Source organism: Podarcis filfolensis (genome assembly GCF_964270895.1).
Source record: "Podarcis filfolensis genome assembly, chromosome: 7".
Taxonomy (NCBI): domain Eukaryota; kingdom Metazoa; phylum Chordata; class Lepidosauria; order Squamata; family Lacertidae; genus Podarcis; species Podarcis filfolensis.
Genome location: NC_139603.1, coordinates 48,367,027 through 48,655,384, shown reverse-complemented (window position 1 = coordinate 48,655,384; position 288,358 = coordinate 48,367,027). Strand labels below are relative to the sequence as shown.

Below are 288,358 nucleotides of genomic sequence, written 5' to 3'. Positions count from 1 at the left end.
TCTCCTGATTAGAACCTTATTATTGCTTTAAAAGTCATTCTTTTCTACTGGATGCTTAAATATAGATGTGACTGTATAATGTAATACTGTATGCAGGTGGTAGAGTTCAGGTTTTGTTTTTTTAAAGTCTGGCCATTTTGCCTACTTTGAAGCTTCTTTAAGTATTTCTCTCTTCAGCTTAGATAAAAAAAACAATCATCTTTGCAGTTTGGTTGAATTTTTTTTTATATTCTACTAACTTTACATTTATTTTTTATTTTTCAATCTCTGGCAAATAAGTGTGCTTTTATTTAAGATATAAATGGAAACAGATGCAAAGATTTCTGCTAGAATTCCTTGGGGGAGGGGGGCTTGGAGTGGAAAGCAACACTCTTCTTACTCCTTCCAAGTCCTGTCCATTTACAACCTCTCCTATTATGGTGCCCTGGCTTATTGTTATCTTGGTGTGACTCAGACTACCTAGCAAGCAGACACTGAAGCAGACAGAAATAAACAACTGTAAAGGAACCTTGGCTTTACCTTTGTCTTTTGAGCACCCTTCTCAGCCTTTTGCTGAGCTGCCACCAATTCCTGCCTCCAGCTCAGGGTTATTTATGCCTTTGTCTTAGTTGGCTTGTCACAGTGATCACATGGAAATGTACAGAATCAATGGAGAATAGTAGCAAGGGATTCTGACCATCTTGCTTGAAATAATCCTTTCCTACCACAGTTGTTGTAGTTGTAGTTGTTGGAGAAATGTCTGTTTTAAGAAACTTGACTTCTGTGCATTTGCAACTATCACCTTGCCACAACTGTCTTGCCAGGGGATCTATATGTGCAGCTGTCTTTCTTCCACCTTTATTTTTCTTTTAACACTGGTCAGGAAGGTCATCCAGAGTGATGATCAAGCCATCCACCTGTGCAAGGTAGCCTTTCCTAGCCCCCCATCTTCACATGGCCTGGGAATATTTGCTTTCTTGATACATCCCCTTTGAGGTATGGTGCCATGGGTATTGGGAATACTTTTGCTTTACTGTCACTACCGTTTAGTTTGGTGGTTGATATTTTATGGCAATTTTTATTTTAGTCCTCCCACCCCATGAACTGTACGTATTCTGCTTAGTTTCATTGGCTAATTTTGAGTTTCAGGTTTCAGTATAAACTGTACAGTGGTACCTCAGGTTACAGACGCTTCAGGTTACATACGCTTCAGGTTACAGAGTCCGCTAACCCAGAAATAGTACCTCAGGTTAAGAACTTTGCTTCAGGATGAGAACAGAAATCGTGCGGCGGCGGCGCAGCGGCAGCAGGAGGCCCCATTAGCTAAAGTGGTGCTTCAGGTTAAGAACAATTTCAGGTTAAGAACAGACCTCCAGAACGAATTAAGTTCTTAACTCGAGGTACCACTATATATATATTCTCAATCCTGAGACCTTTGGGTGAAGGGCATATTAGAAACGCACGTCACAAATGAATGTGCAAAATAAGATAACGTAGTGCCAAACAGTTTAGCAAGTGTGGGTGACAGTCACTTTGGCTTGCCACAAATGTGGAATTAAAGACATTTTTTTTATTAAGAATAGCAGTTAAGGGACTGGGGGCGGGGAGCAGGATGGACTTTAAGAAAATAAACAAACATTTTGGCTCCAGCTAAGTAATGGGAAACTGTTGGCTATAGTCAAAACAGTCACACAGGACAATATGGATTTGGCATGTAGAATTCTTGGATGGGCAAAAGTGGGGAGAAATGAAATATGAGCATCATATTCCATATTTATGATGTTTGGCCTGGTTATCATTGAGTGACAGGTTGCTGGGCATAACCAATAAGCTCAGCTACCTATAACTAGGGAAAAGATCTTAACACAAATTGGAGCCTGAAGGTGAGGGCAGGGAGATACTAATTAAAAAAGAGGTTGCTTGGTCTATTCCTGGTAGCCAGGGCATATCAAAGGAATGCTCAGATTATGTGCTCAAAATTGGTGCTCAACATGATTTGATTACTTAGATGTAATAGCAGCTAGAAAGGTTGCATGGCTAACAGATATACATTGCCAAAGCAGGTCTGCATCATGACAAGGCATCTGTCTTACCTGAGTGATGTATCTCTATGAACACTTCCTACATACTTGGAAACTTCTTCTTTTTGCCATCACACACTTGACTGTGGCATGCAAGTAGTCCCTACCCCTGGCAGAAGGTGTTTTGGAGCTGTACCACATAAGAGTCAACATCATCCAAAAAGTTACAGATGCGTCAAAGTTTATTTAGGATCCCGTGTGTGTGTGTGAGAGAGAGAGAGAGATCGAATTCTTACAGGGATAGCCCGGTTAGTCAGTATTGACAGATCCAATAGACTTCTGTGACACTTCAAAGGTTATAAAATTTATTTGTTGCATAAGCTTTCATAGGTGGAGCCTATTTTGTCAAGATGCATGGAATGATTTCCAAAATGGACATAGAGAGATGAGTGAAGAGAGAAGAAGGTTCATTTCATTTTTTACAGAGTGGAGTCAAAAGGTCAAGCAATCTGAGAGACAGCAGTAAGTGTGTCACAGTAGGTGTGTGGGCAGAGCACAAATCAATACAATCTAATCAGTGTGGGCGTGACACACTCCCAGTCACTGGTGATGAAGAAGTGTAGAAAAATCAATAGTGAAAATAAGCCCCTAGAGGGGCCTTTATTTTATGTAGTGAACTAGATGCCTTTGATGAGGAATTTTGTTGAAAGCTTTTTGGAATCCCAAAAAGATTATGACTATCAGATCACTCTGTCTATACTTGTTGGTACCATAAAGGTTGGTGAAGCAGGACTTCCTTCTACAGAAAGAGTGATGCTTCCTCAGCAAAGCTTGTTCTTCTTTCTATTTAACAATTCTAGTTTTGATAACTCTGGGGAGGCGGGGACCTTCAGTCTCAGCAACTGCTTCAAGGGGGCAAGACCTAGCAGAGATGAACTGCCTTGATCATTAGGCTTGACACTCCTCTGCAGATCCTGTTTTTGCTAATAGTTAACTCCAACTTGCTCAGTGTGATTTACAGCTGGCTCACTCCTGTCAGCAGCTTCAGATAGTCCTATCCCAACAATGTCGCTGCAGATGCATCACCTTAATTTTGTCTCATATAAATATTGGAAACAATTGGGGGGGGGGACTTTAGCCTTGATATTGGATGTATCACAGTCAAGTTTCCATCTCAAAAGAAAATAGAAAAGTATACTATGAATGGTCAAATCCCTCTGCTTAAAACATTCCTAAAAGGCACCTGCAATCAAGTTTTTCCAGAAAGGATACTGAAATTTCAAAGTACTACAGTGGTACCTCGGGTTACATATGCTTCAGGTTACATACGCTTCAGGTTACAGACTCCGCTAACCCAGAAATATTACCTCGGGTTAAGAACTTTGCTTCAGGATGAGAACAAAAATCATGCTCCGGTGGCGTGGCAGCAGCAGGAGGCCCCATTAGCTAAAATGGTGCTTCAGGTTAAGAACAGCTTCAGGTTAAGAAAGGACCTCCAGAATGAATTAAGTACTTAACCCGAGGTACCACTGTAACGGAGAACTACCTGTAAGGGAGTGGCTTGTCTGGGGTCAACAAAAGCAAGCTTTATGTTGATTCCATGCCAATTATTTTGGCACAAGATAGGACTAGCACTTCTGCGTCTAAGTCTGTCCTAGTATCTACTGGAGGCTGGGATTCTAATGGGAAGTGGCATAATCTTTCCTACAGCATTCCAAAACATGAAAAATGCAAAAGTCACAGAGAATGTACCCTAGCTTGCTGAGAACTAGAAAGTTGCCTGCTGCCTGGGACAAAAGTTGACATCATCTTAGAAGCATCAATCAAAACGGAAGCTGTGAAATGGTACAACCTTTTAAAGCGCATCATCAATGTTGTACTCTTCTTGGGAGAGCGTGGTCTAGCTTACTGGTTCAGCCCATCAAATTGGTGATTCAAGCAATGGAAACCTTTTAGGGCCCATTGAACAGCTCTTCAGGTGGGACCCCGTCCTCCAGGAACATGTGCTAAGTATAGAGGAGCCACAGAAAAAGAGAGAGCTCCTTCAAGTTCATTATCTGACCCCTGACTCACAAAATGAATTTATTGCAAAATGCTTGAAACTTGCAAAACAACACATTTTGCCTAAGAGGTAATCTCCAAAGTACTCTGCAGTAATAGACGGTGTACTCTGCAGTATCAGATGATGGTGATGATTTTGGAAACGAAATGCAACATGTACCCTCAGTACATACAGCACATTTTGTAAATGCACAGTTAAAACCATTAGATCTGTTGAACTTGTTAACAGAGTACAGCCTTGGTGGTCTGTTTCAAAATGTTTGTGTTTGCTTAAGATTACTGTTAACAATTACAGCAACAATAGCTTCTGGAGAGAGGTCATTTAGCAAACTTCATCTAATTAAGAATTATTTAAGGTCTACAATGTCTCAGGAATGTATTGTGGATTTTGCCAGGCTAACTCCTGAATCAAGCATTGCCAGAACAATTAATTTTCATGCTGTGATTTGAAACTTTTCACAAAAAAGGCCAGAAAAACTCTTTTTAAAAAAGCAAACAGTAAGTATTTCTACCTTTTTATTTATTTTTACTAAACCTAATGTCTTTGGATAATCTGATCTGCATTGCAATATAAAATGATGTTTCAATGTAAATGCTTTCTCCTTATCTGTACTGTAGCATAAACAAAGATATTCAGATCAGATGTGCTTTATTATCTCTGATCCTCTTTTCTTTTATTTATATTTATTATGGAGAGAGAACATAAGGCCATAAAGACAGAAAATTAACAAAGAGCTCCACTCCACCCCTTTCTCGACTTCCATACCATTTTTGACCTGACAGGCTACAGCTCATGGCATAAAACCATAGTGAATAAAAACAGAATGACTAATGATGAAGGGAAGGAGCCCAAAAGAAACTTTGTAGCCTCTGATAAAATTTGGAGGCCCTATGTATTAGTGGGACCCACTGGAAACTAACTGCATTCCCCACACCCTGGATATACGTATATGCCCCTCATTATTTAATTACTTCTTATTTTGCTTCACCATAGGACAGCATTAAAATGCCAAGACAGACCAAGAGGGGCTATCTGAGTAAACAGAAGACATTATATACCAGGGGTGAGAATGTCGTATAGAAATCATCAGGAAATTTGGAAGATAACAAAAATATTTTTAAAAAACAAAAACCCCCACAGCATATGCAATTCTTCCTGGAAAGGACTTCCCATCAGATGTGGTTAATTTGTTTGCTTTCGGGTGGTTCTGCCCTCCACCTGGTTCAAGTCCTTCCTGACAGACACAGTATTGAGACAATGAGATCTACACATCATGGTCTGGTAGGAAACACTTTGGTAAGAAAAAACCCACACATTCAGAGGATATAGTGTTTCAGCATATTTCCTATAGATGGATGCAGAATGTACAATCTCATTAAAAATAGATTTACAGCCCCTCTGGGTGTTATTATGTAGAGAAATTATATTTTGTTTATCATAATATCTTGGTATGCTTTGCAAAAAAAAATAAAAGAAAATGAATCATGCCAACAGCTGTGGTGCTGATTTAACTCAGCAGTGCCTTACCCTGAACTGAAACAATATATGAGATTCAAGAAAAATGCACAGTGTATTCTAGAAGTGTGCATTGGATTTGGACAAATCCTGGATCCCAAGGTGAAGTGGAATGTCGAGAAGGTATTCTGGGCTTATCAAGTGCCAAGTGGAATCTTTAACTGAAGTGCTTTGTGGCACCTTGGCGACCCAAACATAAAAAAATGCCATAGGCAGCATCTACTGAAAGTGAAAAAAAAATGTCTCTAAGCTTAGCATAATGCCAGGGTGGGATGATGGGAGAAGGGAGAGCAAGAACCAGAGTGGGAAGAGAATTTGGAGAAAGAGTTCTGTTGTAGCTGATAAGTATTGCTTGAATAAGAGGGAATTATTTTACTAGGACTCTCAAATCCCAGTGCTTTGGGGGCAGGGAGCAGTTTTTCAAGAGCAAAACCTAGAAGATGCCAGGATACAGAGGGAGAGAAAGAGCTCCTTTGCAACTGCCAGATCTAGCATGTAGTAAGGTGGGATGCTTTTCATCCGTAAAGTACCGTATTTTTTGCACCATAACACTCACTTTTTTCCTCCTAGAAAGTAAGGGGAAATGTCTGTGCGTGTTATGGAGCGAATGCCTGTGGATGGCGGGGGGGTCTGCTGCAGTCGTGAGCAGAGGATCCATGGTTCCCCTTCCTTCCCTCCTCCGTGGCTCGCTTTGAAACAGCAAAGCGGGAGAAGAGCCGCTGAGTGGGGAGGAGAGAGGGACAGAGAGCCTGCTTCTTTAAAGGAGCAAAGCGGAAGAGGAGAGGAGCCGCTTACACAAGTGTAAGCGGCTCCTGTCCTGTCCGGTTGGTTCCTTTAAAGCAAGCAGGCTCTCTGTCCCTCTCTCCTCCCCACTCAGCTAGCTAAATAGCAGCAAAGTTTTTCAGCTCGCTAAGCCAGGGATGAGCAGGGAGGAGGGAGAAAAGCAGAGCCTGCTTGCTTTAAAGGAGCAAAGCGGGAGAGGAGAGGAGCCTTCTCCCCTTATACCCCTCTTCTTCATTATTAGCAGCATCCTTCTCCACCCACCCCACGCATGCTCCTTGTCCCTTGAGTGCTTTTCCTTTCCTCCCCACTTAAAACGTGGTTACAAAGGATCCTCAGGATTTTTGTATTGGGCTACTCGAAACTCACTGTCAGATCACATGTCTGTGGCCACAGCATGAACCACAAAAATCATACATCCACTGTTTCATTTAGAATATTTTTTTCCCTTGTTTTCCTCCTCTAAAAACTACGTGCGTGTTATGGCCGGGTGCGTGTTATAGAGCGAAAAATACGGTAAATCTCTTTTAGTTCTTCCCACCTCAAAACCAACTTTAAAGGTATCCCCCACACACACACACAAAAGGCCCTGGACCTATTTGCCTGCAAGTTGATAGGTTTCTTATCCAGGGGCACATTTCTCATATCTGCAGTTTTCAGACCAACTGCCTAAACAACACTAGGGAGAATTAAGTGATTCCTTTTTCATTCACACAAAAATGGCGGTGTCTGTCCTTTGCAGCAAAACCACTGCAGTCACCATTCTGAAACTTGATACAATTCATACTCTTGGTACAATTCATACATTTTAGAAGTGCCTAGCACCAATACCACTGGACCTGTGTGCTTGTATTTGACCAGCTTTATCCACTTTCGAGGTGCTAGTATACCTAGAAGCCTCAAAAGTGGAGGTGAGGGATAGCCTATTTGATTTCCTAACAGTGACTGGGGCTGGGAGGAACGAAGTGTAGGGGTTCTATCCTGCCTGTCCTAACCAGTCTTCCTAGCAAGTTGATTTTGGGGCTCTCATCTACCATCCTGAAAACATCTCAAATTGTTCTAAACTTAAAAGAAAATGGGTGATGGCCTCAAATCTGGGAAGTAAACACTCTTTCCATGCTTTGAGAAGCAAAGGGGATCTGTTGATCTCTCTGCCTCATATTAGTATATCTAACCCAGTACTTTCTACTCAGTGGCTCTCAGGCAGGTGTCAGGGATAAAACTTGGGGCTTTCTGCCTGCAATGCATGTGCTCTATCGTTGAACTATAAACCCATCAAAGCTATGCACATTTACTATTTCTAGTGAAGAAAATGCAATTGACAGCTCATGATAAATGTTTTTAATATTTCAGCCCCAGCCCTAGTGCAACAGAAGGCTGCACGCCCACTGCCACACTCAGCCGTCCTCCTTTCTTCCCCACCAAACAGATTATCAGCTCTGTCAGCTCTTACATCACTGAACAAATGTGGGATGGAGTTCCTGCTCTCAGTATCCTTCTCCAACAGGTGACTGATACTGTCAGTCTTGATCATCTGTTCCGCAAATGGTACAAGAGTACTCCACACTCCATATGGAACGCCCTTGTTGGTTTGGGGGCACTGCTTGTCAGATCCACATGGAACAGATCTTGAAAATGCAATGGACATGTTTTCAATGAACATTTTTCTTTTAGTTAAAAATAGCTTTTCCTGTGTTAAATGTTCCATTCGCCACATTTAAAAGTGGGGGAAATAATACTTGCAAGACAAAGGCATTTTTAGGGCCTCTTGTAAAAGTAAGCTGGACAACTTCCAGTTCTCTTTCCTCAGCACAGCAAATCCTTATGCAGAGTAGCTAATAGTTTTCCAGTATGTCTACAAGGGAGAAACGCTTCATTTACCAAAACAGTATGAGAAACTGCAGTAAAAAAACCTTGCTCAAACTAAAATTAGAACATATTAGTAGCAGAAGAAAATTTCCAGTGCAATCATTTTGGGTCATATAATAAAACAGTAGTAAATGATCCAAGGCTAGGTTGCCAGCCTTGCTTAATTATTGGGTGTAATAATTAAGTTTGGTTAGAGGTCATGGACTTATCTTAGATATGGAGGTGTTGGCTCTGTGGTCCTAAAAGATAGCATCTGGGAACGGCCTAAAGTCCTATTGTGATGCAAGCAAAAATATGTTCCAGATTGCACCTCATTGATTAATGAGTATGCACCCTAGGACCTGTCTGTAAGTCAGAGAAAATTCAGCTTACATAGGTCAATGACAGTACCCATATAAATGCATAGTATAATTGCAAATATGATCTGACAACCAACTATAAGATGAGGGGCCACAGCTCAATGGCAGGATATAATTGTCTCAGGTAGCAGAGCTGGGCAAGAGCTCTGCTTCAGACCACTGCTAGCCAGACAGGAATGACCTGTTAAGTTTAATGGTTTAATTCACACAGAAAAGAAAAACGTATATGCATTAATGAAGGTTTGTAATGCAAAATGGCTAAATGTGTATTGCTAACACTGGGGTTTCCCCCCACAAGATTAACTAACTGATTGTTGTTCTCTGGTAGCTAACATGTGAGGGTTGTAACGTGGGATTATGTGACAGGTATTGAGTTGCAATCTCCATTGTGAAGGGTGTTGCTTTGAATCTTTGCCTCCCAAAACTTAATACAGCAAAGATGCAAATGGAGTTTCTCTCTGAATCCTACAGAGAGAAGAATACATGTAAATGGCTCTCCTGAAGGGAAGACAAACAGCCTGGAGGCTGGAAAGGAAGCTGGAGAGAGAGAGAAAGACCTTTGCTTATACTGTAGGTCTGTTTGAATTATTTCATATTTTGTAGGATGCTCAGCCTGTGCTGGACATCACAAGATATTGTATGGATGTTATAATGCTGTTTTGAAGAAAGTTCTGCCAGTAAAAGTTTGAATAATATTTCTAGGGGCCTGGGCAATATTTCATTTCCAAAGGAGTCAGTTCTTATGCTTCCAGTCACTTCAAACTGTGGAATATTTAATACCTGCAACATGACCTAGAAGATGGACAAATTATATGACTCAGTGTAGGGCAACTTTATGTGTCTCGTAGTGAATTTTTTTTTAATTCCTCGTATACAGGCCAACAGCTCCAGAGTGATTGCCACTTCTTGTTGCAACCAAGAGTTGCAACCTCTCAGTTGCTTCTGTAAAATGCTCTCTCTTTCAGTGGGCAAGACATGATATAAGCATGGAAAGATGCCCCAGTTGTCAGCCCCAGCCTAATTGATAAGTGGCAGAAGCCTCTTCTCTAATTTCACAGCCAAAGATAAATGCTTGCTGACAGTGATACAAATCAGGTTGCAGGCAAAAATTAGCTAAGAGCATATAGATAATAATATAATAATATAATAATAATTAGCACATAATAATATGTGAACACATGTATGTACTTACTCGGGAACCACATGCAACCCCGTCTTTAGCACACACACACTTTCTCATGTTGGTTTGTGCAGTTAATAATAATTAGAAACCTTGGAAAATAATTGTTTCACAGTTAGCCAAGGTTAGACAATTATCTCTATTTCCTCACTCGGATAATATCTCTCTCTCTCTCTCTCTCTCTCTCTCTCTCTCTCTCTCTCTCTCTCTCAGGTCTTCAGGACTAGCAGCAGCCCTTTCATTATATTTGTGTATCAGTTGAACTCAAACTCAGGCCGAATCATTGACAAAGCCCGAGACTTTAGCTTTCTCCACCAGCCCAATGGATGTAAGACTGTCCTCTCTGCTCCTCTTTCAGCTGTGGAGCAAAACCAGTGAGAGTAGACATTTCCTGATGCAGTCTGTACCAAATAATAGGCCATTATTTATCTTGTGCCTAAGGCAAGATCTCTCCTTCACTTCACATCACAATGCACCAAGGTAATTCAAGGAAGTTTGGGGAATGGCATGCAGCTGAAACTAATAATACCTTCCCAGTTTTAGAAATAATAATTGTGTTTTATCTAACCTTTGGATTTTTATTGAATATTTTTGTGCCTCTTTTATTTTCGTGCCCAAACCCAGCAAATGTCAAGAAAGGCCCTTCCCTCAAACATTCTTTTGGGTTTGTTTTTTCCCCCTCCACTTATTCTGGGGCAGAAAGAACTGCCAAGGCCAGGGCGAAGATGTTGGGCATAATGGAGATACAGTCAAATAAAATCCCTTTGACAGTAGCCCATGAGCCTCTGAACTTCAGTCAGCACGCACTGACTTCTAATCGTTGGTTAATAACAATAACCTCAGGGTCACAAACAAGGGGGGTATCCCATTCTATCACCACAACAACCCTAGGGTAGTTTGTGACAAACACTTAATGGGGTTAGACTATCACCACACACCTCCCACATCAGTAGTCAATCATTGTTTTCAGTCACATGCTTTAAATACAGTAGAGAAATATATGGTCCACATTTTAGTCCGAGGATAACCAGTCTGGTGCCCTCCAGATGTTACTGGACTACAGCTCCCATCATTCCTGACCATTGGCCATGCAGGAATTAGCAGATGAGGGTAACAACATCTGGAGGGTGTCATGTTGACTAGGTAAAGGGACCCCTGAACATTAGGTCCAGTCACGGACGACTCTGGGGTTGTGGTGCTCATCTTGCTTTACTGGCTGAGGGAGCCGGTGTATAGCTTCCGGGTCATGTGGCCAGCATGACTAAGCCACTTCTGATGAACCAGAGCAGTGCATGGAAACGCCGTTTACCTTCCCGCTGCAGCGGTACCTATTTATCTACTTGCATTTTGACATGCTTTCAAACTGCTAGGTTGGCAGGAGCAGGGACCGAGCAACAGGAGCTCACCCTGTCGCGGGGATTCAAACCGTCGACCTTCTGATCGGCAAGCCCTAGGCTCTGTGGTTTAGACCACAGTGCCACCCACCATATTGACTACCCCTGCCTTAATTCCTGTAGCCCTGTTGGATCTGACCATAGGTCCAACTAGCCCACCATTTTGTTTGTGAGAGTGGCCAGCCAAGTGGCTCTGGAAAGGTCACAAGCAGACCATGAATACAATACAATACATAAATACAGTACAGTACTGTTGTTTGTCCCCAACATCTGGAAGTTAGACATTTCTTGCTTTTGCACTTGGTGTGGAGGTTCATTCCAGTACCATAAATATCTATGCTTCATGATTTAGAGACTTGGAGAATTAGAGCTCCTTTATAGACTGTCATCCCATTCTTGGCCAATAATATTGCCTGTCCTGAACTTTCTGCCAGTAGATATTTAAAAAAATAATAATGAATTAAAACAGCAATCCATTAAAAAGAATACAATCCATGCAGGAGAGACAACAACTGTGGCTGATTTCCATATCTGAAGAGGCAGAATCCCTTCTGGTGGCAGTTGGGAGAGGCAGGGGTCATCACGTTGAACTGGATTCCAATTATGGCAACACTGTACATTTATATAAAGCAGTGTTTCCCTATATGGACGATACTCCCAATATGGGCAATATAACTGAACAGGTTATAAAATCAACAGTGGTGGAGATAAAAGGAATAAACTTTCCCTCTATTGAAATTTCACATAAAACAAAAATTCAAGTTATCTGCTGAAATGAATGGATAGCAGGCTTAATATATATGGAAAGGAGTATAATATTAACCTTTGAAACTTGTTATTGGAAGGATTATTTCTTGGGAACTAGATCAAGTACATTTTAAAAGATTCAGTATAGAGGATAAGACTTTGTTAACACTACTCATCAAGATAACCAGAAATGTGTAAAAACATGTAAAAATGCAATCTCTGTTTTCAGAAATTATACATATTTACTGTCAGGAACCAGACTGAATGGTATTGCTCTGAGGAAGAATGGTGGGAGCCCCCCTCTCCCTCTGCTCAAGGGCCTAATCCTGAAGCTCTTCTGGAGCAGGAGGATAGTATCGACCTAAAGCAATGGTTCGTGGAAGGACACAGTTTGGGAACTGACAGTTGGGCTGAGCTGGGAGAAGAGCAACCAAGGGAAGAGGAACAGGGAGAGAGAGCTGGTTGAATCTCCCTCACTAGAAACTATGCATCCTTTGAACCCGAGAGTCAGGCGTCTGGATAGGGTAGCCTCTCAGAAGGCTCAGTGGTGGAGGGATCACGTGGTGAGGAGATGGAAGTAACTAGAGGGAAGTGGGAGGAACTCAACTGGGAGCACCTGCATGATGAGAATGGACGCTGAACGTTTGTGCTGTGTTCAATAAACCTCTCTGTTGCTGCAAAAGACTGCTTTCACTTTGTGCTGTTATCTACAGAGAGGGGGAAGGTAAATCTTGCCTGGTAAGCCTGACCTTACCTAGGAATAGAATAGCAGATCCATGGGGAAACACATGGAATCCAGTAGGCCTTAATTTTATTTATAGTGTTTACAAATTAATTAATTTGTGTTATGAAACTTACTTATTTATTAAAAACTTTCTTCCTAGCTGCTGACTACCAGAGTTGATACATTTGAAGGCACTTCCCCCCTTCCATAAGATTACCACATATAAAATAATGGAGGCAGTGCAGAATGCTTGACCTCATCCTCGCCCGATAATATCTATAGTCTGAAAAGAAAAGAATTTCCCTTGAAAAGCTGCATGTCGATTTTTGTTGGGCAGTGGGGTCCAGTAGATGCCAACAATGGCAGAAGGTTAAATCGACATGAATGGTAGTTTCTTTAAAGGCATGCAAAACATTCTGCCGTTGAATATGCAAAACAAAACCAGACTCAGGGCTATTTCTATGCCTTGCCCTGGTGCCAGAATACGTGATGAATGCAACAAATGTTACCAAGGAGATAATTGGAAGTGAAAAGTCAAAGCATGTCAATTTGCAAATTTTCAGCCGTGCTTTTCCTGACAGAGCAGCTTTTGAGCTGTAGCTGGCCAACTCCACTGTATCAAATTAAAGATCCTAACTTGTTTTCCTACAGTAGACTTGTGAGTGCAATATTTTATTTTAATAATGATGATTCCATGAAGGTTTAACTTGACACATATATTTCCATCCTTTCTTGAGTTTTGAGTCCTGAGAATTTTATCTGCATATCCTAGGCACTAGAATGTGAAACCAGGCTTGTTTCAAGTGACTCTCCTACAGTAGATATCCCACCACTGCTGAGGAGAAGGTAGGGACTCCTGGAGAGAATTTCAGGACTTGCCCTAGGAGTCTGGCACAAAGAAAAGATCCTGTCCAGTTGCAAAAAAGTGTTCCCCTTTGCTTGCCTCAAAGGAAAATGAAAGTTCCACTCTGCCTATTGGACTGGACTGGAGGAACAGAACAAAGTGTTGTTGTGTTATGTTATGTTATGTTATGTTGTTATGTTAATGAAATTGCTTGTCACCAGAAGGTCTCCAAGTGACTTACATAAAAGAAAAATATATGCAAATAAATAATGCCATAGAAAAAATGAGGGGATCATATTGTACATTAATATTTTCTATAACATACAGCTAATGGGAAAACAAAAATAACACACCAGTCCCATGAAAAGTCACAAACTTTGTTTGCAATCCTCAGACAATAAAGAAAACAATATTCCTACCCACTAATTAGCAGAAAAACAAAACTTCAGCCCCCCCCCCCAGTCCAAAATCCATCCACATTGGTGAGTCCACGATCGTCACCATCTTAGTTCAGAGTACAGGGTGGTTGGGCATTTCTTCTTTCCCTTCAGTAAAGGTAAAGGCAAAAGGACCCCTGACCATTAGGTCCAGTCGCGGATGACTCTGGGGTTGCGGCGCTCATCTCGCTTTATTGGCCGAGGGAGCCAGTGTACAGCTTCCGGGTCATGTGGCCAGCATGACTAAGCCGCTTCTGGCGAACTGGAGCAGCGCACGGAAACGCCGTTTACCTTCCCGCTGGAGCAGTACCTATTTATCTACTTGCACTTTGATGTGCTTTCAAACTGCTAGTTGGGCAGGAGCAGGGACCGAGCAATGGGAGCTTACCCCGGTGCGGGGATTTGAACCGCCGACCTTCTGATTGGCAAGCCCAAGAGGTTTAACCCACAGCGCCACCCGCATCCCTTCTTCCTTCAGTAGGGAGCAGTAAAAAAAGGAAAGCAGGGAGACAGTGGCAAAAGTTTTACCTGCTTTGCAGTCATCCTGCCTCCTGTTTTTGTCTTGCTGATGGTGGGGGTGCAGAAAGCAGGGATGTGCAATAAGAGTGCTTCTTCATACCCCTCTGCAAAGGAAGTGAGTGCATTGTGATAAGCAGCAATGGCTAAATAGCACTCTCGCACAATGAGTTTATCTCACCTACCCACCTGAAGTAAAAAAAGATATCCAAGGTGGGAAAAGTAATGGGAAGCTACAGCAGAAAGTACAGGAGAAGAAGCAATTGATGACAATGGCATATAACCTCCACACAATTTGTGTGAGAACAAATCAGGAGATTGCTGAATATACAATTTGCCTGAAGCGACCAAAGAGAGGAAAGTAGGCCAGACAAAGGTGGACTATTGGGAAATGTCTGTGAATTTCAGTAACAGGAAGAGGACCACGTTGTCAGGAGTGGTAGAAATGAACAGCTGTTGCAGGAAGTTGTAGAATTCCTGGCCATCTTGGGAAAACAGGATCTTCAGTTTAACCTAATGCAACAGTCTTCCAAAGACCAGCTTCATGGTATGCCCTAGAACTAAAAGTACAGCATAACCAGGTAGGAATTTCAAACAGCTCTTGGAATTCTAGTAGGAGAACTGAACATTCACAGCCATTCTACTAAACATTGTTAGCTGTTATTGCAAGATGTGGTGTGATGGGCAAGACAAGCAATGATTCCACCATGAAGTAACCAAAGGCTCATTTATTAATGCAGCTTTTTGTCAATATTTTTTGTAACGAAAGGCTTTGTTGGAAAATATGGAATGCCTAGATGGGCTATGTTTTTATTTGTTGTTTTAAAGTTGTGGCGAGGATCACTCTTTGCATTGCAGCACTCAAAGTGGCTTTGTTGAATCTGACTTCCATTTTTTTTTTTATAAGCTTTGTGTTTCTTGTTGAATCATATGGAAAAAAACCAAGCTCATCAGTGTTAGCACAGTACCTCTGAAGAACACGTAGGTTAAAAAAAACAACTTTATTCTTGGTTAAGGAATTATATATGGCTTAATTACTTTCCTTTCATTTGTTTCAGAAAATATTATACATATCCGGTGACAGTATTGTGTTGATTTTTGCTTTTCGATTGTTCACTTAGAAGGATATTGCTCCAAATATTTGGTGTTCTATAATTAACTTTGAAATGTTATGAGATTAGTGTGAATAAAAGTGGGAAGTCATTGTTCAACCATTGTTTTGGGGGGAACTGCTAGTTAGAGCTGAAGACTTCTTTCTGTGCTTCAGTGCTCTGATGTGTATTAGAATGAATTCATCTCAGAGGTTTTATAGAAGACGAAAGCAGTGTGGTGTCAGTAAAAATAACTGTCTCAGCTACTTGCCCCCTTCTACTTCCACAAGCAGAATCTTGCTAAACACTAATGAAGTCTTCGTTGTAATTTTCTGGTGCTTAATCTCTTACCAGTTCCATGGTCAAAAAGCTTCTCTTCAGTTTGTTTGGTCCTTTGCCAAGGCTTTGATGTGCACCCCCACAATAGACTTCCTTGGGTCATTTCCAAATGTAGACCTGGAAGACAATCTTGTTGATTCTAATTTCTGGAAAGAGGTGGGGGAGGGGGTTCTAATTATTTTTGCCAAAAGGCAAATAAATACTTCAGCAAATAAAATTAGGTTTTTGTTTATCAAGTCTTCTGTTTGTGTATCCCATTGTAAGCGTTATTTATTCCCTTCTGTCTATCTTTTTTGTAATTTCACACCACTAAGGATCTCTATCAAGACATTTGAAAGAGGAAAAAGAGTAGCTATAAAGAAATTAATGCATAGAGATTCTGTATGCAGTTATGGCTGCAACAATCCAGCCAAAATTATCTGCAACTCATTCCTGCTGAAAGCTGTGGAATGAGAGATGCAGACCAAATCTATGTTTGTTCAGGTTTACTCAGAAAAAGTCCAACTGTGTTCAATAGGACTCATTTTCATGACTTAAGCTGCAGTTTTAGTCATGGATCTCATATGTCCTGCTTAAATCAATTAGCTTAAAATGCATTTGTTTTCTGTTGAACTGTTGCCGGAATCTTTAACTCAGTGGAATACAAAAATAAAATGGGCGGGGGATTTCAGTGTGCAATCCTGGCCAACTCCACTGTGCAATCCTGTCAAAATTAAACACACACTTAACTCTCTTACATTGAAATCAATGAAGTTTAAAATAGCTTAACTTTATCTGGATTGCACCCATGCATTTTAAACTTGCACTCTTCTGTGTACCAAATTTCCCACTGAAATTCCAAAGGACACTAAGAACCATTTGCAGAACTGAAAAGACATTTCCCGCAGAACAAATTTTAAACAATTGTGTCTCTGTCTGTGGTCTTTATTTGGACAGGTCACAAACAGAGCAATGAATGGAATACCATTTAAGAAGACAGATGAACAATGAAAAGGAAGAGAGGAGACGAAAAGACAAAGGAGGAACAAGGACTCAGTCATGTGAAATTATTGTGATTGCCGTTTCTATTCATTCTCTTTATGTGCTACAACCCTGTAAGGTGGGGCGCTGTTATTATAGACTGGAACTAAAGCGGAGCAATAATGTCTTATCTGGCACCGTGCATTAAAGATGGATTTTAACATACCTCCTTGCTGTTTCCTAAGCATGGTGCTCCACACCACTGAAAAACAGCTACAGAATGGCTTTGCAATGTGTGTGTGTCATTCTGTATAAAGAGAATGGATTCCAACTTGTTGGACTAAATGATCCTTGGGATCCCTTCCAGCTCTGCTGTTCTATGGTCCTATGATTCTAAATCAAAATGTGATAACTGGAATATTACTCTTCCTATGTTGAATTCAGTGATGGAATAACTGTTGTATGCCTCTTTGTTATATAATGAAAGGCAGGCACTACTGAGGTGCTAACACAGGAATGAACACAATCTAAAGACGTCTCAGGTGTTCATAGTTTTACAACGTTTGTCCTTGAAACTGTTTCCAAAGTGATTGGGCGGGTGGAGGGGGGCGGGTGGATTGTGTGTGATTCTAAGGAGACCAGAGAAGGAATGCAGCTTAGAGTATCAAAAGAATCTGGTCCACAGGAAATGTGATTGTTTTAAAATAATCCAGAGTAATTGGGTTGAGAAAGTAAGGTGCAATTGTATGGAAGGATTTAAAATGAAATTGGAAGGGATTTTAAATGCTCTTACTAAATTCTCTGCATAATACTCTAGGCAGCCTTCAAAATCTTGATTTCAAAAAGCGGGATGCAGTTTGAGTGACCAGATTTTCAAAGTAAAATAATGGGCTGTTCATCACATGGGGGGGAGGGATGTGTGGGGGTTTTTTTATAGCAGGCCAAAAAAGTTTGGATTCAGGCAGTCAAGTGATGAAAAAGTAATGCCAGTACTGTCTTCTTTCCTTTATCCTGTCTGTCTCTCCTGATATCCCATCAAAGTGCAAGATCAGTTAAGCAATCTTTTGCTTGCTGAAAGAAACAACACATGACATATCCTTTCTATTGCCAACAAGGTACTGTAAAACACAGGCTGTGTACATTTTAAGCACCTGACTTTCCCAAAGAATCCTGAGAAGGGTAGCTTGTTAAGCGTGCTGAGAATTGTAGCTCTGTGAGGTTCAAACTGTTTTCCATACCCCTGTGGTGTTGTTTGGCTTGGTTTCCTTTAATCATGGGTGTGCTTTAACTCCAGCCCCGGCCAGCTGGGCCAATGTTTATGGATGTTGGTAGCTGTAGTACAGCAACATCTGGAGGGGCACAGGTTATCTATCCCTGTCATAGATCCTAACACTTTAAAGATGCATATATATGAGACACCAGTAGTGTTAATTCCTGGCTTGTGTTATTCCATGACTCCCTCTTGGTTGTCAAGTTCCCAGTGGTAGCTTATATTTCTCATTTGTTGGTTTCCCTCTGGACTTTTTTTAAAAAAAAACTTGGATCCTGTCAGCACTGCCTATCCATAATCTAATTAACACGGCATCTGCTTCAACTTCACACTTCTTTGTTTTGAAAAAGCAGCAGACCATTGCAGTAATGCACCATCTTCTTTGTGCTAAACACGCCTGAGCACAGAAAAGGAGATTCATGTGACGTGATAGCTTGCTGCCAGCATTGAATGACTAAATTTGGTCCAATAAATTGCACTGGCTTCACTGTTTTCATTCTGAAGGACCAACATGCCTACTAGCTCAGTTGTCAAGGAAGGCTAAGAGCTCATCACTATATATATATATATATATATATATATATATATATATATATATATATATATACACTCACATACATACACACACAAAATAAGAGTCCGGCATGTGGATACACTGTTTGGAAAAATGGGCAAACAGACTTTTTGCCTAAGGCCCACATTGTCTTCTGGTCAACCTTCCAGAGGCCACATGCGAGTGATGGGTAGGCTAGGCCTACAGGCAAAAGTGGGTGGAAAAACTCATGTACATTTTACCTTTGTGCAGTAGGCTTCTTTCTTTCTTTTAAATGCTTTTTTGTTTAACAGAGAAAAACAATCGGCAAAAACAATCCAAAATCCATACATATTACCAAAAGCAATAAATTCAATTCATACATAAAAAATTCCATTGTGACTTCTGATCACCCCAGTGTGGTTCCTACATTGCGTGTTCGACTCTGCATTTTCCCTTGTCTCTCCTACAGTGTCTCAATTGTATTGATTTTGTACTATTTCCTATTGTCATGCAGGCGTCAATCCATACCTACCAAAGAATTTAATTTTTTACAGTGTTCTTTTAGATAAACTCTGTGAGTTTCCCATTCTCTATTAAATGTTTGTTCTGAAATATCTCTAAGTCTTCCTGTCATTCTTGCTAGCTCAGCATAGTCAAGCATTTTCGGCTGCCAGTCCAGCTTAATAGGAAAGGATTCTCCTTCCCAACCTTTTGCTATTAAGACTCTTGCTGCGGCTATTGCATACATAAAACTTTTCCTTACATTTTTTGGAATATCATTACTCATTATACCCAACAGAAAGGCTTCAGGCTTTTATTTTTTGAAAGTACATTTAAACATTTTCTTAAGCTTATTATATATTATACCCCAAAATTCTCTTATTTTTTTACAGGTCCACCACATGTGAATCATTGTGCCCTCTGCAATAGGCTAGTTTCTATACACTTTCTTCTCTAACCTCCATCCAGGCGAACAAGACTTCAAGGACACATCCCAGGTAGGCTTGTGTGAAGCAGGGCTAGTGAGGGATGTGGCCTGGAGAGAGTCCTGAGAGTCAGATTGAGGGGCCTGAAAATATGCATTTGGCTATCTGACCTGATTTTCCCTTCCCCTTCCATGTACCGAGGAGCTCCCAAGGATTTTTGTTAACGCCCTGCCCTCCCCCAAACCAAAATGGCTTGAATGCCTGCTGCTCAATCCTTCCTCCAAAGGTTGGCTGTAGCTAAGAGCATGCGAAGAGCTTGCTGGATCAGGCCCATAGGCCATGTAGACCAGCATCCTCTTCTCACAGCAGCCATTCAGATGCTTGAGGGAAACCTGAAAGCTGGACCTGAGCAAAATAGCACTATGGCCTCCTGTGGTTTCCAGCAGCTGGTACTCAGAAGCATTACTGCATGCCATAATAGTGCAAGATTTCGCCTGTTGGGTCTGGGGGTTAAGTACCTTAAGGCACCCTGACAGGACATTGGTAGACAAAGGCTTTTATCCACACCCATGTGGAGATATCAGGCTGTAAGGGATATTAATGGTGCCTAGGATGGGAAATCAGACGGTATTTAGATTTCTAAAATTTCAATATTTATTTCGTAAAATTTCAATACTGCTTGATTATTATTTTTAAAAAACAACTAAAAGCTGTTATATAGAAGTTGCTTGATAAAATACTTGCATTCACCCCCTTCCTCGATTTCCTATCCACAGGCACTGGAAATGCTTCTGTATCCAAGGGGGAACAGGCGCCTTCAAAAATGGAAGCATCCCTCTGACTGGTTCAGCGCCCAAGTCACTTTTCCCAATCACATTCCTCCTCTCCTTTTAAATTATTCTGATATACTTTTCTCTTCAATGAAAGCAGTAAGTGCCAGTGCCAAATGGAGAAGCTCCTGAAAATGCATTGTGTCAATTATGCTGTACCAAAGCTTTCCCAGACAAAACTATCATTTCATGGGTAGTTTTACTATAAAATGCCATCTGTGTCAAATAAAGAATGAGGCAAAACTACAATATCCAATTCAACATTTGAGGATTATAATTAGCTGCTGAGTATATATGGACAGCCTTTAAAAAAAGATTTCATAACTCCTACGTTGCTGAGTTTATCTTAATAATGAAATATAATGGTGACGGAAGCAGGATTTATGTTATTTTGAGCTTACTAACAGGCAGTGTCACTGGTAACTCTTGTGTAAGCTGATATGCAAATTTTACAAATGGGTGCTTTTCATGTTTATCCTCTTGGCAGAAGTACAGACTGGGATCAAAGTGATCGAGGCTGTAATCTAACATGATCACTGATGAGGAGATATTCATCACTAAGGTCTCTGAGCATGTTATCATTGTCTTCTCTGGTTGGCATGAAGGCATTATTTTTCAGGTTTGCACCTTGCCATTCCAGAAGAGACCGGGAAGAGTCACTTCCCTTGGTGGGAATGCAATAGACTGCAAAATATTGAAGCAATTAATAGATATAATAATACTAGTGCTGTTTCTTTTTGTTGATGACAGTGTTTAGGTGATCTTTGTAACAACCTGTATTGGGCATTTGACTTTGTATAAATTTTGGGTAATGTGGTCTATGAGAATTTGTCATGAAATATTTCTTGAATAAGCTCCGCTCATGCATTCAAAAGGATCTGTGAAGATTTCAGCTGGGTAAGGGCATGTGGTGTGTGCATGCTGCACCTGCCTACAACATCTCCATGCCCCACCCCCTCCTGAGCTTTCACTTTGTTTCCCTCCAATTTATCTTATTTTATTCTTTCATACAGAAACAACATACCATAAACATTAAATCCAACAACCACAAAAACAAATGTCCAGATTTGGCCAACAGACCTAAAGCAATGTCACCATTCCCTACACAATGTATTTTCTTACCCCAAAATATCTCCCCATAACTAATCCAGTGTATTATTTGGGTTTGAAACATTGAATAAAGCAAAAGCAATAGCGATCAAGTGATCTCCCTCTGAATACTTCTTTTGTGGCCACGGCTGTTTACTTAATTTACTCCATAATCACTTGTTATGGCAAGTGGCAAGGAGAGGCGGTCTAACTCTTTTCATTTTCGAGATATAACCATCCTTGCTGTGACCAGTGGAAAGTTTATGATTTCTTTGTGTTTGAAATGAAATATTTGACTCTTAAACAATGAGAGCAGTGCCAGTTAATATTCCAGTTCTGTAATTACCCTAATCTCCCCATGTACCTAAACCCAGGATCTATAACCCTTTTGCATGACCACCATACAATTGTAGAGTTGGAAGAGACCTTGTGTGGTTAAACCATTGAGCTCAAAGGTCTACAGGGAGAGTATAACTGCATTCAGCTGATCAGTTAGAATCCTCCTTTCAGTCAAATGTGTGTGGTTAGAATGTCCATGCAGAGCTTCACTCAACACTTGAATGATTGGATAAGGAGGGGTGGCACACCCAGGGATGTTGGAGTGATGGTAGCACATGCCCTAACATAGTCTAAGCCAGGGGTCAGCAAACTTTTTCAGCAGGGGGCTGGTCCACTGTCCCTCAGACCTTGTGGGGGGGCCGGACTATATTTTGAAGGGGAAAAAATGAACCAATTCCTATGCCCCACAAATAACCCAGAGATGCATTTTAAATAAAAGGACACATTCTACTTGTGTAAAAACATGTTGATTCCCGGACCGTCTGCGGGCCAGATTTAGAAGGTGATTGGGCTGGATCCAGCCCTGGGGCCTTAGTTTGGCTACCCATGGTAAGCCCTCGTTGGCTATTCTGAATAAGTGAAGAAGAGTTCTTCTATAAATATCTACTTTCATGTTTTATTCTTATTCTTGTTGTGTTATGCATTTTGTGAGTTTTTGTGTGTTGTAAACTGCCCTGTGATCTTCAGATGAAGGGTGCTAATAGAAAATTAATAAATAATTATTAATAATATTTATGCTAGGCTAAAATCCTATCTACTTTCTCCTCTTCAAATAGAAGACCATTTCTGCCTAATAGCAAAGACCCTCACCTAAGCAGACATCATCTCCCGTTGTTTGGATCCCCTGTACCTACCTCCTTTCTGGTTAGACACCCAAGTCACCCAAGACAATTTCTCACCCAGCAAAATATTCCATGTCATTTATTCACACTACGCACCCACCAGCCTTCTGGTCTCTTGTTTATTGCAGAATGGAGTTTAAGCTTCCCACTGTCAAAGCCTTCTTTACGGATCTGACCCTCCTGCTTACCACATTGCTAGTACCTTGCTTCATCAGTGTCTGTGTTGTCATTTACTATTTTCTTCCATAAGACAAAGGGCTGATTGATATACCGGTAGCTCTCATTCTTTTCTAATGGAGGCCCTATTCTCTAACCACAAAAGTGGCAACAGATTAAAAAAACAAAAAAAACCTTCCCAAGTTAGGCTAGGTTTTCTAATCATATTAGTTAAACGCAGGTAGCAAATTACAGCAAAACGCGATACAACTCCTTCATTCTTTATCATTTATTTTGTCGAATTATCAAAAAACCTTATTTTTATAAGTTATTTTCTTTTGCTTTTTTTGTCACATAAAGCAAAATTATATGTTAGAAATAACATGCTTTAAAAAAAAAAACCCAAACAGCTCCTTTTATGAAGAAAAGGCGGTGATGGAGACTTGATCCAGAATGCAGTTTTAATCTGAATTGGGGTCCTTCACCAGTTTGCTGCCAAACATACACACACACAGACACACACACAGCTGTTTAACCTTCAAAGTTATAAACAGAACTCTCAGGGCTGTTTAGAGCATATTCTATATTGAGGCCCGCTTGCTGCTTTTTCTTCAAAATGAAAGTGGCCAGTTTAAGTGTGCTTTTAAAATGAAATTTTGTAATGTACTGTTGGGAGATAGTAACGTAAGTGCCCAGTGCATCGTTTTCCTGAGATGTGGACCATTTGCTTACAGAATCATATAGTACATACGTAGACAGATAGACAATTATACTAAAAAATACTAATTTCATTATTTATATGCCACCCATCTGACTGGGTTTGATCCTGCCACTCTGGGCGGCTCCCAACAAATATTAAAAACACAACAACAGACAGACAGACAGATCAATGTGAAATTATTAACTATGAAACTTTCCTGTTGTTAGGCATTTTACCTTCAAGGCACTGAAAACTTTTATGATCTTCTCAGGAGAAATGGAAAAAGTAGGTCAGTGACCTCAACAGTAACCAAACAAGCTGTTCAGCATCAGGTAAGGTACAGATAAACAAACACTGAGCAAGACAGAAAGCTGGTCTTTGATGTGCACTCAGGCTTGGAATATCTGGGAAGGGTGAAGTTCTAGAGGCACTGCTTGAAATACGAGGCCATTAATAGTCACAGGTTCATTCGTGTCACACAATACAGTTTTTCTTCTCACAAACAGTGTCACCCTTGGCAGGGAGGAAGCTGAAGTGGAGAAAAGTAATGAGTGAACCATAGCCTTGGCACAAGGCACTTTGAAGCCTATGGTGCAAAACTGAAGTGGCAGCTTACCTGAAAAGATGAGAAGTTAAATTACTGGCCATTTGGCAGCATTTAATGTACCCCAGTGTTATGTACTGAGCTGAATAGGATCCAAAATGTAGCATTCTGATTGGTCCTAGAACAATAGGATTCAGAATGCAGCAGTCTGATTGGTCCTAGAACAATAGGATCCAGAATGCAGCACTCTGATTGGTCCTAGAACAATAGGATCCAGAATGCAGCAGTCTGATTGGTCCACAGGAGCCACCCAATCCAACTCCAGGTGGAAGTGAATCCGCAACCTGATTGGCCTACAGGAGAATCCCGGAATTCGCCAATCACGTGGGGCCCATTGTGTAAATAATGTATATAAAGCAGACATTTCAGGGGAACTGGCACTCCTCACTACTATGAGCTGAATAAAGAGCATGAGATCCACACTCGACTCCGAATATATTTCACCCAGATCTGCCACCTAAGATCTCACTCTGCCACTTGGTAAGGCCATCCCACGTCAACCACAAAAGCATGGGTTAAAGTTTGTTCTCCCTGTTTTTATGTTGAATTGATTTATCCTCCTCTTTGTTTTATTGTATGAAATTGATTTTAGTAATCCGAACTGTTTCTTACTGCAGTTTGAATGGTGTTTTAAAAACTTTTTTAAGTTTTGGCTTTATCTTATAAAGAAAAGTGGTGTCTGAATTCTTAAGTAAATAAATATCAATCAATCAATAAACAGCAGAAAGTTCAGCAAAAAGTTATGTAACAACAGGTGCATATCTTTGCAACGTTCCTACACAATCATGAACATTGCTGCTGGACAGATCTATGATTACCTGGTTCACACAGTACATATGCCTTCATAAGCACATTTTTCCACATAAGGTAAAGGCCAGACAAAAATTGAGTGAATTGTCTAAACTGTACATAGACAGGTAAATCAACATATATGGTAGGTAAGGGCTGCTTACCATCTTCCCGGTGAGCTACAGTTGCAACCTGACATGGCGCCTTCACTTTTGCCTGGACGCAAAAGTGATATTTTTGATATTTCCCCCATCCTCTCCATCTACCGCAAAGGCTCACGAGTTCCCACCAAACCCGTGCTTTCAAATCAGCCAGTCTGCAGCACCCAGGTATGTGTGTGTGTGTGTGTGTGTGTGTGTGCGCTTGGCCATCTACTTAGCCCGGCCAACCACTCAGCACAACATCCAGTCGGCCGGCAGCATCACCCACCCTTTCCCTCTCTTCATGAACAGCTGAACCATTTCTTTTCAGCTAGTCGGGCTTTGCTGTGTACTTTTTAAGGTTGCCATATTCAGAGCCGGGAAGGAATTTTCCCTGCTCTGCAGGTGTCGCCTTCCCCATAGCACTAGTCACAACTTGGGTGGAATCCTATTGTCATTCATCCAATCGGGGTGTGGTGAAGTGGTGACTCACCCACCCCCTGTTCTCTGTGGCAGTGTTAACAGGGTATCCTGTTAGAGGGGTTTGGAGGGAAGTCTTTGTCCAAGAGCCAGATTCATAGGCAAGCGGGTCATAGAGCTTCCCTCAGCGTTTGGGGGCCATCTGCGCAAACTTGTGTTTTGCGGTGGATCCACCCCCTGAATAGACCCTGCCATGCCTCAGTCCTCCAGCGGGGGTGTGGGGCTGAGAGGGATACACACCCATCCCTATACCTACATCTGAAATCAATAAATTTGTGGCCGTTTGAATCCCAGACAGTCGTTGTGTCCATTCATTTTACCTCTCAGCTGTTAGGTGCTCCGGGAGAGGGGACTCTGTGGCTGAGCACGCTACGGTTCATAGAAGTAACCAACCAGATTTAGTTCCAGCTATATTTTGGTTACATTCTCTGTATTTTAATTATAACGATATTTGGGGCTCAGCAAGCAATTTCATTCAAGCTGAACTGGCTATTCATTTGAGATACTACCCTGATCGCCAGCCTGTGGCTTGACTCACTTGCTTGCCTTATCTGTATTTGCTTTGCTGGCCCCCTTTTGAAGTCCATGCACCCTCTAGTTATGACACGCTGTGGTTGGGACTCTGTGGATTCATTTGAGGAATACATGATGGTGTGTCACGTCAGGAGGACAGTAGCTATTTTAAAACAGCAGGAACACAAGAAGCAAAATGATTACATTCAGGGACAATTTGGGGCCAAGCTACCAATTACATTCTAGCCATGCATGTAATGCTAGCTCAAGAGTTGATTTTCCACTCCAAAGCAACCTCAAAAGAGAGTGGTTTGCAATGAGGAACTGTCTCTAAGCTGTCAGTGGGATTCTAGCCTTGTGATTGTGATGTAAACACAGGTTTGGAACCCTAGCCGGGGAAACAGCAGCTGAAGTAGAAATGTTTAGGATGGTGAAAGGGTGAAGAGTTAAGTAGCATCTGCTGCTGGTGAAAATTGTCCCCTCCCAAGGGTTAATGTTACATCACTGAATGCGCATTTCATCTACCTGTTTGCATCACTACAAAACTATATGATGGAGTACAGTAGATCACTATCTTCAGATATGCATTGAATTTTAAAATAACCCAACAGCAGTAGCAGAAGAAGCCCACTCTTATATTATCTAACCATACATTACTATCACATATCAGTAATATATCGCATAATGCACAATTAGGTGTTGGAACGAAATGAAACTTCACCTCTAAGAGAATTGCTCATCTTCAAGGTTCCAGCCAGCCATATCTTCTTCCAGTATACTTTATACTACAAATAACTGAAGATGGGTGCTCTGATCTTACCCATTTTCTGTTTCTTTCTTTTTCAAACTGACACTCAGCATTCCAAAAATACTGAACACGTTCAGTCCTCAATGACCTGCTTGGTTTTTTTGGGGGGGGGGTTTACATTCTTAGGTTCTTGAAAGTGGGTGGTGTGTGTTTTCGTACTTCTGGAAACTTTAAGGTTTCCTCAAGCATGTTGACCTCCCTCTTGTTTTCCTCCTTCGGCTTAAATATTGTTGGCACTCACTACCTGAGTTTGCTGCTAGAAACAGCAACAGCTAAATATGGCTCACTCAACCCTAGAAGAACCTTACTCTTTTGTGCAGTGAACTCCTCTCACAAACATAATTCAGGATGATGCTAAGGAAACTCTTAGTGTTCAGTTCTTATTAGTTCAGTTCTTATGGAAATCCAACCTCTATTTTTTTACTGGACATATCTGGGAAAACAGTGACCTAATCATGGCATTAACTTTTCTTTTTTAAAAATCTCTAACGAGTTAACTTCTCTGTTTCAAGAAATTAAATAATACTAATTGTTCTCTATCTTAGCATCTGTAAGGTTTTTTTGTTTTGTTTTAGAATAGCACTAGATTCTACCTAATGAGACGTGAGGTACCTCTTAGAGACTATTTTATGTCAGTGAAACTGTTAAAGTGTAACTCTGGTCAGAAAAATGATACCATAAAAATGACACCCATCATTTATTTCTCCTCAGTGACTTCCAGATTAAATCTGCTCAGTTTACAAATCAGACAGAGCCTTTATTTAACTGCCTTTTTATCTCAGTCTACTTAGGAAGCTCAACCAGGCTCTGAACTACCAGGGTGTCCTTTTACTGCTTAATATATATTAGTGACCATCCATCATCAAGATCACAGATTCTTCATTTAAAATTTAGGTTGGCTTGGCTTTAAGGTAATTGAAGGGTGGACTTTAATTGGCCAACCTACTCTTTATATTGTGTAGAGTGGTTTGGTACTTGAGTGTGGGGTAAATAACAAGGCCCTGGACCAAATTTTCCAAAACAAACTGTTGATAGATCCATAAGCCATAGTTTGGGTATGTGCGATCCAGATCATAAGTGTACCTACAAACTATATAGAAAGGCTATAGAGAACACTAGCTACACACCCACAACCCACAGCTTGAAAACCTCCCCATGGATTTTAGTTTGTTACCGCAGAGGTCCCTGAGTAGGAAACCTGCCTACTCTTTTCTAACCACCATCCTTACGACTAATACGTTGGAAAATACTACCCAACATCTAAATCCAGATTCAAGAAGGCATTATGTTTAAGAATGAAAGTTTAAAATTAGGTGTGTTATCTTTGGAAAGACAGGCTTCTTGGACTGATTACCTCCGAGACTATGCAGTTTCTTTCTCCTTAGAATATATATATATATATATATATATATATATATATATATATATATGCATGCCTAAATAGCAAAGTGACTCTGAAAATGTGTATAGTGCCTTCCCTTTCTGATTGAAATGCTCCCTTTCAGATACAGTGGCACCTAGGGTTACAGATGCTTCGCGTTACAGATTCTGTTAACCCAGTTACAGATAGGTAGCCGTGTTGGTCTGCCATAGTCAAAACAAAAATTTTTTTTTCCTTCCAGTAGCACCTTAAAGACCAACTAAGTTAGTTCTTGGTATGAGCTTTCGTGTGCATGCACACTTCTTCAGATACACATATCTGAAGAAGTGTGCATGCACACGAAAGCTCATACCAAGAACTAACTTAGTTGGTCTTTAAGGTGCTACTGGAAGGAAAAAAATTTTTTTGTTCTGTTAACCCAGAAATAGTACCTCGGGTTAAGAACTTTGCTTCAGGATGAGAACAGAAATCGCGTGGCGGCGGCACAGCGGTAGCAGGAGGCCCCATTAGCTAAAGTGGTACCTCAGGTTAAGAACAGTTTCAGGTTAAGAACGGACCTCCAGAATGAATTAAGTTCTTAACCTGAGGTACCACTGTATACTCCTGCTGTTGGGATTCTTGTGGCCTGTTCTTCAGATACAAGGAAGCTATTTTACACTGAGAAAGTCTATTGGTTCATCTAGCTCAGTCCTGTCTATATTGATTTGCAATGGCTTCCCAGGGCTTTAGGCAGAAGTTCTCCTAACCCTCCCTGGACATGTAAAAGATTGAAATCAGTGCCTTTTACATGATAAACTCTGCTAATGAGAGCTATAGTCTTCTCCGCTAAGGACACCATGCCCTCAATGTATTCTCAAAAGGCTCCAAGGTCTGATTCTATCAGTTCTTAAGTGTCTGCAGGTTTCTGTAGTGTAATCCCCACAAAAATGTTTTGACTGGAACTGACAGCGAGAAGAAAAGAAACGTGTGAACAAACCATGGGTAATTATATCTTTGACTCTCTTTTTTTAATTAAAAAAAAACCCTAATGTCCACTTGCAGTCAGGATGTTACACTGGTCCAAGTGGCAACAGCATGACAGTTATAGAAAGGTAATAGTATTATGCAGAAAAGCCCCTCCTTTGTGACTTAGCTCTGTGCCGGCATGTCAGGTGGGGGAGGGAGGTTCCTGCCCTCTGACCAAAACAGGATGCAACACAAGGCAGATCAATTTTCTCTCCTAGTGTAGCCTATTCTTTTCAAGCGTTTGCTACGGCTCCACAAGAAATATTGGTTCAGTCCATGTACCTGCTTTGTCTCTGAACATATGTTTTCAAAAGATACAGGAAATTAATTCATTTGAGTCATTTCCATGAGCTGTTATCCTCATTTGCATGCACAGCGACACCTTTAAACAAGGCAGCACACCCATACCTGAGAGGCACTATGATTAGCTTTCCTTTGATAAATAAGGAGCAGAGAAACCATCCAGGATCACAGTATCAAAATGCGAGATTCTAGTCTGCGTAGGAGTTCGGCCTTGTTGGATAACCAGTGGAGTAAGTGTGTGTCTTCTCTTTTGCACTTCCTAACAGTGCAATCTACTCAGAAGTAAGCCCCATTGAACTCAGTAGGGTTTATTTCTGAGTAGACATCATAGGGTTGCACAGTTAGCCTCTCACTTCTGTTTTCAAAGCATTCCCTCCTTCAGCGTTGAAGGTTGAATAATGCTTTCTAAAGCAGTATTTTAGCAAGTATTTGCTTATTGTACATGCTTAGCATGCAGTGAATTTTACCAGCTTTATTAATCATTCTCAGAAAAACCAGCTGAGGGGACCATTTACAGATGAAAAGTTGAGACTGACTTTTCCAGCCTTTCCATGTATGCACACCTGTCAACTATTCCAGACCCTCCAAGTGTCCCTATTTTCCAGGTGCAGTTCCAGGTTTACAGAAGCCATCCCGGTTTCTGTTAGAGGGTATGGTAAAGGTAAAGGTAAAGGGACCCCTGACCATTAGGTCCAGTCTTGACCGACTCTGGGGTTGCGGCGCTCGTCTCACTTTATTGGCCGAAGGAGCCGGCATACAGTTTCTGGGTCATGTGGCCAGCATGACTAAGCTGCTTCTGGCAAACCAGAGCAGTGCACCGAAACGCCATTTACCTTGGAGCGGTACCTATTTATCTACTTGCACTTTGACATGCTTTCAAACTGCTAGGTTGGCAGGAGCAGGGACCGAGCAACGGGAGCTCACCCCGTCGCGGGGATTCGAACCACTGACCTTCTGATTGGCAAGCTCTAGGCTCTGTGGTTTAACCCACAGTGCCACCCGCATCCCTAGAGGGTATGGTAGCATCTCCCTATTTTCATCAGAGGGATATTGGAGGATATGGAGTTATGTGACCCCGAGCCAAGGAGATAGGTAACTATACAACCTTTAGAAGACGTCTGAAGACAGCCCTGTATAAGGACATTTTTTAATGTTTTATTATGTTTTTATATAAGTTGAAAGCAGCCCAGAGTGGCTGGGGCAACTCCGTCAGATGGGTGGGGGTATAAAATCATCATCATGATTATGGAATAGGACGTCCCTACTTTCATTGGAAAAATTTTGAAGGGTATGAGATTCTTTTCCAGCATTTTGTCCCCCAGATCATACTGAAGTACTGTAAAAGTCAAGAGATCAGCAATATGGCTGAGTGCTTGAACTAGTTTGATAAGAATTCACCATGTGCCTTGGAATACAATAAACTTTGGCTTTTTGTAGTATTTTCAGAGAATAGGAAAAAATAGTCTTGCTAGATTAGGCCTATGTCCATTTTGACTCTAAACTATGGCCAGCCAGATGCTCTGGAACGCTTACAAATGAGGAATGATAGTTACTGAAAATAATTTCCTGTTGGCCTGGAGTTCTAGCATTTTGAAAGAGAACCATTTATCTCTGCTCACTCTCTTCTCACTTATAAGGCATTATCTTCAACCCTGATTCCGACCCCCCACCGCACACAAAAAATATTAACGTTCATCTGTTTCATAGGCTGCAATCCTATACATGGGAGTAAGTGCCACTCAACAAGGCTTATTTCTGATTAGATGTGCACAGCATTGCAATGTTGTTCTCCCCTCAAATTCAGATCCTTTTTGTTTCCCTTTCAGCATTTCCGCTAGCTCTACCACAGGCTTTTTTGAGACAAGGGTAAGAGTTTGCACTTTGTGTTCCAAGTGTCACCACAACCCACAGAGGCCACTGACTGAGCCTTTGCCCTGTGTCCATGAGATTAGTGGTGGCTCAGAATAGTGGCTGTGTATATCCATTCACTTAAAGCACACATCTTCCCCCAAAGAATCCGAAGAACTCTAGTCTATCCCTCACAGAGCTACAGTTCCCAGCACCCTTAGCAAACTACAACCCAGGCCATGGCATTCGGGTTGTGGAATTCGTTCCACCTGTAGGTTCATATAACCGTTGCAATACAGGCTGTCTGTCCTACTGTAAAGGCTGTTTAATTTGACCCTATTCTCATTGGCCTCGAGGCATTTTGAGTGTTGTATTAGCTCTTTATTTATCTATTTTACAGTATGTGGTTGATTGATAGAGCTGACTCCTCAGGGCTTTCCCCCCTTTTATGGACTATATTTTACTGCTGGTGCTTTTCAAAGCAGTTTTGATGCCCAAAGCCACTTTGAAGTCCATCAGGTTGAATAGCAGAATCCAAATCAAAATAAATATCGTCACAAAATGTTGCTGCATTTTCTTTCACTTTCCTCATCATAAAACGGCCAGCTCTGGTGATAAGTGCTGAATGGAGGTACTGCACAAAAAAAGAGAGGGAGCTTTCAGGGTGGCTATGTGAGCCACAGTTCGTGCAAAAGTATTAAACTTTTTTTTTTTTAGGTTAATTTAGTCCAAGGGATGTGCTATCTCCCACTGCTCAGGGAAATCTTGAGATGAAGAATGAAATTAAGGAAGCATCCAAAAGTGGAAATGTTATACTGAAGGGTAACTTCAAGTACCCTCACATGGGCTGGCTGCATATGTGTTCCAGTCATGACAAAGAGTAAAATTTATAGATACCCTAAATGATTGTGCCCTAGAACAGTTGGTTGTGGAACCAACCATAGGGATTGGCTTGACCCAGCAGGCTCTTCCCATGTTCTTAGGGGCTGAGGATGCAGGGCAACATTTTGCTGCAGGTCCCAAGTGTCATGCAGAACACTGAATATTATTTCTTTTGTTCTCTACCTTAAAGGGTTTCAGTTCATTGCCAAAAAACCATTGCAGCTAAAAGTGGCAATGGGTATTATTTCTAAATTTAAAATGTATTATTAATACAAGATATGCCACACACAGCATCCCCATATCATGTGCTGCATGAAGTTTAAAGCAGTCCAGAAGCAAAAATTGTCCAGTCACTTCTGCTGTTCAAAGCCAGATTGGCTGAAATCGTGCTTCTGAAAAAGCTATGTTTGCTAAATGATGATCAGAATTACCATTTGAAAGCATATGTAATATGATAATAAAAATGCACATAAAAAGGAAATGGAAGAATCTAACATATAGGTGGAATGGATGGATCTTAATTGAACTGCAGCCTCTGCGCAATTGCCTACATAATTATTTGTTTTAAATTAGACACAGGTGTATAAAAGGATTTTAGACATGGATCAGGCAAACACTCTCTAAAGTGCTCTTGAAATTACTGGTACTTTTTTCTCTCCTAGCAGATTTAAAAGTGCCCTTGTTTGTACTTTGTTGCCTAATGCTTTGTGTTCTCCATAGAAGATAAATGATGGCAGAATGAAAGAGAAACTCCAATAAAGTGGGCAAAAATGCCTCTAAAGCTGCTCTTCAGACTCTTTGTCACCTTGTAGGCAATATCCCCCCTCCGTTCCCCACACTTCCGACCTAGAGAAGGTTCTAGAATTTTGTACTCTAATCTTCATAATCAAAAGGAGATACGAGAGGAGTTTTGATAGAAAGTTAAATAGCTGAACCAAATAAAAAGGGCAATTGTAACTGGAGACAAATAATTTTTTGAAGTGAACTGATAGCCCACTAATCATGGCTTTCAAAATATGAAGCAGACCTCCCTAAAGGGGCATAGCCAGTTGCTGCTGGATATTTTGAGTTCCACTCTGACATCCCATAAGCCCAGTTTTTACAGTTTCTTTAATTGGTCCAGGAGGCAGCGGCTGAATGCCCATCTGTTTGTAGTACTGTATGGTTGTGCTGAGACTCAGTAAAACAACCCAAGAAAGAACAGAAAGCTCCAGTAATGACTAAGAGCAGTTAAAACAACAGAGTCTTGAGGCACTTTAGAGACTAACGCATGGATCATGGCATACACTGTAGTTTGCTTGGCATGTCTAATTTTTTAAAAAAAATAGCACCCCAAACTCCATTTTGGGGAGCCAGAATAACTTGCAAAGTAGCCAGTTCTAACTAGGCTGTGTATGCTGCATTTTCTCCATGTATTTCAATTTTCCCCACACTGTGATGTGGTCTCCCGCTTTTCCAGGAATTGTTATCTGACCTCGTGGAGATTCGGTTTCAATCCCGTCCACCTTGTTGCCAGGCAGAGCTGCAGTCACCTAGCTTTGGTGCCTGACATCTCTCATGGCTTGCTCGGTTCTTAATTGGCTTTTTATAAGCACTTCCTCTAGCAGTCTTTGTCCGTTCTCTTTGACTTGTAAGATATTGATTGGTTCACATTGCCGGGGCTAGATATGTGCCTTTTGCCCAATCCTCAAAGGTAGGCTTTATAAACAGAGGCAAGTCCAGGAATCAATCTGCTCCCCTTGATTCTGCCTGACAACTTAATATGAAGTAGGTGATCCACTCCATAACTGGAGAGTCCACAGACCACGCAGACTTTGTGTAAAGTGGCTTGAACAAAAAGACTTTCAGTTTTGATCCCTGATTGGTACCCAGACCTTAATGAACTAATGAAGAAGCACCTGTTATTATTATTTCTGCTTCTTCACTATTTTTCATGTTACTTGAGTCTGCTTTGTCTCCATAATAAACCACTTTTATTTAACAAGAGATCTATACAGTATAGGTTATAAAGTGTTGTACCTATACAGTTGTACCTTGGAAGTGAAACAGAATCTGTTCTGGAAGTCCGTTCGACTTCCAAAACGTTCAGAAACCAAAGCACAGCTTCTGATTGGCTCCAGGAAGCTCCTGCAACCAATTGGAAGCTGCGGAAGCCCCTGTCGAATGTTCGGGTTCCAAAGAACGTTCGCAAACCAGAACACTCACTTCTGGGTTTGCAGCATTCAGGAGCCAAAACGTCTGAGTAGCAAGGCGTTCGGGATCCAAGGTACAACTGTATTATATGAAAAAGCCTGGAGACTGTTTGCTTACACACTTTCCTGAAAAGGGCCTTATTCTGGGGCTCTGTAGCCAAGTTTGCCTGTCTCCCTCAGACGGCCACTTACCCATCCCCCCAAAAAGGGTGAAAGAGGACACAGCTTGCATACAAATTGCATATTCTAATTTATATTTCTAGATGCAAATTTATAAATAAATACCATGGTGGGGAAGTCTGTACGCAGATGACCTATGTGCTCTCCAGGTGCTAATTGCAGATGGGCAGCTTCAAAGTCAGTTCATGTGAGAATATACAAAGCCAGTGGTGAGTTTACTACATTTCACCAGGTCAAAACTGGTTATGAAAATCAGTTCCTAGTATATATCAGCAGTGAGGAACTTATGCCCACCCATTCTTGCAAGATTCTGAGATCACGTCTACCTCTCTTGGCTAGGACCAGGGGAAAGTGGAAAGGAATTGGTATATTCCTAACAGCAGTGCTTCTCATCTACAAAAGCTTTGAATGACCAGCTATAAATTGTGATATATCAGCTGCCATAAATGTTACCTCAAGGTAAATGACTATGAAATCATAAAGGCTTTCCGAGTCATTAGAGTTTATCCAAAAACTGGGATATTTGACTTTAAATATACTGAAGTTTCTCTGGAACCTGAATAGCCAAGTCTATCCTTTTGATGCTTCCGCAAGAAAAACTAGGAATGGTTGAGATTAATATATTAGGAGGAGGAAGTAGCAGGAAGCTCATGCACTTACGCAAGGAATAAGAACTGGGTGAAGTTGTCTGAACATATGAGAAAATGTGCAACCCAGATTCTTTCTTCCACTACTTCAACCTAGGCTTTGGGTCTCTTTCCCCCTCCCCATTGACCAGCATATATTTTCTTGTAGCCCCACATACTTATCTAATATCTATCATCTTTTTATTTTATGAAGGCTGCAATCTTAAACCTACACTTTCTTGGGAGTGAGCTTCATTGAACACAGAGGGCTTACTTCTGAGTAAACGGCCTTGGTCCTGTATACCTGAAGGAGCATCTCCATCCCCATCGTTCAGCCTGGACACTGAGATCCAGCACCGAGGGCCTTATGGCGGTTCCCTCATTGCGAGAAGAGAGGTTACAGGGAACCAGACAGAGGGCCTTCTTGGTAGTGGCGCCCATCCTGTGGAATGTCCTCCCATCAGATGTCAAGGAAATAAGCAGCTCTTCTATTTTTAAAAGACATCGGAAGGCAGCCCTGTTTAGGGAAGTTTTTAATATTTAATGCTGTATTGTTTTTAACACTCGATTGGGAGCCGCCCAATTATAAATAATAAATTTATTATTATTATTATTATTATTATTATTATTATTATTATTATTCATAGGATTGAGCTGGAAGATACTTTTTTGCCCATTCTTCACCTCATCTGTCTGTCTCTTCAACCCAAGCTTCCTCTGCAGCTGAATGCATCTGATGAAATCAGTCCATCGGCTAGCTTGTGTACATATACGAATGTGAAACAACACAATCAATGACCTTTAATCTGTATGCTAGTACAGTGTGTATTGTGTTTTGCTAACAAAAGGTAGGCATAGGCACACGGTAGAAGTGCCAGTAATCAGGAAGGAGAAAAAGATTGTAAGTAATCAAAGATGAAACAGCAAGGCCATGAACGGTGTAAACAGTACTTAGAGGGAATGAATGTTGCTGTCTTAAATTGGTATTTAAAATGTGTGCCTTGGAAGAAGATGAAACAACTTTTCTGTGGTTTTTCCTATATTAATATATGATAGAATTTTCTGTCAGCATTCTGCGGCAAAGAAGAAGCATCTGACACACAAAGTTGCCATTAAAATGGCATTAAGAATGCTTGCAGTGTGTGAGAGAGGAGGGGTGGATTTCAGGGAAACAACATCTGCAGTCATTAAATGGTGCATCATCCTTCACCCATATAAGACAATGAGCATTTAAAGTTCAGTATTTTTAAAAATTGTAATGCTGACTTTACTTGTTCAATAGACGACAAATAGAAAAGCCACTTTTTGGTCAAACTTTAAAAATCATCTATGTGGCATGTCTTTTTTACGTATTATGTGAAGAGTCAGGGCTATGATATCTAATATACGAGTAGCAGTATTTCATGTGTGGCTTCTGGAACACATAGAGTTTGTTGCCATATGTTCCAGTTTTTAGAGCTGTTAACCATAGCATAATTCATAAGTTATCCTAATACTGTACAGCATAAGCAGTAAATTATTTGAATTAGTCACTGTACAATCCTACAGATGAATTCAAATGAGGACCTCACCGGAATGAATGTATGCTTCTAATACTGTACTAAAGTTGCCACCTCTCAAATCATGCATATTTTTAGGTCAACCCAGCTTATTATATTATTCCTAGACTATATTTCTAGGAAAGATCAACCCATCTCACTATAAAATAAAACTGCTGAAGTTTTCTGCCTTTTAACACAATTTGAAGTTGATGTTTCTGTTGTGGAAAACCCAGAAAATTCAGAAACAAAACAAAAAGTTGTTGGCATCTGTCGTTGTGGTTGCACATTGCATGTGTTCGAAACAGTGTATGGTACTGCCAAGCTGTGTGCTCATGTGATGAAAATCCTGTTATAATGCATAAAAAGAAAAAGATTAAAAAGTGGGAATGCACTCTATTGCACAGGAAATTCTCAGCAGGCCTAATGCCTTAGCTTCATCCTAAATTTGAGGTAGAACATAAGATTAAAATAGTTTTAACTGCTCAGTGTCCTTCAGCTTGCTTGACAGGCAAAGTCAACTCAGATTCCCAAGCAGCCAAGCTCTGGGAAATTCTGGGCTCACTGTGCAATGTTTTAACAGCAGGAATCTCAATAAAATCAATATTAGCCATTTATCCGATCTCTAGAAAATCCTCTTAAAACATGCCCCATATTGTTTCACCCATCAGTTTTATACACAATTCTTCCATTTGCTTAATCGCCAAAGTCACTGGAGTGTCTCAAGCAGGTTTGTTTTCCATCAACCCAAACTTTTAATTTTCTTTCAAGACAATAACAATAATCATGTCATTGCCTTTGGACATGATGTCTAAAGCTGAGCCTGCTTTTAAAATTAATCTCATTATTCTATGTCAGAGCTCTACACTTTTTGTTATCAGTCGTGGAAATAGCCTCCCATACAAAGCAAAATAATTTTATTTGTCATTGGCTGTATTAGCTATAGTTAGCAATTGTGGTACTATATTAATGGTGATGCTTATGTTGTGCGAGATAAATAGTTGAGAGATTTGGATGATCTGAGCTTAAGCAAATGCTGTTTTGTACTCTCACAAAGATTAAAAGTTACCTCAGTGCTGTGGTCTGGGGGGAAAAAAGAACCAGAGCCAGCAGTCAATGATGATACCTTGTGAAGTAAAATGAGGAGGCATAGCTCAGGGGCTATGCATGATATAGCTTCCAGATTTAGTTAGTGGTAGCATCAGGGCAAGATGTTGGGGCAGAAATCCAGGGTGTCTCTCAGCAGAATGAGCACGAGGGCTCCTAAGCACATTAGGAACTGGATTATCCTATTCTGAAATAGATATAATGCAGATTACTTTCTAAACAGTCCTCTCCCTGTAAGACCATCACTCATAGTTTAAAGCAGTGTCTGTCAACCTGGTGTCTATCATAGGTTTTGGAATGCAACTCCTATCCACCATGTAAAATGCTTGAAGGACACAAAGCTGGGAAAGTCTGGTCTGAAATCACCTACTGGCATGACTTGGTTAATTTACCAGGATATCAGCTACAAGGCCTGAGGTGGCAGGGATGGAAAGGAGCTCCATCTGAGACCTTAGAGAGGCTTCCAGGGCTAGACTAGATGGATCAAGGATCTGACTCAGTATTCAACACCTTCATAGGTGTGAGAGGCTTCTGCTATGACAAGCAAAAGGGGCAGAAGGATTTGGTACCACAAGGCAGCAATGGATGCATGGGGACTGATACGTCCTCACTGTGCAAGTGCCTCTGATATTCATGGCCCGCAATGATAGCAAGTTAGCAAGCAGGTGCAAACCTATAGTACACCAACCTAGCAGGCCCCATCCCTCTGCTTCTGCCTTTGCGATGCCCACAAATAAAGTTCTGGGCCTGTCCACCATCCTAGCAATGGCAGCCTCTTTCTTCCAAGGGCACCATCTCACTGACCCCACCACCGTGTGAAGCCAAAAATGGCCTCTTAGTTCAAATGAATAGCTAGGCATGCTGCAACACACCCAGTATAATGCCAGGAGTGGGTGGGGAGAGAATGGGATGCTATCAGCAGATCAGCAGTTCCAATTTATCTGAACTGCTGATAAGGTGTTGTTTGAGTCATTTCTAGGCTACCCCAATTGAAAAGCAGCCCTATGAATGGGACACAGGTGGACTCCTTTGTTTGCAATTTCACCACAATCATCCTGTTTCACACTACATTTGTTGTTGTTGTTGTTGATTTGTCCCAGACCTCTAGTTTGGTTATCCAGTGTTGAGTTTAAAGCAGAAGAATCCTGTGTATATACCTTTTTTGGAAAGTTTTATTTCCCTGTAAACTTTGCTATAAAGCGAGCATCTGTTAAAATTACAAAATGAGGTTGTTCAAAGGAAGGAAGAAAAAACACACCATTGCTTTTAAATGCAAGCATTATGCCTTATATTTTCATTTATGAAACACATTGCCTCATAAAAATACTGTCAAAATGAAGGGACGGACAAGTCTAGCAGTTGGGTTGCTTTCCCTTAAAAAAAAGCAAACAACGACAATCCTGGGCCTGGTTTGTTTAATATTTAGATGGAAGATGATTTCAGTGTTGTTGCGTGATTTCTTTGTGGTTCCAAGCAAGCACATTTGAAACAAAAAACCCTTCCTTTTACCTACAGCATGATGGATGTTTAGAGTTTTTCTTACATGTGGCAGACTAATAGTAGAATGGTTTGTTCTTAGTTTTTGATTGTTATCAGAACATTTTGTAGTAATATGTTAATTATCTTGTACGCTGCTCCGAGCTCTTGTTTGGGAGGAAGCAAGGATAGTATAGAAACTGAAGGAATGAATGAATATTGGAGCTGAATTCGCATGGCTAGAATAACTTCTTCTCTTGTAAACACTGGAACAGTTCAAAAATGTTTGCAGTCAAGGATGACTGTTCAGTTCACTTCTCTAGTGAGATTTCCACTGTCCTGAGGTCCATTATGGTAGATAAATAGATGCATTATGGTTAGTATTGGCCTCAAAGCTGCCCAAAATAATACCTCTCTGGGGCTCTAATCCTAAATAAACAAAGTAGGAAGTAAGTTCCATTGATCACAATGGGACCAATTTCCAAGTAAAACTGCTTATTGGAAACAAACATTGCACAACCAGTAAACTTGATTTAAATTCCCAAAGAGCAAAAGCACCAGAATTTTAGCCATCTTCAGCTAAAAACTCACAACTCAAACTTCGTCTAGCTGTCTCCCGATCCTCTGGCAACAACATATAAAATACTAGAGCCATTAGATCACATTCTTGTTCTTTAGACCATGATCACCTGATAGCCATAGCAATAAGCCCTTTCGTGCTCATAACCGTACAATATGGACTGAGAAATTAAAGGCCTATTAGGTCAAGATCAGCCCTTTGAACTGAGTCTGGAAAATAGGACAAAATCAGCACATATATTTTATTTATTTATTTAAAAATATATACAGTGGTACCTCGGGTTACATACGCTTCAGGTTACATACGCTTCAGGTTACAGACTCTTGCTAACCCAGAAATAATACCTCAGGTTAAGAACTTTGCTTCAGGATGAGAACAGAAATTGTGCTCTGGCGGTGTGGCACCATTAGCTAAAGTGGTGCTTCAGGTTAAGAAGTTTCAGGTTAAGAACGGATCTCTGAAATGAATTAAGTACTTAATCCGAGGTACCACTGTACAGCACTTGAATATATATATGGTTGACTTTTGTACATGGTTGTGGATTTTCTCATATATTCATAACCATGCACAAAAGTCAAAATACTAAAATAGATTAACGCTACCTCAACTTTCTAAACATCTTGGGGGGGGCTTGTCTAAACAAGAATGTTTTAGTAGGCACCGAAAAGAACTCTGTGAAGGTGCTGCTTGAGCTCAGTAGGCAGGGACTTCCAAAGTGTGGGTGCTGCCACACGAAACACATGTGGAATGGGTATTATGTGGCACCTATAGTAGCGTCAATTCTGCTGATAAAGGGAAGATACTTCTTTTCACTGACCAAAACAATGAAAGTTTCCAAGTCTCGAGAAATGAATTCACTGGAATTAAGCATGTGTATTATGCACACCTTGCAAGTTTAATTTTTTTTTGGGGGGGGGTGCACGCAATGTATTATAATCACAGTGTTTGTGTGTTGTGCTTACAGAGTTCAAGACACCTCAAGTATTACGGCCATTGGTATATAAGGGATACCTATGGCCTTTTGACAAAACATCAGCATCCTCAGTGGGGAGCAGTTATTAACTGCACTTTGCTTGGTTTTTTTAACCAAAATTTTGAGCACTGGTAGGTTGCTGTGGGTACAGGCAATCTGTGGCAAGTGCCACTGTCATTCATCAGTCTAGTACCCTTTTCAATTATGTTGTTGTTGTTGTTTTTAAAAACTCTTATACCAAACAAAGAACTCTATAGTTCACGTTCTCCTATCTAATGTATATAGGCACCAGAAAAGAAATTTTCAGTACCCCCCTTCCAATTGTGAGTATCTCATAAATTGAAATAAAGGACGTCATAACACTTTAGATAAGATTGCTTCCTGGAATCTGAACAAGATAAATAGTCATTGTTTATCAAAGGCACTGGAATTCACAGACTTCTGTTTGTAGCTCTGGAGGATATGACTCCAAGCTTTTAAGCAAGGAAGGCTTGTGGGCCTAAGGACAAGATTCTTGGATTCAAAGGTCAGGGTTCAATTTTAGAACTGCCCGTATGAAGGCAGAATTGGTGACTAATTTTCCTACGCTACTAGGCAACTGTGGTTGGGTTTTTTAAAAAACTGCAATAAAGTTCATTCTAGAAGTTCATCAAAAGTGGCCATAAAGCCAGCATTATTGGGTTATAGAGGAAAGCATAAAAGAATCTTTTCAGGGCAAATCTTTATCAAAAACCATGCACATTACATTTGTCAAAATCATCACAGTGTGTGACCTTTTGGAACAGCTCATATTTTATTTTATTTTTTATTTCTGCCAGATGTAGAGTCTTTTTAATGGAACACCAAGCAATGCTGAATATACTTTTGCATCTTAGAAAAAGACTATGTTCAAAGATAGCTAGACAATACACTTTCCAATACAAGATGAAAATTCCTCTCTGGATAGGCTGAATTTCACTATATGCTACCTTTACTTGTTTTTTTAATAAATAAAACCAAGGATTATGAGGAACGGTTAAAGGAGCTGGGTATGTTTAGCCATCTATGATAGCCATCTTCAAATATCTCAAGGGCTGTCATATGGAAGATGGAGCAAGCTTGTTTTCTCCTGCTCCAGAGGGTAGGACTCGAACGAATGGATTCATGTTACAAGAAAGGAGATTCCAACTAAACACTGGGGGGGGGGGAACTTTCTGAAAGTAAGAGCTGTTTGACAGTGGAATGGTCTCCCGCGGGAGGTTGTGGACTCTTCTTCCTTGAAGGTTTTTAAGCAGAGGTTGGATGGCCATCTGTCATCGATGCTTTAGCTGAGATACCTATATTACAGGGAGTTGGAGTAGATGACTTTTGGGATCCCTTCCAACTCTGCAATTCTACGCTATGATTTAAACCATCTGAGTGATTTGCTTATCACCTTGTTTTTGTGAGAACAAACAATCCTATTCATTTATTTCTGAATAATTCTACTCAAATCGTCAACTGAAGGCATTCAGAGCAGCGCAGCAGTGGGTGACTTAGTGAAGCACGTACTACAAGCATCATGGCAACAGGCTAATGCCACAAGCCAGATGCTTCTCTTAGTTACAAATGTATAGCTGAAAGCAGAATATGACCCTGTGTGTCAGCTGAAAGCTGCTGTGAAAGCATTTTTTTTTATTTCACACACTTGCTATTCCTGTTAATAATTTGGTTACTCGTAGCAGTTGAAACTGCACCATGTAGACTGACAGCCAAAGCGAAGGTCTGGTCATCTTCCAGGTATGCTATAAAGTCTATTTCATTTTCTGGCTTTTAATGATAGATTGGATCCAGGAATATGAGAGTCCAGGACTCGCTCTGTGAAAAATAACTATGGTATAAATTATTTAATATCCAAATGGACTCGCTTATATTTTGTGCTTTACATTCTGAAAAATGCTTACAGATTTTAAAAATGAAGAACAGAACAGGCTTATTACAGAACTATTGACTGGTTTTCCTTGGAACGGGTAACAAACACTGTACCAGTTGTACAGCTTTCTATAATTGTTGTCAAATTATTGTTTCAAATTATTTAGAAACAATAAAAATATTGGTCCAAAAATATTCCTGATCCATATAAATATAATGCTTTTTTTAACACCCCCCCCGCAAAAATCCAAGTCAGAAGAGCATTGAAAATATTTTATTTATTAACCACATTTCATGAAATTATTATGAAATGTGGAAAATTATTAACCACATTTCATAAAAACAGAAAATCTTAAAGCACTTTACCAAATATAAAAACATAAACATGTTGAAGCAGTTCAGGAGCAGAAAGTGTTTTTTTATTTGAAAATTGATTTTTTTCAGTACACTTCACCACATTTTGTTACAGGGAAAACACCAGAAAATATTTTGCTTTTGCAAATGTCAAGACCAAAAGAAATGTATCTGAAAATGTTAATTGTTTATCTTCGTGTCAGCAGTTTTTAATCATCTCATCTCGGCATCCAGAAAACAGTTTTCCTAGCTACCATTTCAAATGTCACTCTGCTATAACTGGTATGGGAGTATTTAGTGGTAAAGGGCACCACACAGGCCACTTTTCAAAGTGGAATGATCATTGCTCAACTGCATATGTTAATTCATGTAAATATATGCAAACATCAAATGTTTTCATTCTCTGCAGTTAAGGGTGTGGTAGGAATAAAATAATAAATATGGGCACTTGGCTGGAAACCCAGTCAGATCAATTTAAAACCAATGAGATGACATTCTGAATTTTACATAAATCACTACTAGTGCTGCCAGCGCATCTTAATTTTGGCCAACGCTTACCAGGGCTTTGTACTAAATCTTGCTTTTAGTGCCAGCAGGATGGGTAACCTTCCAGAATGACTACATTTCCCGTTATCTCTGATCATGGGCCAAGCTAGCTGAAGCTGATGAGAGTTGGGAGTCCAACAACATCTGGAGAACCATGGATAAGCCATCCTGCCATACAGAATGCTTTCCTCTAGACAACTTCTGAGTAAGCATGCATAGCCTTGTGCTGCATGCCTGTGACTCAAAACACCTATGAAGAAGTGTGGAATTTGATTTACAGAATGCAGTGGAGAGTTGAGCTGTTGTGAAATAAGAGGCATCTGTTCTTTGGGACAGATAAACAGCTGTGTACATAAAGCATTAGCCAGTGTCATCTAACAGATAAACTATTCGCCTTCAGCATTGGTCATATTCAAATCTAGCTCAGCCATAGGTTCTTCAGAATCTATGATATGTAAAGAAATTATGTTATTATCTCATTTAGTAGTCAGAACTGCTGAAAATCAGAACTTTGCTAGCCTCCTGCTATAATGCCACATCTAATTTCTGTTGATTATCATTACCCTTAGACCTTCCTATTTTATTAATGCCCCCTTATGATATTTAAGGGCCATCTATAATCTGCTCACTTAAGCGTCAGATTTGGGGGCTAGCCAACTATCTAGCATGCAGTATTTGACTCAGGCTCCCCTAGGTGACCTTGGGCAAGATATTAGCTTTCAGATTTAGTTGTGTTTGCTGAATGGGACGTTGGCTTCCTGGACATATCAGGAGAGAGCTTCTGCTGTTGCATGGTTTGAGCTACTAAATGTATAGTAGCTGCAGGCTCCCTCGCTGACAGATGCTGGTGTTAGGAAGTTGGTGATCGGTATCTCTAAGTTAGCACCCCTATGGCTGTTTTTGGCTATTGGACCCTGGACGGTATGAATTTTTAGAGATCAGATTTATTAGCCTACACTCTTCCTAGTTAAAATTAATGTACGGTGAAATTCACACCAGCACAAAAGGCAATTTCAGACACTTAATTAAGCCCTACTTAAGCCTTATTTAGATAACAGAGATGATGTTACATTTCCTTTTGATTGACTCACTTTTTCTAACATCTGAACTCAAGTGGTCTTCCTAAAAGGAAATGGTTACTCAAGGTGACTAAAGGCTTCACTAGCTGGGTCATGAGTCACACCCAGTCCAATCCATATCTAGAAGAACAAGGCAATAAGGCTGTCCAAATCCCAGTCGATGATGATGCACGATCAAGGCATCAGCGAGTCTTTGAGATTTGGAGGGAATCCAAAGAGAGCTGCTTTCTGCAAGCAAAGAGGTTGGGTTTCCCCCCTCCCCCTTGCAGAAACAATTATTGACTTTACCTGTAGTGCTGAGCTTTTCTCGTCTCCCAAAACTAGCACTGCCAAGATACCCTTGGAACTTAAGTTTCATTAAAAAAAATTTAATTCCTCAACCCATTTTTTTCCTCCCAACATCATTTCCATTTTCCTTTCTGACCTCTTACACTAGCAAATTCTACAGTAAATATTATTAGTATTAACTCGGTGGTAGGGCACAAGCTTGCATGTAGAAACTCTTCAGTTCAAGATTACCTAAAGAAGGCTAACCTAACATCCACTTATTTGTTGGATGGTAGCAGGACAGTTTTTCCAACCCTTTCAGTCCAATTTTATTATATTTACTTTAATACATTACATTTATATATACCACTTTTTCTTTCAGGGAGGTCATGGTTCTCCCCTCATTTTATCCTCACCCACAACCCTGTGAGATAGGCTAGGATGAGAGACATTGACTGGTTGAACGGAGATTCAAGCCCTGATCTCCCAGCTCCTAGATCAACACTGTTAAGCCACACTAGTTTTATTGTTTTAGGCACTGGCCATACAAATTATCAGAAAGTTCTCATAAATTTACGTAACTGTGGGCTAATTAACCTGTGGTAGGTTTAATTAATTTTATACATAGCTTCCAATAAAAGAAAAGTATAAGCCATTTACAACCAAGGGAAAAAAGGCAATGATAAAATCACATAAAATGTATTTAAAATAGGTTTAACAGTACAGTATCACACCACTCGTGCAGCCCAAATGCCTGTGAAAATACAAAAGCACTTTGGCCTGGCACCAAAAAAGATGACAAAGTTGGCAGCAGGAGGGCCTTCCTGGGAGACTATTCCATAAATCTTACAATTACAGGGGGAATGCATCTTTTAAATACTTTAAACACATCTTTTAAATACTTTAAACTATTTTTGGACTATTGAAACATGTTAACAATTTACAGCTCCATTCTATGTCATATAACCCATTGCGTTCAATGAGGCTTGTTGTTGTTTAGTCATGTCCGACTCTTCGTGACCCCATGGACCAGAGCGCACCAGGCACTCCTGTCTAACTCATGTTTGTAGCTTCGAGAACACTGTCCTACCATCTCATCCTCTGTTGTCCCCTTCTCCTTGTGCCCTCAATCTTTCCCAACATCAGGGTCTTTTCCAGGGAGTCTTCTCTTCTCATGATGTGGGCAAAGTATTGGAGCCTCAGCTTCACGATCTGTCCTTCCAGTGAGCACTCAGGGCTGATTTCCTTAAGAATAGATAGGTTTGATCGTCTTGCAGTCCATGGGACTCTCAAGAGTCTCCTCCAGCACCATAATTCAAATGATAATTCAATGAGGCTTATTAGCAAGTAAATGAGAGTGTAGGATTGCAAGCTTAATGAACATTGCACTGTGCAAGAAATTGGTTATATAGAAACACCTTTGGGCAAATTAGGATGGTGAGTAGCTGTGATATCACTAACATTGTGCTTTGCAGCACACCAAGCACCCTGCAGGCAAAAACAGGGTTGGGGGGATAATTGGTCTATAAAAGTGAGAGAATGGGCTGGATATTTGAGCTTGAGTGCAAAAGATCTGGGACAGTAACAACCCCTCAGGGAGTATAACTTCCTCAGCGCTGAGTCCACACTGGGATTTATTCTTAAAGTATTTATCACATTTGTATCCCGCCTTTCCTCCAAGGGGCTCAAGGAAGTGCATTTTGAGGTTGATTAGGTTGTGAGATAGCAAACTGCTCAATATTCATAGGGTTTTTGAGGCCCAGTTTAACATGCCTAACCATCTGTCCACTACTATACTACCTCAAGGGCCATAGATAAATGCCAAATTTTAGTAACCCCCCAAAAAAACTTTTATATAGTTTTAATACAATAAGTTAGCATCATAGCCATCTACACAACTCATATTCAGAGTAAACTGTGGAGTAAATTATTATATTGATGCCTGGGTGTAGCAATATAATTTTTAAAATGTTGCAAAGTACCGCTGGTTGTAGTTATATAATTTTAGTCTCTGCTCTATCTTATGCCACACTCTTGCTTCCCCACCTTTAGATGGTAGTATCAGTCACTTCACTTTCTTCACAAGGTGGCAAGCATATTAGGGAGCCCCTGCTCATTCTGCAAGCGAGGCCTGGACACCTGCCCCAAATTCTGTCCTGCCATCACCAATGGCCAGATTTGCTCTGGAGCAGTTCAGCTGCAAAGTAAATAAGATTGTGCAGCCAGCCCATTCGGGTTTTTCCCCCACAACCAAGAGGTAAGAAGGCTTGCAATGTGTTCGATTATGAAGTCTTATATCTACATGATGGCGCTAATAATGGAGAAAGGGTGTATCTGAAGAAGTGTGCATGCACACGAAAGCTCATACCAAGAACTAACTTAGTTGGTCTTTAAGGTGCTACTGGAAGGAAATTTTTTTTTTTGTTTTGACTATGGCAGACCAACACGGCTACCTATCTGTAAATGGAGAAAGGGGTGTTTTCCCTTATTACTACAGTGTGTCATTGCAAAGCCAGCATTGCCCTGAAAAGACCTGCACAGCCGTTTGCAGAGTTTCCAGATTCAATGTTTTTCAGCCCTCCGTGCAAGCACAATCCTAAACGAACTGCTCGATTCTCAACAGCTATCCGGTGCCTAGTCGCTTCTAGGACACTGTCTGGGAGCCAGCGCTTGCAACCGCTCCTCTCCCTACCCCCGGTTTTTTTTTTTTTTTTTTTTTTGCTCTTTCTCTCCGGCAGGAGGCTTTGATGCATGGACACAAAGCAAGTTTGCTCAGTGACCTGTAGGGTGAGGGAAAAATCCTTGCCAGCTCTGCAAATGACCCAGCACTAATCCTCGAGGTTTCCTGTGCACTCAGCAACCTTCCTAATTTCCGTTATGCAGCCTGACATTTTTTGGGTACGCAGGCTGGAGCGCTGCCCAGCAGAGGCAGCAGCAGCAGGCAAAGTTTTTATTTTAAAAAAAGCAATTACATATACAGTATGTGCAATATTTAATTGCACATTTGGCGAGTAACGAAGCAGGTAGCAGAATCTCGAGGAGGAGCGCCCGCGGGTTGAAAAAAGGTCCGCCAACCCACGAAGCGCAGGGACCGAAAACTTCCTAATTGGCGCGCTGGTCCCATTCCAGGCTCCTGGGCGATGGCGGGAGAGGAGCAAAAACAAAAGGCGACGCAGCCGCCTCCTCAGCTAAGCCGCTTTCCCCAGCAGGTGGCTTCGTCGCAAAACGCCTCCAGACAATGGGGGCAAGAGCAGCGTTCCCTGGCGTCGCCCGCCTTGGCTTGCCTCGGCTTTTTGTTTTGCACAGGCATTTCTCACGTTCGCCGGAGAGTCCTCTCACCCGGCTCATAATAAAAGCGCGAGGCTTTCTCACGGTCGTGTCGGAACGTTACCTCAAGTCTCTCTTTCTCTCTCCCTATCATCTCGCCTAAAATCCCCATTCTGTGTGTGTGCAGACCAGACACGCCCGGCCCGTGGTCCTGGCTGAGGGGTAAAGTGCCCACAACAAACCCTCGGCTTCCTCTGCGCACCTCTCTCTGGCTGAAGCAGCAGCAGCAGCTCAACCTTTCGCTCCGGGGTAGCTGTGGGCGGTTGCCTGGCCCGGGCAAAGGGCTGAGCTGAGCTGGAGCCGGTTGCTTCCCATTGGCCGTGCGGCCGGCAGGGAGAGCCGGGGAGGAGGGGGGAAGAAGAGGAGGAGGAGGAGGAGGAGGTGAAGCTGCCAGCAGCAGCAGCAGCAGCAGCAGCCAAGCGCAAGTGAAGGCATACACATACACACACACATACGCGAGTGCGCGCGCGCACACACATACAGGCGCACACAGGAACGCCGCGCGAGCGAGGCAGAGGCTGCTGTGGTATTGTTATCCTCGTGTGTGCAAGCGGAGGGGGTTGTTGCTGCTGTTGCTGCTGCCGCCGCCGCTACTGGCTGCTGGCCGGCGGGGAGACGAAGCGAGGCAAGAAAGTGAAGGAGGCGAAGGACTCGCGGCGAGCATGCAGCAGCGGCAGAGCCGGCGTCGGAGCGGCGCTGCCAGGGCGCACTTGGCGACGCGCTGAGGAGGAGGAGGAGGAGGGAGGGAGGCTGCCTCAAGCCGGCCGGCGAGAAGGACAAGCAGGCAGCCGCCGCCGCAGGAGCGAAGAAGACGGGCTATGTGCCCGGGGAAAGCCCGCGGGAACCGCTAACACCGCCAGCCCCCCCCCTCTCGGCAGCGCCCCTCACGAAGAGACTCCTTCGGCCGCTGCCTTTTGTGCGAGTCACCCATCGCCGACACCCCGGACGCGGCAGCCGGACCGGGAGCTCCGTCGCCCCTTCCTCCCAGGCGAGCGCCGCGGATCCTCCGCCGCCCCCTACCGCCCTTCCCGCCTTGGCCCGCGCCGCCGCCGGGCCCCCATCCGCGGACTTTTCGCCCCGCCGTGCACGCCTCCCCCCGCCACCGCTTCGCCTCCATGTGCCGGATAGCGGGAGCGCCGCCGCGGATCCTGCCGCCGCTGCTGTTGATGGTGCTAGCGGCCCTGCAGCAGGTAAAGAGCCGAGCGAGGGAGCGAGGGAAAGGAAGGAAGACAGACAGACAGAGGAGAGCCGCAGCAGCGGGGCTGGGGGCTCTTTGTTCCCGCCGAAGGGCGGTGGCGGGGCTGGCGAGAGGATGCCGCCGCCGGGGCCGCGGGCGAAGCAGCCCGGGCTCCCCGCGCTGCCCCGGAGGCTAAGCTGGGCCTGCTTGGAACAGGGTTGCGAAGCTGGGGCGGGGAGGGGGCTTGGGGGAAAGCGACCCCCTTGATCCCGGAAGGTGTTGGGGGACGAAGACGGGGTGTAGCGAAGGGGGACGGGAGAGGAGTTGCAGAAGAGAGGCTGGAGCTTCCTCGGGAACGCGAGTTAGGGACTCGTATTTCCCACGGCGGAAAGGAGCAGGTGCTCGCTTCGGCGTTAGTAAGAAGACGAATAGTGGAGAGATGCATCTGCCTGCGTAGGGAAGAAAGACCGGGGTGCAGAAGCGTTATGGCGGAAAGTTAGGACCCAGTGACCCCCCCACCCCTTGCACTGGCGTTGGATCTGATGGGTGGGGTCAAACAAAAGTCGGCCTGCGGGTCGAGAAGGATGAGACCGAGGATTGTAAATAAAGGCACCGCGGGGCGTGCGGATGGGGAGTTGAAGTGGGGAGCGGGGATCCCTCCGACCTGGGGACGAGCAGAAGTGGGGCAGGGACTTGGCGCCATCTCTTCCTTGGGGAGGGAGCGTGGGAAAGGAGTGGATGCCACCCACCTCTTCCCTTGGGATGGGAGCAAGGGCTTCTTTGCTCCTTGCTGGCAAGGCGGAGATGCGCACGCTCCTTCTTGAAGAGCAGACTTCCCCGAGGATGGAAGTCACCCTGGATAAACAGAGTGGGGGCCGGTCTCTGTGTTGAGACACCTGCTTCGCAAATCGAAGGCTGGGGTGGGATTTATTTCCCATGGCAGGGGCCACCAGACCACCCTCTCTCCCTGTCGTCCTCTTCAACCCGCGCGCGCTCTTTCTACTTTGCCTTCCGGATGCCAGATTGCCAGCCCACTCGGGTCTCGCAGTTACACAACCACGAAGTGCAAACTCCATAGATCTCATTGAATTGACGAGTTACTTTTTTTAAAAAAACCACGACACATCCCCCCTCCTTGTATGCAATCGGGAAGGTTAAAGGGAGCATATGTAACACACCGCAGGGCCTGTTTGTGAATCGCGTGGGATTTTAATCTGTGTTTAGTAGTAATTGTGACCCCAGAATCAGGGCGCCGGTCGGCTATTTCGGATTAACCGGCACAGAGTCTTAAGGCAACGGTGTGCACTTCGCTTTTGCCCCTGTTTAACGAATCCGGCGAGAGCTGCTACCTGAGCAGCCACCCTGGTCAGGGACCCCGGGGTTAGTGGAGCCAAGCGTGTCCGGAACGCCGCCCTCCGTGGCCTCGGGTCCGGTACAGAGGAGCGTGCGGAGCCGCTGCCTCGCCCCTCTGCTCGGCTCCCTAATCCCTTCCCGGGAAGAATTTAATCAGCCTCCGCCTCCGCCCGGCAGCCTCGCTCGCCTCCTCCCCCGCTGGCGTCCTGCTGTGTTTTTTTTACCCCTGCTGCAACAGCTAACGGGAATTTCCATTGAGGCGAACTCTTTCTCCTTGCTTAATAAAGCTTTGCCACTTCCCTCGCCCAACAGGGGGCGCTGCGGGAAGGCCACGCGAAGGCAAGTGGGAGGCATGTCCATGCACCCCAATAGTTGAGACTGAGGTTCTGGCCAATACTTGTAGGGATTGAAAGAGCCGCCATCCTTGGAGATCTGCCCAAAGTTGACAGGGTCTGTGCCACTGTGATGCTTGCTGGCAAGGGGTGAGTCGCCTTTCACCCAAGTCAGGAATTAATATTTCAGAGATCGGATTTGGTCCTTTGCTGAGTAAAGAGTGAGCTGACTTGGACAAGGGAAGGCTGTATGCTTTTATGAGGCGAGAGGTTTGCAAGCCTTGGCGAAGGCTTAAGACTGGTTTGTTTACACTTTTGCAAAGTAGGGATCTGCCTGGAGAGCATTGCTGGTGTTTCTGCATTTGGTGGACACTGGTCACCTGGAACGCATAGGATGGGTATGGGGGTTAGGCTGTGTACCATTTTGTTGGGAGACAGATAGGAATCTGCCTTATACTGTCCACACTGACTGGCAGCAGCTCTGCAGGGTTTCAGACAGGACCTTGCTAGCCCTACCTAAAGTTGCTGGGGATTGAACCTGAGAGTTTCTGCATGCAAATCAGATTCTCTACCAGCAAGCTGGATGTCTTGCCTGATAATTTGTGATTCTGCACCAGGAGTGGGCAGTAGTCCATTGATGCCGAAAGTGCTAAATTAGGGTGGGCCCAGGTATCCAGAGTAAGGATTTGATTTGTCTGGGCAGGAATTGGTGGGTTAATTACTTGGATTTTCCTGGGGTGTTTTTGTGCATCTGAAGGTAGAGGAGCATTGCCATGGCTTGTTCAGTGAATATCGACTGTGTAAGGAATGTATCTGGGATGTGGGACAGCTTGTATAGATAGATACCAGCATTAGGGCTGTCTCTCATGAAGCAGATACCACTTGACATATGCTGATGAAAATTCAATTAAGTGATTATCCTGCATTTTGGGGCTTATCCTGTTGGAATAGGGTGTGTGCTCTTTGCATGGCCACCGGACTCCCCTGGTTTTGCTGCAACAGACTAACATGGCTATGCCTCTGGAAATAGTTTGTGAAAGGTTCTCTGGAGTAATGGATGAACTGTATTTGATACTGTATTTGATGTGCATTTGAAATGGAACTGTGTAGGGTTGAGTGGGTTTTTTTTGGGGGGGGTGAGGGGTGTCCTGGGATTTTCCTAAAGTGAGTTCCAATAAGGCAGGAGACAGAGGATGGATGCTGGCACTTCGGTCAGCAAAACTTGTCTTCTTCCTAGTGCAAAGGGCAAGCAGGAGTAAATCTCCGGGACAGATGGTGCAGCTCATTGCCTCTTAATGGCATTTGTGGCTGGAGCATATCGTCGAGAACGGGCAAGGGACTCTGGGGAAAGGGGTATTTGTGTAGCGGGCTGTGTGAGTGGACTGGCTTTCAGCAGTGGGTGATATCTGGTTTAAATCCTGCAGGGGTTGAGTGATCTGGGTACAGGGAGGCAGCTGCAGTAGCTGCAGCAGCAGTCACTGTCCATGGTGCAGAGCTCAGATTACTCTCTGGCTGTGAACTGAATCCCTGCTTCTGAAACGTAGTAAACACAGACTTGGCATGTTGCAAAGCTCCCTTCCCTTGCCCTTTATTTCAAATTACTGCTTTTTCCCCCCTTTTTTTCTTTCTCCTGTGCAGCCAATACTCTCTTTCTGTAGCTCTGATAGCTGCATCAGGCAGTTGAGGTGCTGAAACATTGTTTTTTTTTAAAAAAAAAAATATTTATTGAAATTTTACAGACAAAAGAGAATTACAGAATAAGAAAAGAAAAAGAAAAAGAAAAAAGACACAAAAATGCAAAGAAAAATACAAAATACATGAAGAAATAAAAAACAATTAAAAAACAAATCAATCTTTTCGTATCTTATATTTCAATTACTTGTTTCCTGACCTCCTCACACCTCCCTTTTTTGTATTCCAATTCACATAGTTAATTCAGCAAATTCTTTCCCTCTTTGTATTTATCTTAATTCTATATCTTAACATATTATAACTTTATATTTTCATCTAATTATCAGTCCATTTTTACATATTCTTTTTAACCTTATTGCTAAAGCCACTTCATTTCAATCCAACATCATTTTAGCATTCATTAATTTTACAATGTTTCTGCAAATAGTCTTTAAACTTCTTCCAATCTTCTTCCACCAACTTTCTCCCTGGTCTCGGATTCTGCCAGTCATTTCTGCCAATTCCATATAGTCTATCGAGGTGCTGAAACATTGATCCTAAACAGCTGGGGGGATTTTTCACTGGTTTAATAGGAGGTTAGTTTGCCCTGATGGGAAAGTGTCAATGTTGCACCTTCTGTGTCTTTCCTTCAAACTCTGCCTCCCTTTTGGGGAGGATTGTTTTAACTTTTTAGCTAGGTTTATTGTTTTCAGGGTCTGTTTATAGCCGGAGTCTGGGTTGCTTTTCTACAAATTTTTAAGGTAGAGTCCACTCCCCCCCCCCCCATGACACAATTTCTTTGTCAGGCTCATTCTCTCTTTTTAGGATGCCTCCAAATTTTTTTTTATCTCCAGATGTTATTTGGTAAACTTTAAAACTTGAGTTCTCTGCTAAACTCTTTATTTCACCGTGTGGTTTTCCCCCTATAAGTACTGTTTTTAAATTAAAGCGATCTATGAATTATGGACAGGAACTGTCTTTATTGCTTTTGTGTATCAGAGAGTTCCAGTGGCATGTCATGGTTGGAAAATCCAATTTCCTCCTTGTTTGGGTACACATTAAATCAGGTTAGGACTCTCTTTTTAACAGGGTGTAACAACACTGAAAGTTAGGTATGAAATCAGTTTTCTAAACCTGTGTCTGGAAAGTGGCCTTTGATTTTTAACTATTGCTTGGCTTTTTTTTTGCTTTCTCTTGCAAGTCAGAAATTATTTAAAACTTTTACATTGCGTACATTGCTAGTGCAAGAGAATTTCAGTTATAAGAAAATAATATTGTTTCAGGACCTATACCATGGCTAGGTTTTATTTAAATTGTTTTATATTGCTTTCAGCCTTTGTCAGATATTTCCTTGAGGTTTTTTTTTTATGAATTCATCACTCATCATTTGCACAGCAGAGCAAACAGCTTGTTCAGTATAGGTTCAGTCAATGTTCGGAATAATGCATCATTTAGGAACATACTGGTAACTGATGATTAAACACTCACTTCATTGATGATTTACTTTAGGTAAAATCTGTGGTTGTTATGCAAAAGCTTGGCACTCTGAAGGAAAAGGGGAAAGTTTGAAAGGTGTGTGTGTGTGTGTGTGTGCGCGCGTGTGTGACACAAACACGCATACTTTAACATCAGAAACCATAAGTGCTTCTGAATTGGGAAAAGAGGAAGTCTGTGTGGGAAAACTGGAGGCAAAACATCACAAAGGACTTCGAATGACCTCCAGAGGCAATAGTTCTTAGGAAAAGCTTCAGTTAAATTTTCAATCCTAATTATTAATTCTAGTTTCTTTCATTGTATGGTTCCTGAGTATGGCTAAGATATTGGTCTGAATAGTTAATATGAGTATTGAAAATTGATTATGGGAAATGGATTTTAGTTGTGTTAAAACTGACTAGTAGCAAAGCAGATGCACATTCAGGTCCCAGTGATTGGCACCAAAACTTACACGGTTCTCCTTTATTATTAATTAATTAATTATTAATTAATTAATTATTAATTATTATTAATTAATGAGTGCTACTACCATTTTTGTTGCCTTTACCCCAGTTTTTGAAGTTGTGTGCAGATTCGTTATCTTTCCAGCTTCTTAAATAGGGCTATGGAGGTCTAGGGGCCAAACTAGACATTTATAAGAGACATGGAGAAGCACTCTGTAGCTTTTTCCTTTTAATGTAATATTAACATGGTGTGACATGGCATTATCATGTGGTGCATCTTCCTGTCTCTGCCAGCCAATGATGTGAAGTTAGGGTGGGGAGGTGCATGGTGCAATGGCATCCCATCCCATGTTTTTTGGGATATGGAACTACATAGGTAGGTTAGTCCTAATTAATAAGAATAAGTGGCAAAGCACTTCAGTAGGTTAATATAAAGAATCTTGAGTCTACTTATGATTCTTTTGCCTCTACAAATCATGTTTTCTCAGTGGAAACTTCTAGACTATGATGCTATATCCCAGATATCTGGAATTCCTTTTGAAATGTGGGTTTTTTATATTAAATTAGAATTTGTCAATATTTTAGCTTTCTTTCCCAGGGTTATGTTTCACATTTTTGCAAAACATTGCAGAAGTTTATTATGAGTAATTTTAATTTCTGATTACTGGAAAATAATCAGTATTTTGAAATTCTAGTTTCTTTTGTATCAATATCAGTGACGTCATTCAAATCTGTGAGAAACCCAAAAAGTACAATTTTTATTGATATTTCTTTTATTATTATAAATATTTCTAGACTGCTTAAACATTAAAAAAATCTCAAAGCGGTATACAAAATAATAAAAGGCATGCAATGCCACCAACCAAAATAAAACAGTATAAAATACAGTTCAAACTTCAAATAGCTTTTCTTCTATCGATGATCTCACCATCATTTTCTGGGGAAATACTGAACTGTTGTTTTGACAGATGGAAGAAGCCATTCTTTTTAAGGAAATGTTTTATATACATATTAACCTAGCAGATGCATTTCAAATATGTTTCTGAAACAAGACAGAAACTGACTTTGGGAGCAATACAATTATTTGACAAAATGCACATTGCATACCTGTTTTATCTGGTTTAAAGTCAAGATGATGTGCCTTTAAATGTTGAATACATTAACATTTTAGGAGACATTTTCATTATACTAAATATCAGCGTTTCAAATAAATCTTTAAGGCACATTTATAATAAGATATTTTCAATCTATTGACATTATTTTAAAAGTCTTCTCCCCATTCCATTTCACATTCTGATTCGCTATCATGCAAGACTCAGTAATTCCTATTAAGTTTTAGGTGGCAGCAGAATGATAATTTCAACCACAGTGTTTGTTTTTCAGAATGTCTTGCTGAAGCATCAACTGGGAGGATTATTTATCTTGTTCTCCGATTTGTTTGGAAATATTTACCACACTTTTTAAAAAGAACTTCATCCTTGAAACAGTTTTTAGTTAAAACCAACCCTGGCTGAAAATAAAATAATAAAAAATAAAGTACAACTAAACAATAAAGCAGTATAAAAACTGTATAGAAGTAGAAGATAAAATATACAGATTTCCTTTTCTCCGCTAAGATGAACTTATTGCATCCTGTGAGCAAATACTTTTATCCAAGTTTGTATAAGCAGTTTTTCCCCTGTTGGTGCCTGCAGTTTTTATCTCCCTCCAGTGTACGAGTCAATATCTACTCAACTTTTTTTTCCAGCTGGTGAGTTGGAACCCATATTGGGCATGTTCAGCTACCCTGTGAGTAGAATAGGAAACTCCCAGTAACCTCAGCAGAAGCCAAGTCTTGCGGATTAAGATGGCTAGAGAAAGAAGCTCAAACTCACCCAACAATCTAATAATAGAAAGGGTAAAAACATTCAGATTCTTTTTACTACAGACGCCAATTGTGTAGACTATAAAATTGAGAAAAGCTATTTTTATTAAGTGATGGTGACCACTCAGAGTGACTCACGCCTGGTTCTTTCCTTGACTTGTGTGTTCTCTCTCTCTCCAATTCCTTATTTAAGAAAGTGAATTGCTCATATTTATGCAGCATCTGCTTTTAAGTTCCTTAAAATTTAAAATAGATGAACATTTCTGAACTTCCCTTTTTGATAATATAAAAGGGGTTATCTAAACAACCAGAAGTTTGGAGAAGGGTTGTAGCTCAGAGGTAGAACATCTTGAGTTTCATGCAGAAGATCCTTGGTTCAATCCCTAGTGTCTCTAGGTAGGGCTGTGAAAAACCCCTACCTCAAACCCTGGAGAGAGTCTCTCCGCTGCCAGTCAATGTAACAGTACTGAGATAGGTAGACCAGTAGTCTGACTTGGTAAAAACCAGCTTCCTGTGTCTCCCAGAAGCCTTGTGACTCTTCAAAGACTTAACAACGCATTTCTAACCATGTATACTCAGAAGTAAATCCTATTAAATTCAGCTGGGCTTAATCCCAGATACGTGGGGCTAGGATTGCAGACTAACGCTTATTTTTATTTTAAGATTTCAAGAACTAGTTCCCACTTTTATCAGGTACACAGAACATTATCTCTTTTTGCCCGTATGGATATATCTATAATTTGGTCAGTAAATGCAAGAGGTACAGTATAACATTCCTATGCAAAGCTCAAATGGATGCAAGATCAGTACAATGGTTATGCTGCTTTAACAATGGTTGTGGGATAGAAATTCCTGGGGTTGTATTCAGCTAAGTTTTACTAAGTGCAGACCCACTGAAAATGTTGGATCTAAGTTAGTCATGTTCATTAATTTTAGCGGGCCTATGCTGACTAAAACTTAGAGAATAAATAAGAGAATCATAGAATTATAGAGTTGGAAGGGATCCCAAGGGTCATTATCCATAATTCTGTATACTTCTATCATATTTTACCTTTATTCATAAACTAAAAGTTCCCAAATGTTGTAACCCTTCCTTATAGGGGAGTTGCTACTGTCCCTTGATCATTTTGGCTGTGTTTTTCTACATCTTTTCAGCTCTACAATATTATTTTGAGGTGCGGTGAACAGAACTGTACACAATATTCCAAGTGTGGCTACACCACAGATTTGTATAATGGTGCTGTGATATCAGCAGTTTCCTAATGATCTATAACATGACTCCGCCTTTTTCACAACCTCTGCACACAGAGTCATCATTTTCAGCAAGCTATTCACTATGGTCCCAAGCTCTCTTTCCTGGTCAGTTCATGCCCCATTAGTATATATTCAAAGTTATGATTTTTTTGGCTTTCACTTTACGTGTACTTGCACTGAACAATTATTTGCCATTATAATGCCCATTCACTCAGTTTGGAGAGATTTGTCCTTTCTTCCTTTTTATTTGTAGTAACCATTCTCAGTGTTAGACAATGATTAATACAAATGGAAAGGAAGAAAGAATTTCCAGTAGGCCAACAATGTCCTAACACACCTTGGAACCGTTTGGGTCCAAACTATTTACTGAGCACCTGCAGACATACTATCTGACCACACTTTAAGCTGTACTAGGCAGTGTGGTGGAATGGCAGTGCTCACCTGACCTCTGGTTGGTCACATTACTACTGCTTACCAGGAGGTAGAGCGGGAGGGGCAGGGCATCAGTGAGGTCGGTGCTGTGCAAATGCACCAGTGGAGCTAGTCAGGTGCTCCTGTCAGTGCATTTGCACCTCGCAACTGCCTTGGGCCCTTTCCCTCTGTTTTCTGCAACAAGTAGCAGCACAACCAACCATGGACAGTTGAGTACCACCACCCCGTCATGCAATCTGCTGCTGACTTTGATCTGCTTTGGAGACTCTTCTAATGTGTCTTCTCTCCCCACAGCTGGTATGGTGGGTGACCACAAGGAAACAAATCCTTCTCTGCGGTAGCCTGATGGCTATGGAATTCCCTTCCATTGGACCGGTATCAAATTTTTACATTGCAGAATTTTTGGAAGGCCCTGAAACTTGTCTTTTTCATTTGGCCTTCTAGGCATGATGCTTATTAGCTGTGTGATGGTCTAGTGGAATTAGGGTTGGGTGTCATTTTGCTCTGTTGGAAAAAAAAAAGTATAGTATTGAATTGTAGTTCAAAATTTCAAAATTTTGCATTACTTTTATTTTCATAATTCCATTGCATTGCACTGAACTGAACTGGATTGTATTGTAAGCTACAGGGACATTTGCCCAGAAAAGCAGCCTAAAAATAATTTAGATTAATTAATTTAATTAAACAAGGGGCTAAACAATAAACGTTTACTCCTGAGTCCTGTATTTGGCACATTGCCTATCCCCCCCCCCCCCCCCGCTTCAGTCATTCAGTGTTAATGATACCCTAACAAAATGTAATAGGAAACAAAAGGTTTTCTAGGCCTTTCAGGCTATAGTTAAAACAAAGAAAAGAAAAGAAAAGTAGCTGAAAATGCTTTATGAAATTTTGGCCCATGTGAAATCTTGTTACTTTGCCTTAATGCATACCTAGAGATAAAGGGTTGTGGCCTAAGCTACAATACAACTTGCAATATCATTTATGTTTGAATCAAATTATTGCTGTACTGTCCCAGTGTGAAACACAGCTATATATCTTATGTTCTGCTAGGGAACAGAAACAGCAGTGAGTTAACTATGGTTTTTAAAATATCCTTTTGTTTTTTACTTTGTAAGTATTCTGTGAACGAATTTTGTTTTTGTTTTTTAAATAGACTTGAAAAGTCTCCCCCATGAGGATACATTAACCTTTTCTGTGTAACCTTTCAGGAATATGTTTTGTCATTAGCATGTTTTTGTCCTTTCCCCCCCTAAAACTTAGATGAAGAAACTAATTCTGTTTGGTAGCATACCAAGGTTTAAGCCTTGGAAATTACTACTTACGGATACAGTTAATTCCAGTGGGCTTTTGTAACCATAACTCTTAAGCATGCACAACTGCCTTTGCAAACCTGGGCTCTGAAAGTGCTGTTGTCAAATGAAATAAACCAAAGAGTAGACATACCACTTCATCCTTGCAAAGCTGACCAATCAATTTAACTGTAAGTGTTTCTCTTCTGCCGTTGTAAAATCAGTTCATCTCTTTGTCTAAGGGATGTGTTTTGACAAACTTCACAGTTTAAAATTGGCTGCCCTACCCACAACACATTTGCGCCGATGGGCGCCTCCACTGACTTCCAAGAGCTTTGAAGCATTAAGGAACACAAGAGCTGCATTTAATTTAGTTAAGAGAACTCAATATTTAAAATTGCTGTAGTGTGCAAGGACTTCAAAACTGGGGTCAGAGTTTCAGTGCACACTAAGGAAATGCATCATACAGACCTGTGGCTCAACAGAGGTTAGTTTTCTTAATTTTAGGAGAGATGACAGTTCCCACACTTCCATTGGCATTTATTATTATAAAGGTTACTACTCGCAGTGTTGTTCAAGCTAGGCTATTTATATCACTAAAAAAACAACTTGAAGGGAAAATCACATAGGGAAATATGAGACAAGTAAAAGGTTTAGTACAGAGAAAGGACCTCCCATCCTTTTATACAGTGTATGTAGGCAACCCAGCAGTGTGACAGTGGATGTGCTAGACCGTTACCTTCCTCAATAATGGTGCAGAATTCATCAGCCAGGTTACTTGCCTTGGCAAGACTGTTTGAGCATATAATGCCAATCCTGGGCCAACTCTAGTTTCTGGGCCCAGTTCAGAGTGCTGGTTTTGACCTAGAAAACCTGAAACAGCTCAGGACCGCAATACTTCAAGGACCGCCTTTCCCCAGATGAACTGACCCAAATCCTGCGATCATCACCTGAGGCCCATGCTTGTGTGCAGCTACATGAGAATGGGCCTTTTTTGTGATGGCTTCCAATTTGTGAAATGCTCTCCCCAAGGAGGTTTGTCTGGCGTCTTCGTTATACATCTTTAGGTACCAGGCAAAAACACTTCTCTTCTTCGGCTAATTAAACAAACTTACGGCCTTTTAAACTGGTGTGTGTGTGTGTTTGTTATTTTTGTTTGTTGTTATGGTATGCATTTTCTCAAAATAAGTGAGGAGAAACACACATTTGCAGGTGGAAAGATAATCAGAAGGTCAACTAGAAACCTCCCTGACTTGTGAGTTTTCCATGTGTAGGGTGATGTTGTGTTCTGTTCATAGCTGTCAACTTTTCCCTTATTCCGAATAGGATTCCTCGCAAGAAAAGGGAAAAGTTGACAGCTATGGTTCTATTCAATTTTGGTACTATTCAGAGTAAACCCATGTAAATTAATGGACATGACTGATTTGGGTCCATTAACTTATTTGGGTCTACACTGTATAACTTTCTTGGATACAACCCTTTTTGGCTCTAGGTCACATTTCCCTGTGTGCATTGTGAAATGTTACGGTCCTATTCAAACTTTAAGGGTAGATGTGATATTTTTCCCCTCCTATCCCCATAGAGGTGTTCAGAAGAATGTGTGAGGCCTCAAAGATGGCAAGAGTTTGAGATGGAAAAATATCTGTTTCAGCTCACTTAAGTTTCTCCTTCCAATCTTACATTTTGTTTTCCACATTTATGCAGTCAGTAACTTGATTTTAAAAAAACACTTTAGCATAAATTTCTCCTAATAAAAACAATTTTGTATGCAGTTTTGATTAATACACACATTTTTGGAACACTATTCCCTAATATTAGGCATTTTTGTATGTAATTTTCACTAACAGATGTATGTCTTTTTAGGCACGTTTTCCCCGAAATATGCATTTTGGTACATGTTGTTTGGGGGGAAACTGCATCACAAAATCCAGACAACTGAATTTTGAAGGATAGCTGTGTTTTAATGCACATATTGGTGTGAGAAGTGTGAATTAAGTAGGGTTTGTTTTTTTGTTGAAATAAAAACAAAACCGAATTTCCATCCCTAGTAGGGTGTGAGCACATGCTGTCGCTGCCCCATTGATATAGGCCCTGCCTTTTCCTCTCCCAACCTTCGTACATTGAGCAGAAAGGACTGCAGAGAGATTTAAACTGTGATCAGTCAAATGTGGTTAGAATCCTCATTTCAGTCTTGAACACAATTCTGTGGAGAGGTTACAACCAAGTTCAGCAGACTGTGGTTAGAATCTCCCTTCAGACCTTCCTGCTCAAGGGTGCCCTGAGAAGTGGGGGCAGATCACCTTGCATGCACCTGTGCCTTAAGTTTAAGTTTCAATACGCCCTCTTTTTTTCATCTCTGCTTAGTTGTTTGCTGATACATCATATAAAAACATGTGATTACAGATTGGCCAGTATGCTCTCCACATCAGGGCTGTTCAGTGAAAGCTAGTGAAACAGTGATTTAGGCTATTTAAGGTCTAGATCAGGGATTGTCAGCCTGGTCCCTACCGCCCACTAGTGGGTGTTTCAGGATTATGGGTGGGTGGTAGGGGGTTCTATGACACAAGCTAAATCCTCCTTCCATCGAGCACTGGTGGGTGGTAAGGAAATTTTACCATCCAGAAAGATGCATTAGTGGGCGGTAGGTATAAAAAGGTTGACTACCTGTGGTCTGGATAGTATTTTTACACCAATATTACAAGTGATGGGGCATGGTAGTTGTAATGGGCTTTTAATGTAATACTGAGGCTGTACAATTCTGTTGAAAATTATACCTTCAAACATTTCCCCCCATCCTAGTTTTTTTGTTTTTGTTTTTTGCCGATGACCCTGAACATCCCTGGAAGATGTAATGATTTATGAGAAGAGATTAGCTGTACTTGCAGCAAAAAGACCTCCTGCTCATTTTACAGTCTCATACTCTGGAGAGACAAATGAAGCTTCTAATGTTGAACAGAAAGAGCAGAACTGGGAACAGTTTTGTTTATCTTCCAATCAGATTATGATCAGAAGGTTGAAGGTAGCAGTGTTGCAAATAATATATTGGGGAAAGGTACTATCTCCTTCCTCAATTCTGTTTTATGTTTTCCCCTCCTTCATTATCTTCTCCTGCAGTGTAGCTGTTACAGCTCTTCCACATCTTTTGTCCTAAATTGGGGTGGGGTGGATGCCACCTTAGTGTTATTACTTGTAAATACCTGATACCAAAGGAGTGAGTCTTTTTTTGCATTTGGCCTTAAAGCTGGAAGGCTAGTGATGTACTTGACTATCCCAGTCTATGTTCTCTGTTTCCCTTTCTCTCTTGCAGAAGGCTACAAATGCAGCCACAAGACCTATCTTTTCCCTATACGAATCTCTCTTTTAGACAAGAAGGTGAAGAGAATAATTAATGTTATTGTCTGCTTAATGATATTGTCTGTTTCACCTGTTCAGGAATGCTTGGACCTCTAAGGGTGCTGTTGCTTCGGCAATGAATCATTCCAGAATGAGAGCTTATATGGGAGTTGGAGGCTCCCTTTCCTGGTTCAACCAGGCCTTGATCTGGTTGGCTGGTTATACACACATCCTTCTTTCTCTGAGTAACCTCACATTAAGCTGGCTGGGTGCTTCACTCACAGCCCTGAAACTCCTACTGGGCTTGCCATTTGCTCTCCTAGGGAGATGACGGGGTCCAAGGCCAGGAAGCTATGCAATTGGTGTGTAGTTCTCTGATCTTGGAGTAGGGAAGATGGCACATCAGGATTTCTGGTTGCTTGGAGATCTGCTAGGGGTGGGGTCCTGTTCCCCTTACTATTCTTCCTAGGAGACTGCAGATTTGAGGGCTGGGGAGGGCTAAGCCTTGCCATTTACCCAGTCAGGGAAATAATATAGCATTTAATTATTATTTTTCAGCATTTACATATTGCCCAATTAACCATGTTCTCTGAGTGGTCAACAAATTTAAAAGCTGTGAAATACAATTAGAAGCAAAATGAAAACCAATCTGTATCTATGCTCTCTGCCTTAGTGGTGTGGCTGCTTATGACTGTCACAATCAACCAGATGAGTTACTAATTACAAGCGAACAATAATTATTTTTTAAAATTTAAAAATATTGTCACTTTAGATGCGATTATTTTCAGCCTAAGGAAGCTCGTCTATTGGGCCAAGCACTGACATATTTGAAACAATCTGTTTTAGTGAGATAACACACTGTAATGTAGATAGAATAAGTATTTTAACTGAGGAATCAGTTATTTGCATCCAGCTGAGTGACCACTGAGATTTTTTCCTCAACTGGAATGTCGCTCTGCCCCCTGCCTAGTTGGATTGATCTACAGTGATGGGCTAGCAGTTTTCTAATATTTAAAAAGTAATTAGTAGACTGTTGGCACAAGGTTGATAAAAATGATGATTTAAAAAGTTCAGTTGTAAATCAATATTATAGTTAGGTTTTCAACCTTGATACTAATCTAGCAGAGATTCAGAATACTGTATGTGTTTTGCTTTTCTCATTGTTTTGAGTGAAAGTTGAAATGTTTTTTAAGCCAAGCAAAATTGCATTTTAGTGACATGTGATATGTTTTGTCTAGCTGCAATTTAATTACCATCTACTTAAGAGTTTATTTCTGTTGATTTCAGTAAAAACCAATTGAGTGACATATTTCCTGCAGGTGGTTTGTAGGCCAGCTTGTTTCAGTTCTTTTCCCGTAATAGTATTTCACCGACTAAAAGACCTGCCTATCCTGTGCATTTGAGTAGTTACCTGCTTAAAGTTGCTTAAACTTTTCCAGAACTAATGCCTGCTTGAGCAATCCCAAATGTCCCAGGAACAGCAGATGATGGGCCGCTGCATCCAGCAGATCTCTCTCACCACAGTTCGAGAGGGAGGTCCACAGTGCAAGGTTTCCTAGTAAAACTATGGAAAGGTTAGCCATTGCGGGTTACTCTCCATATGTACTCAGAGCTCTGTGGAGGCATGGACATGGTGTGTCAAGACAGAGGGACCATGGATCTGCAGCAACCTAAGCCTACTCAATCCCTTGGCATACCTTCAGAGAGAACCCCTGATATATGCCAGTCATTAAGCTAGTATATTTAATTCTCTTACATTGCTGTCAATTTTTGATAGCAGTATTTTTGCTTCAATTAGTTTTGTAAGAACAGAGACAATAGATATTAGCAGTATTTTCTGTGGCTCATAAAGGTGGCATTTAGGGTATTTTTCATGGTCTAGTACTTGTGCAGTAGCGCTGATGTTGCCCTTCCACTTTCAGCAGGGCTCTGTAGAGTGTATTCAGATCTGCATTTCAGAGGCCATTCACAGCACATTTATGTGGGCTTCACTTTAAGCTATTTCATTAGTCCCGCCAATAGACAACAAAATGCGGTATTTTATTCTTTTCATGGACATTTCCATGACTATAGGAAATATAACATATGACCAGCCAGGCCCGTTGAGCAGAATTATGATGGATTTTTGCCTAGGTCCTTATACCAGTGCTTCCCACTAGTGATTATTAGAGAACTCTAGGCTCTGGTGAGGTGAGTTTTTGCTGCTTTTAAATCTCAGGCCCCTTTGCAAGTCACAGTTGCTGTGTACAGCCCATTTAAATTGCTTCACAGGGTTTATTACTGCTGAACTGTTGCTATGTCGTAGTTCATCACCCACATCCTGCAATTCATGCTTTTACAACTGTCCAAAAAGAATGATCCACAAGCCTTTCTTTATAAACAAATGTTTCATCATAATATGACATCTGTTATGTGAAATGATTTAAAACAGCCTCTCTATAGCAAGTGTAAGGTGTGCAGTTGCCTTTATCTTCTTGCTGAGAGGAGGGCAAAGTTTGGTTTGATTTGCTTCTGCAGAAGGAAGAAAACAGAGATTTCACACCCAGCAGCAGCAGCTGAGCCAAATCTCTAGCAGAGGACTGGCGGGAAGAATCACTCTTAGTTTGGCAATGGTCCATGGCTCAGTAATTGAAAAACAACACCTTACTCTTGTTTTTATAATTTTGCCAGGCATGTATAAACAGACTTTTAAAAAATGGTGGTCATATCTTAAAACTGCAGAATTCCCATGAAAAGCTACTTTGATTCTTACAGATCTCTACAGACATATCTTTACTAGAAAGAACATTTTATGAATAGTTTTCCCAAGGGGGAAAGGGGAATTGTTTTTATGATTTCAACGTTCTTCATTCAGGGGAGAAGTCTGCGCCCTAGACAGAAAGGAGTGGTGGTCTTACACGCTTCAGCTTCCTTTCTACAGTATTATGAAGATTACAATGTTTGGCTTTAAATTGTTTTGCTGTGTCATGAAATAAAAATGTAAAAGAGAAATGAATGGCTGTGATGCTTCATACTCTTCAACTGAACTTGAAACGACCCAGATTGTGTGGTGATTCGAGATTCAGTTTTATTTAATTCCAAATGCAAAACACGAGAGGCTAAGGCATTGTCAAAGTTTGAATCTCTGATTCCTCTCATGTGTTTATGGCCACAAAATCTTTACAATAGACTTGCTTTTGGGAACAGAGTGCTGTCTTTTGTCTCTGGGAAAAATTGAGAGGTTGCAAATGAAAGCATAAAGAGGCCTCTTTATTCATGTCCCCAAGTCTTTGTTTCATTGGGCATTGTTTCAGTTTATAAGAGTTGTTTTAGCAGATATAGTGTGCTGGAAAGGCCGACTGATTCCCATGCACATCAGTGCAGGCTTGTTAAAATCCTGTTATCTCCTCAGCTGCCCACCCAGGATTTATTTGTTTCAAGGGTAGTTAGGATGTCTGTTTTCCCCCCTCTCCTTGTTAGTTACATTGAGTTTGCTTATTAAATTATGGAATCTGACAGCATCTTGGGCTGAAGAACTGCCTCCCGCTCTGATTTTCAGGGTTTATTACAGTTGTTGTTTAAAAGCAGTACTTAGCATTTTCCAGAATAATTCTCTTATAATTCAGAAATGTGCATTTTGTTTAGCACAGTCGTTTGTCTATAGGTGCCTAAGATAATTGCAGTCAAATTTTGTGTGCAGCTTAATGTTCATATGACACCAAAATACTTGGGAAGTGGAAGTCCTCTGATTAAAAATGTTTATGGTAATGAAATGTACAATACCACCTAGTATAGTTTTTGACTCTGGTCACGTAGATCTTTTATTTGGCCTTCTTTCACTACAGAAGTGGGTTGTTAAATTGTACAATGTTGTATGTTTTAATGAGGTAAGAGCAGGAGACAGCATGGTTATTAATGTCATACTTGGCATTTAGGTAGATCAGCTATATTAAAGAAAGCCTCCAATTGATGGTATTAGCTACAAACAGTGTAAATGGCTTACTAGTGATAGTTCAAAGGACTATTTAAATTTTAAATGTCTGTCTGTAGAAGCCTGCTTAGATTGGAATTGTTTAAGTTGTGCTGTAAGATGACACAGGAGTGTGTTTTTTTTAATTGTTTAACTTAGATTACTATTTACTCCCATTAATGAAAATGCTGCATGAAAACACTTTATTTTAAATTAAGGGTTAACAGTTTCATAAAGACAACAAATCAGGCTTTCTTTGTGAACTGAGTAACTATTCTTCAGTAACATTATAGCAAAGACGATTGTATTAAAAACATTTATTTGCAAATGTATATAGAGATTTCATATGACTGCATTTATCCAATCAGACAAATTCAGAGTTGAGCAGAGCTTGAAATGTATTGACAGGTTTAGTGAACATGTTTTGAATTGGCCATTAAATCTCTTGAATGCCTCAGATTCATATCTGACAAACTTGATAATCAGTTTTCCATAACATTTATTTTTATTTGAAGAAATGAATTTGTTTTTGCCACAATTCTACTTCAGCCTGAATGGCTGTTTAAGCTGAAACATTCAGTTATATAAAGAATCAAGATTGTGTATTATTTAGATCTTACTAGACAAGTGGGATTTGTTCCTTGCATCCCAGTTATCAAAAAGATTAACCCTTTGCCCCCAGAATTCTAATTGCAGCCATTTAGAAACAAAGAGGTTGTTTGTACAAGATGATAGCAAAATCGGGGTTTATGCCAAGTGCAGTGCTTCTCAATTGAATGGGGTTGCGAGTATTACATAAATTTTGTCTTGCATTTCAGGCACCTATAAAGGCAACTTGTGAAGAAGGCACATTATGCAAGACTGGGTTTCCTGAAGACGTTTACAATGCAGTCATATCCAGGGGAGTTCATGAAGGACAGCCTCTTCTAAATGGTACGGTTGCATGTGACATTTAGCTTCTTATTTCTTGTGCATACATTAATTCTAAGGTATATTGTTTGGATTCCTTAAATAACACAAGAGCCCTCTTTTACCTCAGTAATATACCAGATATATACTACCAGATGTAGTTTTGGGATTCAGTTAGATAGAAATGATTGACCAAAGGTTTGCCATTGAAATGCCTTTTCCAGAGTACTTTTCCACAGAACTCATTGTGAGATGGCTTCATTGCAATACTTTTCTGTTAGCCCTCTTCATAAGATCATTCTCAATTTTGTAAATTATAACAAGGACCTTTCTTATCCTAAATAGGAACTGAAATTTTATTACAGAAAAAGATGGTCCCCAAATCAGTTCCTTCCCTGTACCAAAATTTGCTTGCTATGTGCCAGGGGTTGTGTTCATAGAAGGATAAAATAGTATAATATCTATGTTCTCATCTCCCCTCACCCACTTCTCTCATTCTGAGTGTTTTTTGTACATGTGAAAAAAGCCTTTTACCAAGCTGTCATATGATTTGTGAAAGCTACCTACTTTTTAAAAATTCCCTCTATCCTTTTCCCCCAAATGGCATAATAACCAGAATGAGAACAAAAAGATAGGCGGTTCCCATTTCTTCAGCCTTCAATGCCATAGAAGCTGGCAGAAATCTCAAGAAACACAAAAATATTAAAATTGTTTATTTATTTCTGTTCTGTGAGAAACATACATTGTGTGAAATATATTGCTAATACTTCACAGCTAGACAGATTTCTCTATACAAAGAGAGAGAGAGAGAGAGAGAGAGAGAGAGAGAGAGAGAGAGAGAGAGAGAGAATTTTAATTGTCAGTAGAGGGCCTCAGAGTAAGAAAAATGTATTAATTTTGTTGTTTTATAAGCTGTGAATATCATAGAAATTACTTTGCAGCTAATTTAGAAATTATGGCGCTGATCAAGAGGATTAGTTTCAGTGAGTTTCAAATCTATCTTAAATAAAAACTAATTTGATTCTATCCATTGTTTCTTTCTTCTACAAATATTGCTGCATAGATCAAGCCATTAACATAAATGAAAAAGATTTTTTTAAAAAATGGAGCCACAAATCAAACTGATCCTTGAAACAAAAGCTTTCTTCTGTATTTAACGTATTCTATTCAGCAGTGTCTGCTCATAATTATATTTTTACAGACCTTCCTAGTGCTTTCATAACAATAATTGAATCTCAAATGCAAAAGGAATTTATTGGTTTTAGATTATTAAATCCTGACTTTAATAAAGTACTTCCTTGATTCATTTAAAGCAAGGAAATAAATTCCATATATTTGGTTCACTAATCAGTAGGTTTCAAAAATGATAAGACAACTTGGAATATTCTTCAAAACTAGTTTCTTGATATTGGGAATTGTGTTGCTGTTTCTATCTTTAACTATGAATTTCTAGAGTTCAATTTGGTAGTGCAATTAGCTGCAATTCACACCTATCATAATAGTCAAAACAGCAGTTTCTTCCCTGTTTTCAAAAGAATGTTTCCTGATGATTTTGTTCACATTCATATACGAGTAAGTATAAAATAATCCTCCCTCTTAAGAAGACTTGCAGATAATTTGCCCAGAAAAGTAACTATGGTAGTTCACAAAAAGTACCACACACTTCTGCTAGTAATTTGTTACCTAAAAGAAAAGAGCTGTCACTTTGGTAAAGTTTCTCTTCCAAGTCTTCTAGAGGTATTCCTACTTGCCCTGTGGAGAAAAATGTTTGTGAAGGATCTGAACAAAGGAACTGCAGATAAAGTGTGAAATCTTTGTTTCAAGAAGAGCTTTGAGATTATTTACACTGATCCCAAGGGAGTACAATCACAATATGTTTGTTAAATTCTTTCAATATATAACAACATTGTAAAGACAAATAATGAAATACCCCAATTTAAATAAAAAAGAGGGGAAAACAATCACAATATGCTACTCATCTAATAGTTAATATTCTACTATTATACAGACATAAAGTTTAACATTAATCATTATATCTGCATACATAACCATGGCTGAGTAACTATTGGCCACAACCCAGAATATGAAGCCATAGTTTGAAGGGGGCTGGGATACCATGGTTTGTATAACTTATGGCTAAATGTTAACATCTGTACTGAGCAAACTTTGGTTAATTGAGATCCCTTGCCTCTCCAAAGTTCTCTGCTGGGTACTTTTCTAGGTCTTCTGCTCCAAGCTTCACTGGTGTCTTCTTCTACACACCCATAGGGATAGTGTTTAGCTTAGCAACCAAAACCATGGTTTCACAAGACACTAAACCATGATTTGCAAGATGAAGCCTCAGATTCACACCCTTTTCTCTTTCCTCCAGTGAAGCTATGAGGAGTTTGGAAGCTTTCATACCTATTTTAGCATGTACAAATTGGATTAATCTTAACTATGCTGGGCAACAGCAGAAGTGGCTGGGGGGGCATGTAAAAAAGCTATGAGTTAGAGAATGTTTTATATTTTTTCCTTCAGAGACAACGCCTAATGCCCCTAACAAATCCAATGCCACAAGAGGCTGGTCTCTTCCAGAACTCTGATTGTGTGATGTCCATGTGACAAGCCCAGGTCATGAATTGTGTGGAATGCAGGGTGGTTGTTCTTGAGTTTTGTGGTACCAGCATCCAGAAGGAAGGTTGCTATAAATTTTTAGGTAGGAAGCAGTTAGCTATATGAGAATGTGGGGTGTTGAAATTTAGCCATAAACCTCACCTTTCAACGAACCAAAGTTTGGCTCAGTCTCCTCCCGCCCCAAACACGTAGACACCAAATATACAATAACCTCTCCATTATCAGATAACCCAACACAGGACTTTACAAACTAGTCACAATACAGCTTGGTGGATTAATTTGCTATAAATCTGAAAAGTTTATTTTGCAGTGGAAACATTTGGCCTGAAAGCCAAGTGCCCTTAAATAACTGTCGAGTTCAGGGTGGTCCAACACATAGCCTACGTGTCACATGCAGCCCTTGAGGCCTTTGAAATGGCCCTTGCTATGCCCGCCCCCCCCCCCGGTTAATGACCAGCAGTGGCAGCAACAAACTGTTGTGCTTCGGTGTTGTCAGAAATTCAAAGTATTTTTCTGACTCACTTGGTCTGAGAGATTAGACCACCCTGGGTTAGTGGATTACAGCGGTGCATTTTACTGTATTTTATCTAATTGGGTTATACTCAGAGTAGACACATTAAAGTCAGTTAAGTCTACCCTGTGTATATATCAACCACTAGACAACACAGGAATTCACTTGCAATTTACAGAAAGTGAATATTACAAGACAGCTTTTAATTTCTTTTTTATTTGAATCAGTGTGCATTAGTTTTTAAAAAAACTTCCTGGGGCATCATGTTTGTTTGTTTTGTTCACTACAACTTCCTTAGTCAAATTATTTTAATGGTTAATTCTCTTGAAAGTACCGACATGCTTGAAAGCATATCATTTGCTGGTTTTACATAAATGTACAGGCCATCATTGGATGGCTTTGACTTAAAATTTAATTACACTGTCATTTTGAAGTACTATTGTTGTCAAAAGCCCATTTTCTGGTTATTAAACTAGATGCATGTGACAATAGAAGTTAAGCATGCTTTGTGTTGTGCTCCCTTTTGAGGGTGAAAAGCTCTGAGGGCCAGATTCGGAACCCTGTATTTCCCTTGATATTGTTGGCGTATATCCAGATTTACACCAGCTCGAGATCTGAATTCTGCACTTTAATTGTTATGGATTTTCTGTGAGGGTTGAAGCTTTTTAAAGATTTTTTTTACTATACTGTCAGTTGCCTGAGGTATAGAGGTTTTATTATCCTCTTAGCCAGCATTAAAATACAGCGACTGAGGCAAGAGACTCACAAAGTGACCAAACTTTTTTCATTTGTTTCTGTTCTTTTTGTTGAATTTTAACACATTAGGGAAACACTAATTTGTTTCCCTTCAAAACAGAAAACTCTTAAGGTTATACTTGCACTGTGAAATGTTAGAGATCTGTGTCAGATACTGCTTTTGCATGTCTCCTCAATACGGCTGCAAACCTATAAGCACTTACCTGGTGGTAAGTCCCGTAGAACTCAGTGAGACTTCCTTCTGAGAAATGTATAGGGTTAATATTCAGTTTACAGGTGCACAAATCCCAGTTCTCTGTTGCACTGCAACAGTTACAGAAAATGCACCCCAAAGAGATCTACCAGACAGCATCTCATGTAAGTGTTAGATAATTTGTTGAAAGAAAGCAGTTCTGTGGCAACTCTTACAGAAGGCCTAGATAGGCAGGGAGAAAAATAGACAGCAAGAATAGAATGTAGGCAGACTCTTAGACAGAGCCAGAATCTGGCTGTTGCTTAAGCGAAGATGTAGGCCATACTGTTTTGCCAGGGCGGGGGGAATCAATAGATTTCCTTGGTGGATGGGGTGTTGCTGGAAGATGAAACAATAATACAGCTGTTTCAAACATTACTGCAATTCTGAATGGCTTGGCAGTAGGGACAGAAAAATAGAAATCTGGTGACCACCGTTTCCAATCCCCTTTCACTAAACACATAAGGATGACTCTGCCTATTTCTCATATGTCAATCTTCATTATTATTATTATTATTATTATTATTATTATTATTATTATTATTTGTATTGCCTACCAGGACATACTTTGCTTTACATAAAGCAAAAATAAGACAAGCCCCTCTCTCAGGCTTACAACTTCTTTTGCAACTTTGCTGCTAGTTAGAAAACACAAAATGGGCAATGATTCTACAGTCAACTCACATCCTGATCCTAAAACATTTCTATAGAGTTGAAGTTGGGACTTACTACTCAGTACACATACTTGGGCTTTCAGGCATTGTGCTTTCGATTTGGTAGCTTGTTCTCAGATATTTTACCTCTAAAACCAGCTTTTTTGTTTGTTTGTTTAATAATGAATCTGTGAGTTTTAAGTCTGCATATCTATATTTGATTACTGGTAGTTTATGGTTTACATCTACTTACAATCTTCACATGACCTTCATAAGGTGCACTGGCTTATGTTTCATTTCTGGATTCATTTGCAAGGGCTGGTATAGCTATCCAAAACCCCTTACACTTTGGGACCAGTTCCTTGAAGGATTGCCTGTCTCCATGTGTGCCTGTCCTTACACTAAGATCCTCATTGAAGGCCTTTATCCACATTCCTTTCCCATCTGAAGTATGTACAGCAGGTGCCTGCCAGGGAAGCAACCTTCTCGGTGGTGGTGCCCCCAAAGTAAGACGCTTTCTCCAGGGTGACTTGCTTGGTGCCTACGCCAGTCTCATTTTGGCTTCAGAAAAATAACTTATTTTCTTAGAACCCTTAATTCAATTTATCTGTTTTGTCTACATGAGGTCTCTTGTTTTTATGCTGCTCCTTGTGATTTTATGGTTTCTAATAAATCTTTCTATGTTTTTAATAGCATGTTTTAAATTAAAGATAATTTGTTTTCAGATTTTGTACGGGTATAAGTCCTTCAGAATTAAACAAAAAGTGCGTTGAATATAAGGTACATTGGAAATTACTACAGAAATATAGTGATCTTTTTGAGATAAAACTGAAATTTGCAAAGCAGTGAATAAAAGTTAAGGAGATGGACATTAGAAAAACTGCTTTCTTGATAGTGAAGTGCTGTCAAATTTTTTATCTTAGGTACTTTACCGGTGGGCTTTCTGGCATTCTAAGCATCTAACTGATCACCCTGTTTGGGAAAGGAATTTTACTCAACGTCCTATTGGTGGTCATGAGTGGTTTTTTCCAGCTCTTATCACTTCCGCAGCATATGATCAGGCCTGGAAGTTTGATTCATCAAAGTATAGCTTATGACAGCTTTCTCATTGCTGATAGTAAATGTGCTCTACAAGCACATATAACCTGTTGGATTCCGCCCCCCCCCCCCCCACACTACAACTCTTGTGGTATGCTAGAAATTAATGCAGTTTTATTGTTCTAAAAGTATCCCAAGATTGAATAAGTTTTCCATTTCAACACCACATTCTATACAGTTCAATGAAGAATTCCTGCACAGAAATCTTGCATCAGTTCCAGTGGCTGTCTTGGGTAGTCTATATAGTAGATTCTGATACGCTTTTGTGCAGTCTTTTCGATTAATAAAATTATAACATCATGCTTACCTTTGATACAACTGTGGCCCTGCAAATATTTGCCATGCATATTGCTTGGGTTACTGCAAATCGGTTATTGTAATGCTTTTTTAGCATACTAGAAAAGTTGCTATAGCATAAGATTATACATAGTGTAAGTGGGTGTCCACTCAATTTAGCAGCACTTCTCCTTTATCTCCACCCCTTTGGAGTCTTCTTCCCACCCCTAGATCTGTTCCAGAGGATTGGGGGACCCTCTAGAGCAGATTTTATGGGCACTGGAGAGGGAAGAAGAGAAAAATCCAGTTGTCCAAGTGAATTTGTGTTGCGAAAGCAGACAGACATCATTGCTTTTTTGAGTTTCATTCAGATGAGTGAACAATGATTAATAATCACCTAACTGCTTTATATCAATATGAGTTGCTTGCGAAGTTTTTAATTTAAAAACATTTCTAAAATGGGAAACAGTAGTGTTCTATGACATTCAGTATTAGAAACTCAGTTATATAAGGTAGGTGCCAAATGGCTCCTTAAACCATGGTTATAACTGCCAAAACGGAATGCCTAATTTCCATTTCGGGGCATAATCTCTTGTGAATAGTGGCTTTAAAAATAAAATCTTTTATTTAAATATGCAGATTTTTCACGAATCACTGGCTTATTATAATCTTAGCAAAAATGTAGAAGAGCCAGAGTATGTGTTCACAAAAATTCTGTGTAAAACTGTTGGTTTTCACATTGTGTATATAATTATATGTTCAGTTCTATCATTTAGATTTACAATGGGATCTTTTGTTGACTTGTCATCCTTTAACATCAGAAGACACAGAAATTACTAGAACTTCCTATTGAATGGGTTGTTATTTAAAAAAGTGTCTTAAAATACAGATTATAATACAAAAATAAAACCACATTCTAGCAGTAACTAAAAACATAATGAATCCATTAAATTAAATAATACTGTGTTAAAACATTGGATGTCATTCAGTTTGCGCTAATCGACTTGACTTCATTGTTCTGAACATAGCTCATCTTTGTGTATCACCAATATATGTGTTATTGTAAACCATCTTAATTCTTAAGCAAGGGTAGAATGCAACTAGGGATGATTAATGGATGGTTGGGTACAAATAAGGGGTATTCTCATGTTGATACAGACTGTAAGGAAGACAGAAATTAAGCTTGTTCACATGAATTATTACTGGACTCATCCCCCATATTTGCAGGGCCATTTGTCATTTGTCCTCCCCATCACCACAAGGCCTCTCCACCAGCAGTTTCCCAACCAAACCCCGCCACCCACCCAACTTCTGTAACTTACTGCACCTTATCTTACCTGGGAAGCTGTATTAAGATCAGTAGCAGCATGTAAGGGGATGGTGGAGGTTTGCCCATTTTTATTACTTTTTATTTTGCAGGATATATACATGGCTTTCCATATAAACCCATAATATCCTACCTAGGAGCTTCAGCTGAGCCAGCAGTTTGATAAAATAGAGCAGCCTCAAGTAGAGTAGATGAGAAGCCTCTGTGGAGAGGAAAGCATGACTCCATGAGAGATGAGGGCCCTGCCGGATTAACAGCTACAGGGGGTTGAAAGTGACACAGGAGCCGAGCTTGTAAGACACTCATGTTGAGTGGGTGGCCAAAGAAATCCAGAGTGTGGATGGGCAGTGGAAGGGGCTGGGACTGTGAAGAGATGCAGTCAGTAGCTGAAGGCAAGGGGGAAGACAATGCCTAGGAGAAGGGCGAGCCGGCAGAAGCTGAGGTGCTGCTTCTTCTGATTGATTTTTCCATTCACTGGGAGCCTGCTGTGGAAGAGGGGAGCGGTGCAGGAGGAAAGGCCTTGTGAAGGAGGTGGAAAGTGTGTTGGGAGAAGAGTGAGCAGGCTGAGGAGCTGCTTCTAATTTATTTCTCTATCCCTTGGGAGAGTGCTGTGGAAGGAGGAGTGCAGGAGGAAAGTGCCTCAGAGGATGGAGATGAAGATCTCTTGTTTATAGAGCTCTTCACTCCGTGTGTGTGTGCATGCATGAGCGGGAGGAATCAGTGCCTGTGGAGATGCCTGTGGAGGAGCAGCAGAAGGAATTTGTGCACCTGAGTGTGCACCAGCGCCTGAGGAAATGGTGGCAGAGGAAAACCCGAAGGAAAAGCTGGAGCTCTGTGTACATGCACCAGGGGGGGCAGCCAGCATTTGCTGAGTTGAGTGAAATAAAACCCAGCAATGACCTTTCATGTGCCTATACTAGGTTCATCCCTTAAGCAGGCCCCAGCAGCCAGGGTCACTCAGAGTCCCATGAGTGTTGGCAAGAGCCCCTGGGAGGGTTATTTGTATTTGTTTGGGCCCATGAAATGTATTAGGAGTAAGCGTAGAGGGGGAATCCTGGTTGTCTTTTTGGGTGAACTGGGCCAGCTGATTGTGGGAAAGGAAAAGTGCTCCAATATAAAGACTTGTGGTCGGATTATGATCAGCATCTTGGGGCAGGAGATTAAGTGGACTGGCCTAAGGGTGGCAAGAGAAAGAAAGAAAGAAAGAAAGAAAGAAAGAAAGAAAGAAAGAAAGAAAGAAAGAAAGGTCTCCACTGTCCTTCACTCTGAGGAAACCAAACTCTTGAGTAAGCGCCTGTAGGTGGAATTCTTGTACCACTCAGAGTTGGGTGGCATGCAACAATGCATTCATTATCATGCTGCAAGTGAGAATTGACTTCTTTCCCATATGAAAAGCAATACCAGTTAATTTCTCTTTCGTTTTATGTCGTGTTGTGAACCACTACAGTATTCTGGTTTTCAGGTTCATTGTAGACCACCACATTTTCTTGACTTACGTAATTCTCTTCTTGTAAGCCGCCACAATGGATACATAGACTGAAGGGAAAGGGGCAGGGGTCCACACATTATGGATACCCAGCAATTATTTTCAGGGTCCTGTGAAGTATGGCATTTTTGCTCCCTGTTTCACATGCATTTTATATCTCCTGCCTCACATGATGGCTGTATAGAGGGGAAATGATGGGCAAGGGTAGTACGTTGCTAGTGTATTAGTAGCAACTCTTCTCCTCCAGCTTCTGACATAGATTGGTCCCAATACAAGATAGAGCCTGGTACTATTTTGGAAGAGGCACTCTTCACAGCTATGTTCCTAGGAGCTTTGCTTTTTTTTTTTTTAAGGCTATTACACCTGTCATGAAATATAAAGGACACTTTCTCTGCTATTGAGCAGAATTAAATGTAGAATTGCCACTGGAATCTTGACCACAGTTGTAGAGTACTGGAAACAGACATTTTGTGAGGCAGAATGTAGGCATTTTATTAAATTAAAGCCTGAGCTTAGGCCAGCACGGTTTTTAATGATGCACTCCATCTTTCACTGACTTTATATTAAAAAAAAAAAAAACGCACTGGGGTTTGACTAAGGGCAAAAGAAAGAAAAAAGTGTTGTGTTACTTTCTTGTTGAGTAAGCCAGAACTGCATATCATGCATGATCTGGCAAACAGTTCAGGGTTTAGTTGGACTAGATCAATAAATTCAGATCCCTTTGTTTAGTAAGATCGATGCGATGTAATGAAGTCTGTGCTCCAATTCCCTGCTAAGGATCACCGCAGGGGATAGGAAGGTGTCTGTTTCTGTGTTATAAAGTACAGCAAACATTATAGTGAATATTTTTTGTATTATATAAGGATTGGACTGCACTTTTTATTTTTCTTCTTCTCCAGTTTTAGAAATCCCCTTTAGAAATCCACTTGAAGTGCCCTAGGAAATGAACTTTCATTTTTATGACTTTTCTTTTGCAAGATACATACATGCCTTTCCATATAAGCCCATGAAATCCTACTTGCTTCAGACTTCTTGCCTTTGTTATGTTGACGGGGTATTATAAATCCTTTTTTGAAAAATCCATTTTGAAATTAAAATGCATACTTGAGGGAAGAACATTGACTTTTAATATAACCCCATATTCTAGGCATGTTTTTGATGTAAAGTTTGTAAGATGAGCTTCAGTAGCTGTTGCATGCAATGGAGCCAGTGCCTAATTTAAAAGTAAAGTACTTTTTTGTGTATAAGACTAGGTTTTTTTTTACTTTAAAATATGGTTAAAAATCTGGCGGCATCTTATAAATGGATAGTGCATATGCCCATTTTCTAAATTTGGGGTCCCCAAAAGTAGGGGGCGTCTTATACACGGGAAAATACGGGTATTAATCTGGAGTTCAGTCCTAACTGTAACATTGCTGAAACAAAATTTAAAAATTCCTTCCAGTAGCACCTTAGAGACCAACTAAGTTTGTTACTGGTATGAGCTTTCGTGTGCATGCACACTTCTTCAGATAGCATTGTTAACATTGTTTCTCCTATGACCTTATTTCAGGAATAGCAGCCATAATAAGCTGGTGGTTGTTACTTGAGGGAAGGGGTGGCATGGTTAGGAGGCCTCCAGTGCAATGCCTGATTAACTTTTGGATCCATGCCTTGAGTAGATAGGTTAGGAGGCACTTCAGTCTCTCGCCCAGGGGAAGGTGAGTGTGAGGGTCTCATCTCTGGCTATATGCACCTTGGTACCCTGGGATCTGGCTCAGGGTGCTCCTGCCCCGGATTTAGGGGCACCTGGTTTTCAATCCCAGGCTCAGAGTCAGTTACCCAGTTTAGCTCCTCAGCTGGTTATTCTACAGCCTCTGACTTCATGTCATGATTGCTGGAGGTTCTCAGGTCATGACAGGATCCTTCATTCTTCTTTTTCAACTTGTTTTCTGACCTCTCTGTGTACTACATGTCCACCTGTTATCTGTGGGAGGGTTTTATGTCCCTACAGATATTTGGATCGAGAGAATCCAAGTGCATCACTTTCATTTATTACAAAGGAAACTATGTTTTCCAAATCCCCTTAAAATGCAAAAAAATGATTGTTCCTGGAGCTCAATGTCAGTGTAAAATTTATTATGGAAGTCGCTGGAAGATACCTGAGAAGTATGTGGCAATAGGCTGGTTGGACTTAAAGAAAGGTTTTATGTGATAATTCAGTATGAAATTACTTTGCTGCCTCTTAGTGAAAGGAGTGTTCATTTTATTGCCATATGAATATGCAACAGTGTTGAGATGGTCACCTAATATGCTAACAAGATGTACTTCCCTCTACTGTTACATTATAATAAATGCATATGTCACTGCTGTTTGACAGTTAATTAACACGTGGTATGAAATACAAGAAAGCCACATTTAATTTCAACTCTCCTTTTTTCTTACCTTGTGAATGTAATTGCAGTTATAGTCCAACATGCTGATATTCTGTAATCTATCCATACTAATTTGCATGACATAGAGGAAGAATAGTTCTGTTTGGCATAATGGTTTATGGTGTTTTAGGTCCACCTTAGGCTCTGTATACCATACAGAGTGTGTCTTTTTTCTCTCTGTTGTTATTGATAAGTCGAATCAAAAGCACCTTCTAATTTCATGTGCTTAACAAAAGTAATCAGTAAGGCTTTGTGAATAAGACATTTACTATTAAGGTTATATGTTTGTGTGATAGTGCAAGGAATATGAGAGTGATGACTGGAGTCACAATGCATTGAGGAAAATTAATGCATTTCTTTGCCTGTGTGATCTAGAATCAGGAGTTTGGTTCTGTTCAAAATACAGGCTGACACCACACAGAATAGCACATGCTGGGTGGACATCATAAGAAACAGCACATGGAACCTTGCGATGCTGTGCAAGGAAGCTGCTGTTGGGCAAAAGTGAGCAAAAAGCCTGCTGAACTCATAAAATCCTTTTTGATAAGTATCTCACTGATTTGGGGAAAGCCACTGCTAAACCGAAAATTGCACATTCTTCTGTGGGCCCTCTTACCACATGCAAGTTCCTTTTTTAAAGTTTCTTCAGTAGCGCATAACTATTTTCTGGCAATTTTCTGATGAGTCATTGCATTTCTGGCCTTTTAAACATAGAGCTGTTGTGACACTCTACAAATGCTTACCCAAAGTAAAAAAATAAATAAATAAACAGTTTCATCCTAAAACCTTTTTCTCATCAAATAAGTCATGTGTACTCTTTCTTGTTTTGATACGTGGCAATGTTTAACCTACGTTCACTTTCAGTTCCTCCCAAATTTTCAACTTAGTGAAATAATGTAATTTTCTGGGAATGGATGTGCAAAGGCACCATTCAAATGCTCGCTAGAGGTGTTCCAATAGTTTCTTTCTACTGTTGGGTGAAGTATTTGGTTTGTTGTTATTATAATTTGTCCTTGACTTGTAATAAACCTGTTGGCTATAAGCTTTCAGAGAGCCCATAGGCAGTTTCTGATCCCAAAGCCAAAGCTGACATCTGTGGCTAGAGGGGTCATCTCTCTGTACACTGTTGCTACTGCCAATAGTTTTAATTTCCTAAACTGATTATTTAAATAATGTTTCCAGTGATGGAAACAAACATTAATTTAATGTGACATCTATTTATTTTCTCTCTCCTCTCTCCAACTTTTTTTTTTCATTGACAGTGTTCTGGCTTAAATATGTGACTTGAAAATTCAAAACTCTATACTTCTGGAATTAAAAAGGAGAAGAATAAACAGTTCCCTGACATTTATACTTAAAACTGTTTCTCATTTGAATTCAGTGCCTCTGTCTGCCTTTTGTCTTCGTGTTCTCATAAAATCAGCACAGTATTGTAAAGTTCTTGCAAACAACAAGGAAACAATTCTAAGTTCATGGTTTGGTGTTTCAAGTTTTAGTTTCTAACATTTATCATACTTTTTATTGATACCTCACTTTTCTAGACAACTTAAGGCAGCTTACAATAAATCAAAGTCAGCACAGATAATGGTGATAAACTAGAAATGACAATGAAAGACATGGGCTATAAAAAAGACCAAGATTAGCCAAGAATTTCAAAGTATATCCAAAACATTTCAAAAGAAACCATAGTAAATGCCTGCGAAAGCAGAATGTTTTACACCTGCCTCCTCAATGCTGTCATTCATCATTTCATGGCACTTCTGGGCAGTGGAGTTCCATAGTTGTGGAATCACAATGAAAAATGTCCTGCACTGTGTCCTAGCAGATGTAACCTAATTAAAAGTGTGGTGTTACCTGGAGCTGGAAAGGAAATGTGTTTTTTCAGGTACATTGGATCAGACCATGTACAAAGTTCTAATGATACTCGCTAGCATGTGTGATAATTTCCCTTTCAAGGCTGAATCTGAAGGTTTTCTTTTGCATAACGTCATTTATGCTCATTGAGAAAGCCAGTGAAAATAAGAATATTGGGCCAAAAGACAATTGAGTGCATGATCCTGTTTTCGTAGCAACCAACCAGTTGCCTGTGGGAAGCCTGAAAGCTGGACATGAGTGCAGCAGCACTCTCCACTTTTCTGAGTCCTAGCAACTTGTATGTATTTAGAGGCATGCTGTCTCCCTCACTGGAAGTAGAACATAGCTATTAGCCACTGGTGGCTTACCTTCCATGATTTTATCTAATGTACATGAAGAGTGTCGTGAAATTCATTTGGTGGCCGTGGGGCAGTTTCTGTGTCTCTTCCTAATACACTTTACAGAAGGAATGCAAATGTGGCATATGCTGGGATTCTAGGGCAGGGATGTTATCCCTATCTCTGACTGTTCCATCAGGGGCTTGTTTATAGGTAAAGGTAAATAAGGTAAAGGACCCCTGGATGGTGAAGTCCAGTCAAAAGTGACTATGGGCTACAGTGCACATCTTGTTTTTCAGGCCAAGGGAGCTGGCATTTATCCACAGACAGCTTTCTGGGTCATGTGGCCAGCAGTGAATCTCCTCTCTGTGAATTCATTTAACTACAGGAAAACACTGTTACTTCTCTTTGCATTATTCAGAAAAGATCATTCATTTTTGTACAGGCAGCGATCATTTCACATGGGGGTTTCATTCCTGGCCATGCGTGTGTCGGCATAACACGTATAAGTGCTCCCCATTACACCCCCGTTACACCCCCATTCTGCCTTCTTCTGGCTCCAAAAGGACCCACATGTTGGCCATTGCACTTTAATTGGATGCGCTTAAAATGGTTGCCGCTTGTGCACTTCAGAAAATTTTTGTGTATGCAGATTATCTTGTTGTGGGAAGGGATATTCCAGAGGCTGCTTCTGATATGTTCTGCATAAATCCTTGAATTCCCTCTCTCACTGAACTGTATCCATACCATCTGAAAGAGGAATCTCACTGGCCTAGCCCTCACTGAGATGCATCTGTGTTGTACTACTTTAGACTCAGAAGCCAGAGATCATAACTGGCGGCTGCTTAAGACCAAACTTGCTGAAGCTATGAGAGGAGCAACGAGGGATGCTCTTCAGGTGTAATGTTCTTCACCCCCTCCAGTAAAGGCTTTAGCTTTAAATATGTGTAAAATAAACCATATTTATTAAAGACACTAGTCTCTGCTGTGCCTTGATTTTGGGTGAGCAGATAGAACTCCCTGGAATCTTGCTACCGCTTGGCAGAGATTTGGGGTGGTGTAACACTATGTTGGTAAATTGCTGTACAGTAAATTATTTCACTAAAGGTCCAAATAATTTGATGTTTCTTGCAGGTTGCAGCAAATGGTGGCATGAATGAATAAGGTTGATCAGCTACATAATAATACAATCCATCAATATCCATTAGGTTATATTGCTTAGCTTTCATTAGGAGCACTATTTTGGTTTTAACTTCTTAGAATCCTAGACACTGCAGAAAATTGTAAGAGCTCATTACTGACTGGGCCCTGTAGTCTTTAGTCAGCACAAAAGTGAAAACTGAACTTGGAATTAATTCTACCATCCACACATTCATACTTAAAAATGCCTTGCATCACACACAAGACTGTATTCCTCTTTTAGAATTAGAATCAAAGTGCCATGTAAATACTTTTATATCATTTTCAAATAAGCCCATCTTTAAGGATATTTGCAAGAAGAACTGGAGCGCTGTTGACAGGGAGTTTTGTATCTTCTGGTTATCACTTCCAGCCACTCTTACTTCCGTTTAGGCTGGAATGAGGCCCATTAAGTATGGAAATGTCAACTCATCTGCTAAAGCTGTCCTGAAAAAAATACAGCATCACTAAAGCTGAGTTCACACATGCATGTTCGTCATTTGATCATTGTAATCTCTTGTTCTAGCTTGCCTGTGCAATGAAACATTTCAGGGAGAGATAATATAACTTAGCATAGTTCACAGTGCTCTTCTCTGTTCTGGCAATTCATGTGATGAACTCCAAACCTTTCAATCAGTGTTGAGTAATTGGATGATGAGACGTGATGTGCTGCAAATGCATCCTTAGGTTCATCTTTCTGCAATTCTCCCTCTCTCTAGCTTCATATATAACGGATCATGTGTCTGGCAGGCTGCCAGACCCAGCCTCCCACTGGATTATGGTGGTGCCACTTACCCACCCCTGCTGATGTGTCATGGCCCACAAGTTGACACGCAGTGGCCCACACAGTCAAGAGGGATTAGATTCTCTTGTGACAACCATACTTCTAAGTAGTCAGAACAAAACAATGGAACAGCTAGGGGACCTCCGGAAGTAATTGGGTGGGCTGGGGAGGGAGGTAGAACAGCCATACTCTAGACATTAAAGCATGACTCCATGATAGAACCAGGGAAGATGAAGCCTGGTGGGACCAAGGGAGCAAACTATCTCAGGTCCTGCAACATCCTAGCCACAGGAGCAGCAGCCCATAACTACTGCTCTCCCAAAAACCCTTTGCTTTTAAGTATCATTATCTTGGACAGGGTAGAGAAACTGATCTCGCCACTGGTTTTCTTGTTCCGCCTTTCTCTTTCATGTACACAAGTAGAGGCATTATTTTTTTGCAAGGACTAGGAAAGGATTAATCCACTACTGTTGCAAGGTATTCCTAAAGCAGTTCCCATCTCTGTTTAACCTATCCCCACTTTTGGGGCATGTCATGAAGTCCTGTCAAACATTCCATGAAAGGCTATATGAGAGAGAAAAGTGCACTAATGCCAGATTTGAAAGCAGTGTAGAAGGTATATTGATTAATACACTCAAAACAGTTTTGTGATAGCTTATGCTGCAGTGAAATCTGGAAGAAAAGTCCACCCCACCCCACATGGTGCTCAATAGCTATGTATGCCACAACCAGTAGTAGCCAACATTGATTCTTAAAAGGAACATACAGGCTTGAATCCAGCACCCGTTCTGTGCACCTTTCTACTTTCCTCTATAGCCCCCTGAACCACTTTAAAATCTGCTCCTGGGGGTTGGGGGACCTTTAGGTACACAATAACATGTAGTTCAGCAGGAAGGGAATTGGCAGAAATCTCACCTCAAGCAGAAGTGTATTTTACTCACTTAATAGCACCTTAGGACCGAAGGGGAACTCTTTGGAAGGTCTTAACAGGAAAAGAAGAACTTAGGATGAATATTTTTTTTGAATATTTATTTGAAGTTTTTCTAGTAAAGGTAAAGGTAAAGGACCCCTGGACGGTTAAGTCCAGTCAAAGGTGACTGGGATTGCGGCGTTCATCTCACTTTCAGGCCGAGGGAGCCAGCGTTTGTCCACAGACAGCTTTCCGGGTCATGTGGCCAGCATGACTAAACCACTTCTGGCGCAACGGAAACGCCGGCTCCCTTTACCTTTTCTAGTGGTCATCCTGACAACTATCGTAGCTGATATATTAGTTATTCTTACTGATTAAAATTCACCTTGTGGTGTGTTCTTCAGACAAGTGTCAGTTTCTAATCATGGTATAAAATGGTTCTAGTTTATTATGTTCCGAGGATGTGCTTGCAGAGTTGGGTAGAGAAAGTTACAGTGTTAGATTAGAGCAATTGCCTATGATAGACAGTGCAGGGATAAAATGCATATTGACCAAGCGTGTTTGCTAAATCTATTACTGAATGTCATACAAGATATCCCTGCAGCCGAAGTTACATAAGGGCACTGAACATTTTCAGACTCATGTAGAACCTAAGATAAATGAACGTGAAAGAATAAATAATGATGAAATATTTTTAAAAAGCAATGCATTTTTAAACATCACAGCATAAGTAATAGTGAATGATTAACATACCCTTTGTCCCTTTCTCAGATTGAAACCTAGCTCCCTCTATCCTCAATGGTATTAATTTCAACATGTGAACCCAGCCCAGCAGACTAACCATGATTTCTTTTCTGCCAACAAACCATAATGGGAAACTGGTTTGTTATTGGTTTGCAAAACATGGCATGTGTGGGTTTTTTGTTTTTACTATGATTTGCCATTACATCCACACTCAACAGCTTTGCTTATCCATTGCTTGTTGGCTGCCCCATCACAGATACTCACCAAGCTACAAAGGCATGGGGCCTGAGATATTGAGAAACAAACCAAGCTTTGGAAACAAACTATGGAGCAGTAACCCATAGTTTGTTAAACAAGCCATAATTAAAAGAAACCATAATGAAGCATTATGTGTTCACGCAGCCATAGACTGATTTAATAATAATCTCTGTGTGAAAAACTGGTTTTTGATCTCTTATTTTCCCGTAGCAACTAATGATCTTTTATGGCTTCCATTGTGATGACAAGGAAGGAAGGTTGGTTCTAACCTCTTCCTCAAATCCCAGAAAATAGTTTTATCCCCTTCCTCAGATGTCAGCACTGAACACAAATGTTGTCCTGGTTTTAGCAGACAGTTACTTAGTGTAACTGACAGCTGCACTCTGACAGTGGTATAGCTACTAACTGTTGATGTTCCTAGAACTATTAAATCCAACAGCGAGTAGAATATATTTTTCCAAATCTTTCAGCAGTTGAGAACACCATACGATTCAGCCATCTGTAACCATTTCCTACTCAATGAGCCTCATTACAAGAAACCAAAAGTTATAATTAAAAGCATAATATTCCAGTTTTGTATTCCATATGGCGAACTGCTGAGAAAAGGCTAGAAATAAAACTTGAGTGATAGAGAACACTTCTAGTTCCATTAAAGAATTCACATTAGATATTAAGATGCACCAATTGGTTTAAAAATTAGAGGAGGGGGTGCTTTATTTATTTGTCATCTTTTCTCATCTGTTGCTGTTACCTGGATTTGATATTTGTTAAAAGACTAGAAAGTGAAATCTGACCTTAATTTAAATAATGCCCAGTGCTTGCCCATAAAAACTTGCTTATATATTTTGCTTCAGATTTGGTGTTGGAATAGCCTAAAAAAGTGAGAAACCAGGGCAGTTCCTGCAGCTCATAGACTTTCTGCTATACTAAATAAAAATATTGACAAAAGGAATAAGATACTGCTGGCAATATGATGGTGGTGATAAAATGATAATTAAATATTTTAAAAAGTTTTTAATTTTCTACTATTTCGGTTTTACTTTTATTTGGATGGTAAACCACTTTGGCAGGGCATTTTTGCAGGAAGGCGGCCCTAAATATTTTTAAATAAATAAAATAGCTTAGCTGAAAATTAAAAAATCCATATAAGGCACTGTATAAAGCAGACATTGTTAGCAACATTAATGTCTTACTGGATGAGGGTCAAGCAACTTTTCTGTAGCAAGGATGGATAATTGCTTAGAGTTTTTGATGAGCAAATGGTATATAAATTCTTCTATATCAGGGGTGTCAAACTCAAATTCATCGGGGGCCGCATCAGCGGTTTGGTCACCCTCAAAGGGCCGGTTGTATCTGTAGGACTATGTGTCCACTCTTTATTATCACATAAATTATTGTCACTGCATTCAGTTATTACTGTTTTTTGTAATAATGTAAGTAATAACTAGCTCTGAAAGCAGAAACATAGTCAGAATAATGGCAAGTAGATATTCAAATGTACAATTATTGTACAATTTATTGAAAACTGATTTTTGGTGACAGATAGTATTTTTTTTTAAAAAAAAAAAACATACAGATATTGCCAAACACTGTTTATTACACATATGGCAAACACAGTACAGGAGAGAAGGGTTCAGGCAGCCGTTGGATCTGTCACATCACAGGATGGCACACGCTCAATATAAAAACAAGTGGAGGTTTCCTGAATGCATGTAAGTGGAGGTTTCCTGTGTAGAACGGCTGGCGCTGCTAGAGGGCAGACGTTCTCTGGCTTGTAGGCTGCCGCGCATGCGCTGAAGAGGCGGCTTTCTTGTGTAAAAAAAAAAAAGCGAGAATAAAAGGTGAAGTCTGGTGGCCGGGGGTGGCTACACGGGCCACATGATGAGGTCTGGCGGGCTGGATTCGGCCCGCGGGCCTTGTGTTTGACACCCGTGTTCTAAATAAAAACAACCTGTGGCCCTTCAGGTGTTCTTGTGACTACAACTCCCATTATAGTCAGGGAAGATACAAGTTATTGTCCAGCAGCATATGGCAAGCCAAGGGTTGGTCACTCCAGAGAGAGTGGTAGAGAGTTTTGCTATTGGGTTCAGTAAAATGTGGAATGTAGTGTTAGGTGACTCTCCCCAGCCTAATTCACAATTGTGCAATTTCTGCAAATATCCAATGGTCATTTTAAAATCATCATTTTTAAGCGCAGCCTCATTCCCATTCCAGTCTAAGATCCCATCATACTCCGGAGCACAAGAAAGCCTAGATGCCTCGTACTCACAGCTCCCTCAGTGAGCCTTATCTGTGGGAACTACCATTACACTTTACTAAAAAGAAATTTTTGCCAGCAAATGTGATACTGCAAATTCACGTTTTAAGGTGCCAAAGCAGCTGCAGTGCCATTGAGTGATGTTGTTGAAGTTTCTTTTCTGGGGTGAGGGGAGGTCTGTTCTCCTACACAAGCCTGTTCTAAGATTTCCCGCTAGATATCTGGTGAGTGTATTTGTGGATGTCTGTTTTTGTCATAACAACAGTAAGAATAACTGTGCCATGATTACAGATGGTGAAAAGGTTCAAATGGGATGCTATCTCCTTCATTTAACAATCAGAGTTCCTTTCAAGGTCCGTGGCTTAGGTTTTAGGTTTGCTTTTGTCTCCTAAAGCTGTAATTGTCTAGTTGGTTAAATATTTGTGGGCATAACTTCAGAATATGCTTTCGGCATGTAACTCAAGGGGTTAGTCATTTTCTGAACAAGATTGCAGGGTTAACTAAGAAGTTGTATGTTGTTTATTCTCTTTCTCATTTTACTTTTTGGCATTTGGAGAGTCAGCCTTGTAGTTATCTTAGCCTGGAGTACACTGTTTTCTCATAATGTCAATAAAAGCCATACACCTAGATAAAAAAAAGCAGCTATCAAGCAGATGGGTATTGCGATCAACCAGGAGAGAGGAAGAGACACCTAGAAATATGTTTTAGGTCCTCAGTTTCATCTCCTCTAGCCTTGCTCAGAGGACAAGTAATTTTCTTGGGACTTCCCATGAGCTCTGTTGAAGCCTTATTTGATGACATTAGCTGATAATAGAACTGTCCTGTTTTGGGAGAGTAATGGTTTTTACTGAAGATGAGAAACACCTTTGTTTTTTGAACGGTGATAACTTGAATTTATTCACTGCAGCATGTTTCCCCTGTAGGAACTTAATTCTTTTATCCAAATCTGTTTAATATTTTTGTTTGATACACTTCCTTGTATACATTCCCTCCAACATCCATATGCAATATAGATACTGTTACCTTCTCGCTTGCTACCTTCAATTATGGCTAGGAATTCTGTATATAATAATATTGGATGATGATGATTATTTACCATAAATTATTATTGAACTTTTCCATCATGCAATATAATAAAAAACTAACTAATCTAAATTAAAAGAAAAAAGAAAAGAGTGAAGCAAATACAAAGCCGTCTCTCAGAGATAGATCTTAATTCTTGTTGCACACAGGAGGACATGTACCCTCCCTGCTCTCACCTGGGAGCTTCCCTTTCTTCTTCCAGCCTCCCACCCGAGCAGATCTTCCCTTCCCTTCCTCTCACACAAGGTCCTTTACCAGCCAGCTATCACCTTCATGTGTGTAACCCAGAGTAGAGGACACAAAAAATGCAAGTCAAAAGAACAATAAAATGAAGCAGGAAAATAAAAATAGTGGAAAAAAGAGGAAGAAATAAAAAGGGCTTCTGATTTTACATCTGTCAGTGTGTGTGTGTGTGTGTATACACACACATACATACATAAACTGACAGATATATATAATTCAAAGAATTCACTGCAGGATGATATCCAGGTGTTCCTGCTAGGTGATATTTTCCCGGTCTTCAGACCCAGACATCTCAAATTCATTCATTTTCCCTCAGAACTATTATATGGTGTTTGGGCACGATTGAAGTTCCTCTGATCTAGGTCACTTACCCAGCTCTGAATCTCTTGAAACTTCTCAGTCTCCTGGCATGGAAAGCAGTTTTTTCAGAGCATCAGAGGTTAATCCTGGTTCTCTCGGTCTTCCCAGGTGGAATGTGATAACCAAGATTTATGGCGTGGCTATCATTAATCACCACATAATTATGTCTGTTGGTGGACTGTCAACAAAACACATCCAGTCTGCCATCTTCCTCTCCCAGAAGCCCCCCTATTATTGTTTACAATGATAGAATCATTTTTACTACTACTACTACTACTACTACAACTACTAGTAATATATACAAGTTTTCCTAAGCACTTGAAGTATTTCAGTACAGTGCAGTACACTACAGTGTAAAACACTCTAGCTCAATATGCTTCCCTCATGCATAAAGGTGTCGTTTGTTACAAACCTTTTGTTAACAGCACCTCACTGGCCACAACATACCAGAAACTACTCTGGCATAAATAAGCCAGTTATGAAACATACTTGAAAATTTATGTAACACACTTGAACTTTTGTTCTGTTCTTCATTTATAAGACTGCTGGAGAAATTGCCTCTATTGCCCTCACTTCCAACCATTAGTAAGTAGGGATGGGTGAATATGTCAATTTGGGTTTCTCTCATTTTATCATTTCTTCAATCTCAACTTTGGTTCTCCACATTTCCCCATCAGTTTGTGGTTTTAAGTGAAAGGCAGGTATTGAAATGAAGAATCTTGAACCAAGATGGTGTTGTGTCACATTTGTACTTACTTTTACAGTGGCAGCCTCATGTTTCTGTTACAGCAAGCTCTGTCCTAAGGCTCAGTGGGGTCAGTAGAACTTTAAAGCACTTCACTTTACCTGATTTGTGCCCAAAATTACTGCATGAGCTTTCAGAGAAATATGTTATTTGGTTGCACTGCCGCACAGCTGTTATTTTCAGTAGTGTGTGTTTGGGGGAACAGCTCAAGTGTGGAGAGGGGTATTAATTTGTGAGACGTTACACTGAAATGATTACAAATAATATGTGTTTATTAAACCTGTTTGAGGAAGCATTAAGGCAAATCGGAGTCTTGCCAGTTTAGATTGCATTCATGAATGCACAAAATGTCAACCAGAAATCCTGGAGGGGAAACAGGGCAAGTGAATCTGCCTTATCCTAATGTATTGTCTGGCACAGATATGTCACTGAATTGTTGATAAAGAATGTTGCTGTGGATTGCCAGACCCAAGGCACGGTTGTGATTCGAGAACAGCAAGCAGCCTTTAGATGTAAAATGTTTAGAACAAACTTGATTTTGATAATCCCTTGTGTTTGGTGTGCTGTTGAGGTTGACTCTTATAATAGGCTCTGAATAGTCTGGCAGCAGCTGTTTGATTAAAAACTGAGTAGCAGCCTATCAAGATACCTTCGAACTGGCGCTGTCCCAAGTGTGCAGGATTGCATTTCATCTGTTTACTATCTTGACAGCTGGAGTTGTTTAGCTGGATACTCGATGGTTTGCCTTCCTCCCATGGCTAAAAATTCCACTCACTGATTACAATGAGAGGAAAAAGTTAATGAAGGCATATGCTAAAGAGATTTAAATTTACAGTGTGTTGGGCTGTTTCTTTGTTTGGTAGATATTTCGTAATGCATTCTTCAGTTGTTGGGAAAGTGCCGCAAAGTTAGCCATATACTTTTATCATATACACCAGTTATTTTAGCCCCAACTGACTAGTTCTTGTGTCTCCAGCTATAGCCTCTCATTGCCCTAAAAGGGAGGCATCACAGAGGGAGAATCACTGAGGTCAGCAAAGCAAGAATCCTGTCATTACTTTTTGGGGGGCAGGGGGAAGAATTGTGGGGTTGATTGTGTGTGTGCTCTGGAGAAAATTATTCCTATTGTGAGCCAGGAGTTCCTTTAGGATAGAACTTTAGTCAGTAGCTTTAGGAAAGATGCTTTGTTGGACAACATATTGTTCTAGAAGCTGTTAATTGGTAGTCTTCACTTAATCCTACTCCTCGCTGCTCCAGAGCAACTAATTATAATCCCATGAGATTGTTTTCACTTATTCTATTTGAGGTGGGGATTTCCCCTCATTTTCACTGTTTTTTAAAAAAACTTTTCACCAGCTTACTTAGGTCTTACAGTTTTAGAAGAAATTTAAATATCTCTCCAGCGCCCTCACCCCCGTTTCCCAGAGTTGTCGACCTTTTTTTTGGGGGGGGGACTTCGGTCCGGCTCGTTTACATCATTTGGTCCGACGTGTGCTCGGCCCTGCACGTAAGTACATCGCGGCCCAGATGGCCTCCTGCGAAGCCTCCCTCTAAGTGCCCGGTGACCCTTACCTGCCCCTGTCTGGGGAAGGTCAGCAAGCAGATCAGGTGGCTTGCTGGCTGTGCCATCCTTGCTCGGCACCGGGATCGCACAGGGCACTTCCCTGCTCCACTCAGAATCCGCAGAGAGGTGCACATGCAGTGACGCAGCCAGAGAGGGGTGCCCTGCGCCCGTCCCCAATCGCACCCGCCAGGCACCCAGGCAGCCCCAGCGGGAGGGGACGCAGAGGGGCTTCCCTGAGCCGGACACAGCATGCTCCCATGGGTGGCTAGGGGAGAGGAGTGGGCTGCCCCAGAGCGGGGAAGGGAGCGCGCTCTGACTCTCTTTCCCGGACACTCAGCCTATGGCGCCCTCCAAAATCTGGTGCCCCGTGACACTAACGTCTATGGGTAAGACTTCCCTGAATTTACTTTCTGGTACACTGGAACCACTGTATTTACCAATGGCCGCTTACCTATAAGTCTTGGGGAGTGGCGGTTTGTAGGCAGATCATGGCAGTAGTTTGTCCACCGCCAGTTTACCCTACATGGCTGTTGTAGGGACACTCATGCCTTCTACCCATGGTCGTATGTTCAGCTGTGTGGTGCCTGTTTCAAACAGGCCAATCTGGTTAGTACAGGGAGGTGTGGCTGTGATGGCAGACCTGGAGTTGGCAGTTCTCAACCAGGTCTGCCTAAAAGTTTTGAATCAAAGCCACACCTAGCCTCAACCTCAGATTGTCACTGGATTCCATGCCTTCCTTTCCTGTTTCGATTGGTCTGGCCTGAAGGTGAGCAGGCCAGGGCCTGTTAGACCTTGCTATGGAATACTCTGCTGCCTTATTTGGGGCTAGAGGGGAATTTTTCATGCAGACAAATTGGCTGGTCTGTAGGTTTTCACCCAGGTTTTCATAGCAATTGCCACAACTTTTGGCAGATAAGGCATTGGGTTTGATCCTTAGCTAAATAGGTACTTAAGTCAAATCAGAGCAATCTCATTAGGACTGCCATTTGGAAGGGTGCTATGCCCAATATCTAGTTTAATCCTATTGCAATCAATGGGCCAAATATAACAGAAATCCTAAAATGTTAGTTCAGATAGGTTGTGGATTTTTGTGTTAGTTACAGGTATATGCAGGGAATATTAATCTTCAGTCTCATCCACAGGTGCAGCCATGGAAAGTTAAACTTTCTTAGCCTTATCGCTCCCAGTGACCGCATGCATGCCTCCCATTCCCAGTCATCAGAAAATTTAGTGTGATAGTCTACACACTGCTGCTTGCACACTTCTTACAGGCATCTGATGTTCTTCTCGTAGATGCCCCCCATATGTTCCCTTGCGCATGGTTCCATGGTTTCCAGAGATGGGCTGGATTATCCCAGGAACTCTGAGGATAAAAGGGCAGAGGTTTTGTTGCACAGGTCACATGAAGCTTCTGCATTAGCCATTAGAATCTCAGCTGCAGCTTCTTACATGGTCAGAGTGGCCTACATCTGGGTGACTGAGGTTCCACCAGAGTTTGTCGATGTTAAGCAAGGAATAGCAAAGCTAGCCAAGGCCTCTGCCTATGTGTCTGATGCCTCATCAGATGCCTTGCAATTTGCAGCAAGAGCCATAGCAGCAGACATGGCAGTGTGCAGGCAGCTCTGGCTTAAACGGTGGCAGGTGGGCACCTAAGCCAAAACCAGCCTGACTAGTGACCCCTTCAAGGGCCACATCTGAGTTGTACTGAAGAAAGGAAGGGTGTGTGTGTGTGTGTGTGTTTTACTAAGTTTCACCACAGCTGCATTGATTAACAGAGATATACTGCTTCCTCTTGTTGTAGGTCATGCAAGTAAGTAAGAAGTCCTTCAAGTCTAGAGTTAAAAGAAAGATGAAAGCAAACCAGCCTTGTCTTGAGAATGAGTCCCATTTGACAGATGTTTCCAAAAGATTATTACAAGCAAGGAATACACTCTCAGGTTAACAAACCGTACAATTTTGTCCAAGTCCACTTGGAAATAAGCCCCATTAAAGTTGGTTGGGCCTACCTCCAGTTGGGAGTAGAATTGCTGTCTAGATAGATAAATAGATAATCAAATAACTGACAGAAGAAACTACTGCCAGTCTTGTGCATGTATATGTGATATTTCACCTTTGTCCCTGTAGAACAGGGTGACTAATGTGTGGTCCATCAAACATTGTTGGACTTCAGTTCCTTTTATCCCTGACCATTGGCCATGCTGGTTGGGACTGATGGGAGTTGAGAGTCCAGCAACATCCAGAAGGCCACAGGTCAGCCACCCTGTTGTAGAATGTAGTCTTAGGATAATTTTTTACTTCAGTATTGCTGGTTAACATACAACATTTTTGAACCAAAGATCATCAGTCAGCTGTTACTGGCTCAGTGATACGACCTACAAATCCCATGTTGCCCTTTCACTTCTGCTTCAGTTAGAGATGAAAAGCAAAACTCCACAAAGTAAAAATTGCATATTCCACCAAGTTCTGTAAGGAGGCTGATCAAGAGCACGTTTTTAGCCTGAAACTACTTGCTCTTTCTGCCCTGCATTTTGTTCTGAGAAGAAATCTGCTTAAATTCCTCCATTCCTTTCCTCTTCTGAACAATTAGCATATCTGCTGTTCTAGAATGTGTTTTCTATAAATACCTGGCTCTTGCACCAAAATGCTAGCTTTAACTCCTGAAAATCAAGTTTAGCTATAGTATGCTGTCTCTTGAGACTGTTTGCAAACATGCGCACAAAGCATCTAAGAAATATGGCAGGAGTGTGGAACCTCAGATCTAGGGACAGGACATGGCCCTCCAGGTCATTCTGTCAAGCCTCTAGGCCAGGCTTCACCCCAGACCTACTTCCTGCCCTCTTTTGGTGGCTAAAATGTTTCCTTAAACTGCAGTACAGTGGTACCTCTAGTTGCGTTCCGCTCTTGTTACAGACTTTCAGCTTATGAACACGGGTTCGCCATATGCACATGCATGGAAGTGATCTGTGTGCTTCGTGCATGCGCCGAAGCGCTTGATCGTGCCATGCACATGCACGGAAGAGGTGCTCTAGTTGCGGACTTTTTGGGGTGCGAATGGCACCCCAAAACAGATTAAGTCCGCAACTAGAGGTACCACTGTAATGCTATTTGCTTGGTGGCTGGCTGGAGAGATGTATGGGTGTGGTTGGTGTAGAAACTTTGGATTTGCATGGCTGGACTGTAGTGTACTGTACAAAAATAACAATCCCATCCACTGCTGTGCCCACTTTTCACCACTGGCACGCAGCCACTAGATTGTTGTCCATGAGGGAATGTTACTACAGTGTATTGTATGTGGGGCTGCCTTTGAAGATGGTTTGGAAACTACAGCTGGTGCAGAATTCAGTGGTGCAGAATTCACTGCAGCAAGATAGTCTTGAGCACATAACATCAATCCTGGCCCGACTGACTCAGTTCAAAGTGTGGTTTTGACCTATAAATCCTTATTTGGTTTAGGATTCCAATACCTCAAGGACCACTTCACCCCACAAGAACCAACCCAGACCCTGCAATTGTCGCCGGAGGCCCTTCTCTCTGTGGCCCCTCCATGAGGGATAATGGAGGATTGCAACATGAGAATGGCCCTTTTCACAGTGCCTTCTCCAGGGAGGCTTGCCTGGCGCCAACTTTATCTAGTTTTAGGTGCCAGGCAAAAGCTTTTTCTTTTACCCAGGCTTTTAACCCTTAATTTGAAGAGTTTTGTGGCCTTTGTTGGTGGGACAGGATCTGCTAGATTTTTCTTTTATTTTTATTGATTGTGTTTATTGTAATTGGTTTTTCTATTCTGTTTGTAAGTCACTTTGACTTACATTTTGAGTCATTTCTATGAGTAAAGCAGCTAATCAATCATAATCATAAAAATCTATAATCAATTTTTTTACTGGTGGCTGTTTGTAAGGACTAGTGGAAGTTAATTCTTCTGGATATACTCCCCAGTTCATTGCATTTCAGTATGTTCAGTTATTTAAAAGACTTCAGATTTTAAAAATCTGGTTCTAACACTGTGTAAACACTTTAAGGAAGAGAACTTATAAAAGGATCTTAAAGTCTTTTCTAGTTCAGCATGTTCAGTGTTTGGCAGTGAACAGCTTGTGTGCACATGACCACATTACTGTATTTTTAGAAGTGCTTGATAAATTAATACTATTCTATTTATATACATGATTTTATATTGCCTTCCCCAAAGCTGCATTCAGATAAAGCCACAAATAAACCAGCAATCCTGTGCACACTTGGGGAATCAGGGAACAGTATTAATGCACTCTGTGTCTACGTTTCATGTTCCTGACTGAAATTATGTTGGGTCCTATTTTCAGATCCACACAAAATGGTCTCTAGGGTGTGTTTTAAAAAAAATTAATCTAGCAAGATGATCTGGGGATTGCTGTTTATTCCTCTTGCTTTCGTTAACCATTAGGACATTGTATGGAAAACAGGATGGCTGTGCTCCCCTGGCACACGTGGGAACCATTTTTTTTACTGGCCCTGTCCCCAGGCAGGGACAGCACATCATGACATCCCAACCCTACCAGGAACATTTTCAGGCACATACATTTTAAATGTGCACAACAGGCATCACACTTCGTACCCACTCTGAAGAAATGGTAAAAGGGGCAGATTCTTTTTTTAAAAATGGAGGCAGTTGTCGGGCCACTTGTTCCTATTTGATGGGAGTATGGATTCTAGGGTTTAGCATGTTCTGACATACAGGTTACTTTGGGAGCTGTGAATTGGGTGATTTTGCTTTGGAACGCAAGTCAGTATACAGTGGGGACATAAGATCATAAGAAAAGTCTGTTGGATCAGGCAGATCACCCATCTAGTTCAGCATCCTACTCTAACATTGGCCAACCAGCTGCCTGTAGGCAGCTCAGAAGTAAGACCTGAGCACAAGAGTATTCTCCCTTCCTTTGGTTTCCAGCAACTGGTGTTCAGAAGCATACTCCCTCCAAGCAAGCAAACATAGAATTTCATTGAGACTCAAAACAAAAAAGCTTTATTTAAACACACCCACCCATTAGTAATCCAGTATTATAATGATAAGTTGGAGTTCAGCCTAGCATTTTGGCAAAAGTGTTTGATATGTCAGTTGATATGTAGAGCCAATTGGGAAAATTCAAGTCACTGCTTTATGTTGCAGTTTTGTTTTGCCCATGCCAAGTACTTCTGCAGTTGCAGAATAGATTTTTTAAATAAAAAACTGCTTACCCTCACACTCAAATTAGAAATATATTTTGAAAAAAAGTGTCAGAAAAAGAAATACTGTATACCAAAATACTGAGTGGGTTTCATTTTATTATGGATTTATTTCAGCAAAAAATGTTTTTTAAAATAATAATAAAAAATAATCATTATAAGCTGTTTTAAATCTTCAGCCTGATACTGGTATTTAATACTGAACTTTTCATTTAAAGCATTGAACCAAGTTTTTACTAGGATTGACATTTTTTCTTTTTCCTATGGATGGTATCATTATATTAAATCCAAAAGCTCAGTAGTTAAAGCCTTTTCTAGGATGTGGATTGGAGAATTCTGCATCTGTTGGATTTCTGCATGCGATGCAGCTGTTGACACTTCCATTTTTTAAAAAAATAGTGATCTTGTATTTACAGTCTAACATTACATGGACAAGTGACAGAACTGCATTATAATGCTTTTCGTTTCACAATTACATAGTCTCTGTGTGCTCTGCTTCTGAGTTGCCTTTCATCCTGCCCTTTGTCTCTTTTTGTATGGAAATGGATCCCTCATAAAGAATGCTATCAAATTCAGTAACTGGTAAAAGGATACCATTTCAAAGGTGGAGGGGGATTTGACACATTCCAAGGGACGAGTCACTGAGCCCTCCTGTTTCAACATGGCTGCTTTGCTGAAATATTAAAGCTGGTGGCATGCTGCTAAATCCCTTTGTACACTCCCTCTTAAGAATTCCACAATGTGGATAACCTCCAACCCTTTGACTATATGCAAAGTAGAAAGCTTGAATCAGAGCATTGTGCTGTAAAAAGTTAGGATGAAGAAGGACTAAAAAAACTCACCCTATTGGTTGTTTTGGACACTCAATATTCAAAGCATGTGGAAAAGAAAAGAACTCGTTATGACTCAGGTTCCATTAATTAGATGTAAATTAACATATTTAGTCTCTTAACACAAAAGAAGGTAACTGGAATTCGGCAAGCCCAGAGGACATGGAAATTCTAATTAGATGAGAACATAGCCAGGAACAGAACTGTAAGGCACTGGTGAACTTGAGCAACCATAAACAGTGTGTGTTTGTTTGGAGTTTTAAGTATTGTACATAGCTTTTTTCTCTTGAGAAGGGGCAGGAGGGCAGGTCAGCATCCTCTGGGATAGCACCTCCCACCAGATTGGGAGGCACAACCATCTTGCTGCCTGGCTCCTCCGGGGAGGGGTTCAATTCTTTCCCAGACTTGTTCTGACAGCAGCAAAGTATCAGGGGCTTAGCAGTATTTTAAAATTAAGGAAGTTTTCTTCTGCCTTGTAACTTGAATGAAGAAAGACTTCCTTGAACTCCCTCTCTCAAAAAGCACATCCAAGCCAGATATAGGCCCCTCACAGCACACTGGGGGGGGGGGGGGGTTATCAGGAGGGCCTGATTAATTTAATGGGTGTGAAGGAGTGTCCTCTTCTGAGGAGCAGTGATGGCATTAGAGTCCCAGATGACTTCACAGTCCCAGGAAGGCATTCGAGTTCACCCCACTTCCTCACTCTTCTCAAGAAAGGAAGGGGGAATTGAAGAGGGGAAGAGGAATTAGTTTAGCTCAAAACAGGGGACTTCGGACTTCCGGCGAGGCAGCATGGCGGCTGCAACAGCAGAAAAGAGCTCCTGAAGCCAGCCAGAGTAAAAGGCTCTGTCTGGCCGACTCCGGGACTCCCAGGACTGCTGCTGCCAGCGGAGAGGAATTGGGGGTGCCCGGGGCGTCTATCAAAGGAGCCAAAACACCCCCCCACAACCTTGATTGAGCCGGTAAGGCACCCGACCCCCCCCCAACAGCCGAGAGGAGCTCCAAAACCAGGAGGACAGTGGAGCTAAGGCAAAGAGGGAAGGGGGAAAAGGGGGGAAAGAGGAAGAAAAAGAAAGAAAGAAAGGAAAAAGAGCCCCAACTTTACCGCTGCTGCCCCCATCTGTGCCTACGGGAAAGAAGAGGAGACGTAGGTGGGCAGAAAAAAGGCTCCGGAAAAACACGTGGCTGAGCCGACTGCAGCCTCCAGCGGCAAGGAAAACAGAGGAAAGCCGCAAGAAACTACCCTTTTTTTTTTCCTTTTCTTAAATCCCTTTTTAACCCCTTCCTCCCCCTCTCCCTTTTTTAAAAAAAATAATAATTCTTTTTTATTCCCCCCCCCCCCGCCATATACCTACTTTTATCACTTCTCTTTTTAAAAGAGGGGCCACTGCTGCAGCAGCCACCCTTACTTTTTTACAAACAAAAAATAATAATAGTAATTAGGGGGAAATAGGTTGTTTTTTAAAAAACAACACACACACACACAATTCCCCCCCCCCTCTTTTTAAAGCCCTTTCTATTCTATTTGTTAGCTTGTTCTTGAGGGGGGAACCTTTGGCCCCCAGCTACGACCACCACTCTCTTTTAAAACACAAATTTCCTCCATATCACTACTATTGCTATTGATACTCTCCCCCCCCCCGTTTATTTCTCTCTCCCTTTTTGCTCTCCTCTCTCTCTCCCTTCACCCCCCTTATTTTTTCCTTTTATCCCACCTTTCACTCCAATCCCCCCTCTCCCCCCTCCGTCTCCCCCCTTCTTCTTTCCTTCTTCTTCTTCCTTTTTCTCCCTCCACCCTTTACATATAGCCTATTTGTCTGTCTCTATTTCTGAGCGCACTCCCAACCCCAACTTCCACCTTAACTGGACCCCAATACCCCTTTGGGGTATATACAACCCCCTCCTAAACACATATTTCCCCTGGCCCCACCCCTCTAATCTCTTGTATCTCTACCTGCTAACCCCCCCCCCCCTTTATATGCACTGTCTGTCCGTTAGTCTATCCATCTCTGCTTACCTGCCCCCCCCATGACCACCTAATCCAAACGCTCTGTAAAAGCCACCAGCCAGCAACGCCTGATCAGCCCAGCAACCCAACAATACCCAGGAATCACCACTGCCACAACTCCTAACCACCACACGCCCTACTCCAAGAGGACGCCAAGCCAACCTCAAACCAAAACCATTAGGGAGACTGAGATGACACCAACCAGGGAGATGGCAAACAATGCTAATACCGTAACTCCCCTTCAAGATGATGACCACCCAGTAACGAAACGAGATCTGAGGGAAATGGAAGCAAGATTAGAAGCACGATTAGAAGAAACACTGAAGGCCACAATGGCTCCCATGCAGGTACTAATCAACAATCTAACCTCCAAAGTGGAAGCTCTAGAGAACAAGAACCAAATGCAAGAAAGAATAATAGAGCAATACCGGGAGGAGAACGCACGTGTGAACAAGAAACTGGACGAACTGGTAAACCAAATGGAAGCAGAACACAGAGAGATGAAAATTAAGCAAGCCGACCTTGAAGACCGCAATAGACGTTGTAACATCCGCTTCCGCAACTTTCCTGAAAAAACAGAGGAGAAAAGCCCAGCAGACCTAATTATACGCTGGCTGAAAAACACAATCCCAAACCTGAAACTTGAGGCAGATGACTTGGAGAGGGCTCACAGAGCCCTAAAACCTATGCCAAAACCCAGCGCCCCCCCAAGAGACATCATTGTATGCTTCACACGCTACAAAAAGAAGGAAGAGGTATGGAACAACCTCAGAAACTCAACCAACCTTCGATATGGAGAAACCCCCATTCTGGCCCTACAGGACCTATCTCAGGATACCCTAAACCGGAGGAAAAGCCTGCGCCCATGCACCCAGCGTCTCCAACAAGCAGGGATCAAATACCGATGGGGCTTCCCCTTCCGCCTCATTGTAACAACCAATACAACACAACACATGGCTACCAACATACCTGAGGCCCTGCAACTACTAAAGAACCTTGAACTCGACCTCCCACCGGAATGGCAACCGACAAACCCACCAAGTGACAGCCCCAACCACGAGGAAACAACAGCAAACAACTGGACGACGGTACAGAAGAAAAAGAGACAACAGAAGCGGCACAACAACGCAAACCAATACAGACAAGCATCATGCTCAGAACCGTCCCGCCGGCCATACGACACAAGAAACCAGACCAAGATTAACCAAACCAATTCATCGCAGATGGACAACCCTACAACAGCAACAACCGCAGCTGAATGAAGCAACCAGGAAGAAACCACAAACTGAAGGACTGGTGATTTCCCCCCCCCCGTTCCCCCTCTCTCTCCCCCCCCAAAACATAGATTTAGTTAACACCATCAACATCCCCCCCAGCCCCGCACCCCCACAGAAATCCCCACCCCAACACCAGTCCAGACGACCTCAACCACATTCCCCATCACCCACACCTTCAACATCTCCATACTAAGGAAAAACAACTCCTCCAACCTTAATAACACAACCCACAATCAGGCTAAAATCTGATAAAATCAACCAGCACTATGGTGGCACCAGAGCGTACCAGCACCCACACCCCCACCCCAACACACCAACAATGTTGCTCATAACATTGGCAACATTGCTTATGAACCTTATACTTGACAGCGACGTTACAAAGTCACTTCACACTGTCTCACTGATCTCCCCCTATCGCAAACAACAGGGGGGATGGCCTGTCCTTGAACACGGCCTTCCACACCAGCTGAGACCTAGGACCAACCGGCTAAATGCCAGATGGTCTAAAATACCCCAAACAAACACCTATATGACTACATATAGGAAACTCTCTACAACTTACCCCCTACTCTTTAACCCAAATCTTACTCTAATCCCATTAGCCCTCCACCCACCACACCCTAGGTCAGCGCAACCCCACTGGTTCCTTAAACAACACGAAGAGAGAGACACAAGACAACCCGAACGGGTTGGCAGGGAATCGCCCCACATAATAGACAAGCAAGATGGCTAACCTAAAAGCAATTACATTAAACGTGAGGGGGCTGGGAAACCCCATCAAAAGAAAACGCATCACCTCATACATAAACACCATGAAACCACATATCACCTTCCTACAAGAAATACACAACCCACCCAAAGGCAGCAAACTCCTGAGCGACCCCCGCTTCAGTCAACAGTGGGTCGCACGAGGCTCAGGGAAAGCTCGCGGTGTAGCCATAATACTCAGTAGAGACCTGAACTTCACTGCCACAACAGTCCTCAAGGACAAAAAAGGCAGATTCATTTTCGCTAAAGGGACACTAGATGGCAAAATCAAACTGACAATCGGCTCCATATATGCCCCAAACGCGAAACAATTAGAATTCTTCCAGAAGACACTAAACAAATTCCTCTCCTTCTCTGAAGGGGAAGCAATCCTAGGAGGGGACCTCAATCTAAATATGAAAGGTATATCCCTGAAAGACATCCACCCTACAACCCCATGGGCAACCTTCCTCCGAAGGAAACCCCCAACAACTAGGAACTCCTACAAGTTACTAAAAATGCTAAAAAACAGGGGTCTCTATGACATTTGGGGTGAGCAAAACCCGGGAGACATCAGCCATACATTCCAATCGGGACGTCACGATACAGTGTCCAGACTGGACAGCATTCTGCTCACACAGGGTCTGATCCCCTCAGTGGAATCAACAAACATAGGTAACATTAAAATCACGGATCATGCCCCAGTAGAAGTCACCGTTAAAATAGGAGAAGGAACACAAACCACCCCATCATGGTCCTTCAGTCCCATCCTAACTACAAACAAACAAATTAGAGAGAGTCTCACAAAAACCCTCCAAAACTACTTCAAGGAAAACGATGTAGACAATATAACAACCCCCCTCCTATGGGACACAATGAAAGCGGTCACCAGAGGCGCTTGCATAAAAGAGAAAACATCCCTTAAAAAACAAACCTCCTCAAAAATTAGCAAAATAGAACAAGACATCACAGCCCTCTCAACACGCTACAAACAAACAGGATCTAAAAAACTCCTCAAACTTATAGAACAAAAAAGGAGAGAACTAGACTCCCTAGAAATTAACAAAACAATGATCAACATTCTATATTCTAAACAACGTTTCTACGAATATGGAGGGAAAAACTCCAGATTACTAGCAAATAGATGTAGGAAAAAAGCACTCAAAACAAGAATACACTGCATCACCAAAAAAGACGGCAACATAACATTCTCCCCTGAAGAAATATCCTCAGAATTTGCAGAATTCTACTCCAACCTATACACCTCCCATAACCCACCAGAGAAGGAAATCAGAACATTTCTAGCAGGACTGACCATGCCTACCCTAACTGATGAGGAACAGGAATTCATGGACAGCCCTATCACCCCAGAGGAAATAGAAGTGGTCCTCAAAAACCTGAAACCACACAAAGCCCCAGGCCCAGACGGCTTCACAGCAGAATTCTATAGGAAATTCAAAGAACCCTTGATGCCCTACATGACCCGCCTATTCAACGACATCATAAAAGGGGGCCCCATCCCCAAAACCTGGACCCACTCCAAAATAGTCTCCATCCCAAAACCACTAAAAGACAGCCTCAAAGTAGAATCATACCGCCCAATCTCATTAATAAACCAAGACTACAAGATATTCACATCAATCTTGGCCAACCGCCTAAAAATCTTCCTACACAAGTTAATAGCCCCAGACCAGACTGGCTTTGTCCCTGGCCGCAATATAACAGACCCCATCAGGAAACTACTGAACCTGATCAAACACAGCAAGGCAACTAAACTCCCATTGACAATTATGTCCCTAGACATCCTCAAAGCCTTTGATTGCTTAGAGTGGAAATACATATTAGCAGTACTAACTAACATGAAATTTGGCCCCAACTTCCTACAAACCCTCAAACAAATATACTCCCAAGCCTCAGCAAAATGCAGAACTAACAATATGGATTCTAATACTATAGCTATCCAAAGAGGCACGAAACAAGGATGCCCACTGTCTCCCTTCTTATTTATCCTGGCTCTGGAACCCTTAGCAATCCGCATCCGAGCAGCCACAGACATCAAGGGAGTGGAAATAAAAGGCAGAACCTATAAATTAGGGCTCTTTGCAGATGACCTAATGGTCACAACACCAGACCCCATAAGCACAGCAACCTCCCTAATCAGAGAACTCAACACATTTGCAATGGTGTCGGGCCTACAGGTAAATTTTACAAAGTCAGAAGCTATGTGCTTCAACACCCCTCCTCACACCCAAAAAGAACTCACGAAGGTCACCAAAATAAAACTCTGCCACACCAAGTTCAGACACCTAGGGGTACAAATAACCAGAAACCTCAATAAACTGTACCTCCACAACTACAAGCCCCTGTGGCGACAAATTAACAAAGACCTAAAGAGATGGAATAACATGAATTTCACTCTCTCAGACAAAACAGCCATGATCAAAATGATCACACTCCCAAAACTAACCTACCTATTCCAAACCCTCCCAATCTGGATCCCCTCAACCCAACTCCGCAGTTGGCAGAGAAAACTACACTCTTTCATCTTCTCACATAAAAAACCAAGAATAAGCCCCAAATACCTGCACCTCCCCACCTCAGAAGGAGGATGGGGAATCCCCAACATAGAAGCATATTACATTGCCAACCAAATACGCCATATAATCCCATATATACTAGAAGATGAGACAAAACAATGGGTACACCTAGAGAGGGACACAATTGAAAATACCTGCACCACAACATACCCACTCCTCCCAAACAAACTAAAGAAAATTCCCACAACACTTAACAGGTACACACAGACCATGCTCAAAGCATGGAAAACACAAATAGGCAAACTATCCCCAACCCCATCCCCACTAATCCCCCTGGCGTACCACCCATTATTCCACCATGCAGCACAAAACCTCCAGATAAAAACCTGGCGAACCAAAGGCTTATATCGCCTAATAGACTTTTATAAAAATAACAAACCCTTGTCAACACAAGAAATACAAGACAAACTAGAAGACACCCAAATGCCCTGGTTAACACAACACCAACTACATGCCCTCTTAAACAACCCAACAGTAAAATCAGCAGCAACTAGACCCCTGACAACCTTTGAAAACCTCCTCCTAACAACAAAGGGAAACGGTAAAGGGGCGGTATCCGCAATATACAAAATACTACTCCAAAACCCCGCAAATCCCCTAGACGCAATCAAAAAACAATGGGAGAATGACATAGGCTATGAGATTAACCCCACTCAATGGACCAGAATGTGGTCTAAACCCCCCTTTAAATCCATATCAACGAAAAGAAAAGAACTCACACTGAAACTCACCTACAGGTGGTACCTAACACCAAGGAAACTAGCGCTAATACACCCAGGAACCTCACCAAAATGCTGGAGAGGGTGCACCTCCACAGGCACATACCTCCACATGTGGTGGGAGTGTCCCAAAATCCAACTATTCTGGACAATAGCCATACAAGAAATATGTAAAATAACTAAACAAGTATTAGACGTCACCCCAGAATTGGCCCTACTAAACATCTTCCAAGACAACAATGCCCATTTACACCACAAAGAACTCATAACCCACCTACTTTCAGCAGCCAGAAACACCATAACCAGACACTGGAGAGACCTGTCAGGAGTAAGCATGGACCAATGGTACCAAATAGTATGGGAAACAGCCCTACTAGAAAAATTAACTAATAAACTGAAACTGACACGGGGACAAACAGAAGAAGACACCTTCACCCCGGTATGGCTCCCCTTTATCACATACACAGCCCAACAGGACAACGACAATAATCCACCAACAGCATACAAATCAATATGGCTAACCTGATCCAAAACACCCACCCACCTCACTCACACACGAAAACAAAGATCACCACAGCCAATCACAAACAAACAATCACACCCTAGGCCAACCCCAACCTCTCTCACCACCAAAGGAACACAAGTGAACAACACAAGCACGCTGACACCAAACTCTACATACATTAAGCATAACAGAAACACCGCTACCCGACCCCACCCCCATCCATCTCCCCTCCCTCCACCCCCTTTCCTTTTTTTTTTCTTTTTTCTTTTCTTCTCTCCCTAATGCCTCATCAAATGAAACAGATTTGTAAAATTGTTACATGGAAGAAAAAAAAAATACGAGGCATTACACTTACACTGTAAAACAAGAAAACCCTTAATAAAATATTAAAAAAACAAAACAAAACAAAACAAAACAGGGGACTTCCAGGCCAAAGTGGCTCCCCTAAGGATACTTTCCTTCCTCTCCTATAAAAGGGGATCAGGCAGAGCCAGAGTGTGTTGCTTGTTGGTTCTCCTTTGGGCAAATGTTTTCCTGAACTGTGGGTAATATCCGAGGTCAGTTTCAATTTTGTGGTTTTTAATAGCCTCTAAGAGTTCTGGAGACAGTTGACCCTCTTGACTTTGTCTCTCAGCTTCCTTTTTAACAGTTTCCTTATTTCTGAGAAGTTTCCTCTTTTGAAGTCAAATGTGACTCTGTTGGGCTTTCTTGGCAATTGTCCACTTACATGCGTGGTGCGTTGCCCTTTTCTTAGCACAAATGAAAATTAGCCCATTGACAGGGAAGTTGCTGTTGCTGCTGCTGATGACATTTTATCTCCCTCTTCAGTCAGTAAAGGGCCCCAGAGCTCCTTACAGATCACTTCTTTAAACGGATGGTTCTTCCTTTTAGGCTTACAGCGTAAAAAGACATGGCACAAAAGGAAAATGGATTGGGGAGGAAGAAGAATTGAGCAAACTTAGGTGCAAGTTCATCATTTTAAATTAAGTTAATGGGTGGAAGAGCTGAAGGAGTGGAGGCACCCAAATCCTTAGGTCTGTCTGCCACACTTCTCAGCATGCCTTCTCTTCTTACTTCTTTCCTGCTTCTGAATGGGCATGTTTACAATTGAGGTGTTAGTTGCTAATTGTGACTGCAATGACTGGTCAGATGGGGTAGACAGATTACATTAAAGCAGCTGCTGAGCATGATGTTTCATTATACTTTAGTAGAAGCAGAGGCAGGGCTGGTTTAGACAAAAACATGCAGCATGCATGCAATAAATAGCCAGCAGCTCCAAGCTCAGGCGTTGCTCACCACTTTGGCACCCTCTTGCCCTGAGTTCCTGCTTGAGGATGATGGCTGCTTACTACTCTCTGCCCTAGCTCGCTAGCCACCACTGAATCAGGGGCTGACTTCTCCAGAAGGAGAAGAACATAATATTTAGAAAATGGGCCATTCGTTTAATTCTGAACAACCTACCAGGCTTATTCCAGTCAAGGATCTGCTAAAGCAGATCTGCTGCTGTAAAGCAGAAGAACCAGCAATCCTGCTGCTCAGGAAAGCCTGTTGATGCCAGAACAAGCAGTACTCAGTTCTTCAAGTGCCATACAGAAATATATATCTTGATTGCAATTCTTAATGAATAGTTTGAAAAACAAAGATTTACACAGAGAGATGAGCTTTTCAGCTTGCTTGCACTTCAGCTGGAGTCTTAATTTTGTTGTTGCTTTTACATGTTGATGCTATCAATTTTAAGTAGAGGCCAACACCATCGTTTAAATAATTGTTTGGCAAAGCTGGGAAGCAAACGTCCGAAAAACAGCAAAAATGTGTTTCAATATTATTTGGTAATTTGGGTTTCTCAAATGACTGTGAAAGAAATGAGAAAATTTCTTTTCACAGTCTTTCACATTTCCTCTGGCCCACCCACTCTGTTTTCCAATATTTTTCCAGACCTGTATGTTGTTGTTACTAGCAACCTCAACTGCAGAGGAATAAGAGAGGGGGCATAGCTCACTGATAGAGCGGAAACTTTCCATGTGAAAGGGTCAAATTTCAGTCCATGGTGTCATCATTTAAAAGGATTGTGTAGCACAGGAATAGAGAAGCATGGCCCTTCAGAAGTTGCTGGACAACTGGGCAGCCTGGGTGGGACTGATGGGAGTTGTAGTTTAGCAACACCTGGAGGGCCACAGCTTCTTCATCCCTGAGGTAGGAGAGGATAGGAAGGATCTGTATCTGAGACCATGGAGAGCCGCTGCCAGTCAGGATACAAAAACGGAATTGATGGACAAGTAATCTGCCCGAGTATAAGGTTGCTTCCTGTGTTCCTCTGAAACACCATCTCCCAATCATGAAGTTAGAACCTGGCTAAGCCTCCTTAAGACAAACTTTTCATAGCTCTGTCATTCAGGCCCATATCACCTCAGGTGCGACCATTTTTGATTCCTGAAAGCAAAAGAGTGGAGAATTGAAAGAGAAGAACAATGGATTTTGTTTTATCTGCCAGTGCCAAACTTGCCCCCTTCTCTCCATGCATCCCCTTTCTACTCCAGATTCCATCAAAAAGAATTGGGAACCTTAAACCTTAAACCACCTCCTTAATTGAGGTTTGTATAATAGAATTCACACCTTAAAAGCTTCTCAGTGGCCTCAGTAGCACTGCTGAGTGCCACAAGGCTGATTGAAGCGGAGAGCTCCTTTTTGAATCAAACTGTTAGCTCTTCTTCTGCAGATACGCTTCAAAGGAAAATAGATGCTTTGCTGGCCAGTTGCAATGTATGACAGCATGCAAGGCGGCTAAGCAGAAGTTTACATGTAAAGACTGATAAAAAAAAAGTAGAGGAATATTGTGAAGCCCTCATTTCAGCATACAAATACAGAACGGAGGGGGCATAATTTGCTTGAAGTGGTAGACAAATTTCATGCACTGTTCAGGCCAAGGAGTGACTCAGGTCACATCAGTACTGTACATTTAAGGGGCATGGCTTCACCCAAAGAATCCTGGGAACTGCGGTTTGCTAAGAGTGGTGGGAATTGTAGTTCTGTGGGAGGTAGATTACAGTTACCCGGGGTCATTGGGGTGAGGGAAGCTGTGTGCTTTAAATGTGGCTTAAATATATGGTGTAATACCCAAGATGATTCAGTTCCTATTCAGGCATTAATCATGACAACTGAAAATGTGAGGGGGATGAGTGGACACAAGCCATTTGCTCCATGGACTCCAACCTCCTCACCATCCTAGTCATTATCCACAAGTTGGAGAGTGACTGAATCTGGGAGACTTCCTCAACTCATGCAAGGATCCCTATGAAACGAAGGTTCTAAAATGTCTGGAGATTCTTACCAAGTCTAGGAGGCTTCCCCACTGCAGACAGTCACCATGCAACTTATAGAGGGATATGGAGCTAGTGTTCTCGTGCCCATCCTCCCCATCCCTTATGGATACATGAATAGGGCCAAAGTCTTCAAACCGTGACCTTGCTATTTCGTTTTCAATTAAGTATTTGAAAGCCCTTCAAAACTAGGCATCATTCTGACATTGTAATATTGACATTTCACACATGTACTTTATTTCACTGTTTCCCATGTGAAAATGAGAAGAAAGACTAGAGGTAATCTTAAAAGGATGTGAGGGCTTATATGGAGAGCTATTCCTTAAGGTATTCCTACAAAGGCCTATGAAGGACTTCATTAGACCATTGGCCAACACTGGTGCAGCTGGCTGATAATTAATGTATATGCTTCCATCTATCTCCCTGCCCTCATCAACGGATAGCACAGGGTGCAGCAGGCTTTCAGAAGTTTCTAAACCGTTTTCAACCATATTCTTATGTAGCCTTCATTGTGATAATTGGTCCTCCAGGTTACAAAAGTATGAATGACAGTTACCAGAGTTCCATGTTCCAGGAAATGCAGCAGTCTGCAAATAAAATGGAGTTGACAGAAAGCATTATGGCAAACCTTCAAGAGGGAAAAAAGAGAGAGGATTTTCTATCAGTAGAAAAGGTATATGTGATCACTAAATTAAATACATTAAAATGTGATCGGTATCCTGTAGCAGTTGTCAGCTTCATACTCTTCTACCAGTGTGCTTACAGACTTTATGCTAAATAGGAATAGATATAAAGCTGCTCTAATCTTACCACTAGTTCACTCCTATTATCAGAGTGACAACTTTTGACTTTCATTTCAACTTATTTTCTTAGATTTGGGATAAATCTACCCGTTATGAGTAATCATTGGAGAAGATTAAAAACTCCCTAGCAGGATAGAGTAGTTGTTGAATGATTTGAGTCAATTTACTGTGATACGGTCTGGAATCCAAAGAGCCAGTTTAGGAATGTTCATTGATTATTTTCCCCTTTAGCAGCAGACTTTGATGCACATTTAACAGAAACCCCCCCAAATGCCCTTAATAAATTGGGATCTAATTTAACATTCTGAAAATATGCATATTTTATATTTTAGTTTGCTCTCTGTTTACCATGGCACTGTGTGTGTGTGTGTGTGTGTGTGTGAGAGAGAGAGAGAGAGAGAGAGAGAGAGAGAGAGAGAGAGAGAGAGAGAGGAATAAGCTTCATAGAGTAGTCCCCTCAAAAAAGTAAATTACAGCTTTCAGACCCCTAATTTTTTCCACCCTACATCACTGACAGATGTTCCAGGACATATCACAAACTGCTTTGGAAGGCTCTCTCCATTTCCAAAGTTGTTTACATTGTGGAAATGAGAGCTACTGTTTGAGAAGTACAGAACCAAGGCAATTCTGGGTGCAAATAACTAATTGTGTAAATGTTTTGATCCTGCCCATTTTAAATACAAGCTGAGCTGGGATAGCTCAGTCACTAGAGCAGGAGACTCTTAATTTCATGGTTGTGGGTTCAAGTCCCATTTGGTGCCAAAGTTTCCTGTATTGCAGCGGGTTGGACTAGATGACCCTCGTGGTCCCTTCCAACTCTGGAGTTCTATGATTTTATAATGCATCCATCAGTGGCTAGGAAATAGTAGTTAGAGCAGCTTAGATTGCTGTAGGGAATATGAAAGCATTTTGAGTTTTTACTGTATTCTTCATAGAGACTAATGAAAATAAACAACTGTATTTGTGAAAATTGTTTATTTACAGAGCTGAAAATTGAGTTTATTGTGATGATTACACACTTCCAATATGCTTGGAAATAAAGAAGCTTACTAGAAAGAGATACATCTCATATTCTTTTGAATGCAAATGATAGTTTGTTTTTAAAATCAGAATTAAAACTGTTTTTTGTTTAAAACTTGAGAGATGAAACTGTTGCAATTTTGCGTGTTTGTGACCTGGACTATGTGGATTATTCAAGGGTGAAGACTCATATTTTGGGACAGTCACCTTCTGGCTCTTTCCCACCCTGTGGATTTATCATCTAGCTTGCATTCACTTTTTAGAACCACCTTCCTGGTTTTAGATTGTGCAGTGCTAAAGCAAAGCAGCATATTCCTCTATATAAAATGTTTATGGTTAAACATTTTAGTAGGAATATATAGATGCACCAAAATGACTTGACCTAGGGGTCTTAGTAGACCATAAGCTTAACGTGAGTCGATAGTGTGACTGCAGCAGCAGAAAACACACACAAAAACACCTAATACAATTCTAGCCTTTATCAACAGATCTATCTAAGGAAATAATAGCTCCCTTGGTCAGATCCCAAATGGCAGTATTGTGTACAGTTCTGGGCACCACACTTTAAGGAGGATATTGACAAGATGGAACATGTGTAGAGGAGGTTGACCAAGATGATCTAGGGTCTGGAAGCTAAGTCTTATGAGGAACAGGGGGGAGTTAGGTATATTTATATAGAAGACTAAGATAGCCATCTTCAAATATCTGAATGGCTATCGCATGGCAGATGGATCAAGCTTGTTTTCTGCTGCTCCAGAGGGTAGGGCCTGAATCAATGGATTCAAATTACAAGAAAGCAGATTCTGACTAAATATTAGGAAGGACTTTTGTGATTGTAAGTGCTGTTCGGCCATGGAATATGCTACCTCAGAAGGTGTGGTGGGTTCTCCTTTTTTGGAGGTTGCTAAACAGAGGTTGTACGGTCATCTCTTAGGGGTTCTTTAGCTGTGATTCCTACATTGCAGGGAGTTGGGCTAGAAGATGTTCCTTGGGCTCCCTTCCAACACTACAATTCTGTGATTCTAAGGGGGGGGGGGAGAATTATCAAAACTTGGTTTCCTTTCTATGCTAAGTTTACTCTTTCTCAAAAATAAAATGAATTCAAACATGGAAAAATGTAAACATCTAAAGCTGTAGAACAAAAAAGAGGAAAAACATGCATTTTCTTAGAGACATCAGAGTATCAGAGAGGTTAAAGAGATGCTGATTTTTCTACTGAGTGCTATATTTAGAAATTGCATGTGTGGAAGAAATGTTCTGCTTGCACGCCCAGAGAATGAAAATCAAGTCAACTCCTTGGGCAATTTTATCACAGGAAACTTGGTTGTTTTGTTTTCTTTCAACAGCAACATCTTATTAAAATCTTTCATTTTGATAGAAATTCTATAGCTATGACTATTGCTATAGTTTGGAAATCTCACTCGTGGGAACCTGTTAAATAGACTACAATACTTTCCTATTAAAAGACAGAATATAGTTTGAGGGGGAATAAAAGGTAAGCATTTTTCATTCCAAATGAGGATTGAAAATAAACATTTAAAGACGTGGTTAAATTGAGCCTAGAATTTCCTCTGGATAATTTCTATGAGTTTTATCCTGTCCTTCACAAGCAGAGTTCCATTCATACCACAGGACTTGCCCTTTCTCTCTTCTCCTTATGTGACCCCAAAATCTACTCAGAGGGTGCATGTGGGGCTCAAGGGAAGAAGAGGGGGGAAGTTCCATCATGCAAGTAGATGTCTGGCGCTCAAGCCTAACAGCACTGTTGGGATGCAATGTGCTTATTAATTATGTTGATGTTTGTGCTTTGCTATGGATAGAAAACCTGCTAGAAGAAACCACTGATCAGTGTAATTGTTCTGTATTCATTTTAATACCTTATTGCCATTGTGTTTGTAGCTGCTCTGAAGAAATCACATTAAGCCAGAACATCAAATGAGAAGCAAGCATGCTGCACTGATTTACTGTCACACTTTGTTTGGCGAATAAATGTGTCCTTTCTGATTCCATGCTTGGGGTGCATTGTGGACTTAGATGCAGCCCAGTCCTTTAATCTTAAATGTAGTGGGAATTTTTCATGCGTAACTTGCCTAATTAAATACTTTTATTTATAACTCGCTACCTAAGAAATTCAGAAAGTAGCTTCCAATCGCAACAAAAACATGTTATAACGTATAAAATTCAAAGTCAGTGAAACAGCAGAAAACATGATATAAATCAATAATGAATAAAATGTAGTTGTTTGCTAAAGGCCCAGACCAAAACAAAACAAAACCCATAATGCACCTGCCCCCTCAAGCTCAGCAGATTAGGTGCCAGGTGAGGCTGTTCTGAAGCTAGATCACCACCACAGAAAAGGTCCTAACTCCAGCTGCCCCCAAGTAACTTTTGAAGGCAGGGGACAACCAGAGAAGGGTCTGCAGAGATTATTTTAACAAATCTGCAGTTCAAATGGAACCATCACCTGTCTTAGTGAGAAACCTTTGCTTCTGAAGGAAGAAATCTCTTTTGCTGTACCAGCTAGCATCCTGAAGCAGATGTGCCACCATGCAAAAGAAGAAGCCCTCTTCCTCCTCCTCTCTTTTCTAACCACAGCGAACTGCAGAGCTTGATCATCTGTGCCAAAGCAAACAGAACAAGAATCGGATGAACTTTACAAACAAGTAGAGCAAGGACAGCATTATTTTACCACACAGCATTTCCTCAGTCTTGTGGTAGGACAGATAGGACTGACTGTGGCCAGAGCAGAATTCTACTCCCCATTTACTAAGCAACCTCCCCTGTGGTTTGTACATCAGTCATGAATTCCCCAATACTGTGGTGAGGAGAGCTGTATGCCTTTTCTCAGTTGGTGCCTGAGCCTGTCATGACCCTTGGTTTTGTGTCTCCTCTTCCAGTATAAAATAACATATGAAAACAATAACAAGTGAATTTCATTATTTTGTTAAGAATCTTCAGTAATGCTTCTTCATGTCCCAGAAACATCACATACACACAATATGGATAATACATGTCAGATTCTTGCAAAAGCAATAAATTACTTCCCTGTTCCATTATAATATGATATACACCTTTGCTTGGCCTTTATTTTAAGAAGGTACAGTAGGATTGCGCTGTGCGTATCATATTGACTTGTTGTGTTCAACTATATAAACACTTCAGAAAAGTATCCTCTTTCCCTGTAGTGCAGCTAATAATTATTTTTCTTTATATCTGCCACATATGTGTGTCTCAATTTGGACAATATTTGGAATGCTGTTGTTTTGTTTTCTTTAACAGAAACACAATGCCACAATTATCAGTTTGTGAACAAGGTCATTGCAATAGACAGCAACATTGACGTGTTCCCAGGGAATGTACTAACCGTGAACTTTTATCCACAGGGGGGAAAATGCAAAATATTGGTTAAAGGCAGGGATTCCCTTGAAGTATGTAACAAAAAGTGATGGATTATACTGCAATGAACAAGAGCACTTATTTTACTCAGTGTAATAGAAGTCCTTAGACATACGTTTGCAAATATTTATTTTACTCACTACTTTTGGGAAGATTTGGCAAATTGGCAAACTGATTACCGCTGTTACAGAAAGCATGCAGAGTCTTGTAATCTAAATGTTAATTTGCTCATAGAGTTTCATTCTCTTCTGTGCAAAGAGAAAGAAAAGAGAAAATACTTTCCTGATTCCAGTTGTTATAATTATGCCATGTTTTGTTTTTGTTTTCCTTAAATTGTTTTGGTTTGGTTTAAGTGGAGCTTTGTAGGTGGCCGAATAAGAACTTCAAAATTAGGAATTCTGTATAGCTTTGCCACATGCAGAAGAGAACTTTACAAATAAATAAAATTGAGCAGTCTGATAAATACTATAAAATGATGACATTCTGTATTTTAAACTGTGAAAACAGAAATGATAAATATTTAGGTATCCCAAAGATCCCTCTTTTCTCACTAACCACAGTGAAATTAGTTGCTGCTTTTTAAATCGAGTCTCTAGCATAGCTTGAACAGCAGTGGAGTAATTCAACAAGCATTAGACGAATACTCACATTTTAGTGGCATCTGAGTATAATCAGAGATAGAATAATACATTTTAACTGCAGCATTATTTAAATCACTGAACATGTGGGGGAAATTTAGGATACAGAGAATGCCAAGACAGCCAGAATGGCAATTGTATAATTAAAGGTGGCGTTTCCCTTTTGTTAACTATCTAAGGCTGGTTGTGAGTTTAATCAGATATTTCCTGGTGCATGCTTTGGCTACTACAAAGCACTTTGATGTCTTGGCAGTTCATGTCAGAGGATTTAATATCTGCAAATATTAACTCCGTGCATTTTTCAGTCACATGGAGCAGGCGTATTGGGCCAGCTCCAAATTCTGCTGCGAACATGTGGTGCTCACAATGTTTTGTGAATTGGGGTAACATCATGCATTATTTTTGAACCTTGATTTCCAGTGACTTTTGAGGGAACATGAATTCCAGAGGTGCCTGAGTTGCAAAAGATCCCTCCAGTCTGGTGTAATGAATGAAAAGGCGATGCAGTTAATCAAGCCCTTTTGTAGGGTTTTGCATCAGGCTCTGCTGAATTATTGTTTTGTTGCTTGGCCCTTAAGCACAGATATTAATGGGAGGAAGGTCAGTAGAAAATTCCAGTCACAATCCCCATGCTAAAGTAGTGATAGTTGGCCTCTGTGATCCAAAATTTATTTTCACAATCTTACCTTAAGTTTGTTTACAGACATACTCCATTTTCAAATGATTTTGCTGTTTAATAATAATAAAAGAAGTGACTCAGTCAAGGTTCTCTGCATTTAGATGCTCATGTTAAGCCTCTCAGAAGCTATGAACGCCCAGGCAATTGAGTCAAATTGAATGCTGGTTTATTGCCTTAGTATTTCCTGGCAGTTAGAAGTATGCACAATAATTGTTTGTATAGCACTCCCCCTCACACAATCAAGTTAATACATTTGAAGGTACAATATACTCATTCATTGAGTAGATTGGCGAAGGAGTTACCCATTATGGAATGTAGCCTTAGCTCCGTAGTTCTAACTGCAGAAGCCATCCCACTCAGACTTCAAGCATAGTTGTTTAATTTTTTAAAAATTGCTTTTATTTAAATTTTCCTGTGGTTTTAAAGAGGTAACAGTTCGCTGGCTATGGTGAAAGCCTTCAAGGTTTCCAGAGGGGGTAGAAGTTGCAGTAAAACCAACCATAAGTCTTTTATGGGCTTAAGCCCACTTTGTCGGATACAAGGTGTAATTATGACCTTTCCCACGGAGTTGTCTTGGGTCTCTGAGCCACCTTTTATGTTTTCAAAAATAAATAAATAAGTTTCCTGTAAAAACCAACAATGGTGTGTCGCTCTTACTTCAGTTTCTGCAAACACTTTTATAGCTATCAATGCTATAGTTCTGGGGAAATGTTTTTATATGATTCCTCTTCTGATAATCTGCAAATATGCCTGATTAATGCTGATGGCATTTCATTTTGAGTCATTTTATTTCTCTGTCTAAACATGCGTATGTGAAATCCAACTCTCCAAATAAGCCAGCTTTGCTCTCTGTTCATAGATCCGTGCCTATTATTTTTTCCCCAAGATGCGATGGTGCCATGAATCCTCTTCAGTTAACTTGTAAAATGAATGCTAAATTCTGCTTTAATCAGCTATTCATCTTAGCAGCATTTGTCACAGAACCATCCCCCTTCTCAACAAACTGAACATGAAAGAGAGTAGGCTGAAAGCCTTAGCAATTGCACTCGGCCCTTTCTTTCTTTTGTCACCAATACAGTAGATTCTGGTGTCTCCTAGACAACAGCATCTAAAAGGCTTTCTAATTTCAATCTCTCATGGCTTTTCCTTCAGATTGTTGATGTCTCCTTATACAGGCAACCAGTAATCAACATTTGTCCAGATTTTTTTTAATGTAGGCGATTTATATGGCTTTGATGACTTTTTTCATCTATCTGGCTTGTATTCAAGGATGATACAAGAAAAAGCAGGTGTTTATTCATAGTATAGTTATTACCATCTCTTCTGCTTCTAGTCAGTTTTGTTTATAGTGCTGCTTATTGTTCCATTTCAAATTTTCCAGTGCATATTTTCTTGGAAAATATTGGATATTTGGATTTTATAAAAAACAACAACTCTAAACTGTTTTTAGTAGATGCATATTTCACTTTCAGAATCACACAGTTTTGCTTCAGTGCAATCCTGTGTACGTTGCCTTAGAAGTAAACCCTACTGAGTTCAATGGGACTTACTCCAGAGTAAATCTGGATAGGATTGTGACTTTATTTATCTAGATGGGCAGCTCCTCCCTTGGAGTGTACTCACCAGGAAATGAGCCCCATTAAACTCAAAGGGGTCTCAGAGGGAACTGCTTTTGAGTCAAGATGTATAAGATTTTGCTGTAAAAGTACTTTAAAACAGATAAGGCAACCTAACGAAATCTCTAATTGCTTTTTGGTTGTTGTTTTTTAGAAATACAGTGTTTGTAATTTTGGGGGTGGGTTGTTAGCCACCTTGAGTTTTTAAAAGGGAGAGGAACTAAACATGAGAGGAATAAATGAAGAGATCTGCAGGGGTGGGAAGCAGAGAAGAATGGAAGGTTTGCAAATGGGATGTAGAGAGACTTCCAGTTGTGCAAGGACAGGAGAGTGTCAAAGCTAATCAGAGAGAAAAAAAGAAGTTTATGGAACTCTACTGAGAAGAAAGGAGCTACACAGAGGGGGGAAAGGCATTTGAGAGATGGGGATGCAAGCCAGTGACAGGACAGAAAAACATTCTTCCTAAAGGCACATAGTATTAGATACGGAAATAAGGTATGCTGTGGATGGGAAGGGAAAGAGGCTTTATGGAGAGTGGTGTTCAACTTCAGTACACTTGTAACGGGCAGAGACCGAGGAGAATGTGCATCATGGCAAGGGTGGACAGAAGGTAGATTGAGAGCTTCTGGTAGAACGTTTTTTTTTTTGCTCCTAATTGTTGTGACGATTGTGGCAACAAAAACTGACCACACACAAACCTCTATTTTGCACCTGATTCCCGTTGATGGATCTTACTGTTCAAGATCCTACTGTTGAAGTAAAAACTATGTTGGTTCTGCCATCTCAAAGTCTGTTCACCTTTGCTCTATGGAATACTGAGAAAACAAGGTTAGCAGATCATGAGTTATAAATAAACCATTAAGTTAAAACTATTTCAGTTCTTAAAAGTTACTCTGGCCCTCTGAATAACTTGAGTCATACACACCTGCAATGTAAGCAGATAAAAGTCCTTAAAGCACTTAGGATCTGTCAAGTCTTCAAGGGGAAGGAATTCCATGATAGCAAGAGCGGTGCAAATGGATAAGAAAATGTTTCCTCATAAGATTGTGATAAGGAATGGGAAGAGAAGAGATCATCTTTCACATACGTAGGAGCCAAACCTTGTAGGATTTGACCTAGTGGAATGTGCATTAAACTCAGTTGGACTCTTATGATTTATAAGGGCTCATGTGTGGCTAGGTGCTTGGAAATTTGATGCTAGATCTTCTAAGATTTTTGAGATATTTCTTCCATCCTATATTGCTCAAAAAAATAAAAATATCCTCAACTGAAGAGGGGTCAAGTTACACTCTTTTACTTTAGAATAAAACCAAATATGTGTTGTTTGCTCTTCTAGACACTGCTTTAATGTTTGTCAGCTGTAGGTGAAGTTGATAGCATTCTATTGTCCTCCTTTGCCTGCTTTTTAATCTTCATTCTGTGTTATGTTTTTTTCCTGCCTTGCATATAATGTTTTTAAAAATGCGCAAAACATTTTACACACTGGCTCATCCAAATGATTTGGTCGTGGTTGGAGGCAGCATACCTCTACATACTATTTGTTGGAAACTCTAGGTGCTCCTGTGCTCAAGTCTTGCTTGCAGGCTTCATGTAGGCATCTGGCTGGACCAAATGGGCCACAGGCCTGATTCAGCAAAGCACTTCTTATGTCCTTATGGAAATGTTGGTCTGGGGAAATAGTGGTCAAAATATACTGTGACTAACCTGCAAGTGGCTAATGTCAAAGCTGCTCTGTTTTGCAATTGTTGTTTTGACAATGAGGGAATAAGGGTGTGCTTAATATAAACTTACATTGACATCTTAAGATCAGCTCACTTCCTCTGATGTATCCATGGCATGGGACATTGTAGGAAAAAGAAATGCAGAAGATATAAAGTGTGGGAAAGAGCAGATGACCATAAAAGCAAGTAAGTTGACGTCAATGCAGATAAAAACCCACTCTAAATGTAATCAGCAGTACATTCCTTTCTTAAACACTGGAACTTCCCTTAACTATAAATATAACCATGGAGCATGATTCTAACTAAGCATATACAGTGGTACCTTGGTTTAAGAACAGCTTAGTTTATGAACAACTTGGATTAAGAACGCTGCAAACACGGAAGTAGGTGTTTTGGTTTGTGAACTTTGCCTTGGAAGCAGAACATGTTCCGCTTCGTGTTGAGTGTGTTCCATTTGTAAATTGAGTCCTCTGCTGCTATGAGAAAGCACACCTTGGTTTAAGAACGGACTTCCAGAACGGATTAAGTTTGTAAACCAAGGTACCTCTGTATGGTCATCTTCCTGTTCTTGCTAGGGTGGCCAGATGTAATGAGAAAATGGGGTTCCTGTTCCTTTTAACAACTGCACAGATGAGGGAATTTAGGTAAATGCAGCTTGTTGTGCAGAGGTGAGAAAATCTGCATCTGCTAAAAGTCCTCCCAATACATACATCTGAAAAGTTCAGAACCCTTGTTTCTTTACTTCTGCTGACTTAGATTGTCACTTGCTTTCTTTCTTAGTTAAAAAAAGGAATAGTGGCACTGCCATTTCTGCTACCCACCTTAGGTGAAAATGTCGTGCACTTGTGGGTCCCAACCACTAGCTGAATATCTGTGTCTTAGGAGTATTTTATTTTATTCATTAAATTTGTATACCGCCCTATATCTGTATATCTGAAGGCGGTTCACAGACAGTACAGGGCGTCTCATTTGATGACTATGACTACTTGCCCCTGCCTGGTATGATGTTCTCAGTTGCTTATTGGATAGTATTCATTAAATTTTCTTTTAAATGTAAAATCATGTGTTGTGGGTCCTTTTGAATGGCATCTTCTGAAACTGATGATTGGAGCTTCTGGGGGATTGCAGGAACAATGTATAGCTCAAGTAATAAGATTCCGTTAAAAAAAAAAGTGCATTGTCGCTAAGTAGCTTTTAAAAGAAATCCTGTTTCCCAGCTGGAAGATCCAAGGAACAAATGCATATTAAAATAGATACTGTGGACAATTTTAAGGGAGGCAGAACAAATACAACCAACTGATGTCGAAACATTCAGATAGAAACAATATTCTGAAATTCTGTGGTCAGCATTGCCAATGCCCGCAGTCTGAAAAATATGGTGTTTCACATGTACTAACAATGCGTAGTGAAATATTACTCTGAAATCTGTTTATGGTCATTTAATTTAGCTGTGCCATGGTACTGATCATCACTATGTGAAAATGTCATTCTTCTTTCTTGAAGTATCAGGGCTCCTGCTGACTTTCAGTTTCGCATGTGGATGAAAGGAATGTGTGCCTTTGAAAAGCTTTTTTTATTAGAATGTGCTAATGAAGCTTTAGGGCTCTCAACACTGGATAAGATAATCCATCATATTTGTGGGTGTGAGCATGACCATGCATATCTCTGACTACTTTTTGCATTTTATAAGGGTTGACTTCATCCCCGCCCCCCTTTTGTAAGGGCTCCTAAGGCTTCTGCCAGTTAGACTCTAGACAGCTAACAGCAACTATGGCAGTGATACTGATAACAGAAACTCTGGTAAATGACATTTCAGGAACTGTGTTGTGTGCTCAGACTTCATATGAGCAAGAGGATTTTTGGGGAAAAAAATGTTTAGGGGAGATATTTTCATCCCTTCTACAAATAGTTCCAGCACATAGTAATTCCATCATATGCTTCCACCACACCAATACACTTGTACTAACCTCATTGATTTACATTGGTCCAGCAATACACAGTTAAAGCTTGTCCAACATCTGCATGCTTATTTGAGAATCCCTGTGGCAGATAGATTCATCACAATATAGCAGCTCCATCCCAGGTGTAGGAGCTCTACATGGACTTCCCATTTGTTGCGGTTCCCTTACCCCAGGGTAAGGAAAATGGGTACCAAAATCCTGTGTGTGTGCGCTAGAATGCACATGGTGCTGTGGATCAAGAATTTGTCTCCTAAAGCATTTATTTCCTATAGCCACATCTATAAAAACCTGATGCAAATAAGTCTTTTAATCCATTTTTTTCACAGTCAAGAAGAGACTGAGGGGAAATAAAACGACACATATTTGGGTCGAGTAGTCTGATCTAGCAAATACATAGTTCTTGAGGTTTATAACTTTTTGACAGGTTCAGGAGAAAAGTTTGCTTTTAGTGTATTGCAGCCTGCTTCTATTGCATGTACTAACAGGCTACAGTTAGTTGATTCTGTTTAGAACAAGCATTTCCATCAGCCTTTGCATAATTTCACACTAATAATGTGGCTGCCCTACATTAGCTGTTCAATTGCACAATAAATCACTTGTTTCATGTGTGTCCTCTGTTTCTGGTGGCTTACCGAATGTGTTATGCATCAAGTCCCCGCAGTTATGAAGACCTTGAGACTATCATTAGTTTTCATTTTCCTTCGTTGACACAGACACAATTTAGTCTTCTTCACAGAGATGTTGTTGCATGAGTGTAATAGGCTTTAACAGTTTATGACTTCTGATGTACTGTTTCTGTTTGAGATTAAGGCAACATTTTCATTTTGAAAGCTTCGGTATTTTTCCTCCTTCCCTTTTAAATGCACACATTTATTAGACACCTTTTCAGCCTTCAAAGATAACAGTGATTTGTGTTTTGCCTCTTTATATGTGTTAATTTCATAAGAATAGCTGTGTTTCAGATATTTGTGAGAAGCAAAGATGAAATAAACTCTCCAGGCCAGTACCGAATTGTTTGCCTTAGCATCATCATAATCACCATTGCTTATTTGTAGGCCACTTTTCCATGGTAAACCATGCTCAAAGCAGCTCAAAGCATTAGAAAAATGTGCGTAATAAAACATAACATTCAAGTATAAGGCACCAATTACAAGGCATAGCAAATCTCAGTAGTCATACAGATGTTAATAGGCTAATCAAAATATCTTATCTTAATAAATATACAATAAGATCAAACAATTAACTAATTCATAATAAGGCATATCCTACGAGAACACAATCCAAATAGCAGGAAAAATAATGCATATCTTAAAAACTAAATGTTTTCCCCAGCAACCGCTAAACTAAAGCCCACCCTGATTGCTTCTAGGCATCTTGAGCAGCCTTTATAGCTGGAGTCAGTCAGCTGCACTGTGATGTTTCACTTGGAGAATAACTGTGATTCAAACATGAATTGCATTTACAATAATAACTTGATAATAATGACAAAATCAATCTTTAGTGTTGTTACTTTGGAATTGGTATTTAATGTAGTTCCACTTAAGGGCATTCCAATTTTAAAACATTACTCTTCATATTTTTCAAACTTACTTTGAAGTTGCCTTATAAATATTCAGGGTGTGTGTGTTCTTAAATCTAACATTGTTTCATATGGATAGGCTCAAATGCTGTTCCTTTGGAGGAATAAAATCTGTGAATGCATAAAAAATCAGGTAGAAGTGAGGGAGTTTCCCAGTACTTCCCATTATAGGTGTTAATATTGTATCTGTGGTAAATGAAAAATAAAACTGTTGGAATGGAGATACACTAAGTAGGCAATCCAAAATTCTCCTCTTCCAGTTTGTCTAGCTACTCCAAAGAGGAATACACCTGGAAATGTTACCGCTCTTAGCATCCTGAGATGAATGATTTGCTCTTAGTTAAAAGGCAAAAAGCAAGCATTAAACAGCTTGCTGCTCCAGATGTTTTGCTACCCTAGGTAGTTACCTGCCTCAGCTCGGCCCTGCAGCAGGTTGGATTGCTTTTGAGTCATTTGTATTTCCCACATTGTTTGCTGTTCCCAGTACTTTGCATTGTCAATGATAAATACATTTTGAGTATCCCCCCCCCCCCAGTATTAAATCAAGAAATCAGGTACTTTAAAGAAAATATTTTTCTGTAATCTAGTGTAATGACTGTAATTGTCTATGCTAAGTAGTAAAAAAAAAAACTTCTCTGGACACTAAGTGTCCCATTTTCATGAAATTGGGACGTGGCAGAGACAGCAATAGCAAATATTAAACTCAATATACAACTACTGTTTACAGCTTTTATCAAAACACACAAACAGAATGCCTTGAATTTGTTGCAATACAATATTATTGTTACTATAACTTTTCAGAAATAGTGTGGAATATTTGCAACTTGTGCAAACAGCTGCTTCCAGGAGAGTTACTGTGCCTAATGTGTTTAATTTGTTGAAAGCCGCCCAGAGTGGCTGGGGCAACCCAGTTAGATGGACAGCATATAAATAAAGTATTATTACTATTATTATTATTATTATTCACACACCGCACTAAGTCAAACCTTGGCTCAGTGCAAACGTGGGGTCTCCTGGAGAGGAGCTTACAGCCACCTTGGGCTTCCGCCAGTCATTCTAGCTGCTGTGCTGAACTAAGCCAAGGCTTGACTTCAAATGTTGTCCAAACCTCGGATCGCTCTCCAGACTAGCCATGGAGCTGTAACCAAGGTATGTTTTTGGTCACCATTTGTGGCTAGTCTGCAGAGAGCGTAACCATGAGCCTGGGTTCAGATGATAAACCTTTCTGTATCTCTTCATGGTGCAACAGAAGAGAACCAGGGAAGAGCAAAGCCACTGCGAGCTCCTCTCCAGAAGCTTGTACACTAAGCCAAATTTTGACTTAGAGCAGTAGTTCCCTCTTGGTGGTCTGCAGACCCCAGGGGTTCCATGAAACCCACACAAGGGGTCTGTGGCACCATTCACATAACAAAAACTACCATAGAAATATCAGAATTTTCAGAAGTAGGGAATCCATGGCTTTGCTTTTGAAAAACTGAGTATGTAGGTAATTGGGAACCACTGGCTTAGACAGTTGTACAAATGCTGGGGAGAGTTCCATTCCCTTTTCCAGCTACCTAAACAATAATGTTACATTGCTGGAGTAGACCGTATGGATTGTGTTTGCTCGAGAATGGAATGGCTGCTTCTGCCCTCAAGTGGGTGTCTTGTTATATATCTGTATGAGGCATGAATAATAATGGCCAAATAGAGTCATTGTGGAGGTTTATGAGAATTGCATCCTTGGGAGATGCAATTCCCCCAGGGGTGCCTAGTTGTTCCAGAAGTGCTTAGGGGTTTGGGGAGGGCTCTTGATGTTTTCTTCACTGGAGCAAGGCACAGTGCCCCCCTGTACATCAGCTGATTGGTAGCAGAAGCAAACCTTGCTCAAGGAGGGAGAAGTGGATTCCAGTCAATGTAAACTGCTTTTCCCTCCTAGCACAGTTCTTTGAAACAGCCCCGTTAGCCCATGGTCATAGCCAGAGGGGCAGAGGGCAGCTGCCTCCCTAAATCAAGGAAATAAATAAAAACACTTAACTAACTGATGTGGAGCAGTTTGCAAAGGGCTCAGTTTATCTGCCAATGCCTGTTCCCTCTTGGGAACACAGGTACGCAGCCAAAGCAGTCAGCCGCTCCCAAGTACGAGGCGAGGGGAAGCGAGAACTTTAGTCTTCTCCCTGACCTCCTCCCCCTTGCTCGGGGGAAAATTGGGATGCTTGCTTTGGCTGTACATGTTTCAGAGAGCAGTGGTGAGAAAGAGAGGCGGGGGAGAGAGTTTAGTGGTGCGAAGGGAGATCAACTTATTGGGGGTGTGCATGTGTGCGAGAGAGAGCTTGCTGCTGAGAACTCTTTTGCATACCCAAATGTGCATAGTTTTGCTGGAATATGGAGTCCTGAAGTTGGGTCTTCTGAGCACCTTGCAGGAAGCAGCATGCTTCTAAAAGGAAGAGAGCCACCTGTCACATTTGGCCCATGAGGCAGATCCTCATAAGGATCTGGCCAGTGGAGCAAAAAAGCTTCCCCACCCCTCTTGTAAAGTGCATGATGGTTGCATGTTCAATTTTTTTTTTCTACTTTCCTCGGAAAAGCAAATTTTTGTTAATGAAATGACTAAGTGTTGGCTTATCAAAACACCTATGCATATATATTAGACACCGTGCTTTCTAAGGAAAAAAAAAATCCACTGTTGGCAAACCAACCATTTTATTTCCAATAGCCAGTCTTCAAACACAGCTAATTTTAGATCAGCTATGTACTTTAGATAAATTACGTTTTATTTCTGCTGCTGCCCTTTGCTTTTTCAGTCCCACACTCAGTTGATGCATATGCTTTTTTTCAGGCTGCAGCTTACTTGTATTTTCCATGTTGTCTTGTTTTGTTGCCCATATGGCATATGTTTATGACAACTGTGTGATGAATTGTTGTATGCAGGTATTGCCTTGCACCACCGTAAGACATTTCCTGCTGGGTTTTCATGTGAATGTATGAATAATTAAATCCTCTTTCATTTAACGGAATATAAGTAGATATAAAATACTTAGCATTTGTGTGCTGATATTGGATGAAGGCTGTTATTGCATGTTGGATGTGGTGTTTCAATAAGTTCTTCACACAAGATGTGAGTCTGGCTCATAATGGTAAAGGTAAAGGGAACCCTGACTATTAGGTCCAGTCGTGACCGACTCTGGGGTTGCAGCACTCATCTCGCTTTATTGGCCGAGGGAGCTGGGGTACATGTGGCCAGCATGACTAAGCCGCTTCTGGTGAACCAGAGCAGTGCACGGAAACGCCATTTACCTTCCCGCCGGAGTGGTATCTATTTATCTACTTGCACTTTGACATGCTTTCGAACTGCTAGGTGGGCAGGAGCAGGGACCAAGCAACGGGAGTGCACACCGTCTGGGATTCGAACCACCGACCTTCTGATTGGCAAGTCCTAGGCTCTGTGGTTTAACCCACAGCGCCACCCACGTCCCTTAGTCTGGCTCAAAGCAAGCATCAAAGCTGCATTAGAAAGCAGGAAGAATAGCCCCCCTCCCTCCTCAACTTATCCTCCTCCCCACAGAGTAGCATTCAACTCAGTTTTATTCAAAGTAAACCTGTTGAAATTTATGGACATAACTTGGTCATATTCATTATTTCAATAGGTCTGTACTAATAACGTTGAGTTGAATAGCACACATTATATTTACATGTATGTAGGTTCATTCTACACCTTACGCTGCTGCATACTGGGATGGGAAGGGCTGAGATTGGTGCATTGCCAATGCACTGAGCACTAGGAGGAGAGAGGAGAATCTAGCTATATCAGTGGTACTAGTGGACGGCATGGTGGGCTGCACCAGTCCTCTGACCTCCTTCCAGTTGAGTCAGTGCTATATATTGGGAGGCAGGGGTGCCAACTTGAATAAGATTTTTTTGGGGGGAGGTAAGCCCCAGCCTGCATAATCAATCACAAGATGTGGTGCACACATACCATTTGAATGGTAATGCCCATCAACGTCATTGGAGTGGCTGAAGGGGTGAGGTTGTGTGGCTTCTTATAGCAGGTTTGCACCACGCAACTTCGCCACCACCTCGCCCCTCTTCCTCCCAGCATAGGAGCCAGTTCCTGGGGACCGAGGTTCCTTTGGTCACCCCAATAAAGTTGATGGGCATTACCATTCTATTAATATTCCATTAATGAGGTTAACAGTTACGCATTGATCTTGCAAGCAGATTTAAATGTCTCCATTGATAGATCTGACATTGTTCTTGGCTAGCCAGCTAAGTTAAAAATGAGGAAATGAAGGAAAAAGGAAAATAAAAAGCAGAAATACCTTGGTAATATATCTCAAGTGATCTGTGTGTATTTTCTTTCCCTGTAAATAGTTTGTGTTATTTTGAATTGTCCTCACACTGGGAAACCATTATTATTATCTTATTTATTTAGAGCATTTGTACCCAGCTCTTCAGCAAAAAAAGGCTCCCATAGCAGCTTACATACAATCCGAATGCAGTGTCTCTTTAAAAGAACGGAATAAAGTGAAACAGCATCTCATAAGTTTAAACATAGGCTTGGCTTTTAGTAAGTAGATTGGCATGGCTTGTATTCTAACTGCCATGCAGATGGTATCATCAATTTGCTGAAATGGTGGTGGAAGAGTTCAGTTGTTTTAGCTGCCAGTGCTGAATTTCAGGCTCTCAGCGACTGATAGCAGGTTGTCATTTCATGCTTTGCAGTTTTGTTCTAAGCTGCAATTCTGTATATTGTTTCAGTGACTGAGTTTATTCTGTCTTCCAGAAAGTGTTCTGTATGCATATAAAATGCATCTTGTTAGAAATTGGACAACACTTCATGCATTGGATAAGAAAATTCTAACATGAATAATTTCAAAAGTTATAAAGATACAATATGAAACTCCTTCCTGAGTCTAGTTTTCCCAGATGCTACATTTAGACTGCTGGATACAAGATGGTAATAATTGCCCCCAAAGAGAAAGGTTTATATCAGTAGGTACTGCAGTAAGATGTGCAAGGCAATTATTTCTTTTGTGTATACAAACTAAAGTCCTCTAGGTTCGTAGAGCATGAGACTCTTAATCTCAAGGTTGCGAGTTCTAGCTCAGGTTGGGCAAACATTTCCTGCATTGCAAGGGGTTGGACCAGATGACCCTCAAGGTCCCTTCCAACTCTACAATTCTATGAGTCTGTGTTGCTGAATCACAATTCTCACCATCTCTGGCCATTGGCCATGCTTGCTAGGGTTGATAGAAGTCATACTTCAGCAACATCTGGAGAGCCAAAGGTTCCCAACTCCTACTGTAAACTGAGTTTGTAAATGTTTGCATGGTTCTGTTGCAGCAAATTGGTCAAGATCCATGTTCTCAGTTTTGATATTACTTCTGTTGATGCGGCCAAGTGGAGTAGCAGTGATGCTCGTGCATAGCTGGCTGCAGACTCCATGTGGCACAAACAGACCGCCCATCAGCTATAGGGTGGGCTCAGTGGGAGGAGGCAAAGCAGGAGGCCCTGAGGGAAAGGCGCGGAGGGGTTACATTTCTTCGATTGCCGCAGCCAACTGGAGCGGCGGCGCCAATTGTGCAGAGCCACCGTCTGGACTCTGCGCGGCACAAACGGACCACCTTCAGCCTCCCTCCCAGCTGTAGGGCAGGCTGAGTGGGAGGAGGCAAGCAGACTGCAGAGGCCCCGTGGCTTGCCCCTGCGAGGAGCTGCAACTGCCAGAGCATGTATGGCGGCAAGTACCATATTTATTTATATCTTTAATTCCTATAATCTATGTATAAGAGGACCCACATTTTTAAATTTAAAAAACTGGGGAGAAACCCTCATCTTACACACAGAAAAGTACGGTATATTGTTCTTCTTTAAATAATTGCATGCACATGGGAACCTACTTCTTACTGGGAAGGCATTGCTCCTTATAATTATTATAGGGAAAACAAGAAACATTGCTGCACACTATGCAATTCAATAAACACTTAGTTTGGTCCAGAGGGTTTTTGTTAGGAGAATGATGTCCAGACTCTGTACTCAGTATGTTAGTGTGAGGAGGGTAACTGAGTTGGGGACAGTGAGGAAAAGAGCTGTGTATTGGATGAATTCACCACTGTGCTGCACAGAAAGCCACGTGCTGCATTGTTCTCCTTTCTCTCTGACAGTATTAGAACTGTGATATTGTTAGCATCCGTCTGTCTCGAGAGACAGTGGAACACATCTTATACAGGGAATAGGTTCAGTGGGTAAGACATAGTTTGTGTATAGTCAAGATTACCTTAAATTTCCCATAATTTACACTCCCCTTCCGAATGACCTGTTGTTGGGGAGGGGACCTGGAGCTCCAAGGAGTCTTCTGGGTGCAAGAGGCAGCGCCTGCTTTGGCCAGTGGAGGAGAGAGAAGGACTTTCCCTCTGTGTCCTCCAGCCAGTGGCACCATGGTAAAAGTTGGTGATGGTGTGGAGGCCTCTTCCACATGTGAGCAACAATTGGAATCCAGGAGAGAATAAAAAACAAGGGAGGGGGAGGCAGAGAGAGATGAAGGTGAGCAGGTCCCAGTGAGGCAGAAGAAAAAGGCTGTAACAGATCCTTAAAATTGGGACACAGGATCCTAATAGAGGGAAGCAAAAACAAGGAAAACAAACATCCTTTGGGGAGCTTGAGGAGGAACTATTAACTGGGCTGAATTTAGGTTGCAAGAAGGATATGCTACTTCCCATCTTTCTGGGAGCTTACTGGTTTTGGAGAAGATTATTATAAGCTGTGTATCATAATGTAATGTTGGAAGCAGACAGGTTTCTGGTTCTTTCCATATCTCTAAAATAAGAGATTTTGCTGAGAAACATTATTTGACGTTGTGAGGTGTGAAGCATATGTCATGGCTTGTGACTGAGGACATTCGGCAGTTAGTCGTTGTAAGGTTAACTCTGGATTGTTTCTGAATGCATTAATGAAATCTATTTATGAGTCACATCATGTTGGAGGCCCTCATTGTAGTGCATGCATTATATTCAGTGATCTCCAAATTCATGTAATTTGTTCTCTCTGCAATGGATTCCTCAAAGGTAATATTCTACTCTTGCCCTTAAGGCTTTTCTAAAAGTAGAATTTTCATTCTACTATAATCAATCAAGCCTCTTGCCATTTCCCCCCGTTATCTCAATCTAGCACAGGTTGAATATCAAGTGCAGTATTTTGTATTTTTCATTTAGCTAGGACTACTGGAAAGTCCCGGGCAAAAAACTTGCTTGATTTATCACAGGAAACAAATATACCTATATATCAAACTGTCTGCTCATTTCCTTTTTTCTCCTTCTTCAGTGCTATACTAAAATTTGATGGCTGAATTAAAGTGATTCAGTCAGGACTACAGAAGACTGTTTCCTAAGCAGGGTGCTACCTGGAACACATTGCATAAATTTGCACAGCACTGTTTTGGCACTGTGTTTTAAAATATGTCTAAATTTGTGCTGACATTGTAACATGAGAGGCTCCTTAGCTGAATGCTATAACATTTGCATCTTTTTTCATTTATTTGTACTTCAACTCCAGACATCTTCCTTCCCTTTTGCATTATCATATGTATTTGTGCTGTGTAGCTTTTGTACTCATGTGTATTTCAACAAGAAGATAGTTCTATCCAATACTTTGATTGCCAGAACATCTTTTTGTTTTAATTTAGGTTTTCCTCTTTTTATATTCTGACAAGACACCTAAAATATGTCTAGCAGAAGTAGAACACTCAAAAGACCATGCTTCTAAACATTATTTTTCCAATGTAGATTCTTTCAGTCTTTCTTATGGAAATATAATCTCAACTGAAAAAGCTTGCTTCTTTCAAATGGAATGATGATGATTAGGATTTCTTGCTCACCTTATACCATAATGTCCTAGGACATATTACAACAATATAAAAACACAATATTAAAATCAGTTGACATCATTTATATCAAAACAATAGGATAAGTCCTAAGAATAATAATTTCAGATATTCAAAGGAGGTGTATCTTCAGCATATAATGAAAGCTATGCAATGATAGCACCAGATCCACTTCTTGTGGAAAAGGAATTTCACAACTGTGGGGTTGCTGCAGAGAATGGCCTCTTCCAGGCTGCCAATCCCTGAATTTCTGAGTGGACATTAGTTTTGCCCCATGATAGAAAGAATGGTGGAAGTATTTCCATGAGTCCACAGAAGCTACACAGTACATGTTTACTCTGAAGTAATTCCCACTGAATTTAATGGGACATTTCCAGGTAAGCATATACTATACAGTCATACCTCATATTACAGACACTTCAGGTTACGTGTTTTCGGGTTGCGGACCCCGGGAAACCCGGAAGTACCGGAATGGGTTACTTCCAGGTTTCGCTGCTTGCGCATGCGCAGAAGCGCCAAATCACGTCAGCGCCTGCGCAGACACAGCGCTTCAGGATGCGAACGCTGCGGGTTGTGGACGTGCCTCCATCACTGATTACGTCCGCAACCCGAGGTTCCACTGTATAGGATTTCAACCTATGTTATACCCCCCCCCCCAAAAAAATAACGTGCATTAGACCTTTTCCGAGAGATGAAGGCGTAGACCATCTCAGGGCCTGGTCCAGCTGGACTTTCTCTTGCCTAACACAGTGATCTCCTGACAGCTTTCCTGATCACATTTATATGTTGATATTGCTTATTGCATGTGAGTGTGCGGACACACATCTTCAAGTAATTTGATATTTCCTGTAAGCTGTCTTGAAAGAACTTTTATCCAAAGGCAAGCTAAAAATAATTGAAATAAATCTGATTTTGGAATTGAGGAAAGATTAAAAAGCAATGTGTGATATGCCATTGCAGCAGGGATGGGGTGCGTAGGAGGGATCATCTGTTCAAAGAAGTAAACAGCAAACATTTCACCAGTTTTGTGCAAGCAAAATATTTCTTTCAGTTCGGGCCTGGTTTGAAGAGAAGGATTGACTGATATGTCGGTGAGATTGTTGTTTCTTTCAAAAGCATACTATCTTAATGTGACATGTACAAAGCTCTGTCAAGTTAACATTCAAAGGGCTCTAATTAAAGAGGGGGAAGTTGTGTCTAGTTCAGGGTTATCAGAGTGTTCAGTGATTGTGCTGCGGGTAAATTGAAGGACTTCTCTGTTCACCTTGGTGCTACTCCCTCCCACTAGCTAGAAAATGTGACTTTTCTACCCAACATCAAGCAAGTTGAGTAGAATAGGCCAGTGGTGGTGAACCTATAGGACGCGTGCCAGAGAGGGCACTCAGGGCCCTCTCTGTGGGCACACGCGCCATCGCCCCAGCAGGGCCTTAGCTTCCATGCCGGGGCTGGGGGAAGAGGAGGGCTTGCGCCATCCAAAGCCTGCAGCACCAGGGCCTGGCAAACAAGCGAGGGGCTGAGCAGGCATTGGCTTTTGATGTGCCAGGGCTTCCCACTAGTCTGTTTTTCCTACTCAGGAGTAAGCTGCCAGTTTCTGAATATACCGAAGGGTTCACCCAGAATAGTTGGTTTCATTAGTAATCTACAGTCTTTGTTCAGTGGAATGAGGCTTGCAGTCAAAATATTTTTGCTTTTGCCACCGAACAAATAATCTATGAAATTTATTCAAACAGCTGTAGAGAATAATATTTAAAAATTAGTGCAATGACTGTCTTTTTGCACACAAGTCCCCTGTTTATTTATTTTTTAATGATCTGCAAATTGTGCATTCCACTGGCAATCTCTTATTTATTTTATTCTGTTGTCACAGGATTTTATTCTGTTGTCACAGGAATATTGCAAGTACAGTGGTACCTCTGGTTACGAATTTAATTCATTCCAGAGGTCTGTTCTTAAGCCGAAACCGTTCTTAACATGAGGTAGCACTTTTGCTAATGGCGCCCCGCGCTGCTGGCGCGAGACTTCCACTCGCATCCCAGGGCAAAGTTCGCAACTGGGAGCATCTGCTTCCAGGTTAGTGGAGCTCATAACCCAAAGCATTTGCAAGGTGGATAGTATGTAACATGAGGTTCCACTGTAGCTGTCACCAATTCAAAATAACTCTAGCTACAGACTCAAGAGCTGCATGCACTTGTTGTGCTTTTGCCCTTGTTTTCAAGTGCCAAATATTAGCATATCCAAGCCTGAACTTTTGAAAGGGTTTCTCAGTGTGACGTCTGCTGCATTCACATGCATGAATTTACTAGACAATATTTGATTGCAAGGGCAGATATCTGAAAAATAATGAAAATTTCTTAAAGGTTGTCCAGATACGATGAAGCTGACACTTCAGCCACTTTTTATAATACAAGTCAATGAACTGATAAAATACTCCTCAGACTTTATTATTTTTTATTTATATCTCTTCTGGTATAGTGCTGTAAATATATCTATGCTATTCATGCTGTTCTCTCAGAACGCTACAGTTGCCATAGTTTACCTATTCACGTATGAAATTAAAAGCCTTGCTAATAAAAATAGAATAAATTTTGTACATTTGATTTGACACGTGTTCTGGTTTATAGCTGTTGGAGTTTTAATCTTCTTTCGGCTGAAAAGATTATCTGTAGGAGGGTAGAGAACATGCCTAAACTGAGGTCTCTCTCTCTCTCTTTAATAAGATGTAGGGGAGCATGCAAAAATAGCTTTCTAACTGAGCCCATCCCCACTCTCTCCTGGCTGACTTGGATATGGGTGGTTATAAACAGAAGTAGATTGAGGCCAGTGCAAATTTCAGCAGTGCCCTTGGCGACATCAAAATTTGGCGCCTCTCATCTTCCAGTCTACATCATAGTTGTGGCACCCCCTGCAGTGCCCCCAAGGCTCCACATCCAGTTTCCTAAATCCACCTCTGGTGCTGGTTCATGGCTGAGACTGCAGAATTGACTCTGCGAAGGTGCCTTTTATCCCACTGGTGCCTTTGCACAGCTCCATCAGTCTTGCCTCCACCAGTGTGCTTCCCCAAGCAGCCCTCCTTACCCCATCCCACATCATGCATGAGGCTCTTCCAACTTTCATGCCCAAAACAGGAAAAGAGATGGTAAGGGAACAATGAACTGCACCCAAGGGTACTAAAGGAGCTTGTGGATGTAACCTCAGAGCCTCAAGTCTATTGAGAGTCCTTGGAGAACAGGTGAGGTCTCTGCAGACTGGACGTGGGCAAATGTTGTCCCTGTTTTCGAAAGGTGGGGAAGAAGACGCAGGCAACTACCAACAGATAAGCTTGACATCAATACCGGGAAAGGTCCTAGAACAGATAATTAAACAGTCGGTCTATGAGCACTTAGAAAAGGATTACTAAGACCCAGCATGGGTTTCTCAACAACAAGCCATGCCAGACTAATCTCCTTATTTCATTGACAGAGTTACAAGCTTGATGGATCAGGGGAATACTGTGGACATAGTGTATCTTGATTTCAGTAAGGCTTTTTACAAAGTGCTGCATTATATTCTTGTGGAGAAGCTGGTAAAATGTGGACAGGATGAGGTAACTCCTAGCAAGGAGGCAAGAGAAGAAACATCTCTTTTAAGGGTTTGCATTTTGGCGCAGAGAAGGACATCCCCTCTACAAACAGTAAGAAATTACATCACACATAAGGTGGGGTTACTGTGGCTCAGCCAGGCCAAGGTGTGATATTCCTGAGGATTTAGCAAGTTTACATAGTTCCAGACACAATTTACACAAAACATTAGCATTTGATAAGACAATCAGGATGCCCATCAGACATCCCTCAATGCAGAGCATCTGGGCAAACAATGCCAATTAATACAAAGGAGGCTCATAGATATAGGAGAGGAATCCCTTCAGGAACTTCCCCTGACTGCTATCTGCCTACGTGTTCTCAGGTAAGGGGGATTAAGGAGACAGGAAATATTAAGAGTCTTTAGGGGAGCCAAGATGGCTTTTGGATTGCTATCCTATACTATTTTAGACATGTGGTTTATATACTTATGTAAGTGTGTTTACCTTGTGCAATTATCAACATTTATTCTATATTTGAGACCTTAGAATTCCTATAACAGTGGTTCAGCTGACTGAACAACCAAAGAGTGCTCACTAACCGTTCCTTGTCCTGGATGTGAGTGCTATTTTAGGCTGCATCAACAGAAGTATAGTGTCCTGGTCAAGTGAAGTAATAGTACTATTACATTGCTATTACTATTATTAGTCTCCTCGTCTCCATATTTTGAAAGCTTGTGAAGATGATGGATAATTGTAGGCTAGGGTACGTTATATCTTAAGGAGGATTGCCTCCTCCCTTCAAATCAGCTGAAGAGGTTCTCCTTTGGGTCCTTGCTTTAGCCAAAGCACAATTGGTGAGAGCATTTTAGGTGATAGTATTCCAACTGTGGAACTCTGTCCCAAAAAAGCTATCTGGTACTCACTCTAATGATATTTTTCATTTGTCATTGGTTAAAGTTTTATTAATTCCAGAATCAATTTGTCAGTTTGTCTGCCTGATGTCCCTAATATTTGGAAGATGAAGGAGAAAACAAACTCCACATGTTCTGGCCTTAAACTTTTCTGTGGAACTTTTATTTTTGCTTCCTCTTCTATTTGGAATGTTCCAAACTTTTTTTATTATAGATGTCAGGCTTCTGACACTCTTAATTCTGTTACGGAATCCAGGCATTGCCTTCCATGACTGAAAGGCTCCTTTTGCCCACCAAAGACTTTGAATCCAGCAAAACTGGTGAAAGAGACAAGGCAATCCTTGCTGATTCGCACCCCCTTCTCCTCCTGCAACCCCTAGCACCACCTCCCACTTTTCCAGAGGGATCCCCGCCCAAGTCCCAGCACAGTGTAAGAGGGGGTGCTGGAGGCATCAGGGGCAGAGAGGAATTGGCAAAAAAACTCCACGTGCGAGATCATCCTCTAAGTGGTACTCTTAGTTTACTAAAATTAATAACTATATTGTATTCATATTTAAAGCTGCTTTTATTGTCCAGAATCATATGTTTGGATACGTGTGTTTGTTTGTATTGCTGCTTCTTTGTACTGAAATTGCATTTATTATTCCCCTCTTCTTTCAATTTCACAAGCTTAGAAAAAGTTCCACATGAGTATATACAGACTTATACTTGCCATCTGTTTGTTAAATAATCTGAGCACAAGAGAGACTTGAATCTCTATACTTTGTCTGCATTAGAAAACAAAAGCAGTCATCTAAATACAAGCATTACTGTTTCCCCTAAGATGCTTGCTCCTTTCTGTTACATTTTTCCGCTAAAATGAAGACAAAAGAAATGTCAGTGCTCAGGAAGATTTTGTGTCAGTATGTGGTAGGGGCAAGAATTGAAAAGGATCAGTGAATCAGATGTAATTTGGGTTATGTTTGAGATACCAAATCTGTGTTTTGCTGACGGCTACTATTCCTTTTTCTCCTCCCCGAAAAGCTGCATAGGCATTTCTATCAAACAGAAAGAACTTTATCCCTGTTTTCTTTCTGGCATGCCTATGATGATTTTGTTCAATGAGCAAAGAGGATTATGGGAAGTGGAACTAGGTGGGATGTTTGAGTAAAGATGTGTAAATGACTTTCATTGTGGATATGAAGACTAAACATTCTTAGGATAGTATTTTTCCCTTTCAGGTAGCTTTTAAAAACAGTCCATTTATCTTAATTTAATTAGCTCAGGTGGGGAGGGAGACACATAGAATCTAAAATGTCATTTTAAAAAGTGGCTGCAAGTCATGGGTATAACATCAAAATTCCACATTTCTTATCGTCACAAAAAGAAAAGAAATTCTTGAAAATGTACTTTTGAAAAATAAAAGTACAGAATTTAAGTTTTTCTCTCCTGTACAAATACCTAGATACTTCAGCTCAGGGATATCAAGCCTTTTTGGACTAATGGGCAGATTTTGAAACTTGCTTCCTTGGAGCAGGAGTGGCGTAACTTATAATGGCTGCCGTGGGTAGTGGTATAACACAAAATGGTTGCCATGAGGAGCGTCGCGTCACACAAAATTAGAGAGACAACCACCCACAAAAACTCTATGCTTATATGCCCTGCTAGTTCTGATTATCAACATCTCTCTTCCTCTACCTCCCCCTCCCTCTCACACTGTTGCTGTCTAATAAAAACAGGTAGCATTCCTCAGTTACCAGCAAAATATAGAAAGTAACCACACCACTCTCATTTCATATAAATCAGAAGGTACCTGCACATTTTGCCACATAACTTTCTTTCTAGGATGGCTACAGACTTTACTTTTTGAAAAAAATGATAGCTCAAAGTCTGGGGCACCTGCCCAGAGACACCCCTAGAATTCCTCACTGGCACCATGACATCCACAGGTGCTGAGTTATCAACCCCTGCCCTAGCTGATTGAAAGAGTGCATTTATTCCCATCTACTGATTTTATTTCACTTTAAAAATAAACTTAACCTGTGTATTGCATTACTGTGTCAATCTTTAAACGTTTGTTACAGTGCAATCTCTTTAGGAAAATGTCACAAAACTGTAGTAACATGATTTGTGAAATTGGTCTAACTTATCATTGACATTTTGCCATAAGAAATTATGCCAAATTTCAAAAATTGGGGCAAAGGTTTCCCGAGTGTATCAAAATATGCAGTAATTCTAAAGTAAATAGTAGTTCATGTCTTTCAACTTTTGATTTGCCCAATGGAGATTTTTTTATATATATAATCCCATTTACCGGGGGGGGGGGGATTATTTAATCTGTATTCTCAGAAAAACATTTTTTTATCGGCTAAATTCTCAGAACCACATTTGAAATAGTTGCATCAAACAATTATTAGTGCTAGGAGGCCAAAATAACTGGTACATTAGTTGTTATATATGCTCACATAGAATTGTAAAGTTGGAATCTTTACTCAAAGGATCATCTAGTCCAACCCCCTACAATACAGGAAAAACACTTTAAACCATAGAGAATCCAATGAATATAATGCATTTTGATTTTTTTTAATGTCATGCAATATTGCATTTTTATGGACATTTGCCATTTTGTACACAACTTTTTAGTTGGAAAATTGCATCACAGAATTTGGAGGAGTGCAAATTTCAAAAGCTACCTTTGTCTCAGTTTGCATATTGTTCTGGGAAGTGAATTATACCAGTCCTTATAAAAATGCAGTCTGAACCAAAATTGTCCTTTGTCCATGCTACCAAACTGCATTATATTAAACATATAGTTTTATACTGTATCTGTTTGTTTGGTTGGTTCTTTGGTTGGTTGGTTTGGAAAAAAATCCTAACTGGCAGGAGGACTAATCAGAAACATAGCATATGGGAAAGGGCAAACCTTTTGTTTTCACAGCACCATCCTAGCTAAAATTCTCCCTTCCCTGACATTCCTGTTTGCATGGGAGTGCAGCTGTAACTTGTGACAGCGACTACTTCCCTTCTGTGTCAAACAGCGATTTGGTAGGGGGTGTCAATCTAGAAGAAAGGGTTAATTCTCTCTGATCTTGATATGCCCCTCTTCAGCTTTTGTTTACAGTTTAAAAAGAAGCACACAGTGTCAAACTCTTTTTTTAATATAATATTTAGTCCTTAAACACCTTCTTTTCCTTCTCCTGTTGCATCCAGACCATTGCCATATCCTGCTGTTTCAACCTCTCTCATCTGCTGCCTGATCATCACCATGGAGTCATTGACTGCAGATCATTTCCCTTTATCATCTATTACTTCTTTGCAGTGTATTAGTTCAGAAATCTTACATTAACATTTTTGTGTGTCTCCCTTCTATCTGTTTGGATCGCCACTGCTTATGGTATCACAGTACCACCAATATACATAGCTGCAACAATGCTTGCGCCAGTCCTGTTACCGTAGCATCCTGCATTTGACAGCCTGGACAAATCTCCCCTGCAGTATAATCTCATTATAAAAGATTACCACCAAATCTTTGACATTTAGGATTGCACTAGCCTTGCTGTTTCCATGGTGAGAGATTTATTTAGGATAGCACTTTGCTGAATTATTCTCAGTCTTGTGTCCATCATGTTCCCAGTGTTCTCTACCTAATTTTATAGTCCGTAATAGATTTCAGTGACAATGGTACTTTGGTATTTTCAGTAGCACAAACCCATACATGTCCATCAGTAGATCACCTGGCAAACAGAACTCCCTAATTGATGTTGTCCTAGTTTGTTGTTGACTGCAGTACAGAGAAACTCACATAAAGGTTTCCCCATCACCACCTTCCCCTTAAACAGAAGTCTTCCAAAATTAGACAAGTATTCTTGTTGTGCTCTTCGGGTTGTTGGTCAAAGAAAAGAAATTGCTTGGCTTGTACAAAAAAAAGAGTAATATATGCACTTGAGATGCAGCGTGATTATTATTGCTGAACATACACTTTAATTGCCTGATAAATGAAGCTGGTTAATTGAAGATTATACTAGTAAGGTACATGAGATTAGAGACAAATTTTACAAGTGCTATGAATTATTCATATCATTAGATATGAGTGTAAATGGTTTAGTTCTCTGGTGTAATCTAAACGAGATTGCATGCTTAGTACTTTGGGTTTTGTATTGTACACCTCAGTACATACGGTTTCACAAGAGAACCCTGTATAATGCCATAAGACTCTGGAACATAGTTACTTTGTGTTGTTGAATAAATTAGTTTGATTTTTTTTTCACTGTTGGGTAACTTTGTGTCAGTGTCATTAGATAATGTGAACACATGCCCTTTGAGTTATAAGTGTGAGAGATCAGATGGGGCAGATCCAACCCACAAAGTTTTGTTTTTATATTGTATGACCCAAACAGCATGGACTGATTTCTGTTGAATATTTGCTGAGAAGCAATTAACACAGCCTTTAAGGTACATGCCATCTTCTATCTAAGCTGACAGCTACATTTAGTGATGCTCATAGTGAAACAGTTGTATTAATGGCCTATCAAGAACATGAATGAACATTGACTACTCAACCTGACTAGGTAGGGCTTATTTTTATTTACTTATTATGTTTGAGCCAAATACTTCCTCCAGGGAGTTCATTTGACGAAAGCCGTTGCCTTAAAAGGTTCAATTCCTTCCTTGTATTTTGTAGGCTGATTTAAGGCCTTCCTTTTGGGAGAGGCCTTTTTTTCTTTTAGTTGGGTACTAGTGACGTGGGTGGCGCTGTGGGTTAAACCACAGAGCCTAGGACTTGCCGATCAGAAGGTCGGTGGTTCGAATCCCCGCAAATGGGGTGAGCTCCCGTTGCTTCGTCCCAGCTCCTGCCCACCTAGCAGTTCGAAAGCACGTCAAAGTGCAAGTAGATAAATAGGTACCGCTCCAGCGGGAAGGTAAACGGCATTTCCGTGCACTGCTCTGGTTCGCCAGAAGCGTCTTAGTCATGCTGGCCACATGACCTGGAAGCTGTATGCTGGCTCTCTCGGCCAATAAAGCAAGATGAGCGCCGCAACCCCAGAGTCGGTCACGACTGGACCTAATAGTCAGGGGTCCCTTTACCTTTACCTACCTTTGGGAGAGGCCTTTTTTCATTTAGCTGGGTACTAGTGATGCTGACTACTGTTGAGCCAAGGTAGAGTACAGAAAGATTTTGTGGAAAAGTTCCACCAAAATATAAAATTCTACCATTTAGATTTATGGGGATGGTGGGTTGACTTTGTGAACGGTTAACTTAAGGAAACTTGATTTTTAGAATTGTCTGTGGTGACTAGAATCATCCATATGACCTGAACAGAATACATCTGCTGTCTTCAAATGGGCTTCATTTGTACACCCAGCTCTTGATCCCCAACTGTGATCACACAAAAAAGGAAAGTTGGAGTGACCAGGGCAAGCGCAGAGGTAGAAAATACATACACACCTCAGAGAGATGGAATTAAGAAACGTAGTCCTCTCCACCCCCATTTTCTAAAGAACTATCCTATTTTGTGGATGCTTATGTCTACATAATAGATGTTCCCCATTAAGTGAACACACCTAGGCTGCAGTCCCAGGTATTCTCACTCTGTAAGTGCCATTGAACTTAAATATATTTCTGAGCATACGTGCAAGGCCAGTGAAAAATGAGGCCACTCTGACTTTCATGCAATCTCCCTGAAGCCTCTTAAGAAAAATTGCTGGCTTTTCATCTGTCTTCTTTTAAAACATCATTATTCCACAATGAAAAGAATTCATTGTGAAAGTGAAACAGGGTCACCCAAAAATAATATGCTGATTTCATATTCGGGGGATTCCCTAGGTATGCAGAAGTATATCTGCTTGTAAATTAAAAAAGGGGGGGATGACTTTGTGAACTTCTGGAACCTATGATATGTTGAGGACCCAAAGATGAGAAAATTCCTAGGGAACTTATTGTCTGGAGAGGGAACTTCAGACTTCATAGTGAATGCTATTTTTTCCCAGGGAAGAAGTGAGAATTCTCACATAAAACAATAGCTGTGATGGGACATCAGTGTGCCCCATCCACAAACAAGAGTTGGCATTTTTTTTTCTTCCAGCTCTGGTCTTATTTCATGTGAAAAAAAGGGTGGATGTTTTCTGGTTTTAGTTTAAGAAACACATTGCGAATGGCACTGCAACCCATTATCTCCATTTTTTGGTTATAGGAGGGAATAGCCCTGACACTTAGCCCACTGTTTTATTGGAGGTTAGAGTGAGGCTAAAGAAACAAAAAACAAAAAAAAAACCAGACAGATTGTGTGAGTCAGTAAATTTAGTCTGTGGCTGAAGGCTATTGAGCTATTGAGTTAAAAGTATCACTTTAAATAGAAGTGGCTAACCTGCGAATCTTCAGGTATTGTTGGACATTGAGTCCCATCAGCCCTAGCCACCATAGACCATGTACAGCCAGCAATAATGGGAGATGGAGTAGTTCAGCAGTAGATGGAGTGCCACAGGTTCTCCACCTTTGAGTTGGAAGGAAGGAAACCTTTCTGAGGCCCTGTCAGTGTATTGTATGCTACAGGTAAGGGTTCAGGTGAGGAGGATGTGCATTCTGAAGTTAAAAAGGAAAAGAAAACCTCTCTGCCCCATGCTATACTTCCATCCCTCAACCCAGTAGTGCTCAGGTTTAGGGCAGGGTCTTTTATACTTGTACAGTATAGCACAACGGGGGGGGGGATGTATCTAGTGCAGTCCTTCAAACAGAACTCTTGTTAGGTTCTGGTAATGCACTGCATCCCAGTTAGAATGTTGTGATTCTGAATAATGTTTTTATTTTATGTTATTTTTCATTCTTTGCCATTCATCTTTGACTATTCCTATTATTCTTAAATCATTGACTGCCTAATAGAGTTATGGCAGAGCCAAATTTTGCCTAAACCACAAGTTCAGGCTACAGTTCTTTACAGCCCATGACATCCCTCCTCTTGGATTGCTTTACAGGGCGGTTGTAATTATTACTAATATAATGTACTGTAGGTGAAACCCATTGAACGAATGCTATTATGGTGATTAATAAGTAATCATATCAAAGCTTGAGCTGCTGAATGAACCACAGTTCTTTGAGGTATTATATTTAGAGAGGAGCCCTTGTCAGGGAAGTTATGGCAAAGCATTTAAAAACAATGTTTAAAATAGTATCTTGAATCAGTTTGTAGCTGGTAATTTATTTGGGTACTGTATATAACGATCAGTAACATCACCTTGGTGATTTTTGTGCTTCAGTGATCACAGCACACCAGGTAAAGAAATATTTTGGAGGAATATATGCAAAACCATTTATTTTAAGATAGTTGCTATATGTTATAGTGCTGTGACTAATATGCACACCCCTTTCAATTTAGTTCAGGAAAACATCAGCATTAATAAAGTCTATTTCTACAGAGGAAAATGTTTCTTATCTGACCACTAATACTAATTGAAAAATGATAATTATTCTTTCTTGCTGAATGCTGAAACATATTAAGGTTACTGATTTGAATCATACTTTCAAGGCATACAGGGGAGCAAAAATTGTCCACAACACAATATATAATTTAATTATAGCTAGTTATATATATCAGTATAATTTGTTAATGTGTACTCTTTGCAGAAGAGAATTATTCTGCCAGGCACTGGCAATTTTATACATTTTCAGCAAGGGACTGTCAAAAGAGAACCATTTTCATTGAATTTCATAGCATTCAGTTGCCTGAAGGAAGAATATCAATGAGGAAGGTACCAGCTTCATTTTTTAGTTATTCAGCTATATTGATATATAGACTAAAAAAAATAAAACAAAAAACCCAACCGCAAACCCATTTCTTAGAAGACCCCGTCTATGACATTAGAACCATCCAGTTAGAATATTCCCCTTCCTAAACACACAGCAAAATGATGGGCACTTGACAGTGAATTAGATTTCTCTTTGAGATGGATGTTTTTAAGGCCGTAAGCTCTGTAGTTGCCAAAAAAAATTCTGTACTTTTGCTTAAATTTGTTGTATGAGTTTTTCAGTGGTTGCTTACAAAGCCACTCATGTAATTTGCAGTGTGTTTGTGGAGATGCCTGATGTTTTAGGATAGCTGTCCATCCTGAAGTTGTGTAGGAGTAAGCACTCACTCATCCTTGTTTGATTTCATTATTAGAGAGAATTGTTCAGCATTTGTTCTGGCACCAGTATATTTAAAAGACACAACTTCCCAGCTTTGAATTGAAAGGGAATATGGGAATTGTTTTGCTGGGGCAAAACCAGTTTTAAAAAAACCTGCTGCCCTTTTCTTTTTAAAAAACAAAACATTTTTTTATTAAAGATTTATTGGTTTACAAAATTATGTGCAGTGTCTCTTTTTTCTAGCCCTTTTCATGCTTTGGAACAGAAAAGGAGGGAGGAAGCTGGAAATGTTGGGGTTGGGATTGGCAACTACAATTTGGGACTTTGCCAACAAAGTCCAACCAAAGGTTCTCATTAATTCAACAAGTCTTGCATTTGACACCTTTCTAGGAGATTGTGGCTCATAGATAATGCATTAATGGGAAATTGAAGTTCGTTTTTTAGTTCCTTTCTTACTCACTTATTTATGATGGTAAATTAACAGCGGAGTACTTGTTTTATAATACTAAAAGGTGGGAAGTTTTTATTTTGTCCTTGGAAACAGAATTTAAATGCGGGATAATGTTGGTTTTGGACAAATTGCAGCAAACAATCCAGGTTAAACTGGGATGTGGTTTTTTTACACCACTTTTAAACTGGGATGTGTGTTTTTTACACCAGTTTGACCCTTGATATTGTGTTTTGTGTTTTTGCAGTGAGGTTTAGAAGCTGTGAAGAAAGCAGAAAAGTCAATTTTGAAAGCAGTGCACCATCAGAGTTTAGAGTGAGTGAAGATGGCGTGGTTTATGCAGCTAGAAGCTTTCAGATTTCTCCAGGACTTACTGAATTCCTCTTATACGCTAATGACAAGGAAACCCAGGAAAAGTGGCAAGTGGCTGTGAAACTAGCTCTTGAGCCAGAGGATTCAGTGAAGGTAAGAAATTGGCTAATAAGTCTTTGAAGTTACATTGGTTTAAATTTTTATCCAAACATCTTAGGTTAATAGGTAACTAACAGAATTGTTAAGCTTAAAAAATAACATTCCTTAATCTACTTTTTAAACTGGGAAACTGTAGTCCGTTAAGAATGCTAAAGTTATTTACATTTGAGCTTTGTGGTTGAACAGGGTTGTTTATATATTTATACCCAAATTTAAATTGGAAGAGACCATTCTTTTATTTTAAACCCCCTGAAAGCATTACAGTATTTATTCAAGCAGTTAAATAAACCCACAAAATAAACAATTCTCTACGCTGATCCATCAATCAAATTTATTACACTGGAACTACAGATTTACAGCAGAAGCAGGAAAGTGATTCTGGCAGGGAATGTTGGCTTTGCCTTGGCTCTCCGTAATCAAGTGTGTGGGGGCGGGGGGGGGGATCATTCATTGTGGCTCCAGTGCCACTTGCCAGGAGAAGAGTCTCCCTCTTGTGGAAATTGTTCCAGGCTAAGCTGCAGGAAGGCGTTGCTCAGCCTTGCTCCCTGTAGGAAACAAATATGCATGATTTATGGTACTTACCCTATTCCTTTGAGCTGCTCCATCATCTTATAAATGATATTCCGGACATTTTATGTTGATAGATTGAGGCAAAATAACATTAACAGCCACAGGTGTAAGACTTAAAAAAAGTGTACTCTTAAAAACAGATGGATTTAACCGATTCAAGGCTCTCTGGAACCATCATGAAGTAGGTCATGATTTCACCCTTAAATAATCTGCAGACATCCTGAGCTTGGGCAAATGCTGGTATAGAAAACCTTAATGCTAGTAGCCCTCTTGCCGACCAACTTCCTTGCACCAATGCTGCACACTGTCTCCTCCCACTGGCATGAGTTTTTTTTCCAGCTATTGCAGGTTAGTCCATGAATACTATCACCTGCTTCATAGGGGCTTTTTCCACAGTTGCAAGACGTTCTGTTTGCACTTGCATTGCTAATTGCAGGCTCTTTGTGACTCCTTGAGCTTTGGAGGCATCTATGCAACCTGCTAACTTTGAAATATCTTTTGTATTCAAGTGCATGCCTCCCAAGCAGTAAACAAGGCATTATACCATAGCAGAAGGTATCCTTCTGAGCCCGCCAAGATCCTTCCTTCCTTCCTGGGACTGCACAGATCAGGGGTGTAGATACTGTTACCGTATTGACCACAATACATAGCTGGTGAAATGTGTTTTGTTTGGTGCATCACCAGTTCTGCAGGCCTGCTCTAAGGCAGTTCTCTACATGCACCCTGCCACTGGAATTATTCCATTACCTAATTTACAGCCAGATCCTAAGCACTTTTTTCAGATGTAAGTCCCACTGAGTTCAGTTGCCCTTGTTTCCCAATAAATGAGCTTAGTAGTGCAACTTTAGCCTTCTTAGCCAGCCCAATTAGGATGCTTTGTGTGGAAGAGTCAGGATTACTTATGCATTGTAGTTTAAAACATCTGGCTTCCGTAACGTTAAAAATCCATTATTTCGTTCTTCAGCACAATTAACTGAGCGTACACAATATTGTTCCTAAAGGTTCAAAGTAGGACAATCTCCTTTTCTTTCTCCATATGCAGAAGTGAGTTAGCATGTTTGCATGCACACAGGCAACAAGAGCTAAAACCCAGAACGCTTACAAATGCAGAGAATTGTTGACACCCTGCAGAGATTAATGCCCACTGTGCAAAGTGGGTCATCTACAGCATCCATCATGGCTGACATAGGTTTAAAATAATTACAACATTAATTCTATGGGATTTAATAGGGTCATAAATATTTGAGACATTCCTTACTACTATGTATTAAACTTCCCTTGGAACTCAAATTATATTTTAGCACACCCAGATCTAAATTTAATGTACAGTAGCACATTACCTGAACTGTAGCTCCAACTAATGAGAAATATCTAAAGGCATGCTATTAAATTCTGCACAGTATTAACTAGTCTCCAGCTGGACTATAAAGCGTATAAGGTAGTTTACACAGCACCAAGGTATAATAAATTGTTTAAAACTCCATCTTCTTTCTACCAGCACCTTGCTAAAAAACAAAGAGGTTGATAGTATTTTATAGGGAAAGAAATATATTGCATATAATTTTTATACTGTGTCATGCTGTGAATATTGTTAACAGTTTAGGGTTATGCACAATGTTTTTAACACATTAAAAAAGCACACAATGAAAAATTAGCTAACCAATTCAGGTTCTAATTTCTGTTTGCTTTCATTACCTGTCATGGAAAGGAGCAAAAGAAAATGGAAGACATTGTATTTCCAAGACACCAAAATAAGCACATTGGCCATCTGCGAAGACAGAAGAGAGACTGGGTCATCCCTCCAATCAACTTGCCAGAAAACTCCAGAGGGCCCTTTCCTCAGGAATTAGTTAGGGTAAGACTGAGAAGAGAGGAATGTCTATGACAAATATATGGCAAATTCCACTGTAGAACAAACATGGTTGGCACTAAATCTCTCTTTTTTTTTACTTGTTTGCCAAGGTTTAGTTTGAAAGTTCTGTGTTTCCCCTGCAGTAGTTGGTGAGATTGAAAGCACATCATGTGGTTGCAATATGCTTTGATTAGTCTCTGGGAAATGCAAAATTAGTTACTTAAATCTGAAAGTAAGTGTGGAAGAAAATGATTTTTCACATACGTGATTTTAAATGAGATTTTTTTTCCTACACGTGTTCTCTTAACTGCAATATACAAATAAGGCTGTTAGGAATGAAGATACTATTGTTTCAAAGCAACACAGTGCATCCTGTTCTGAAATACCAGCAAAACTGAGAAAAGGCATTTTCAGCTTCAAATGCAAAAAAAGAGCTTTTGTTCTCCCTCCCCCCACAAAAAAACAAATGTAATTGAACTGAAAGCCCATTAATTTTTCACCTTTTTTATGCTAGGATTTGAAGCAAATTTCACAGACAGGGATAGGGATGGAGCTAAGTGGGTAAATAAAGTGCTTAATGTCTTCTGAACTTAAATCATAAGGAGAAACTTGAGGTTTGTGCATACTGTTTGGTGCTGTGCATCGAAATGCTTTACTTTATGAGTTCAGAGTATCTCAGACAAATTAGCTAGTGGTGTGCAGCCAGACTGTGCCCTTCTATGGCAAAGGTCTCATACACACAGCTGTGGAAGGGGCGTGTTTTGAAAGTAATTATAACATTGTTGGCAAACCACCTGTCTGGTGTACTTACATGTCTGAGCACCACAGTAGTTATTAGGAGCGAAAATAAAAGCTGTGCTGCATGAGATAGTATTTACATGAGGAGAGACATTCTAATACCACACACTGCAAGGGCTCGCTGTTCTTAGGAAATTATGAAGGCAGCCAGGAGAAAGACGAGGCTGGTCATTTAGGGAATATAATGACTAGCCAGCGAGAGGAGTCAGGAGGAGTTTCACCAGTTGGTGGTTTTGTAGGTTGCTGCACAGCTGACTGTTTCTCTATTGAGAAGTCTTGAAAACTTCAGATTCGGCTTAAGTTCCTCAACCTACTCAGAAAAGCCCTTGTGTGAATATAGACAAGGTAAACCACCAGAGTTTGCCATCCTGGAAGTCATGGGTTACCATGGTGCCTGTGAAGGCTTCTTGTGGGTTGGATGCCCCACAGCCTTTGAGCTTTCTTCTTTTTAAGTAAGCCTCTAGACCTCCTAAAAAAGGAAGCTACGGGGCCAAATATGCAAACAAACCTTCTAAACAATTTCTGTGAAATGAGAGCTTGTATATTTTTCCTGGTACAGTCAAACCTCGGTTTTTGAATGTTTTTCGGAACCTGAACATCCAACGTAGCTTCCTCTTGAGGGCAAGAAGCTCTTCCAACCAGTCGGAAGCCGCACCTCTGTTGTCAAACGTTTTGGAAGTCGAACGGTCTTCCAGAACAGATTACGTTCGACAACTGAGGTTTGACTTTGCTGAGGAATGCTCCCTGCTCTTGTTAGACAGCAACAGCATCAATGTGCATCTGAGTGGGTCCATAATTAGGGCCATCAGGACATAGCTCACTTCCCATGGTAAGCATGAGGTTGTCAGGAGTGGTTGTGGAGTGGGGCTGTTGTGCATAGCAGCCATTTTACATTCTGTCACTCAGGCTCCATAGCAGCCACTTTGTGACAGGCACCACCAGCAGTCTCTCAGAATTCAAAACATTGCCACAAGTCCAAAAAGGTTGCTGACCCCTGATCTTAGCCCATTCTGATGTTTGTTTTTATGCCAAATATAAAAAAAACCTATATCCTAAGATGACTGCAAAAGTCAATGGGAAATCTGCAAATCCAGTCACCCTACTATTATTACACGTTATGTCACAAATAGCATGCTGCCATAAGGATACTCTGGACCAAATTCTGTGTTACTGAGATGGTTGATCTATGGACACGGTTTCTTTCCAAGCCAAACACTGGGATGATTGCTACTGATTTTCTACCTTAAATACTAAATTGTTCCAGCCACCTCTTCAGATGCAGTGTTGATCAGAGAGGAACTCTTTACAGATATACCAAATGTGCCTGAGGCAACCCTTTGCTGAAACATGTGGCTGCTAAGGAAGTTGACTGTCCCGAGTAAACTCAAAGCAGTTTTGGGCTAATATGGTGATGTTTGATAAATCTGTGTTAGCTACTCCTGGGTGCCAGTTCCACCTTTCCCATTATGAAAATGCCAAAGTAAAGTTTACCAATGATAAGTTAACTAACTTGGGCTGCTTTTTGTTTTGCTTTTTGCAATGAGCAAATAAACAAGATTAAAAATAACAAAAGAGTGGATTTGTTTTTGTATTTTTAGAGCTAGCACTTCTGATTACTTGTGTATGTTAACAAAACCATCATTTTCTTGCTACATAGATCAGATCTGATCGTGATAAAAGCCTTTCCTTGCGATACAGTGTTACTGGGCCAGGAGCTGACCAGCCTCCAACAGGCATCTTCATCATCAATCCAATCTCAGGTCAACTATCAGTGACAAAACCATTAGATCGGGAGCAAATAGCTTCTTTTCACGTAAGTTCTTAGCCAGAGTTTTAAATCAAGGATCTTAACATCTGCTTTGACTTTGAAGGGCACATATGTCATAGTTGGGAGATTTAAAGAATTGGTACTGGATCTGCATTTCTACACATTGTTCCTTTTCATATATATTAAGAGCATGCTGCTGACATAGTTGAGCATCTTCAATCTGATTTAATGTATTGGACAAAAGAAATAAAGCAAATTAGGAATGTGGCATTTTGTATTTTCTGCTTTTCACATTTGGTTACAAATAGGTTGGGGTGGAAGGGACGCAGGTGGCGCTGTGGTTTAAACCACAGAGCCTAGGACTTGCCGATCAGAAGGTCGGCGGTTCAAATCCCCATGACGGGGTGAGCTCCCGTTGCTCGGTCCCTGCTCCTGCCAACCTAGCAGTTCGAAAGCACATCAGAGTGCAAGTAGATAAATAGGTACTGCTCCGGCGGGAAGGTAAACGACGTTTCCGTGCGCTGCTCTGGTTCACCAGAAGCAGTTTAGTCATGCTGGCCACATGACCCGGAAGCTGTACGCCAGCTCCCTCGGCCAATAAAGCGAGATGATCGCACAACCCCACAGTCGGTCATGACTGGACCTAATGGTCAGGGGTCCCTTTACCTTTAGGTTGGGGTGGAACCAAGGCCATCCTGACCTTCCCTCCCCCCACTGCCAGCAGAGATTTGCACCTGCAGACCTTTCTGCAGTTGTACCAGCAACTTCTCTAGGGGCCTGAATGTCATCTTGTTGGTAGGGCAGCCTAATCCAGTAAGAATTGACATTCCTTGCCATAAAGGAAACAGTAAGTTGGGTGGATAGAAAGATTTCTCAGCAAGATTATTAGAATACAAAATTCCATTTTCGACTAATGCTAAAAAAGAAAAGTCTTCTGAACAGAAGAAGAGCCCTGCAGCATCAGATGAAAGATATATCTAGACAGTTCCCTCCTGTTGTAATTCCTGGACAACTGGTATTTAGTGCCATGCTGCCTGTGAACCTAGAGCTTCCATATAATCATGACTCGTAGCCATTGGTAGACTTGTACTCCATGCAGTTGTCTAATCCCTTCTAAGCCAGTAGCCATCACCACACTCAATAGCAATAAATTCCACAAATGAAAAAACACATGTATGAAAAAGTTCCTCCTTTTGTCTACCTTGAATCTCCTTCAGCTTTAGAAATCTCAGCCATGTTCCCTCTTAATTACTTTTGTCTAAACTGAAAAGCAAAATAAGATAAATAATTATTAACTGAAACATTTGTTTACTCTGCATTAATGACTTGTTTATAGGGCCTGAGATCTTGGAGGGCTCTGGGATTTGGTAGTTTACCCATATGCTACTTTTTCTTTTTTAAATTTTTTTTTTGAGGCTTGATGTATGTTTAAAATTTTGTATATTTTTATCACTGTAAGCCACTTACAGATGTAGATAGTGAAAAGCAGAATATGGTTTTTAAAAATAAATAAACAACACCAAAGTACAACAGATATAGGATTAAATGTAATATAAAGAAAGAAAACATGAAAACTTCCAGCATCATTCTGAACATTGTAAATCCACATGTGAGGGGTCAACCATGTCTTCTACAATGATCCACAAACCTGTTCCATCCTAACAGAGAACTGTTCTAAGATTGATTCTAATGGAGAAAAATTTGGACTGAGCAATCTTTAAAGCGACCCTAAATTCTCAGTAAATTAGATAATAAAAGATTTTCTGTAAACAAAGATGACCTGGAAGTGGTGCCAAAGTGACTAAAAGAGAGGGTAACAAAAGAAGATGCTGAAATAAATCAAGTTAACTGAGTTCCATTTAAAATGTCCTGTCAGCAACACTAATTGCCGTGCCTGATGACATGTTTTGCAAGTTTTCTCAATTACTAATGACTTTTGCAGCTGAGGGCACATGCCGTGGATGTAAATGGAAACCAGGTGGAAAATCCCATTGACATCGTTATTAATGTCATTGATATGAATGACAATAGGCCTGAGTTCTTACACCAGGTTTGGAATGGTTCAGTACCTGAAGGATCAAAGCCAGGTAAATCACTAGAATTTTCTAAGCAATGTATTATGTATATAAGTTCAAAATGTTAAAATATATTTTCTCATCACCCCCCCCCCAAAAAAAAAATTATATTAGCTAATTATGTTCAGTGGGGCATGGCGGGAAAAAGATCAAGACATTATTAATGTTTTTAAAACAGGAAGGATTCTTTAAAATCCCTAATGGACAAACTGCGCTTGGATGGAAAGTGTTAAAGAAAATCCAAAGAGAATGTGAATCACTGAGTATTTCTAAACATACAGGCAATGACCGTTTCACACTTGTCCAATATGTGCACGACCATGCACACACGAATCGCCACAACCCAGAAGTGGCCAGAAAAGGGAACATAACAGGAAATGGGATTACGCACCTCTGCTGGTGTTTGCAGGGGTCAGGAGCATAACCCCTGCTCAAAATGGTCATTGCATGTATTTTAAAGCAGGGTAGAGAATTCCTGAATATTTGGAGGAAACTACAGTATCTGATAAAGAGTTTTAATATGAAGCTTGGGAGGAAGTTGCAAGGCTTTTTTAAAAGTGCCATGCAGGTTTCAAGGTGTACCCAGGCCTCCAGGGAAACTGAAGACACATAATGGTTGATTCCCCAATCTCTGTAAACACGACCACCACCTTTGAACTCAGTTCTGCCTGCATTCTTAGGCTTCACACACAGGTTCCTTTTGTAGATTGAGAACAGGAATAAAGAGAAAGTAGGCAATCGTATGTAAACCAAGGAAAAGATTAATTTTATGTGATGTGCTAGCTAAAAGAAAAGTCAATAAAAGCCAAATTGGGTTATTCTACCTAGCGGTTGGTGGGAAAGCAAACTACCATTATCAAGTGATATAAGAACTTCTTCCTGCAATCTTAAGATCTTCCTGGGAAATTCAGGAAAAAAGTGTATAAATTTTATTCAACTATACAATGTACACTAAAGGACAGGTTGCTTTCTGGTTTCTTAAAATGTATTGGATGAAATAAGAGTGATACTGATCCAAATATTTATGCTGGTCTTTATGGAGTCAGATAACCTTTATCTTTAGGAAGATTTTTGTACACAAGATCAGACTCTTAGAAGGCATGTTCACTTCCCAAACTGATCATCCTCAGTCTTGGAGCATGATCAGATTTGCTTTTGTGCATATAATAAGAAGTTGCTCCCTGTCTTAATTTCCCATTGCAGCCCATTGACATGGCTTTTCATGGTCTTGCAGAACAGAATGTACCGCTATCGCATGCCAACAATCATCACTGTTTTAAAAGTCAGCTTAATAAGGGGAAGTAAATGGTAACTAGAAATGCCCTTTCTTTGTTCAGGCTTGTATACTGAGCCGACAAGCGTTAACTCTCTGCAAAATCAACATTTATCCCACACTGGAAATTAAAAACACTAGTTTATGCATGATGCTATTCATTTGAGCTGAGTCAGGGAAATAGCTATTTAAATGTACACATCTTCATTTAAAATTTTGGAGAACCTGACTGCTGGGAGATGATAATCCGCAAAAAGTGAGCTAGGTATTGAATAAGCACATGTGGTTCTATCTCAGTTTGTCCTTTATTAATCACGAGCCTTGGGGGAAAGTGTGTGGTTTGAATAAGAGAAAGCATGTGAAATGTTTTGTCAGAGGAAGTAAATGTTTAGACCCAAGCTAGGAGCTTCTGGGTGACCATGTGTAATCTGTTTATTTAACCTTGAAGATGATTTGTTCTTTCGTTAGGAACCTATGTAATGACGGTCACTGCTATTGATGCTGATGACCCGAATCAGTTGAATGGAATGCTGAGATACCGAATCTTGTCACAAGCACCAAGCACACCCTCCCCAAGCATGTTTACAATTAACAATGAAACCGGCGACATTATCACAGTTGCTGCTGGCCTTGACAGAGAGGTAAGATGGCTCTTGTGCTGCAAATGTTTAACCGTATTGCCTCATCATATATATGGCTACCAATATTATATGCCCATGTAGAAACTTAAGGCGTGTGATTTTTGCAAAGTTATGATTAACGTCTAGCTTGCTGGAGTTAAGGCTACTGTGGCGCTCCACACATTCCCAGCATTGGGATTTCTGTCTTGAAAGCTCCTAGAGAAGTGATGGAAGTGCTAATTTCTTCCCGCATTTTATTAGCCTCATTTCGGGTTATTAAATTGGAACACAGTTTATTATTACTAAATTTACTTAATCGGTTTGTTTGCTCACTTCTTAATTTTATTCATGAAAGAATATTATCCTGTACCAGAATTCTAACTTGATTTTAATACCTTGGCACAACATGGGGGTTAATATACCTCTGAAGGATCTTTCAGTTGTCAGCAATAAACATTTGACTTTGAAGCTAAACGCAAGAGTCTTTTGAAGTTGGTTTTATTCTTTGTAGGGAGGAGGTTGGTAATAATAGCAGCATACATGTTGCTGCAATCCCTACATTTAAAGAAGTGTTCATTGCATTTATTTCTAAGCATCTGCAACTCTAAGATTTTGTTTGCTTGTGACCTGAGAAAGAAGTGCTGAAGAAACCATCAACCAAAACTGCCCCAGTGTAGCTAGTAAACAACATAATACAGGAGCAAAGATTGCATTATATACTACTAAGTTTTACTCAGAGTAGACCCAGTGAAATTAATAGGCCTATGTTCATCATGTTCATTCATTTCAGTGGGTCTACACTGGGTAGGACTAACACTGGTTGCAACCATTTGAGGCTGTATTGTCAATCTCCTAGAGCAGCGATTTCCAAACAGTGATCTAAAAGTCCTCCATGAGCTTCATTTAGGTGATCCATGGCATGCCCTCGGTAAATACCCTTATTGATTTTTAATTTTATTTCTCTTGCTGACATTTTATTTTATTGTATTGCAATTGAATTCTGTTGAATTTAATGCAATAAAATAAAATATAAGAAATAAGAGAAGCAATGAAAATACAATTAAGTATCATAGAGCATCTGGCTCAGCACATTACAGTTGCTGCAACAGGCAGAAAAATGGTTAAGTGCTCCACAAAACACTCAGCAATTTTTAAGTGGTTCATTGGGGGGGGGGCGGGTGGAGTTTGGAAACCACTGATGTGCAACCGAGTTGAAGGATTGGTACAACTTACGTATCCCACGTAATAGCCAGGTTTGAGTGCAAGGCCACCTGGTAAAGAAGCCTACAGAAGTTTTGCCTTCCCTTCAGTGTGTGGCTTAGTTCATTTTCATGCAGGTGAAGACAGTCCTGATGTCAAATGTGTTGAATTGATGAAACGTGTCTTGTATTTTCCTCCTTTAACAACAACAGTTTTCCTGGCAGGGGCAGAATCAAGGGCCAGTGCATTGGTGCATTGGCACCAAACAGGATCAGATGGTCCCACTTAACAGCTGTTAAGCAGAGGGATCAGAGCCTATCATGCTAGCAGTCACCTCTTCACAAGCGGTTTCCCTGCACACAAAGGAAAGTACTAGCATTGTGCAGGATCTAATCCACTCACACATTAGCTAGTATACAGCTGATCCTGTATATTGCTTTGCAAGTGGCTTTCCTGCAGGAAAGCCTCTTGCAAAGCAACACCTGCACTCCACAAGATTCAGGCTGTCAGGCAGAAAAGAGAGTTGTGCCTATTTTCTGGAAAAATGCTGCTCTTTCCCCGTGGTTTTCCCTGCCTGCCTCTCCTTCCAGCCTGATGCTACAGATTGTTCTGTGCTCATCCAGTGACTCACAGCAATACATAGCTCTGTGTACTCAAATTGTCTGGGGCCATCCAACTCGGTTCAGGATTTAGGTGTGGGCCGAATCCAATGCACAACGTTCTGTGTGCTTGTGAAGAATATGCAAGCCAAACCTCTTTGAGCCACAGTCCAGCCTAGCTGCACCCATTTAGGTCAGCCAGAAATGAACGGCCTTGAAAGGCCAAACTGCAGATATTTATCACTTTCTTTTTCTCGTTATGGTTTATTACTTTTTATAGCAGCTTCTAAAATTCTGTATACATTAAATCCTGTTCCGTTTTATTCTGTCTTTATTTTTGCTTGGAAGGTAAATGTGCTTTCATGCATGCCTAGAGAACGGACACTTCATAGAATAAGCAACCTACGACTTGGAAGCAAAGGGAAGTTTTGAAGTAACTTGGCAACCCTTGCTAATGCATGCCTCTCTTTAGGGCAGGGGGAAAGTTTGTTGTTTTATTATCATGCTGACAAATGAAAATATCAACTTCATTCTATCAAGAAATAACATTTAAAAGGTTTTTGGTGCAGGGAGTAGAGAGAAAAATTCATTTTCAATGAAAGACATTTATTTTTTCTAAATACGTTCATTTTCACAAAAGTCTCTTTTGCTCCATCAGTAAAGCACTCAAGACAGTAACGGTTCAGAGTAATAACAAAATTCCTTTATCGTTTACCGGTTTTCTGCTTGGAAGATGAAGTGAACTCTGCAATAATATCACTCCACCAATCTGAAAAGCATTAAAATGCTGAATTCCAAATCAGAAATAGTGGGGGAAGTAATGTGTATTTACATTTAACAGTATACAGTATCAGCAAAAACCAAATGAATTATCAGAGTCTCTCAAGGAAATACTATAAAAAATGATTTTGAAAAATATATTAAACAAAAAGTATAATCCCTAAACAGAGAGGCTTCTAGCTTCAGGGTAAGGGTGAGCCCCAGGCCCTGGCTTAATCCCAACAATAATGTAAGAATAAGCATTCTTAATAACAAAGGCTGTTTTTAACAAAACAAAAAACAATTGAAGCTGGCGGTGCTGTCGAAGAAGAAGGACTATCTAGTTCCTAATGTTGAATGTTTGTGGAAATAATTTGGATTTGGGTTTCTCTTCCAGTAACTTGTTTCTGTTAGCCTTGCCTGTGCTGGTTTCCATAGTGATGCTGAGAAGTTGCCGCTACATTACCCTCAAGTTCCCCCACAACAAAGCCTTGGCAGTTTGAATCATTTGCCCAAGAATGTGCCCTCCCAGCCTCAGAACTCATGAACCTTTTTTTTTTCCAAAGTGCCCATCCCTGATTAGGTTTGAATTTGCTACACAGCATTTGTATTTTTTAAATGTTAATCCAGAATCAAAACTTTGTGTTCCCAAACAGGGACAGGGTGGTGATTGCTTGCTAGTCAAGAAGACTGTGGTTTGTTGCAGTTATAAATCACCCAAAACAAAAATTCATGGAGCTGAATGTGGTTAGATGCAATCCATTGTTGGAAATCCAGCAACCCTCAGTTCAAGTGATGTTAACCAGAATGAGCAGCGTGATAAGCTCGTTGCATAGCAAAGCACAATTTATTGAACACCTGCTGTCCTCTCAGAGTGTTAGCTCTGTCTGTAACTCCTGGTGGTGTCATTTTGTGTTTTTTAGAAAGTACAACAGTATACATTAATAATTCAAGCTACAGACATGGAAGGAAATCCAACATATGGTCTTTCAAACACAGCAACTGCTGTCATCACGGTGACAGATGTCAATGACAATCCTCCAGAGTTCACTGCCATGATTGTAAGTCTGTGATAAAGGGGATGAAGTGTATGAATAGCCTTTACTTAAGAAAGATTCTTGCTGATTCAGCCAAATGGATTTAATATGTTTGTGACATTGGGTCGCCCAGTGGATTTCAGTGGTTTAACTAAGGCCATAGCTACTTCTTAGAGCATAGTAAATGCAGCCCAAAGTACAGCATTTAACTGTAAAGCAAAACCTCCCCCCACTTTCTCTCTCTCTCTCTCCCCCCTCTCTATTTATATATTAGAATGATATGTTCACATTGTCACTTGATAGAAGCTGTCTGTCGGGTTGTTCCCCTGTACAGAAGGGCTGACCCCAGTTACCCATACAAACTGAAAACCGTTCGAACCAGAGTGAATTAAGTTGGAAACTGGGGACCCTCAGTGTTGCTGAGTAGCAGCGATATGGAAAAGATTGCATGATGCCCCTGTGCCCAATGACATACATGTCATTCCGTGTGCCTTATGATTGCAGTTCTATGGTGAAGTCCCTGAAAACAGAGTGGATGTTACAGTAGCTAATCTAACGGTGACTGATAAGGATCAGCCACACACTCCTGCTTGGAATGCCATGTACCGAATGACTGGTGGCGATCCCACAGGCCGGTTTACTATCAACACTGATCCAAACAGCAACGATGGGTTGGTAACTGTTGTGAAGGTAAGTTATGCCGTCGACCAAATTAAGCAGATGCAGATAAATGGCAGAGCGCTAAGTATTAAACAGCTCCGGCTGTTAAACCCAAAAGGCAGATTAGGAGTAGATATTAAAATATATGTATATCCTGTCTCTGGTGAGGGTGGCATTTATCTTCTGGAAGCTTCCCTAGGCATATGCATTGTGTCATTGTAGCTTATAATTTTTTAAAGAACCTAACTAGACTGTTCAAAGGAGCATGTTATCCATTTTTATTTGCAGGAGACCAAAACTTTTTAAGCTCCACCAGTCTCGACCCCCAGCTCAGAAAGTTTTGTAGATGGTGGATTTCATTACACAGCCTCAAAGGGCAGAAAGTAGATTAAATGATCTCATAGCAGACCTATATATCAGTTAGAGTAGTTTTTGAATTTTGACAACTGCACTGTTGCTAAATGGAATGTTCAGGCTGAGTTAAATTAAACTTTAAAATATATATACCCAAACTGTTTCCAATAGCATATATTACTATCTCCAAATGAATAAGGCCTTTTAGTATTACTTCTTGCATTAAAGAAGTCTAACTGATATATCATGGACATATAGACCAAGCAACAGTAGGTTATGTGAGCCACTCCTAGTTTGCTCTTGCTGTGTTGTTGTTATTGTTGTTGTTTAGTCGTTTAGTCATGTCCGACTCTTCATGACTCCATGGACCAGAGCACTCCAGGCACTCCTGTCCTCTTGCTGTGCACTATCAAGCAATTATTAATTGGATTATAAAGTTTCACTTCTAAGAGGCTGATGTAATAGGGCCTTGATTTTGAACAGAAGTATAGGATTGATGTGTTTCTGGTCCTTCGTAAACATTTATGATTCTGTGACTCAGATTTTGCACTTGCTTGAAGTTAATTGCATGCAAAGGTATGCTGCTTAAGATCAAACAACGTGTGTGCGCGCTTGTTTCAACCCAAGTCTGTCCCGATGAGAGTTAAAGAGCAAAATTGATGCTTTAGTGAGAGGAATGCACCACAGTCCTTCTCCCCAGGGTTTCTTTCTTTCTTTCTTTCTTTCTTTCTTTCTTTCTTTCTTTCTTTCTTTCTTTTTGGCCCTACTAGTGTTTCCTTCCACTAGCAGAGTGTGATTGAAGGGATGGAGTCTGGATGACAGAGATTGGAGAGGAAAACCAACAGCCCTCTCCACCCGAGAGCTGATTTTGCTCTTAAAATTAGACTCACCAATTTAACAAGCCAGTCTACCACTATCATGTGTAGTTGGAACCTCTGAAGACCAATGGTTAAAAGGCTACAGCCCAGTATTTAAAGGCTACATTTGCATTTGTACATGCTCAGGTGCTAAAAAGCAGCAGGCAAAACACAACTCCACAACTGCTTGTGTGTGTGTGTGTGCTGTTGTTGTTGTTGTTGTTGTTGTTGTTGTTGTTGTTGTTGTTGTTGTTGTTGCTGCTGCTGCTGCTGCTGCTGCTGCTGCTGCTGTTGATATCATCTACACATGTCTGTGTATGATAGTGGGAACAGTCCTCTGACCTTCTCTATTTTCATACACCTAAATTGTCATCTCAGCATGGACTCTTATGGCTCATGCCAGCATTCAAGCATTGAAAATTACAAATAAGTAGGATATTATAGGCATCCTTATGATTTTCAATAGAATATACATTTTTGAACCATGAAAATTGAATACTTTTTTTTTTTAGTGGAATGTGAATTATGCTCTAAGAGAGCCACAGCCATTGTTCCACATGTTTCTAGACTCTGTAGCTGCACATTTCCAAGGGTACCAATTGTATCAGGTTCTGCCAGTAAGCAGCACGTGATGATGTGTTTTGTATTCGTGTGCAAATGATGTACTCGCAGTTCCAAACTAGAATGCTCTGAAATGGAAAACAGAACAGAGACACTGAAATCAAACCAAAGAGAAGCAAATTAAAGCCTCCAGAGTATAATCTGCTTGCAGCAGCTCAGTTTGTTTCAAATTAAATTCTTTATTTTAAAACTGTCAGAATAGAGGGGGGGGGAAAGGTAAAACTAGGTAAATAAATTAAATGTTGTGGAATCTCCCAAGAGAAGTGCTAAGCCCTTATTAGCTCTAATCCAGTTTAATGATTCCTGATGGAGATGTATTGTAGTAAGCAATCCTTTGCCAGTTTCCATGAAAAATTTCCATGCCTTGATTTCAGCAGCATAAGCTGTGTAGGGAGAAAATATATTCAGCCGTTCTTTAGCCCAAGGTGCCATAATGCAGTTATAATCTTAAAGAAACTTACAGGATTCTGAAGTAGTTAAGTTTGTTTTAGGTATACTTTAGGTTGCTTTTAAAGTTTCGTTTTGCAAATCCCATTGTCCGAAAAAGGCAAATATTAATGATAATTTGTTATACCCCTAGATATAGCAGAATATTTAATACCCAGGGTCCATCAAAATCAGTGCAGATCTAAGGGCAAGCATCCCCCCCCCAAGAAGTGCAGCCCTGAAGGAGGACACAACACAATGGAAGAGGCAATTTAATTTTCAGGAGCAAGTTTGAGACCAGTGCTCATGGCCCCTGTGTTTTCAGTTACAATTCCCTAAAGACAGAAATTACTTCAAGAAGCTGCAATATTTTCCTTGTAGGCCATAAATAAATGTTTTTACCCCCCAACATGTCTGATAAACTGTCTGCTTAAAATGTTGAAAAATTCTGCAGCCCCATGACAAATGCAACTACTAACATAGTTCTCATTTTGCTTTTGCCAGCCTATTGATTTTGAGACCAATAGGATGTTTGTACTGACAGTAGCTGCAGAAAACCAAGTGCCTTTGGCAAAAGGAATTCAGCATCCTCCTCAATCAACGGCGACTGTATCCATTACAGTTATTGATGTGAATGAGAGCCCGATTTTTGTCCCAGTCACAAAGCTCGTGCGTCAGGAGGAAGGGCTACTTGCTGGCAAGGTCTTAACGTCCTTCACTGCTCAGGACCCTGATCGTTACATGCAGCAGACTACTCTAAGGTACAGTAGGGCCTGCAACGGCCTTATACCTTTATAAATCTCTGTACGTGAGAACCTGATGCATCAAAATCTCTATGCATGAACCTTGTAGCACTGCCGGAACCAGGCAGTTAAAAGGCAACGCTCGCCCCATTGCATTTAGTCCAGTGTGCCCACCTGCACAAACCCTGGGTAGAATTGCAGAAAATGTGGGGGGCTGGAAATAGCAAGGCTCGGTGCTTTCAGTACTCTGAAGCCTGTTCTCTCCACTGGCTCACTGCATGCCCCCCTGTGTCATCTTGGGCCTTGATAGCATAGCAAGCCTCAAAATGGATTAACTTTAAACAGGTTAGCCGTCATGCTAATTAGGCTGCCTTCTGCTTAAATACCTAACAGCCAGCTGAGTTGGAATTCTAGGACAGATACATGAATGTCCTCATTATCTCCAGCCATTTCCAACAGCTGCTTAGTCTGTGCAGCTGAACGCTTAGCATGCTTCATAAGAAATTGTGCAACAGGATCAGAGGAAATGCTGCCTTCTGGTTTCCCTACCGGTGAAGTAGCCCTAGCATGACATGCCTGTTCTTTTGCAAGGCTTAGAGGGTAGGCAACAGGGCCAGCATCTGCTCTGTTACCTTGTATATAGGTGCTGGGATTCTTGCACCCAATCGAACATACTATAGCAGCCACACAGTGGTTTATCAGATCAGACTGATGTGAACCATGGGATAAGATTGGATGTATGTTTGCACATGTTCCCCTGAATAAGGGAAACTTGCATACCATTTGAGAAACTTGCCATGATTACAAAGAAGCACATTAAGAGCTAGGTACTTCTCTTCCATTAGTCCATCTTTCTCTAATTTTGTTTGTTTGTCACCTTTCCCTCCTTCCATATTATAGTTTCACCTTTCCTTGCCAGGAACCTGCTTGAAGCATTAGCGCTGCTCGAAACATCACACTGTCTTTCAGTTGGGTTCAGTCTAGGTTGAATGTGTTTCAGTGGAGCAGAAAGGTTATCTGTAAATGAGGGCTTTTAAAAACTTTGTGGATTGGAGTCCCACTAACCCTTAACCCAGTCCCAAGCAGCTGGTATTTATATCAAAATGCAGTGGGAACAGCATTTGCAAAACAAACAAATAATGTAGTTTAATAATTCATCAGAGATAGCCAGTGATGTAACATTTATGTAAAATAGTTATATAATGCTTTCAAGGCAAGTCTTTTAAATATTATACAGCATTCACCCAGTGTGTATATCTAAGAATGCAAAAAAAAAAGGCAGACTCTTGATCAGCAGAATCTGTATAAATCCTTAACAACCATCTGGTCTTGAGACGAGCCCTTCTTTTCTCTTCTTCATTTTATAAAGCACATTGGAAATCAATGTGGTGTGTGTGTTTTTGTTAAATTTCTGCAGGTACTCAAAACTCTCAGATCCTGCTAATTGGCTAAAGATTGATTCCATTAATGGTCAGGTAACAACAATTGGTGTTCTGGACAGAGAGTCACCACATGTGAAAAACAACATGTATAATGCTACTTTCCTTGCCTCAGACAATGGTATGTACCTAATGTCAAAGGTTTGTTTGCTTTTTCACCAGAGGGGGGCACGCTAAAATATTGATATAAATATGCACTAAAGCATAGCATCATAATAGAGTGTAGTACACAAAAGACTCTTTCTGTACAGGTGTTAAATAGATCCGTTGCGAACAACCTGCAGCCTTCTGGGCCTCCCTGTCCCCCTGCATATCCCTTGGCCACCTTCCTCACCCTTATCTGCAGGTCCTCAGTGTGCAGAACTCCATAGACTAACATTTGCAACAGCTTCAGCTCTAAGTATGTTTCCAGGGCTCATCGTCCCTTGCACCTATGGTGCCTATCTCAGTTTGGAAAAGTGCATAAAGGTGAGAGAGGCAGCATAGGAACATGCTGGAGGACTTTTTAAGATGGAGGGGGAAGGGAGAAGTAAAGGCTGTGTGTGTGTGTGTGTGTGTGTGTGTGTGTGTGTGTGTGTGTGTGTGTGTCAAGCCACACCTATAGCCAGTTCCATCAACACATCCCCCAACCACCTGTTGACCTCCACATATGGCCCTTGAGGACAAAATGGTTGTCCACCTTTGTTGATACTTGCTCTTTATTTTGATTTGCCAACAGCCACCTAAAGCCTCTTCTCCAATCATTCTCCCCACACTTTAGATGTCTCCTTACCTTCCCATGCTGCATAGGACCTCTCAATTGCAACCTAATAGTGTGGCCCATCCAGCAACAGTCTGAACTGCTTGCTTGCTATTTCCTGTTCATAGGCAGGTGTTGCTTTTATTGTTTTTGCAGTGCCAGCTAGCTGCTTTTTTTTTCGTTATCAGAGATACCAAGCTTCCATTTTATTTTTGTGCTCACTTGCCTTCATTCTGAATTAGCACACTTGTTTGCTCCCACTCTGGAAAAATTGTCAATGTTGGAAGCCTGGATAGCTCAGTTGGCTAGAGTGTGGTGCTGATAACACCAAGGCTGCAGGTTGAATCTCTGTGTAGGGCAGCTGAATATTCCTACATTGCAGGGCATTGGACTAAATGATCCTCAGGGTCACTCCCAACTCAACGATTCTATGATTCCACAAGGTATTTTTTGCAGTGAGGTGAAAATCTTTTCAAAGAGTTCCTATCCCCTTTCCTAGTTTCAACACAACCCTAATTTTGCAGAGCAAAGTCAACTCTTTGCAACAAATCTATATAATTAATATTATCATGCGCACTCATAATTCATGTGTTGGTATATGTGCAATAAATAATGTAACCCCCTTTTTAATGTAACCCCTTTTTAGTAGAAAGCAGGCTAATGTTACTTTTCCTTGTTCTATAAGGAATCCCTCCAATGAGTGGGACTGGCACACTTCAAATCTATCTCCTCGACATCAATGATAATGCTCCCCGAGTGGATCCTCAAGAAGCCACAACTTGTCAAACACTGCAACCCAATGCAACAAACATCACAGCCATAGACGATGACATTGATCCAAATGCCGGGCCCTTTGCCTTTGAACTGCCACATCATCCTTCCAGTGTTAGGAATAACTGGACCATTATTCGTATTAGTGGTAATGTGCATTGGTTTTTTGAAAAATGAATATTTGCATCTTTTGGGGGTTATGTTCAGTAGCTAGTTCCCCATCTGCTTGGGCTCGTGACCTGGCAACCCAATGTAATTTAATTGAAGCGAAAAGGGTGGTGTAAGTCAAACACTCTTTTAAAGGTTTGTTTTCCTTCTACCTGGCTTAGGCTAGCTTAGCAGAGTTTGTGTGAGCTGTGAGCAGAGTTTGGAACTGGTGTTCATTATGCCGGCTTAACACTGGTTCTGCAAACTTAGGATTGCTCCCTAATTCTGTTTGTGGCATCAGAGAGACTGACTTAAAAGGTTAGAATCCACATACTCTGACTATAACTTAGTGGAAAACTGAGGGCCACTACCTACGTTTAGGTAGAAGTGCACTTGAAAATAACTTCAGATGCAGTTCTGAAAGAGGTCCTAGAACAGACATTTCTCCAGACATTTCATGTCCACATAAAGCATATTTACATAGCTTGTTTTCTTGTTCAGGTGACCGAGCCCAACTGGCTTTGAGGATCAAGTACCTTGAGGCTGGCATCTATGATGTTCCAATAATAATAACAGATTCTGGGAATCCTCCCAAGTCCAGCACGTCTATTTTGAAGGTGAAAGTTTGCCAATGTGATTTAAATGGAGACTGCACTGATGCCGACAGGATTGTAGGTGCAGGGCTGGGCACAGGGGCCATCATTGCAATTCTCCTCTGCATCATCATACTACTCGGTAAGTCTTGGGGCCATGTGACCAGTGATATGTAGTGCCTCATAAAGTAAGATGCAAAGATACATGTTTCAACTGATAGGGTCTTTCCAAAGGATAGGCTATAGATTTGTGTGGCTGCAGGTGGTCTACTAATAGTCCGTCGAGAACTATTATTATTATTTATTAAATTTCTATAGGACCCTTCATTTGAGGGTCACAGGGCTGTTCACAATATAAAAACACAAAAATACACACCTTGATAACAAATGAAAACAATTACCCGTCCCCGTCCCCAGTTTAAAAAGCCATGGACTATTTAATTAGCCAAAGGCCTGGAAGCCTAAAGATATGTAACGAAGGCGCCAAGCAAGCCTCCCTGAGGAGAACATTCCACAAACGGAGCTGCAGAAAATGCCTGTTTTCATGTTGCCATCCTCCAGACTTCTCATGGACGAGGCACACAAAGAAAGGCCTCAGATTATAATCACAAAGCCTTGCTTGGTTCTTGTGGGAAAAGGCACTCCACAGTATACTGTGATCGCCACTGACATGCTGAAGCTAGTAACCCCTTAATGGAATATTTTGTTTCGCATGAGTGGCAGGTCATCACATGGGTTAACTAGTTTACTTCGTTTCTACACTCATTGTAGCTTCTGAAGTGCTTTCATCACAACTATAAGGTGATTTATTTGCATTTGGAAATGGTGAGCAGTTGATCATTCCATGGCAGAGTTTCAGTTCATGGCCTCTTTTTGAAAGTTATCTTCACAAGGGATCAGATTCAGAATTAACTGGAGTCTACATAGCTACCATGGTGATAGTGTTAGTACATCTCTCTGTACATATGTATCTTTACTTCAAAGACCAGAAGGACTGTATATCGTAGATAGTAGTGTTTAGCTTTGTCTTGTGGCTGGACACAATAAACCCTGTGCTGCTTTGATGTGGGTGGGAGAGAAGTTAGTCCCTTAACCAGAGACTCTGGAAGAAGCTATTCTGCTGGGAGTCGGAAATCTCTGAAGACTTCACTGGGGCTCCTCATACTCCACTGATACATCACACTAGTTGAGTGTTGTGAACTATCAACTGACTTTCACAAGTCACCAACATACAGTATATGTCAGATTTGCATTTGACCATTTAGACTTTACAAAGACATGTGCATCCAGTAGTTTTCTTCTCCTTACCATGCTTGAGATCTTTAAAATGCAAATCAGCCATTAGTATTGAATGTACTAATTTCATGCACTTTCTAAAACAGATTGAGAACCTTTGGCCCTCCAGATGTTACTGTACTCCAGCTCCCATCAGCCTCATGACCAATGATCAGGGATGAATGAAGTTGTGAAGGACCACAGGGTCCCCATGTGTTTATAAAACAGTAGTAATCTGAAAGCGAGCTAATATCATCTGCTTTTGCTCTTCTCCACCTCCTGTAGTTCTGGTTCTGCTGTTTGTTGTTTGGATGAAACGTCGTGATAAGGAACGTCAGGCCAAACAGCTGCTCATTGACCCTGAAGATGATGTAAGAGACAATATCCTGAAGTATGATGAAGAAGGTGGTGGAGAAGAAGACCAGGTGAGAAATGGGCTCATAGTTACTAATAGCACAATGAGAAAACAGCTGGAAACTGGGATGGGTTGGGGGGTATAGAAAGTCTTGGAAATAATCCAGAAAAGTCTTTGTGTGCATATACTGAGACCAGCAACAAGATTTGTTCTGGACCCAAATATTGACATTTCTTCCCAATACTTTCCCACTATCCAAAACCGGGGCTCTCAACTTATTTCAGATTCATTCCAGATGCAAGACAGAACATCACATTTTACACATTTCTATGTGTTTGGAAGCAGCAACCCAGAGCATCAAAAGAGGCTAATTCTTTCCTTTGTAAGGAGAAGGCAGGGTTATTGATTGCTTCCATGAGCTTTCCCCAACTTCTATTTGATCCTTCTGGAGGCAGACATAATCATTAAATAACAATTAAAGTTGGCTGCAGAACACTTGGGAGTACTAAATGGGGATAATAAGCTCACTTCACCTCCTATCCTTCACTAGTATAATCACAGGCAAAGGTGCTTGTTTTCAGAGATGGTACAGAGCCATGAAAACCACATGGGAAGATGGTCACTAGGAGAAATGATGCTTTTTGCCTTTAAATTGAGGCTTCTACCAGCACTTAGTATATAATGTGTGTGCTGAATGACAAATCTGAAAATGAGTCATAGCAGTGGGAGGAAGCCAGCTTTTCCTTCTCTCATTCTCTTCCACTGAGCATCTCTAGCAAATAATGATACATCTGTAGCAAATAATAGATACCAAAGGACTTATAAACTCATGGTGTTTGGTCCATGATCCCATCAATGTTATGGGTCAGGTTCTGGGTTGAAAAGTGTTCAGTTTTGCTTTATACTAGGCTACGTGTAGCAGCCTTAGATAATGGAATAGTTCACTTCGGAGTGAAGAACATAGCGTTGAAGTCTATATCCTATCAGAGACCATTGGATGCTTTAATATCTACATATCATATTTGCCCTTAAGATTAAATCTGAATAGTTCTTTTGGAGAAGTATTAGTGTAAAATATAAAAGGGGGAAAACTTAATGGAGCTTGTGCAGTTAAATAAAAGCAGAGACGAAGAGTGAGTATTTTAATTACTGAAAGCTGTCCATTAAGGTTCACGCTTCAGTTCTCAAAACATTTAGACCACAACAGATATTTTTTAGGGTAAAATAATTGGCTATACGCAGTTTTAGAAATGTGATTTCTTTTTGTTTTCTGAGCATTGCAACAAAATCCTTAAGAGTAAAAAAAAATTCTGTGTGAAATGTATAACAGTGTACTAAACAGAAATATTTTTAATTTTCTTTGTTTAACTTTTCACTATGTGACCCTGTACCTATAAGTAGATGAATTTTAATAATTTTATCAGTATGAATTTCAGCTGGTGCATCTCCCCAAAAGTGTCAGCCCTGTCAAGAAGCTTTGCTAAAGACACTACATATTACAGCATTAAAAAACACCACACGCAAACATTCACTATATATGTGGTGCAGTGGTTACTTTCAGGAAGTGCCAGTAGTCTAGAAAGAAAGTTTCATCCACCAAAGGCATGGGTAGGCAAACTAAGGCCCGGGGGCCAGATCCAGCCCAATCACCTTCTAAATCCAGCCCTGAGACGGTCCGGGAATCAGTGTGTTTTTACATGAGTAGAATGGGTGCTTTTATTTAAAATGCATCTCTGGGCTATTTGTGGGGCATAGGAATTCAATTCTTTTTCTCTTTTCCCCCCAAAATATAGTCTGGCCCCCCACAAGGTCTGAGGGACAGTGGCCGGCCCCCTGCTGACCCCTGGTCTATGCCATCTGCCTTGGCAAGAAGCATAGTGCTGAAAGATATCTGATCTGCCAGGGTTTTCACACAAAAGGCCCACAGAGGCCATTGTGGATGACGCAGGCTTCCCTCTTGGAGAAAAGGCCTTGATGCTGCTGGGAAACCAGGGTCAATACATGGAAGGCCACAGAGCGTCAGTCATGTTACCAGCCTTGGGCAGAAAGAGAGAGACTGACCATTTGGCTTTTGAGTTATCAAAAGGACCAGCAAGGCACCTAAAAGCTAAAGGGAAGAGAATTCAGGCAGTACAAAAACAGCACAGATCAAAATTCAAGACATGGGATGACTTGGGACCCTTTCCTTCATTTTCTGCTAGGGAGAAAGTATCATTCTCTACAATTGTTCTCAGCTTCTAAGAGCTCTGGCCCAGGCCCTGCATGCCACCTCCGTGGTTTATATTGGGGCACAAAACATTATTGGCATCCTTCTTCACATTGTGCAAGCAGGGCTCTCCATGCACAGGTTGTCACCTTATTTAGAGAGGCAAAAGAGTGTCTGCAACTGTGCTCACTTGTCAGAAGCATTAAGCAGTTTTTCACAGGGACAGCTGATCTCAGGGTAATCAGAGTTAGCACTGCAGGAACCACCTCCATTCAATACATTCTGCAAAGTACACCTAGATGGATTCATTATTTTGAGCCATTGAGTATGTATCCTATCTTCTTGAGAGCCACATGAGAGTCTTTCAGGCATAATCCCTTGGAGTTCCAACACAACCTTAGGAGTCCCAATACTCCCTTCCTTTCTGTGGCTCTAAAACAGGCATAGGCAAACTCCGGCCCTCCAAGTGTTTGGGACTACAGTTCCCATCATCCCTGCCCACTGGTCCTGTTAGCTAGGGATGATGGGAGTTGTAGTCCCAAACATCTGGAGGGCTGGAGTTTGCCCATGCCTGCTCGACACTGACACCAGAGGTATGTAACCTGGTGCCCTCCATCATTCTGAGCTGCCATCATTACTAACCATTGGCCATGCTTGGCTGAGGCTGATGGGAGTTGTAGTTCATAACATCTGGAGGGCATCAGGTTGCCTATCCCAGGTCTAGGCCATTATGAAAGCTGGTCACTCAGAATGATGCCCTTCTTGGAAAATCAGCTTACCACAGTTTCACTTCAAAAGGACCTCAACCTCTTCCAGAGCTTTCACCAAAATGTTTTCACCTGCTACGTTTATAACTCCGGTTACTTTTATCACAACAAGCAAGAAATAGTATATATTAATTAAACTAGGAGGAGAGATTTGACCATTTGTAAATTCTTAGTTAATACATTGCAGAACGTTTCTCATCCTATTTACTCTGCACTGTCTCATTTGACACAGCGATCCTTTCTGGGATGTGGGGTGGTATGGGCCAGCCTGCTATGCAAAACAAAGCACAAGAGTCATAATGTTTTACCAAGATCTACCTTATGCCTGGGGGTTGTGCCTTTTCTCTCCTGAGAACTGAGAAGGATGTGGCAGTTGTTAAATACCTTATTTGCTTCTTTGGATCCACTTGTAGTGAAAAAGATAAACAGGATAAGGATGTGGATTTATATGTTTGGTTTTTCCTAATCCTTACCCTGTGCTGACACATACTGAAGGTAAAATAATGAAATCTAGAACATCTCCTAAATGCAGCCCCAGATATTTAATAATCCCTTCAGAGGACCTAGCATTTCTAGAACCATCTATTTTTAATTAAAATGGTGGCTGAATATTAGATGGGCGCTTTCGCCTGAAGATTATTTGTGGTCGCACAGGATGTCATCCAGTTTGGTGTTGATGAAAAGCTATCCTGACAGTTCCTCTCCATCTTACATCTAAAAGGTAGTCTACACAAACAGCAGATGACATGGTAATTCATGGACTTTATGACCTTGCATTGCATGTGATATATCACATGGCTGAATGCTTTCCCATTTTTTTTTTAAAAACCCACAAACTTTTGGTTGGATTACAATTCACATCATACCTAACCATTACCAGTGTTGGTTGGAGCTGATGGAACATGTCGTCCAAAAGCATCTACAGGACTTTGCCATTCTCCAAATGTGTTATCCAGAACTGCACAGTTCTGTCCCTGTTTGTGTTTCAGAATGAATATGTCTAGCATTTTATTTGTGTTACAGAGGAGTCAATATTGGCAACTTTCTGCATATATTAAATAGGTATTTTACTAGGCAAATTGTTTAGTCACAGATGAATGCTACTTCTGAATCTGTTTCGCAGTAGAAAATGGATGAGGTGTAGCACAAAGCAGCCAACTGGAATGACATTGTAAATGGAGACAGGGACACTATGGAGGCAATAAGCATTCTGTTTTACTCTAAATGGATGTGTGTGAGAGATGAAAATAAATTCAAGATACATTCTGAATTGGTTTTATAATTCTCAATATATGCATTCATTTGTAGGAATGGAATTTCCCTTGCTAAATTCTCAAAACATTGTGATTGCCTATTACTTTCACAGGACTATGACTTAAGTCAGCTCCAGCAACCAGACACTATAGAACCAGATGCCATCAAACCTGTCGGAATAAGACGACTTGATGAAAGACCTATCCATGCAGAACCTCAATATCCGGTCAGATCAGCAGCTCCTCATCCTGGGGACATTGGAGACTTCATTAACGAGGTAAAATAAGGAGAGGAGGAGAAACAAAGATTCATTTTAGCACCTATTAGACACCATCTGTGCAGACAATGAATAATAGCTTTTACATTTGAAGAATAATATTTTTTTAAAAAAAGTTGCTTATACAATGAAAATTATCTGGTTTGGTAGACATAAATATGGTTCTTTTTAAGCACATGGAAATTTAATTAAATCATTCAAACTGAAAAAGGGAAATGCATCAATTAACTTTTGTGTGCTGATATTAATTACATTCATAATATGTTATCAGTCTTAACCACAATATATCCAAGAGGGATTATTCACTGGGTTCCACATAATAAATAGACTAGCAAAGTGATAGCTTAGCCTACATTCATGTATTAATTCCAATTCATAACACAGGAAGTTCATTTTTATTTTCCTCACACATCACCCTTTGAATTCCAAAAACAGGAAATTCAGTACTTCTACAAAGACCAAAAGTTCCATCAAATAAGATTAATGTGAAGATAGCAAAATTAATGTTACATAAATGCTTCAAACACTTGCCTTGCTGTGGAGCTTTAAGTGCCTTTGTGCATTAATACATAGCCAGGATATATCTCTATTCAGGCAATGCTGTGTAGGATTACCAGTGTTTCTTGTGCTTTTTATGTTACTTTTGCCATTGACCAAATTTTATGGTGTGTGTAAATGCCTACTTGAATGCGATTTGAGGAACTAGGCTTTGATCTGTTCTTTGTGCATAGTGCTTTGGAAACTATAATAATATTGAACAGAAGAAGTAATCTGAATATAAATTAAAACATAAAAATGTTGGGTGGTCATAGACATTGCCCTGCATTTCTGTTATTGAATACATGAATAAGCAACATAACATTGAATAAGAACTTTAATGCAAATGAAAGCAAATACTGTAGGAAATCAACATAAATATGAAGAAGTTTTAAGTATAAGATCACAGTTAGGTAGTCTTGTGTTGGTTTTATGTCACTTATTCTTGAAAACTGGGCTACAAAAGTAGCCCATTGCCAAGGTGTGCCTTTGATTAAACAAAATGACTGGGTGATTAGGCAATATGATGCTGCTGTTACCAGAATTTAGTTCCCATCAGCTGTGTGCATATGGCTACACCCCTGACCTCCATGGTGCCAATCAAGTACTTCAGCAAACTTGCTCTGCCAATTAGAAGACCTCGGCACCTGCCAGGATTTCCTGGGTCCAACTCAAGCACACTCGGTTACTCCTGTTCACCCAGGCTTCAGCTCATGACAGAATGGAGATAAACCTTTCTGGTGATGGGAAATCTCATCACTGAAGTGCTACTGACATGACCATGGTGCTGGGCTTTCCTGGCCATGTCCCAGAGGAGTTTTTTGTGTGTGACAGGCTAAAATCTCCTGTCTCTGGTAGGGATGCAATGTGATCCTTGATACTGGTTCCAATAGCGATTCAACACATTTGCACTTCACAAATTTTAACTATTCCCAAGCCAGTACCTTAACTTTTTGAAAATAACATTGCTTACGTCTTTAATGACATTTCAAATCAGGCTGAAAATTCATTGAGCCACTTCACCCCCTGGAGTTACTGGTCTTTGTCATTAATGTTAGTTGGATTTATACATAAAATGCTTTTTGTTTGAGGAGAGTCCTTCCCAGAAGTGTAAATCACACTGACTTTGAAGATGCACTGGTGATAAATGGGTTGTGGTGGTGATGAAGATAAAATGAATCTTATAGGGGTGCTGCCTGGGGCAGGGACAGGCTTGGGGTGGGATTTTCCCCCACCCCCAGCCCACCAAATAGATCACTTAGTTCTAGAATGGGACAAATTTCAGGGCACTGTGTTTATGATTCCCCACAACTCAACACATCCCCCCAAAAATCCATTTCACATTGTTCAAGGCATAGCTTGTAGGGTGTGCTAATGATTCTGCACACACTGCGCAACCCACACACACACTTTGTCCAGAAAAAAAATAAGCAGTTTGCATTATTAATTCAGGCCCCAGTACAAACAAGGTGATAGAAAAATTAACTGATCATTTTATAAGAAATAATAAAATGTTATTATAAAAGTAGATACATCAAGCTCACCTTTTAACGTTCACAAAATACAAGTCATGCCCATTTTTTGGTTACATTAATAAATACCATAAATTTTCATTAAGATGTAAACAGTGACTATGCTTTCTGTGTGTGTTTGGCTAAGTCACAGGGAGCAAAAAATGTGTGAGAGGAGGGTCAACAACAAAACAATGAACGTTAATGGTGGTTAATGGCTAACATAATCACCTCAACAGTGAATCAGTGAGACAGAAGGTAAAGTGAATACACATTTCAGCAGCACTTAGTTAGCAGACATGGGACGCGGGTGGCGCTGTGGGTAAAACCTCAGCGCCTAGGACTTGCCGATCGCATGGTCGGCGGTTCGAATCCCTGCAGCGGGGTGCGCTCCCGTCGTTCGGTCCCAGTGCCTGCCAATCTAGCAGTTCGAAAGCACCCCCGGGTGCAAGTAGATAAATAGGGACCGCTTACCAGTGGGAAGGTAAACGGCGTTTCCGTGTGCTGCGCTGGCTTGCCAGATGCAGCTTGTCACGCTGGCCACGTGACCCAGAAGTGTCTGCGGACAGCGCTGGCTCCTGGCGTCTAGAGTGAGATGAGCGCACAACCCTAGAGTCTGTCAAGACTGGCCCGTACGGGCAGGGGTATCTTTACCTTTTTAAGATCAAATGCTGAGGAAGAGGGATGCTGGCTAAATCATATTGGAACAAATGTGTCATATTAAAAAACCATGATGTTAGGGAAGGTCACTGCAAGCAAGTCTACAAAGAGAGCAGGCAAGCAGACTGGGCATTTCCTCACAGATATAAAATTAAACTACAGAGAACCAGGTGCACTGCATACAGGTGCTTTAAGAGCAAAGAGCTGGATGTGATTCAAAAGAGTTTAGCTAGATTTTGGGATTTTAGATGCATGTTCTCTACCTCCCAGACTGCAAATGGGAAATCCAATCACCCTACCTGTATATTTTTGACAGTATAAAATAGAACTTCGTGTCACTCATAGCAACTGAAGTAGACAGCTCAAATTATTCAATTGTTCTTCATTTCCAAATTATATTCTGCATTTAGGTATGAAATGTAAAGCCTTTAGGCTGTATATTGAAGATTGTTCTGGTTACAACAAAGTAAAAAACCTATTTCTCAAATGGTTATTTGCCAATTTTTTTACTTTATGGATCAGATTTTATGAAAAATTAAGCTGTCCTTTTTCAGTGCTCCAGTGTTAAATCTAGGTACCAATTTATACTGTTTAGAATATGAAATGCTTGTTTTGCTGTAAATGCAAATTTGAGGCAACTTCAGCAGAGTCTCTGTAAAACTGCCTTTCAGAGGCCTCTTCTCCACCAGACAGTTTGCACATTAAGTGCAGCCTCTGGAACATTGAATTTTTCATTGCAGTTTTATCCTATAAACTCTATAGCACCAGCAGTTTTATATCATCATCTGCTAGCGGTAGATGCTGAACTAAGAGAATCTAACTCCCAGCTTGAAAGGACTTAAGAAGATTGCTCTGTCCGTTGTTGATGTAGATGGCTGACACACAACAGTGCTCTTGCTACCTTAGAAAAGATACATTTGCCTGCTGAAGCTTTAAACGCCCATTCTAGAGCCAGGTAAGCTGGCTTTACTGGTAGTGATGGCAGCAGGACTGAAATGAGACCTTGCACTCCAGGCCAGCACAGCGGTGCTTATTCACAAGGTTGCTATCATGCAGTCTTCCCCAACCTGATGCCCTTTGATGTGATTTAAATTACAAGTTCTACAGACCCCCAGAATGATGTAGCTTGCAGCTGATGGGAACTGTAGTAAAAATGTTCTGTAAGTCACGAGGTTGGAGGCTGCTATAATGCTTTTCAGAATTCTTAGCAGTTTGCATTTGTGATTTGCTTTCAAAAACAAATGTGCCAGAGAGGTTGGCCTCTCTGTTTGCTTTTGGAGCTTTAGCCAGATGACCTTGCCTGCTTCTCAGTTTGTGCCTTACAAACGTGAGTTCTCCCTTGGTTGACGTTGCTTCAGTTTATATGGGGGGTGGGGAATCAGGAACAATAGATCCAGAAAAAAATGCATATAATTGCACTGTGTTAAACAGCATAAACTAATGAATTAGATCCAGATGTTTCAAGTTGATATCATCCATATGGCATTATACAAATGTAGGGCTATTTATTTGCCAGCGCCTTTCATCTAGACTCACAGAAAGTGGATGGCTATTCCTATCTGTGCAGATAGAGATGGTCTTCTGTGTCTACTGCATTTTCTTCACATAAATGCCAGTGATTACAGGAGCTGGGGGAGGGGGTGGGAGGCAACTAACAGAGGCTCTTTCCAACACTTCAATCAGTGCTAGGACTGCTGCTGACCCAGCCTGCTTCCCCCTGAGCTCATCTTCTCACATCTGCTGCTGGTGCTGAACCCACACAATAGCACCAGCCTGTCAATTTTTTGCTCCTGTGCATGTCTTTGGATGCAGCATTTGATCAGGTTCATTTGAATCCCTGGGCGTGCCCGTTACGACTGTTTGACAGTTTCATTTAATAGGTGACCATGGGAGCTTCGCACGCTGAGTTTGCAATATTTGATAGGTTTTGCTTGATCTTTAGATCCAGGCTGCTTGAATTAGCATAATTTGAGAGCTGCCGGGATTTGTGCTTGTGTTACTGATGTTGGCTGGCGTATCTGTCGCTGTGTTTACATGATCAAAAGCAAAGGGTTTCGCATTACCTGGTGACACTTCCAGCTGTTCACAAACTTGTTAATACCTGCAGTTGTTTCCCTTCCGCCTTCCTCCTCTTCTTCGTAATACAATTTTTATTGAATTTCCCAATTCTTACAAATTGACTTCAAATTAAATAGTTACATTGTTTCGTGGATTGACTTCCCACCCACACCGCCAGTGTTTTTGTTCAAACCATTTTCTGCAGCATTATATATCAAGCTCTTATCTGTTACAGAAATCCCTCTAATGCAATTCTTCTGCTGCTCCTATTTCGAATCCTGCCCGCAATTTCATTTGACCGTAGTGATTTTTCAGATAGTCCAAAAAAGGCCTCCATTCTCCTCTTCTTCATCAAGGGGGGGCAGCCAAGTTCAGGGAAATGGCATTTTCCCTGGTGGTCCCATTTCCCTTCAAATGCAGGTGTAGAGATGACCTAGGGGTGCTATCCTCACTTCATTATTTCCCCTCCTTTCTGTCTTTCGTTACAGGGACTTAAAGCAGCAGACAATGACCCTACAGCCCCTCCTTACGACTCCCTTCTAGTCTTTGACTACGAGGGCAGTGGCTCCACAGCTGGGTCACTGAGCTCCCTCAACTCTTCGAGTAGTGGTGGTGAGCAAGACTATGACTACCTAAACGATTGGGGCCCACGTTTCAAGAAACTTGCCGATATGTACGGAGGAGGCGATGACTGAACACGACGAGCGGAGGAGGCGATGGCTGGATGTTGCGTTTGGACAAGTACAAACCTTTCCACTGGTATTCCCAACAAGCGTACAGAAGCTAGGCTTTAACTTTGTAGTCTACTAGCACAAGTGCTTGCTGAAGGCTTTGGCATAGGCTGCAAACCTATTTGGGCTCACTGGGAATATCAGTCATCCAATGCTGTTTGGAAAAAAAAAAGGAAAACAAACAATTGAGCTCAGTTACACTTGAATTTTACAGTACAGAAGCACTGGGATTTTATGTGCCTTTTTGTACCTTTTTCAGATTGGAATTAGTTTTATGTTTAAGGCTTTAAATGGTACTGATTTATGAAAAGATGAGACAAACCACATTGGGGTGGGGAGAAAGTTCAATCACCAATATGCTTCAACATGCTTTTGTTACATTGCATTGCTTTTATTAAAATAAGGAAATTGGAAAAAGAAAAAAAAAACCTCATGGGGAAATTTTGTTATTTGGGGGAGGGGGGAGAAGGCCATGAAAATGAAAAAAAAATGTACAATACTTCTAGTTTTAGATGATAGGGTTTTTCACTAAAATTCTAAAACTTATGCAGCTGGTTGCAAATAAAGGGAGTTTTCATATCACCAGTTTGTAGCAGAACTGATTTTCTTTTCTTATGATAGAATGTTAGACACATTTTGGTCTTAATCCATATACACATTTTTTTAAGCATTTTACAATACTTTTTTTCCCACTTCACTGTAAAAAAATGGTATGTGTACATAATGTTTTATTGGCATAGTCTATGGAGAAGTGCGGAGACTTCCGAACATGTGTATGTATTATTTGGACTATGGATTCAGGTTTTTGCATGTTTATATCTTTCGTTATGGATAAAGTATTTACAAACAGGTTGCAAACAAGTGACATTGATTCAATTGTTGAGCTGTAGTTAGAGTACTCAAGGTTTGGGTTTTTTTTATTATTTTGTTTTCGTTTTTATTTGTTTGGGGAGGGAGAAAAGTTCTTAGCACAAATGTTTTACATAATTTGTACCAAAAACAAGCAAACAAAATGAAGACAGAGAGATAAAACTCAAGGGATAGCCTGATACTGGTGGCTAAAGCAATTACACAGTATGTTAAAAAGAGCTTTTAAACCAGAGAGACGTCTGACAACAGCTTTGCCTCTGTATTATGTACCAGAATATAAATGATACACCCCTGACCCCAATGTTCTGAATAAAATGCTAATTTTGGATCTTGTGACTGGATTGAACTTCTTTCCACTTGAAGAGCATGAATTGGAATTTTTTAAAAAAAAAATCAGGAAACACTAACAGAAAAGCCTTAACATTTCATTCAGAAGGCTAGCAAAAATATTTTAATACTTCCTTGTCTTTTGATCCAGCAAATCCCCTTGTTGAAGTGAGGACACCAATCAACAGACAGAGGGGTCACATCATGACAAGGTCTTCCCCTTATTTACTACAGTGAGGGAGCATTTCTGCACAGAAACTTTTGCGAGCACCAAGATGTCTCTGTCATTGCATTGAGTAGGGAAGCATGCATCTCTGAGCAGATGAGGTACTGAGCTATGGGTACAGTGATGTGAAGACTAGGCCACATCTCTTACAGGAGCCCCATTGGGATGAATGTGAATTGTATATAAAAACGCAGGTGCATGGTATCGTGGGAGCTAAAACTTGGGTGTAAAGCCCAAAGGGAGGATTCCATGAAAGTGGGAAACTGAAAATTTTGGCAGGCCTCCTTGAATTCTAACATATTGTTGGTGAATGCAACAGATACAATATGATAATGGAATGACTTTGGGAAGTGGGAATTAGTGTGCCAGTCAGTAGGTCTATGTCGGAGGGTAGTGGGGGTGGTGAAGGATCCAGCTTGTGGACAGATCCTGAATGTTGCCACCCTGCCATTCAGTTGGTGTCACCATGACATCAGGTAACTTAAAAGGAAAGAATCAAGGTTGATCTTCCCATTGTTACTTTTCCTCCTTTGTTGTCATGACATGGTTGGAAGCTCCCCCTTCTCTTTTGCAGCTTGCCTGAGTGCAGGCACCAGTTCAACCAAGCCATGTCTGCAAAGGCCCAGTTGGGCCTTGCATTCAGCATTGAATTGAAATTCATCACCCAATGCAAACCCAAGTGGGAACTCACTGGTAAAGCGGATCCAAGCAGAGCCTGCATTGGGCCCCATATTAGAAAATGCTGAATGGTACCCAATGGGGAGCACATTCTAATGGAGGGGTCGGCAAGGTTTATCTCGCCTGGGCCGGTTCTCACCCATGGAGATCCCTCCATGGCCCGGATTGCGCGTGAGCGCGCGCGCCCGTGATTTTCATTGTCTGCGTAGATGTGATTTCCGGTGCCGCAGAAGCAAGTCCCCATGCTGCGCTATGCCAGTTTAGCACAGTGCGCGGGGACTCGCCGAGTGGGAGGCTCGTAGGCCGGTTAAACAACCCCCATGGGCAGCTTGTGGCCCATGGGCCTGAGGTTGCCTACCCCTGTTCTAATGCTCCTGATCATTCTTTTGCAGCTGCAGCTTTACGTGTCTCATACCTGACTTCAGATGTGGGGAACATGGGCATGGCTGGGGGGGGGGGCGGGAACAACCCTGTGGGTCCAATTAAAGCCCCTGGCAGAACTAATTTGGCTTCACGCTGGACATTCCCATGCCTGGTCTAAGCTACAGATTTGGGAAAGGTTTATGACTTCATTTTAATTCGCTATTATTGGAGGCTCATTTTCTCTTCAGCTCTTGTCAGTTATATTACTAGAAATAGTGGATTTAATTGGACTTAATTTCTCTAGTTTCCCTTCAGTTCAGAATTACAGGAGAAAATGTGGTTTTAAAATAGAATTCTTTATTAACCTATTTGTATCCCAGCCCTATAAATGGATCATTGGGGTCTTCCTCAGTTGTATTGCATTAATGACAATTACTCACAAGGCCTACATAGCTGTGGGGCAGCAGAGCTTCCATTTGTGTGTGTATATGTGCCTACATGTGTGGGTGTCCGTGTGCATGTGATAGATATTTAATTTCTAGTAGGTCTGAATGCCTCTAATCTTTTTTAAAAAAATGTTTATTTTGAAGTAAGCAGCACTGAGTTCTGAATGAATTATTCCAAATATGCTGAATATTGCAGACAGAAGTTGAGGAAAGTATTCTTGGTTTGATGAAAAAGGCTAATCATATATAAGTGAAGTATGAAGTGGGGTGGTGAAGGTACAGTTTAAAGCAAGAGATTGAAAATAGAATTGCACATGGGCAAGAGAGGAGAGCCATGATAGTGGAAGGAATTGGCTTTAATAAATGCAAATTATACAGGGAGATGATAGATCGCTTCGTAAATTGTGCAAGTGTGTGGTGCGTTTGCAAATTTGTGCAGAAATGTGTTTTGCAGTAATGGTTCCTTTTATTGCTGCTTTTTCTAAATAGCAACAAAATGGGATTGTCACCAAAAAAGCAGTATCTGCATTGGGTGGGAAAGAAAACACGCACACAGAAAAAGACTTTACCATCCATTAAATACCTTGTAAATGGAATAGAATTGATCCCAAGGATGTGTGTAATCACATTATGATTTCCTAATTTTTATGAATGTACGGGTGGAGAGTGAACATTATTCAGTGACTACTCATTGGATTAGAAAATATGGACAGGATAGACAGCAGATTTAGGAAGTGTTAATGTGGTAGGTAAATAAGCAAGCAAGTGGTCCACCTGGAATGAAAAAAATGCTCTGAAACGGTTATAGAGTAAGGTGTTAGTTCCTGCACCTTTATCCAAAATTTACCACCTCATTAAATTAATGTTTTCAACACCAAAAGATTGGGTAGGAGATCAATCAAGAAAGGGAGTTACATTAAGGAGTCTCAGAGCATTCAATAATAAGCTGCAACATAGCCCTGATTCACGCATATCTGCATATCACTTGATTTCTTTAAATCCGAGTTCTGTGCATTCGGCGATGTGAGATGATGTGGAAGCTCAGTGGTGATAGGTCTGTGATGACCCTTACACAAACTACAGATCTTAACAGTTACCAAGTTATTAACAAATGTGAGCTCTTTCAGAATTAACTAAAAGTACTGCAGATAGTAGATGCTTCATGTTAAATAAAGTGGATTCGGTGAAGTCTACCAAAACATTGCTACTGTGGACGATTTTATTTGTTTCACTGAGACTTGAGGAAGATGTGCTAAAACATGCTAGGGTTATCCAGTAACAGTGTTTGGTGAGGCACCAACATTTGTCTCCTGCTAATGTTTTGTTTGTTTGGCGGGCAGTGGGGGGAATCCAGGAAAGAAATGTTTTAGTTTTCATCTTCCAGGAACCAATGCATTGATTTGTTTCTGTTTTCCCCATAGCATGGGGAGGAATTGGAGAACACCTACTTCTACTGTAAGTTTTCCTGAATCTGTGGGGGGTACTTCATAGGCATAGAGGGTATTTTACAGGAGACTTGACCATCCTGTTTTTGGACTGAGCCATGCAGGGAAAGATGAAGGGCTGAACCACTCCTACCCACTTCCACAGTATTATCTTACCACCTGCCTCAAAACAGATGACATACACAGTCACTGCAAAGGAGTGTGCCAAATGAGCATTGTGAATGGTGGCTGCTGGGAAGCAAATCTAGATCTGCCACATCTCTGCTAATAGGGGCTTAGCTCTGAAGCTAACTGCCTCTCGCAAAGAGAAGTATTAAAATGTTCCATCTTCAGCTGCTCTGTATGTGCGCACACAGCTGCATGCACACATGCTCCGTTCCTTTGTCTTTCCTTATCTTCAGTCTGCTTTATAAAAGGTTTATAGTCTCCTTTAAATTTTTAAATGGAAATATGTTTAATTTAAAGTTGAGATTGCATCAGTTTGGGAGAAGGACAAGCTGCTCTAATTGTGAACGAAAGCACTTTAGACAGCTGCTTCAGGTTATTATTTTCATGTTTCGGTTCCACTGCTGCAGTGTTGCGTTTTGATTAAAGACATCTGAAATCCAGCCTACTCTTGCGCAGGAGGCTCCTCTGTTTATAACCAAAGATCCAAAAGGCTTCTCCTTTGTAAAAAGGGAAAAGCACCAAAGAACGCCACGTCGTCTAAGAAATGTGTTGCTGGTTTTCTTTATTGGTTGTCAAACCTGTCAGGTGAGAAGAGTAACAGATGAGCAAGCAACAATACATTCAAAAGAGTGCTTCCAGTCCCACCGTCTCAGTTGCATGCTTTCGCACTAAACTGGAAATGTGGAAAATGAGGCAAAGCACGAATCTTGACAAATTGGGTAGCCTTTTCTCCAGATTGGAAAAATTGCTCTTGCTATGTAGGCTGGATGGCAAGTGGAATTAGCCCATCAGTAAAGCATGAAAGAGGATAGGACTGCATGTCCTAACTGCATGTGATGCTAAATGTGCTGCTGCCAATCATGCCATGGCTTTCATTTATTTAATAACAAGTGGCAGTGGGGGACCCTAATTTTTACCAGGACCACATAATGCAAAGTGGGAGGCTTTTCTCTTCCTGCTCCAGCTCAAGGAAAATCCCCTTCTCCCACATGGTAATTAGTGATGGGGAAAGTGATCCCATTAGGAGTGGACCCCCCACTTGCTAACACTAATTGCTGTGGGAATTTCTGCAGTAATCAGAGAAGGGGAGAGTTAAACCTTACCTCATTGCATATTGCTGATCTGATAAACATGGAGAGGGGAAACTGGCTGTTAAGTAAGCAAAAACCCTGATTCTGACAGTGGCACATTTAGAATTGAATGTTGTTCAGTGTTTAGTGACTGCACAAATGTATTATAAAAAGCATTCAAAGTTCTGTATCGCTTTGGGATACAGACTCCTCTCACTTCCTGAGAGACATTCAAAGTATACTGCACCAAAGTAGCCATCAAATAAAAGTACAATTTGTGTGTGGTGTCCTGTAACTCTTCCCAAATCTAAGTGATCTCACTGAATAACATCATAAATCCATACCTGTGATACAATTAATGTGTTGTTGTATAAATATTTATTATCAGAAGCAATGACTTGGTCACTTTTGTTGCACCAAGTACCCTGGTTTGACAAAAGCATGAAGCAATCCAGCCAAATGGGTATAAATAAATTTGATGATGATGATGATGATGGCAAGACCAACCATCCTCTAGGCCAGTGATGCCCCACCAGAGTGGCAGTGACCTAAAGAAGAACTTCTTACTGGTCCTAGTAGCTGTCACTCACTTTTATAGCTACAGGTGCTGGGACCTTTTTCCATGGGAAGCATGTACACCACTGAGCTATGGGTCAACCTATAATGCTTCTTCATAGGTCACAATAATTAGATTATGTCTGAAACCTCTAATTTGCGGTTCTCCTTTTATCAATGATCTGGCCCAAAGTTAGAGGCAGTGTTGCATTGCACTGGATGGTGGCAACACAATACTGGAACCAGATAGGCAGATGGCCATTGCGTAGCCCACTGTTTCCATAGTTTCAGCTATCACAGGCTTGTTAGTAGGATGAGGGTGAAAGTTTATTAGTCCCCCTCCCCATTTGTTTTGGCATTTTTATCATGGCTTCTTACTGCTGTTTGGATTTATTCACCAGAAGATTCTACATTGCTAGCTCTTCCACATGGAATGTAAGACAGCTTGCTATCTAGATTTATCAGGCTTCAATAAAATCATGTTAACAGATAACCAGTTAGTATGTGTTGCATGCTCAGTAGATTTAAGAGATGCCCATAGGGCTAAGCAATGATAGTAGTCCTTGGTGTATAGAAAACCTTGCGGGGAATGAAGCAAGCCAAATCCCTGGGATAGCTCAGTTGGTAGAGCATGAGACTCTTAATCTCAGGGTCATGGGTTTGATCCTTATGTTGAGCAAAAATACTCCTGCATTGCAGGGGGTTGGACTAGAAGACCCTTGTGGTCCCTTCCAATTCTACAAAATTCATCCACCTGACAAATTTAGCAAACAGCACCCCCATTGCCTTTCTATCCACCCATCATCTCTCTGCCTATCTCACCTGATGGCTTTGAATGGGGCTTCTCTTCGTAGTCCTTGAAAGACTTCTTTGTCAATGAAAGTAGCTATAGCTTAATAAGCAAAGAGTGCTTCGGTCAGGTGGATTTCATTTTTGATCCTTTCGCTTTTTGTGAAGGTCTCGGTTCAGCAAGGACTCTAATGCATCTGTCAAATTCCCACCAAAAGAAATGTCTTTCGTTCCTCAAGTTGATGAATTGAGGCTCGAATCTAGAGTTGTTCTTTGATCTGCTGAAGATGGTGAATAGATTCACATGACAATTACTGCCAGAATTAATCTTATGGTCTCTCAAAAGCTGCTAGCCCGATTATTCCTTTTCCCTGCTATATTCAGGTCCCTCTTCAGTTCTCCAAACTCTGTATGTGCTAATTTCCACCACCATTTATTTACATATTATGTGACAGAGGACATTTATGGATGCTGATGGGAAGAGCATTAACTAAAGCCATCATTTTTTACCCACTTGCCAGAGCCTAAGGAAGATGACCATGCACTCTTCCCAAGCAGTTCTAATGGTCCCTCCAGCAGCATAATATAGAGAAAGAGAGTACCTGTTTAGAAAGTAGTATATCTGCTGTGCACAAAATCACATATATCCCTGGGAAAGGTGGCATTCATATTTGCCCGTACCTATTATGTATTTATTCCAAATACTCTTCATACTGATCAGAATCAAGAACTGCATCCTCAGATCTTCATGATCTTCTATCTTCTCTTGTCAGAAGTTGCTTCTTCAAAAACATTTCACCATAGCTAATGAGTTATCTTTCCCCTAACTTGGAAGGAGACCTGATTTCATTCACACCTACCTTCTTACAAAGTAAGAACCTTCCACATAATGTGTTCCACCTGAACTCACCCAGCAGGCCTGTTCAAGCAGGAACACTTATTTGCAGGAACAAGGAAACCTGTGTGGTGTCCAGAAAGGAGGAAGTGGCTGCCAAAAAACTTGTCAGTCATACACCTTGGGAAGCTTTGAGAAATCAGTATAGAAGAAAGCATAGAACAGGCTTCTCATACAGCATCCCAGCTGCCAGCCTTGTGGTTGAGAAGGATGAATTCTCCCTACAAGGTGCACTTGACTGAACATGCCCAATGGTTCTCCTTCCTGTGTTGTGCTTCTGCCTCTCTATTGTTCCACAGAGAAGATTCACCCCCTACTGTCTAGTTTGGGGGCACTTCCCAACGGAAAAGAGTACCAGTATTAAACTTGATTTCAGTCACAGACCAGCATAAGATAAAACATATGGATAAACTGAGCACATAAGACTTAAAACAGGTAAGGGATAAAAACTAGTAATTAAAAGGTGATTATATCATACATTAAAAAGATAGAAACAAGGACAAATGGTTAAAAGCGACTGTAAGGGAGGGAGTGTGAAGCAGCACAGGACTTGCATTTTGGGCCTAGTTTGTGGCGAAAACCACCCTTCAACAAATATCCATCATGGCAGCACAAAATCTAGCAACTGAGTATGTAACATCTGGGTTTTCATTTTGAAGTAGCAGGGAAGTATAAAGCTGTTCTATGTGACCTGGGAATTTTTGTAGTATAGGCAAGATGAACCTAGCTCGTATATCTGTATAGTATTGGCAGTGAAAAGGACAAGTTCTGTTGTTTCCAGTTGCCCAGAGCCACACGGGCATTTCCTCTCCTCATTCGGTGTTTTCCTACAGTGGCCTTCCTGGATAGATGAAGGGAGGGCATGGCAGCGGGCCAGAGTGAAAGCCCTTCGCTGTTTTGGATTTTCAGGGTTGGTTATATACAGTGGCGCTGTGGTTTAAACCACTGTGCCGCTTGGACTTGCCAATAGGAAAGTTGGCAGTCCGAGGCCCCGTGACGGGGTGAGCTCCCATTGTTTGGTCCCAGCTCCTGCCAACCTAGCAGTTTGAAAGCACACAGTGCAAGTAGATAAATAGGTACCTCTCTGGTGGGAAGGTAAACGGCGTTTCCATGTGCTGCTCTGGTTTCGCCAGAAGCAGCTTAGTCATGCTGGCCACATGACCCAGAAAAACTGTCTGCAGAAGCGGACAAACGCTGGCTCTCTCGGCCTGTAAAGTGAGATGAGCGCCGCAACCCGAGTCGTTCGCGACTGGACTTAACTGTCAGGGGTCCCTTTACCTTTACCACCTTTACGCAGGGGTACGAATACCCCTAAACATTTTGTGAATCTAAGTTTGGCCTCATTGAGGGGCAGTATTTCAATATGAGCAGGAAAATGAGAGTACCCCTAAACATTATTTTTTAAAGAAAAAAAGCACTGGTTATATATGGCATCTGGGAGGTAAGATGTCTTCTCATTTCACTGATTAAAAATTTCAGGGACCTGCCTAGATCTGTTTGGCATTTGGTATCAGTCCACATGCTGTTTGATGGGTTTTTTTTGGCTTATTCATACCCCATGTTGAGTAGGATCTGTGGAGTGAAGTCTAGAGTTGTTACGTTTATCACTGCACATTTCCATGTCATTTGGAAACCACCCTTAATAGCTAAAGTAATAATAATTTATTATTTCCACCCCGCCCATCTGGCTTTCCCCATCCAACCTCTGCTTAAAAACTACCATGGAAGAAGAGCCCACAACCTCCCAAGGGAAACCTAAAGGTGCAAGGCCACACATGAGGAAGGAGAGTAGGAAGTCAGTGGAAAGTGCCCAACAACCAGATTGGGGGGGGGGCATTTTCAGACTGGGAATGTGGTCCTCAGTTTGAAAACGGATACCTACCTCTATCCTAGAGGTTCACATATAAACAGGAAGAAGTTGCTGTCAGGCTGGTCATTAGCTTTTATGTATATAAATACCTTGGTCATGTCTCTTATGCAAGTGTCAATGCTCCAGAGTCCTGACCTTTATTTCTCTCTTCCTAGCCTCTTCAAGCTTGCTATTTGCCTTAGAATCATGGAAATGTAGAGTTGGAAGGGACCCCAAGGGTCATCTAGTCCAACCCCCTTGGAATGCAGGGATAGCAGCTAAAGCATCCATAACAGGTGGCCATCCAACCTCTGCTTAAAATCTAACAAGGAAGAAGAGCCCACAACCTCCCAAGAGAGCCCTTTTCGCTGTCGAACACCCTTACTGTCATAAAGTTCTTCCTGATGTTTAATCAAAATCTCCTTTCTTTTTGACTTGACTCCATTGGTTTGAGTCCTACCCTCCAGTTCATGTCCTTTCAGTATTTGAAGATGGCTATCATATCCCCTCTCAGTCTCCTCTTCTCCAGGTTAAACATAGCCAACTCCCTCAACTGTTTCTCATAAGACTTGGTCTCCAGACCCTTGATCATCTTGGTCGCCCTCCTCTGCACATGTTCCAGCTTGTCAATATCCTTCTTAAATTGTGGTGCCCAGAACTGGAAACAGTGCTCTAGGTGTGGTCTGACCAAGGCAGAATGGAGTGATACTATTACTTCCCTTGATCTGGACACTATACTTCATTTGATGCAACTTAGAATAGCATTAGTTTTTTTTGCTGCTGCATCACACTATTGACTCATGTTAAGCTTGTGATCCACTAAGACCCCTAGATCCTTTTCACATGTACTACTAGTAAGTCAGGTGTTCCCCATCTTATATTTATACAGCTGGTTCTTCCTGTCTAAATGCAGAAACTTACTTTAAATCCTGGTCCCTGCTTGTTTGGTCTGACTTCTCCCACTTATGATTCTATCCAAACTTTCTTTCCTCTGATCCAGCTATATTTCAATTATGTTGTCAAAATATGGTGTTGTTGGGGTGTGTGTGTGTGAGAGAGAGAGAGAGACAGACAGAGAGAGACAGAGAGCATTTTCAGTTATGGAAAATTCAGATAAATTAATCTTTACATTTGAAAAAAAAAACATCTTTCTCTTTCTCTTTAAATATATTCTTTCCCATATTGTGCCTTTTTATGTTGCTCTTATCTTTTCTCACCAAGCCTGGCTATATTTTTGTTTTCTCTTCTTGCTGTATGTTTATGAAGATTTGCTTTATAGGGCTCGGATCTTGGAGCAGCCTTTTATAAACATAAAAGAAGTGTCACTGTTTTAATACAACTGATTTATAGGCTTTACTCTTTCAGATGTAACATTATTTCAAGTTTCAATTAAACGCTCACCCTCCCATTACACTGGCACTTGCTCACTGGGATTTTTTTTTAATTACTTCACATTTGATTTCTTCATATCTAATATTCTTGCCAAGAGTGTATTTTTGTGAAATTATGCTATAATAAACTCATGTTTGTATAATTTAGTAAGATTGAATGAAACTACGTTCAAGTTACTAAACAATAGTATTCCACCCATGAATGTGAAGCCTTTCTCTCTCTTTCTCTCCCCCTCTCTCTCTCTCTCTCTCTCTCTCTCTCTGTGTGTGTGTGTGTGTGTGTGTGTGTAGGGAAAGAATCCTAGGAATATGATTAATGAATGGTTGAATTTTGAAAATTATTCTTGGAGGCCTGCCTGCACCCAAAGATAAAAATTCCTTAATGTGCCATGTGTGTCTATAGATAGAGAAATCTATAGGACTCTCTTTCTTCAGTCTGCTATCTTTGAGAAGTTAGATTATTATATTACATTTGTTATCTTCAGTACTGCAGGGTGAGCTTCTAAAAAAGTCCAGCTGCCTCCCTGCTCTATAAATCAAAAGTAATGGTGAGATAACAACAACAAAAATACATTCTGGTTGAAGAACATTAATTATTTGGGATGGAGCAGGGCAGGGCAAAGGACTGCAAGAGAAACAAATTGTTGTAGGCTGGTTAGGTAAAGAGAATTGCATTAGAATAGAAGAGCACAGAGAGCAACTATCTTCTCTTCTGCAACTCTCATTCATTTCAGCAAGGCTGGCTCATGAGAACATCCCAGTGTATTTGGACCAGAATCACTAAAATGTTGCATTTTCATTAAGTACAGATTTCTTGTAAATAAGAATTTTGGGGTGCATACCATTGGTCCACAAGTGAATGGAAGTGTTTGGAAAAGGAATTTCACACAGCACCTTATATAATTAGCAGCAGGAAGCATATTTCTAACAAGGAACTTGCTTGGAAAAGTTTGGATAAGTGAATTTCTGCTGAAGAGCTAGCATTGAGCATGTTTTTTGGATGCCCACTAGAAAAAAAGAGTTTATATCCACAAGTATTTTATCCAGGAAAATGATATTCTTAGGATATAGTTATTGATATTTTTGTTGGTTTTACTAATATTGCAAGTTTAGTATTAAGTCTTCATTCCTCCCTTTTGTAATGTGAGATTCTTGCCAGTCTGTGGAAGACCTGGAATAATCTGCTGCGTTTGTAATGTTGGGAGGTAGTATGGTATAGTTTGTTAGGGTGTTGTATTAAGGATGGAGAGCCCCAAATGCAACACCCATACCCACAAAGACCCCCAGGTGACTTCAGCTTAACCTTCCTCAGGTTGCTGTGAGAATAAGATGGGAAGACCACACATGCTGCCGGCCTTGAGGTCCTTGGAGGCAGCAGGTGCTCTCCTGCTGGATACCCATTTGGCAAGGAGACAGCTTGAACACAAGTTGTGGGAGACTGGGTATGAATCTGACCAAACACAAGAGCTCACCATCGAGCCTAATGTGCAGGGAAGAAAGCAAAGCGACACTTCTTTATCAGCCATGTGTCTGCACAGTTCCATCTAGGCCAGGGGTAGTCAACCTTTTTATACCTACCACCCACTAATGCATCTTTCTTGATAGTAACATTTCCTTACCGCCCACCAGTGCTCGGTGGAAGGAGGATTCAGCTTGTGCTGTAGAACCCCCTACCGCCCACCTAGAATCCGGAAACACCCACTAGTTGGTGGTAGGGACCAGGTTGACTACCCCTGATCTAGGTAATCTCCTTTGGGTGGTTCAGAATCTTGCCCCACAAAACTGAGCACTTGGAAACTAGCTGTAACACTTTTACGAAGCACTTGCAGCTACTGCAGTTGAGATACCACTGGTTTTGCAGTTCTGCACCATCTACCTAGTCCTGTTATGTTGAATTCCAGTTGTTGAGGGATGAGATGAAAATGTAGACAATGTGCATGAGGTGTGGCCTATCACTTGTTTGTTTGATCCTTATTCACAGAGCAACAAAGGCTAAGTTTGTATGCTGGGAACAGCTGCTCCACCTCTGCAAGGTCTCCTACTTTGCATGAAAGGTGATCATTAGATCAAGCACTGTATCATAAACCGCTACTTCAATACAAGCAACACAAAAAATGGATTTCATCCTGTATTTAACAAAGGACTCTGCAGCAGAAGTTTCCCCCCCCTACCATAATCTTAAAGCTATCTGCAGGGTGTTAATGATCCTGAAAAATAGGATAGTTGTGTTATATACTGACATTACTGCCTGGAAACACATTGGATGTGTATCCCTCTCCAAGGAACTCCCATTAGTGTAGATTTAGAAGTTGCATACTAATTCCTAACTACTTCGTTTTTAAGCTGATAATTATCTGAAGAACTGTATGAAGGGAGTGTTGCTTCCATTTAGTAACACAATTTGCCAAAATATATACACATGACAGCAGCAGTATGTAATGGACAATTTTGGAAGCAGATGGTTTGGAACCAGAAGATTCAGTGTTGTCTCTTTATGAAGGAGCTGGGCCTGAGGCCCTTGGCGAAACAAGATTGTTAATGTCATCCTGTTCCCTGGTGGTCAACATTTTGCATCAATATGATACATAATTCAACACAATTGATGGCTGCTCTACTAATTGGAGCCTGATATATTATTGACACTAAATTGCCTCTCCCTTCTGGAAGGGATAGTCCCTTTAGGGCCAGATTTGTGCTTAATGATGGGGCACCTCGCACTGTAAGAGAATTTGCACTGAACCTTGACTCTGTTGTTCCTGCAGTGGAGATAAATGCACAGTACTATAGCGACCCAATCAGGGAAAGCTCTCACTGAAATTGCCATTGACAAAGTCTCTATTTTCTTTTCTTTATTACAGTTTGTGGCAAGACGTAGAGTGCTTTTCCATTATGGTCTTTTGCATGCACAGTACCAGATGGACTGAAAGTATTATTGACTGGCCTTTTTCTAACTCTAGTAAGAAAATTAGGCTGTCAGGGTTTTTTTGTTTTTTTTTTGCATTTTCCATTTCTGATAAATGGCTCCTACCCTGCTTCATGTGTGCTGCATATGTCTATGTGTGTGCTTGTGTGTAGACACATAGATGCACACATAAATAGCCCCGACTCGGGCAGAAAAAGAAGTGTAGCGTTTGGATTGTAATGGCTTCCGAGGAACAGAATTTGATGTGAATTCTACTGTAATATCACCTGTAAGATTTAAATACCTGCGCAAATGAGGCATGAGCCAATTCAGCACGTCCAATATGCATATTCATAATTTGTTTTTGTTTTTTTGTAATAAATTTTTATTGGTTTTACAACATATATTAACACACAAAAACTAACAATTCACAACATAACACATTAACAAACAAACATATAAACACGTATAATTTCATAACCTTTTTTTCTTAAACCTTATTTCAACGACTTCCCCATACCTCCCTTTTCTGCATCCCTGTTTAAAACTTTTTCAGCAACCCCTAATTTCAATTACTTATGATTCAATTTCTTTAATCCTTTTTCTCTTACCCAATCGTTTATCGCTGCAATTCTGTTTTACGTTACCCATGACATTTTAGCACTCATTAATTTTACAACAGTTCTTAAGATAAACTTTAAATTTCTTCCAATCTTCTTCCACCGTCTCTCTCCCTTGGTCACGGATTCTGCCAGTCATCTCGGCCAGTCCCATATAGTCAATCACCTTCGTCTGCCACTCTTCCAGCGTGGGTAGTTCTTGTGTCTTCCAATACTTTGCTAAAAGAACTCTTGCTGCTGTTGTAGCATACATAAAGAACGTCCTATCTTTCCTTGACACCAATTGGCCTACCATGCCCAGGAGGAAGGCCTCTGGTTTCTTATGAAAAGTACACTTAAGTACCTTCTTAATTTCATTATAGATCATTTCCCAGAAGGCCTTGATCCTTGGGCACGTCCACCAAAGGTGGTAGAAAGTACCTTCAGTTTCCTTACATTTCCAGCATTTATTATTGGGCGTATGATAGATTTTTGCAAGCTTGACTGGGGTCATGTACCACCTATAAATCATTTTCATAATGTTCTCTCTTAAGGCTGCATATTCATAATTTGAAAGCAGCATCGCTCCCTACTCTGAGGCTGCCAGAAAGACCTTGCTTCTTGGAAAGAGGATGCACATCATCTCTTTGTGCCAAGGACTTGTACCTCAGCCAGCCACTCTAAGCTCTCGGTATATAGACGAGACATGACTGAGGCAAACTTCAGAGGCAAACCCAGCGATCCAACTCCTAGCTGTTGGTCTGTGTGACTCTTGGCTCTAGGCTTATAAGAGAGCCTTTGGAGACAATGAGAAGTTTGGCTGCTAGAAGTGAGCCGCAGCCAAGGGGCAAGAGGAAGGAGGTGCAACGCAGGCAATGCTGCTGATGATGAACGGCGATCAGTTTCCAGCATTGGCTGATAATATCATCAACCCATGCTCATGCAAGATGCTCTTGCATATTTACAGCCAGCAACATGCTTACAGAGTGCTGCTGCCTGCACTGCCTCTGCCTCCATTGTCAGCAAGGTCACCATCCAGTCACTGCATGGTGATGGCAGACATTGACTACCCTCTGGCTCTCTAGTCTAGGTAAGGAGCATTGTGTATGAGAGGCAAGTCAGGTCCCCCTATGGCAGAGAAAATACAAACTAAGCTGTGAGATTGGCTTGGGGTTTTTTTGTTTGTTTGTTTGTTTGATTGATTGATTAAATTTGTATACAGCCCTTCATCCATAGATCTCAGGACAGTCCACAGCATGAAAATACAAGATTAAAAACACAAAAGACATAATAAAAACAAGAACAAGAACCAAACCAAACCAAACCAAATAACAATTCCCTCTTCTCTCCAGAGGTTTTTCGTGCCTTTGAATAGTTGGAGCAAACCTGGGTTTGAAATAAAAGTACTGAAATTATGTGATTTGGGTTTGGCAGCTGTGCATCTAAGATTTGCTCTGGTCTTTTAAAATACAGTGGTACCTCGGGTTACAGACGCTTCAGGTTGCAGACTCTGCTAACCCAGAAATAGTACCTCAGGTTAAGAACTTTGCTTCAGGATGAGAACAGAAATCGGGTGGCAGCGGGAGGCCCCATTAGCTAAAGTGGTACCTCAGGTTAAGAACAGTTTCAGGTTAAGAACGGACCTCTGGAATGAATTAAGTTCTTAACCCAAAGTACCACTGTAATGTAACAAACCCCAAACCCTCAGGAAAAGAAGATCTAAATGTAACACAGCTCAACACATGGTGGGACTCATTCTCACAGAAAGAAGGCAGTAATGACCACCAACTTAGATGGCTTGAAAAGAGGATCAGACAAATTCTTGGAGGATAAGGCTATTGAAGGCCCATGATGGCTCTGCTTTGACTCCACGTTTCTGAATAGCAGTTGCTGGGAAACCCAGGAGGGCAAAGTGCTCTTACATACACTCAGTTTCTTTTTGCAGGTTTCTCGCAGGCACCTGGTTGACCATTGTGAAGCATAGGCTGTTGGACCAGATGGGTCATTGGCTTGAGCCAGCAGGCTCTTCTTGTGTCCTTACGTCCGAAAGAGCGCTCGTAACTTTGGGGGGAAATAATCCCCTATTCTGCTCTGGGTACTCGAAGCCACACTGCGTCCAAGATACGCACTCCCCTTCCAACTTAGCTACTTCAGCTTTTCTTTGGCACAGCTATCTCCTCTTCCCAGATGGAAGCTCATTAATCTTCAGGTACTTTCCACATTTCCTGACTTTCTCATTCTTTTCCCCTTTCTTTCGGGTTTATAAAATTATGCATGGCATCTCTTTCCGCATCCTATCATTCTCTGATGAATTTCCCTAACTCTCCTTTTTTCACAGCTCTGAAAGAGAGGAAGGGCGGAGAAGAGTGCTGAGACTTCAAAGCATGTCAAAAGACCAGGGCAGAGAAAGACGCCCCTCCTGCCTTCAGACACCCCTGTGCAATCTGCGGCATGTTTTTATTTAGAGTACCATAATGAAAGCATCCGTATTATTGGGGTGGGGTGGGCATTAATAATTGATAAGCCCATCTCTTGCCCGTCTGCTTTCCCTCTCCTGTTTATGAGAGTGAGGGAGGAATACAGGCTGTCCAATATTGCAGGCACTACATCAGCCGTATGCTAAATTCAATAGAGCAGAGGAGTCCTCTTCTTTCTTGCAGCCTAATCAGATAATTAGAGGTTTTGTCACAGTCTTCTGCTGCCTGGTACAAAGTTATCCTGGCTGATGATGTGACACTTTATCTCTGGCAAATTTAGCAGGACGACTGTTTGCATGTTGGAAGTTTACTTTAATTGGGTATCTTGAGATTTACAAAGGGGAAAGTAATATTCTCTGCACACCGGCGAGAGCCTACGTGTACTCGCCACCCCCAATATTTTAAGCAAAGGCTAATTTCCTAGGTTCCCCTCCTCTCTCGCTCTCTTTCTCGGTTTTCCCCAGTGATGGTGGCCTGCCAGAAGCAATACAAATTGACTCCATATTTAGAAATGAAACAATTTCTGCAGCCTGTGTATTATGCAAAAGCGTCATCCGTCCAAGTGCTTTTTTCATGCAAACTGGAGGATAAGGAAGCAAATTGTGTTTTGAAAGAACATCATGAATTGTATTGGGATGGAAACAGTTTCCTTGCCCTTTCTGTTAACCTTTATGATAGCAAATAGGTCATTTGACATGCCGTTCACAGTAAACAGTGGGAGTTGAAGGGAGGAGGATAGCCAGAGAGTAATTTACAGGCTATATATATGTATTATATATATAATGTCCTTCATACAAAGCATCCCAAACCAGCTTACAGCAGAAATCAATCACCATAAACTAAAGGGGGGGATAAGAAGGTCACCCAAAATAGGTGGGTAATATGAACAATGGGGGGATTCTAATGCTATCTGTCTCAAATTTTATTTAGTTTGGGACCCATCTGAAAGACTTGCTGGTATCAGGTCCTGTTTAACAGTTGCCCACCAAAGGCTAACACTACAGCTGATTAAGAAAGAAACATGGATACAACTTCTCAATCTGTTCAACCAACACAATTACAGTGGTACCTTGGGTTAAGAACTTAATTCGTTCTGGAGGTCCGTTCTTAACCTGAAACTGTTCTTAACCTGAGGTACCACTTTAGCTAATGGGGCCCCCTGCTGCCGCCGCACGATTTCTGTTCTCATCCTGAAGCAAAGTTCTTAACTTGAGGTACTATTTCTGGGTTAGCGGAGTCTGTAACCTGAAGCATCTGTAACCTGAAGTGTCTGTAACCCGAGGTACCACTGTACTCTATTTTACTTCCTTGCTACAACTTCTTATGGAAATAAATCAAGGGTTTGCCAGTTGATGGGATGAGGACCTTTTGGGGAAGGAAATGGTTCACATTGGCAGGGGTTCATTTTATTAATTTTCCATACCTAGAGCTTTTCTCTTTAGGCTTTAGCAAACCAGGCTACAGTATTTCTCTGCTTCTTTTCATGTTTCTCTTCTGACATGCTTTCCCTTACAAGTAAACACTAAGCCTCCCACACTGGAAAAACACTTCACTAATCTGGTATTGGGGTCAGAAACACACCAGTCATGCCACTGTTTTTAAAATAGGCACTCAATGTAGTTGACTATGAATTCAATTTAATGTAAAAAAAAACAAGTGGATTGCTGTTTACAGTACAGGAATACAAATATATCAGGGAGGTAGCTGAGATCTATAATGAGTCCAGTGCTGATTTTTACGTGGGGTTTTATAGGCTAATGATATATATCTATTTTCCCCCTGTATAAAAATCTCCTGGAGCTATGAACAAAAAATCAATACTGAAGGGTTAATACCTCCTTAGCTTAACTGCTGCATGAGCATAAGGCAGTTTTCTTGTTAAATGTGAGCTTTCGCCATGTTTGGGGATAATTTAGACATCTAATGCCTTGAACGTGCCAAGTTTCATGTTCTTCTATTTATTTCTATTAGGGTCAAATAGATACCTATAGCAACGTTGTGCAATTTAATCTCGCTGCTTTGCTGTAGAAAAATATATCATATATTTACTTGTTAACCCATGTAAACATTTACATAAACATATGTATGATTTCAGGGCAGCGCTTTCCTCATAAGAAAGAAAGAAATTGGATTCTGGTCTAGCTGCATTGTAATGTGGACATTGTTATAGCGATACTTCCAATTTTACCTGCTCTGATAACCATGTGATTAAAAACTGTTTTTTCTTGTCTGGTTGACTGTTCTTCACTCCTCACACCTAGCTAAATTACATGAATTATCGCCATCACAAGAATTCAGCCTGACTGACAATGAACTTTGGTTTCTTACTACCAAAGTGGCATGTTGTGATATCCATGCACACACTTTGCTGTCATCATGGATCAGTTAGTAGAGCAGGAGACTTTTAATCTCAGGGTTCTGGGTTCAAGCTCCACGCTGGGCAAAAGATTCCTGCATTGCAGGGGGCTGGACTAGTTGAACTACTTGACTACTGTGGTTCCTTCCAACTCTACAATTCTATGTTTCTATGATCTTGCCAAAAGGGCCACACTTCTCTATGGGAGTTTAAATAGTTGGCAAGCTTTCAATTACATTTTCCAAGTGGGGATATGTTTGGCATGGGCTTTGTATAACATAAGTGAAATACCACAGTGAAATCTCTCTCTCTCTCTCTCTCTCTCTCTCTCTCTCTGTGTGTGTGTGTGTGTCTGTACACACACAGCCTCCAACACATCATGCTTCCAGATTATTCAGCAAAAACTGTGGAACTAAATGTCAGAAATGTCAGACATCTGAAAATTTGGCCACATACAAAATTAAGTTGTAACAGTGGATTCTTGTCACCAGTAACTATTCCCTGTCACCTCACATTCTTGATCCCCAATTTACTTCTGTCCTAGAGGCATTTTTCTTCTTAGTCTACACAATTCTCCCCAGTGAAATCCACATGGCATCTACACATTTTCAACAGCATCTTTAATAACAGTTAACATGCTCATTAAGCATATCCCTTCTGTTACATAGGACATTCCACTGGACATCCCAACTATAGATGATAACGTGTATATAGAAATGGCTCAAGACATTTTGCTTCTAGGGACAGAGCATCAATTGGTCTTCCCCATCTACCTTCGTCAAAGTACATAGTACCATAGGCCAGCCAGGTGATTTTGGTACATGAGGCAGAAAATCTCAGAAGCACTTCTCCACACTCTGTGACAGTAAAAATATAATAACAATAAATTAAATAACCAATACATTGCTGCCATTTCATGACTTCCAAAATTAGCTGCCTGAGGTCACCTCCTCATTCTGCCTAATGTTAGAGCTGGCCCTTCCTGAGCACCAATGTATGTATCACTAAGCACACAGAGCTGCTGGCTGTTGTCCCCATAGGTAGCATTCAGCATTTACTCAGAGTAGCCCTATTGAAATGAATGGATCTACTCAGTGTAAAACTGAATTGAATAATACCACCCTTTTATTTATTAGACTTGTGTCTTTCTATTCCTTCAGAAACAGCAGAGTTGCTCTGTACAGCTCAGAAAAGTTTGGCAAGTGTGGCTTCTATCAGTGCTGAAAACAGAACACCTTTTCAAACCAGGTACTAGCAATTTACATTTAATATATGTATACATGCAATAAGATCTAAGCAAAGCCATGTATGGCCTGAAAGAATAGCACTCCTTAGATTTTAAATATTGATAAAGCAAACTGAATAGGCAGAATCAGGATAAACAGTGCTGAATAAAATATCTGCAAAATTGCTTTTAATCTTTTAAGTCTGCTACTGACAAACTTAAATGATGTAGTGCTACTAGGGGAAACATGGTTGGCACTTCATTCAAGGCTTTTTCTTAGATTGTGCCACTCTTTCTTTTAGCACTCAAGTTCTTATACTGGGCTGAGAAGTATGTCACTAAGCAGAACATAATCATCGCCTGAATTGCAGGGCACCATTCAGACTACAAACAATTCTGGGGCAAAAAAGAGAGAAAAAAGACAAACTTGTTTCACAGAATAAATTAAATTTCCCAGCTAATAATGGGAATACAGTAATAACTTTGTGAAAGCTAAGGAACATTTTGAATACTTGGCAGAACAGATTAGAATGTTCCCCAAAGGACCTACTTTTTCAGGGGGGAGAGAATCATTCGTACCTTTAAGGGTAGTCGAGCTTCTAATCTCAGCCTTTAATATTGCTGTGCTACTTTTATCTGCTGGTAGCTAATGAAAGGATGCCGAGTGCCTCCATCTAATTCAAGTGCTGCACAGCGTCACTTCAAGGCCTTCTGAGGTGAGCACACCTATTCTTATTTGGAAGACTATAATATAGTAGATACAAAAGATCGAGATTTAGCCAGATAGCCACTTGGTCCTGGTGACCTGAGAGGCACTGCAGGTTGGTTCCAGCCAAATGATCTGGACTCCAAACTCCTATCAGCCCCAGACAGCATGAGCATGATCAGGGGTGATGGCATTTATAATCCAAAACCTTTTGAGTGTGTCAGTTGGGATACAACCGTCCTAGAGGAGACCCTGGGGCTGTTTTTATCCTGATAGTAAAAAAAAATAATGGGGGTGACGTTTTTGTAAAACAAACCTCATTTGTGTCACTGCCTATATTTTCCCCTATCATGTGACAATATCAGGGCTGTCCCAATACATTTTGCTCTCTGAGGCAAAGCAGCAAACGGCAACCCACCTGCCTCCAAGTTAAGGTTCCCATTGTACCAAAGGCCTGCCAAGCAATTGTGGCCCTTGAGGCAGAAAATCTCACAAGAGCCTTGCCTCTTCCCTGGCAGTAAAAGTACCAACAATAAAAATATTAAGTAACTATCCATTTGCCGCCTTCCGATGGCATCTAAACTCTTTAGGTGATAACTTCACTCTGCCTAATGGTAGGGCCGGCCTCAGATTATACTTTAATGAGTTCTACCCTCTCTTAACAACTGGCTCTGGTCCTTACAGGAATCACTTAATATAGCCCATATTTGTCCCATTGTGAGCCAATAGAGAGCATCTGCACTTTGATCAGGCTTGTTGGTGAGTCAGCCTTATGTTGACTAAAGCCAATGAAGGAAAACATTGTAAGCCATGACAGCAGAGAAAATGCTGGCTAGGGGAATGCTGAATGAAATGTATTGAAAGGGCTTCATTGTGAAAAGGTGCACGGTTTTGTTCAGCTGGCTACAATTCCTGGCTAATTAATGTGATGTGCTATTCCTGGCTGTTAGTCCTCTTAGTCCTTAGCTGGAGTTTTGTTAAGAGCAGATGTGATGATGGTCCTGCTGCAGAAGCTTCAGAGAGCCCACTTCCAGTCACACAACAAAAGAACAGTCATTGAAAAAGGTCAGGTTGCATTCTTTTATTATTCTGTAGTAGAAGACCTTCCATTCTGTTGAATCGGAGGTCTTTCATACAAGGGGTCTGAATAAGTGCTGTCTTCTCATTTCAACTTGTCTTGCCACATGGCTATCTACTGTGGTTAGGTTTGGTTCTGAGAATACTTAGACTGTTAAGACAGAGAACTTCTCCGTCTTTCACTCCACACCGCAGAATGGTCTAAAAATCTGTAACTGTCTCTTTAAAAGGCATATATATATATATATATATATATATATATATATATATACACACACACAATGAAGAAGCTGGGTCTATAGAATTTTTCTTGTATTGGCATCACTGATAAGAAATCAGCACTTACCACAAAAATGGAGTAAACCATGAATAGCAGAACATTTCACTATTAAAGCTTCCAAGCAGAGTCATTCCAAATACTAGCATTAAACAAATTAAGGCTGATTAAAAACCACAGTGAAACATTGTCAGGGCACTGCCTCCAAAAGGAACCCTGCTAGTTTAAATCACTACTTTAAATGATCTCCATGTGGCTTTCAATACAATTTTATTTGACCTTTAAAGAACACCAACAGGGCACCTGATTGTGGCAGGTCACCTGTGTGAGCTGGCAATAGTGGAAATTCTGTTTGTCTTGTTGCTTCGCTCTCCACCCCTCTCAAAGCCTTGTGATATTTTCTGCATTTTGAGCTTGGGCCTTCCTTTGTTTTTCTCTGTGACTTTGGCAGTTGATTAACCCATGATGTGCAGCTTGAACCTTCAATTAACGGTACATATATAGAGAGAGGTGTGGGTGTGGGTGTGTGTACAATAGGGAAACTCAAAATGGAAGCCGCATAGCACATTTGGCTTCCAAAAATCGTTTGAAAACCAAAGCAGTTACTTCTGGGTTTTCGGCATTCAAAAGCCGAAACGTTCGACTTCTGAGACATTCTATGCCTCACAACACTGTCTTTTCTTGCTCTGCCAGGTTTGAGCTGTGGCAGTGGCTTTTGTTTGAAAACATGTCCAACAGCATAAATCCACTCACACAGTTTTATTCTGGGCTTAATCCAGCCACTATTAAGGTGTGTTGATTTCAGTGGGAGAGTGATGTGATTAACTATCCACCTGGAAGCAATGGGAATCAAATATACTTGACTTTATCACGATGATGTCCTGTATTATTACTTTTTTGCGCCTCTCCTGGCCAAGAAATAGTCCCATGATTTTAGGATATTCTCAGCCAGCTTGTAAATCTCATGGAGATGGAATTTCTCCATCCTCCAGCAAAGCCAGTAATGCTTCTCTAAAAATGAAATGCACTATGAACCACTGAGTGAATAACATAAGTTATACAACATGTCCACTAGGTACAGGTTTTCATCTGCAGCAATGCAACTTATGTACAATCTGTGTTGATTATAAGCACATGCAACTAGCTAAATTAGTAATGGCCATCTGGCTCATGATACATTCTCCACCTAGTCCTTCAGCATAAACAAGCATTGAGCCATAATTCTGGAATTCGATGGGTATGTGTTGAATCCAACTTAGTCACACTTTGGATCAGGTTACCAGTTGATTAAGCAGAAATAATATTTTTTGTACAGCTGCATAAAACTCACTGATGTCACTGAATGACCAGCACTGTTAATAATTGCATACCTTTTGATCACCTTTAATGTTCACATATACATCTACACACACACACACACACACAAACAAACTGTAGAAGGAGAAATGAGTGGGTATTTTTTCCCTACTTGGATTTTTCTGCATGCAGGAAAAGAAATAATGCAAGATGTAATAAGATTGCTTTTGTTTTAGAAGAAAATGGGGGGGAGAGAGATTCATCCACCCCACACCCTTCCTGATTAACATATACATCAATTATTGATGGAATTTCTTTTTAATAAAACCTCTGTAAAAAGTAAACCCCTCTCCGCACATATACACTTTCTTCTTTCCCAGCATCCACCATTGGCATGAAATACTCATCTTAAAAGTATTACTTCTTAGAGTTAAAACTCTTATCAATCAGCTTGAAGCTGTGAGCCTGATATACATGGTCTGTGGGAAAGGTTTCAGTTGATTTCATTATAGCTGATTTTGTGAAATCCCTGTGGCATTGACATGGTTCTATAAACACCAGCTCATTTCCCAGTAAACTGACACAGAGAGCAGGCAGGAAATGCCTGGTTCAGTCCCACATTTGCAAACATCAAGCAAGATGGGAGAAGGGGTTCTGGCATTCTTGCAACTCATTGCCTCTGTCTTCTGTAGACTTTCTCGGCAGTACCTCTAAAGCTTGGAGTTTCCAGTGAATCATAGGCAATCTGTGCTCAGTGAGGCCTTTGAGAAGCAAAGGAGCCTTTTAGAGACTATACCATTTACAAAGACAGTATTAGACTGTGGTTTATTAATGGAGCTGAAGTGAAATGCAAGCTGTAGTGTTTGAAGGAGTCCCCGTTTGCAGAAAACAAGTAGCAAGTGGAAGGTGAAGGAGAAATATTGACAAATATAAACAGGGAGCTAAACAGTCTTGTAGATTAGAAGTCGCAGGGTGACATCTCTGAAGCAGCTTGAGAATGGCATCTGCTAATGGCCAAGATAGATGTGAAAGCAAATAAGCACATCACTTGCTGATGCATCTGCTTCTAAAAAATAGTTAATAAAAGGTGTGTGCATATGCACACATACACACAATTCATTGGGACCACAGTACACAGTACCCTTTCATCTCTTACCTGGTCTTCATGAAAATCCTCCATCCTCAGCTGCTGTTAGCTCAAGTAATTGTCTCAGCAGCTGCTTGGCATTTGGAAGCACTGATTCAAACAGGCAGGTGTTCATGTCTCTTTGACCTGATGCCCTCCAAATGTTTTGGACTACAACTCCCACCAGCACTAAGCAGCCTGGCTATGCTGGCTGGGACTGATGGGAGTTGTAGCTGAGAACATCAGGCTGGCAAAAGCTGGTGTAGTGAAGGGCTCATGTTTGAATGTGTCCTATGTCAAATCCTCCCTCCACAAGGAAGCCAGTGAGAAAGCAAAATTGGAGGGTTGCCATATGTCCTCTTTTTCTGGGGCACATCCTCTTTTTCATGGGTAGAGTCGTCATAGCAATCCATAGTTAAGTCAACAAATATGTCCTCTTTTTAGCTCTTCAAAATATGGCAACCCCAATTTTTAGCTCTTCAGAATATGGCAACCCCAATTTAAGCAAGCAAGGTGAGATCACTCACATATGCAGATGCATGAGATATTTTCAGGAAGATCGTAACTTCTAAGGGCCAGAACATGACTGAATGCCTCCTTAGAAACTGTGTTTACATTTGGAGTCACTCTGCTCTTTCTTTGGCACATCAGGATGGCTTCACAGATTGTTGACATGGCAGAATGACCACAAAGCAGTGGCATAGTGTGGATTGCCAGTGCCCAGGGCCTTATGGAGGGAGGGAAATGGAATGTACGCATGTACATTCAATTGCCCAATGGCATCTTCATCACCTAGGAGATTGCAGCCACAGAGATAACAAAAGAAGAGTTGTTCTGTTGTCGAGAGAAGTCACTTCCTGCTTCACATGGAGAAGCCATTTTCAATGGAGCTCAGCAACGGAAGCACATAGCTGTATTGAGGCAACACTAGCTGTTGAAATTTTGTGTCCCTAACAATTTTGGGCCCGGGGCAACTGTCCCTGTGTCCTCCCATGCAATGCAACTGTCACAAAGTAAGTCTGTCACATGGTGAAAGTGTGGTTTGAATGCACACTCATGTAGAACAGCTGTGATAGACCACACCAGTTCAAATCCTAATTTCCAGTGGTTTAAGTCTTGTATGGTAAATATGCCAGCTCACACAACACAGAGATATGAATCCAAGCATCCTCACATCTATTGCTGTGAGCCTGAGTGACTAGAGAAGTGTACCTTTGGTACAAAGTGGCCTTACCTTTCCATAAACTCACACACACCTCAGAAGACCTGCTGATCATCATTATTTCAGTCTTGTCTCGATTCAGTTTGAATTGTTTCAGTCATCAATTTGTCTCAGTAGTTAAATGCCATGTTGAAAGCTGGCAACTAGTGCTATTCCAAGGCTGGAATATCAAACAGCTTGATAATGGGGAAGAAGCTGCATAAGGGTCTCAGACTGACTGTCCCTTGGCTACGGAATGATGGACTACAGCTCTGAAATTTCAGATACATCCGCTCTTCAAGAATGCTAAAATCTCCCAAGAGGAGTTATGGGCCACTGTCATTTGTGATGGAGCATGACAACCTCAGATGGCCAAACAATTGCAGTAAACATAAATAATGGGATAAGAAACTGTCAGACAAGCTAGCATTGATGGACAGGGATCCCTGATGCTTGTAAAGATACTTGCTATAGCTGAATTGGCCACAGATCATAGAAAGCTATAATTCAAAGGCTAAATATAGACCCCGGTACACAGAAAAAGTAGAGCTTTCCATCTCTGGTACTGCTATCCATATAGAGCTGGGTCTGCCTCCTTAACCAGGTATCTGTGCACACAGGGAAAAAATGCTGAAACTGACTAACATGTGGGCAGGCACATAAGCGAAAATTCATTATTGATTTGGTTTTCTACCCTGCAATTTCCAGTGAATGGGCATCATTCTTTGGATCTACGTTTGGCTGCCTGCCATCTTTGAGGATGGGAAGGGATTCCCCCCCCCAAAGGATCTCAAGGTGGGATACATGATTCCCTCTCCTCCACTGCCACACTTTATCCTTTCAAAATACCCTATGGAGTAGATTAGACTGAGAGATTGTAACTAGGCCAATGTCCTCCAGTCAATGTGACGACTGATCAGGGATTTGAACCTGGATCTTTCTAGTCTTAGTTCTCAACTCTAACCACTGTATCTCATTGGCTCTCAATTGTCCAGTCACTCTGGCTCCATTACTTTTCTTAAGTCTAACATAGTTCAGTGCTCTCTTTATTGTGTAATATGGTCACTGCTGCCCTTGCAACATGGAGCGGTCTGAGAAGTTTATTCCTTGTTCTTCAGCAAGTTAAAGCACAAGCTCTTTGCAGGACAGATACAGTAGTATGTCTTGTCAGTTATTATGTGTCATGGTTTCTTAGCCAGTTGCTGACAGTCAAAATGTGAATGGGCATGAAGGGAAGTTGATAATTTATTTTGAAGCAAAGAAAAATGTTTTGAATACAGGGTAGCACTCATGAAAGGCCATCACTTCTTACCAACATAATTTAAATATGAAAGGGTGCCAGTCATGTCATACAGCTGATCAGTCTTGCTCATATTTCTATACTGCAGTACACACGCATTTGGGAGCGCTTTCTGAGATACTCTTTCGTTCTAGATAGCTATTTCATTCCAGTGAGATAAATTTAAAAACATGGAGTAATATCCAACTAAGTCATACTCAAAGGCACATTGAAAAAAAGGAGCTGAGGTTAGTCACCACACATCCCCCCCATCCTAGCTTTTAATTTCAGAGGAACGTTTGGAAATTCCAAATGTCCTCCCCATTCTTAGGGCAAAAATCTGAATAGGTTATTGTACTTCAAACTGTGTCTTTGAGTGAATGAGAAAAATCCCTAATGAACTTTGATGCAGTTGAAGTGTGTCCCTGAAACAACCAACAAATGGCTGTTCAAAACTTGTATCCACAGTCCAGAGGAAGTTAAGTACACTTAGATCCTACTGAATTCAAGGGGGCTTAAATTTGTCATAACTAAATTAACCCCTAGAGTTCAACAGGCCAAGTACAACTAGATTATCTCCTTTCTTTGTATGGGGTGGGGGGGTGGGGTTAGTGTACATATAAAATGTTGGATGTATTTCAGAAACAGACCAAAGAGCCACAGAGTTAGTCATTTTTGAGACCCTGAAAATGCAGCAACCTTACCATGTAAGCATGAGTGGTGAAAGTATCAAATAGCAAATTGCCATTGATGGCTCAGAATAATAGAGCACAGGATCAGTGCGCTGTTCAGCTATCTGAAAGCAAAAGTCTTGGCCTTGTCGTAGCATTTATTTCCCATTAATGCCCCAGGCTCTCTAGAGATTCTCTTACTAGCAGGAGACCACCTTCTTGTGAGACACTTCTATTCTATTCACAATTATCTCTTAATTACTTCTGTCCTTTCCAGAGTGGCAACACCTTGAAGAATTTTCGTTATAGCATGTCATTATCGACTTTGCACCTCCTTCAACTTCCACTGACAGGCTGACATTTAGTATTAAACCACAGAGACCTGAATAATCATAATATCTTTCACACACACACACACACACACACACCATTTACAATACCACAACAGCAAATTCAGGATTAACATGGACTTTTGTGATTGGCTGGTTTTTGCATAGAGTAAATTACTAATTCCTTGGGCATCATTTAAGCAGCTCGCTGGCAAAATAAAAATCCCTGGACTTGGAGAAAAAGAGTAGATTTAGGATTTTTCCACATGCTGTGATCTCAACCATGTTAGAAAGGAAGTAGTTTAGCTTGCAGTTGCTAAAAAATCTCCACTGTGTGATATTCAGCAGGGTTTGCAAAGTGATGGGCTAAAACAGTGAAACCACAAGATCTGCAAACACACATATCTTAATTTGTTGGTTGTTCACTTCCATGCTGATCATTTAGATATTAACGCCTGTTAGGTAAGTAATGCAAAACATAAGCAATTAACTACCTTCTCTTGTGCTCTCCTATTTCAAAACAGTACACACATCTTCCCATATTTTAAGCCCTTAGCTCATGGGTTTTTGTGAAGGGTAGAATAGCTGGATCCATAAACATTGTTCATAACATTCTTTATCACAGTATGTGGCACCTTAAAGACCAGTACTCAGAACACACCCATTGAAATCAATGGATTTTAGTTGTTCATGTTTACTGTTTCTAATGGCTCTGCTGTGAGTATGAAGTAGACACAACCCTAATGTTTGGAATGTTTAGTCTATTTAAGGTGTGTCACAAGATACTTTCGGTGTAGGTGCTCAAGCAGCAAGATTTTCTCAGCATCTTCATAGTGTTGTCTTCATCAAAATGGCATCCTGTACACACCCACACTTAATCCAAATGTATCATAGAGGAATCGTAGAATTTTAGAGCTGGGAGGGACCCTGAGGATCATTTAGTTCAGCCCCCTGGAATGCAGGAATATGCAGCTGTCCCATATGGGGATTGAACCTGCAATATTGGTATTATCAGCACCATGCTTTAACCAACTGAACTGTACAGGTATCATTTCTATAGGGTTTTCACCTTATGGGATTTTCCATGGAAGTGGCAAATACAGATTAAATGGGGAAATAATATGGGGCAGCTTTTTGACGGAGACAGTGATATGTGGATGCACGAGCACTACCAAGCTCATAGTACACTGCCATGGGAAAATGCCCTTTCTTTTGGTTTTTTGCTGCTGCAGACTAACTTGGCCTCCCCTCTGGAAATGTAGCATTACTGTATTATGCCTAGACAAATTAGGAAGGAAACAGGAAATCATTATTCACTGAGAATACACAATGCTACCCGAGACGTAGTTCTTGATGAACCAAGTTCCTGAAACCAGAGTGCAATATACTTCTGGTCCATTCCTAGGACTCTTCTGAAGTGATGCCAAAATGTTGATGGTATCCTGAATTGCTTATTTCCCGAGATGCACAGCTTTAAGTGAAACCATAGGCCAGTGATGGGGAACCTGTGGGCTTCAAGATACTGTTACACCCCACCTCCCACCATCCCTGACCATTTACCATTTGGGTAGGACAGTTGGGAATTGGAATACAAAAACCTCTGGAGGATTAGAGTTTACCCATCCCTGCTGTAGAGCATAGTTTAACTTTTATCACTTCAGATGCTTTCTCCCTTGACAAATATTTTAACAATTTGTTTTACCAAGATTTCTATGGGCAGATAAACTTGCTTCACATCATCGGATGTTGTTCTAAGGTTTCCATTGTGAACGATGTGGGAGCAACAGGCCAAAATGCACACTCCCTGGCCGTAAAAATTACAGGTCTATAAATTGAGTTTTCTTCACAGCTAGATGTTGGCAAAGCTGACAATGAAAAAGTGATTTTGTTTTTCATCAAGCGGCTGGATGAAAAGAAGCTCAAGGTAATACAAAGGTCACTGATAATTGCCCCCCTATAGATGGTGATAGACATTTCGACTGAATATGGGAACACCACAAGCAACTTTCTTTCAAAAAGCCCCATCACTTTCTTTGTAGTTAAAGCTGCTTCCACATTAAATAGAAATTGCATTGAAATTGTTAGAAAAACATGAAACATTGATAGGTAGGTGAATATTGAATCCTTGAGCAGTAAATGGTATTCATGATTAACCCAAGTCCATTGCTTTCAGTAGGTCTACTCTGTGCAGAACCTGTTAGGTATAATAGATTTAATTGGCACAGAAATGGAAAGTGTATGTGTATTAATGAAGTTATAAAATGAAAAATGGCTAAATGTATATTGCTGAAGGTTTAATATAGGGATTTCCCTTAGGGCTATATTAAAGCCAAGGAGAGCACTCTGAGCTCTTGCTGATAATTAACTAACTGATTATTCTTCTCTGGTAGTAAACATGCGAGTGGTGTAAGCTTAGATCATGTGATGAAGGTATTGGGTTGCAAATCCCCATTTTTAAGGGAGTTACCTTTGTGTCTTTTGTCTTATGGCTCTGTGAAGTAAGGACATGTAAAAGACCCTCTCTGAGAGAGAGAAAAAACAGCTCCAGACTAAAATGGATGCTGTGGGAAGAGACAGACCTTCTGCTTCTAGGTCTGTTGGAATTATTTCATACTTTGTAAGATGCTGAGCCTGTGCTGCACAGCAGAAGACATTGTGTGGATGCTTTGGATGTATCATTTTCTGTATTCTGTTCTGTTATGAAGAAAGTTCTGCAAGTAAAAGTTTGAATAATATATTTGAGGCTGAACAATGATTTCTTCCAAAAAGGAGTCAGTTCTTATGCTTCCAATATTAATATCTGCAACAGGACTGACTTGCATTAAAGCTAACATTCTGCTTACAGCTTGGAGTGCATGATTTTTCTGAATGCATGTGTGAATTTTGCATTCAGAACCTCATGCTGAGAGTTGGGGGGGGGGCGTTGAACTGAAAGGATGAGTGAAGCCTGGGCTGCTAAATGTCACTCTACCTACTCACACCTGCCAGCCAGACCTGGCTGTACCTTCCCTTTCTTAGGAAAACTGTGGCTCAGATGCTTTCTGAATAGCTAGGAAATACTTGGACACTCCTGAAAGGGAACATGCTTTTCTCTCACCCTCCACATCTCCTACTAAGCATGGTGATGATGTAACCTAGATGTTTGAAAAGAAACAAAAAAGAGAAGCTACTCTTCTCTTTGGCTATGTTCTACCTCCGTTGTCAGAGGCAGTAGGCTGGGAATTCCAAATGGAGTTGAATGTTGTTGCACTCGAGTCCTGCTTATGAGCTTCCTATAGGCTTCTCAAAAAGGATAGTGGATTAAATAGGCCTTTGGCCTGTTTTGCTAACCTCCAGGTACGCCTCTGCATATAAATATCTGATTAGTTCTGCTGCCATTCCTAAAGACAGCATATATTGTCCAGGGCCACCAACAGCTCGTATTCATTATTAATAGTAGTTCTGAACTGCTTTTCCCAGTAGCATGTCAGGCTAGGAAAGTATTGTCTGGAAAGCATAGCATCAGAGTTTATTATTTAAATCGCCAAGTGAAAACCTTGATTGAAACCATTGATTTTAATGAAACATTTTATTAGCGCGCTCTCTCTCTCTCTCTCTCTCTCTCTCTCTCTCTTAAAGGAAAAGCACATTGTAATAAATTGTACTGAAACAAGTTGGTTTAGCTCTAGATACAATGTCCTCTGTCTGCAGTTGTGGGAAATGAGTCACACCTAAGAACCAGTGACTCTCCAAGCACACCCAATTTGCATCAAAAGAAGCCAGTTCCGCGGGGAACACATGAGCACGCCAACTTGTCTGCATAGTAAGACATATATCCCATCAGCAAAGTGTACTGATGGCTGCTTAGGAGAAATGGACTCCTTTGCTAGGTCGGGGTGATTCTCTGCTTGATTCCAGTGGGACACTGGCTTGTACAAATATCTCCCTCATCGTGACCTGTTCCCATCCCCACCAGGCGTCCACTCTGCAGCCAATCTGGTGCCCTCCAGCTATTTTGGATTACAACTCCCAGCAGCTCCTAATGGCACCAGGATGGCTGCTGTACTAAATGCTATTCTAGACAATCCCTAAGTCCTCAGTGGGGGCTGTAGCAGGGCAGAGACATCTGGAATCTCTGCTCCACTAATGGACAATGGGCAGTTTGAAGGTTCTAACCTCCTAGATTTGGTATAGCTTTTTTTTGCAGTCAGTGAGGTACTCTCTTCTCTCTCTGTCTTTGTCTCTCTTCATCCACTGAAGCTGGATATTTCCCAATTGTGACAACCCAGCCTTCAGTTACTTTCTCTGTTTGAGTTTCCTGCTGCTTTTATTGCTTTTATTGCTCTGGCTTTTACTGCTGCGAGTTTTATTGCTGTTTTCCTGGATGGTGATTTGGATTGCTTTCAAGTTTGCTGTTTTAGGTGCGTAAAATGTAAGCCGCCTTGGACAATTAATAGGAAAGATGGATAAAAATGTATTAAAAGAAGAAATAAACAAGAAACTTACTGGTTTATATATAAATATTGAGCCCATTTATCTATCTATAGAAAATGAAAATAAACATTACTTTTAAAAACAGACGCTTAACAATTTAGGAAATGAACATAAAAGGTGTCTAATGAATTGTAAGAATAAATTCACTAAATGACATTTAAAACACTGGTTTGCCTTAAACAATATGCTTTTTAAAAATTAAACAAATAGTTTATATTTAGAGGAGCATATCCAAGCAATCACAATATGGGAGAAAGGAGTGTGAAACTGACAGTGGTAGGAGTAGTAACTATTCATTTAGCACTTGGCATCTTCAAGGAGCTGTTCAAACATTAATTCATCCTGACAACACCTTGACAGGGCTGATGAAGATATTAATCCAAATGTGCAGAAGGCTAAAGTCACCAAACAGATTTAAAAGATGGGTTGGGGGATGCACACAGGAGGAAATCCTTAGTGTAGCACCTCATGTTTCTTGTAGCAGTTATAGTTAGTAGTACATGATGGATAATAAGATTGCCGTGACCAAATAGCACAGTATGAGAGCCACATTTATTTATTCATTCATCTGAGAAACATATACTCATATTTCTGTGCATGTGTACACTCAAGAAAGCTTAGAACACGAATCTACAATCTTTTGTTCCCTGGGAGGGTGTCCCAGATCTCTACTTAAGCAGGCAGAGAGGGAGATTCGCTGGTGGAGGAAGTCCACATCCTCCTTTCAGCTGTGGAAACCTCTATGGTGGTCTCTCCTCCAAGGTCAAAAAGGAGATGTGTTCCAGGGATGTGTCCGGAGTAGATCAAGGGGCAGGTCCAGGGCAGATGGAGACTGTAGTGGAGAGATTGTGGAGAAGACGCGGTGGTCAATGTGGCTTTTATACTAATATATATGTATATTGGAAAGCTTGTCTGTTTGCCCTCTGTGCCTTTGGACACCTCCTAAGATCATCACTAAATCTGATGTGAAGGGTCATGAGATAAAGAAGCTGCATAAACCTTAGTTTTTCAAACTAAGAAAAGTCTTGCCTTAAAGCCCAAAGTGAGGATGCTTGCTGAAATTCTGGTGGAAGATAATAATAATAATAAGAAGAATACAAATAAAATAAATAAATAAATAAATACTTACTTACTTACTTACTTACTTACTTGTACCTTGCCTATCTGGCTAGGTTTCCCCAGCCACTCTGGGCAGCTCACAATAGAATATTAAAAACATGATAAGACATCAAACATTAAAAACTTCCCTAAACAGGGCTGCCTTCAGATATCTTCTGAAAGTCAGATAGTTGTTTATTTCCTTGACATCTGGTGGGAGGGCATTCGACAGGGAAGATGCCATTACCGAGAAGGCCCGCTGCCTGGTTCCCTGTAACCTCACTTCCCGCCGTGAGGGAACCGCCAGAAGGCCCTCGGCGCTGGACCTCAGTGTCTGGGCTGAACAATGGGAATGGAGGCGCTCAATGAAACTCTCAATGCCAAATGTCCAGCTGAAGCCAGTCGGGTCTCTGCAACACAGGGGGCAACTAATGGTGTTCCTCTGGATGATCTCGGGGAGCAAGTAGGGATATAATGTAAGCTTGTTTGTTTTATTACATTTATAGCCTGCCTTTCTCTTGCCATGGAACCCAAGGTGGTATATGTCCACTTTCCAGATGGTCATCCCTCCAGGCACTGACCAGACCCAGGCCTGCTTCACTTCAGCAAGGATGTGACCTCATGTGTCTTCAGACCTTGAGTATTAATTTTTGTATAAACCACTGTTTCCAGAGCAATAGCTTCTTTTTTTTATTGCTGTCATGCAATTTTAAAATAGCAATAATAAAAATAACTAAGTCACAATATTGGAGTTGCCATTGTAAAACAAAGAAACAAAGTAATTTCTCTAAAAACAGTAAACAAAGCCTTCTCTCTGCCAGCAGAAACAGGAACTGACATATTTGGAGTCAGTTAAGGGGCAATGTAATAATGCTGTGTCCCAATCGAACATGAGGCAGTTATAGGGGCCAAAATCATAAGAAGGAAGCTTTAAATTAATGGGACAGTTGTGGGGGACCTATGCTGAATGGAACTTTCTTCCAAATAAATATTATTGTAGGAATTTTTGCTATGGAGATAGGCACTGCTGAATAATAGAGTATTATATTATGTGCTGTGTACAACCATCATGTTGATTCCACTTATTTATTAATTAAACAAAATTAAGAAAGAGGAGCAATGCCTCAACAGCACTAATATTGATACAGGGGGGAAACCTAAAGACATTATTTGCTTTATTACCGAAGTGATTCTGCAAATCATTTATAGGGTTCTGGAAACATTTATAGGGTAAATCTAGTTTATACCATTACTTTTGCAAAATGCAATTCTTTCTATCACAAAACAGCCAGAGCTGTAGAAAAACACACATTTGTCCTACAAGGACAAATCACTAAAGTCTAGAGGAGAAAGAAGTGTTTTGAATTTGCCATTGTCATTGCCTGCCACACAATGGCTTTTGTGTGGAGATAACATGCACAGAGAAGTATTGTGTACAGGGAAAGGACGGGGGGCAACGACAACGACTGTTTCATGGCCATTCAAACTTCTCCAGACGTTCTTGTCCTCTGAGCTAGATATTAAAATGTTCATTTCAACCTAGGCGTAAGATGTGTATATCTTTAAACATGATGTGTTTACCAGCAAGTATCCTTCAGAAAGGCTGCATTCATGTCTTGCCTCCATTTCCTTATACCTTGCATGCATACTTTGGGAGGAAGAGTGACATAGAAATTTAACAACCAAATAAATAAATACTACCAGGGCCATAGGCCAGTGGTAGAGCAGTTAAACCTATGTCACTTCACACTAGGGACTTGTATTGTTGTATGTGATCCTCTTTATAGAAATTTCCTGCACATAGAAAACTAATAGATCTGGGGAAAGGCAAAGTTCCTTATCCTTGAAAGCTTTTTTAAAATAAATAAATAAATGGAGGCGATACTTCTGCATTGTAGCATTACAGATAGGGGTTTACTACTTCAGTGAAAACTGGTCCCCAATATGCATAGTCTATTAAGAATGCCAACTTTCTATGGCTTTCTGGGGCTAGGGGCATAGAGATTACAGTTAACAGGCAAAGCTTTTCCCGTTATGAAGAGAGAAGGTGTTACCCGTTGATATGCACATGCTAATAAATAACTGCGCCATCTCAGAGCCTTTTGGGGAAATGGGTTCTCTAACTGTGCAAAGCTTTGTTAACAATGGAAGCCATGGTATACGAAGACAGACCATCAGTCCACCTAACTTAGTATTGTACTGATCGGCAGTGGCTCTCCAGGACTTCAGACAGGGTTCTTGACCTGGAGATGCCAAGGATTGAACCTGGAACCTTCTGAACACAAACCGGATGTTCTCCCACTGATCTACAGCTGAGGTTCAGTACCGTTAGCTTGGATTCTTCTCAAATCCTCAGGCTTCCCCTGTAACTTTGTCTCTGTGTTGCCTTCTGCAAATCTCACCCAGCATTCTGCCACAAACCAGCCCTTCTGCTGGGTGTTTGTGCCATACCTATGAAGCACCTTTGATAATCCTCCCCATAGCGATCAAAAGTTCCACATCCCTTGAAGTGAGGAGACCACATGCACTCTTTGCCTTTGCTGGGGAAAGCCACAGTTCCTTGCTTTTCTGATGAACACATTAATTTGGTGCACTCTTCCCTCTCCCGATATGAGTAAATTATGGTAATCCTGATCCCCTACACAGTGTGTGCTCAGCTTTGCTTTTTGTTTTTTAAAAAAATGCCTTTTGCATAAATGTGTATTAAATTATTTAATTCAATGCCTTCAGTAGTTTTCCATGTGTTTGCTTTATATTTCAACCACTTCGGGATATGCAGTGCACTTGTGTGCTAATAAAATCATCAACTTACTGGCTTCGGTCAGTTGTAGTCTGTTTCCTTTTCTGCTTAGCCTAACCCAACACAGCCACCTTGTATTAGATGTGGAGGCTGCTATGAGCTGCAAACAATTGAATGGCCTTCATGTGTGGGGAAAGCAAGACATTGTACAGTATGCTAGCCAAGCTGTCTTACCATTGCATGTTCAGTGTGAAGGGCCTGTACAGAGGTGCACAACGAGGGCTCCTCCACCCCAGGGGGAAATTGGCCCTATGGCATATGCATGCAAATGCACTGCTGCCGAAAGTTTAACTCAGAAAGCCCTTTTCAGACCTTTGGTGTAAGTGTCTGTCAGGATTGCTTATTTATATGATGGTCAGAACTGCAGACTCTCTTCTGCCCAAGGGCAATATTTCTCCAATGAAAATAGGTAAAGGTACCCCTGACTATTAGGTCCAGTCACGGACGACTCTGGGGTTGCACACTCATCTCACTCTCTAGGCTGAGGGAGCCGGCGTTTGTCCGCAGACAGCTTCCGGGTCATGTGGCCAGCATGACTAAGCCACTTCTATTCACGGCCGGATTTAGGTTTGATGAGGCCCTAAGCTACTGAAGGTAATGGGGCCCTTTATATGTCCAGCTGTCCTTTGTCAACAACAGATTGTCCATGTTTTTTGAATATATGCTATATGGTAATTTATGAACCTAATTGGTATCTAAAGCCATTTGCACATAACAAAATATGTATTTTATCAAAGTAATTGTTGAACTGAAATACAATTAAGAAGAAGTATATGGGGGGGGGCAAAAGAGTGGGGCCCTAAGCTATAGCTTGTTTAGCTTATACGTAAATCCGGCACTGGTCCTATTCCATTATAATAATAATGATAATAATTTTATTTATACCCTGCCCTTCTGACTGAGTTGCCCCAGCCACTTTGGGTGGCTACCAATATACATAAAAACATAATAAAAAACATTAAAAAAACCTTCCCTATACAGGGCTGCCTTCAGATGTCTTCAAAAGGTTGTATAGTTATTTATTTCCTTGGCTTGGGGGGGGGGGGCTCATATAACTCCATACCCTACGACATTTCTCTGATGAAAATAGGGATGTCTTAAGGAGAAGAGGACATTCCAGGATCAGATCAGAAACCAGGATGCCTTCTGTAAATCCAGGACTGTCCCTGGAAAATAGGGACACATGGAGGGTCTGCAAGGGGCCTAATGCCTTATGGAAAACTGTTTGGGTGCTGCATGCTAGTGATGGGCAGGACCAGTGCAATGGATGTGACTTTTACCTTTGCCACATTCCAGCTGTGCAAACAATTAAGGGTCTCTAAACAAAGCATCTCTCCATTTTCTATCCAGGCAAGCAAGAAGCAGATGACACATTGCAGCTTGGCAAAAACCTTCAAAGGGGTCATGGAGCAGGGACAGTGATGGGCACAGCCTGGGGATGGACAGTGGCCTGGAGAAAGACCTGGAGGGCCAGGAAGAGAATCTTGGAGGGCCGCATTCACCCCAGACCTGAGGTTGTCAGCCCTGCTCTACCCCCCACCCTTCAAATAAAAAGCCATGCTGAAGACAGGCCAGACCACTGCAATTCCGCTTCCTACACCTACATACATTTATCGATCACAGAAGTAATGTCTGAAAATATCTCTGTCCCGTGAAAGTGTGCTGTTTTCTAGGTGACACTGCATATCTTTCCAAACTTAGAAGGTTTACAGTATACTACGAAGTGCTAGTATAACCAGATGTCAAGGCATTTCAAGGAAGTAAAAGAAAAGAAACAGCTTGGCATAATACTTTCCACATTCTATTCAAACAAAGTCTCTTTTGACTGTAACCTGCTCTGCTGATCACACCTTCAGAATTTTTTTGTGCAAGGAGTGGAAAGGTTTTTTTATGTTAAAGCTGATTCCTTGCAGCAAGCTTAGGATTATGAATTTACGATATATTTCATCACCTTTCATTATGCATTTCAGGGGAAAAGTGGAAATGAAGTGTCACTTTCTCTCCATTCCCCCCCCCCCCATTTTAAAAGCATTAACCAACAGGATGTTTGAAAGATGCAAACTGTCAGAAAAGACTTTTTTTTATTGTAAAAGGAGCTAGACAATGAGAGATTTCAAACCCCCTTTAAGCATCTTTGCCAGCACAATTTACCAGCATGAAAAGAAAGCAACTCAGTTCCAGTCTGTAATCTCCGAAATGGTTTGCATATCTCCCCTGCTTTGTCATTTGAGCATGCTGCAAAATCTGGCATGTGATGTTAGATCTCAAATTCAGATTTAATAAAGAAGAAAAAGGTTTCCGAAGTGCAAATGAGGATTGCTGAGAATTTAATAATCGGAGTCCAATTAATTCTGTTAAATTAGAAACAGGCTGGAGTTCTTATCAAACTGGGCCACTCAAGCTACTTGCAGAGTTGAGAAATATGCTGTGGATCTGAAGATAAACAACACAGATGGGACCTGGAGCAATGTGATTGTATCTTGGTTTCTTCATCAAAATGACTGCAGAGGATCTACTTCCTGTTGGAGCTACTTGGTGTCCTCTCCAGAACAGCCATCAACAGTTAGCACATCAGCACACTTTTAATGCTAGGCAACTGTTGAAGCAAAACCAATCAGTCAGAGATCGGAATTTCTTCTAGGAATCTAAAGCTTTTTCAGGCATAATGTTATCATCACATATATATCTCAGATCCTGAGGACTGCAGATTTGCTTTTCTTTTTAAATAATAGCCAAAACAGATTCTTTGCCATCACACATGAATAAGAGCTGCCTAAATAGCTCACTAATAGGGATGTGGGTGGGGCTGTGATCTAAACCACAGAGCCTAGGACTTGCCAATCGGAAGGTCAGCAGTTCGAATCCCCGCGACGGGGTGAGCTCTCATTGCTCGGTCCCAGCTCCTGCCCACCTAGCAGTTCGAAAGCACGTCAAAGTGCAAGCAGATAAATAGGTACCGCTCCGGTGGGAAGGTAAACGGCGTTTCCATGCACTACTCTGGTTTCGCTAGAAGCGGCTTAGTCATGCTGGTCACACGACCCAGAAAAACTGTCTGCGGACAAATGTCGGCTCCTTCGGCCAGTAAAGCGGATGAGTGCTGCAACCCGAGTCATTTGCAACTGGACTTAACTGTCAGGGGTCCTTTACCTTTTTAAAAATAGCTCACTAAATTATAGCATAAGATATGCTTGCAAAAGTACTATTGAAGGTGTTTTAGTGTAATGGTTTCCTATTCATGTATCACTGTATAGCATGTATGACTTCAACTTGTCTGAGGTTATTCAGAAGACCGACGACAAAGCCAGGAATAGAAGATGAATCCTAGTTCCAGCCCCAGTGTTGTCATCTATCTTGTTAGGTCAAAGCACATGGCACAAATATCGGCTTGTAAATATTGGCTGGCAAATAGATGCTCTCTGCCAATATGTAGTTACTATTATTATTTTCATGCAATCTAATCTTCTATCTTTCCCTAGCTTTATGTGGCTGAAATATTTGTGTTTTCCATTATGACCTTAGCTTGACTAGGCTTTTAAAGTAAAGTGGGTTCTGCACAGACTAAGAAAGGGTGTTCAAGACTGCAAAAACAGAGTGCAAAGCATGAAAAGTGAATTATACAAGATTTATATATGTGCATAAAATGTAGCTGGGGCTGCTGTAGTTAATGGTGATGACTATAATGCATTATATTATTGGTCAGAGTTTAATTGCTCCTGCGTTCTTTCAGCTATAGTCCCCCTTGATGTTCAGCCTCACCTTTTCTTACTCTTCACAATGGAAAGCATAATGCTGGTAGTCAACAAAAGAGGTTTAAAGACTGTCTCAAGGCAAATTTTTAAAAATGTAGTATAAACACCAACAATTGGGAAACACTTGCCTGCGAGCACTCCAATTGGAGAACAGCCTTTACCAAAGGTGTCATGGGCTTTGGAGACACTCAAACTCAGGACGCAAGGGAGAAACATGCTAAGAGGAAGGCACGCTTGGCAAATCCACAACGTGATCAACTCTCGCCCAGAAACCAATATCCCCACTGTGAAAGGATGTGTGGATTCAGAATTGGCCTCCACAGTCACTTATGGACTCATTGTTAAAACCGTGTTTATGGATGACAATCTTACTCGGCTACAAGTGATCGCCAAAGAAGACTCTTCACCTCTGACAGCTGATGCCTCCTACTGAATGTTTTTTATTCATGCAATCCTAGATTCCGACAGCTCTAGATAGATCCATTCATAGATGAGATCCTTCCAGTTAACTGATCTTGTGCACGTGCTCTCTATCTTGTTGGAAATCCAACCTCCGCCCCCCCCCCCATGTGATGATAACTGATGAACACATAGGATGCCGTCAAGGCTGAGATGCCAGTAATCTTGTTTTAAAAGTTTCATCTCTTTGTAACTTGTGACTTCTTCTCTTCAAAGCAATCCAGACCACAGATGGATGATACTGGCAGAATGTAACTAATTGCACTGAAAGAAAAAAATGCACACACACCAGCCAGAATTCAAGTTATATATAATAAATTACAACAACAGAGACCAGTCATAAATACTTCTTTATGTTTTGCTAAAGTCAAAGAAAGATCTTGACATAATCTTGAACACCAAAAGATAATAATGCGCCCAACATAATAGAATCTAACACCGTGAGGAAGTCTCTTCTATTCTCTTATCAGTTAGCCAGAGAATTTGTTTGCAAGAGAAGTTTTGGAAAGAATGTGGGAGCCAATGCTTTGGTCCTCAGGAGTAGCTAATGTGATGTCTTCTAGATATTGTTGGAAAACAGCTTCTATCATCTCTGACCATTGGCCATGCTGGCTGGGGCTGATGGGACACAAAGGCCAACAGCAACTGGAACACAGCAAACTGGCTCTCTGTGCCTGAACATTAGACTGATTTATATCCTGCTTTATAATTCAATCAGTTTTCATGGCAGCCTACAAAATGTTAATATGCAAGCATATATACTTAAAGAAAATTCAATGTAAAACAATGAAAACAACCATCAAGCAATAAAAATAACAGATAAAATTCCCTAGACTATTTATATCTCATTGTCTTGCAAGCATATCTATTATATAGTAGCAGCACAGTGCTAGGCCTGTTCACTTGGAACAAAATCCCACTATTTTCAACAGGGCTTGCTCCCAGATTAGTGTGTCTAGGATTGCAGCCTAAGGATTGTAATTGCTATTTTTAGTGAACATGCTGTATTGTTAAGAGTGCTTTTTGTTTGTGCTTTTAAACTTTATTTAAAAATAATAATCAATGAAAAAGTGTTGTTGGGAGATAGGAGCCACACTGAGTTCCCACATGCCCCCATGCCCTGCTTCTGGCGGTTTAAGAGTAAGAACTTAAGAATAGCTTAGCTGGCTCTAGCCACTGCCCCTTATAGTCTGGGATCCTGTTTTTGCAGTGGGGGAATCAGATGCCAGTGGGAAGCCTTCAAGTGCAAAATGAGCAGTGGCCACCCACATTTTTAATATGTTTCTTTTAAATGAGTCAGCTGCCCTAGAGGGCCACAACAGTTTGAGAAATTATTCTCACCTTGGAATGGTTGTGTGTGGCTGGAATCCAGCAGAAAAGAAGGGGGAGGAAAACCCAGGGCACTATCTTAAAACTGTTTACATTTATTTATTTTTTTAAAAAAAATAATTCCCCAGTTCTTTTTGATGCATTTACTTTGAGAGTTTTGGGCTTGGTGGGCTTCCCTGAGACTTTCTGCACAGAATATTACATCAAACATGCCTGCACAGCAGTGATCTCCCAGCACTGTCTGATATTCCCTCTGTGCAGAAGGCAGGGAGAGATTTCATTTCATGCATCATTCATAAAGCCACTGCTGGTACAGTATTCCACAAGTTGCTACATCTCTCCCTCCAACCGGCTTCCTCTTATTCCTCCAGCAAAGGCTTCAAACAGGAAAAAAGACATCTCTACTCTCCAGTCTCTTTGGAAATTGGCCACAGGTGCTGCACCATGTCGATAGCACCCTTTGTCTTTTTAAATATATAATTTAAGCTAAATGGGGGGCCTAAATCAATTGCTTGGGATTTTAACTCAAGCGCCTCGCGTTTTGCATGATTTCCAAAGAGCTGCAATCATAGAGGCGTTGCCAGAACTTCTAACACAAAGCAAAGGACAAAAATAAAAATGTGTTTGTGTCTGGGTAGCAGGTCTAACATGAAATGGAAGGTACTTTTAGGTGGCATGAGAAGTAATTCGCTGAACTAGGAACACAGAAGGCTCTGTTATACCAAATCTGGTCGTTGGTCCATCTAGTTCAGTATTGTCTACACTGACTGGAAGGGGCTCTCCAGAATTTCACATGGGACTTTCCCATCCTTAACTAGAGATGCCAGAGATCAAACCTGGGACTGTCTATATTCAGAACAGATGCTCTACCACTGAGCTTATAGCCATTTTACTGTGGGTGGAGCCTTTTGGAGTCATTGGGATGAAAAAACGACCACCTGTGATACAGTTCACACTCGCCACTGGCCTAGAGGTGATCAGTTTTGACTTGCCCGAAGCAGGCCTTTGGTGCAACATCACTCTAGTATTCATAGGCATATTGTTTAAGCAGTGGTGGTAGAACATGACTATTGTGGATCTGATTTGCTTGCTTGGTTCTCCTTGTAATTGCAGAGTGGCAGGAGCTAAGAGCAGTTCCAGCATGACTCCACCCAGTCATCCTACTGAGACTCCTTGACCTGGCCTAGTTATAAATGATTCCCGCGTCTCTTCCTGAGAAAAGTTTAGGCTTTGTGTATGGTCACATCTACACCATACACCTAAAACATCCTTATACCGCTTTAACAGTCATGAATAGTCCTGGGGACTGTGGTTTGATAGGAATGGTAGGTGTGTGATGTCAGTGCCCTTGACCACCTACAGTTTCCAAGATTCTTTGGGGGAAGCCATGATGGTTAAATGGGATGAAAGTGCTTTAGATGTATGGTGTGGACTGCTTGTGCCCCTTGTTTGTTTGTTTGTTTGTTTGCTCTCTCTCCCTCCTCCCACTTGCAGAGGGAAAAGCTCAGTTTCCCTTTCTGTACCATCTTGGACCATTGATTCCTGGAGCTTCCTGGCACTTGGTGCTGCAGGTACTCAAGTTTGGCTCTGCTTTGGCTGCCTGCAGCCATTGTGTTGGCACAAAGCAGCAAACAGGTGCTGTAATTAAACCCGGTACACTGTGCAAGTAAGCAGAAGGAATTTTCTTGATGTCGTGCCAAGTATTTACTCCCCTTTCCAGCTACAAGTAAATTTAGTAGGGTCTGACCCTCCCAAAATGTCCTTTTAGTCCTAGCTCCATCTGCTACTATTATCTAAAAGGTAATTTATTCTGGTAATAGAGTGTTAAATTATCCATCTGTCCAGTGATCAAGATGTTGTACGTCATCTAGATTTTCAGCTCGGATCAGTTTCATTAAGATGTTGAGCTGTTTCTTATTTTCACCACCTGAGGATGCATCTTTGCTAGTACTAGGGGTTTCCGTTTTTGGCATAGTTTTGCTCCATGGGACATCACAGGTTGTCCAGCAGCAAACTGCAGCCCATAAGAATATATATATTCAGCTCTAAGACTGCAATCCTACAGCACTTATCTGTAAGTAAGCCCCACTGAATTAAATGGAACTTCCTTCTGAGTAAAGATGTATAGGATTACACAGAAAACAGCAAGGGGACAGAAGATGACAACATGTTTTTAATTGTTTGTTTATGGAGTTTAAATTACAGTTTTTTTTACTCATGTGGCAATATTCAAGATGGTTTATAATATTCAGAAGCAATGAACATAAATGCTGATATACTTTAAAAAATAATAATGTTATAATAAGACACAAGAGAGCAAAAATCGCACACCCCTTTTAAAAAAAGCAAGCCATAATAAGACTGAAGAAAATAAGAAAACAAGGAGGGAAGCCTAAGCAAACAAACAAGTTTTCACTTGAGGACATATAAATATGGGGAAGGGAAGAGTTGAATCTCATGGGGTAGGGAGCTCCACAATGTCAAAGCTGCTAGTCAAAACTCATTCCCTTGTTACCATCACATTTCCCTTGGCCTGTGAAGAGAGCTCTTGGCACAGAGAAGAGCCCGGAGGCCCAGTGTCAGCACCCAGAATGGTTGTAGAAATGGCAGAGCCAAATCCCAAAAATCCACTGGGACTGATGCTGGTCTCCTACATTCATTTACTTCATTAAAAACAACAACAACAAGCTTTTAAAGGGCACTGTGGTGAGAGACATAGCTGACATGACAAGGGGGTCCAGAGAGGCATTCTGGGAAAATAAAGATGGTGGTGGTGACAGCTTTACCTGGCGCTTCTCAGTGGTGGGCTGAGTGTTGTGGCCTGATGTGGTAAGCTGATGGAGGAGATTGGAGAAGGTGGTGGGCAGGCAACAGTGCTGGGGACAGGTGACTCTCAGCCTGGTACTGAGAAAAGGAGGGCTAGGAGAAGCGGGAGCAGCTATGACCATCTTCATTTCATGGAGGTGGAGGGAGGAGGGGATGCTGGGAGGGCATTTTATTGAGGGCCTCCTCAGTCCTTCTGCCAGCCTTGAGGCCCTGTTCATCTGACTTCAGGGTTGAGGCAGGATCATATAGAGCAAGACAGTCAAGGTATCCAGGTCCTGAATGGTTAAGGCTGGGACAAGAGTGGCATGGTATGGCATTTCAATTTGGTGCCAGTCAGCAACCAACAGCATTCTGATCCAACTTAACATGTTCACATACTCTTCAAGGGCAAGGTATACAGAGTGTGTTACAACAGTCTGTCCTTGATGTAACTAAAGCATCTGTAACCTTAGTTCTTAGGTCTGCTCTGCACAGGACTGGGAGGAGCTGGAGTACAAGCTGTAGCTTGGCAACAGCCCACCTGGCTTCAACCTGAGTTATCCAGGAGCCTCTCTAGTCACCTAGTGATCTTGATTTCCCAGTCAAAATACCCAACAAAAGTACTTGATTTTTTAAGAGAAGTGACACCCTATCCAAAACAGGCCGAATTCCTATGGACTCTAAGGCATTCTGAGGAAGGGAACATCAAGCTGAACTTACACTCTCTCATAATACTAGAACTCAGGGATGCAGGTGGTGCTGTGGTCTAAACCACTGAGCCTTTTGGGCTTGCCGATCAGAAGGTCGGCGGTTCGAATCCCCGCAACGGAGTGAGCTCCCATTGCTCTGTCTCAGCTCCTGCCAACCTATCAGTTCAAAAGCATGACAGTGCAAGTAGATAAATAGGGACCACTGTGGTGGGAAGGTAAACAGTGTCCGTCACAGTGATCCATTGCGCCAGAAGCAGTTTAGTCATGCTGGCCACATGACCCAGAAAGCTGTCTGTGGACAAACACCAGCTCCCTTGGCCTGAAAGTGAGATGAGCATGCACCCCATAGTCCCCTTTGACTGGACTTAACTGTCCAGGAGTCCTTTACCTTTACCTGTTTTTAGAACTCGGGAATATAAGATGAAGGTGAACATTAGAAGATTGGAACAGACCAAAGAGTACATAGCATATAGATAAACGATGGATTTCACTCTCATAGGAAGTAGTGATGGCCACCAATTTGGTGGCTTTGGAAGAGGGCTAGAGAAATTCATGGAAGATAAGGCTATCAATGGCTACTAGCCACTAGGTCTATGTTTTATCTCTGCTGTTGTCCCTCTAAACATCAGCTGCTGAAACCCGCAGGAAGGTTACACTCACGTCTTGCTTTGAGGCTTCCCTTAAGCATCCAGTTGGCCACTGTGAGAACAGGGTGCTAGACCTGTAAGTTGTCAAAAGGTGGCTCTTTATCATGGCTTCAGCATTAGAGTCCCACCATTTTCATGTGGTCCTCCTTATGTGCCTTTAACAGCAGCTTGCTCTGCAGACAGGAATCGGAAATAATGTCCCATATTGTCAAAAGCATTGCCTTCTGATTTCTGCAGACTATTCTGCATTCAAAAGGAGAAACAGGCCTGGCTGACATTTTCTGGTGAAAAATTAGCTAGGGACCAGCTCAGTTCACTTAGTGCCTTTTTTAAAACATAAAGCATTATGCAACATGCAGCTCCCACAGTCAGGGAGACTGTGGAGCAAGATTCTGTTTTCAGCCAATCCAGTGAGGACTAGCAATGTTTCTGATTCATTGCATGTTTGTATCTCAGTTCTCATTGGGCACTGTGAGGGAGGCAGATGACAGTGGCTGATGGATGTCTGGTCAACATGAGTGGCAGCTACTTATCAGGCTTGCTAGAAACTACTAAGCGCAAACCACGATGGTTGCCTCCAGCTAATACATTTCTGTGATGGAAAAAGTGAATCCTGAACAATCTGGTTCAGGCTCTGATACCTGACCTGTCCAGGGTAATTTTAAGACATGAAGGTTAAACTGCTTTTTGCTTGCAATGGCCCATAATGCTAATTCAAAGCATACGGTGCTTTGAATTACGCAGAATGTACATTCAGTTAAAAACTTCTCTTTTCCTGTTCTGTTAATAACATGCATGACACTAAAATGGAAAGAAATGGTTTAAAGCTGCATTACTATACACCCTTAGCTATACTGAGGTGTACTTTTGGGCAGAGATGTTTAAGATTGCACTACACACCAGCTAGGTGAACATACAAAACTTGCTTCCTAGTTTCCAGAATTGCATTTGATTCATCAGCTGTTGCTAGCAGGGATAAAGTTTTAAGGGGGTGGGTTCCATGCAATAGTCTTACCACCACATCCCTGCTTGTTTATTGTTGTTAAATAACTCTTTGAGATGAGAAGAAACAATGATCCCTTTAAATAGTTTCACATATTCAGGTAATTATTGGACAGGTTCACAAATGGTCATTTCCCCCCTTCACAGGATTCCATATATGTCATTGACTTAGGGTTCCTCCACAGTTCCACTTGTCCTATTTCCCCCCTTCCCCTTGCCCCACTCCTTTCCCAGGGAAAACCCACTCTTTAGTGCTAAAATGGAGCAAATGTCAATTTGGAGAAAACTCAAATTGCTGTTCGCTCAAATTGAGTGCTAAAGAGCGGTTCTCCCTTGAGGAAAAGCAGAGAAATAAGAGGAAGTGTGGACAAGTCCTTAATTTATGAAGACATTCTGATTAGGATTTGGAGGGTAACAAAGGCTAACATGTGGGTCTCTATTGTTGATAGCACCTCCTTTGAGAAATTTACTATTTGGGTCTAGAACAGGCATTTTACCATACAGAGAGAGCCAGTGTGGTGTAGTGGTTAAGAGTGGTGCACTCGTAATCTGGGGAACCGGGTTCACGTCTCCACTCCTCCATATGCAGCTGCTGGGTGACCTTGGGCTAGTCACACTTCTCTGAAGTCTCTCAGCCCCACTCACCTCACAGAGTGTTTGTTGTGGGGGAGGAAGGGAAAGGAGAATGTTAGCCGCTTTGAGACTCCTTCGGGTAGTGATAAAGCGGGATATCAAATCCAAACTCTTCTTCTTCTACATGGATATAAGCAACTTTCAGCACTGTCTGAGATTTTATAAATAGAATTAAAAAGCACAATGACCCAATATTGCTTGTTTTCTGCTACAGACTTTGAAATGAAGCTTTGCTTTGAATGAGTGCTTTGATAAGCAGGAAAACATACAGAAGGTCAAAATCAAAGGAAAAACTAGATTGGGTGGAGGTTATCATTGGAGGCAGAATACAGATAGTAATGGTGCAGTCCTAAGCAGGTGTACTCTGTAGGGATCAGGGAGAAATCTGAGGAAGGGAGTTGCATTTAAATTAGGAAATACTTAATTTGCACTTCTCAAACTGCCCATCACAGTTCTCTGGATTTTGGGTTGTAGTTCTCCATTGAAACCATGTGTAAAAACTGCATACATGAGGGGAAAGTGTACATACAAATGAAAAGAACATTTTAAAAGAAGCATTATATTAGGGGGGGATTGCTTTCAAAATGTATATGTTACTAAAACTGCATCCATTCATTAGCAGATATTTGCCCTAATATGCTGATGAATTTTGATGAGGATATAGTGAGGGAGAGACAACAGAAATTACTGCAGATCTGGAAAACTGAATTTGAGCTTGGAAAAATGAAGAGTTTCAGGGGATCCAAAATTAACAGATTAATCCATTAAATCCATTTGTATGCTGAAGTAAGTCCCACTGAGTTTAATGAGGCTTACTCACAAGAAAATATGCATAGGACTGCAGCCCAGATTCCCACCTAAACTCATTAAAATGCCATATTTGGGGGGAAATAAACCTTTCCTGGGAGACTGAAAAAGGAGCAGACCATAAGACAGTGAATGGAAAAGGAGTGGCATGATGGAAAGAAACGTAACCTGGGGTGTGAGAAACATTATTGTCACAAGGCCGCATTTTCCTTCTGCAGATTCAGTCCAGTTCAGTTTGGATATTATTAGTAGTAGTAGCAGCAGCTATGTTCTGCTAGCTAAGCAATCCTTTAGCAGATTGCTAATTAATAGAACAGAATGAATCAGCTGATGGGAGCAAATTTATTTAATCAGACAATTTATATACTGCTTCATCACAATTGTCTGCGAGTTTGATACTCAACAATAAACATAAAATTGGAAATGACTTGAAAAGCCCACAGGAACAAAGAGGTCTTCAGTAGGCGGCGGAAGTTTAGCAGGGAGGGAGCCTGTCTAATCTCTACTGAAAGAGAGTTCCATAAAATGGAGCTCACAATATTGAACATGGCATGGCTCCTTGTAGAGATGATCTGTACATCCGAGCCAGGGGGCCTCACTAACAGTGACTCTGTGAAAAAACTCAGTGATCAAGTATAGTGACCTGCTATAAGGAATCAGGTGATTCTTAAGGTATTCTGGACCCAAGCTTTTAAGGGCTTTGTAAATTTGTACAACTATCTTGACTCCAACCTGACTGCATATGGGCAGCAAATGGTTAGGAGATAGTTGGAGATCTCTCTCTAGTTGGATAAAATATTCAACAGGCATTTGAAGAGTGTTTGTATATATCGGTTTGTCTCCACACTAGTGGCTGAGTAGAGGAGGGTGTGTGACTTAGCCACTTCTACCACTGCTGTATCCCCTGATGTATATCTGCTCGATGTTCTCCACACATGAGAAGGAATCTCAGTTGGCCAAAGTCCCTCCTCACATGCAGAATCTCTTCACAAGCATACATAGAGAATACTTTCTTTCTTTTTTCCCAATGGAATTTAAAATGGATTTTCAACAAAAACACAGTTTTCCCCTTCCCCAGAACAGAAGACCAGTTTACCAGATTTTGCCACAAGCTTATTTGCAAGTTCAGTAGATGCCAGTCACCCGGATGTTCATTTGAATGTCTTATAAAAGGGTACCATATTTCAACAAAATCATCTGCATCATTTGCACAGTTCAAAGCATGCACTCTTTGTTTTTAGTAGGTTTTTAAGATAAGGCCCTTGCCCTTACGTTCTGTCACCATCATGTGATATGTATGTGTTCAATCCTTTTCAATTTTGTAGCTACCAGGACATAAAGTGATAAGTTCCTTATATTGCAGCTGATCTTCTTTAAATATTGTTGTTAAATCCAGAATTGGAATACACTGTACATACTCTTTCCCAAAATGACCGCACAAGTTAACATGACTACCACATGTGGAATGTTGCACCAACTGTCTTGCATCCACTCTAGCACCTTGGTGAGGATGTTTTGTCTATAAGCAGCTATATCTTAAAGGTGTTAAATGCCTTCTATAAATTAACTTCAAAGAATTTTCTCTTAGATTACACTGACCTTAAATGGTATCCCCCCACCCCATATATTGTTCCAATCAGACTTGCCAATTTCAGTGTTTAAGTCTGTTTCCCATAATTGTTTGACTGATGAGCATTGCCCAATAAACAACTCATTGTGTATTTTGTAAAGGAGAAGTCTTTCTGGTGAACATCAAGTTGATTTTCCTTGGGGTTGATTTGGGTGATGGGCTGAGTTAACCTACATGGCCCCAGGGAGCCCCTCCACACACTCATTCAATGGGGTTGCATGTACCACTGCCCCACAGAATCGGAGAGCTATGAGTTGGTTGAAGAATGGAAACTGCTTGTAGGTATATGTCTTTTCTCTCAGGATCTGCTGTGGAATAATAGTTCTGAGGCTTGAATATGTGTGTTTCTGCTTCCTTGCTTTCCTGATATATTTGTAAATGATGTAAATATACAAAACTGTAATGCACGTCTAGTGCTCTGCCATTCAGAAGAAATTGAGCCCAAGCAGTGTTGTGCCAGGACTTCTCATCATTCAGAGATGAGAACATTTTATACAGGGATATCTCTGCATATGGTGCTTTACTGAACGACATAAAGATACTGAAACATTCCCTTTCCCATCCAAGTAACTTAAAATTCTACATTTCAGCAGACTAGCTGGCACCTGCAAACTTCCCTGGGTAATGTTTATTTGGGCAGGAAATGCATTTCATAAAAAAGAGAAATCAGTAAGTGTGGCATTACATCCAAAATAGGTTCCAGCAGTCTTCCTATTCTTCCAGCTTGCATTCTGTAGCTTCAGCCCCGTTCTAAAGCTAAACACTGAATATAATCCAAGCATGTTTTTCTTTCTCTTAATTATAACCAATGTTCCTGGCTTCCAGCCATCCATATTATGGTTGCTCTTTCTATGAGAATATGACATGAAATTAAAGTCTTCTTAAAAAGCAATTCTTGCTGTTTTGGTTACTATTCTGTATTGCCCTTCAAAACATGAACTAAAAATAACAACAATTCTCTGACCGTTTTCTTCCTGCCTCCCTTTTCTTTTATGACTTGGCTTCATGTAAACTCACTTTTTGTGACTGTGATGTTCTTACTATAATAATGAATGATCGACTTGTTAAACACTGCAGCACACAAGCTCATTATGTTGGTTATCCAAAGAAGTTTGAACTGGGCCATTTTACTGTGATCTTCTAATAAAAGGAGGTTTAGGAGGGAGTTAAGCTGATTGTGCAGTCACGAAGAAAATATTAAAAAGTTGAGTCAAGGGAAGGCTGGTGATTCTTTGCGTTGGTTAACAGAATGCATGACTAAGCTTTCCCCTGTAGGTCGCTGACTGAAATCCACCAGAGTAAGCGCTTAACAAAAAAAATGATAGCAATTTTAATTATGGCATAAAGGAAGGATAGGTTCATTCATAGGGCATACTATAACCAATAGTACCCTTTGAATATATTTACCTAAAGGGACCCAAGAGCTTTTCTTTTCTTTTTACTGACCAAACAACCAACATTAGAATAATAAAAAATTACTCGTTTGGTATCTTTTCTCAGCAGAGTACCTGTTTAGATCCCCCCCTCTTATTTGTCTCTTGTTGGTTATATAATTAAGCATTCCCATATCACCATGCCCTCTTTTTATAGTACATATCCTGCTTTTTTAATGAATTGCACACTTTCTCAAACCACCACAGTTCATTACAATATAATGTATGTCTTCATTTTAGAACACCACAACACCATGCAGATTCAGACAAGAGGTGTAGGGGGTTTTCTGTTTATGATACACTTTATAATGTTACCCCAACACTCTCCAACAAGGGATGCCAGCACCATCATTGAAGATCCAGATATGGAGTTCTTTGGAGTCATCTCACCATTTGAACCAAGCAGGGATAGAAAAGTGCAAAGGCTTATGAAGGTTTAATAAGTGACAGTTATAAGAGAAATAACAGAAATTAGAATAAGAAATGACACACAGAGCCATAAAGGATGCTCAATTTATTTAATCAATTACTTTATTTGATTGTGCTGACATTTATATATATTTATGGTTTAGAGTTATTTTATTATCATCTGCCTTCTGTTTATCTGCTAGAAAGGTGGGATATAAGTATTTTAAATGAACAAATAAATAAAACAAACATTTCATCACGCCTATGAAGAGACTGGGAAGTATTCTGCATGTTTCCTAGGCAATTGGTCTTCCCCAGTCTACCCAACAGAATGGAAAGGATCCTGGATATTCCAAACAAAATTTGATTCTTTCCTTTCAACACCCCTGGTGCATTATGGGAACTTTACATGTAATGCCAATTAGCTCCGAATCATTGTCAATATTCGGTTCACTGCATTAATTATCTGTCTAAAGAGCAACAAGGCAACCCTATTCCAGAATTTCTGAAATGAAAACAGTGAGCTAGGTTTCCTTTAAAAAAGAGGGCTTTTGTTTGTTTCCAGATGGAAAAGCAGCACAACAGTAGTCAAGTATTTTAGAAGCCCTGAATAGAGCACCTTCACAATTCCTAAGGCTGCATAATTAAGCATATTCTCAAAGCACTTCCTTGGTTGCCTTCAAATGTTTGTAGACTCTTAATAAGACAGTCAAAATGGAAATTAACTCTTTTAAGACATATAAGCAGCTAATGTGAAGGTTTCTGTGGGATGAAATTTTAGCAGGATACAAATGCATTTGCATTTTGCTCATTTGGAAAGAAGGACTGAATAAACACCAGCCTTTATTTAAATGGACGGTGTGCATAGTGGAGTATGCTCTGGTAATTACATCTGCAGTGCAGAGAAAAGTGATAGAAAAGAAACAATAAAATTGGTGCTTTAGTTTATCCACAGTGGTAAATAGCATATCACTCAATTCCCTACTTGTATCTCAAAGAGGCCTTTGCTGAAGGCTGCTACTTATATAAAGTGAGCCTTAGAGTCACCTGGGGATATTGCCTTGCTTCACTAGGTCTAGCTAAGCAAGTGGAGAAGCCAGCTTTATGAGGCAAAGATATCGGTCCTGTGTTGCCGTGTAACACATGAACAGACCTCTGCACAAACTCAGCATGGTTCAGCAGCAGTTATTCCTGGCTTTATTTTGGACCAAGGTGGCCATAGCTGAATTTACTGCTGGTTTCCCCCCCCCCCCTCAGTGGTTAGTAGTCATGATGACTACAACTGAATTGAAAGGAAAATGCCAATGAATCGCTTTTAATGGAAAGTAACAATAGAGGAGGTCTCCTGCTTTCATGCACTAGTTGTGGGCCTCTCAGAAGCCACTGGGAAATAAGACACTGAATTTGATGGATCTTTGGTCTGGTCCTTCTTATTATAATCCTTTATTTTGAGAGAAATGTCTGGAGAGTTTAGCAACTGCAGTAGGAAGAAGGTTCTTCAGAAGCCCATGTGTCTAGAAACTCCTCACACAAATGCTTGAATACTAGATGACGTTCTCTTTGGCAAGTTTTGTACATTTGCCACCCAAGTTAAAAATGGCTTGTCCTTCCATACTGAGATGGATTCATTTTGTTTCACTGAGATGAAAATAAATTAACTGAAGGAAGTCCATAGAGGGGAAATTTCCCATGCCCCTCTTCACATCCGTCACTTGCCTCTCCCCACAAAAGCCTCTCAGGGGGATCAGAGAGCCCTTCTGAACAATGTGGGTTGAGGTCTCAGAGAACTCTGGAAGAGAGCGGAGTTCAGTTGGCTATTAGTCTTCATTATCCAAATTTGAAAAACTAATGCAATCTGGTGTGGCTTATACAATGGCTTGGATCCAAAGATTAGTTAAAATAAGGTCTTAATATGTGACATTTCCTGCTTGCTTCTCACCAGCTCCCTGTTCCTCATCCAGTATTGTTCAGAAGCGCCTCCAACGACATAGAGAGGCTTTTCAGGGAGAGAGGCGTAGGTGGCTGCAGGGTGCAGGGGGATGAGAAAAATATTGTTCCTATTAACTTTCTTAGGATCAAAGCCATTGTTCTGATCTTGTAAACCACACTAGATAACATTAGTTCTTCAGGTTTGGATATCAGGAATTGAGATCCAAATATTGATATTGAATAAAAAGGACACCAACAATACATAGATGTATACATACCACGTATACAGTATACATACCATATATACAGAGGCACTTGTTACAGAAGACATAGAAATGGTTGTTCATGTTCAAAAAAGAAAAAAGGAAGAGATGAATTGGCAGAGCTCAGTGAGGGTATTTACACATTCCCTGTTGCTTCAAAACTGAGTTATAAGATGTCTGTTACAAAATTCAAGCTACCATTTTTGTTTTCTCTAAACACCACAGGCTACAACTGTTTAAACAGAAGTGGAACGAAGCATCTGGAAGAGTCTAATTTTGATTTTATTTTTCTCTGCTATAAAATGGCCGAATGAACTTTCTGAAATATAAAACAGGACACATAAAAATGACTAGTGTGATGAGACCTTGTATGCCAAGCTGCATCTCTGAGCAAATTGTTATGGCTGGATTTAAAACAGAAATGCTGATGGGAATGGAATCTTAATTACACTGTTGCAACTGAGGATGCATTACCAACTACTAACAATTACCCTACAGTGAAGAAAACATATAATCTAGTTTGAGCTTTAAAAAGACTACTGCCTTTAATATTTCTTATTTGCATGAATAACAAAATATTTATCCTAGCATAACCTGTGGATAACCTTGGTACATTACTTCTTGCCAGCATAATGTATGGAACTTTATTTTATTTTATTCAGATTGCCCCCACTCATTGCAAGGGAAAGAGAAAAAAGACTGTATACAGATGGCTATTTCTGAGAAGCAGTGGGGAATGAGTTCTCCCTATTTTGTTATCGATCTATCATGCTTCTAGCATCAACAATGTATAAATGTAATAGGAGAGGATGGGAAATCTGTGCTAGAGAAAAGGAAGTCTATTTTCTCAGCTTCCCAGTTGCTTCTGTTGCTACTTCATGATCCATATGAGCCAAGGTGTTGGTGAGATTGCATATCGCATGTGATGGCATCTCTAATATTTCCTCCTAAAGGAAAACTTGTTCACTCTATCTCTCTCCCTTTTTAAAAAAATGGTTCATATGTTTTTTATAGTTCTATCATTTCATATCTTTAAGTTTTACTTAAAAAACAACAGCAAATAAACCATCTCACCACTTCACAAAAAGTTCCAAGACTGTTTGGGAGAGGTGGGGTGAGATATTTGTCATTAGCTCTGCCCAGTAGGGAGGTACCTGTGATACACACTCCAAAATGTATAAACGTAGACTGGGACAATGCTGACCCACCTTTTTTGTAGTCTGCAATCTGTGATGAACTTCATAAAAACCATGTGCTTGTCTTTGCTCCTCCTGCTTCCCACCTCTCCAGGTCCTGGGAGACCAGGAGGGAGGGCAGCTTGTCTCAGCAGGAGGGAATGACACCCTTTCCTCTTTAAGAGCCTGACTCCCCTCTTCCTCTTGGCTTCCCCCATCCTCCTCTCCTGTTGCAGCTTCTAGCTCTGATTCCGGACTGCTCTCTGCCGCAGACTCCCCACACTCACTAAACCCTGTTCCCTCTTTAGCTTCCAACACCTCCTGCTCCCAGTCTGCTCCCTTTTCTCCCTTTGGTCACTCATCATCATTCCACAACCAATCCCTGGACTCTGAACCCTCTTCCCTTGAGGGTTATCCAGCTGGTTCCTCCCACCATTTCTGTGTGTCCAACTAGTCCATTATACCCTTTCTATGGCATTGAAAATGTGGGGGGAAATCTGACTCCTAAATGTAAAAACAGCTGCTTTTTCTGGATGGTTGGGAAATACATACTTTGACATTGTTTCTTCACTACTCTGCTGTGAATTTCCTTCCTACACTTATGTAATACAAAACCAAGGATGTGGATTTTTCTCTGACCAACACAGGAGAGGAAAGCGCCATTCACAGACCGTTTGTGATCCGGGGGCAGTATGGTGCTGCTCATGTCATCATTCACCTTCCTTCCGTGATAAGGCCCCATTTATTTTCCCCCAGTTTTTGACATGAAGTGCTGCACAATCCTGAATTCTGGAAGGAAATTTTTCTCTCTCTCATTTCTTTTTACTTGATACACTAGAGCAGAAAGTGTTTCCGTGTTTCAATCTCTGGGATGTCACGATGGCTGCTCCGTCCCTTCTCTCTGCCTTTGGAGTGTGATTTGGGCCTTTGGGCTCCTATCTTCAACTGGGATAAATTTACTGTATCCTTAGACTGCTCAGAAAGGCATGAGAGCCTGGGCAGACACCATATCCATATTCACTCTTGAAATCTAGATTACTGCAATGCACTCTGTGCAGGGCTTCCCTTGAGGCTGACCCAGAAGTTGCAGCTCCTGTGGAATAAGGTGATCCAGCTGCTCACCGGGACAGAAAATCTCCATGATAATGTGCTGCTGTTGAAAAACATGCATTGGCCGCTAGTTAGCTTCCAGGCTACATTCAAGGTGCTGGTACTGGTGTATAAAGCCCTACATAGCCTGGGACAAGATACACGAAAGATCAAGCATCTCATCCCTTATACACCCAACCAATCACTGTGCTTTGTAGGAGAGGGCATCCTGCAGATTCCATCTTTATCAGGAGGTCTGCCATGCACAGTGTGGGGACTGTGGAAGCACCTGCTCTCTGGAATTCCCTCACATTGCATACCAGACAGTTTCTATTGTCATTTTGGTACCTGTTGAAGACTTTGCTCTTTCAGCAAACCTTCTAAGTGGATTTTTTTTTTTTTAATCCTAGTTACTATCTCGGTGGGGTTTGAAATTTTATATATATATGCAATTGTTTTAGATGTGTTCATTGTGTTGTGAAATTGCTTTGAGACGCCTTGTAGGAAGTGATTCATAGATGAAGCAATAACAACAACAGCAACGACTTGAGTGTCAAATTAAATCCCTTTCAGCACACTCTACTCGGAAGCAAGTCTCATTGAATTCAATGGTGCTGGCATCATCTGGGGGTGTGTCATTGGCTCAGTAGGTTGCACGCATCTTGCAGGGATACATTGACCATGTTGTTATCTCTGCAGATGGCCTACTTCGCTGGGTTGTTCTGAGATTAAAGACAATAACCACCATCCGACTGGGGGGGGGACCTTCTTTCAGTGTGGGGGGTGGTATTTATTGTGGGTGACTATTCCAAGGTGGGATGCAGTGTTTGTGGGGAGAGGTTCTGCACTGGGAAGTGTGTGTGGTTGTGTGTGGGGGTGCATGCATGGTTGTGTAGTGTGACGTCTACCATTAGAGTTGAGAAACAAGTTTCCGTATGTGTTCATGGGCCCCCAAAAGTTGACAAGCCCTCATCTAACCACTCCAATCCATTGTGATACTATGTAACTAAAGGGATAGGGATAGCACAAATAATCCACTATCTGGCTACCTCTGTGTTCCTGGCAAAAATTTAGCTTCACTTTTGTGTTCAGTCAAACACAACACAGTTTTGCCAGAACTTTCCATAGACTTTAATGGGGCAGGAAAACTTTACCACCTTTTGAACCACTGATCAAAACTTCACCAAACTAATGAAATTGTGTGTTCTGCAGCATTTGTAGAACTCATTAGGTAGATCATGTGTGCCAAGTTTTAAATTATTTGTGGCAAAGACATCATTCTTATAAGGTACTAAATTTAGAGGTTTAAAATGATAGAACCTTGTTTTTGCTACTTACCTTCACTATATATAATAACCAGTGTTAGCTGCTATTAGAAATGCCAGGAACATGTTTCTATCTTTATCTACACTAGGCAAATTGCTGCAGGTAAGAGGATATGGTGACTTTTGTGTGAGTAACATTTCACTCATTTAGATACAGAGAAATGCTGTGAAGAAGAGGGAAATCGCAGGGTTAGGGTTTTGTTTCTTTGTTTTTAAAGGTAATTCTAATATCTTTGAACTGAGAACAGTGGGAACACAGTTCAATTACTACATTAGATTATGATTTCAGAGAGGGGTTAAAACTGAATGTAATGATTCCTTAGGTGAGAGATTTGGAGCAATTAGAGGTCTGGAGATGTATTGTTATGTAACTAAAAATATAATTGCTTTATAAAGCCTGTGCTGCCAAGTCCTCCCTTTTGCTGTGTTGGAAGCCATTTTTCAAATTCTTATTACTCCTCTATGTGGCTTTAATTGACTGAGGTTTTAAACCTCCGTTCTCTAGTGAGTATTGATGAGGCTTTTAGTTCTGAATTTCAGGAGACTTTAAATATAAGCAAAGAAATGTGGATCTGAAAGACTCCGTGCCTGAGGAACAGTCAACCCAGGGCAGTCCAGGTGTTATTGGGCTACAACTCCCATCATCTGCAGTCAGCATGGCCTATGTCCATGGGTGATGGGAGTTGTAGTCCAGCAACATTGGGATGGAGGTTACAATGTTTGGCTAACCCTGATGCTGCAGCACTCAAAAACATGGAAATTCATCACCACTTTAGCCGAAGTCCGAGTCTTGAAGTCTTGAGTCAGCAAGCCCACTTTTGAAGTTGAGCATCCTCCCACATTTCCACCACCTAACAGAGGACCACACTGTCAGCTTTGAATGTGCTGATCAGCTATTGGATAGAGTCTGTTGCCTGTTTCCTCTGCATTGTTCCCTTGCATTGTTCTTGTGCTCCTGGGTGCAAAGTCTCCCTCCTCCTACTCTTCACTCCCCAGGGGGAGCAGCTGTTACTAGGGTTTTCACACCAGAGACCAAGTCTGGGCAACTTTTTATTTAAAAAACAAGGGGGGGTGGAATTAAGGATCCAACTAATTTGCTGAGTCACTGCTGTTTGTTAAAAGTGTGCATGTGACTGTCTGAAAGCACAGCACTCAGATGGTCAGGATTCTGGGTTTGAGACAGTTAAACTGGAAAGAAGATTGATGAGGATAATAAATCCAGCATAAGGTAGTTCCTGACAAAAGATGAAGCAATCATGTTTAATGGAGCTCTGCAAGCTATAACAGGACAGAGATTGCAATGACTAACACTTCAAGGCACCAAAGCCTTCTTATGCTAAGCTGTCTCCGGCTCTGAGTCCATCGGTGCTCCTCCAATGGGTTATGATTTAGTTAGAGCACACTATAAACAAACAAAAAATACACCCCTTTCCCCACAATTGGATTATGGAAGCAGAGCACACATCAGTTGATGCCTCCACTGTGAGCAGGCTTGCTCTAACAAGGGTGACAAGCGGTTTAGTGTCAAATCCTGATTTTCCAATTTTCTGTGACCAGCGGCAGGCTGAAAATGATGCTTTGCCTCATTGTTAGCGGTAACCTTAAGCCTCTCTGTCCTTGAATGAATGCAAAAATGCTGACCATTAGAGGGCAGCACAGTAACACTTTGCTTTCTGTTTTGGTTTTTTACTCAGCCTTGTCATTGGTTCGGCTTGTTTCCCCCATCCCTATAGGAAAGAATTCTTGCATTTAGAAGTGGTTCCTCCATGTAGCTAAAGGGGGGAACATAAAACAAAGCACCGACAGCAAGCAATAGGAAGATGAAGATGAATTTATATGCATTCCTCACCCCCAAATTCCCTGGCTTTCTCAGCACCTGCTCATCGAATGATAGTTCTCTATCGATCTGTTAGGGCAATACCTTTGGCACTCCAGAATTTAGGGGGTTAAAATAAACAGAAAAATCATGATGCTTATGTTCTCAAGTGCAACCATAATGTGAGATTCCAAACCACAGGCAGGAAGTGAAGGGTTGTAGGAGCGGCAAGTTTAAACACAGAAAGAGAAGGAACAATGTGTTATAATGGCTAATTGCCTTGCTTCTTTGCCTTAATTATCTGGCATCAAGCACCATAGCTCTGAAGGCATCAGTGGCAGGATCCTGGTAAATGAAGAGAGGAAGCAAAATAAAAGGAAAGGAATTGCTCAAATTGCATACCTTCCAACATTTCTCTTATGAAAACAGGGACATCCTATTCAACAACAACAATTATTTTATTTTTTATACCCTGCCCATCTACATGGTTTGCCCCAGCCACTCTGGGTGGCTTTCATATCTCTCTCTCTCTCTCTCTCTCACACACACACACACACACCATTTAAAAACTTCCCTATACAGGGCTGCCTTCAGATGTATTCGAAAGGTTGTATAGTTACTTCTCTCTTTGTCTTGGGGGTCACAAAACTCCATACCTTTCAACATTTCTCTGATGAAAATAGGAACTGCCTAAGGGAAAGCACGACATTCTGGGATCAAATTAGAAACTGAGACGGCTTCTGTAAATCTGGGACCGTCCCTGGAAAACAGGGACATTTGGAGAGTCTTGCACTGGTGCAGGGAATGGAAGTAGCAAAGCCTTAGGTTTACATTGAGAGCCAGACAGCTTCCAAGTGACTTTACTGCACTAGAGATGAGCAATCTGTGGCCCTGAGGATGTTGCTGGCCTCCAACTCCCTTCAGCCCCAGCCAGCATGGCCAATGTTCAGGGATGATGGAAGCAGTAGTCCAGCAACACCTGGAGGCCCAAAGGTTCTCCATCCCTGCAATATGGCTAGAACTTGTCTTGTGGCCCTTCAGATATTGTTGGACTAAAACTCCCATCAGACCAAGCCAGCATAGCTAATAGTCTGGGATGATGGGAATTGAAATTGTGGGGCTATAGGCTAGCTAACCTGAGACCTTAGGGTATAAGGCAGTATAGAAATAATAAAATAAAATAAAATAAAATAAAACAAAAAGGTTGATATGAGAAGGCTGCACACTGGATCTTGCATTCTTGAGATCATGTTGCTTGTGAAATGCACATGTCAGAGACTGCACATTAGGAAGCTGACGTAATGAGTAAAGATGTTAAAATCTATTTACCTGTCCTCATTGGTCTGGGGTGCAGGTTAGTAAATAGATACATGCTGAATTTGCCTGTACTAGGAGAAGTACATCACAGACCCTCCAAGTCCCTATTTTCACTGGAGAAATGTTGGAGGGTATGGCAGGGAAGCAGGCAGAGGGCCTTCTTGGTAGTGGCACCCACCCTGTGGAATGCCCTCCCATCAGATGTCAAGGAAATGAGCAACTATATAACATTTAGAAGACATCTGAGGGCAACCCTTTTAATGTGTAATGCTTTATTATGTTTTTATATATGTTGGAAGCTGCCCAGAGTGGCTGGGGCAACCCAGTCCAGTCAGATGAGTGGGGTATAAATAGTAAAATGAGGAGGAGGAGGAGGAGGAGGAGGAGGAGGAGGAGGGAATAGGATGTCCCTATTTCCATCGGAGAAATGTTAGAGGGTATGGAATCATGATTGCGAGAAATTATACGGAATGAAAAGGCATGGGGGGGGAGAGACCAACCCCAAAGCCCAAAGATCCTAATGTGACTTCAGCACTCTTATTCCACAGACCAGTGGGCTGGGAATGGGGGTAATGAGGAGGTGATCATCTCACTTGCTAAGCCCTGACAGCTCCTGTCTGCACCCAGCATGCAGATTCTGAGCATTATCTTCTCAACACTCCCCTCCCTCTGTAACCTGCACCATACCGTGAAGCATTCACGGTAATTGCTGGAAACTGTAGAATAGCTCAGCAACATTGGGGCGTGGGGAAGCCGATGCTTCCGAGAGCACGATAAAAAACAAAGAGCAGGCTCGTATAAGCAAGAGCCAGGAACCTCTTTCACAAGCCATTAGCATGACCCCTGGTTTCCGACTTCCTGTTTCCAACAGGTAAGAAGCTCTTTCTTCACAGCAGCAAAAAGGGGGAGACATTTGAGCAGGTGCCTAAGGCCTCCACTGCATGTGTAGGGAAAGAGATGGGTCGGAGAGTATATTCTCATACTTGCACTGAAGCAGTTGATTGAAAGCTTGTATCATTGAATTAACTTCCAGGCCAAGCAGGCAAGCCGGTAGTCAAGGCCAGGGCTTTCCTACTTGCATACTCATTTTGACATCCTTTACCCATTCTCTCAAACACTACCAGCTATCATTGAACTCTGCTGCAGGGTCCTTGGCAAAACAGTGGAAAACAAAAGGCAAACATAAATAAAAAGTGGCATGATATGCCTTTCTGCCCAGTCGGATCAGTACACAGCCTTTGACTGCAATGTTATTTAAAACAGCTTCACATTGGATCTCGCATAGATTTGATTTATACTTCCATGCAGGAGCATGTGATGAGCACAAGTGATTCACACTTCCAATTAAATGGGCTTGGAAGCTCAAGTTCACTAGCCAATGTTTATGAAAATGCATCATAAGGGCAGCCTTTTCCCCAACCACTTGCCTTCCAGATGTTTTGAACTACAACTCCTATCATCCCCAGCTGGCACGTGGAGTCGTGGTCCAAAACGTCTAGAAGGCAACAGGTTAAGGAAGGCTGAGTTAGGGGAAAGTGTGCTTACCAATGAATATGTTAAACAATGTACAAGAATGCATCACATCAGGGGAAATTGCTTGCAAAAATGTATGCCTTAGTAATTTCTCCTAATAAACACATTATATATGCAGTTTATCATACTAAAATGCTGATGAATTTTCATGAGGACTTTAAAAAAAAAACCCACACAAAACTGATGCAGAAGTATAAAGAATGAAATTTAAGATTGGAAAAATAAGAAACGGAGAGAACCAAAATTGACAGATGTTTTGGCCCACAACCCCCATCATCCCTAGCTTCCTCTAGTTCAAATATTATATACAATGTCTGTCCTGGCCTCACAGTGGTTTACAACAATTTAAAATTACAGTGAAGTTTAAAAGGAAACAAACAGTCTTACACGCATGTTTACTCAACCGAAAAGTAAGGTACCGTAGGTTAAAAGGTAAAGGTAAAGGTACCCCTTGACAGACTCTAGGGTTGTGCGCTCATCTCACTCTAGAGGCCGGGAGCCAGCACTGTCCGCAGACACTTCCGGGTCATGTGGCCAGCGTGACGAAGCTGCTCCGGTGAACCGGCACCAGAGCAGCACACGGAAACGCCGTTTACCTTCCCGCTATAAAGCGGTACCTATTTATCTACTTGCACTTAAGGGTGCTTTCAAACTGCTAGGTGGGCAGGAGCTGGGACCGAATGACGGGAGCTCACCCTGCCGTGGGGATTCGAACCGCCGACTATGCGATCGGCAAGTCCTAGACGCTGAGGTTTTACCCACAGCGCCACCCGCGTCCCTAGGTTAGCATACACAAATAACACACAATGGCTTCCAGAGAAATGAAGAGCAAAATGTTTTTTTTAAGTTAATTCTCGAGATAAAATAATAGGCAGCCAGTTCATTGCTTATTGCTTTACTGGAGATTTATGGCAAGTTGGAAAGGCTTGGATCTAAGCACCTGAACAGCTGTGGGGAAGCTTTGACCCCCCCCCAATGTTGCTGAACTACAATTCCCATCAGCCCCAGCCAACATTGCCAATGGCCAGGGATGGTGGGAGCTGTAGTTCAGTAACATCTGACCAAAGGTTCCTCACAGCTGCACTAAAAGATCCCTAATCCCGAAGGATCCCTCATTCTAAACCAAAACGTGCAGTCATTCAAATTACATTAAGCGAGTGCACATGAGGGAGGGTCATGTGCACACTGGTTGAAGATCCACTATGGAGCTTATGAATATACAACTGTATATGTATTGGGTCCTCTCTCTGTAGTTGCGGACTGCGCTTTTCTGATTCCACACAGAAACCTCTTCACATACACATATATTGCATACACAGGCATTTCAATGGAAGATGGATATGTTGGGGGCATGGCCAACTGCAATGATCCTTCTCCCTTCCCATGTACTCTCTGCCATTTGAAGTTTTCAATAAGGTAAAATGTCACTTCTAAATCTCAAAACATGGAGGAATGCAAGGAATGCATTATATGAAAGAATGCATTCCTTCAATTACACTGGGTTGAAGCCAGCTAGGACTTTATATAGTTTTGCAATCCCCTTCCCCCGCCCCCAAAGAAAACAGCAAATTTGGAGCATCTTAATTTAAACATTCATATTAATCCATCCATTCAAACCAGTTCATCCCAGAAAACATTTTTAATAAGTTGCACCAAATGCAATCTGTTTCATTACCAAGGCAAATACATACTTCAGAAGAGCTTTGTGGAGCCCTGGAGATAAAAGGTGCTTTTTTTGGCAGTGATAATTTGGCAACATGCAGAGAGAGAGAGAAAGGGAGAGAGAAGCTTGTTTCAGAAGGAAAGGACTATCTACATTTTTTCCATGATATAAAAGGATCGGATTTTAACAAGAGCATCATGAGAGCTCTCCCCTCCTCTCCATCCCACTGCAATGTGTCAGATCCACTCCTGGTGTATTTCTGTATGCATCTGATCTGATGTGTTTGAGGAACCTTGATGACAGGCCAGGGTGTTAAGTCTTAGTTCAATTTTTATTACACTTCATATAATGCTTGATTCAGTAGTGACTGCAGAAATTTTTATACCTGAGCCCAAAGTCAAAATTACACCTTCCCGCTCTGGGTTAAACTGATTTCTTCAGCAAACAATGACAGAGATGAAGATTAGAGAGAGAAAAATAGCAAGCCTGCTACCCAGACATTGCCTGGAGGGACTGCTTCATGTAGTTTCATAATAAGCTTGGCTTCTGTCTAGGGGTGTCAGAAGGCATCTGTGACAGATAGACCTTGGGTCAGCCTCCTGATGACCCAGAAACCAATCAGAGCTGGGTGGAGTGTCATCTAATCAGGAGAGAGTAGGGAATTAAAAGTTAGAACCTGGCAGTTAAGCTTGTCAGATAGGGCTTGACTGTGTGTGAGAACTCAGGGCTTGTCTGTCAGTGAGTTAGGGCTTGGAAAGTGCTTAGATAGCGATACGTTTAGAGCCTGGCTATGGCTGAGTCAGGGGTTAGCTAGGCAGGGCAACCCAGATTGTTTCCTTAACGGCAGAGGGTAAATCTCAGAAGAGGCTGGAAGTGGGTTTTTTTTTGGTAATGTAAGATCAATATCCATTCTAAGTCTATTTAGTCTGTTTAGGTAAATGTAAAGGGACCCAAGACAGTTAAGTCCAGTCGCAAACGACTCTGGGGTTGCGGCGCTCCTCTTGCTTTACAGGCCAAGGGAGCCGGCGTTTGTCCACTCTGCAGACAGTTTTTCTGGGTCATGTGGCCAGCATGACTAAGCCGCTTCTGGCGAAACTAGAGCAGCGCACGGAAACACCGTTTACCTTCCCGCCGGAGCAGTATTTATTAATCTACTTGCACTTTTTTGGCATGCTTTTGAACTGCTAGGTTGGCAGGAGCTGGGACCGAGCAGCAAGAGTTCACCCTATCAAGGGGATTCGAACCACCAACCTTTTGATCGGCAAGCCCAAGGTTTAGTGGTTTAGACCACAGCGCCACCTATTTAGAGGCAAGGTTAAAGTGTGACTTTTAAGAAAGTTATTAAATATTTCTGTGTTTGTTTGAAAGAGTATTGTGCCTTTCCAAACTATTTGGCTAAACCATTAGGCCAAATGGCAAAGTTGATTGTTATATGTATTATTCTTATTGCTGCTGAAAAATACATCAAACCGACCCAAGCTGGAGAGTGACATGGCTGACAAGTGCTGGGGTTTTGCTTATGCAGAATTCCCCCAAGTGACCTGGGCCAAATCTCTTTGCATTGCATGGACATCTGGCCTAGGCCAGCCCATTACTAACACTAAGCCATAAGGTGTTAGTGCTCTGGAAAAGCTGTGTGTGGCTAAGTCTGCAGTGCTGGGGATTCTGAAATGTGGGCAGAGGTCAAAATGGCTTCAATGAGCAAGGAAGGGGAATTACAACAAGAGAACGGGGAAGATGGGTGGGGGAGCACCAATGCTTATTTTTAAACCGGCTTTTTATACAGCGGCACCATCATGACAGCTCTTCTTGTAAATGTCCTCTTTTCTTTATTATTGGCAAGGGTTCTGTCTGTGGGTCAAGCCACATACTGTGCTGAATATGTTTTTCTTAAATTAATTGCAGCCACAGCGCACTCTGGGTGGTGTTGGGATGATAGCATCTGAGTCGGGGAGAGGAGACTTCTCCCTTTCTTTCCCAGTTGTGGCTTCCACCAAATATTCCCCCACCTACCCGGTGCAGCTATGCATCACAACTGGAAGCAAAGGAAACTTCTTTTTATTGAGCTTTGTAGCCACAGGAGGGAAGCTGATATTCAGAGGTGTGGGGGGTTTTTTGGGGGGGGGGGAATAAGGGGAACACAGCTGTGAAGAGAAAAAAATAAACCTTCTCCCATGCAACTGTGATTCTGATCATAACTGATCCTTCAATGGCCATCATTAATTTATAACAAGAGATGTTTCTGGGACATAGGAAGCTGCTATCTAATGAATTGGACCATTGCTCCTACTAACTCAGTAATATCTAAACTGACTGGCAGTGAGTTTCCTGGATTTCAGACAGGGGTCCCTTCCAGCCCTACATAGAGGGGCCAGGGATTGAACCAGGGACCTTCAACATCCAAAACAGATGGCTGCAGATGAGCAATGCATTAGGTAGTTTGCCCCTGAAATGGCCAGTATCAGGCCCTGGAACTATGTTACTGTTATGAGTTTGGATGGGGGTATTAAGATGTGTGTCTGGCCCTTTTAATCACGGGATCCAGCAAGTGTTAAAATCTAATAAAGTCTTCTAATTCCTGGAACAGCCAGGCCAGCTTCCTGGTGAGGTGTTAGGAGAACAAAGGAAGGGGCTCTACGTGAGGTGGCAAATGGGTGGGAGCCCCTTCCTCAACTCAGGGTAGTGAAAAAGACAGAGCCAGAATTTAGAGTTAAAAGTTGCAGTGATGTGGGACAGAGCAGCGGTCTGGGTGAAGACAGAGAGACAGAACCATGTTTAATGTCTGTTTGAATCCAAGGCTGTGACTACAGGAGAAACAAGACCCTCAAGAACCCCTCCACTGTAGGCTCAGGTTGTATACATGTGGAAATAAACCATATATCATAAAGACACCACAGTCTCTACGGTCCCTCATTCCAAGGAAACCAAACCCTGGAATCTCACAGGGCTCAGAGATTGGGGTTGCAGGCAGCATTACTTTTCTGCATATTTCTTCATTTGATCCTCACCACGCAGAAAAGTCAAACTAATAGAGCTAACAGGGTGAAGTGGAGAAAAGGGACATTCAGGGATCCTTGTTGCAATTCATTGCACATTTATTTTAAGAAATCACTAGCTCTGTACCTGTGCGCCCACATACCAGTATAAATTCAAAAGTGTGCCAAAAAGGAACAGAACTTTGAGATGGGGTTGTGATGTAGCCAGATTTAGCTTCTGCTGAAATAAATTAGCAGATGAAATTAACACGATGTCTAGGTGAATGTCATGTGGATGTGGTGAGGTTGGGTAGGGAAAGGAAAGGAATAATTTATTTAAAAAGTGGGGTTAATGGGGAAAGGGTCCTGATACTGACTAAAGAGGCGTGAGATAATGGGCAAAAAGAAAGATGAGTTGAGATTTCTGACCACAACCATCACCCAAAAGCTCTACCTCTCAATTGAATCCTCATTGAATTCCATCCTGCCTAAAGTCCTCTATTATCGTTCCAATAGCAAAAAAACCTAACCCGGAAGATCTGAATGACTTTCGTCCAGTAGCACTCACACCTATAATCATGAAGTGCTTTGAAAAGCTGGTACGAAATCACGTCATTGCCTGCCTACCAGAGGGACTGGACACATTCCAATTTGCTTATAAAATGAAAAGATCGACAGAGGACGCTGTGGCGATTGCCCTCCATGCCGTCCTTGCACATTTGGAGCAGCGGGGGGGTTATGCCAGACTGCTTTTTTTAGATTTCAGCTCGGCATTTAATACCATTCTACCACAACGTCTGATGTCTAAACTGGAAGATCTGGGGCTTCCGTTATCACTTTGTGGGTGGATACTGGACTTTTTGTCAGACCGCTCCCAGAGGGTTCGGTTGGGCCCTTATACCTCTAAAATGCTTAAGACTAACATAGGAACACCACAGGGATGCGTACTCAGTCCGCTCCTTTATATTCTCTACACGTACGATTGTGTCGCTGCTCACCCTAGTAATAGGGTTGTCAAATTTGCAGATGACACAACCGTGATTGGGCTCATCCCTGAAAGGGAGGGTGAAACGGACTATAGAGATGAGGTGGAGCGGCTGACAGAGTGGTGCAGAGCTAACAACTTGCTCATAAATACAAGGAAGACAAAGGAGCTTGTGGTGGACTTCAGGAGACAGAAGAGCAATATCCAGCCACTTTTGATTGATGGGGTCTGTGTGGAGAGGGTAACAACGTTCAGATTTTTGGGCATTGAATTACAAGAGGATCTGTCCTGGAGTGTCAACACAAGGGGGCTTGTGAAGAAGGCGCAGCAGAGACTGTACTTTTTGAGAATTCTAAGGAAAAACCATCTTCCGCAGAAACTGCTGCTTGCCTTCTATCACTGTGCCATTGAGAGCGTGCTCACTTATGGCTTATGTGTGTGGTACGGAAGCTGTACTACCCAGGACAGGATGGGGTTGTGCAGAGTTGTTAAGGCAGCAGAGAGCATTGTTGGCTGCCCACTTTCCACCTTAGAGCAGATTTATGCCACAAGGTGCCATAGGAAGGCACTGGACATAGTAAAAGATCCATCGCATCCTGGTCACTGTCTCTTCGAGCTCCTGCCGTCGGGACGGAGATACAGGACGATGAAGACAAGAACGAGCCGTCTTAAGAACAGCTTCTTCTCCAGAGCGATCTCGGCCCTGAATGGGAAGCCTGGACTTTGAAAGTCATCTAATCTTCCTTGCTGTACTATACTGTATTGTTTTAATTAGTGTTTTTATGGAGCAGTCAAGTAATTTCGTTGTCCCTGAGAGGGGGCAATGACAATAAAGATATTATTATTATTATTATTATTATTATTATTATTATTATTATTATTATAATGCAGTGCTGGCTTGGCCCTTATACCACCACCAGAAGGGTGGCCTTGTGTCCCACTTTACAGAGTCTTTGCAGTCTTACTTCAGAAGAGCTGTCAGAGGATAGTCCATTGTCCTTTATTTGAAGGGCTGTCAAGTCCAAGTCCAGTTTCAAAGAAAAAGGGGCCTTGAAACTGCACATCAAGAGTTAGCATCTGGATAGCAATGCATTTCTATTTAAATAATAGCAATTATTTCCAATTTTTCATCTATTCCAATTCTATGCAGATCTGGGGCCTCTTTTGCCTGCTTTTTTGGCAATGCATGGATGAATCTTCAAAAGCTGAAGCAGCAGAGGATGCACCACCATTATGTCCATCTCAGCCATGTCCTAAATTGAGAAGAAGCTCCCTCTGGTGCTTTGAGAAATTAATACATTCCTGTTCTGCATAAGTGGAGCTCAATTCCTAGGAAGCATTTCTACCTTAATTTTACATATAGACTCATTCATTTCAGAGGTGCACTAAAACTTCCAATTTGGATTATGGTTGATGCAAAGATTTCCTAATTGCTACCCATAATACACTTCCAACTCCAGAGAAGCTAATTTTCTTACTCTTCTCAAAGCATTTTGTTAGGTGCTATTATATTGATGCCATGTAGATTTAAGCAAGAAAATGCACTTTGTTGACACATAAAAGATGCTGTTGAAAGAAACCCATGAGAGGTGAGCACTTCTTGATTAGACTTCCAAGTGTTGCTAAATTAAGAGGAATCTATAATGGGGTTTATAAAACGCACAATATAATGCCTCTCTCTTTCTATGTGACAGTTTTGCATGCTGTTTTAGAAATATCTCTCATTTTAACAGTGTTTGAGCTTTCCCACCTCTTTGTGGGTGAAGGGGGAATGGAGACTTGCAGTGCCAAAAGTGGTTGGTGTGCTTAATGCAGGGGTGCAGACCCATGGGACCGGTCTACTGTGGGCTGTAGCCAGTGGTGGGTGGAGCTAGAACTGACAGAAGGTGGAGCCAAAGGGCCTACAACTTTCTGTGGAAGAGCTATAGCTCAGTAGAGCATCTGCTTTCCATGCAAAAGTCCCCAGCTTGAATCCCCAGCATCACCAGGGAGGGCTGGGAGAGTACCATCTCTGGAACCCTGGGGATCCACTGCTAATAAGCAGTACTGAGCTAGATGTACCAATGGTCCGAACTGGTATAAGGCAGCTTGCTATTTCCCCATCCTTTCTCCTCCTCTTGTGCATACACATGAAGTGGAAGAGGAAGCAATTGGAATTTCCAGAAGGGCAATTTTTGGACCACGGGTCCCACCATCTCAGGTTTAATGGGCAACTCTTTCGGGATACAGGCATCGCCAGTGGAGCTTGGGCTGTAGAATTAGTGAAACTGGACCAATGAGAAACTATGAATTGGCCTTGAATTGATTAAAACAAGAGCCAGACCTGGGAGCACAGAGTGTGAATCCCTGCATGGTCATGAAGCTCATTGGGTGACCTTGGGCCAGTCACTGACTCTCAGCCCTACCTACCTCATAGTGTCATTGTGGGATTAAATAAAGAAGGGGGACATCATGCATGCCACCCTGACTGAGCTTCTTGGAGGATAAGTTGATAAATGCAATAATTAATTATAATGCAACTTAATTTTGCAGAAAAACTCTTGCATCTTCTCTTCATTGAGGTTTGTTACATATCTTTCAGGCATGTGTTCTAAATCCAAGTCAAAATATTCCTGCTGTTAGCAGTTAAGCCTGAATGGGTCTCTGCTGCATGTACTGTCTTCCTTGTCCTGTTTTGAACTCATGAGGAAATGGAAGTAGCCATGCAACATAATGAACTGTATCTGGAGAAAGCTACACGCCTACAGTGACAGATTGTTTCAGCTCTGCTTTTAGCTGTCACTGTGTCTCTTATTCAAATGAAATGCACAGAGAGTTGCTTGGCGCTGTGTATCAGGGAACGATCCTTTAAGGAGAGGCTTCTACTCCTCTCGCGTTTCTCAACAGTGAATTATGTCTTCGGCAGAAGTCGCAAACTGCTTTAAAATGCAATCTTTGAGGACATGGCAGTGGTGATGGTGAGAATGTGTTACTTTTATAGCTCGTTTTCCATTTTGTCAACCGAAGGCTTTATCTCCCCATGAACTTCGTTAGTCTGAGTAAATGCTGGCCACTAGTAAGCTAAAAGGACATGACAGGAGAGACCAAAGAGAACTGGAAGCAACCAGCCTGAGTGTTTTTGGATTAAACACACAGTCATCAAATATCCATTCAACCATTATTTACTTTCCCTATGCCTAGGTGGAGGTGCAGGTGTGTGTGTGTGTGTGTGTGTGTGTGTGTACCAACACAAAAGCACAGGCCTTTTATGTCAATACCATTAAGTTCATAAAAACGTTTTGGGAAGTACATTTCACAATATGTTTTGCTAGGACTAATAGCATGTAGCTGAAGCTGTGTTGCATCTAATCCCATCTCACACTCTTCCTCATATTCCTATACAAGCCTCCATCACCTGCATCCAGGTGGCCTGGTGGTTAGAGTGTCAAACTAGGATCTGGGAGACATGGCTTCAAGCTTCATTCGTTTTGTAGTAGATTTGCCCTTGAGATCAATAGTCCCCATACAATACAGTGGTACCTTGGTTCTCAAACTTAATTCGTTCTGGTAGTCCGTTCGACTCTTGAAATTGTTTAAAACCAAGGCGCAACTTCCAATTGACTGCAGGAGCTTCCTGCATTCAAATGCTGCATCGGATGTTTGGCTTCCAAAAAACATTCACAAACTGGAACACTTACTTCCTGGTTTGCAGTATTTAGGAGTCGATTTGTTTGACAACTAAGTCATTTGGGAACCAAGGTACCACTGTACACTAAGAACATGTCACTGGCCTCATTTGCTCACCGTCATCCCTAGTCACCGTAGAGTCTTACTTTTTTCTTTCTGGTTCCTTTACATGCACTCTTTCAGCTGCTCATCTGTGAGCAGCTGCTGTACAACCCCACTGGTTAATATTCTCATCACCTTCCAACTCCAGGAAAGTGATTGTCTACAGTGGGGAGACTTTTCTATTCACAGGCACTCCCTGTGCGTTTTAGAATCCATATTCAGAGTTCTGAAATATGGGGAGCCTCTCCAGGTACAAAAGTCTCCCTGCTGCAGATAGTCACCTCCCTGGAGTTGGAAGGCAATGAGAAAAACATTAGCATTAGATTAGTAACAAGCTCTTCTGATTTCACTTTTTCCAAAGGAAGATTAATTTCAGGGGGAAAGAGAGAGACAGAGAAACCTTTAAGGCACAATTCTGCCGAACTTAAGCACTTTTTAGTGCCTAGCCCAATAGGGAACTTAAGCATGTATTTTACCTCTCTCTTATGGAAACCAACAGCCCTTGAAAGTGCTTAACTTTAAATCATACCCCAAGATTTTCTCCATCTCTTTTCCTCTCTTGGCCAGTGCAGCTGAATTCCGAATGAATGTGCACCCATTTAAACTGAAAAGCGCACAAGGTTGGCTGGGCCGTTTCAAAGTCTCCAAAGCTTTAGCTGTAATCCTCTTAAAATATTATGCCCTGTGACTTTGCATACCATGTTGTCAGTGGTACAAAAGGTCTCTTTCATTTTATTTACAATTCTACACATGGCTTGCCCATTGTGCTTCTGAGTTTAACCCTTATTTTCATTGTACTACAGAGCTTTCTGATGCAGAAATGAAAATATCTCCTCGACACACAAACACACACACACACACACGTACAACATTGCTTATTTATTGGGCAATGCTATTTTTTAAAAACAACACCACACACCTGCCTTCTTACATTATTTTCATAGTGTAAGGTAAATATCCTACCACTGTTACTGTGAATATTTCTGCATGAATCTTTCATGCAAATTAAGTCAACAAATGCTTTCTTCCCAAGATATTTCCATTTACCAAGGCATTTTAAGCAATCTTTATTCCCTGAAATATGTGTGCATCTCTAAACTATGAAACAGTTGGCTTCTTAATACTGCATTTGTGGAGGTTATTCCAGTTACGGCTAACTTATGCCTCAGATGTATTTTTTTAAATGGTCATACCTCACTTATTTATTTTGAATTATTTAAATGTATGTAAATTTAATATTGACAACTGACTAGCATTGACCAGTATGCAATCCAGTTGACTAAAATGGTCTGTTTGGCAGAAAGGGAAAAATCTGGCCTCCAAAACTAGCTAGTGTATGATTTTGGGGGGTGAGGGAAGAATAGTGTTTCAGAGAGAAAGGCTGCAATTTACCTTAGGTAAATCCAGTGCTGTAACTAACAGCAACTTCCTGTTATTTCCTTTCCTTTTCTAAAGGAGGGGAAACAAAAAAATTTTTTTTTCCTTCCAGTAGCACCTTAAAGACCAACTAAGTTAGTTCTTGGTATGAGCTTTCGTGTGCATGCACACTTCTTCAGATACACTGAAACAGAAGTTGCCAGATCCTTCTATATAGTGAGAAGGTGGGGAGGGGTATTACTCAGAAGGGTGGTAGGAATGGGTGATTGGCAGATAGCTGTGATGAGCCTGTTGATGAGCCTGTTGACTATGGCAGACCAACACGGCTACCTATCTGTAAAGGAGGGGAGTAATGCAGTCTAGCCAAATAGGAAGAGCAAGGTATGTCCTGCTACCCTTTAAGGACACAACAACATTAATTCTGCCAGCTAAACGAAACACAATTATTCTTTGATATTTGCACAACTCTTAGTTTTGCGACTGAGTTCGCATCATACATTAGGGGGGAAATTGCATAAAAATGCATTATATTAGGGAAAATTGCTTGCAGAGATGCGTATACTGTATATTGCTTATATCATGAGAAATTTGCATGCAAATGCAGGTGAATTTGCATGAGGGTTTAAAAAAACACACGTATTGCTGAAGAAATTTAGGATTGGAAAAATGAAAAAATGAGAGAAACCAAAATTGGCAGGTTCATCTATTCCTCCTGGTGGCAACACAACCTTTTGCTTCCCTTAGGAAAATAGTTGTGGAATCAGCTAGCAGTCACTTTCATTCTTTCCCCCATGTTTAGTCAAGTAACCTTGTTCATTTAAAACTACACAAAATATCTGAATCTGGCCACTTCCTGAGACAGCTTGATGAACTATTTCTCTGACCCAGTATAGCAGTTCCTGGGTTCATTATTTGGTTTTCTTTTACTGAAATGGGAAAAGGGAGATGCATTTGAAAGCAGGGAAGGCAGCTGAGGAGGTAATTGTAAAGCCCTGAAAACGATAAGGAAGCTTGGGAGCAGATGGAAGAACCTGAGCTACATTTTAATTTATTATTTCAAATTGGCCAGATTGCAGTTTATAGAGTCTCCTCTCAATAACTGGCCATCAAACTGTTAGGTAGCAACGTCCTGAAGTTGTATAGCACAGTTTGGGAATGATGGATAATCTGCTCTGTAAATTAAACGTCACCCTACGTTTAGTACTTGATAGCATGAAGTATGACTTCAGGGAACTGAGGAGAGAACTGGGGGAGCTGTAGATGTTCTGGCAATTTTCTCTGCAATTCTGCTCATACTGCTGATTACTGACATGACAGAAAACTGTTGCTTGGAGAGACAGAGGTTCCACATATTGCTTTGGTTAATGAAGGGTGAATCTTCTATAACGCAGAGCATTATTATTATTTATTTATACTGTTTTATTTTGTATTCTCAGGGAGAGTCCTCTAAAATAGCTACTTCCTTACAGGATAGCTGCAGCTATCACATGATAGCCTAAATGATTTTTTTTTAAAAAAATCATCTATTCATTGATTTCAGCAATTTCATCCACCCTTTCCACTCCAGTGGAGCATTACAAATGAAGGCTTGTGTCCCGCTAACTCCTACTCAGAGTAGACACACTAAAATTAATGGAACTATGTTACTCAAGTCCATTGAATACAATCCTAAGGCTCAGTTACAGATAGGTAGCCGTGTTGGTCTGCCATAGTCAAAACAAAAAAAATTTTTTCCTTCCAGTAGCACCTTAAAGACCAACTCAATCCTAAGGTTGCAATTCTAATCCGAAAGCTCAATCCTAAGGCTGCAATTCTAACTCTACCTACCTGGGCGGACGCCCTGTTGAATTTGGTGAGACGTACATACATTGTTATGATTGCCCCATAATATACCAGAGAGAGAGAAATCAAAATACCATACTGAAAGCCTGATGAAACAAAAAGTCTTAAATCCTGGCAGAAGATCATAAAAAGAGGTGAGCTAAATCTCTTGGTGCACATCCTTGGCACTGCCACACAAAATTCCTGTTCCTTCATTCTCACCAGCTGTGACTCAGATACTGATGGGACAGACAGAGGAGCCTTTCCCTCTGAGCACAGCAGATGGACAGGCTAAAAGGAAAGAGATGACCATTAAGCATCATGGTCCCAAACAGTTTAGCCTTTAAAGGTAAGGACCACTTTGAATTGTGTCTGCAAAGGAACCAGTAGACCAAGAGTTACCAACCTTTTGGGGGCGGTGGGCACATTTGCAAACTGGTGAAACTGTTGTGGGCACACAACACCCCAAACACACATCATGACCAATTATACTGTCTACAACAGAATGCTTCTTTCAAGCCTAATTTTGGCTAAACAGATGGAGGTGCAGAGGACCATGTGAGCACCAGGAAAAGCATCAATGAGTCCATATGTCCCTGCAGATGCCACACTGGTGACTCTTGCAACAAATAGTGAAGTTGCTATAATGCAGAAATAATATGCTGTTAAATGTCCGCACACTGCATTCTGAACCAGTTGAAGTTTCCAGATGTTCTTTGAAGGGAGACCCACATAAGGTGCATCACAGTCACTTAGTCTTGATGCAGTTAAGGCATATTTCCAGCAATCAGCAATAGCCTTGGATTGGATTATATTTCATCCATGATGTTCTAGATGGCATGGAAGAGCTGTTCCAGTTTTTCCTGAACATATCTAGCAACAAGTGGTAATGCAACCCATTGTCATCCCTGTATATGCAGGAGTAGTGGGCATATTTGGTCTGCATTGATGACACAACACCCAGCCATGGTTGCACATCCTGGATTGGATATAATAGCCAACCAGAGCTTGGTGAACATCATATTGTTTTTTGACCACTGGCCCTTCTGTGTGGACCTCCGTGTTCCCACTGTCCTACATCTGAAGTAATATCTAATAAGATCCTGAAGTTGAAATGACATTGAGATGGGTAATGGAATTACAGACTGTGAAAATGCATTAATAATACTACTAATAATAATACTTTTTAGAAATGGAAATAATTACCTGCAAATAGGAAAGTAATAATCCTCCTCTTCTGGAACAATAACTGACCAATTAAAGTCAACCCATTGATCTCATGGCTACAGCATGTGAACCACGTAACTAATTAGCTAACTTAAAATAAAGATGAATGAATGAAGTGACAGTAATTAATTAAAGGGACAGTAATACTGAAATCTGCAACCCTTGTTTTTTTTAAGCATTGAAATTTGCACCCCACCCATCAATCCAGTTACAAATTATGAAATCCAGTTATGAAGGTGACTAAGTTTTGCCCGCACACTTTGTACAGGATAGGCTGTCACTGCAAGTGCTTTTCAAGATGAAAAATGGCCACAAATCTGATCTGAAAAAAAGGGAGAACAACATGGTAGACACTGGGATGCAACAGTTGGTCAATGATGTTATCTGGACTCTCTGTAAACAATGAGTTAACAAAGGATGTTAATTCTAGACTAAATTGCTAGTATGGAAACAACAATAGTGAAACAGTAATAGTGACGATTGTTCAGTTTTCTGTTTGGCACATAGCTGAAGAAGAAAGATATAAAGTCATGACAAAAAATGTCATGTAACACCAGGATAAAGGAGTGCAAAAAGAATATTGCAGGGCAGGGGAAGTTTTCACTGCTTTAATCTCACTGCTGTCCATGACTATCACTATCACTTGATCATTAATTCTTTCTACCACCTGTAATTTTTTTTGAAACGAATTATTCCAAGCAGATGAGTGTGTAACTTGCCTCTGTGACATGTCAAGACATTTTGCTGCAGGAGGAGAACACAAATGCTCCTCTCCCCAGGCTCAGGCCAACACTTTTAACAGGCTTGCTGCACCACCCAGTGCATCCATTTCTTGCTTCCATCCATCCTCTGTTTTCATGCTGGCAACTGAGATGTCAAAAATGACAACGTCTGTGCTTTGAAGACTTGGGAACAACAGTGAGAAAAAAGCAGCTGGAAGAATAAAATACAGGAAGCTTATAGGCTGGCATCTAGTCTACAGTCTGAAGTCCTATTGGAGTCCCCATGTGATTGGAATGGCATCACTGGAATACTGTTGGCTCTGCCCTCTCTTTTGTGCTCCAAGGCCCACTCAGCCATACATTAGACTGGCTGCACTTATAGAGGCTCCCCATGTTATTTAGAATACTGTACAAGATCCCTGCTGCTGATGATCCTTCAATGGTTAAGGAGTGACAGGGCTGGACACAGGTTTATGATGGATGGGAAAGGCCCCATTCTAACCACATTAGGGGATGGGATGAATATCCAACTGGACTTAGGGGGCTTCTACATCTGTGAGCCTGATAGCCACAGGTTTGCAAATGGAAAGTATTTTTATTATTAATGCTTTAAACTATTTAGGAAGATTTGATTGTTTAGCAATTTATATAAACAAATAAGCTTTTTTTGCAACAAAAAAGTGACTAAATGTAGGAAGCAGCAGCATGGGAACATTGACAATAAACAAATAAAATCCATAAATTATGGAGAACTATCGCCTGGTAAGTGTGACTAAGGGATAATTAAGAGAAATGGTTATTGTATTGATGGGTACAAGCACTGAAGAGAGCTACACTGGAGGGAGGAGGGAAAGACGGTCAAAGAATTTACCAAAGTAGGAAGACAGAGTTTCATCGGCAAAGCAAGGAGTGAGCTCTTCTCCGTTAGCACACATGAAAGGAAAACTCAAAAGGGAAACTATTATCTGTAAACTATCACTTGCTAGATAGCCAGAGGATGTTAGAGAAGAAGAAGAAAAAAAGCATACGCAATACCTAGATCAAATATTTTAAGGAGCTTTTTATATTTTTGCTGAGCAGCAAGCACACAGCAGTGCTAACCTCCAATTATCAAAGATATTCCTAACCCAAGCAAAGTTTTAATGATGCAACTCCCCCCTCCCTCCATGCACAGACACAGATGAACTAGTCTCAACTTTCTCTGTTATCAAGAGAAATGAACTGCCAGAGAAACCACGTTATTATTATTTTTCCATAGGGGAGACACAACTTCAGCCTGACATGTGCTGCAAAGGATCAAGCTATGTTTACTGAGTCCCACAAAGGACCAGGTATCTAAAGAAGGAAAGGACGATTGTTCATCACACTCATCCCTATTACTGCAAGACCAGGATTGTTGCTGTTGTTACTTTCCAAGTTGATATACACATGCCATGGGCTGTGCCTGCCTTAAAATCTGTCCAATTCTACTGAAGCTTACTGTGAGCATAAACTTTCTGAAGAATCCACTGCTCATGGGGAAAGGGCAGCAGTTCAATGGCAGAGCATCTGTTTTGCAAACAAAAAGTCTCTGGTTCGGTCCACAGCACCTCCAGGTAGGGCTAGGAGAAACACCAGTTTGAAACCCTGCCAGTCTGTGTAGACATTACTGACCTAGATGGACTGATGGTCACACTCTGTATAAGTAGGCAGCTTCCAAGTGGCTGCTAGGCATGGAAAGCATCCGTTGGCTGGTGTAGATGGTGTGATTTGGTCAGGAATGGGGACCCTATGGCTCTCCAGATATTGTTGGGCCACAATCACCATCATCCCTGATCATTGGCTGTGCTGGTTGGGCTGATGGAAGTTGGGTTCCAACAAAATCTGGAGCACTGCAGGTCTACCCATCCCTGACTTAGGCTGTGTGTTCAACTAATCCTCCCTGTAGCTTTGACATCGCAGGAAGAATAAGAAACCAAAGTACAGAAAATGAGATTTGGATTAAGCATTTTCAGTTCGAATTATATGGAGAAGGAATCCAGGGATATTGTAGAAATTCTTGACTTCATGGATTTCAAGCAGAGATTAGAATGCTCACCTTGGGGTGCACCAGAAGGCATGATTTAGGTAAAGGATGAGGAACCTGTGGCCCTCGATATGCTGTTGGACTCCAACTTCCATCAGCTGCAACTTTTATTAAATCAATGGTTCATCTGCCTGCTGTCTCCTGATTGGCCCACTGGGATGGTGAGGGCAGATTCTGCTGCTTCTTTCTTCTCAACAGTCTTGAGGGCTGTTCAAGTGGTGATTTGGAAGAAGTGTCAGACCCTATGGATGTTACCTTTACTCTCTTCAACTTGGGTAGGTGCTGGTTCTGTATACACCCACATTACAATTCTGTTCATCTCAGCATTCTATAACATTCAACCACCATTGAGCAGCTTTGCAATGATGGCATGAGTAGGACTTCAAGCTGGCCAAACCAAGACTTTGCTCTGCAGAAAGCCAACTCTGCACCACATGTATTCAACACACATTTTCTACCTGCCCATTTGCCCTTCAATGTGGCAGAGCATATGACAAGGAGGTGACCATTTTCTCCCATTGTTCTTACACTTTGGCATGCCCTTCCCCCTGCTGTATAGAAAGTATTGTCTATCAGTGGCTTCAGACATCTTATGAAGACACATCTTTTGATCCAGGCTTCCTGACCCATGAGTTTGGACTCTTACTTTTGAATTCGCCCTTTTAAGCTCTTTAAATAATGTTGTTGTTACAATGCCATTCTATTGTTTTAATATTATTTTTGTACACATCTTAAATTTTTAAAAATATATATTAAGCCATTTAGAAATGTTTTTAAATAAATAAGTAAATAAAAGAAGAACCAGAAAGAGAAATGTAAGCTATACCCAAATGCAATTTTTTCCTTCCAGTAGCACCTTAAAGACCAACTAAGTTAGTTCTTGGTATGAGCTTTCGTGTGCATGCACACTTCTTCAGATACACTTCAGATGTAGTTGGTCCTTAGTTGGTCTTTAAGGTGCTACTGGAAGGAAAAATTTTGTTTTGTTTTGACTATGGCAGACCAACACGGCTACCTATCTGTAACCAAATGCAACTGCTATACTTGAATCATGACTATGGGTTGTATCTAAGTTTTACTTACAGTAGACCCCTGAAATGAATGAACCTAACACATTTATTAACTTCTTCTGAGTAGGACTAACATTGAACACCACCCCATGTGTTTTCACTGTTGTGCTTTTGTGATAGGATCAACGGACATCATTTATCTGGGATCAAACTGAGCTAAGTCCAGAGAAGGAGAAAGTCTAATTCAGAAAATTTGGAACGACTCCTTTTCCTCCTTTCTGTACATTAATATACACCATGGGATGTGCCTAATTAAAACAATGATTATCAGCCTATTAATCTGGATTTGTGATTGTTTCCCTGCCCCACTGTTTTCATTCCCTTAATGTAACCCCTTGCATCAGCATCTTGGCTAGGGTTATAGTTTTGCATTTTGTTTTGTAGGCACTTATTAATGTGGGTGACACATTGTAGACTTCTGCATTTATCATGGAAAGGTGATAATAAGTTGTAGTGAAAATGAAGAGCAAACTGATGTGATGGGTATCATGCAAATTAAAAGCAAAGTCCCGAGGGAAGTAGAGAGAACAACAAAGACTAGCAGAAAGAAAGAGCTGGCTGAGGAAGTAATATGAAACCAATATAGAGAAAATAATCTAAGCCAGCTTTATATAAGTACCATTGAAAGATGGGTTGAATGATAGCTCTTTTCAGTGTGGAGAAAGAAAGAATCCAGAAATGCATGCAGGGACAATTATCTTTGCCTAAGCAGTGACATTTGGACAATTTTCATATCTTGAAAGTTGTTTATGCATTGATTTATAGTGTTGCATTGTGCAAAGTGGCATAACTACTCTGGTAGATTACAATGAAAGCTGCATTTTACCAGAGGTGAGCTGAAAGTTATTTGCTGAACCTTTTCTGCACGAAATAAGGGAAACAGGGGAGGGGTGAAAAGTTTCATGATATTGAACCTTTTTGAACCAGCCACAGCCAGGGCCAAGATGCTGTGTGGCATCATAAGGCCTTCAAAGTGGGTGCATGACAAGGAGCAATGCTCGCTTGGGCCTCCCTCCCACATGTTGTGATAGGGAAATTAATCTGCATGGTAGAGTAAAGTATCTACCATGAGCAGGGAGCTCAGCTACCAGCACTAGAAAACTCAACCCTGTTCGAGTAGTCTCCTAGGTAAGTGTGTATAGGATTGCAGCCCCAATCATGAGAAAGATTGTAGTGGGACTTTAGAGTCAGCATGTCACGACTCCACATTCGTTGTGGGCAGATCCACACCATACTTTTGAAGTACATCCAATCTATGTTTAAAGGTCATAATTATGGGAACTGTACTTCCCCCTCCCCTCACAGAACTCCAGTTCCCATTACCCTTAACAAACAACAGTTCTCAAGATTCTTTGGGGAAGTCACATGCTTTAAATGCACATGATTTTTAAGCTGTGTGCTGAAACAGTGCAGGAAATATAACACAGAATCAAATATGGAACTGTAATTCTGCTCCTAGTGACATGAGGAGTACTGCGTCTTCCATCCCCCATCCCACCCGTCAGAAAACATTGCCAGAAATAAGCTTGGAAATTGCTGAGAGAAGTCAAAGAAGATTTGTCTGAGAGTAGGACACATACCTATCTCCCGCCTGCTATTATGGAAGCTGCCATTCCAATGAGAAAGTGACTCTTTGCCTGTTAGCCTGAGAATGTAGCTCCTTGTCATGTTAGACAATGTGGAGCCCTCGTCAGAGTTCAGCTGCACAACCGGGATCAGTGCCCCAAGGACTTGGTACAGAGACACGTAGATTTCTAGGAGTGACAAGCCTTTGCTAACAAGCCTCTGGACACTTGAGATGTTTGGTCATCAGCCTTCTATGCTAGCACTGAATACTGAAACAAAAGCTCCCAGGAACCTCTAAAGACTTAAATGGAACAAGTGAGAGCCATGTTTAGACACTAGAATGTTGTGGAGTTTCTCCTGCATTTCAAGTTTTAATGTTGGCTTTTCATTTTATTGTATTTATCAGGCATTGTATTCCACCTGGGGTCTCATCGGATGAAGGATGGGTAGAAATAAAACTTAATAGATGCATAAGTAAATAAGTAGAACATCTCAGGTGAAACAACTGACCTACTCAATCACCTGGTATGTATCACAAAACCAGGAATTGTGCTTAGTTTTCTTGCAGTGTGCGAGAGAAGCAGTGAAAGGACTACTTAGCACAACCATTAACTATGGTTTACCATGATGTGTGAACTGGGTCAATGTATGCATGCAAAAACATAGTCAGGATCATCACGAGAGGTCGATGAACTGCAGTGTTCTCAAATCTGCATCAAGAATCTAGTTGGAAGCCAGCATACAAGTCATTCTTCCTAAAAAGCACATGGGGGAGGTGGAGGTGGGGAGGCTTTGGAAATAGATCAAATTTTGCACTTTGCTCATCAGGTTTTAGTCATATTTGTGTAGATTTATAGGAACTAAAACACCTTGGAAACAGAACCAATCAAAATTAAGCACTTTTAAAAGCCCACTGATTTCAGCGAGAGAGGTTTAAGACTTTGGATTGTGCCCTTATCTGTGCTGGTCAATTACATGTAGTTTATGCTACTGTGCTGAATATGACTGTACATTTCCATTTTCCCAAAGAATGTATCTGGTATGTGTGCGGTTTGGATTGCCTTCTTTACAAACAGGAACATTTTGTAAAAGATTGCATCCTTGAATTTCCTGCCTTTTGGCAGTGAAGAGGTTACCACAATTGAAGCAGTGATTAAATTGATGAGCAACTCATAGCCTAGAATTATTCAACAGATACCAGAAATACCAGGTTGTTTGCATCACAAATATCTTACCTTAAGGGCAGAAGATATGTTTTAACTAGATTGTCAACAGGGGAGAGTGTGACTGTATATTAACATGTGAATCATTTTAATACAGCTGTGCTACCATAAAATGCAAATGAAAGCGAAAGGTTACAGCTTGCAAAATTAATAGTAAAAATATGTTTTGTGGAAGAATACATATTGTGCTCAGATCTCAACTGAATGTTTTCTTTTACATAGGGCTGGATGCATTTTCTGTGTTTACCCCAATTTCAAAGCATCTCAGCATATTTCTTACAAATAATACTTTCCTTTTCCTCAGGTTAGCACCTCTGAAAAAGTAATTCTGCAACTTTGCAGAATACTTGAGTTTGGACTCTACCGGATCGGTGGGGGGTGGGGTGGTATGCCAAGGGCACCTATTGGTAAGTGCCTGTGAAGTCAACAACTACTCCCAATCCTTGAGAAAGTACCAAGAAATAAAATGCAGCACAGAAGTACAAAGGAATAAATGTGTATGAGCCACTTTAAAAGAAAAGATAGGCACTTGTGGCATGAAAGACCACAAGTCTGAGAGGCTTTCTGGTCTGTCATATAAATTTGTGATTTACATCATAGTTGGGATTGCTCTTTGAATTCTATATATTTCATCTGGGCGTGCCTTTAACAATCCACTTTTTTAACACTAGCGCTTTATTATAAAATTGTCTTCCCAAGAAATTTCCCATATAGGTTTTGACCCAGCAGAACTGTGTTTAGCTTTCACAGCAGAACTATTCACTGTGTATCCTTAGACCCTTTTTGAGCCTGTTTTGCCTCTGGGTATCAGCAATAAAATTTATTTACTCACATTTTATGGTTTAAAACAGAAAAGAAAACCAATACCTTTCTACAGAATTATGACAATTTTTGAAAAAGTAGTCACCTCCTGTGGGTGCTGGCGGGAAACATGCAATTGCTTATTTGCATTTAAGTCCAATGCACACACTGCTTTAAAATTTCACACTGACTGGGGCTGTAAGCTTGTTTTTAAAGCCAACCTGTAGGCAAGCCCAACACATAGCCATAAATCATTCTGAACTCTATTTTGTTCTTCTCAGTGAAGCTCTTTCTATAAGTGGACCAGCAGAAGGAACCCAACTGAGCACATGCTGTGCATGCAAAACATCCGACATCAACCCCAAGCATATCCAGATAGAGATGGGCTGGAAAGGCCTCTTATCAAAAACCCTGAACAGCTGCTACCAGGTCATGACTATATTTGGAATATATTTTATGAATGTATTGCCTGTCTTTTCTGTATTCAGTAAATGTAAGCAGACCACAACGTTAGGTAGACCAGTGTCCTGACTGTGGCTTGAATTCAATTGAGAATTTGTCTAATCCTCTTTTGAAGTTGGTGGCCTTTAAATCACCTGGGCTTAGTCCCTTTGCCCCAAGTCAGTTGAAGTGGTAGTTGCAGAAACAGTGTTGGAAATTTGAAAGGCAAATGAAGAGGCTCAAGATCCCAGGAAAGCAATTAACTCTCTGTTGTTGTTACTCACTTTAATCAATGGTCTCAGCCTCACCAGCAGTGACCCACTGCTCACACACTCCTTGCCAAGGGTCTTCTCCATATGCAAAATAATACCCATACTACTTGGATGAAGCTAGAGGGGCCACTGACCACCTACTGCACCTCTGGACTCTCCTTCCGGTCAGGTTTCTGTTACCTTACTGTAATAAGCACCATACTTCATCTTAATATATGCCTGATAGCTCAGTCCCAACTCACTCAGTCACAGGAGTTTCTGGTTTCCTCACCCCTAGAAAACTTAGTTGGACTGGATCATAGAATCATAGAGTTGGAAGAGACCACAAGGGCCATCGAGTCCAACCCCCTGCCAAGCAGGAAACACCATCAGAGCACTCCTGACATATGGTTGTCAAGCCTCTGCTTAAAGACCTCCAAAGAAGGAGACTCCACCACACTCCTTGGCAGCAAATTCCACTGTCGAACAGCTCTTACTGTCAGGAAGTTCTTCCTAATGTTTAGGTGGAATCTTCTTTCTTGTAGTTTGGATCCATTGCTCCGTGTCCGCTTCTCTGGAGCAGCAGAAAACAACCTTTCTCCCTCCTCTATGTGACATCCTTTTATATATTTGAACATGGCTATCATATCACCCCTTAACCTCCTCTTCTCCAGGCTAAACATGCCCAGCTCCCTTAGCCGTTCCTCATAAGGCATCGTTTCCAGGCCTTTGATCATTTTGGTTGCCCTCCTCTGGACACGTTCCAGTTTGTTCGCATTCATACTTTTACTTATTTCCATTACAGTATTTACAATATTTATATATCACCCTATATTATCAAATGGGAGAGGGGTTATATTCAAAGAACAATAAATTAAAATAATAAATACAGCAATCCACAGTAGAAAACTATGTCAGATATCACTCAGCAAATGCTTGGCTTAATGAATTACGTCTTCAACAGATGCCAAAATACAACTAAGGGTTGTGTTTGTTGTTCTTCAATGGACTTTGGCAGTCTCAGCACTACTGAAAATGATCCAGTGATCATCTCTGGCCCTTGATTATTCTGTCTGTTCACTATAAGCTCTCAAGATTTAGCTGCTTATAAGTGGAATCTAAACAAGCACAAGGGCATTTAACAAATAGAATATCAAGCTTCTATTGTGTTCTGTGACTTTAATTTGATTGAGAAATCTTAAGAAGACAAGATGATTATCATGCCTTGTGGACTATTCCTTATCATAGCGAACAATAAAAATACGTTTTATTATTATTTTGAAACAAGAATTTATGCATACTAAATTCTACTAATAGTTAAAGTATTCTAAATGCCCCCAATATTCTCTCTCTCTTTCTCTCTCTCTCTGTGTATGTGTATGTATGTATATGCATGTACAGGAGCATTTGCAGCTGTTTGTAGGTTCTCATTTTTGCATTTCAACCTGTATGCTTTATTAAAGGGTGCTAACATGTCAGTAGCTTAAGTTACTTAGCAAAAGGGAAAAAGGAAAGCCCAGAGTCACGTTTTCCTAGACCCAAATTCCCAGCTGTCCTCTTTTCTGACAGAAAGTCTTAGGGCACAGAGTGCAAATGACTCGGTAAGTGTTTTTTAGGGTAAATGTGAAAACTCTCCCAGACTGCTAAGGGGAAATTTCTCAGGAATATTTCACAGTGTCAATCTCTACATATATCAGGCCGAGCCCAGCGACAACCAAAATGACACAGCTGCTCTATTACTTCTCTTTTTGTGGACAGAACACTGACAGTATTTCTTCTGGTGACAGCATTTATTCCTGATGGCAAAGCAATCATCACCTTGTAGTCTATTGATCTATCTATAGCACAATTGTAAGGCCATCACCAGCTGTGATGTGCTAAGGGGTTTCTATCCCATAGCCTCGAAAAGGACTTAACGTTTCTCTTTTGTACTCACATATTTTTCTGTATTCCCCATTTTTGCTGCTTTCTTTCATAGTCTGTACATTGTTTAGAGTAAAGGAAGAAGGTTATCCTGTTGCCAACTGATAATCTAGATTTACAGGCCAGTTCTATGTGTGTTTTTAGCCCATTTGGTTGAATATGGCATATTTCCACGGAAGTATGCACAGAAAGAAAAGACTGTTAATGGCTACTAGCTAGAATGGCTATGCTTTTTCTACCTCCAAAGTCAGGCAAGGGCAGTATGTTTCTGTATACCAGTTGCTACGAGTCCTCAGTGGAGAGAGCGTTCTTGCACCCAGGGCTTCCTATAGGTATCTGGTTGGCCATGGTGTCTTTAGCCTGATACAGCAGAGCTCTTCTTCTGCTCTCAGGTTTGCTCTTTTAAACACATTAAAAATTGTGTATTAGGAGTTCACAATGAAATGCTGAATAATTTTTATAGAGCTTTTCTTTGTTTAAAACAAAACAAAACACAAATTGCTGCAGAAATGTAGAGAGTTAAATTTAAGATCAGAAAAAAGAGAAATTGAGAGGAAACTGAAATTGACAGATTATTTGTCCATCCGCTGCTGTTGCCTGCATGTTTTTGTTTTGTGCTAATTTTCTTTTAAAAAAAACACTTGGATATAGTTCAGAATTTAGCCATGCCTAACAGATGCTGGATGAATCCGAAGCCGGAGTTAAGATTGCCGGAAGAAATATCAACAACCTCAGATATGCAGATGACACAACCTTGATGGCAGAAAGTGAGGAGGAATTAAAGAACCTTTTATTGAGGGTGAAAGAGGAGAGCGCAAAATATGGTCTGAAGCTCAACATCAAAAAAACGAAGATCATGGCCACTGGTCCCATCACCTCCTGGCAAATAGAAGGGGAAGAAATAGAGGCAGTAAGAGATTTTACTTTCTTGGGCTCCATGATCACTGCAGATGGTGACAGCAGTCACGAAATTAAAAGACGCCTGCTTCTTGGGAGAAAAGCAATGACAAACCTAGACAGCATCTTCAAAAGTAGAGACATCACCTTGCCAACAAAGGTCCGTATAGTTAAAGCTATTGTTTCCCCAGTAGTGATGTATGGAAGTGAGAGCTGGACCATAAAGAAGGCTGATCGCCGAAGAATTGATGCTTTTGAATTATGGTGCTGGATGAGACTCTTGAGAGTCTCATGGACTGCAAGAAGACCAAACACATCCATTCTGAAGGAAATCAGCCCTGAGTGCTCACTGGAAAGACAGATCCTGAAGCTGAGGCTCCAATACTTTGGCCACCTCATGAGAAGAGAAGACTCCCTGGAAAAGACCCTGATGTTGGGAAAGATGGAGGGCACAAGGAGAAGGGGACGACAGAGGATGAGATGGTTGGATGGTGTTCTTGAAGCTACCAGCATGAGTTTGATCAAACTGCGGGAGGCAGTGGAGGACAGAAGTGCCTGGCGTGCTCTGGTCCATGGGGTCACGAAGAGTCGGACACGACTAAACGACTAAACAACAACAACTACATAGAGGGCTCCCTGCCGACCAGCACTGCGACCTCAGTCCAGGCTTCTGTGCTGACCTTGGGACCTCTCACCGGTGATCTGTTCCCAGGTCAATTCAGATGGTGTGCTCGAGCTTAAGTAGGGTTTTAAAAACTTCAATGAAACATCCAGTTTGGGGCAGGGAGTGGGGGACACTCCCTCTTGCTCTCCTGACCAGGAGCAAGAGGGCTTTATCCTATGCTGTGCTGCTACTTTGTGAGGCATTTCAAGGAGCAGCAATATGCACCCCACAGGGTCAAAATCTTTGCTTAGTGAAATATGTGCGGTGCTGTTTCAGGGTTCTGGGAATTGGGCACGAAGAAGGAGAAGAAGGAACGTTTGGGCAGGAAAGCCTGTACCCCGCATCCAAAGCATCTACCCCACCCCCCTTCTTTTGGGAAGAAGCAGCTTCTCGAGTAGGTTCCTCCTACACTTTTTTCATGGTTTCGTCTTCTCATCCCTTGTCCCCTGCCTATCCTTCCTGCCTCACACTCAGGGCCGTCTTACCCATAGGTGCTAGGGGTGCGCCGGGCTCTCGTGGCACCAGGCCAAGAGTCCAGGGCCCGAGAGTTGAGTCCGGGGAAGACCCCGCCCGTTGGTTGGAGCACTGCGGCAGGCTCTTCTGCTGTGGGCGGCTCTGCATTGTGAGTTCTGGGGCGACTGAGCCAGCGAGATGCTGAGGCAGCTGGCTGGCTCCGCCCTCCTGCGCGCCTGGGGCTGGGCAACCTGGAGGGGGGATCTTTGCACCCTGGTGTCGCATATGCTTAAGACAGCCTTGCTGACACCACATCCCCTGACAGGCCCAGATCACTCTGACCCAGTCAACCCAATTCAATCCAATTTGAGCTATGCCTAGAATCCCACTCACCTACCTAATCAACCCAATTTGTTTAATTTCTCAGCTAAAGTATGCATCTAATTTCTCAGCCCTAGTATGCATCTAAAACCATTCATGTTTACACCTAAGAACTTAATATGTATATGCAACAGCTACATGTTTTCATCTGCATATATCATTGGAATATAGCAGGGAGCTATATCCACCATGTTTCCGACGATGTATGTGTACCTACATCTGCTGCCACTTAACAGCAGCTGATAGCTTATAGCACCCATTGGCACAAATTGCTCATCAGCACTAAGCTGTCCCACTCCACTGATTTCCATGGGACTTAGGGCTGCTTCAGAGATGCATGGAGAAAACAGAGATGCACACCTGAAACAGAGCATCTGGCCAACTGAGATTTATGTACATATCTTATTTGGCAATGCACGTACACATTTTTTCCTAAAATACACACATTTGTCTCCCTTACACATCATACCTTGGAGTGCGTACAGGATGAAATGTAATCGATCCAGAGCAAGTTAGTTGCAGTGAGTTCCAGCTGAAACCAATGGAACCTAAGTTATTCATTGTGCCTAATATTTCACATTGATTTCAATGTGTCGCTAGTGCAATCGAGTTGCACAATCCTAACCATGTCTACTCAGCCCTGTTGAATTCAATGGGGCTCACTTCCAGGTTGGTGGGGTTTGGGGTTTGGGGTACATATTTCCACAAAGACACACACACCTGAATTGAGGTCCAGTGGAGGATGGGTTTAGTTAACAAGCTTTTCGGGTTGTTGTTTTTTATAAGGAGATAATGAGAAAGAAGAAAATATTTTCTGATTTGGCAACTTGGTGCCTCTGAGACTATAAAAGGACATGGGTTCATTACCGATTCAGAAGAAAGAGACTGCCTGCTGGAAGCACCTGTGCCAATTTCAGGAGTAACAGGATTTTATTAAATGTTTCCCCTGCAAATGTTAACCAGGCCTGACCCTTTTTAGCTTGAGATCTGAGAAGATCCCGGCCTGAAGTATAATGGCTGCAGGCTATACCATGAAGGCTGTATTCCCAAGCGACGTGGCTTGTCTGTGATAGTTGCTTTTTACTGCTCTTCACAGGTTGATGATTCTTCCAAAATATAGCCAGCCATTTGTATTGGGCATGTATTTTTATTTTACAGTTGGGCCAATTACTGCAATGTTTGTTCGACTTCCTAAAGCAATATGTTTGGCCACACTCCCACACACCTGTCAACCAGCATTCGGTGCACTTTCAAGAAATGGGGATTAAATGATATTCGTAGAAAATGAGGCTCATTCTTTTATTTGCAAGTATTCTCAGAGGCTTGCTTTTTGAATTTGCATCATGCACTGGAATTTGTGCTCCGAGTTCTTTCACATATACTTTCAGTTGGGGAAGGAGCACAGCATTACTATGATATGAATGCCATAAACTAAGAAGCACTGTTTGAACATTAAAATATTCATGATGAACCCACAGGATAAAGTTTTTTTCTTGGGGGGGGGAACCCAGGTGTTAAAAAGATTTAAAAAGTGAATAGCCAAAGAGAAGTAAAACTAATAGCATATATTCAGGAAGCATCAAAGTAGTGAAGAGCTGGTTCTCATGAATTTTGCCATACAGTAAAAGAAAGGAATGGTTTATTGCAGGGAAGTGTATCAATTTTGTAGCCTCAGAGGTTCATCTCTTGGGTTCTTGTTTAATATAGGGATATATTTTTTAAAAATGATGCTTAAATGTGTTCTCCATCCTGTGGCTTCAGGTGATGCAGACTGAATTGAGACTGTTCATCTAGGTAAGCATCAATTATCTGGTACAACTTGGGCTGCATTCGCATGGCAGTTTATTTTATTTTCCTGATGTTTCCCCAGCTGTTAATTTGTGCATTAACAAATGCATTAACTGCATTTGAGCTTTCACGTGCTGTAAAAGCAACATCCGGAAAAATAGCGGACTGTAGCACAACTTTGGCACACATTTTCATGTTATTTGTTTCAAGAAAAAAATCCATTTGCAAATGACACAGAAATGAGTGCTAAGCTTGTGCTATATATTCTGCTATATTTCTGGAAGTGGTTTTACATTGTGTGAAATCTCAAATGTAATGCAGAAATTAGCAGTTAGGGAAACCAAAGGAAAACAGAATAAACTGTTGTGTGCATGCAGGCTTGATGTCTTAACCACAGTACAGTGGTACTTCGAGTTACAAACGCCTCAGGTTTCAAATGCTTCAGGTTACAAACTCCGCTAACGTGGATAAGTTCCCTCGAGTTGAGAACGTTGCCCCAGGATGAGAACAGAAATCATGTGCCAGCAGTGCAGCGGCATCAAGAGGCCCTATTAGCGAAAGCACACCCCTCTTGTTAATAACAGTTTCAGGTTAAGAATAGACCTCTGGAAAGAATTAAGTTTGTAACTAGAGGTACCACTGTATATCCCTTACAAGCTTCGAAACCTGTGGTTTGCTGAGTTGCATATCTTGTGGTTCTTAAACAGAGTTCTGCATTGTTTCATAGCAACCTTGAACGACTCTCTTATGCCTTTACATATGAGCTTTGTTTTCTGGCTGGATAAGCTTCTTCACAAGTTTTGAAGGCCCTGGCAGATAAATAGATACAATTTCTATTTCCAAAATTAATTCTACTTCTCATGAGAAAGGTGATGGATAATGATGAATAGTCAAGGGAGCTGTGCTGTCTTAGAATGGACTGCCTTGTGGTAGTGAAGCCTCTCGTAACTTCTATTGGCTCAATGCTATAGTGGTCTTGCACTAGCATGGCCCTCTCGATGGCTGCACCAATAGAACAGAATGTGTCACATGACACTCCCTAACCCCTCTAGAAGCTTCTGTGCTGGGATTGCTTGCCGATCTGATCAAACAGATGGTCTTTGCCTTCAGCTGCATATGACACACGCAGGTGTTGAGGAAATGCTAAAGCAACGTATGTACAATGCAGCATTTCTGAATTGTTTGGCCTTCAGTGTGCCAAATGTTTCCTGAGCTGTGAAACACGGAAGCAGCTGTTGACAGGAGAAAAGCTGGGAACAGGAACTCTGCTTTTATGTTGAGAAAGGCTATTTTAGACGGCATTCTGAGGAGACTGCAACCCTGACATGTTGAATGTAAATTATAGGAATATTTTTTATAGTTTGTGCCTGTGTATGAGAAGAACAGCATAAGGTCCAATTAATGGCTCAGTAATTACTGCACTTAAGTAATTACTTCTGTAACAACGGGTGCTATTTTTGGATCCTGCCTCCCTGCATCAGGCTTTGTGCAGGAAAAGAACATAATTATTTGTAAGCAGGCTGACAAGGGAAACACATTCTGTATGGAAAACTCTGACACTTGTCCAGGTTCTCCAAGGCAATTCTTTTCTTACACAGCAGCCTGCCTTGAAAGGTCATTTTTGAATGAACACACACACGCATGCAATAGCCCCTTATCCAGTCTGAGGGGTATATTTTTTGAACTAAAAAACGCAGGCATGTGTCTGTAGTCAGGCTGGCACTCCTACTATGACTCAAAAAATGAGGAAAGAAAGTGGGAATCACCATTAGTGCATTAAATTTGTGCAGATCTCTGGAGAGGATTAAAGGAAAAGGAAAACAGAAATGTTTAAACATGGCACATAATCCTAAATAGGTACCGTTGCCATTAAGACAGGGCTCCGTCTCTGAGCAGGGTGAAGAGGTTTGGAGGCGATGCTGCTTTGACAGCTCCAGAGTCAAAATCCCCATCTCTCTGACACTTATCACATGCATAATAGCAATATCTTTCTCAGCAGGCAGTCAGATTCGGTGGTTGCAATCAAGCTGTCGGTGGCTAGACAACTAATGAAACCATGTGCCTGTGTTATTGAGGAGAAAAAACAGTATTTACTTACTGTGATAGCTGTGCTGCAGTAAATATATTGAAATAGAAATTATAGTGTTAAATGACCAATTAAAAGGCAAGTGTTTCCATATCAGGAAAGGTGACTGTATTCTAGGTAATCCCTAATGAGCCTGTGCAATCATATTAAGCTTATTAAACATTGTAGCCAAAGGCAGCGTATTTACTAAGGGGGCGTTCATATCTCCTGGAGAAATTTTTTGAAGAGGCTATCATCTTTTAATTGAGAAGTAAATACTGAAAGATCCGCCTATTGAAAGCATTCTGTTGTTAGCCTGAACAATGGCAGCCGTATATCCTAATCTGTTCTCAAAGTGCTAGTTCTCATGAGCCATGAGTACCTCAAGGTCAGCTGAAGTACACAACGTCATGAAGAAAGATACCCAAAAGGGCAACCCCCCCCATATCCATTCCAATGAGGACTGAGCACTGGGCATGGAATGTGGTTGTGGAGAAAGGGAAAAACCAAAGGAAGGGGAAATGGAGGGTGGGATTCACCCAATGAGCCCCATCAGTGGAAACCCTGTGCAGGGACCTCTGTTTGTGTACTGGGGTTTACCCTCTCCCCTCCCTCTGCACATTCCCTGAAAAACTGGGTCTGGAGGAGTTGGGAGAACCCTCAGAGCAGCACCCAGGAAGAGGAAAGGGAGAATCATTCTGTCGGGACAAGTCAAAAAGATACTCATCTCACTGGTGGAGGAAGAGGTGTGTGAGGAGTGTGCATTGCCTCCGGCAGCGCAATCCCGGTGGGGTGCCATCAAAGCTGCCCCCCCATGCTGGGTGTCACGCCCCTACGGGCACCACGCCATGCCCCCGGGATGCGCGCCAGCCTCGCCCCCACCTGTTCTCCACCCCCCGGTGCCGGAGCATGAAGCTCCGCCACTGACTCATCTTTGAACAATGTTGAATTCTACCTGCAATGTCTGGAATCTGAAAGAGACGCAGCTCACACTTCCGCACTCTGTTGCAGGTACCACTGGCAGTGCTCATCATTGTCAGTGCTTGGAAAGTTCATTTTAAAAGGAACTAGTTCTGTTTCCAAGTTCACCATGCCCCAGAACTAGCTCCAGTTCCCATCTGCCCCTTTTCAAAATAAACTAGTTTGGCTTGCGTTCAGTTCACAATTCAATTAAAGTTCATCCGACTGATCCTCAGCAAAAAAATAAAATTTTAAAAATCAGCATTCAGAATGTTGCCAAAAGCTGTGCTGAAATATAAAATATACTCAAGAAGTCTTAGATACTTTTGAACTAATTCAGTGAACTTACTTAAACCAAACTAGTTCATTCCAAGCGCTGGTGGTTTCATTGAAAAGGAGGAGGAGGCATATTTAGGAAGATGAAAATGTGGAAGAATCTGTTCCTAAAGATTTAGAAATGTTTATTCTCCAGCAGCTACTGTAGTCGACAGGCTACAGGACTAGATACATCAGGGATTCCAGGGCAGTCTTGGAGAACTGCTAGACTTTCACCTTCAGTTCCCTATTTGTAAAAATGGCAGTAATAGTGACCTTCTGCACCAGGTTGCAAAATTGTATGTAGTAATATAAGAAGGGTCCAAGTGGATAATGTTTCTCATATATCACCATGGGTTTTTCCTACTTCTGACTAAATGATTTGGGAATGTGGCAGAGACAGCAAGCATTACATAGAAACAACGGGTACAAAAGGTGTTGTGTTCAAAAATGTTTTGATGTATGATAAATTGCAGTTCAGCCTACCCCACCCCAAGCTACCAAAGTAATATTGTTGTGGCACTCGGCCAAAGCAATTTAAGCTCAGCAAGCATGAAGTGGCATTATGAGCAAGGCATGCAGTTCATGCCTGAACTGTGTGAGAATGCTTTCAAGCATAGGATGAGACATAACTTACTTGCTTCTGAATCTGTAATGTACCCTTGGAAATAGAAGAAATGGTTGCTTACTAGACCAAGATAGAACTTGTGGTGAAAGAAACCTTGTTAACCTATTCTTCATTAGGGAGATGTCTACACAACAAATATAAACCTGTTTCACTGCTATAGCTTCTTCAATGAAAATTGTAAATTCCCCGTCTGTGATTAGGATAAAGCTCTAACACGCAAATGAAGCTAAATTTCCCAGGGTTCCTGAAAACCAGCTTTAACCCAGCCTTACAATTACAGTGGTACCTCGGGTTACATACGCTTCAGGTTACATACACTTCAGGTTACAGCCTCCGCTAACCCAGAAATATTACTTCAGGTTAAGAACTTTGCTTCAGGATTAGAACAGAAATTGTGCAGTGGCGGCGCGGCGGCAGCAGGAGGCCCCATTAGCTAAAGTGGTGCTTAAAAACGGACCTCCGGAATGAATTAAGTACTTAACCCGAGGTACCACTGTATCTAAATCGCAGCAGATGCTTAAAAGGGCCGTGGGTGCAAATGCCAGTGTGTCAGGTATTGCTCATGACTAGCAATCTAAATCAAGAAAAGAGGATACCTTTTCCCCATATGGGCGTCCCATTCACTGAAATTTGTGGATCAAGAACTTCAGGTTCCTGTCCAGATCCCTTGCTGCAACCAAGGGCAAGGCCTTTTCTGCCATGCCATGTGGCCTTTGGAATAATATTCCTACTAAGGGAAGGTAGGCACCATCTGCGGCATCATTTTGACATCTTTTAAAGGGAAGGCTCATTTGTTCACCCAAGCGTTTGCCAATTTTTAATACCAGGCTTTTTACTGAACCTCTCTGTATTGATTTGTTTTCTGCTGGTATTGTAATTTTGGATTTTAATGTATTGAAATTCTGGATTTTAATGTGTTGTGTTGATATCTCGTGTACACTGCCCTGAGGGTTGTTTTTTTAATAATAAAGGACAATATGTAATTTTAAAATTAATTAATTAAGCAGGAGTACAAGGTAAACAATACATATATATTGCAAGTTGTCTTTCCAGCAATGTTTGAGAGGGCGAAAATGGCTTCATCTGCTTTTTTTAGATAGTAAGTACTTTATATTCCTGAAAGCGTAGTTAGGAAGTGGTTTAAAATTAGGAACTGGCAGGAAGCTTGCAAAGATCATTAAGCAAAGGCAAAATAACTATAATACTGCAAGCCATTCCACAGCCCCGTAAGTACAATCTGATAGCCTTTTACAGCCATGTAATCATTTGGATTCTTCTGTCCATATGCCTGCAAACACCTCCGCAGAATTTAACTTCCTATACATTGCATAAATGCCTGGTGCATCATAGTAGAATGGATGCTTAGCATAGCCGTAAGGCATCGTACAATTGTAGAGTTGGGAGGGACCCTGGGGGTCATCTAGTCCAACCCCCTGCAACGCTGAAATCACAGCTCAAGCATCTATGACAGATGGTCATCCAACCACTGCTTAAAAGACCTCCATTGAAGGAAAGTCCACAACCTCCCAAGCAAGTAAACATTTTGGACTACAAAGCCAAGTAGAACTGTGACATGTAGGTGCATGTGGTCAGTTTTTAAAATACAAAAACTAAATTTGTCACCCTGGAACAGATAGCATTCAGCACGTGCCCCAATGGCAGTTTCCTATTGTACAGAACTGGTGGCATGGGAAATATACTTGAGAAAGCAAGTTGTCTGTACTTGTCATAGGAGCAGTCCATAATCGTTTTTAGATGTTCCACCTAGACAGAAGGAACATGAATGGAGGGGACATCACAGGAGAAGGCTCTGCCCTCATGCTGCAGGCACCTGTATCAATGTCTAAAGTAAGCCAATATTCATTTCAGATGAAATATATATATAAATTGTCCAGTAGCACCTTACATGCACACGAAAGCTCATACCAAGAACAAACTTAGTCTCTAAGATGCTACTGGACAATTTTTTTATTTTTTATACATATTTCTACTGCGTCAGACCAACACGGCTATCTACCTGAATCTAGATTCATTTCAGATGTGGAAATGAACACAGGTAGGTTGAGGCAGAGCCTCCCTCTGTAATGTCCTTCCTATGTGCATTGGTTCTACATGGTACTTAGATACCACAGTTGGAACTCTTCAGGTTATATTTTCCACCTATAACTGGATTTCTGTAAAACATGTGTGTGTGCGTGTGTGCGCATGCAAGATATTGGAGGCTCTCCCATTTGGTTTGATGTTCAAAGTGCTTGTCGTCATGTCCTGCTTGTATTCTAACCATAGACACCTGGTTGGTTGTTGGGGAGAAAGGATGCTGGATTAGACGGGCGGTTGGTGTCATTCACTGTCCTTACGAAAATGCTGAACATCCCGATAACACAAGTGGTAGGTTTAATTGCCATGACTTGTTGCACAGTTAAGATTCCAAAGACGTTAACTTTGTAAATTCCCAAAGTAGACATTTAGTTACAAGAGAGTATGTTTTCTTTTCTTTACGGATTATTGATTGTAACTCTTTTATCCATACAGTTAGTAGACTTTCTAAAGATAAAAGAATTATTCTGGCCAACCTCCTCACCTAGTATTGACAACCATGTTAGGTTATCCGATACTGATGGAATAAAATGGAGAAAATGCACTTTAACTGCTTTTGGTCACAACCTCTTATAATGCTTCTTTTGTAATAGATTTCCATTGCATTAACGTTATTAATACCGAGCGCTAAAACAAATGACATTTTTTATATATGCTTGCTTATAATATAATGGCACAAATGATCATTCCTGATTTGTCGCAGAACCCACTGGCAGAAAAATCTGATAAATCAGGACAGATGCACAATGCTGTTGACTATGATACAGGGAAATTTTGTTGTGATAGGCACATTTGAAGGGTGCTTCCACATCAAGTGGCTTGTGAATGAATAATGCTCCAAATCTAATAATTCATTGGCGAGCTTGCCTAGCAGTCTGGCAGATTGAGCATAAGGAACTGAGTCGTGTCATTCCTACCAGTGAAGTTCAATGAAACTTACTTTGTGAAAAGTGCATTTGGGATGGCAACCTAATGGTATCCTCTTGAAAGTGGCAAGAACTTCCACTAATACAACAAGGCTTCACCTTCTGATCCTTCCACTTGCGGCCCCTGGTGTGACTAGAAAAGGATACCTGAAGCACTGTCTTTGGCCTCTGGAGCTGAGATCCCCCACCCCTAGTTTAGGCCTCAGCCCCCTGATCTAATCCAACATAGCTCTTCTTATGTTCTGTGTCAAGTATGAATTGACTTGGCCTATTATGGTTACTAGGAGCCTGGTCTTCCACCTTGGCCTGATAGCAGAGAGGTGTCTTCTGCTCGCTGAAGGTTCTAGCTGTAGCTCCAACTCTGCCCCTCAAAGACTATATTTCCCTCCCCACAAAGGTGCACCTGGATTCTGCCTTATGCCAAAGACACACCTCGTTACCATGGCTTTTGTCACCTGAGAAATAAGACCCATCCTATTCTTTTGATTATATTTTTAAACTGATCTTAATGTTATATTTTTATATTGCTTTATCCTACCCTGTGTGAAGGGTAGGAAGGAAATTCAATAACAACTTCCTGTATAGCATGGGTAAATTTTAGTCTTTCTCTTCAACTATATGTGTAGAACCAATGGTGCAAATGTCCTGGAAAGCCTGTAAACACCACCCAGTAGTGGAGATAATTCCCGCACTAATTGGTGCGACCTGTAAAATGAGATCATATAAGTTTATCTTTTTGCTTTGAAGCCTTAGTTTTGGTTCAGTTAGTTGGGAGACATCAGGCTTCTCACAAGGGCTGCCTGTCAGCTACTCCCTTATCTGAGAGATGGATGGAGGTGGGCAATGGGCATTTAAGCCAAGGGTGGTTAATTGAGCTATTGTTGCCAGTTTACTTAGCTTCATTTTTTAGTTTTATTTTATAACTACCGGTAACACTTAACATATTAGCTTCTTGCAGACAGTCATGGTGAACACTTGCTGTTTTGGTGTTCACCCCAGTCTGTAAAGACAACATGGTCTCTGGCATTGCATTGTAAGTTTTCACCTCTTCACAATAAAACACCAGAATTGATCACTTCAATGTTTTTGACCTCCATCTGTGGAACTCTTGCTTCAAATCAATCACACAGGCCCTCTTTTGGGCCTGTGGATCAGGACACTATCTTGGACAAAACTCTGGTTTCTGACCTTCTCCACCTTGACTACTGCAACTGGAGAGAGTCTTGCATCTTCCTCCTCCTCCTCCTCCTCCTCCTCCTCCTCCTATTCCTCCTCCTCCTCTTCTTGCCTGGCCTGTTACCAAAACATCACTATACACTTTCCCAAAAATATGTTCATAAAGAATACTAGAATACTACAGAGAAATAATTAGAACAAAAGCACTAGCAGCAAAGTTTAGGGCCCAGTGAATTGCTATTTAAAAAATAAATGATAGAACAAAGCAGCATAATTTGCTGCCTCATCTGTTAGTCCAAATCCACTAATATAAATGAGATAAAGATAAACCTGATCTTAATGAGCTTTCTTTAAAATGGGTGATTGGGAGTATATGAAGTATAAAACACTTCAGCAGCATTACTCAGACCTTGAAAATACAAATTATTATTTGGGCACTGTATAACACAGATACCAGGTTGCCTGAAACAATCCATACACTATTCTAATTGAAAACCACCAGATAGGAGGGATGTTCCCCCAGAGAAGGAATTTTGTATTAAATTGAAAAACAAAAACATTTGGAACCTGTGGGCACATTTGCAAACCAGAGGCTCTGTCATGGGCATCGCATGTATACTCTATACTCAAGCACACACGGCAACTGATTATATTGGTTGCAACAAACTGCTTATTTCAACCCTAATTCAGCAAGAGGAGGAAACCTATGGGCATGATGGAAGGCCTCCATAGGCAAATTGGTGACCCCTGATCTAGCTATTATCGTCACCTCTGACTCTGCAAACTAACCAACACATAATCCATCTTAGATAATAATAACATCAATTCCTTAGTTACTGAAAACACAAAGGGAGTGTCCCAGCCTAGACGTTGCTTTGGGCGATTTGGTGCATGTGTCATCCTAAGAATAATTCTAGAGGAGGCTAATGAACTAGTTCAATCTACTCTGCATATTGAATCCTATCCTTGGGAGAGTTTCCCAGTTCACCTTTTATGGCTGACTGGGTGGGGCTTACCTGAAGTTGAGCATTAGCTGACGTGAGGAAATGCATCTTTCTTTTCCTACACTGGCAGCTTTCCAACACATTGTTCTTCACTCCCTCTGTAATATGGGGTGTCAACCACTGTATCACAGCAGTCATGAGAGAAGCTAGTGAGTTGGAAAGAAATTATACAACTCATGGCAAAATGGGTCACAGTTAACAAAGATCCATTCAGGAAAGTCTCTTAAAATTTCAGTCATTTCACTTCTGGGGTCGGCGCCATCGGTAATGGCAGATTCCCTCTGATTCTGAGGGACTTAGCTCTGCGGGAATCGGGTCTTGCCGCTACGGCGAAGCGGGGACCCTTTAAAAAATCACAGGCGGTTGAAGCCTGTGACCATGGGGCTCGGCGGGCACCTTCAGCGCCCCCCCCCCAATTTGCAAAGGAACATGACTACGGGCTCCGGAGCGAACGGGGAGAGTGGCGCAGTGCTGAGAGTTAACTGCTTCTTCCGTGGAGCGAAGCCGCACAGCCATTGCCGGAGAGCGCTGACCTTTTTCCTGTGACAATTCGGCTACCAAAACAACTACCCATGAGTAGGTTAAATCTGAAAATAAGGGAAACAAAGGTTTAATTCAGCACCGAAGCGGGAAGGCATAAACAGGAAGTCCGCCTTCCATTTCTTGTAAACATATCAAAGCAAAGAAGCTGTAAGCTAAGACCTGGGAAGTCGATTGAAAAGGACTATAATTCTAACATCAAAACAAGAGATCTCCCTCCCTTGGTTGCCGGAGAGGAGGGGGAAAGGGTGAACTGTATTTTCCTGCAAAAAGAGAGGAAAGGAAATAGAAATCCACCGCTTAAAACCTGGGAACGGGCTGCCAACGGACAATAAGATTGCCGTATTGTGAAACGTGCTGCTTATGAACAGTGTACTTTTTGACAGCTAACTCTGCAAGAGAAATACATTGTTTCTGACTGGTCTCTCCTGATTTTAAGGTAACTGGAAACTAACTGAAATTGAAACTGTTGCCTATCTTTGTAAAATGGGGGACTAAAAAGAGTTACTTTTTAATGCAACAAGTATTGACTGCTACTGTGTCCCCCTAGAGGAAGCTTGAAATTGTTACAACAACTGGGCCAGGGGAATTTTCCACTTCAAAACAAATTCTGGCCGTGGGATCGACCTCGGACTTTAGTCAGAGTTTTATGGCAGATGGAAAAGAAAAAATAGACTTGCTTCAGGAAAAAACAACGAGGTCTGGTAAATCATTGGAGCAGCAAAGAGCATCAGCATCTGGCCCTTCTGCACCATCAGGGGCAGCATCTGTTCAATTTAAATCAAAAGGAATGGCATCTGAAGATGTTTTAGCTCTGGCATTAGGTAAAATTAATGAATCTTTGGAAAAATTAAGTAAACAAGTAGCTGAAACATCAACTAAAATTGACCAAAATACTACAAGCATTAATAATTTGGGACAGAAGGTGAATACTAATACAGAAACTATTGAGAAATTGCTACAGGAATCTACTTTGACCCGAAAGACAGCTGAAGAAGCAAAGGAAAAAGCAGTTGCTGTAGAGGAGAAAATACCACCGATATGTAGGCAACTCGAGGACCATAGGTCGATGTTGTCTATGATTGAATTGAAGGAAAAACAAACGAGCTTGAGGATCAGGGCTGTACCTGAACTTGAGAAAGACAACCTGATTGACTTTCTTATGAAGGAATTTGCAGACTTCTGGAACCTAGACTTAGAGAAAGAAGATTTTAAGATAGTGAGTGCTTTTAGGCTTGGAAGAGGGGAGGGAAGAACAGGGTGAGAGACTGTTTGATCACCCTCTGAACAAAAGAGGAGAGAGATAAAATCCTGAGTCTGCACTTTCAGAAGACCTTGGAAATACATCAGTCAAGAGTGGAGATATTTAAAGACATTCCGAAACACCTTTTGGACCTTAGGTCCAATTATGGAGATTTGGTTGCCCTGTTGAGAAGTAACAGAATCGTCTTTAGGTGGGAATTTCCCCAAGGCCTATCCTTTAGCTTTAAAGGAAGAAAGATAAAAATAAGATCAGTGGACGACAAAGAAAGATTTCTGAAAGATCACGGAGAAGATTTGCAGAAAGAATCTGAAGAAGAGCCAAGAGCACTAAAAAGAGGAATATTAGACATAGCAACATTACCTTTTGGATTGGACAGCTCAGAGAAAGTGATACCACTGACAGAACAAGAACAAACACTGGGTGCAGTTGGAGGAAAAGCAAAGTAACTACATCATGGCTCTGCAACTATTAAGCTGGAATACTAATGGTCTTAATTCCCTCCAGAAGAGGAAAAAAGTGTTTCATTTATTAAAAAAAGAACAATTGGACTTGATTTGTCTACAGGAAACACATGTGATAAGGCTACATAGAAAAGTATTGATCAATAAAAGATTGGGTCAAGAGTTTATCTCATCGGACAAAGTTAAAAAAAGAGGAGTAGTGATTTATGCAAAGGAGAGTATCACCGAAATTTATCTTTAAAGATGACCAAGAAAGATTTGTGGCAATTGAAATTCAAACACAAGGAGAGAAATTTCTGATAGTAGGAGTCTATGCACCAAATGAGGGGAAATCTGAATTTTTTAAGAAGTTGCATGAGACCTTGATGGACTATTTAGATTATAATGTGATTTTGATGGGGGATATGAATGGAGTGGTATCTACAAATATGGACAAGGCACAAAGACAGGTAGTCACCAAGGATGGTAGACTACCAAAAACTTTTTTTGAGATGACTGACAATTTGGACCTAGTTGATATTTGGAGAACAAAAAATCCCTTGGGTAGAGAGGGAACCTTCTTCTCTGAAGCCAAAATGACATGGACAAGAATTGACCAAATTTGGATAACTAGAGGACTGGCTCCAAAGACTAGAAAAGTGGAAATTTGTCCTAAAACTTGCTCCGACCATAATACTGTGAAAATGGAGATGAAACTAACACCAACTGGTTCCTTCAGATGGAGGATGAATGACACATTGTTTAGAGACGAAGAAGTGACCAAGAAGGCCCAAAAAAGTTGAGAGATTATTTTGAGATAAATATGAATACTAGTGTTGAAAAAAGAGTAATCTGGGACGCAAGCAAAGCAGTTATGAGAGGGTTTCTGATACAACAGAATGCAATAAAGAAGAGAACTCAAAATGAGAAAAAAGACAAAATTTTGGACAAAATAAAAGAAGGTGAGAGGAAATTGAGAGCGAAACCAAAATCGCAAGAGATTCTGAGAGAAATAAAGTTACATCAAGTACTATATATGAAAATGATGAACCAGGAAATAGAGTGGAAAATCAAACAGATGAGACAAAAGACTTTTGAATCGGCCAACAAATGTGGGAAATTGTTAGCTTGGCAAATGAAGAGAAGACAAAAACTCAATACTATTACAAATTTGGAAGTGGAAGGAAAGAATATACAGAATCCAGTTGAGATTAGAAAATGTTTCCAGAGGTACTTTAAACAACTATATACACAAGGGCCACAGAAAGAAATTGATATAGATCAATTTTTGAAATTAAATGGACTACAAAAAATCTCTCAAGAAAACAAGTTGATGTTGAACTATAAGATAACTGAACAGGAGGTAGAAGGTGCCATCCAGAATATGCAATTGGGTAAATCTCCAGGGCCGGATGGTTTAACTTCAAGATATTATAGATCTTTGAAAGATTGGATAATTCAACCACTAAAGGAAGTTTGTAATGAAATTTTGGAAGGGAAAAAAGCACCAGAGTCATGGAAGGAAGCTTACATTACACTTATACCGAAAATCGAGTCTGAAAAGACACAACTTAAGAATTACCGCCCCATATCTTTGCTTAATGTGGATTACAAAATTTTTGCAGACATTTTGGCTAAAAGACTAAAAAAAGTACTAGTGGAAGAGATACATAAAGACCAAGCAGGCTTTCTCCCGGGTAGACACTTGTCTGATAACACGAGAAATATAATTAATATCTTAGAAAAATTACAAGTGAAAATTAACACTAAAGCAGTTTTGATATTTGTAGACGCGGAGAAAGCTTTCAACAACATTTCTTGGAGTTTTATGAAGAAGAATCTTCAGGGGATGGGGGTTGGTCAAGGTTTTGGAAATGGTATAGGTGCAATCTATTCAGAACAAAAGGCTAAACTAATTGTTAATAACGTGACGGAGGAATTTAAGATAGAGAAAGGGACACGACAAGGTTGCCCAATTTCCCCATTGCTTTTTATTTCGGTCCTGGAGGTTCTCCTAAATATGATTAGAAGGGACCAATTGGTTAAAGGTATACAAGTCGGAGCCAAACAGTACAAATTGAAAGCATTTGCAGATGATTTAGTACTGACACTACAGGAGCCAGAATCTAGTACTAAAAGAGTATTGGAATTGATTCAAGAATTTGGTCAAGTGGCAGGATTTAAGTTGAACAAGTTAAAAACTAAGGTTTTAGAGAAAAATCTAACACCGATTGAGAAAGAGAGGTTTCAGAAGGAGACAGGTTTAACATTGGTTAAGAAAGTAAAATATCTGGGGGTTAATATGACCGCTAAGAATCTGAATCTTTTTAAAGATAACTATGAAAAATGTTGGTCAGAAGTGAAAAAGGATTTAGAAATATGGTCAAATTTGAAGCTTTCCTTGCTAGGCCGCATTGCCGCTATAAAAATGAATGTATTGCCAAGAATGTTGTTTTTGTTTCAATCATTGCAAATTTTGGACAAAATGGACTGTTTCAAGAAGTGGCAGAGAGATATTTCTAGATTTGTCTGGCAGGGCAAGAAGCCCAGAATAAAATTTAAAATACTAACCGACGCAAAAGAAAGAGGTGGATTTGCCCTACCAGACCTTAAACTTTATTATGAATCAGCAGCATTTTGCTGGCTGAAAGAATGGCTGCTTTTTGAGAACACAGACATTTTGGATTTAGAAGGTTTCAATAATGTATTTGGGTGGCATGCTTATTTGTGGTATGATAAGGTCAAAGCACATAAAGCATTTAAAAACCATATTGTCAGGAAAGCACTGTTCAATGTTTGGATAAGATATAAAGACTTATTTGAAAATAAAACCCCAAGGTGGTTATCACCGATGGAAGCAAAGGCTCAGAAAAAGCTCAATATGGAGGCCAAATGACCGAAATATTGGGAGATCTTGGAACAAGAAGGAGATAAATTGAAATTGCAGAGCTTTGAGAAACTAAAAGATAAAGTGCGAGATTGGCTTCATTATCATCAAATAAGGGAGGCGTACAATTTGGAGAAGAAAATTGGTTTCCGAGTGGAAAAATCAAAATTGGAAACAGAACTGTTAGATCCCAAAACTAAGATACTATCAAGAATGTATAACTTGCTGTTGAAATGGAATACTCAGGATGAAACAGTGAAATCTGCTATGATAAAATGGGCACAAGATGTTGGACACAACATTATGTTTGCTGACTGGGAACAGTTATGGACCACAGGTATGAAATTTACGGCATGTAATGCCTTAAGGGAGAATATTATGAAAATGATATACAGGTGGTACATGACACCAGTCAAGCTTGCAAAAATCTATCATTTGCCCAATAATAAATGTTGGAAATGTAAAGAAAATGAAGGTACATTCTTTCACCTCTGGTGGACGTGCCCAAAGATTAAGGCTTTCTGGGAGATGATCTATAATGAAATGAAAAAGGTATTTAAATATACCTTCCTGAAGAAACCAGAGGCCTTTCTCCTGGGCATGGTCGGCCAATTGGTGTTAAAGAAGGATAGAACTTTTTTTTATGTATGCTACAACAGCAGCAAGAATACTTATTGCAAAGTATTGGAAGACACAAGATTTACCCACCCTGGAAGAATGGCAGATGAAGGTCATGGACTATATGGAACTGGCGGAAATGACTGGCAGAATCCAAGACCAGGGAGAAGAGTCAGTGGAAGAAGATTGGAAGAAATTTAAAGACTACTTATATAAACACTGTAAAATTAATGAATGTTAGAAGGATGTCGGAATGAAGCTAAGTGGTTTTAGCGGTAATGTCATAAAGGAGTATGTAAAAATGGTCTGTTATTAGGTGAGAATGCAAAGTAACAATACATTAAGGTAAAGGATTAAGATAAAAACAAGGAGGGAAAGGATTTGCTGAATTAACTAATTGAACTGGAATACAAAAAAGGGAGATGTGAGGAGGTCAGGGAAACAAGCAAATGAAAGACAAGACATGAAAAGATTGATATGTTTTTAACTTTTTTTTATTTTTCTGTATTTTGTATTTTTTCTTTTCTTTTCTTCTTTTTTTTTACCCTGTAATTCTTTTTGAAACTTTAATAAATATCTTTTTAAAAAAATAAAAAAAATTCAGTCATTTCAGAAAGAAACCAGCTAAGCATTACATTGTTGTTGTAAGTCTAGAATTAGGGTACAGTTCTTAAAAATCATGAGGAATCTAAAATTAAATTACCTAGAGCATAGCATAGAAAGATTCAGTGGCATAGAATAGTAGAGATATCCTAGCAGGCTTCAGTGAAATGCAACCCAACTCATTTTGCTACTCCGACAAGACAGAAAAGAAGGATACATTTCTTATATTATACTAGATATGATGTCAAATAGAAATTGGCTTACCATCCAAAGCTCACCCATTGTTTAATGCAGAATTATTATTTTACCAGCAGCATAAAAAGAGCCAGGGGAACAATAGATCACTTGAATCTGAAGTAGAAACTGACTGAATATATCCTGCCAAAACGACACTCTTCTTCATTTGCTTAATGATGCTGGAAAGCTGTGCGTGATTCAGGAAAGACAAAAGGCACTATTTTTAGCTGTCTCCTAACTTAGTTTCCCCAAACTCTGCCTTTGGAACCTTCCTAGGGCAGAAAATAGTCTTGATTCAGTCCAACACAAAACTCGCAATGGCTAATTGTAATGCATTCATAAAAAAGAATGATGCATTCATAAAAAGATTTAACTAGATTTCAGTTGTCCTTAAACTGGAACAGCAAAACCAAATAGTTTTCTTGGACTCCTTCAGATATCCAAACATCAGCAAACATGCACACTAAAAATATAGATGGGATCATAAAAAACCCAGAAGGAAACCAATCGATTTGGAGTGTGCATAGTGTCTAAATAAAAAATAATAATAACATGCACCCTTCAACTTTCTAAAACAAATGATATAGCTATAAGCACTAAAAACCAATTTGATGCATCACTAGAATGAACAAGCATAACATATTTTGTATGTAATGAACACCAATGGTGTTTGGCCATCAGTTGGTCGTCTTCAGTGGTCTAATATCACATTCCAATCTCACAGATGCACCCAGTTCCAGGTGAATCCAACGAAGATAGCAGACACAGCTTGATTCATTTTCTAAATGCAAGCAAGGGCAAGCATAAAAGCTGAAGCAGGACACCAATAGCACACAGATACTTCTCCACAACAGTTAGGCATTTGGAACCCCCTGGCAGCTTCCCCCAAGTTAGTGCCCTCCAGCTGTTGTTGACTACAACTCCCATCATCCTTGACTATACTGACCGGGGGTGATTGGAAACATCATGCGGACACCAGGCTGGGGAAAGCTGACCAATGGCCACCGTAAAAAATATTGAAGATATACTTGTTATTATACAGCACCAATGTTACAATCTGGGTAGATCATGTCCAACATACCACCTCCTCCTACAGTGAAACAAAGAAAGCATCAACAATTATACAGGTGGCCCATCCCATACTTTCCTGTGATGGTAGGACACACCTACCTGAAAAGCAGAGGTGTGGATAAAGCTTTCTCCCTTTTTACATATATTTTAGGTACAACTTTACAGATATTACAAGGCCTGGTGCCCTGGTTGCATAATCTTTAGGCACCAGGCAAAAACATTCCTTTCCTCCCAGACCTTTAGTTAATAAAACAATCTATGGCCTTTTAAATTGGGGGGTATTGTTTTGGTTTGTTACTATGTTTTGCATTTTTGTGTTTTCATATTGTAAACTGTTTTGTGATCCTTGGAGGAAGGGGGATATATAAAATGAATAAATAATAAAGTGGCAGAACTACCTATAGAGGTGTATGGACAAGTGGGAACCAGAAGTATACATGAGACACCAACAGAAGTCTAGCATTATTATTATTATTATTATTATTATTATTATTATTATTATTATTATTTTATTGATTGATTGATTGAATTTCTATACCGCCCTATACCTGGGGGTCTCAGGGTGGTTCACAGAATAAAATCAAGATATAAAACCACAAAATACCTAATAAAAATAAAAACACAACCCAATACCCCCGCCCCCCAAAAAAACAACACATTTTGAAAAAGCATAGGATATATATTGGATTAACCAAAGGCATGGTTAAAAAGGAACATATAATGAAGGTGCCAGGTGAACTTCCCTGGGGAGAGCATTCTACAGACAGGGAGCCACTGCAGAGAAGGTCCGTTCTTGTGTTGCCACCCTCCGGACCTCTCAAGGAGAGGGCACACAGAAGATGATCTCAGGGACTGGGGAGGTTTATATGGAAAGAGGCGGTCCTTGAGGTATTGCAGTCTTGAGCCATTTAAGGCTTTATAGGTCAAAACTAGCACTTTGAATTGGGCCTGGAAACTAATTGGTCACCAGTGCAGCTGGACCAGGATCGGTGTAATATGCTCAAACCGTCTAGTTCTGGTGAGCAACCTGGCTGCTGAATTCTTCACCAGCTGAAGTTTCTGAACCATCTCAGAAGCAACCCGACATATAATAGCTGAGTGGGGTACTCTGGTGGTGAGGCCCATAAGAATAGACAGACCATTAAGCTTGTGGAGGGTGGGGGCTTCTTACTTGGAACTTGTGTTTCAATTTATTTATTTATAAATTAAAATTTGTCTATAAAATTAAGAAGTGCCACTATTACTGTAAATTGCTTGGAGTGGCCCCATAGGAAACAGTTCATAATAATGATGATGATGATAAGATGTGGCTGTTCTGCCATTCATTTCTGACGAGCAAAGAACATTCACCTCCACAAAGGGTAAAAATAAAATAGCTTGCTGTGCAAAGCATTCACTCCTTAGTAATTCATTTTTTCCACAGCCATTAAAATCCATCCTTTTAAAAATGAGTACAATATCCTGTGGTTTGACTGTTGCTGTCTGTGTCACTGGCCAACAAACCTGAGCCAGGATCTTACCCTGCAAGGAAGCGATTAGGGGCCTATGAAAGTAGCACACCAAATGCTAAATCCTAAGGAACATCTGTGAATATTGTAAATTGAGTGGAAGATTTGCCTTGACAGGTTGTGCTGGTGAACAATTGGGAACCCTGGGATGTATTTGCACAGTCCGGAGCAGGCTTATGAAAACACAGGTTTGGCAATGTGCAGGCAGCAGTGTCAAACGATTTTGGAATGCTTGAAAGCACCAGGTAAGTAACCTCTTCAGAACTGGCAGGCATCGACGGATCATTAATTATTTTTATTATTTTCCTTTTCCACATTCAGCGCAAAACCCTGTACCCCAGAGAGCGATCAGGTGCAATGGGCTGGATAACTTGCGACTGGCAATCTGAGCAACAGGAACAAAACAAAAACCCAAAGCAGGGGGGGGAGGCATTCACTCGATTTCTGACTGGCACTACCATCATCTCAAATTCCATACTGATAAAAAGGATTTAGTTGAGCTGCCTGGCAGTTTCCTAAGTGTGGCTTTTACAAGCTAGTACAAAAGCGCCAATTCATTTTGTTTGGCATATGCTCCAGATTCAACAATAAACTCTAATGAATGTAATTCTTTAATAATGCTGTCCACAGGAACTAAGCTTTCGTACGGTTATGAGGAGGTGTAGGCTTATTGTGCTGTATTTTAATGACTGCTGTGAAATTTTGACCACACTTTTGAGTCATACTGGAGTGGGAGAGAGTGCTAATTAACTTATTACTGTGGAAAACATCTATTTAAAGAATGGCAACTGTCCAGGTAGACACAAAAGGGGGGGGGTAATAAAAAAGAAACTGAGTTTTAGTGCACTGTCCAGATCTGTGACTTCACAATGTATGGGTTGCATCAAACTAAGCTTTACTCAATGTAGACTCAGTAAAATGAATGGATCTAAATTAGTCATGTTCATTAATTTCAGTGGGTCTGCTCTGAGCATGACTAACATTGAACACAAATTTATGTGTGCAAACTGAAAAGGCACACACACACACACACATTCTTTCCTTTCTTTTATTTAAAGAAGTCTTTTCATTCTGATCTGAGGAAGATACTGCTAGTGTAGTGTGTGTTGAGATTACATGGAAATGATGTAGGTCAGAGGACAACTGAACAAGTATGCATAGGGCATGAAACAGTCAGCTTACCTCCCCCCACCCTCTGCTCCTATCAATGGCCAAGCCATAAGAACCTAAGGAGAGCCTGATAGGTCATACCATGTCAGGAGTCCAGGATCTCAGCTTGATAACACAGTAAATGTAGGTAATTAAAAAGAAGGATTTCTTGCAAAAATGAACAGATAGCTCCAGACGACTTGAACAAAGCCTCTGGCATCATTACTCAAAATGACCCTTCAGAAGACTCCTTCCGGCTGCAACAGAAGATATTGAACCGAATTGTTTCGCTTCCTGTCTAACAGCCCTCCCATTCACTGACTCCTCGGACTTAGTGGATCAGCTCCAGCCCCTTCCTGAACTGACGTACTCCTTCTGAGTCTATTTGCGCCGTTTTGTGCTTCCTGCGAGCTTTGGCTGTGTTCTAGCCTGCTCTCAGCTACTGCCTTATCAGACAGCCTGTAAAGGTCAGGAAGAGCTGAAGTCTGCAGTTACCTGCTCTTCCCTGCCTGACTAACATCTAAGCTTCTCTGTTCCTGGCTGCTTTCTGCAGTTGGCTGCAAACCTTCACTTGGAGCTGGCTCATTCCTGACATGCCAGTAGCCCACCTAGTCCAGCATCTTGTTCTCACAGTGGCCAGCCAGATGCCCATGGGAAGCCCCCAAGCAGGGCCCGAGTTCAATGGAGTTTTCCAAACAATGTTTACAAAAATGCTTATATTAGGGGAGAGTACATGAAAATAAATAAATAAATAAATAAATAAATAAATAAATAAATAAATAAAAAATATCAACATAACATACAAAAATGTATATTATTAGGTGAGTTTGCTTGCAAAAATGTGAACATAACGCTACATACAAACATGTTTATTAGACGAAAATTAGGCTGAAACACTTCATTTTCATGTGTATTTTTTTATTATTGCAAATTGCTGCAGGAATGTAGAGAACTGAATTTAAGACTGGGAAAATAAGAAACTGGGGAACCTAAATTGACAGATCCATCTATCCTTACCTGTGACAAAAAGTTCCCATTCCAGATGTGCCTCTTTCAGGCCTTGCTTGGCACCTGGTGCCTGACCAGCGCAGGACAGCTTGCCTTCATCAAGGTAAATAGTCTTAATATCGTCTGAAATATAAGATTGCAGCAAGTGGTATCAACATTCCCATTGGGTTTGCATTTATGCAAGAAGAACAAGAGGAGCTTTGAAAATGTTTTCAGAATTTGAGAACAAGAGGCTTTTGTAATTATGTCTAAATATTAAATCAATATACCTTTAATCTTCCAAGTAGCAGTTTGCATGTCATTCTCCTAAGCCTCAGAAATGTGTTCTAGGGAAAATGTCAATATTATAATCTGGCTCAGTATATGCTCTGTGCAACATTATGTTTGTCAATATGGCAGTTTCTGGCAAGGCGCATGTGGATTGCCATGTGGACTTTTTAAAAGGTTTAATAGTGGAAAGATCATTGAAGGCGCTCCAGAGCTGTGTTTACTGCAAAATAGTGCTTACTGTCATTTGCAAATAAATAAATAAATAAATAAATAAATCTGATGACTTGTATAAAATAATGTATAGCTTTCTTGCAAGAAAATTTAGTATGAGAGACAACTGTTGTTCGTGAGTGAAATGGCTAGTCGTGTCATAGGATAATATGGTCATGTATGTGTCACATTACAATGCTATTGTAATTTCCTCATTTAGACCAAACAGGATGTGGAAATTCAGAAATGGTACCCAGAGCTTGATTCAGCAGTAACTGGGTGAAACAAGCAGAGGGAAAGAAGACAAGATTTATGTGTGTTTTGTGGTGTCTTTGATGCTGAATACTGCTGGTTACTGAGATGGGATCACTAATGGCATCCTCTCTCCTTCCTTACCAAGGGAAGATCTTAATGTATTCCCTTCATAGGCAAAGTGCCTTTCTTACCTACAAAAGCAAACAGCTACTTTTATTTATTTATTTATTTATTTATTTAAAAAAGAAACACCCATAAGTCACTTTTCAGCTCTGATCCTGCTTCTTCATTCATACAGAACCTATAATCAATAATGTATTCCTTGAATAATTCAAGGTAAATGGTAATGATGGGTTTTTTTCCTCATTCTCCCGCCATTAAAAAAAATCCATATTAGTTTCATCAACTGGCAATCACTGATGTACTTTACTTACTGGAGGATTGATTTGATTCTGACAGGCTCTTAATATCTCTAAATCACATAAATAAATGCTATACATATTCAGTGGCACGTTGCATCTATAGGAACTAATCTCATTTTAATGGAAGGTATATTTTTAAGAGCCTGCAGGATGTTAGGTAAAAGCTTTCGTTTACGGAAAGACATTCCTTTGCCGTTTAATGTTTGTATATTGTTCTGTCCCATTCTCTATCTCTCTGTCTGTCTGTACATGGCCTTGTTAAGTGACCAGTTTCCTGAGAAGGTCCCTCTGAGTAGTGAGTAAGTGGTAATGAGCAGGCACTTCAGTCTGTATCCTTTAAAGCAAGAAGACAATGGTGTTCATTTCCTTTGCTCAGAACTGGCAGCCTTGCAGATGTCCAGCATCCCTACCACTTTGCCATAATGGCTGTGGCTGATGGGAGCTATAGTCAAAAACTCTGGAGGATACCAGATTGGGAAATGTTTGCCTGAGCTGGTAACTTGGAAGACTGGTGGCATTCTGCAGGGGGATTTGGCACTCAGGGCTCTGTTTGCTGAGCCA

At 41.1% G+C, this 288,358-nt stretch overlaps 1 protein-coding gene and 1 long non-coding RNA gene across 5 annotated transcripts; both read left to right on the top strand.

Moving 5' to 3' along the window:
* The first annotated feature begins 48,739 nt into the window (after positions 1–48,739).
* On the top strand, positions 48,740–176,258 carry CDH2 (cadherin 2). 4 transcript variants are annotated; one of them, XM_083622903.1, is made up of 16 exons: positions 48,740–49,582; positions 67,802–67,916; positions 143,305–143,522; positions 145,807–145,953; positions 148,406–148,561; positions 150,459–150,603; positions 152,333–152,505; positions 155,966–156,103; positions 156,584–156,769; positions 159,502–159,758; positions 161,158–161,300; positions 162,604–162,837; positions 163,338–163,571; positions 164,990–165,129; positions 169,399–169,563; positions 174,818–176,258. In XM_083622903.1, exons 1-16 carry the CDS (start codon positions 49,508–49,510, stop codon positions 175,022–175,024), a joined length of 2,733 nt encoding a protein of 910 aa, XP_083479029.1. In that variant the 5' UTR covers positions 48,740–49,507; the 3' UTR covers positions 175,025–176,258. The 4 variants fall into 4 exon arrangements, 3 of the variants coding, with proteins under 3 accessions (XP_083479029.1, XP_083479030.1, XP_083479028.1); XR_014550262.1 differs by having other exon boundaries at positions 48,763–49,582; positions 169,399–171,921; positions 172,275–176,258; XM_083622904.1 differs by lacking the exon at positions 48,740–49,582 and adding an exon at positions 50,722–51,404.
* Positions 176,259–197,216: 20,958 nt separating this feature from the next.
* On the top strand, positions 197,217–213,506 carry LOC310766681. Its single transcript, XR_014550353.1, has 3 exons — positions 197,217–197,462; positions 209,731–209,864; positions 213,375–213,506. It is a non-coding gene; the product is annotated as an uncharacterized lncRNA (long non-coding RNA).
* Positions 213,507–288,358: the final 74,852 nt, after the last annotated feature.

Coding starts and splice junctions, on each gene's coding strand:
- CDH2 (XM_083622902.1), top strand. CDS start 62,957: ATGTACTTGACTATCCCAGTCTATGTTCTCTGTTTCCCTTTCTCTCTT. Junction 162,838..163,337: donor GACCATTATTCGTATTAGTG/GTAATGTGCATT, acceptor TTTCTTGTTCAG/GTGACCGAGCCCAACTGGCT. Junction 165,130..169,398: donor GTGGTGGAGAAGAAGACCAG/GTGAGAAATGGG, acceptor TTACTTTCACAG/GACTATGACTTAAGTCAGCT.